This window comes from Meles meles, chromosome 20 (assembly GCF_922984935.1).
Source record: "Meles meles chromosome 20, mMelMel3.1 paternal haplotype, whole genome shotgun sequence".
In the NCBI taxonomy this organism is placed as follows: domain Eukaryota; kingdom Metazoa; phylum Chordata; class Mammalia; order Carnivora; family Mustelidae; genus Meles; species Meles meles.
The window spans coordinates 5,961,507-6,245,945 of NC_060085.1; the positions used below are offsets into that span (position 1 = coordinate 5,961,507).

Below are 284,439 nucleotides of genomic sequence, written 5' to 3' on the forward strand. Positions count from 1 at the left end.
AGCCTGTGGCTTTCAGTTCTGGCCTTGGTTCTGGAGTGGCTCTCCCAGAGGTGAGCCAGAAGTGCCTAGAAGCCTCCCGCCTCCTTACCTGTCATGACAGACGAGTGCAGAAGTTCAGACAGAACAGACTCCGAGACATGATTCACACTCCCGGGCTCCCCATAGGACGCAGGCTCCTCTTTAATAAATCCTTGCTTCCAAGTTCTTGGCTTGGGTTCTGCCTCTGGGAGAGCCCACCCCACGGAATCACTGAATCCCCAGAGCCCAGCGAGTGCTGGTATGCAGTAGGTGCTTCATAAGTGCTGGGCAAAGCCAGTTTTTTGCTCCACGTACTCTCCCAGGGTCTGATCCTCTGCTGTGGTGTAGGGATGACTGTGTCTCCTGTCTCACCCTGGACTCTGATATCTACCTGGGTCCTGGATATTCCTCCTGGGTATTCCCCCCACCCCCCCGACTCAGCACATCTCCAAGCTGAACTCAACATCTTCGTTCACTCGACATGCTACAGATGGATGGGCAGGAACATGGAAAGAATTCGAGTTCTGACTCTGCTGAATTTAGGAGCCCTGGAACCACCCAACATCAAAACTCCTCCTTCCAAGACATAACATATCCCCTTAAGGTTTATCTTTTTAATGAAACATAATTGTGTAAAATTAAGGTGTATGACATGTTGATTTGATACATTTATATAATGCAATATGATTACCACTCATAGCGTCATGTTACATAATTATAATTTCTTTTTTGTGGTGAGAACAATTAAGATCTAATCTCATAGCCGCCTTGAAGTTTATAACACGCATTGTTGACGATCATCACTACGTCGCAGATTAGATCTCCAGACCTTATTATCCGCTAGTTGCAAGTTTTTACCCTTGAAACATCATCTCCCCAGCTCCTCCGCCCACCCCTGGTAATCACCATCCTACTCTGTTTTTCTGATTTCAGCCTTTTTAGATTCTTCATAAGTGAGATCACAGAGTACTTGTTTCTTAAGATTTAAGCCGCTTCTAGTTGGGGTTTCTAACACTTGGAGACGATAGTGTCTGAAATGGTACACGGCTCTGCTCTCAGCTTCTTCTTTTTTTAAATCAGAGTTGGGCTTTATTTATTTTTTAAAAGATATCATTTATTCATTTGAGGGAGAGAGGGAGACAGAGAGCACAAGCAAAGGGAGAGGCAGAGGGAGAGACAGACTCCCGCTAAGCTGGGAGCCTGACATGGGGCTCAATCCCAAGACCTAGAGATCAGGACCCGAGCTGAAGGCAGAGGCTTAACCATCTTAATTAACCATCGGAGCCACTCAGGGGCCCCTGCCCTCAGCTTTCAAGCTCACTGGATATGCTCAAGAAGGATCTGCCGGCAATGGCAACATTCCCTGGGACAGAGGTGAGCACCAGGCATTCTAGAAACAGAGAGAAACGCAGCTCTCCTAACTGACCTGCGAGCCCCGGGGATGGTTGGGGGGAATCTCCGCAGAGGTTAGCATTAACTGGCAAAGAAGAATTAGCTGGGCTGTAGGCAGGAGAGAGAGCACCTGGAAAGTTCTGAGTCTGGAAAACATTTGTTGTGCTTGCCTCTTGCAGAGTTGGGAATGGCCAGAGCAAAGGATGCTTGGCTGAGGGGAGAGGGGAAAAGAAGTTTCTGAGGGGCGCCTGGGTGGCTCTGTTGGTGAAGCGTCTGCCTTCAGCTCTGGTCACGATCCCAGAGTCTTAGGATCGAGCCCCGCCTTGGGCTCCCTTGCTCAGCGGGGAGCCTGCTTCTCCCTTTCCCTCTGCCGGCCTGCTCCTCCTGCTCGTGGGAGCGCTCTCTCTGTCAAATAAATAAATAAATACAATTTTAAAAATAAATAAATAAGATTCTGAGCTTGCCTGGAGCCTTGAAGGTCGTGCTAAGGTAAACTTAGCTTTTAGCCTGAGGGGGATGGTGAGCCATAGGAGGTTTCAGCTGGGGAGTGGTGAGGTCGGAGCCCCTGTGGAGGAGGCCAACACCTTGACCATATTAAGGCCAAAACCCTAATATGATCTGCCACATGCATGTGAAGGGTTTGGTTCAATGCCTGGCATGTAGGGAGCCTCTGATAATTTCAGAATGAGTGTACAGCCTGAGAAGAGACTGGGAAGGAAGACCAGGGCATGTGGTTAAGGATGCCTGCGTTCAGAATCTAGCTTTCACCCTTGCCAGCTGTGTGAACTGCACTGCCGTGCCTCAGTTTCCCTGCCTGTAAGATAGGAACGACAACAGATCATCACGGCGGGCACTGTGAATGGCATCTCAGTGTTACTAACTCTAGGAGCGTGTCCGTGAGGGAGTCTCACCTCCTCGGCTGCCACCATACTTTTATTTACGTAGTAATCTTTTCTTCACCTGGGTTACTTAAATTGATTTCTGCCTTCATATTGTAGTAAAACATATGTAACATAACATTTACCATTTAAACCATGTTAGCTCTATAGTTCTGTGGCATTAAGCCACTCTTTTGTGGGAAAAGTTGTTCTAGGCAGAGGGCACAGTCCTGTGCAAAGGTCCTGGGGCAGCACTGAGTCAGGCGCATTGGAGGACCGGAGAGGAGGTTGGGTGGCTGCAGCAGAGTGAGCGAGGGAGAGACAGGGAGGAGAAGAGGGCAGCCAGGGCACAAGGGCAGGTCCTGCAGGGTCTTGTGGGCCGAGGACTCAAACGCCCTTGCTCCCCGAGGTGGGAGCCTTGGGAGGCTGTGAACAGAGAAAAGGCAGGACCCGACTTGGGTGCTCACAGGTGCCCTCTGGTGGCTTCTTCAGGGAGGACAACCCGCGGGATTCAGGAAACGGGGGTGGGCCTACCAGGTGTGGGGTTGGGTATCCAGGTGAGCCATGATGGGGTGAACTAGGTTGGGGACTGAGGAGTTGGTGAGAAGCGTTCAGTTTCTCGACAGATGTTGACGGTAGAACCAATAGTTAGCCTCCGAAGGACTGGAGGGATCGACAACGTGACTCCAAGGATGGGGGTCCCCCTCCCTCCCCGCAGCCTCATTTCCCATCTCCCGGTTGAGTCTGGCCCATAGAACCCACGCGTTTCCACCTGTTCCTTACTCCGTACGCCCTGCCTCTGCCCAGATCTGAGCGGCTTGTTGCTTGGATCCTCCTTGACCTCCTTCATCATAGAGATGGTGGCGGAATTATTCTCATCAAAGACGACGCGCTCGAGGTTCTCTTTCTCCAAACTAGTGGTGGCGGCATTCACGGAGAAGCGAGCAGCATCCAAGAGGACACCACATTTGCCCTCTGCTCGATGCAAGACGGTCTGGCGCGGTCTGCCCTCCAACGTGTAGTGTTTTTATTCTTATCAGAGCCTGCCGTTTTATTTTGTCCACGGCACTCACTGCTATCTGCATTATCTTCATTATTTCTCCTGCTCCCCACCCCCCTGCATGTTTATTGCTTGTTTTCTGCCGCTAGACGGTCACCTCTACAAACGAGGGCAGAGAGCTTGTTTCACTGAAGGCCACACCTGCGATGCGGTGAGCGGAATAACCGCGCCTCCAAAGATGTTTACTTCCTAATCCCCGGAACCTAGGCATATGTGAGGCTGCCTGGCAAGGGGCATCGAGGTGGTTCATCAGCGAACCCAGAGGTGGGGAGAAGGCCCTGGATTATCTGTGGGGTCCCTGTGTCATCAGGAGCGTCCTTAAATGGGAGGGAGGAAGGCAGGCAGCAGAGACAAAAACCAGAGACATGTGGGGTGAGAAAGACTTGGCCTGACATTGTTGGCTTTGCAGATGGACGAATGATAGGCACGAAGGCAGCCTCCAGAAGCAGGGAAAGGCAAAAAAATGAATTTTTCTCCTAGAACCTCCAGAAGGAAGAAGAACGCTCAGGAACCTTGATTTTAGCTTTAGCCAGGCGGTTATGGACATAGGACCTCCGTAACTGTGAGATAATAAATGTGTTATTTGAAGCTACCAAGTGTATTGCACTTTGTTACAGTACTAATGGGGGTGGATACACTCAGCCTGGGACCTAGTAGATGCTCAATTAATTATTATTATTTTTTTAAAGAGAGAGAGAGAGAGAGAGAGCATGAGTCGGGGGCAGGGAGGGGCAGAGGGAGAGGGAGAGACAATCTTTTTTTTTTTTTTTTAAAGGTTATTTATTTATTTATTTGACAGAGATCACAAGCAGGCAGAGAGGCAGGCAGAGAGAGAGAGGAGGAAGCAGGCTCCCTGCAGAGCAGAGAGCTGGATGCGGGGCTGGATCCCAGGACCCTGAGATCATGACCTGCGCTGAAGGCAGAGGCTTTAACCCACTGAGCCACCCAGGCACCCCGGGAGAGACAATCTTAAGCAGGCTCCACACCCAGTACTGAGCGCGACATGGGTCTGGATCCCATGACCTGAGCCAAAATTCAAAAGTCTGATGCTTAACTGACTGAGCCACCCAGGCACCCTTCAATCAGTATTTGTTAAACGAAGGGTCAGCAGACCTTCTGGAGACCCTCCAGAACTGGAGACAGTTCAGTAAACCTTAAGTTAAGGGGCTGTCAGGCAGCCAGGAGTGGGGTGGGCTGGGGATCTCGGAGTTGATGGGGCCCGCCTCTGAGTCAGCACTGGGCATGAGGGTGTGGAGTTCAAGGTCAGAGCTGGCAAATGCCCTCCCTGGGAACAGTTCAGAAACAGAAAAGGGGTTTCTTGATCACTCCCACCCCCAAACTACTGTCTTCACTGCATCCCAGTGATGCCAGCTGGCTAAGGGGTCCCAAGGGTGTTCTTCTATTTTCTTTTTTAAAAATGACCTTAAAACTTAAAATAATTGTATTGTAAAATTTTTAGAGTCGTTTGAGGTTTACAGAAAAATTGAGCAGAAAATACAGAGAATTCCTGTACCGCCTCTTCTCCCTCTCCCCTCAATTTCCCGTATTATGAACCTCTTGCATTAGGATGATAACATTCGTCACAACAAATGAGCCAACAGTGATTCATTATTATTAACAAAGGTCCATAGTTTGCACAAGGTTCACTCTTGACATTGTATCTTCTTCTTCTTCTTCTTTTGTAATGATTTTATTTATTTGAGAGAGAGCGAGAGAGCACACACACAGGAGCCACAGGAGGAGGGGCAGAGGGAGAGGGACCAGACTGGAGGGGGACGGGCATAGGGAGAGGGAGAAGTAGACTCCCTGCTGAGCAGAGAGCCTGACATGGGGCTCAATCCTAAGACCCTGAGATCATGACCCGAGTCAAATCAAGGCAGTTGCTTAATTGACTGAGCCACCCAGATGCCCCTCTTCTTTGGGTTTTGACAAACGTATAAAGACATGAAGTCACCACTACAGTCTTGTACAGAACAGTTTCGGGGCGCCTGGGTGGCTCAGTGGGTTAAAGCTTCTGCCTTCAGCTCAGGTCATGACCCCAGGGGTCCTGGGATCGAGACCCCATGTCGGGCTCTCTGCTCAGCAGGGAGCCTGCCTCTCTGCCTACTTGTGATATCTGTCTGTCAAATAACTAAATAAAATATATTTTTTTTAAAAAAGAATAGTTTCACTGCCCCCCAAGCCTCTGTGCTTCACCTGGTCATTCTTTCCTTCCTTTCCCTGAGCCCCTCTGCAACCACTGATCTTTTTACTCTCTCTGTAATTTCATTTTATTTTTCAGAATGTCATATAGTTGGGATCGTACAGTCTGTAGCCTTTGCAGAATATTATTTTTTTTCACTAAGCAATATGCATTTAAGGACCCCCTTTTAGGGTTTTGTTGTTGTCGTTGCTTTAAAAAATCATGGTTAAAAAAAGAAAAAGTAAAAAAAATCATAGTAAAATAGAAAACTTGCCATTTTAACCGTTTTTAAACGTACAGTTCAAGGACCTTAAATACATCACCATATTTGTGCAACCATGACCACTATCCATTTCCAGACCTTTCTCCCTCAGCTTTACCGATGTGTAACTGACGAGTAGAACTGTGTACATTTAAAGTATACAATGTGATTTTCTGACATAGGTACCGTTTGTCTTTCACAACCCCAGATAATTAACACAGTCATCATCTCACAACCTCGGATAATTAACACAGCCATCATCTCACAACCCCAGTTAATTAACACAGTCGTCATCTCACAGAGCTACGATTTTTTGTTTTGTTCCGTTTTTTGGTGGTGAGAACACTTAACATTTTACTCTCTTAGCAAACACCCAGAACTTTTTTTTTTATTATCCCAAGCTGACACTCTGCACAGTTAAACAACTACCCGTCATCCCCCTTCCAACGTCAGTCCTGGTAACTGAATTTGACTACTATCATTTTGTACCGGTGCAATCGTACACCATTTATCCTTTTGTGTCCAGCTTATTTCGTTCAGCATATCTTCGCGTTTCATCCCTATGGCAGCAGGTGCCAGGATGCCAGTCCCCCCCCCCTTTTTTTTAAAGATTTTATTTATTCATTCATTCATTAGAGACAGCGAGAGAGAGAGAGAAAGAGGCAGAGGCAGAGGGAGAAGCAGGCTCCCCACGGAGCAGGGAGCCTGATGTGGGGCTCGATCCCAGGACCCTGGGATCACGACCTGAGCCAAAGGCAGACGTTTAACGACTGAGCCACCCAGGCACCCATCATTACTTTTTTTTTTTTAAAGATTTTATTTATTTATTTGACAGACAGATCACAAGTAGGCAGAGAGGCAGGCAGAGAGAGAGGAGGAAGCAGGCTCCCCGCAGAGCAGAGAGCCCGATGCGGGGCTTGATTCCAGGACCCTGGGATCATGACTGGAGCTGAAGGCAGAGACTTTAACCCACTGAGCCACCCAGGCGCCCCCGTCATTTCTTTTTAAGGCTGCATACCACTACACGTACAGATGCACCGCTGTGTCTTATCCATTCATCCATCAACGGACACTGGGTTGTTTCCACCTTTTTGGCTGCTGTGAACATTGGTTAAAACCATCTGTTTGAGTTCCTGCCTTCAATTCTTTTGGGGTATGTATCTTAGAGTGGGATTACTGGCTCATACAGTAATCTTCTTGTCTCTTTGTATCCTGTATTTATTTATTTATTTATTTTTAAAGATTTTATTTATTTATTTGACAGAGATCACAAGTAGGTAGAGAGGCAGGCAGAGAGAGAGGAGGAAGCAGGCTCCTCTCTGAGCAGAGAGCCTGATGTGGGGCTCGATCCTAGCACCCTGGGATCATGACCTGAGCCCAAGGCAGAAGCTTTAACCCACTGAGCCACCCAGGTGCCCCTGTATCCTGTATTTAAACTGGTGAATTTTCCAGGTGGACACTGGCATCTACTTGTTATTTTCACTCATGTTTCTTTGGTTAAAAGTAAAACTGAACATTTGGCCCCTTGGCAGTTTTATTTTCTCTTGGAAAGAGTCCCTTAATACCACTTGCTTGTTATCTGGAAAGTGGAACCCTTATCAACTTGAGAACACCCTCTGTCTATATAGGGTTCATATACAGATATGGACCCCTTTTGTGTCTTTTTGTGGAATATATTCCCCCATTCTGCTGCTTATGTTTTCATTTTGGTCATTTCTTTTTGGATATGTAGATGTTTTTATTTTCACGAAGTGAAATCTGATGTTTTTTTATGTTTTTTTTGGTGATACGCTTAGCAAGTGCTTTCTCTTGGGAGATTGATACACACCCAATTTTATATTCATCCAGATTGTTCTAACAGGATAGAACCATCCAAGTTTAGCAAATTTTTAATGTGGCAAATTAGATTTAAACTCCATTTTTGATCTAGCTTCTATTTATTATTTTTTAAAAAGATTTATTTATTTATTTGAGAGACAGCACACACAAGCAGGGGGAAGGGCAGAGGGAGAGGGAGAGAGAGAATCTTCAAGCCCACTCACCACTGAGCACAGAGCCCCACGGGTGTCTTGATCCCGAGACCCTTAGATCATGACCTGAGCCAAAATCAAGAATGCGATATTCAATTGATGGACCCACCCAGGTGCCCCTAGATCCAGCCTTTGAACACACTCATTAAAGACTTTATAGATTTCCTTCTCAAATTACCAAACAATTATCTCAGCCCCATTTATTGAATGACGGTATTGGAGAAAATTTTCCTTTCCAACTTGGACTGATTGTGAGACCCTTTTAAGATCAATTATTTAAAAATGAGGTCTATTTCTAGGTTAGTCCTTCTGATACATTGATTCAACAGCCTGCCTAGATTTGTGCCTACTTGAATTCTGAATTCATTTTAGCTTTTTAACATTTGAATATCCGAAAGTATTATTGCCGTCCCGATTACCTTTTTTCTCCAGATTCTCTTCTCGGTGCTGATTTCATTATTTTTTTCCATCAGTGGTTCCCAGCCAGGAGTTTGCGGTCAGGGCACACTTGGCAATGTCTGGAGACAATTTGGGTTGTCACACATGGTTCCGTGCTGTTGACATAGAGACCAGGAATGCCACCGAGCATCCTGCAGTGTGTAGGACAGCCCCCATGACAAAGAATGATCTGGCTGTACATGTCCATCCTCCCAAGCTTGAGAAACTATCCCCTCGACGAACTTCGGGATCATTTTCATATATTCTTTTATTTATAAATCTTGATATTAAATTGGATTTATATATATTTTGGGAGGCAGAGGGAATGCCCCACACAGCGTCCCGTTTTTAAGTTCTACTTTACGTCTCCCCATAAAGTATTATAGTTTTCTTTTAATGGGTCAGAGACTGTTACGTTTTTCTTCCTCTGTATTTATTTTATTTCATGTGGTAGATATGGTGATGTTATTCTGAAAAAATGTCTCTGTCTCATGCTGATTTTTGAAAAGGCAATTAACATACACGGTTTAAACAGTCCAAACAGAAAAAGGTTAACCAGTTTCCTGTGTATTCTTTGAGAGAAATTTCGTACATCTAGAACTGTCTGGGGATAGGTGTATGTTAACTGGTGCTGCTGTATCTCACGCTCTCTTTTGTTTTTTTATTTTTTAAAGATTTTATTTATTTATTTTGACAGAGAGAGAGAGAGAGAGAGATCACAAGTAGGCAGAGAGGCAGGTGGGGTGGGGGGGGGAAGCAGGCTCCCCGCTGAGCAGAGAGACCCATGCAGGGCTCCATCCCAGGACCCTGAGATCATGACCCGAGCCGAAGGCAGAGACTTTAACCCACTGAACCACCCAGGCGCCCCTCACGCTCTCTTTTAAAACACAAATGGTCATATTTCCCTTACACTAGTCTTCATTTAACTTTTTTGTATAAAAATAGTATACATCCTACAGATTTTCCTCATCTTAGTACAGGTAGACTGAACTCATCCTTTTGCTAAAAAGGTCACAGTGTCCCACGGGCTACTTTCCTGTTATTTATTTATGTTAGAAAGTTTTCTTTGAATTATTACTTTTTATGTACCATGTTTCTACCCAGACTCAGGTAACTCACTCTCAGCCAGTGGGAAACGGTCCTGTACCTTGCAGCATGAAAAGAAATGCTTTTGAGAAAGAGACATATTTCAGGTGCGTTCTGTCATGTTTTTTCTCTTTCTCGGAAGCTGTGCTGGAAGGAGGCACAGAGGGAGGGGAGGCAAACCCCTCAGTGCCCACACTTGCAAATGAATTGGCAGTGCTCCCTGAATATTCTTTTTTGGTTTTATTCAGGTACAAATAGTTCCCCATAGAGGCTTTCCCATCTTCTAAGCATTTTATTCCTTCAGCCCAGCTGGTATCTAAACTCTCTGAAACTAAAGGAAGCTACATTCTTGACCACAGCTCTGCAGTTAGTAACCTCAGAAGCCAGGAGGAGCCCCTTAGTCAGAAATACCCCAGGGGCTGTGCCTCTGGTACACGGCAGCCTTCAGAAAGTGTGGGTTCGTCGAGGGTAGGTTCAAGGTGGGAGTGTGTGTGGGGGGGTGGGTCTGATGATTCAAACTCCAACGGATAAGGGAATATCATTCAGCCATAAAAACGAAGGAAGGGCTAATCCATGCTACAATATGGATGCGACTTGAAAGCATTATCCTAAGTAGTGAAAGTAACCAGGCACAAAAGGTCACATGTTACATGATTCCATTTATATGGAATGTCCAGAATAGGCAAACCCAGAGAGACAGAGAGCAGATTAGTGGTTGCCAGGGGCTGAGGGGAGGGGAAATGAGAAGGGGTTCCTTAATGGGTATGGGGTTGCTATTCGGGGCACGGAAAAAAAATTTGGAGGTAGTGTGATGGTTGCACAATATTATGAATTTACTAAATATCCCTGAATTGTACATGTTAAAAATGGCTAAAATGGTAATTTCTGCTATATGCCCTGTATCACAATAAAAAAAAAAGAATCAAAACAGTAACTGAGTATATTTGAATACGGGTTAGAAATGGAGGTTTTAAGAATCACAGAGCCCTGGGGAAGTGGAAAACACACCCCCAAGGGGAGCAGGATGGACAGACATCAAGCTGTGTGAACATGTCTGCTCTCTCTCTCTTTTTCCCCCCTTTTTAGACTTTTAAAAATCGAGATATATATTGACATATAACGTGCTGTAAATTTAAGTTGTGCAGGGTGCTGGTTTGATGCCTTCATATATCGTGATATTAACACAGCATTAGCTAACTTCTTTATCATGTCACATATTTATTTTTGTTAAGAACTGTTAAGATTTAGTCTCTTAGCAACTTTGCAGTTTATAACACAGTATTGGCGACTATAATCACTGTTGTGCATTAGAACTCCAGAGCTTTTTATCTGCTAGTTATAATTTGTATCCTTAAACGGCGTCCCCTAATGCTCCCCTCCCCAGCGCTGGTAACTAACCATTCTACTCTGTTTTCATAAGTTCGAAGTGATTCTTTTCTTTCCTTTCCTTTCTTTTTTTCCTTTCTTTTCTTCTTCTTTTTCTCCTCCTTCTTCTTTTGTTTTAAGATTTATTTATCTATTTGATAGATAGATATCTCTCAGAGAGAGTGAGAGCACAGAGGCGAGGGGCAGAGGGAAAGGGAGAAAGTCTTTTAAGCAGACTCTGCAACCAAGCAGGGAGCCTGACGGGGGGCTCCATCCCACCACCCTGAGATCACAACCCAAGCTGAAACTAACAGTCAGATGCTCAACTGACTGTACCACCCAGGTGCCCCCAAGATGATTGTTTTCTTATACCAATGTCACAGTCTGACTTTACAACCTCAAGCTGAAAAAAAAGAAAGAAAGAAAAAAGAAAACCCATGAAAAATATGAGAAGATTGCAAGTTACCATAACTTGTTGATACAAACCCTATGTGAATGGTTTAAGAGATGAAAAAGAAAAAGAAATATTTGAAATATTTGAATCGATTAAGTATTTTGAGAGAATGTATAGGTCTCTGTTTCTTGGGGGAAAAGTTATTTAGGTTGATTCTAGGTTTCGTTGCAATGACTATCCTTGTGAAAAAAAAATATCTTTTTTTTACACTTATGGGAGTACACCTATGCAGCATAAAAATACCTGGAAATGGGGTGAGAGGTGGAAAGGGTCAGTGAAATTTACTTGTTGAAAGTCATTGCCAAATCACCTCCCATTGATTGACCTGATTTGTACCAGTGATTACAAGAGTGTCTGCTTTCTCACAGATGTTCATATTGTGTTTGCCTGTTCTTCTGATTGTTGGCAAATTCAGTGAAGGTGAATATCTATATCTATATCTATATCCATATCTATATCTATAACCATGAAGAAAGCTGAACATCCTCTTTTATGTTTAAATCCCTTTTGTATATTCTTTTTTTCTTTTTCAGCCGTCTGTTTCTGTGAGCTGTCTCTTCACGTCCTTTGCCATTTAAATTGTGGTAAACCAGAATTTGGGGTTTTAACTCACTGAAAAAGAAATGCTATATTTTGTATATTTTGTAATATAGTATAATGCATGTCTTTTATCTGTCATTTAATCTTTTCTCACTTAAAATTTTTTTTCTCACTTTTACAAATCTGATTTTTGACCTTATGGATGATTTTTTTTTGCCATTCATATAATCTGTTTTTACGTAGCCAAATTTTTTATTTTTGGATTTTAGATTTGGGACTTGTGCCTTGCTTAATGAGATATTCCCTACTTTGAAATTATGAAACATATTTCCACATTGTAGCATCTTATGGTTTCATTTGTGAATGACTGCGGAGTTCATCAGATACATTTGTAGTTTGGTCGTGGGGGTCATGAGACTTCCCTCCTTGATCTATTAGAACGGTGATCTCGATGGCTAGACTTCCTAGCATTGAACCATATTTGCACTCCTGGTTCCACTTGATCCTGCTGTTGGTGCTGTGTGTGTGTATGTGTGTGTGCGCGTGCGCTTTAATTTGCTTGGTTCTGTTAGTAAATTCTCCATGCTGAGTTTTTGCAGTTATTCTCAAATGAACTCAGTCTGTACTTTTTTTTTTTTTTTTTTTTGCCTCCTGACTCCTAAGCGTAATGTATTAAAGCAGGTTTCCATGACAACATAGGAGTCTGGATTTACATTTATTTTCCTGCTTCAGTGAAATGGAAAACAGCTAGATTAAAGATGATTGCACCAGAGGGACCTGCTAAGAGAAGGCCCCCAGCAGGTTGACGGTAAGGTCCCCCCAAGCCCCCTTTGATGGGCAACAAAAGTGTTCGTTGCCTATGTTCATGAACAATGAACCAAGCTTTCTTTCTCTTTAGATCATACGTTCTGAGTACAATGTATTTAAATGTCAAACCAAAGCCAGGCTAACAAAAACAAAGTGAAATAAAAAGCCCCAAATGGTTTTTTGTTTTTTTAAAGTAGGTTCCACATCCAATGTGGGGCTTGAACTCACAACCCTGAGATCAAGAGTCACGTGCTCTACCAACTAAGCTGCCAGGTGCCCCAGCCCAAATAGTTTTTCAAAATTTAAAGCTTTTGATTTCTTTTTTAAGATTTTATTTATTTATTTGACAGACATCACAAGTAGGCAGAGAGGCAGGCAGAGAGAGAGAGAAGAGGAAGCAGGCTCTCTGCTTGGCAGGGAGCCTGATGCGGGACTCGATCCCAGGACCCTGAGATCATGACCTGAGCCGAAGGCAGAGGCTCAACCCACTGAGCCACCCAGGCGCCCCAAGTTTTTGATTTTGAGGTGAAGCTAGACTCCATGCAAAGTACAGCAGATCTCCATGTCCACACTCTTCTCCAGATTGACAGATTTTGTCAAACTTTATCACATTTATGTTGTTCTCTCCTACTCTGTCTTTTTTTTCGAAATGGTTTGAAAGTCAGTTGCAGACATTCTGCCCTTTATCCCTATATATTTCATTTGGTGTGTATTTCCTTTTTTTTTTTTTAAGATTTTTTATTAATTTATTAGAGAGAGAGTGAGCACAAGCCAGGGGGGAGCAGGAGAGGGAGAAGCAGACTCCCCGCTGAGCAAGGAGCCTGGTTCAGGGCTCGATCCCAGGACCCTGGGATCATGACCTGAGCTGAAGGCAGCCACTTAACCTATGCACCATCCAGGCACCCCTCCATATGTATTTCCTGAAACTAAAGACATTTTCCCACGTTGCCTCCATATAATGATCAAATCAATATTGATTTAATATTATTGTGTAATTGATGGACCTTTTTCAGTCCTCCCCAGTTGTCCCGGTAATGTCTTACCTGACAACAGAAAATCCAGAAGCAACTTTGATCACTTAATTAAGGTGATGTCTGCTAGCTTTCTTCTCTATGAAGCTACCGTTTTTCCTTTCCTTTGTCATTGGCAGGTATCTTGCAGAGAGATACTTGGAGACCATGGAAATATTCCTTTACTTTACTTCTCAAAACTCCAACCATCAGGGATTTTTTTTTTTTTTTTTTTTTAAAGAGAGAGAACCCAAGCCGGGGGAGCAGCTGTTGGAGGGAGAGGGAGAGACAGGCTTCCTGCCGAGCAGGGAGCCTGATGTGGGGCTCTATCCCAGGACCCTTGGGATCATGACCTGAAGCGAAGGGAGACGTTTAACTGACTGAGCCACCCAGGCACCCCCCAACCATCAGTTTTGACATTCGCAGATGGTTCTTGCCCGAATCAATTATTTGAAAGTGCCAAAGCCTGTTTTTTTGCTCTTCTGTTCCAATGATTTTTAAGAGGCAGAGGTTGACTTTCAATTTTTAGATGACTGTTTTTTTGGGGGGGAGCTGGGGAGTTTTATGAAAGAAAGAGTAAGTGGTTTCAGGAAGTGGTGGGGTGTTCATTTCCAAGTCACAACTGAAATGATTCTTTCGTCTTACATCCAACACACAAGTCCTGTGTCCTGAAGGATTTCCAGAGGCCAGCATGTTTCCTTCCTCGTGTTTTTCAGCACGCGCTTCCCACCCGGAATTGTGGTGGTTTTTGGGTCTCCAGTGGATCTGAGGGAAGCCCACAGCTCTGGACAGGTTTGCACGAGGAGGAAGGAGAACACTGTTGTACCCATAATACCTGATACCCTGGGACGGCAGCTACCTTCTCTTTGTTATCCCTGGGTCCATGCTTGTCTCATGGCACAAGATGAAAGATTCTCAGAAAGAAAATCAGATTATGTGAGTCTTTTTGTGTAAACCCTCTAGAGGCTCCCCATTGCTTTTAGGATAAAGGCGGTTTAGAAGGGGGCTTAACGTGGTATATTCAAGGCTCTTCCCCTCCTAGCCCTGACTGAGTCCACCATCCTTCTCCCTCCATGCCTGGATATGCCTGTCCTCCCCTGGGCCCCTCATGCTGGTCTGCCCACCTTCTGGAACCTTTCCATTCCTTCCTCGGGTGACTCCTCACCTTCAGATTCTAGCCCAAACTCACTTCCTTGGAGGATCCTTCCCTATCCCCCCTACCCACACCCCACTTTATGCCCCCAGGGTTGTTTAATTAATGCGCCCCCCCCCAGACTATGAGGTCTACAAGGAAACCTAGCGTGTTTATTTTGCTCATTGTAAATCCTCATTACTTATTGCATGTTGATTCTTCCATTCAACAAATACTTATTAAGCACCAGCTAGGTCAGGCACTGGGTGTAACATGGGGAAGACGATCCACACAATTTCTGCTTGGTGGGGAAGGGAGAAGATACAAAGAAAACCCAAAGAATTTCAGGCGGTGCCGGTGCGATGTCAGTTACAGGGAAGGGGAAAAGGGATGAGGGGGGAGGCACTTACAAAGGGTGGTTGGGGAAGGCTCCTTGGAGCCCAGAGGTGGGGCGGGATGCTGGAGGGACAGGAGAGGGAAGAGCCAGAGGCGGGAGTAGGTTTGGTGGGTTAGAGGAACAGTGCGCTGAGCTCCTGGCAAACTAGTATTTGTTTAATGGATCCGAGGAAGAAGGAGCGCCCTCTGCCTAGAATTGTGCTGGGTGCTTTCTCATGCTTCATTGTTCTTGCCCCTGCAGGTATGGTTACCATCACAGAGAGGAGGCTAACCCGGGAAGAAAGTCCCACGTCCACGTCCAAGACCGCATAGGAAGTTAGTGGAGAGGGAGCCCGATTCCACTCGGTTCTGACTTTCTAGTCTTAAGGCTCCTTCTCTTTCCCTTCCCGCCCCTCAAGGTGGACTGGCCGCTGTCATGCCCCATTCGTGAATGACATTTGCTAGACATTCAGACACACACGGACTCTGGGTCCGTGTATTGGAAAGCGGGTGTGCCGTACCACCTGTGCGGTAACCGGGCTCTGTGGGGCCTGGTGTGCCCTTCCGCGAGAGCCTGCACCTTCTCCCAGGTGTCTTTTCTCCAACTTGAACCACAGGCCGCGCTTGAGGCACCCTCCCTTAGCCCTGCCACGGAGACGCTGAGCGCACTGGGCGCGTGCACGTGGCTGTCCCCAGGGCCCGGGCGCTAGGCGGGGGCGCCCGCGCGTCTAGTACAAGACGCGCTGGCAGGACTGGGACGAGGGTGACGCGAGCCCAGCATTTAAGGGAGTACCAAAAATCCCAGTGACCAAGATGAACAGTATTTTAATGAACTATTTAAAAAAATAAAAATGAACCTCCCCAAGTCCAAAGCAATGAAACAGCAAAAACGTTAAAGAAGGGATCGTCTCGATGGGTTGGGCATCTGGGGCGCCCCCATACTCTGAGACTCGAGTCGCGGGGTGTCGGAGCGCCCCCTGGGCCAGGGCGCGCCGGGGGCCCTCGAGCGCGGGGCCCGGGGTGGGGAGGCTGGCGGGCGGGGCGGGGCGGTGCCTCCCTCTCGCGGTCCTCCCTCCACCCCTCCCGGGCCTCTCCCGGGCGCCGAGTCCCTTCCCAGTCCCGATCCGCGCCGCCTTTTCCCGCGACCCGCACGGGGCCCAGCTGACGGGCCGCGTTGTTTACGGGCCGAGCAGCCCTCGCTCCCGCCGCCCGCCCGCCCGCCACTCGCCTGCCCAGGTGCCCGCCCGGCCGTACGCGCGTCTGTCTGTCTGCGCGTCCGTCTGTCTCAGCGTGCGCAGATCGTGGCCCAGAGCGCTCCGGGCCGAAAGCAGGGCGGCCGGGGCGCAGCGAGGGGCTCCGGGCCGGGAGATCGCGGGACGGGGCCCGGGCCGCGGCGGTCCGGGGTCGGGGCCGCCTCCGCCGCGGCGCCGCCGGATTTGCAGAGGCCGAGGCCCCGCGTCCCTGCTGGGGTTGTTTCTAGGGCCCTCCCGGGCGGAGGCTGCGGCCCACGGGCCGCCGGCGTGGAAGAGAAGGACGCGCGTCCCCCAGCGCCGCTCGGGCGGCCGCCTCGGAGCATGACCCCCGCGGGCCAGCGCCGCGCGCTCTGATCCGCCGGGACCCCGCGCTCCTGCAGCCATGGGCGCCGGGGCTGGGCTGGGGGCGGCGACCGCGCCGCTGCTGGTGGCGGTGGCCGCGCTGCTGCTGGGTGCCGCGGGCCACCTGTACCCCGGAGAGGGTGAGTCTGGGGGCCCGGGAGTGGGCGGGGAGCCGCGCGGTGGGGAGGGGACCCCTTGCCAAAATGGAGCCCACCGCCGTGGACCCAGAGCCCTCCTCGGTGCGTGGGGGTGGGGGAGCGCTGGTGCGGGTGGCCGGGACCGTAGCTTCTGCCCCGCGCCGGGCGGGAAGCCGCTGACCTTGGCCTTTGCCCGCCTGGGCTCGCGGTTCTGCGCCCCGTGTGCGGGCCTCGGGCCGGAGGAACCTTGCCCCAGTGCCTGCCCCGCCGCGGGTGCCTCTCCCATGCGCGCCTCGGACCCGTGCCTAGTCCTCTCCGAGCCCACCTCGTTCCGGAGACGCGACACGCGCGTCCTCTTCGGGTCCTCTGTGAAGTGGGGTCCCTGGGGCCGGGCGGCCTTGGACAGTAATGCCGGGGGCGCACGCGGTTTGGAGCGAGAGTCGAGGGTGACGAGGGTGACAGGACTAGGGTCCCTTGGGGTCCCTGCTCATAGGTGCTCCCCAGGGACATTGTAGAATCCGACTCCCCCTCTCTGGATCTAGGCCCGGGGCTATGGGGACTTCAGATCCGTGTTTACACTTTGGGGTTCTGTTTCCAGAGGTCCCGAGGCAAACTCTAGCGCCTTGACAACGGGGCCTTTGTTGTAGTAGAAGTAGGGGTGTCGTTATTGTGATTATTATCAGATGCCAGATGCCGTGCGGTTATTTCTCTACACCTTCACCGTGGCCCCCAGAGGTTGATACTGTTTGTCCATTTTATAGAGGAGTAAACTGAGGTTCAGGTAGGAGACAGCTTGACCTGCCCTAAAGTCAATGCCAGAGGGAGAACTCGAACCTTTCTGTATGGTGCTCTGGTGAGGTTCTTGACTGCTGCTGGATGTCCCATGTCTCCCCAAAACCCCCACAACTCTCCACCCCCAGCTCTGTGCTTCATGAAGGGCTCTTACCTGTCAACCCAGGGAGGTCTCTAACCTCACCTGAGCCTCTCAGAGCCCCTAGCCCCACGCACTTCCCTCCTGGGCCTCCCTGGGCTGGTAGCGGATGGAGGCAAACCCCAGCCCCGGCATCCTCCCTGGGCTTGGTAGCAGTCCGTTCTGGGGGCGGGCCAAGAAATGAAGAACAGTTTAGGACAACATGGCTGAAGTTTCCTACTGGTGTCTGAGGCCCTCCTTTAAAAAATATCTGTTGGGTTACTTTTTCAGAATTCTCCATAAAAGGAGATCAGTCCTGGTGAGGAAGGGGTCGGGGAGGGAAGGAACCACAGCTCCTGAGCTCCAGGCCGGCGAATGACGTCCATGGGAAAGCACACACGGGCTCTGGAGTTGACAACCCATGCTTGCTGAGCTCCTCTCTGTTACACAGTGGCTCCAAGGCCCAAGTGCTTGGTATACAGTGGGCACTCAGTAAAGGTGGCAGTTGGCTTGGGTTCTCATTAAGAAAATCCAAGACAGGGTGCCTGGGTGGCTCAGTTGGTTGGGCAACTGCCTTCAGCTCAGGTCATGATCCCGGAGTCCCGAGATCCAGTCCCGCGTTGGGCTCCCTTCTCGGCAAGGAGTCTGCTTCTCCCTCTGACCTTCTCCCCTCTCATGCCCTCGCTCTGTCAAATAAATAAATAAAATCTTAAAAGAAAAAGAAGAAAATCCAAGACAAAGGTCAGATCGTTTCCAGGCTTTGTGTACGTATGTGCGTGCGTGTGTGTGGTTCCCTGCTCTTCTGTTCCTTGTAGCTTTGGTAATTAATTGACCACTTCTTTACATGTATACAGTTCCCCCAAGGGCCCCAGAGGCGTATGCTTCTTTCATTCATGGCGACATTTTCGGAGCCTAGAGCAGTCCCTGGCTATAGAAGGTGTTTGGTTAAAGTATTTGTTTTTGAGTTGGTTCATACTCTTTGCGCTCTCACCGGTGCTCCAAGCCATGGCTCTCCTATTCTTAGATACTTCCCAACCATTGTGTACGAATACGGGCAGACTCGTGGCGGGTGTGCTTCCATATGCTTTGAATATATAACCTGAGTTAATCCTCAGTGCCTGTAAGGCGGCATTTATGCTCCATTCTCACAGGTGAAGCCATTGGTTTCTTCCTTCCTTCCTTTTTTTTTTTTTTTTAGAGCACAGGTTTCTTAATCAAGTTTGCTCTCTTGGGCTCGAGCTTCCCTTCGCCTGGCTGGTGGTAATGGTTAACAAAATCCTATCAACTCAATGAGATGTGATGCCCCTCGGAGGTTTGGAAACTTCGAGAAACTTTACAGATCATTAATCTCTCCTGTCAACCGGCAGGGCATTTTGGCCTGGGGGTTGGGGGGGATGGTGGTGTGATTTTTTTCAGAAGTGAAGGACTTACTTGGAGATGGCCACTGTCCCGTGGAGTCCCTGCTGTGCCCTTTAGCTGGTCAGCGCCCCCCCCCCCCCCCCATAGCTCCTTGGACTGGGTGGCTGTGGCCTGAGATTACCGGGAGTGGAGGGTGGGGGAGGGGCATTGCAAAGTTAAAGAATGAAGGCAATGTGGGATTAATTAAACTAAAAAACCCACAGGGCTTCGGGGGAGTCCAGCAAGGCGGCTGATTGAGGCGTGAGAGGCTTGCTTCCAGAGTCCCCTTGTCTCTCAGGTGTCCCTCATTTCTCAAGAGTGGCCCCAGATGTTTCTCCAGTGGGTTCTCTTGCATGCTTGGGGCCCCGGGAGCAGGGCTTCTGCCTGCTTAGTAGCCTCCCTGAGGTTATTCTTAACCTCACGTGTCTCTCCTGGAGCCCTGCCCATCATCCCTGCCCCGCTCACTCGTGGAGGTCATGGGGGTGAGCTTCCGGGGGCCCCCACTGCACCCCACTCCATTATTGACTTCCGTTCTTAACCTGGTTAGAGGAGGAGTTCTCAGCTTCAGCGCTCTTAACATTGGGGTTAGATTGGTCTTGGTTGGGGGGGGCTGTCTTGTGTATTGTGAGATTTTGAGCCGTATCCCTGGTCTCTTCCCCCCAACAACGTGCTGTAGCCTCTCCTCTCTCCAGTCATGACACTCAAAAGCATCTCTGGCCATTGCCAGCTGTCCCTAGTTGAGAATGACTGCATTCAGGGAGATAACCTTTCCCTCGTCTAGGGCACTTCTCCACCTGGGTCCCTGCTCTCTACTCTGTACTGGGATCTCCGTCTGCCCCAGAGCCTTTCCCTCCCCAGCCTACGAACACGCACTACTCTCTGAACCCCGCTGCCCACCACCCACCTCCAGCCTTCCTGTGCGCAGCCCCTGGTGGGTCCTGGCCAGCCTCCCTCTCGCCTCCCATCCACCACACTGCCCACAGCTGTCTGGCCAGTGTCTCCATTGCTTTGCTTTGCCGATGGCTCTAGTGAAGGTCATCCCTCACCTCCTGAGTGTGTCTCTGGTCCCCTCACCCCAGCTGACCTCTCTGGGTCTGCCACTCCTGCTCCCTACTCCCTGGAAGCCAGGAGGGCGTAGTCCCCTGCGGGGTGTTCACCAGCCCCTGGCTCTCTCTCCACCATCTCTGCTCCCTTCCTGGGCTCTGATGTTAGCTCTGTCTTCATAGAGTCCCTGTTGCCATCTGCTCTTAGCCCAGTTTTGAATTCACATTCAAACTCCTTCGTGTAGAACAGGGGTCAGCAAACTACAAGCCCATAGGCTGACGCCTGCCTGCCCACACAAGTTTTATAAATAAAGTTTTATTGTATAAATAAAGTTTTATTGGCATCATCTAGGGTTGCTTTTGTGCCCTAACGGCAGAGTTGAATAGTTGCAACTATTCATGGCCCACAAAATATTTTTTCTCATGGCCCACAAAAATATTTATATTTTGGCCCATCAGAGAGAGAGTTTGCAGAATCCTAATTTACAACAAACTCCTGAGTATCATCAGGATGACCTGCTTAATGACTTGTGGGGTCGCTGGTACAACATGACCGCATTGTGAACATTTGGGGATGCTGGTTTCCCCCTTACAGAGAAAGCTGTATTTTTTTTTAAAAAGGATTTTATTTATTTATTTGAGAGAGAGAGAGCATGAGAGGAGAGGGGTTAGAGGGAGATGCAGACTCCCTGCCGAGCAGGGAGCTGGATGTGGGACTGGATCCCGGGACTCCAGGATCATGACCTGAGCTGAAGGCAGTCACTCAACCAACTGAGCCACCCAGGTGCCCCAGAGAAAGCTGTATTAAACAAATTTTTGCCCCCTGAATTCATGGGTTCCAGTGGTATCCAGAAAATACCTTGATGTCCCCTCGTTAGCTGTGTGTATGATCTCAAGATTTATTTATTGGGACAGTTGTCTTGCTGTTGAATGAGGCGCCCTCACTGTTGGCTTTGCGTCTAGAACTTGAAAGTGGTGTCTTCTCTGAGATTTCCTTTCCAGACCCCCGTGTTAATTTCTGTTAAAATACACACGTTAGGGGCGCCTGGGTGGCTCAGTCAGTTGAGTGTCAGACTCTAGGTCTCATGGGCTCAGGTCATGATCTCAGGGTGCCAAGAGCGAGCCCTAGTCAGGCTCCCTGCTCCGCAGGAAGTCTGCTGGAGATTCTTTCCTTCTCCCTCTGCCCCTTCCAGCCAACTGTGCACACCTGCTCGCTTTCTCTAAAATAGCGAAATCATCTTCCAAAAAAAAAAAGGATACATACATTGGCTTATGTTTTAAGACAGGGCCCTATTTATGTTTTTTTTTTTAAAGATTTTATTTATTTATTTGACAGAGAGAGATCACAAGTAGGCAGAGAGGCAGGCAGAGAGAGAGGAGGAAGCAGGCTCCCTGCCGAGCGGAGAGCCTGATGCGGGACTCGATCCCAGGACCCTGAGATCATGACCTGAGCCGAAGGCAGCGGCTTAACCCACTGAGCCACCCAGGCACCCCCTATTTATGGTTTTTTAATTAAAATAACAAGTAACGCATGCTCATTGCAACAGCTTTACAAAAATCTGGACAGGAAAAAAAAAAGTCCCCTTGCAACAACACTTTGTTCCTAAAATCATTCCATTTCTGTCCTGGGAGGTGACTGTGCTATGAGTTTGTGTCTTAATTGTACGTGGGTGCGTGTGCACTGGTATATGAATTCTAACTCGTGCATGGAGTTGGGGGACTGTCCCAACAACTGGGATATGGAACAGTACCATCGCCCAGATTCCCTCTAGACACCCCTTTTATGGTTAAGCTCTCTCCATCCCTAACCCTAGCAGCCCTGATCTGTCCTTCATTGTTTTCTCTGTAGACTTTAAAACATTCTTATAATTGAATTAATATTCTTTAAAAAATTTTTATTTTTATTATTATTTTTTTTTAAATGGAGAGAGTGAGCGAGCACACAAGCAGGGGGATCAGCAGAGAGAGAGGGAGAAGCAGACTCCCCGCTGAGCAGGGAACCTGTTGTGGGACTCGATCCCAGGACTCCGGGACCATGACCTGAACCAAAGGCAGATGCCTAACTGACTGAGCCACCCAGGCGCCCCAGTATTCTTTTCTTTCTTTCTTTCTTTCTTTTTTTTAAGATTTACTTATTAGAGAGCATGTGTGGGCGAGCATGAGAGGGGGCAGAGGGACAGGGAGAAGCAGGCCCCCCCTGAGCGTAGGGTCTGAGGCGGGGCTTGATCTCAGGACTCTGAGATCATGGACTCATGCTGAAGTCACTCACTTCGCTCACTGAGCCACCCAGGAGCCCCAACTGAATTAATCTTCTTACCATTTGACATTTTTAATTTAAGCACTCATAAGCTCCTCATGGCCCACGGATTCCCTATTTGTGAATTCACCTCGAGGCTAAAATTAATTTGCAACCCTAAAAGCAGTACTCAGGGCACTTTGGTGGCTCTTCCTCGACCTGGACCTGCGTAGAGCATCCCACCATCTGGGTTGCCAAACCGTTCCCCTCTGAGGTCAGGGTGGGGAGCAGCTTGTTTGATCTCCGGGGGCGGGGCGGGGGTGGTGGTGGTGGTGAATTCAGACCAGCCTCAGAGATGGAAACAAGCGTCTCCTTTGGCGATGGATGTAGTGCCTTGTTGCCCGCATTTTCGTGGGTGATTTTGCTCTTTGAAATGGCCTCGCCCAATCGTATTGATGGGGTGTTTTGTGCAAGTGTAGAGAATAAATGCAGGAAGGCTGTGCTGTGCCTCATGGAGAAAACACATGGGTTGGTGAGCTTTGCTCAGACGCGAGCTTTAGTGCCTGGTGCCCTTGGCCGTGATTCAAAGTTAATGAATCAACACTGTCTATTAAATCAGGTGTATTTAAACAGAAACGCACAGAAAACAAGGTTATGGATTAATCAGTTGACAGAAGAAACATCGTGGCCGGAGGCTTGCTGGAACCTAACCTTGTGTTTCCCTAGGGACGGTGGCCCAGTGTTTGCTACGACCGTGTTCCAGGGGACTCAGGAGACAGAGCTAATGAGAATAGGCTGTAGGTGATGTCTGGTCGCTGTGCTTTAAAGTGTGTGCATTTGAATGTTGCCAGGACCCACGTAGCATCTCATGGAACGCATCTGTCCCTCTGATCCTCTTTTTATCGGTGCTGAAATCCTTGGTTATGTCTTGGAAAGTTCACGAGATGGCTTCAGACCCCAGCCCTTGTTTCCAGGAGGGGTCTCCCACATTCTGTTGATCCTGGTGTCAGGGGAGTGCACCAGGGGCTTTGGGTGTTTTAGAAAGAGATTGTGTTTGTCGCCGACTGGAGACTGGATATGAGTTCCAGTTGGAGTTCAAGGCAGACTCAACGAGGATTAAAATTTGACTTCCGATCTGGGTTTTTCTTCCCATTCCAGAAGGGTATGTTGTCACATCGCGTCTGTATGGTAGCCTCTGTTGTGTGTTTGGGAACAGCAGCCTGATAGTAGGAGATTCTCGCTTCTCTCCTATGCCTTTGTGGGAACGTGGAAAATATAGGTACTTTCCAAAAACCATGTTTGCTAACCGTGCACAAAAAGGTAGTGCTTGGACACAGGGATGAAGAGAGGGGAGCTACCACAGTTTTCCCACCAGCCCTTCTATGATTTCTTGTTGCCTGTCTGTTTCCAAAGATGTATCCTTTTCCCTTGCAGAAGATCAGAAAGGGGATGAGGTCTGAGATGTTCCTTCCTAATTACATGTGGTTGCATTGTAGCAAAGCTACCTGCCACTTTGTTTTTTGTTTGTTTGTTTGTTTGTTTTTTTAAACAAAGTGCCTTTTAGTCTTGTAAAGCTTCTTTTGGTTTTCTTTCCCGTGTCTTCTGTGGCACTGCCCCTCTCCATCTAGAGAAGAGAGGAGTAGATAGGATCTCCAAGGGGCATGAAAGCTTCTTAGGATCCTGTGGTTTGATGTATGATGCCCATAGGACTGCAAAGCTGTGAGTGGGATTAGGAATTAGCCTAGATGTTCTGGCTCCCAGGCTTCTAGAAGGTGATGTCGGGGTGGGCATAGACCCTTGGTCCTCTCCACGTTCATTAGCGAGTGTTCCTTACTTCTCCCTCCCCTCCTCCACCTCCCTGGGTCCTGCGTCCTATTGATGGTGATTCCCCAGGGTCTCTGTGGCCTCGCCTCTCTCCTTGTACCCGCTCCCACGATAGGCCCCCTCTCTTCTCAGCCAGGGTGCCCTGTTCAGTACTTTCTGCCCTCTGCTGCCACGGGGATTTTTCTATTTCCTACTTGGGTCCTTCCGCAGCTGCCCCCTAAACCCCTTGCACGCGAGCTAGCTGAGGTTCATGGCTACTGTTCCTCGGGGTTCCCCGTTCCTCCTGCCTCAGCCTTCTCGCTGGTGCTTCTGGTGCCCAAGCACATTTCTTCCCCCTTTTGCCCACGATCCCTGCCTCTCCCTCATGGGACCAGGTCAGAGGCCTCCTTCCTTCCCTCTCCAGCTTCATCATCCACCCCTTCTTCTCCCCTTTCAGTACAGACCGGGTATACCTTGGTGGCTCCCCAGAGACATTGGTCTGCCCACTGGAGAGGTGTTCTAGTGAAGCATTGACCATACGGGTAAATGAGACCATGCTCCAAGTGTGGGCTGGAGAAGGGCTTGATAACCTGTTTGTCCAGAGTAAGAAGCAACATCCTGTAGCCCCTGTTCCTGCCAGTTCATACCTGGGAGCCCTGTATTTGGAGATGGAGCTTTTGGGGAGGTAAAAATTAGGGGAGAGCCCTAATCTGCAGACTAGGAAGAGAGCCCTCCCCACGAATGGACCGTGCTGGCTACCTTGATCTCAGACTCCCAGCTGTGAGAAATAAATTTCTGTGGCTTGTGCTGCCCAGTCAGTGGTAGTTTCTTCCTTCCTTCCTTCCTTCCTTCCTTTTTTAAAAAAAATTAACATATTATTTGCTTTAGTGCTACAGGTCTGTGATTCATCAGACTTAACACAATTCACAGAACTCACCATAGCATGTACCCTCCCCAGTGTTCATCCCCAACCACCCCATCCCTCCAGCAGCCCTCAGTTCATTTCCTGAGATAAGAGTCTCATGGTTTGTCTCCCTCTCTGGTCCCATTTGGTTCATTTTTTCCCCACCCTCCTCCCATGACCCCCTGCCCTGCCTCTCAGATTCCTCATGTCACTGAGATTGTATGATAATTGTCTTTCTCTGATTGACTTATTTTGCTCAGGATAATACCCTCTCATTCCATTCCCGGTTGCAAATGGCAGATTTTGGGTTTTTTGATGGCTGCATAGTATTCCGTCGTATAGCTATACCACATCTTCTTTATCCATTCATCTGCTGATGGACATCTAGGTTCTTTCCATAGTTTGGCTATTGTGGACATTGCCACTATAAACATTTGGGTGCATGTGCCCCTTCGGATCACTGCGTTTGTATCTTTTGGGGTAAATGCCCAGTAGTGCGATTGCTGGGTCATACGGTAGCTCTATTTTGAACTTTTTGAGGAGCCTCCACACTGTGTTCCAGAGCGGCTGCACCAGCCTGCATTCTCGATGGTATTTTCTTATGGCAGCTCCAGCTAGCTAAGATGAGGACCAGGATGAGAATCGGCTCTGAAACCCAGCCGCGAGCCACACTGGCACGTGAAATGCATGTGGGTCCTGCTTTCTTTGAGATTGCTGGGGGCGGCCCACCACGTTTATGGGGTTCTCTCTAGCAGCAGCCCCCAGAGAAGGCATCTGATGGCATTGACCCTGGGGCCAAGTGCTCAGTGGAGCGGGTGGGACAGAAGAGAGGGGGACAGACTGGTGGGGTGGGGGGGCCTGGTGGGCCAGGATGGGTAGATGGTGTGTCTGTCCGACTTGAGTCCCCACCACATCCCTTGGGGAACCTTATGTAAATGCAGATGCTGGGGTGTGGCTCCCAGATACATTGATTTATTTGGTCTAGCATCTAGAGCCGGGCCCGGGAATCTGCATTCTCCCCGTCCATGATTCTGAGACTGGCCTTGCCCAGAGCACACTGTGGGGAGCCCTGTGTGATCAGTAAGGGTGCAGGTGCTGGTGTCCTAGGCCCTGTGCGTGATGGGCGGGATTATGTCCCTGTCCCCCAAAGTCATGGGTTGCGGCCCCGCCCCCCAGCCGCACGGAGTGTGGCTGTAATTGGAGAGAGAGCCCGAGCAAACTAGTGTATGGGGCTCAGGTCCTGGCTCTGTCTCATCTTTGCTGTGTGGCCTCAAGGAGGACGCAGTCCTCTCCGAGCCTCCTGTCGCACTCCTTTTCGAGAAAAGCTGTCTGGGCAACACGTGTGTGGTGTTTTGTCTGTGTCCCAGGCTTGCGCACCCCCAACCCTTCAGGGCATTTGCCAGCCCTCTCTGTCCAGCAGTTTCCGGGGGAGCCCGAGTCACATGCGGTGACTGATGTGGCTTTCTGCGGTGACCCCGGGAAAGCCTATTTTTGAGAGCTTATCTTCCCGGGTCTGAGGAATTCGCAGGTCTCCCCCAGCCTTTTGATGTTCCTGCCTTGTGGACATCGGAGCTTAGGCCTCTGCCTTCCCCTGGGGAGGGAGAACCTGCAGGGATTTCAGTTCTAGCTTTCCTGGGGCTTTCTTTGACTTCCACATCTCCCACAGAGCCTTCTTGGCTCCTGGTCTGTTCAGGAGATCCCCTTGGTGCATCCTCCAGGACGGTGAGAAGTTTCCAGAAGGATGATGGCCTGGACGGCGAAATGTCCCATCAGGGCCGTCTTTCCCCTCTGGTCCTCTGCTTACTGGTTTTCTTCTCCGTCCTCCGTGTGTGGTGATGGTTCACTGTTGTAACCTGCTTCCTCTGTCCTTGAGTATCCGAGGCCCCAGGCACCCACACTGGGGCTCCTTACCCCTGTGGTGGCAGAGGGATCCTCCTGTCTTGTCCTCCTTTGACTGGGCTCAAGAACTACTTTCCTGGGGCATCTGGGTGGCTCAGTTGGTTAAGCATCTGCCTTCACCTCAGGTTATGATTCCAGGGTCCTGGGATTGAGCCCCACGTTGGGCTCCCTGCTCTGCAGGGAACCTGCTTCACCCTGTCCCTCTCCCTCTGCCTTCCATTCCCCCTGCTTGTGCATGCTCTCTCTCTGTGTCAAGTAAATAAATAAAATCTTAAAAAAAAAAAAAAAAGGAACCACCTTCCTCAGGTCTCCTCTCTGTGGGCTGCTTCCTCTCTCACTGAGATTTTTACCGGGAATTTGCAGGAAAAGACTCCCAGTGCTTTAGCTCCCCGCCTCCCCCCTCAGCCTGACCTCTGGTCCACCCATAAACCTCCCTGAGCTGCATGTGTGAACTTACCTGCAGCAGACTTCCAGAGCAAGAACTCTGGGGCCAGAGGCACCTGTGTTTATAAAATTGCCCCGGAGCCTTGGTGATTTCATCACTCACCCTTCAACCCCGCGCAGTTGGGATAGGTCCTGCAAGCCTCTTGAAGTGCCTCAGATCTTGTCTGAGTTGGCTTCTCTATGATATTTATTTGGCTGCCGGTTACTCCTGCCTCCTTTGCCTTCTGTGCACCTGCCTTCCTACCCAGTGGGGCCAGGGAGATGGAAGCCCAGAGAGGTTAAGTCACTCACCTGAAGCCACACAGCTGCCAGTCAGCAAAGCTGAGATTCGCGCCTGGGGCTGTCAGGCCTCTCTGGTCTGTGCAGAACATTGCCTTAGCGCACTCTGATAGCAGCTGGGCAGTTATCTCGGTCTCTCTACGAGCTGTAAGCCTTCAGCCTCATCTATCTTGATTGCCCCCGTGCCCAGCATGATGCCCACCGCACCAGGATCCCCAGCAGATGTTGGCTGAGTGAATAAAGGAGTGACTTCCATATGGCTGACTTGCTTGTCCTGGAACCTGCTTTAGCATCCTGGGGTCTGGATTCTCCCTGACACCGGCTCCAGTTCCCCCGTTTCTCCTGTGGGGAAGCCAGTTTTGAGAGCCAGTCTTTCGGGCAGGTGGAGAATCTTCAGGAAGTCTTATACTGTGGTGTGCCCCAGTTCTCATTTTTGAAGGTGACATGTCTAGGAACTGGTTTCGCCAGCTCGGGTCAGAGCACTAACACGTGTACACGGCCAGATTCCGGTTCTCATCCCTTCTTCATGGCTTCTTCGTCACGCTGCTGCCGTCATTCACAGCGATGAAACGGAGGCAGACCTCAAAGGGGTGGTACAGGTCCGTGGCTCAGGATGACCACGGCTGACAGGTGCTGGGGTAGAAAGCCAGATCTGCTGGGTTTCTAGCACGGCCCAGAACTGGCATGGGTGGTGGCCAGACACCTAAACCCAAGGCTCTTTGGCACAGGACTCCTGAATTTCGGGGTGTTAAGACTGGTAAGAATGCAGAGAACACGTGGCCCCAGACTAGGTCACCCGGAGCATTTGAAGAAGTGGAGTCCATTTATGATCGAATGCAGAATGTCTAAAACTCTCAGCATTGGAAAGCACTCTCAGAACCTTCTAGATACCCCCTTCCCTGCCCCTCCATGCTTCTCCTTGCCCGCTTTCACGGTGGAGAGACAACCAGGGAGAAGGGACACTTTCCAAGGTGGCTCTCGTGTTAAGTCGTCTTGCTTGGAACATCGTCAGACCCCTCTGGCCGGGCGGGAAGTTCTAGACCAGCACCATCTGAAAGAAAGAGTTGCTCGGAGGGAGAGGTCTGGTGTGTGTGCTGTTCAGCATGGTGGCCATTGTCCACGTGGGGCTCTTGAAGCCGTGGCCAGTCTTTACTTTTCTTTTACTTTAGTTCATTTAAATATTTAAAAAGTCAGTATTTGATTCCGTTGCTGGAAAACCCTTTAGTACGTTTGGAACAAGTTGGAGAAATGCACGTGCATTTTCAGTGCTACGTTGTATGAAAGCTACGCGTACAGATCTTGTATTTCTGCTGCAGATTTGGCATCTGAATTGAGAAGGGCTGCATGGCATTTTAGAAGCTTCCTGTGGGAAAAAAATCCTGCAGAGGAGGATGAAGGAGATAACTCCTTCAAAATTTTTTAAGTATCGCTTACATGTTGAAGTAAAATTTTTGGATACTTTGTGTTAATTTAAATATACTTAATTTCATCTTTTTAAAGATTTTATTTATTTGTCAGAGAAAGAGGGAGAGAGGGAGAGTATAAAGCAGAGGGAGTGGCAGGCAGTCGGAGAAGTCGCAGAAGCAAGGAGCCTGATACAGAACTCCACCCCAGGACCCTGGGATTGTGACCCGAGCTAAAGGCAGATGCCCAACCGACTGAGCCACCCAGGTGTCCCTCTTTTTTTCTTTTTTCTTTTCTTTTCTTTTTTTTTTTTAAAGATTTTATTTATTTATTTGATAGACAGAGATCACAAGTAGGCAGGGCAGCAGGCACAGAGAGAAGGGGAAGCAACCTCTCTGCTGAGCAGAGGGCCTGACATGATCTGAGCCAAAGGCAGAAGCTTAACCCACTGAGCCACCCAGGTGCTCCTTTATTTTATTTATTTATTTTTAAAGATTTTATTTATTTATTTGAGAGAGAGAGAGAGAGAGAGAGCGCGCGCTTGTGCACGAGTAGGGGGAGGGGCAGAGGGAGAAACAGGCTTCTCGCTGAGCAGGGAGGCAGATGCAGGGCTTGATCCCAGGACCCTGCGATCATGACCTGAGCTGAAGGCAGACCCTTAACCGACTGAGCCACCCAGGTGCCCCTAATTTCATCTGTTTCTTTTTATCTTTCTAGAGAAAATTTAAAATGCCATATGTGGCTTATATTATATTTATGTTGGATGCTCTAGATCCTACACAGCCTGGTTACCCACAGCAATGAGCTGTAGTTTGTTGTTGCCCTTGACCTTCCAACAAAAAAGGCAGAACTCAATAATTCTTTTTTTTTTTAAGATTTTATTTATTTATTTGACAGACAGAGATCACAGGTGGGCAGAGAGGCAGGCAGAAAGAGAGGGAGAAGCAGGCTCCCTGCTTAACAGAGAGTCCGATGGGGGACTCGATCCCAGGACCCCAAGGTCATGACCTGAGCTGAAGGCAGAGGCTTAACCCACTGAGCCACCCAGGCGCCCCTCAGAACTCAATAATTCTTCATGCACTATTTGCGTAGATGTTGGTCCTACTACCACCTCCTTCAGGAAGCCGTCCTTCATTGTTCCAGACCAAGTCAAGTAGCTCATTTCTATGATCTCTTTTGGCCCCTGAAGGCATCCTCTTGGTTATATTTTAAGTTGACTTGGGGAGTTGATAGCAACTAACTAGTCGGAGAGATCCAGGAATCTGGGTCTGTCCTGTTCCCTGTGGCACTTCCGTCCCTGGAACAATGATGGGCACGGAGCAGGGCCTCCTCAGATTATTTACTGAAGGAGGGAACAAAAGAAATGATCTTTAATAAGCTTTCTGTGGGTTGTCAGGCACCTGCTTCTTCATTAGGCATGTTTTTGAAGGAAAAAAGATGGTAAAACTACAACGGAGTTACTGTGTTACAGGAACTGTAACAGACTTACATGCGTGGACTTTGCATGTAATTGTAAGGTTGCAAACCTCCCGCCACCACTTAAAACTCAGCCTGGGGGAGTCCCATTTGGCTGGTCACACAAATGAGTGTGAAAACGGACCTCCTCTGGGAATTATTTTAGAATTCAGTGAGCCAGAGAGTGAGCGGGCCAGGTACTTTACGTAGTAAGTGCTCAGAAAACACAGTAGCCCCCCTTAGCCTCAGGGGATATGTACCAAGACCCCCAGCAGCTGCATAAAACCATGATAGTCTTGAGCCCGACAGATGCTATATTTATTTCCTAGATGCACGCACCTATGTGACGTGACTAGCAGGCGTGTAGGAGCGACCACAGCGCAGATGGGCTGGACAGAGGGATGATTCACATACCGGGTGGTATGAGATTTCATCACGCTCCTCAGAATGGCAGGCAATTCAAAACTTATGAATTGTCTGTTTCAGGAATTTTCCATGTAATATTTTCTGACTGCAGTTGACCGCGGGTAACTGAACCTATGGATAGCAGGGGGCTACTGTGTGAGCTGTCGCTGGCTCTCCCAGTGCCCCCGCTCCCCGTTGTCCTTCTATCCCAGTGTAGAGGGGTGCTTAGCGGGATGCTCCTTAGGAAGAACATGAAGCATTCTTCACTTCCCACCCAGAGGCACTAAAAGCCACCAGAAGGCTCTACATTGCTTTCTGGCACTATTTCTAACCTCCTCAGGATATGTTCTGTCCCAACAGTAAATCGCTCTGTTGTTTAGACTTAATAGGGACACACACAGCTTTAATGAGTTGAGTGAGATTCATTGGAGACTTGAAAAAAAGCAGTTTATTGTTCCCTACTATTACAGTCGTTTATTTTTTTTTAGAACAGCTTTATTGAGCTGTGATTCAGTATCGTACAGTTCATGTATTTTTTTTTTAAGATTTTATTTATTTATTTGACAGACAGAGATCACAAGTAGGCAGAGAGGCAGGCAGAGAGAGGAAGGGAAGCAGGCTCCCTGCTGAGTGGAGACCCCCGACGTGGGGCTCAATCCCAGGACCTTGAGACCATGACCTGAGCCGAAGGCAGAGGCTTTAACCCACTGAGCCACCCAGGTGCCCCCAGTTCACCTATTTAAAGTTTACAATTCATTGGCTCTTACTAAATTTACCAAGTTGTGCATCCATCGACTGTAGTGACTTTTAGAACATTTTCATCACTCCAGAGAGAAACCCCATCCTCATTAGCCGTCCCTCCTCCTTCCCTCCTCTCCAGCCCCTTGGAACCACTAACCTACTTTCTGTCTCTATAGATTTGCATCCGTGTAAATGGAATCATAGCACGTGTGATCTTTTGTGACGGGCTTCTTTTCACTGAGCATCAAATTTTCAGGCTACATCCATGTTGCTCATATTATGTTGCTTGATTCCTTCTTATGGCTGAGTCATATTTTATGGTATGGATATGCCATATCTTATTGATCTATCCATAGGCTGATGGATATTGGGGCTGTTTTCACTTTTTGGCTATTAATGATATTTTGGCTATTAGTGGACATTTGTGTACATGCATACGTTGTTTTTTTTTTTTTTTTTTTTTGTACTGCCCTTGGTCGTGCTTTGCAGATAGTGTGCTTTTTACAAGTTGAAGGTTTGTGGCAAGCCTGCATCGAGCAAGTCTGTCTGCACCATTTTTTCCAAAGCATTTGCTCACTTCACGTCTCTGTGTCACTTTCAGTAATTCTCACGGTATTTCAGACTTTTTCATTATATTGGTTTGGTGATTGGTGATCAGTGATTATGACTCCCCAAAAGCTCAGGTGGTCATTAGCATTTTTTAGCAATGAGTTATTTTTTAATTTTAAGGGGTATGCATATATTTTGGTTGCATGCTGTTGCACACTTTGTAGACTATAGTGTAACATGAATGAGCTTTTTTTAAGAGAAGGGGAGGGGCAAAGGAGGAGTGAGAGAAAATCTTTTTTGGTCAAGTTTCAAAATCAGATGAGTTTTGTTTTTTTTTAAGATTTTGTTTATTTGAGAGAGAGAGAACGTGAACAGATAGGAGCGGTGGAGGGGAAGCGTTCCAATTTGCTGTACATCCCTGTCAGCACTTGTTATTGTCCATCTCTGATTTTAGCCATCCTTGTGGGAATGAAGGGGTTTCTCAATGTGGCTTGGATTTGCATTTCCCTGGTGTTCAGCAGTTGAATGAACGTTCATCCCTGGTTTTGGTCCCACCGCAGCCTGGGGGAGGATGGCGGGCAGGTTTTTTTTTTTTTTTTTGCTCCTGCATGGTAAAATTTTAGTGTGTGCATGTGAAATGTAGGATGATGTTCAGGTTTGAAACCTAAGCCATGTGTTGCCAGAGAAAAGACAGGGCACCCAGCTAAACTTGAATTTCCTGTAAACAACAATTTCTAAGGATAAGTGTGCTCCAAACATGGCAGGGGATATAGTTATCCTAAAGAAATACTTGTTGCTTGCCTGAAATTGAAATTTAACTGGGCATCCTGCATTTTTATTTGTCAGATCTGGCATCCCTGCCTGCCACTGGTCAGGTGGGGACAGGGCTTGTGGGAGGCATCAGTGACCCCCGTACTTGGGGCGACCTCAGTATGTTGATGTTTGGACAGGACTGCAGCTGGGAGCCGTAGGTGGGACTTGGGTGGTGTGAGCATGTGGGGCTCGGACCTGTGTCTTTATCCCAACTCCTAGTGAGTAGATGAGTGTGTACGTGTGTTTTCCCTTGATTCAGCCTAGTCTGCGAAGAACGGGACTGAGGAACATGGCAGCTTTATTCCCCCAAGTGTTTGCTTTGCTTTTTTTTTTTTTCTTCCTAATTTGTGCTTCTTTTGTGAGTTGTTCTCAGGGTAGATTTTTAAGAGGATTTTCTTTTTTTCCCCACTTTTCTTAATTAACATATAATGCATTGTCTGTTTCGGGGTTAAGGGGATTTTCTACTTTAGGGTAATCTGTTTGCCTCAGTGATACTGGGGGAAGGTTTAGTGTCTTAGAATATAATAAGTAGAGATTGTGTACTGAGCCTTACATTCCAGGTGCTGAGGGATGTGTGTGTGTGTGTGTGTGTGGGCAAGGAGAAGCTGTCTCAAGCATTTGATTCTGATGAATATTAACTCAAGTTTAAGGAGAAAGAAGAGCTTTCAATAGGCATGGGTAGGGGAAGGAAATCAGAGAAGGGTGCCTGGAGGAGGTTGCATTTGAGCCGGATCTTGAAGGATGATGGGCTGGATTTACAAACAGGCCGCTGAGGTATAAAGGGGCTTTGAGAGCCAACAGAGCTCGGGCTACCCTGTCCAGTCCAGTAGCCACTAGCTACATGGGTCTATTTCCAGTTCAGTGAACTAAAGTAAAATTACATTCAGGATTCAGTTCCTCAGTCTTATTTGCCACATTTGAACTGCTCGAGAGCCACAGATGGCTGGTGGCTTCCCCAGTGGACCCCTGGAGACATAGATATATTGGTTTCAATGCTGCAAGTTCTGTTGGACAGCACTGGGCTAGGGCAAGGGTCACCAAGCTACAGCCCCAGGAACGAAACTCCAGGCTTCCACCTGTTCTCGTAAATAAAGTTTTATTGGAACACATTCACATCCACCTACTCACATATTGTACTCTGGCTGCTTTTGAGCTCCAGTGACAGTCTGGAGTAGTTTCTACCCAGACCGTCTGAGCTAGGGAAGTGAAGGCACAGAGCCCCGAGAGGATCGTGGTATGTTTGGGAGAAATAGCTAACAGCGAGGTAGCTGGTATTAAATGAGCACCTACTATGTGCGGGGCCCTGATCGCGCGCCTGTGTTACTCCACGCCCTGCTTTTCATAAGTCATGTCGCAAAGGGGAAGGCACGGAGCCCTGGAGGTGTGGGAGTGGGGGGCAGCCTCTTCAGCATGGTGCAAGGGAGTGAGTGAGGGGGGAAGCCCTGAGGGCTGGGAGGGAGAAGAGCAGGATCCTGGGGAGCCAAAGAGGGTTCCGGAGCCCAGGAAGGACCACTTTTGGGAGATGGCCATGCAGGGTGTTTGGGCAGGGGAGATCAGTTAACAGGGAATGAGGAAGGCAGGTTGGGAAGGAGAGTCCTCAAGGTAGGAGAATTGACAAAACCCATTCAGCTCTCCTTGCCCCATTTGGATGCGGGCACCTTTATCCCCCTAAAACCATCACCTGAAGCTCTCCCGTGTTGACTCACCGGGGATGGCGCCCCTTTCCCTTCTGTACCTGCCGCCTTACTCAATCCCGTGCAGTCCTAGCGTCTCTACTGCATCATACTTGATGCAGTGGTTCTCAGGCGACTCACAGGGACTGCCAAAGGAGTTCCCAGAAGTGATGACTTAGGCACAGACACTAGAGAGAAAACATCCTCAGGGGTCACTGTAGAATTAGCGGGAACCCAGTGCAGAATGAAGACGTGCGGCCCCTTGCCCAAAAATGATCAAGGATTTCAAGATGGTTGGAGGAGCTTTGAGCCAAGGGGAGGGCCCTCCTGAGTCCGTCCCACGACTCAGGTTGCACACCTGGGAAGCTGGCCCTCCGGTAATTCTTAGAACCTACCCATGGCGTGTTTGCTCACCTGTCTTGCTTTTGGCTTGTTTTCACTTCTAGTGTGTCCCGGCATGGATATCCGGAACAACCTCACGAGGTTGCACGAGCTGGCCAACTGCTCAGTCATTGAAGGACATTTGCAGATACTGTTGATGTTCAAAACGAGGCCCGAGGATTTCCGAGACCTCAGTTTCCCCAAACTCATCATGATCACTGATTACTTGCTGCTCTTCCGGGTCTATGGGCTGGAGAGCCTGAAGGACCTGTTCCCCAACCTCACGGTCATCCGGGGCTCGCGCCTCTTCTTCAACTACGCACTGGTCATCTTCGAGATGGTTCACCTGAAGGAACTCGGCCTCTATAGCTTGATGAACATTACCCGGGGCTCCGTCCGCATCGAGAAAAATAACGAGCTGTGCTACCTGGCCACCATTGACTGGTCGCGCATCCTGGATTCTGTGGAGGATAATTACATTGTGCTGAACAAAGACGACAACGAGGAGTGTGGGGACATTTGTCCAGGCACGGCGAAGGGCAAGACCAGCTGCCCTGCCACTGTCATCAACGGGCAGTTTGTTGAGCGGTGTTGGACACACAACCACTGCCAGAAAGGTATGCTGGGGTACGCGGGGCTCTCAGCCACTTCTCACACCTCATTTGTTGGCGAGAAGTGGGCGGCATTCCCTAGACCTGGGAGTGGCACACTGTTTCCGCAGAGGCTGTGGTAGTAAATACTTCTGACTTTGCAGGCTGTGTGGTCTCGTCACAACCCCTCAGTGGGGCCACTGTAGCAGGAAAGCAGCCATGGGCAACACAGAAACATGTGGGCATGGCTGTGTCTCAATAAAACTTTATTGACAAGCCAAGTTGTGGGCCGGGGTTTGCCAGCTCCTGTGCTAGACAGTTGAATGTTCCTCTTGCTTGAGGGGGCTAGAGGCGGACGAGTGTGACTTTGTTGTGGGGCAAAAAAAAGTTTATCTCTTATCTGATAATAGACGTAAGGTTGCTCAGGGTAGACATTTGGGAAAAGAAATGGGTCAAGGAAGGAAGCACGACAGCAACCCTTAGTCCACAATTAATGGGGGTACTTCCTTCTTGTGATTCTGTTGTGTCTGTTTATTACCTTTCCCTGTCTTTGGGCATTTAGACGATTTCCAGTTATTCTGAAGAGAAGGATAGACATTTTGGGGTCAGAGCTTTATGGAGCATTTGTTTCTTTGGGCCTTGGCTTTTCCAGAACTGAAATTTCTGGGCCAAAGGCTCTTGCTGACAGTTGCCAAATGACTTTCCGGAAATGTTGTACGGATGGGCGCTCCTCCTAGCACTGGCTGAGAGGGAACACCTTGGCCAGCTTTGAGTGTTGTTTGAAACATCTTTCATAATTTATTGCAGGGAGGAGCCGAGGTGGTATTACTGTTTGTATGTGGATGTCTTTGATTGCTATCGGGGTTGAGCCTTTTAAAACATGTTTGTTTATCATTTGGGTTTTTCTCTTCCTGTTCATATCCTTTGTCCATTTATCTCTTAGTCCTTCAGTGGTTTTCGAAATGCTAGTCTGTGTGCGGTTTTCATAGATGGAGGCTGTTGACCGTTTTGCCAAATGTGTTTTCAGACATTTTTGTTCAGTGGTGAAAACGCTCTGGTTCTCCATGGCCAGAGAAGCTTCAGATGTTTATGGAGTCCGGAGTGGGATCTTTTGAGTACCTCTCATGTTACTTTACGTTTAGAAAGTTCTTTTCTTTTTTTAAAATTAATATATAATGTATTATTTGCCCCTAGAAAGTTCTTTTCCATCCATTAAATGTTTTTCCCCCCCAAATTCCCTTTTTAAATTTTAACTAACATTCAAAAAAAATCCATCTGGGACATTTTGGAATCTGTATGCATGATTCAAAGGGATGTTCCCCCCCGCCAATAACTTGTTGGGGTCTCACTGCTGTTGATTGCAGAAATTTACTCCTTTGTCTTTGGTTTGGGGTCTGTTTCTGGATATCCATCAGTATGTTCCTGTACCAGGCCTGCTACTGTTCTAATCACTATAGTTTTACAATGTTTTTATAACCAGGAAGGAATGTTCCAAACACACCCCCATTACTTTTTTATTGTTTTGATTCCTTCAGACATCAGGAATTTCCCTGGGAAGAATTAGTGAGCATGAGATCGAGGTGGGTAAAAGTGAATGTGTGTGTGTGTGGGAGTGGGGGGAGGGCCTAAGGGTTGTATCACAAAAGATACAAGGGAAGGGAGAAAGGAGGGTCTTCTCGCCTGGGCCCAGAAGTATCAGGAAGCCACGCAAGGTGAGTCCTGAGTGGAAGCCACAGAATTGTCCATGAGAAGCCACTGGAACCCTGGGGAGGGGCCCTGAGGGGAAAGAGAGCCTCCTTGTTTGAGGATAGGGGAGGGTATAATGATTATTATATCGTGGAGCAATCTTGGGGACGTTGGTAGGTCAGGGACACATGGGAGCTAAATCACAGAGTTGGGGCAAAGTGTCCGCAGAAGTAGAACACTACTTGTGGGTTAGGAATTTTGGAGAACACAGAAGTGTCTGAGGTGGGGGGTGGATGGCAGGTAAGGGGGAATGAACTGGGAGCAGTGGCTTTGGGGACGGTTGGCATTCATGATGGGGAGGGGAGAAGAGGATGTGTGGGATCTATGTTAGGACGGCACACGGCTACGAGGGGGGCACTGTTAGTCTCATGTTGGAGACCAGAGAACTTACTTAACTTACCTAAGGACATACAGCTAATAAAAGACAACTGGGGTTTGTGCCAAGTCTAAGACACAAAAAAAGCATATGGGTTTGTTGTTTTGTTTTTTTTTTTGGTGGAGGGAGAGGGTTGTCCCCTCTGTTTAGAAACACTCGTCGTTGGAGCACCAGGGCAACCGGGAACACGCTTTTATTATTCCCGTGCCGAGGTCTCCAAATTTAGGTGCTTGTTTGAAATACTCTGGGCTCTTGTGTCTTGAGATATAATTTAAGACATTCCTCTGTGGATTTATTTCTGTACACATTTTAGTCAAAATATCCAGAACAGTATTATCTGCAGAAATGTCCCTGGTGGGAGCATTTTTTTTTTGGAGGGTGGGGAATGTGTGTGTGTGTGTTTGTGTTTGTCCCCCCCCCAACACAATCTTTTGCCTTTGAGAATGGACTGGCTTTTTCATGCGGGGGGTTTTGTCGGGGTGGGGGGCAAGGTGTGGCTCTTGTGACTGACACCTGCTGAGGTACCTGGTTCCTGGCATCGGGCTTGGACGTCACCTGCTCCTGGTGTGTGATCAGTGCTGAGGTCCCCTCGGTGAAGCATTGTCCTGTCCCACTAACAGCTGGTGAAATGACGGTTCTTTGAACCAGTGCCCCTGTCTGCTGAGTACCACCCCACTCTGGCCTTTTCTTTTCCCCTCAGTTTTTGTTTTTTTTTTTAATTGTGGGAAAATACACATAATATAAAACTTAACCAGCTTCAGGGTTTTCTTCTTCTTTTTTCTCTAAGAGTCGCTGTTTTCGTTTATTATTATTATTTTAAAGTAAGCTTGATGCCCAACGCGGGGCTCCTACTCACGATCCTGAGATCAAGAGTGACACCACGTTCTCCCATCGCAGCCAGCCAGGTGCCCCGGCATCTTAAATACTTTTAAATGCACACTTTAGTGGCATGAAACACACTCATGCTGTCCCGCAACCACCCCCACCTTCCGTCTCCAGAACTTTCCATCTCCCCAAAAGGAGACTCTGTCCCCATGAAGCATGGACTCCCCTGGGCCCCCCCCCCCGGTCACGTCCCTGGCTCCCACCGTCTACCTCCTTCCTGTGTGGACGGGACTTCTCTGGGGACCTCATGGACGTAGAGTCCTACAGCGTTTGGATTTCTGTCACCGGCTTGTTTCTCTGAGTGTGATGTCTCCAAGGTTTGTCCGTGTGTGTGTGTGTGTGTGTGTGTGTGTGTGTGAACCCCCTTTTTCATGCTGACTGGTGTTCCATTGTGTGGACAGACCACATTTATTTATTATCGTCCATGGATGGGCACTTGGGTTCCTTCCACGTTTCAGCTCCCGTGAATAAGGTGCTACGGATGTGGGTGGACATCTCTGGCTTTTTATTTTATTTTTTTAGATTTTATTTATTTATTCGACAGAGACACAGTGAGAGAGGGAACACAAGCAGGGGGAGCAGCAGGCAGTCGGAGAGGGAGAAGCAGGCTTCCCGCCGAGCAGGGAGCAGGGACCCTGGGATTGTGACCTGAGCTGAAGGTAGACCCTTAACCAACCGAGCCACCCAGGTGCCCCTCTGGCTTTTTAAATGCTTATGTTACCTTGTTGCCCCGGCTTTTGAGGGCTTATTTAATGTCCTGTGAGACTCGAACGCAAAAACAGACCCAGATGAACCTTTGTAGAGGGAATGCCCCCCCCCCCATCTTAGGTGACAGACACCAGCCTATGAAAAACTATCCATCAACTCGTTTAGTTCTCTAGAACCTTCCCAACTACTTCCTGGAGTGGCCAGAGCCATTGTCTTTTTCTTACATGATTATCAGGCTCTGGAAGCTTTTGGGGCAGTGCTTAGGATGAAAGTGTTGGATCGTTCTCTGGACCCCGGTCATGCTTTCTCTGCAGGGTGCCTTCTTCCACCCGGTCTCAAAACAACGGTACTTGAAGCAGAGAATGCAAAGGAAGGTGAAAGGGAGGTCAGGGTAATTAAAAGGGAAAAAAATGTGGTGTGTGGCTGGAGGTGCGTCCTCTCTGTCACCCTGCCCGCGGATTTGGGGTGCAGATGCTGGGAGAGGCTGAATGCAGAGGGCCTTGGATGGGCAGAGTGGAGAGTCTGCGCAGGCTGGGTCGTAGATCACCTTGATTGAGACCCTACTGTGTGCCAGGCTTTGGGGTGCTTGGGGCCGCAGGGTGGGAGCCAGCCCCTGCCTCCTCGAAGAGGACCTTCTGGTGGCAAACACTGATGACCTTGACTATGTGACGACACCATCCTGCCAGGAGAGTTCTAGGAGAGGGCTCTCTGGGTGGGAATCAAAGCCCCAGACTTGCCTTCAGTGTCCGAGAATATCGCCCCTCCCCCAAGCCACTGTGTCACCAGACCCGGAAGGTCGGCCTCGCTGACCCTTTCCCAGGTGCTTACAAGAACTGCTTGGAGGCCTGTCTTGCCGTTCATTGGTCATGAGCGGATAAACCTCTGTCTCTTATCCAGAGGATGGGGACAGTGATGAGACCTGCTTGTCAGTGTCGCGGTGCAGGAAGGGCTTTTATTCCCGCGCCTGGCACTCTGTGAGTGTTCTGGAAGCTTCCTGGGAGCACCAGGGCTCCAGGACCCTTCTGAGCAGACCTGGTGCTAGGCAAGTGCCTGCCGGGGTTTGGCTCTGGTTCTGATTTTGGGCTTGGGGCAGGCCGAGGAGAGCCCACCCCCTGACCCGCTGCGCGGTGGGTGGGGGGCTCTCAGACCCACAGCACCAGGGGGAGGACCGCTCTGCTCCGCGGGGGCCTCGAGGTGCTCTGGGGACCCTCAGCTCTGGGCTTTGGGGGCATCAGAAGCTACAGAGCTTGCCTGACCAGCTGCTGTAGCCAGACCCACTGGCATTTTTTTTTTTTCCTCTGGGAGGCCACCCCAGCTGCTCGCTGCCAGTCAGAGGGGTGGGTGAGGCTGGGGCACGCAGGGTGCCAGGAAACTGGCCGCCGCGCCACATACGACATTGGCGAGGGAGTAGGAGCAGGAGGAGGAAGGAGGCAGGTCTCTCGTCCCCGGGTTTGGACTTTCTTCCATCTTGGTTTCAGGTTTTCTGAATGTTGGGGATGCTCTCTTTAGATTACATATTAAGTATTTAATTCTGCCTGTGACGTGTTAATGATCAGAATCTTCTTGGTAGCCATTGCACGGTTCTAAGCGGTTGACTGATGATGCTGCGTTGAGTCCCCCCACAATTCCTTCTCACGGACGAGGCCATGGAGGTCCCCCCCGCAGGGGTAAACCTCTTGCCTCAGATCACATGGTTGGTGAACAGCAGAGATGGGATTCTAGCTGGGAACCCAGGTGTTTGAGCTCAGAATCTGAGCTGGTAAGCATTGGGCTTTCCTGCCCTCCAGGTGGAGAGCTGGGGAAGTACAGAAGACAGAGAAGCGGAGGGGAGGGGGAGATCCCCTGGAATGTTCGCCTGCCAGCATTCTGGCTGCCTTTTCTTACAGCTCTTTTCATCCCCGCTTTACAGTAGCTGCCTCATCAGGCTAGGATTTATTGAAGACAGGGACTGTGGCATTTTCTTGTTTTGTCCCCAACACTTGTCATGTGGCTAAGCAATGGCATCTTTGACCACTTGGGCCTAGCTGTGTTTATTGAGCACCTACTAAGTGCTAAGCATTTGATAAGCACTGCCTCACGGAATCCTCACCACAGCCAGCTTAGGAGAGGAAGCAATTCTCATTTTACAGAAGGGGATGCTGAGGCTAGAGGAGTAATTCAGAAACTTGCTCTTGGAGACCTTCCTGGGAAATGGCTTGATGATCAGGCTTGTCTGGTGCCCTTCACCAGAGGTCAGCAAACTGACCCGCGGGCCATCAGTGAATTTTCTGTGGCCCATGAGCCAAGTATGCTTTTTATATTTTAAAAAGTTGGGTGTGTGTGTGTAAATCTAAAGGATAATATTTTATGAGAGGTGAGAATGCTATGAAATTAACATTTCAGTGTCCCAAAATAAAGTTTCATTGGAACACGGCCAGGCATGCTCATATGTTCATTTACATAATGCCTGTGCCTGCGGTTAGTGCCAGGAACGTATAGCTCTTTACAGAAAAAAATGTGCCGACCTTTTTTCTTGGCTCTGCACCTTATAAAGATGAGGGGCTATGTTGGAAGGTCGAGGCTGCTTTCAATGGAAATTGGGAGCATCCTAGCACCCGGCCAATATGGTCCCCCTGCCCCTTGCTGGCACCGAGGGGAGGGGACTGTGAGGTATGCATGCCATCCATACCTTACATCAGGAGCTCTTGTTTGGTTGGGTGGTCAAAAGGCAGGAGTGAATTAACCGTTCAAAGCTGCCCAGCTGGCAGATGTCACAAGGCAGGTAGGTGCCCCCCTCCCCATCCCGTTCCCCTTCAAGTGAGTCATCAGATCTGTGGTTCTAGACATGTCTGGGGCCAGAACACCTGGGAATCACAATGTTCTCTAGATAGTATCACTGCAGAATATTGATAAATTAAATTCCTTTGTGATTGTGTCACTGTGGTCCCTGTAGAAAACAGGGAAGTCTAACACATGCGCACAGGTGTTGAATAATAATCATAAAAGATGGCGGATTGTGTCGTATGATGGGCCATTTGAATTTGTCACCGATATTCCTTTTTGGTTTTGTCAGCAATCTTCTAAAAAAATCTAGGGGAGGACTAAAAGTACCAACATGGGGGGAAAAAATCCAGGGTCATGGTAATTTCCTTATCATGGAGATGATAGGAATTTTTAAAAATGAACTTCTGGTTTTGGAGATGACTGGATTTTGTGTAGCAGCAAAGAGCAGGGGCTCCCGGTCCTTCCCAGGTTGATGACAAATTGCCATTGGCATTTGTGGAAGGAGCGTGGTTGTTCCCGCTGGCAAATGATGCTTAGAAAGAGGGGAAGAAGGAAGGGAGTTCCAGATGGGTGGAATGGCAATGACAAAAAAGGGAGATGTCCTCGCCTTTTGTGGGCAGGATTAAGGAGGCTGTCTCATGATGTGCAGAGCCTTAGACCATCTCACGTGCTTTGGCTGCCAGATGTTTTCCTGTGGCAGGAGGGAGAGGTCACGAAGGTTACCTTGGGGCTGTATTCCGGATGGCCTCTTTCACTAGTAGTGCGTGGACAGCTGTGCCGAGCCAGGCACGTAGCTGGGACCCCAGAGTCCTTGCTGAATTGGGAGAAAAGGTCAAAGACATCACTATAAGGTTATAAGCTCAGTAGGCGGAAAGTGTTGCGGTAGGCTCCCGGATGCTGCGGGAAGAAGGTAGACCAGTTGGCCGCATGGTTCCCTGGCATCTCAGGGACAGTACTGTCCAAATCTTTAGTGGTGAAGATTCAGACTTATGTTTGGAGGAGTGCCTGGCTTCCTGGAGAGGGCTTAAGGGATACCAGTTAACTGCTTTTTCGCCTAGAGAAGTAAATTGGCCCAGTCCTTTGGAGGAAGGTAGTGTAGAGTTAAATACATAATTACGGAAAGGTGGCTGTCTGGTAACTTGGTAACTGGTCTGACAAGTTTTTCTTTTATTCCCTCCTCCTTGACGAAATTCATTGACCAGTTACTTCCCACCTTGTCACCAGACCTTTGTCAGAATTAAAATCTGTTCTTCATGACTGAACACCTGAAATACCCCAGGGGGGTCCCGGGGACCTCAGGTGCTGCTGGGCTTGGAAGCCAGCGACCACTTGGTCACCCTCCTCTCGCCGCACCCCTGTCCCTGATAGACTGTTCCCTTTCCCAGCACAGAGTTTCAGAATTGTATCCCCTCTCCTGCTTCCCATTTTTCATCTCTCTCTCAGGCTTGGAGGGTGCCTGTGCTAGCTGAGGCTTAAGGATAAATAATGTTAAATCGGAATAAAAAAACCCAACAACATTGCTTTCCTCTGGGCCCTACTGTTTGTCATGGGTGGGGCCATATAGGTAGCAGCAGTTGGGCTAATTTCCTCCAATTCTAGGTTTGGGAAGTGACCCAAGATCTCCCAACCCTACCTCAAGCCACAGGACACTGAGGCAGGGGACGGACAAGGATCAGATGGCCTGGGGGGCATCCGGTGGATAAAAGCCCATAATTGACAAGTGCCTGGAAGGTTTTGGGTAGAGGTTCCTTTGACCTTTTCATTACAGAAATTTCTTTGCTTCTTATTTGTCTCATCAAGGAGGGTCTTTTTTTTTTTTTTTTTAATATTTTATTTATTCGACAGAGAGAAATCACAACTAGGCAGAGAGGCAGGCAGAGAGAGAGGAGGAAGAAGGCTCCCCGCGGAGCAGAGAGCCCGATGTGGGGCTCGATCCCAGGACCCTGGGATCGTGACCCGAGCCGAAGGCAGAGGCTTTAACCCACTGAGCCACCCAGGCGCCCCATCAAGGAGGGTCTTGGGTCTTTAACAACCCCAGGCTTGCTGGCTGCTGTCTAGAGAGGGAGGTTCCTTGAGGGGCATTTTCTAGAATGTTTCCAAGTGCTTGCGTGTGAGAAACTGTTCCCTTTAGAAGATCTGATAAGGATAGGGTTTCAAGTGCCGACATCTAGTCACACAGGCACGAGTGTGCCCAGCACCAGTGTTTCTGGTCAACCACCTGCAACCCTTGTCCATGGGCCAATGGGATTCCTGCCACAGGCTATCTTGTTAGTGGTGCGGAGGCTGAAGCTTCTCACCTTTGCAGAGAAACTGCCGGCTATCCCAGCAGGAGATAAGGGAAAGCAAGATGGGCTTTGATCTGAAGCATTCAATACTTCTTTATTGTGGTTAGATACACCTAAGAGTCACTGTCCCTGACATCTGGAACATTCACAGTGCTGGGCAGCCATCACCATTACAGACTTTCCATCATGGCACAAGGGAGCTGTGCACATTAGCAGTCACTTCCTGTCCCCCCACCCCTGGAACACCCCCCCCGCCGGCCCCCACTAGTCTGCTTTCTATCTCTGGGGGTTGACCTATTCTGGATGTTTCGGTGTAAGTGAAATCATGTGATATGTGGCTTTTTACATCTTACTTCTTTCCGTAGACATGGTCTCGTGGTTCTCCCCTGTTGTAGCAGGTATCAGGACACCCCATTCCTCTTTCTTGCTGAGTAATCTTCCCTCGAATGGATCTGTTATACGGTCTTGTGTATCTGTTTACCAGTAGATGAACATTTGAGTCATGTCCGTCGGTTCGCTGCAATAGACATTGGTCCGCAGTCTTTGGTTTGAGCCCTTAACTTTCGGTTCTCTTCGGGGATAAATCTAGGAGTGGGGTTGTTAGGTCATTTAGTAATTCTGTTTAGTAGGTTGAATCGAGATTTCTTCCTTTCCTTCCCTCCCTCCCTTGCCTTCTTTCCTTCCTTCCTTTGGTCTTATTTTTTAAAAATTTATTGATTATCAAAGAGGAAGGCACAGATTTGGAAAACCACACAAAATGAATGTATAGCCTAATGGAGCCTAATGGCTGCTGCTTCCCTTTGGGCAAGGCTGTGGCTCTGATTATTTTTTCTTTTTTAAAATCTGAAAATTCCGTCATGTGGTAAGATGGTACTCATTGGTCTCCCTGTTTTCAGTGTATAAAAAACAGGGCACAGACTGAACTTCGTAACGAAACTTTGTGTTCTTTATGAAGGCAACTTCTGCTGCTAAAAAAATTATTTTTGTAAGTGAGTGAGGTATGAAGGTTACTTGTAAAGCACTTTTACAAGGGCAGGAAAACAACAACAACAACCCAAGGAGTTGATCTTAAGGCTCGTGGTTCTGCAGAAGACAGAGTGGACAAGACCTTGAGACACATTCCAGAGGGAAAAACAACAGATGAACCCAAGAAAGGAGAGATGTTCCAAATGGGGATGAATTTGATGAAGAAGAGGAGTTGGAGAATTGTCTTAAAGATGCCCACGTGGGGGCACCTGGGTGGTTCGGTCGGTTGAGCGTCTGCCTTTGACTCAGGTCATGATCCTAGGGCTCTGGGATCGAGCCCTGTGTTGGGCTCCCTGCTTGGTGGGCAGCCTCTTGGCCCTCTGTCCTCCCCCCACCAACCACTTGCGTGTACTTTTTTTCTCAAGTAAATAAATCTTAAAAAAAATTCTCGGGGTTCTTGGGTCTCTCAGTCAATTAAATCTCTGCCTTCAGCTCAGGTCATGATCCCAAGGTCCTGGGATCGAGCCCTGTGTGGGGCTCCCTGCTCAGTGGGGAGTCTGCTTCTCCCTCCCTCCCTCCGCCTTCCACTCCTCCTGCTTGTTCTCTCTTTATCAAATAAATAAATAAATAAAATCTTTAAAAAAAATCCTCTTTCTCCCTCTGTCCCTCGCCTTCCCCGCAGTGTTGCACACTTTTTTTTCTCTCTCTCTCAAAAAAAGATGCCCATGTGGTTCAGAGGAGGGCACAATTCTTCATAGACTTTCTTCACAGGTTTTTTTTTTTAATTTTAATTTTTTAAAAGATTTTATTTATTTATTTGACAGAGATCACAAGTAGGCAGAGAGGCAGGCAGAAAGAGAGGGGGAAACAGGCTCCCCGTTGAGTAGAGAGCCCGATGTGGGGCTTGATCCCAGGACCCTGGGATCGTGACCTGAGCCAATGGCAGAGGTTTTGAGCACCCAGGCACCCTTCTTCACAGTGTTGAAAGGATGCCTTTGAAAGACAACCACAGGTCTGGTGCACTGCTTGACTTGATTTGGGGCCTTCTGGCCATGGGGAGTTTACAAGTGTCTTGTGCTGGGGACGGCAGATAACAGCAGTGAGCACTGGTAGGATGAAAAAAAGGAGTTGGACACGTGACAGAGTGAAGGGCACAGTGGAACATTGGCCTTGAGGTCTTGGGATGAAGAATGAAGAAAGCTAAGGTGGACCCAGGGCCTAACAGTTACAAATTCTGGACCCAAGAAGTCAGAAAATGACATTGATTTCCCCTTGACGCACAGCGCTACACAGGGGCGAACAAATTTCTGTTTTTTCCCTGACTTGGTGAGGGAGATCTTGAAAAGGTTCCGGCCGGCCAGCAGTGGTCAGTGGGAGTCCGCTCTTAGGGGCTGTTCCTGCTCTGTGAGTAAGTATGAAATGGCATGGGCTGTGTGTCTCATTGTCAAGGACAATAGAGTATTTCTAGAAGGCTTTTCTAGGTTTGGTGATAACCCCATTTTGCTCACACTGTTCTCCCCTGAATGTCTTACGTCTTTCAACTGCTGCTGCTCCCGGATGGGGGGGTGGGGTTCAGCAAGAGTAAGGATGTTGAGGGCCCCACCTCTGATTGCAGTGGAGAACCAGCACGGTGACCTCCAGAGCTGGCCTCTCCCGAAAGTAGCCTTACCTGTCACGTGTGGCAAAGCTTAAATGCATTGAAAGTAAGCGGAGTGAAATATTTGTTCCTCAGTTACACTCACCACATTCAGACAAGGCAGCTGGAGAGCATTTCCAGCATTCCAGAAAGTTCTGTTGGGCAGTGTCCCCCTAGAGCATCTTCATCATTCTAGAACATTTCATTCCATGGTTAAAGTTGGCTCCAGGATTATATAGACCGGAATTTGAGTCCTTCTCTGTCATGTGACCTTGGACAAGGTGTGTGCTTCTGAGCTTCTGTTTCCTCATCTGAAATGAGAAACTGGTAAAGGGCTCCCGTCTCTCATCATTGGCTTTGACCCAGTATCCCCTCTTTGGATAAATATAATAATCTCATTCCTCTGCCTTTTTTTTTTTAAGATTTTATTCAATATTTGACAGACAGAGATCACAAGTAGGCAGAGAGGCAGGCAGAGAGAGAGGAAGGGAAGCAGGCTCCCCGCTGAGCAGAGAGCCCGATGTGGGGCTTGATCCCGGGACCCCGAGACCATGACCTGAGCCGAAGGCAGAGGCTTAACCTACTGAGCCACCCAGGTGCCCCCTCTGCTCTTTTTTGAACTTGATTTTTTTCCCTCTTAACTCTGAAATAAAGCACTGAATTGTTTTTCAACCTTTGTATCTCCTTGAGAGTCCGTGGGATAGAGGAAGGAGAGACTTGGGAAAGTTGCACACACACAACAACGAGGCTATTCTAGGTCCATGTGAGCGAGAAGAGGAACAAGGAAGGGGTAGGTGTGTTGAGTGGGGCATGAGAGTGTCATCAAGAATGAGGAATATGTCACTCCTTCCTGGCTTCTCTTCTCTCTTGGGGGAACAGGGAACAGAGTGCTTTTCAGTGTAAGCAGAATAGAAGGGGGGTAACAGAGAGGAAGTAGCCTCCAGATGGGGAAGGGACTGAGGGAGGGAACCTCAGTCTGATTTTTGTTTTCCCGGCTCAGCACTGAGCCTCTTGGTCAACTCATGATCGCTGGTGATGGGAATCAACTCAGCCCAACCTAAACTACGGGGGGAGGGGGATGTGCAGTCTATTGGGAGGACATAGGGCCTTCTCTTGGAACTTGTATCAGCCAGCTTGTGCTGTGTAACGGGCCATCCTGAACCATAATGGCTTTACACAGCTGTCATTCTGTGGGTTAACAGGGCGGGTTTTCTGGGCTGGACCCACCTGCTGCACACAGACACAGGCTCGGTTCTCTCCTGAGTCTGGGATTAGCTGGTGGGGTGGCTGGTGGCCGGGTGATCTTGCATGGCCTCAGTCACACAGTTGACAGTTGGGCTGGGCTGTCAACTGGGATGCTTTGATTTTCCTCCCTGTGGCCGCTGACCCCGCAGTAGGCTGGCTTGTACTTGGATCATGGTCTGTAGCAAGAGATGAATCCCAAGTCTCTGTTGGCTTCGTGTGTGCTGGGTTCCTGTTGGTCAAAAAGCAGGTCACAGGGCTCAGGAAGCTGGAAGCTGGAGGGAGGGTGGACTCCACGGGGAGGAATTTGGGGTGGTTTTTGCCATCTACCATGGAACTCCGTGGTAATGCCATGGCACTCTTGAGACATTGTCGCCGGAATTTAGAGCTTGATCGAACGCCCAAGACTGTGTGTGGTGTAATTGTGAATCTAACATGATTTTCCTGAGCAGTTATTTAATTTCCTCAATTCCAGTGACTGAATAATCAGTTCCTTTCCCAAAATGACTCTTCATGCTCTCCTTATCACTTATTAAATTCAACCAGAACCCATTTGTCTGTGTCTGTTCTTACACCTGTACCATGCTATCTAATTACCATACGTCTCGAGCGTGTTTTATGAATGGTAGACCCAGCATTTCCTGTTGCACTTTTAAAAGCATTTATTTTTTCCGGTTGAACCTACGAATCTCCAAATCTGTCTCCTCCAGCCAGCAGAAAACCCACTGAAATTTTGTTTAAAAACGTTGTATTTAAATCTGTCAATTAATTTGAGAAGATCCACTTTAATAGTTTAGTACTTTTCCTTTCCATGCAGGTATATAATCAATTTCTCCATTTGTTCAGCTCTTTTTATGTGGTTCTCTTAAAAATATTTATTCTGCGTATTTCTTGCTGTGATGATTCCTGTCTCCTAGAGTTATTTATTTATTTATCAGAGAGCGAGCGAGTGAGAGAAAGCGAGCACAGGCAGGGGGGGCAGCAGGCAGAGGGAGAAGCAGGCTTCCCAGAGTAAGGAGCCCAGTGTGGGATTCCATCTCAGGACTCTGGGATCATGACCTGAGCCGAAGGCAGACGCTTAACGACTGAGCCATCCAGGCGTCCCGAGATTTATTTATTTTTTTTAAGATTTATTTAAGAGAGGGAGAGAGCACGTGCGCTTGGGGCACACACAAGCTGGGGGTGGGGCCGGGCAGAGGGAGAAGGAGAGCATCTTGCCGACTCCTCACTGAGCAGGGAGCCCATGCGAGGGTTGGTCTGACAACCTTGAGATCACGACCTGAGCCAAAATCAAGAGTCAGAGGCTTAAGCGAATGTGCCACCCAGGCGCCCCGTGTGTGAAGTTTTTCTTGTTCATTGTTGCTTCCGTGAATCCAGATCCTTTTGTGGCATTGATGAGTCAGTTTTAAATTTTTTCGTTCATGGTGTGCAGTTTTACTCTCTACAGATCTTGGTCTTTTTTTTTTTTTTTAATCTTGTCTAAGTGTTGTAGCTCTCGCGTAAGTTTTATTTTTATTTTATTTTATTTTTTTTAAAGATTTTATTTATTTATTTGACAGAGATTACAAGTAGGCAGAGAGGCAGGCAGAGAGAGAGAGGAGGAAGCAGGCTCCCTGCTGAGCAGAGAGCCCGATGCCCCAGGACCCTGGGATCATGACCTGAGCCCAAGGCAGAGGCTCTAACTCACTGAGCCACCCAGGCACCCCCACTCGCGTAAGTTTTAAATCATCCTCTATGGACTTGGGCTTCACGACTTAATATTAAATATTTTAACAAGTGGTATTACCTGGCGTGAATGGTTAACAGATGCCCTCAGATAAAATCATCTTCGCTTTCCTGCGGTAAACCCTACTTGGTTGTAAGAGTTATTCTCTTAGCATAATGTTGAATTCGATTTGCTAGGTTTGCTTTGTTCTGGTTAGTTTTTGTTAGTTTGGGGGGGATCTTTGCCATCTGTGTTCATGAGTGAAATTGTGCTATGTTTCTGGTCTGTTTGATTTTGCAATCTCTTCATTAGGTTTTATTATCTGATATCCTAGCCACATAATATGAACTAGGCAAATTTCCATTTCAAATATTTGAAATTATGACATCAGGACTAACGCTGACTTGAAGAACCGGTTATTTCTTGGAGAAATCATACGGTGCTGTATAACCTGCTGGGGAAGTAATTCTTTGATAACCTTTGAAAAACTTCATAACTGGATTGTTAGCGAATTCAATTTAAATTTTTTTTTTTAACCTCTGGTAAGATCTTTTTGAGTCAGCTTTTAGGACCTGTATTTTCTTAGGGATCATTTCATTGAGATTTTTGTATTTAATAACGTGCTGTTGTGCTCGCTGTAATCTTGTTTGTATATTCTTACGTCTACGTGGATTTGCCAGTTTTTTTTCCCCTCGCAGAAATGCAGATGTTGGCTTTATTTTTTCAGTTCTTTCCCCACAATTTATTAGTTAAAGAAATCCTGATTTTTTTTTTCGTTTTTAGATTATTCTGAGCCATGATTTGCCTACCCCGACTCCCCCACCCACTGGTGCTAAATGTTTAGATGACTCACCAGACACCGAAATCCTTTTTGGAATAAACTGGAGAATGAATGAAAGAAGGAAGGAAGGAAGAATTGGATAATGGTCTCTGAATACAGTTAAAGCTTTTAAGGCCATGAAGTCAACCCCAGAACGTGGCTTTGGCTGCCCTCCGAGGTTTTGGCTATCTAACGTTCTTGTTTTCGAAAGAGTTTGTGAATATAGTTTTCATTTGTTATTTTTGATAATCATTATCAGGAAGGCTGCTCGTGAGGGCCGACTTTCAGTCACTTTATATGAATGCTCTGACTTAACCTTCCTAGGCACCCCAGGAATTATCCTTGCTTCTTTCCAGCCTAGTCTAACAGACGATGAAGCTGAGCATCGCAGGATGGAAAGTGACTGGCCCAAGTTTGCACGGGTAGCGGGGCAGGGGACTGGCATCTAGCCCAAGGTCTGTTTTGATTCTAAACCACGTGCCTTTGTGACTCTGCTACGCGGCCTCTCCAGTTGAGTGAGTTTTAACCACTGGTCATTAGGGTTTAAAAAAAAAAAAGTTAACTGTTGATTCGAATGGGTCGTCTCAGTCTCCAGTGGATGGGATTAAAAATTTGACTTGTCGTGACCTGTCGAGTTTCTGTATTTTATAACTGCGTGCGGTCTCTTGGTAGCTGAGCGACTGTTCGATGGACTTCTACGACAGCTGATTGGAAGCTGCCGGAGTAGGCAGACTTAGAGTCGGAGCTCACAGTCTGCCGTTCCACCAGAAAAACGACCCCCGAGGACGGGCGTGCACGTGGGGGTGTGGAAATAAAGGATTCACTCCACTGGCAGAATCTCTCTGCCCTACAGAGCCGGGAAGCCTTCCTCCTCTCTCTGTTATCCCAGCTGCCCTGCCTCCTGAGACAGCTGGAACTAGTTTTTGCAAAGGCACTTTCTCCTTCCCTCATCATGTGCTTATGGTTTTGTGATGCTGGCTTGGAGGAGCGCGGGCTGGGCCAGCGCTGAACTTGACCTGTGGTCTGCCCCGCTGTTTGGCCCTGGTTGCTATTTCTGGGTCTTGCTCTCAGCGTGAGGATGCTACAAGTTGGTGTGACTTGTTGTGACGTCACCTGGTCAAACCTTTTCCTTTAAAATGGCCCGTGATTCATCTTTATTTTTGCGGGGCTATATCATGTTAGAAGTATTACAGTAGGAGTTTTCTTTTGAAATCTAATAAAGGTTTTAATCGGCCATCTGGAGTCTGTGTTCCTTACACTTCTTTATTGTTCATGACTAAGGGTGGTGTTGGGGTTGGTGGTGGGGGGAGGTGGTGGTGGGGGTTTGGTGGTTGCTCACATCCGTCCAGAGGGTCGGGTCCGTCCTCCAAAACCTCATTTTCTCTGTCTTGGCTGCAGGCAGAGGCCAAGAGCTGAGTGCTGATCCCCAAAGAGTCCTTCTTTGGAGGAGTTCTTTTCTTTCTTTTTTTTTTGACCAAAACCTTTTTTTTAATAGCTTATTAGATATGCAATATGCAAATATTTTTAGTGTCACAATTTTATGTCATCAGTTTTATTTACCATAGCACCATAAACAGGTCAAAAAATTTTTAAAAATTAATTATTGAACCCAGTGGATAAGGGCTGATTGTTTTCTAAAGCAATTAACAATGAAAACATTAAAAATTTTTTTTTTCAAGTAGGCTCCATGCCCAGCATAGAGCTCAGCCTTAGGTTTGAGCTCACAGTCTTGAGATTGAGACCTGAGCTGAGATCAGGAGTCAGGCGCCTGGTGGCTCAGTCAGTCCCTTAAGCGTTGGACCCTTGATTTTGGCTCAGGTCATGATCCTGAGATCGAGCCCCGAGTCTGGCTCCCAGCTGGGCAGGGAGCCTGTTTGAGAGTCTCTGTCTCCCTCTGCTCCACCCCCCCTCCCCACCCATAAAGAAATACATCTTAAAAAAAAAAGTTGGATGCTTGTCACCCAGGCACCCCGAAAACATTTTACATTTTTACTCACATCAGTATAGAATAAAAGTCACTGTCCCCCCCGCCCCCGCACATCTTTTCCCCAAGCTAATAATATCAGCCTTTTTTATTTGGGGTCTGGTAGAGGGGATGGGAGGGCATATCCCTGGGGTTTTAACACTCATTTTTCTGGGTCACTTTATAAAGTTGGTCTTCTCCTGATATGTCTCTCGATCACGAATGCTTGATGCTTGTCTCTTCCATTTTTTTTCTCTTTTAAGTGCAAGGAGTTTAGGCGGGCGTTTCTCAATCTGAACACTACTGACATTTTGCGCTGAATAATTTTTGCGTTGTGGGCACCGTGTTGCGTGGTAAGCGGCGTCCTTGGCCCCCACCCACTAGATGCCAGCAGCATTGTCCCCAAGTTGTGACAGCCCAACCCTCCGCAGGCATCGCTGTCACGCGTTCCAGGCTCTAGTGTGAATATGCGCGTTCCCTTCGTTCAGCTCAAGAAACTTGTTCAGCTCAAGAATCGGCACCTTGCAGGTTCCCACTTAAGCCCCTTGATGGGCTGAGGGTCCCAGTTTCTTTCCTCCCTCCGCCTACCCTCCCACCCAATAACCACTGTCCTGAGGCGCCTTCATCACTCCCTTGTGTTGCTGTGTGCAGGAGCCCCCCCTTGTCTACGGTTTGGCTTCCTGTGGCAGCGAGCAGATGATCCCGGTGAATGTCAAAGGGTCACGCCTGTGCCCTCTCACGTAGGCATTTTATCATCTCATCCCATCACGGGGACCAGGAGGATGAGTACTGCGCAGTAAGATATTTTGAAAGGCAGCGAGCGAGCACATTCATGTGACTTTCATTACGGTCTCTTATTGTAATGTTCTCCTTCATTATGGCCGTTGTTCATCTCTGGCTGTGCCTAATTTATACGTGCATATAAGAGAAGCAGAAAATATATAGGGTTTGGTACAATCTGCGCTTTCAGGAATCCTGCGGGGATCTCGGAATGTATCCCCCATGGGTAACGGGGTGGGGGGGTGGTTTGCTGTTGATTGCATTGCAAATCCCCGGATTCTGTGGCTTAATCTTGCCCATGAAAAAAAAAATTAGGTCTATAAAGATATGCAATTAAATGCATATTTTTATTTCTTAAGTTACCCATTCTTGTTCTTGAGGAATACAAGGAAAAGTATCATCTCACCCTGAAATCCCCCCAGACCCCCAACATGGTGTCTTAATTTTGATGAGAAATCTTTCATAATTGTCTCTGCAAACGTATGTCTGTCAGTTGGAATCCTATTACTATATTCAAGAAAATGAGGTTATATGGTATCATCTGATGCCTGTGTTGCAATCTGCTGTTTTTTTTTCCTCGTGGATCTATTAATACTCTCTCTGTGTTAACGTGAATCTGTATCAGACTTTTAATTCCCCTAAGGTTGTTTTAGTTTATCGTTGGCGTGAGAGAATGATTCTGAGGTTTAGGTTGTTTACGTCTCTGATTGTTTTCAATTTTTATTTTTGTGTAGTTTTTTTTTTGCGTAGTTTTATGGAGATATAATTTACGAACAATAAAAGGCACACATTTGAAGCGAGTGGTGCCAAGAGTTTTGGCAAAAGTATATACTTGGTGCTCACTCTGTGTTGGATGCTATTCTTAGAGTTTATTGGTATTGATACCTTTCATCTTCTTGACAACCCAAAGAAGTAGGTGTTACTCTCGATGGAGAAGTTTCTCTTGATGGAGAAGCTGAGCACAGAGACTAAGTAGTTTACCCAGGGTCACACAGCCAGTACCTTCCTTCTTATTCCTATGCTTTCCGACTTGTAACACCTCTGATGTCTTGGGTGAGTAATGCCCGGAAGCCTCAGTTTCCCTATCTGTAAAATGGGTTAGTGGGACTTCCGCGAGCATGTTGTTAAGGTCAGTTGGTAATGTGAGTGCCGCCCAGCAGTTAACTTGTAACCTGTGGGTTCCCAGCTGGAAGCGTCTTTCGGAAGTGACAGGTCTGCTCCCCACCAGCCCTGACTTGGTTCCAACCAAATGCCTCCATCAGACTGTCCTTTGAGCATCAGTTTCCCCCGAGATGTTTTCTTCGGGGGCAGTTCCCGTTGTCACCCCGTGTTTGAGCTGGGGACTGGCTTGATTCTCTCCAGCAGCCCCTCCTCCAGCCCCGTTTGGGGCTGAGCATTCCATGCGAACCCCGTGAATGTTGGAATGAACTGGCAGCTGGGCCTTTTCTCAGTCAGGGCAGCGATCCAGGTAGGTCAGACCTCGGTTCTGTGAGTCGGTATCTGGGAGGTAGCTTAGCAGATGAACTTTGTGTCCTCCTGTTCTGTAGGACTGTTCTCTTGTGATTATGGAGGCTTTGGGGATTCGAAGACTTTGTCTAAGATCCAAAGTCGGAAAGAAAAACAGCACAGCCAGGGGCTTCAAAGCTCTGACATCTGTTTGACCCTCACTGTGGGCTCAGGAGCACACTAATCCGCATGACAACCCTCTGAGGGCCAGGATTTTAGCCTCCCCATTATATAGACGGGGAAACTGAGGCATCGGAGGGTGGCCTGACCAATGTGGTCGCTTCTGGCCCCACTCCCTGCAGTGCGGTATGGAGCAGTCACGAGCTGTGCCTGGTGGCGGCCTTGGCCCACCTTGATTTCCAGGGAGTCCCTCCCCGGGTGCCCCCATGTGGACGGCCCCCCACTGCTGGCCGAGTTCCTATCCGACTTACAGCGCTGCCGCTGGAACCAGGCGGGATGTGGATCAGGGAGCTGTTTCGCCAGCTCGGTGAAATCCTGTACAAAAGTGAGCTAAAGCCCAGCAGGGCTCTCCTCTCACTTTGTATTGTTTTTCTTTTTAACAGAACAAAGTACGGTTTGCGTAATGGGTGATAGGATCTAAGAGGAGGTATCAAGGGCTCTGCATCTCTGCAGGAGACCAAGCGGTGCCCTGTGGCATGTTAGGTGTGTGCGCGCCACAAAGGGGCGGACCGGGTGGGTCTCTGATCTGCAGGTGCCTCCGTCACTCCGGTTTGGGATGTCGCGTGGAGGCGTGGACCTCTTACTGTAGTGACCGACTCCTGGGGCTCTCCCGGATGGGTTCTTCTGAGTCCTCCACTGGGCACGGTTAGCCAACACACGCCTACCTTGCTCTCCCCATGCCCAGGAGTCCTTGTTGAGAAAACTGAAAGCGAACTGTGCTGCAGCACTGTCCTTGGGCGGGCGGCTGGAATTTTGGCATTCCCTGGCATTCGACCCTGGCATTTTGGGTAAAGCAAGTCAGGATTGCCCACGTGCACAGAGCAGATACCTGCTGGCCTTGGGTAGGTGTCTCCATCAGCTCAGGCTGCTGTAACAAAATACTGTAGGTTGAGTGGCTTAAACAGAGGACATTTATTTCTTCCGGTTCTAGAGGCTGTTAAGTCCAAGATCCAGGACCTGGTGGATTCCGTTCCTGGCGAGAGCCTGCTTCTTCTTGGGCTGCACGTGGGCTGCCTTCTTGCTGTGCCTTGCCTGGCCTTTCCTTGGGATGTGCTCCTGGAGAGACAGAGCCCGTGTTTTGGCATTCACGCGTGTGATTGCATTTATCAACAGCGTAACCCCCCCCCTTTTTTAAGGATCGCGGAGGAGTATTCCATTGTGTAAGGATACAGTATTTTCATACTTACCTGTTCAGGAGCATTTGGGTTGTTTTCCATCTTTGGCTCTTACGCATAAGCCTGCCGTGAACATTTGTTCATGAGCCTTTGTGTGAATGTACACTTTCATTTCTCCTGGATACAGACCTGGGCGTGGTAGGCTCGCACTGATACAGGTTTAACTTGGAGAAACTGCCAGACTGTTTTCCCAAGTGCTTGTATTCATGTTACGATTCCGCCAGAGACGTAAGAGAGTTTCAGAGGCTCTGTGTCCTCGCCAGAGCTGGGTACTGTCGGTCTCTTTGATACCAGCCATTGTCGCGGCCGTGAACTGACGTCTCACTGTGTTTGATAACCGATGGTGTTGCACATCTTTTCACAGACGTACTGGGCACCCCTGTCTGCTTTCTGGAATGCCTGTTAAGCCCCCCCCCCCACTTTTTCCCCTTGGAGGGGTGGTTTGTTTCATTATTTCTATATTTTGCAATCAAGAATGATGTCAGAGGTGTTGTGACTGTTTTCTCCCATTTACTGGCTTAACCCTTTCATTTTTTTGTTTTGTTTTGTTTTTAATAGTGTCTTTTGAAGAGCAGCCAGTTTTTAACAGCATGATGTTATTAATTTAATTAGCTCCAAGTTGTCGCTTTGAGAATCTTGCCGAAGCTCTAGCCCCAGATAGAGGACATTCGCAGAATTTTATTCTTGTTTGTTTGTTTGTTTATGAATCACATTTTTAAATTCTTTTATTTTTTAAGATTTTATTTATTTATTTGACAGACGGAGATCACAAATAGGCAGAGAAGCAGGCAGAGAGAGAGGAGGAAGCAGGCTCCCTGCTGAGCAGAGAGCACTATGTGGGGCTCAATCCCAGGACCCTGAGATCATGACCTGAGCTGAAGGCAGAGGCTTAACCCACTGAGCCACCCAGGCACCCCTTTTTTTTTTTAAGATTTTATTTATTTATTTGGCAGACAGAGATCACAAGTAGGCAGAGAGGCAGGCAGAGAGAGAGAGAGGAGGAAGCAGGCTCTCCCATGAGCAGAGAGACTGATGAGGGACTCGATCCCAGGACCCTGGGATCATGACCTGAGCCGAAGGCAGAGGCTTAACCCACTGAGCCACCCAGGCACCCCTATTTTTTTTTTTTAAGATTTTATTTATTTATTTGGCAGACAGAGATCACAAGTAGGCAGAGAGGCAGGCAGAGAGAGAGAGAGGAGGAAGCAGGCTCTCCCATGAGCAGAGAGACTGATGAGGGACTCGATCCCAGGACCCTGGGATCATGACCTGAGCCGAAGGCAGAGGCTTTAACCCACTGAGCCACCCAGGTGCCCGAATCACATTTATTTTTTAAGGCCAGTTTGAGGTCTACAGAAAAATTGGGCAGAAAGTACACCAACAACAAAAATTCTCATAGAGTCGCCTACCCTCCCCAACAGAGCTTTCCCTGTTATTTACATCTTGCATTAAGGTGGTACAGGTGTACCCCCTCTTTATCCATGGGGGATTTGTTCTAAGACCCCAGCAGGTGGATGAAACGGCATAAAGTACTGAACGCTGTCTCTACTATGCCTCTTCCTGTATGCACATACTTACGGTAAAGTGTAATTTTACAAATTCTACACAGTAAGAGATTAACAACAAAATAGAACAGCTGTAACAATATAACAAAATTAAAGTTGAATGAATGTCCTCTCTCTCTGAGAACTCTGGCTGCCCTGTACTCACCCTTCTTCTTGTGATGATTTAAGATGATAAAATGCCCATGTGATAACATGCCTGTGAGGGGAGGGACATGGCACTGTGATGTCACGTTAGGCTGCCACGGACTTTCTAATGGTGCGGGAGAGGGTGGTCCTGTGCTTTGGACCACGTGGTTGACCGTGTGGTCGACCATGGGTAACTGAAACCCTGGGTGGCTGGGGGGAGGGGACCTACTGTACATTTGTTGTAGTTGATGAGCCAGTATTGATACAGGGTTATTAACCAAAGTCCCTAGTTTACATTCAAGTTCACAGGTTGTGTGGGCATCCTCTGGGTTGTGACATAACGTATAATGCAGGTATCCGCCATCACAATGTCAAACACAGTGGTTTTGCTGCCTGTACGTTCCCTGTGCCCCACCTGTTCCGCCTTCCCTCCTTCCCAGAACCGTTACTCCGTAGTGACTAGAACTTCTCTTTCTGGGTGAGTGTGGAGCAAAGGTGTTAGGATGGTTTTCCATCTGTAGGTACGAGGAGTCAGAATTTAATAAGTCAAAGACGATCTTTGGAGAGTAGGAAGTATATTCATGGTCTCATGACCTTCTCAGGATCTTTCAAGGGGGGAAAAGCTGGAGGTCGAACCTTGCCTTGTTTTTAGACTGTGGACCAGGTTTAAAGTTCGGCAAGGGAGGGCTGCCGCCGAAGTTAGGGCTGACTGGTCAGGGGTGATGATCTGACTCTGGCGTGCGCTCTCAGGACCATTTGTGAAAAACCTATTTCCAGAAATATTTTAAAGAAGAGAGGAGAACCCTCCTTCCCCGGCCCTCCTCCACAAACCCTCGTTTCCATGATTTGAACATATGAAAACATATTTTGAAATCTTGTGCTTAGGTCCTGGTACTTTGAATTGCTGATTTTCTCAGTGTCCTTTCCTTCTGACTGTGTCATGCCATGGATCCTTCCCACAGGAGATTGAGCAAGTCACTCTAAAGGGAGTCGGACTCAGGTTGAGTATCGGAACAGGGCTACCTGCTGTTCCCCCCATATGTCCTTTTCCAATCGTAACTGCCTTCCTCTTCCCAGAGGTAACACTTTTTTTTTTTAATTACTGCCAAGACCATATATATATATTTTTTTAAATTTTATTTATTTGACAGAGAGAGATTACAAGTAGATAGAGAGGCAGGCAGAGAGAGAGAGAGGGAAGCAGGCCCCTGCTGAGCAGAGAGCCTGATGCGGGACTCGATCCCAGGACCCCGAGATCATGACCTGAGCCGAAGGCAGCGGCCTAACCCACTGAGCCCACCCAGGCGCCCCAAGACCATATTTTTAACTAAATGTTGAGCCAACACAGCGCTGAATACATTCAAATGGATCAACAGTATTTTCCTTCCTGTACAGAAGTCTGCAGGTGCGTTTTTACTGTGTTTGTTCTTCTTGTGTATCAGGTCCTGGATCTCTACGAGGGCCCCATGTTAACCGTGACTTCAGTCACATTTCAAACACAGAACACATGTATGTCGTAGAAGGGCGCCCTGGTCTGGCGCCCAGGGACATCCCGAGCAAAGGTGTGAATAGTAAGCCCTTACACGAGCTGGTAAGAGTACCAGGCTCTGTTTTGTGAAGGTGGTTCAGGAGTTTCCATCAACAGGGTTGTGTCCACAGACACCACAGTATCAAAATGAAAGGTTCAAAGCCAAACAGCTCGGAAGTCAAGTTTGAGGAAACACCTTGTTGCCACGATTAAGGGCTCAGACCAATTTAAATCTCAACCTGCTGTTAACTGACAACAGCTCTGGGCCGGTTGTTTATTGTTTTGGGATTAAAAAAAAAAAAGTTTGTTTTCCCAGCTGTAAAAGGTAAAATGCCTTCCAAGCTTCCCTGTGGAGTCATCTTGAGGTAATGTGCATAAAACACTGAGCACGGAGTAAGGGAGTCATTTAGAGCTAGGACATCACAGTACAGACCGAGGAGGGTGAGGGGGAGGCAGTCGAACGTCAAGCATGTGGCAAAAACCCCCAGTTGTCTATATTTGTTTGGTTAAGAATAAAAAAAAATCACACGCATACATACACTTTCTAGCTTTGGATTACTAAAGAGCTTTGTTAAGAGCCAGAATAAATAGATCTTTCAGTAGTTAGGAGGGGAAAAAAAAAGATGTTTCACTTTACTAAGCCGCTCAGAGTTGCAGGGACTTGCCATTCCTGGTTTGAAAGTGTTGGATGTCCAGGTGGCAGGTTGGTTCAGCAGACAGCGGGTATGTATGTACGCATGTGTGTGCGCGTGCCCGTGCCCGCGCGCACGCATCTGCCTTTGTGCATGTGCACGTGCCCGTGTCCGCGCACGCGCCTGCCTGTGCGCATGGGCACGTGCCCGCGCCCACCGGGGGCGTCTGTCATTGATGGTGGCAACTGCAGTGCTTGGCTTTGGGGCTTCATTGCAGAAGTTTCTTGAAAAGCTGTGATCAGATAAAACACATGCCAGCAGGTCCCCGGGCACACGGGGAGCTTACTGGGATCTGCGACCTGGCTCTGCCGCTTCCTGACTGTGGGAGGCTGGGCAAGTTACAGGAATTCTGCAAAGTCCCTCAGTTTCCTTGTCTGTAAAATGGGAATAGAAACATATCATAAAGTTGTGAAGATCAAATAAGGTTAAGGCAGGAATGGTGAATGTTGCAGTTAGTTACACTGTTGCTGTTACGGGAGCTGTGTCGAAGTTACAAATGTATTCACATTGCCTTTTGTTTTTTTTTTTAAAGATTTTATTTATTTATTTGACAGAGAAAGAGAGATCACAAGCAGGCAGAGAGACAGGCAGACAGAGGGGGAAGCAGGCTCCCTGCTGAGCAGAGATAGAGGGGGTCTATCCCGGGACCCTGAGATCATGACCTGAGCTGAAGGCAGAGGCTTAACCCACGGAGCCACCCAGGTGCCCCCGGTTCAGTGGATCTCGACAAATCCGCAGCTTGTGTGACTGCCACCAAAACCAAGATGGAACCTGCTGCCATTCCCCCCAGCAGTCTTCTGTGTCCCTTCCCAATGAATTCCTCCCGTCCCTGCGCATTGTTGTTTTATTACGATCATCGTCATCATTATTGTTTGCTGTTGTTGAGTTTAGTCTTTGGAGATGAGGAGAGTGGAGCAAGAAATGCATGAACGGTGGGGAGCGGGGCTGGGCAAAGGGTGGGGGTGGCCTAGTGAGGACATTGTCACTCTGGGCTTGTCATGCCTTTCATGCAGAAATGTGAGACCAAGCCCCAGAGAAGGCCTAAGAAAAGTTTGGTTGGAGAAGTTTAAGAGCCGTTGGCAGGTTGTGGTAGGTGAGATTCACTGCCATGAGCTGTTAGGATTCAAAGACCGAGAATTTGGTGGAGGCGGGAGAGGGATGTGTGGCGGATTGTGCGGTGGCAGAAATACACACCCCAGACACCCAGTGACTTTGAAATTTATCAAGACAACATGGAGCCTTTTAACCAAAAGTGTGTTCGCAGAAGCAAGCTTCAGGATCAGGAACTCCCCCCCCCCCCCCCCACTTCTTTCCTTGCTTTCCAGGCTGTGCAGAGTCTGCGAACAATTCTGAGTGTCTGGGATTCAGCAAGCTGGTGCGGCTCTCTGCTCCTGGCTCTCGCTCCAGAGGCCGCCCAAGGTCTCGGGCCAGCCAAGGGAGTGAGCTTCCCGCATCCCGAGCCAGGCGGGGAAGCTGGAGGCTTTTAAAGGCCAGAGCTCTGGCTGTAGACACGTGTTCCTTTGGCGTTCACTTTGTTGAAAACACATTCCCTAGATAGTTTCTCTTCTGCACAGACCTCTGGGGCTCTTGGGCATGCTGGAGGGCCGCGCTGGTGAGGAACAACCTGATTTAGTCTCTCGGGGAGGCCGTGGGCTGACATTTGCGGAAGGAGGCATGCCTTGCTGTCAGTCGCTCTGCATGATTCTCTCTTCCCGATGCCTCGGTGACTTCATGAGGTGGACGCCATTATCCTTTCCATCTCACGGAGGAAGAAATTGAGGCTTGGACAGAAGTTGGTACCACACCCAAGGGGACCCAGCGCCTGCCAAGTTGGCCTGCAGCTTTTGCCCCCACTCACAGCCCAACTGGGCCTGGAGCTGGGGCCCTTTCTCCCCTCATCCTTCCAAGCAGCCTTTGAGGCCTGTGTCCCTCAAACTCCTTAAATGGCCTCAAATCCGTCTTCCCTGTCCAAGCTGCTCACCACTTGACTTTTTCTTCCTAATTCACCTGCTAAGTGCCAGGTACTGTTCTAGGCTCTGAGGACATGGCCCAGGACAGCAGAGATGAGTTCCTGACCTTGGGAGGCTGACATTCCCTCAGGGAAAACACAAAAAGCAGTCATAAGTTGGAGGCCACTGGGATACCACCTCCCATCGGTCAGGATGGCTACTGTCAAAACACCAGGAGAAAAACCAGTGCTGGTGAGGATGTGGGGAGATCGGAACCCTTGGGCGCTGTTGGTGGGAACGTAAAATGGCGCCGCCGCTGTGGGAAACAGTATGGCGGTTCCTCAAGAGACGAAACGGAATCATGCGATGACTCGGCAGATCCAATTCTGAGTAGTACGTACTCCGAAGAGCTGAAAGCTCCACGGTGGCGTTATCCACAGTGGCTGAGAGGTGGAAGCAACCTGAATGTCTGCCAGCAGCTGGACGGAGAAACGGGATGTGGAACGCATCCCTGAAATGGACTATGATTCAGCCTTGAAAAGGAAGGACATTCCGACACCTGCTACCACACGGACGACCCTTGAGGACAGTGGGCTCAGTCAAAGAAACCAGACACAAAAGGACAAATACTGTATTATCCCACTTGCAGGAGGTCCCTAGAGGAGTCCTGTCCACAAAGACAGAGAGGAGCTGGTGGGAGCCAGGGGCTGGGGGCAGGAGATGGGGGGGCATCCGTGCTTCCTGGGAACAGAGGTTCAGGTTGGGAAGATGAGAGGTTCTGGAAACGAATGGTGGGGACGGCTGCACCCCAGTGAATATGCTTAATGTCCCTGACCTGTCCTTAAAAATGATTAAAATGGCAAATGTTATATATATTTTATCACAGTTAAAAAAAAAAAAAGAAGAAGAAGACGACTGTAATGATGCAGGGGTTTCGTTCCTGTGTGTCGTAAAGTCCTTGGCAGGCTGGGAAGTGTCTTGTCCCACTTGGACAGTTGTGTGGCTTTTTCATCTTTTGTGTCTTACCTGCTTGGTGGCTGCAGCAGGGACATTCAGCGCATTGAAGAGTAAGAAGTTTGGGTCTGTTGGGGGAGAGAAAGCGGCTGCTGGTAAGCGTGCTCAGGGCAAGGGGGCTGCTGTCAGGGAAGTGGAGAAGAGGCGTGGGTTCTTGTGTTCCGGCACCTGTTGGCTTGGGGTGGCTGAGAGGCGGCATCTGCCATGTTCTGGAACCCTCCCTGCCACTGTGGCCCCAGTGAGCTCTGGTCCAGGTTGGGTTGTGTGTCCCCTGAAAAGAGGTGCTGGAGTCATAACCCTCCAGGACGTCCGAGGGTGGCCTTATTTGGAAATAGATTGTTTATGGAGGTAATCAAGTCACATTGAGGTCATAGAATGAGTGGTATCCTTAAAAGAGGAGGAATGTCAGACCAGAGACGAATACCTACGGATGGAAGATGACGAACTTCCCATAGAGCCCTCAAAGGAGCCCGCTCTGCGGACACCTTGATGTGGGGCTTCCGGCCTCTAGAACCGTGAGATACTTCTGATGCCATGGCCAGGAGGCCTGTGGTCCTTTGTTCCAGCAGACTCAGGACCCCTGTAGGAGGCCCGTCTCTAGATAGAAGTGGGTTGAAAGCCTCAAAAGGGTTGATGTGAGGGGGTTTGGAGTTACACTTACAGCCCCTCAAGCTTTCAATTTGGACTTGTGCTGCCATCCGCCCTCCAGCTTGTCATTCCCTTATTGCCTTATTCTGGAAGGTTTTTCTCCTCCCACATGTAGGAAACAGCTCTCCATATGTTAGTTGTTGTTGCTTTTTGACAAACTGTAGAAATGATCCCTGAAAGTACAGTTTTTGTTGGTGTGTTTTGAGTGGTTCTGTGCTTTTCACACATACCTGGGGTTCACCTGTGCCGAGAGGTGAGACTGTGACAAGTAACCCAGTGTGTCAGCCTTGGGTGTCGAATGGCCCCTGTCACGGACTGGACATCATATGTATTTCCTTGGTCTCGGGGGAATCTGGCGTTAGAACCCCTTACTCTAAGCCATCAATCTTTGGATTTCTTCTTGCCTTCATGTCACAACTAAAATGATTGTAAAACGATCATAAAATACCTTCCATGTAATTCTTCCTTCCTAGCTTTTGAAAGCACCCCGGTTTTGTTTGTTCTTCTTGTAATGTAGAAAATGTAACCAAACTTCAGGAAAGAAAAAGGAGGGGAAGAAAAAGAAAAGAAAAAACAAACCAGACTTGGAAGCTCTGTGTGGGTTTTATTGTGGGACGATAAGTCTATAAACTGATCTGGAGAGAAGTGGCATCTTGACAATATTTCCTTGTATTCTTCCACTTTTCCAAGGGTTCCTTTGTATTCTTAGACATGTCTTATGATTTTTCTTCAGACAGAATGTGAGTCTTATGAACACCGTTCCTAGGCTGACTGGCTTTCTCTCTGTCTCTCCATCGCTCTGTTAACCGTCCATCTAACTCTCCATCTGTCCCTCCATCTACCTGTTTACCTGTCCATCCATTCACTCATCCGTCTGTCTATCTCATCTCTTCATCCATTCATCCATCTACCCACCCACTCACCTACCCATTATCTGCCCATTCTCTTTATTTCCCACCCATTCTTTCATCTACCCATCCATCTGCGCACCTCTTCATCCACCTGTTTATCTGTCTGTCTGTCTAACGAGGGAGAGATTTTGAAAAAACATGGAATGAGACAATTTTCCAGAATATGGGACTGGGATTGCGTGTTCTCTGTTCACGGCTCCTTCACTAAATACTAAGTACTAATTCTAAAAGCCATGGAGTTGATTTCCTTCAGTTTTCCAACTCTGTAATCTTAGCGCCTGCAGATAATGACGATTGGCGGCGCTTTGCCAATCATTATGCCAGTCACACGGCAGGCACTTTGAGAACAGCGTTAAATGACAGAGTTGCACGTGATCAGCCGGGCTCACTCCTCATTGGACTGGAACGCTTCAATTGTTTTACTGCAGAGGATAATTATATAATTGTTAAGACTCTTGACCTTCCTGTTTTTAGCCTCCTTTAGTAAATGGGGTGTGATCGTGACCTTTTGACTGTCTCATATATCCGCGAGGCACGACTGGCGTTTGTCCGTTTATCAGGACGGCAAATTCAATGTGTTGAGCTGTTAAGCAGTTAAAATCACCTTGAAGCCCCCAGCCTGGTTTCCAAGCGGGGTGGAGTGTTGGTTTGTCACTGCCTGCTGGTTGGTGTCACCTCCTTCATTCTGGAGCACCTTTTCTGTGGAGGGTCATTGTGTCTTCCGCGGGGGTTAGGGTAGGTCTCAGAAGCTGCCCTGCATAATGGTAACCAGAGAGAGGCTGACTTTGTGAGCAGGACCCACTGGGGACCCACAGGACATGTTTCTGGTGCCCTGAGAGGGGCCCCGGGTTTGGGACAGTCTGGTCCAAGTTTGCTAGGTTTGCTTTTCCAGGTGATGCCGCCCTCATTCCTCTGTTGAAATAGAGCCTTAGAGTGACCGTGTAGGTCTCAGACTACCTCCTTCCAGGTACGATAAAACAGAAAAACGCCTTCCAGAGCACAGTGTTAAATAGTGGCGGCACAGGTCAGTTTTCAGGGATAATAACTCCAAAGCCCAACCGAAACGCTCGTGTGACCGCTGGGGTCTTCACGGAGGCGGGTTGCCGTTCCAGTCCGCGACCCTGCGGGGCTCAGTGCGGACACTGTTGTGTAACTGACCAGAGTGTGCAAAGTACCCGCAGTTCCTCTTGGTGCGGAGGGGAGCTCAGCATCCCAGATTGGGTTCTGAGCCGGCTAGAGTGGGTACCGAGCCCTGACATGCTCTGGAGAACGCACGTCCACTTCAGGCAGACACGCAAGTGCCTGCCCCATGACGACAATTCAGCCCCTTCACGTCGCTGCTCCCTTTGTCCCAGACAGGCTGTGCGCCTTCTTTGATTTTCTGACCTTCCCCATTGCTTCTCGTTCCCTGGCCTTCTGATCTTTTACCCCAAGCCTAGGGAGCATAAAGGCAAGGCGTATATGCTGGAATAGCCAAGCCGTTCCAACAGCGTCCGTGTTTACCCCCTCAAGTGTCAAAGGCACAGGGGACGTGATGGCTGGTGTCGAGGGGAAGTGCTGCGGCCAGCGCTCCTTCTCTCATTGGTTTCCAAGGTAAGATTGGAACTGTTTACTGAAGGAAATTAGTGTAATAAGTCTCCTCTGGCATATATTTCCAGTGTCCAAGTAGACCTGCTGAGATATTGCTCAAGAGTAGCAGAGGGGGGCGGGGGGGGGGAGGCGGGAGGCATGCGTCATGTCCGCCTGAGGCGTATTTATCCGCATTTTTGCAATATGGAAACCTGTTTGGAATGTGGGTGTACGGGGGGGGGGGGGAAATCTGGGCTGGTTTCTAGGATTTATCTCTTCTTTGGACATTGAAAAACATTTTTTTTTAATTTTAAAGATTTTTTTTTTTTTTTTAATTTGAGAGAGACAGTGAGCATGAGAGAGAGAGCACAGGCAGGTAGGGAGGGGCAGAGGGAGAGGGAGAAGCAGACTCCCCACCGAGCAGGGAGCCCGATAATGGGCTTGATCCCAGGAGCCTGCAGTCATGACCTGAGCTGAAGGCAGACGCTTATCTGACTGAGCCACCCAGGCGCCCCAAAATTGTTTTTTTTTTTTTTTTCATTTTTTTTTCTTTTAGTGTCATAGCCAGGCAAGACTTTTCTTCTGAATTTGTGTCAAAGTTAGGGAAGTTAGAGATGTTTCGATCTTGGCTTTGACATAGTTGAGAAGGGGATCTTCTCACGCCAGGCAGAGTTTCTCTGCCTCTGCACTTTGGGCGTTCAAGGCCGGCCCGTTCTCTGTGTGGTGGGGCCTGTCCCGCGCCCTTTGGGGTGCCGAGCCGCATCCCTGGCCTCCACCGTCCCTCTCTAGAGTCATGACAACCACAAATGTCTGCAGACGTGGGCTGAGGGGAGCGGGCACAACCGTCCCGTTTGAGAACCACTGGGCGGGGACCATGGCATCTGGCGGAGGGAGGGCACTCCAGAGTTTTCTCCTTTTCATGGCAAAATGGAAACGCGGAGCCAGCAGCTGTCAGCCACGTGGGAGTAGAATCAGTGGTTTGGCATCGCAGTGCTGCCTGCTGACGGAAACCACATCTCCACCCCAGGGGGACCAGAGAATCCGAGGAAATGTGATTACAGTCCCCGGTGGGTGGGTTTATGGATTTCCCGGGTGCCATGCTTGGGAGAGGACCAGGCCATGGGGAGCAGCACAGACAGGTTGCCACCCTCTTGGATGCCGTCTGTTAAACACCTGGTCCGTCACACTGTAGACTGGAAAAGACAGGGCGCGATGCAGGTTGGTTTGGTTGGACGAAGAGCCACGGAAGGGGACGTTCAGCATTTCCCCCCCGGGGTGCTGCTTCACACACAGGAGGGCAGAAGGAAAAAGGAATCACCTTACGTCCATGATGGTGACTGGCCCACAGAGACGTCTTGCTGTGGCTCAGCCACTCGCTCGCTGTGTGACCACAGGCAGGTTGCTTAACCTCTCTGTGCCTTGGTTTTCTCATCTGTGAAATGGGGATAATAGTAGTGCCTGAGGTTGTTGAGAGGAGTAGGTGACATGGTTAGGAAGGTCATTGGCGTGCAGGAAAGCCCCATCTAGGTGTCAGCCGGCATGTGGGGACAGACTGTCCTTTCCTCTGCTACCTTGGTGGGGTGTCGCCTCTCTCCCCATCAGCTGCGACCCCCACCCCCCCCGACCCTTGCAGCTTCTCCTGCTGTTGGTCAGCCGGCCAACTTAGAGACAAGTGCAGCCTGGCTGTTGAACGGAGTCTGGAGTCTTCTTTCTGTGTGTCTGTGAGAAAGACCCGGGGTTTATTTGTGCAGAAGCCCCCCACGGCCGGTTAGCCAGGACCATCTCCGCTTTCAGACATGAGCCTCATCAAAACACCCTCCGCTATATTTAACCACAGTGTGCCTCCTTGGGACCACACGTCTTTGGGCTCCTTTGCCCCGTGCAGGGTACTGGCTGAGACCTTGGTCCTCCGGTGGTGACAGTGTCTTTCTTTGTGCATTCTTGCTCCTCTGGTCGAGATGTGGCTTGGTCGTCCGGAGTGGGGCCGTCGGCAAGGCTCCTGGGCTTCACGGAGGCTCCTTGTCCCCACAGTGGAAGACTTGGCTGTACACTCTGGCTGCCCGGCACCTTTGAGCTGCCCATGAATGGGTTTTCAGAGCTTCTCTTGTTTACTTCACTGCACGCCTCTCTGTGGGCTCTTGTGAAATCATCGGGAGAGGAAAAGCCAAGTGGAAAACAGCCCTGCTCGGTGTCAGGGCTTGAGGGTGATGGGGAGAGACCGAAATGGAGATTTGCATGAACTGGTTTGCACATGTTACAAGATTTTATCTCTATGTGTGTGTGTGTGTGTGTGTGTGTGTCTTCTCTGGTGGTTCAGAGAAGGGAAATAGGGAACTCTGGGTCTAAAGAAGGATGGGGATAGATAACAGATATAGCAAATTAAGGGCCCTAGAGCACCTGGGAACACCCCAAAGCCATTATTTATTAGGCACCATTCACCAGATATAGGACCCTCCTAACTGTCAGAAGAGGCAGGATTTGAGCCTAAAGTCTGGCTTCAGAAATCCAGCCTTTCCTGCTCTACTCTGCCTTAATGGGGGAAGGGACCTTTTGTACTGGGCTTTGAAGGTTGAGTAGGAGTTCGATGAAGAAGAAACACATTCTATACTGACTTTGGTCTCCTGTTCCTCCTAGAATTAGCCAGAAGGAAAAACCTTGGAGGCCATAATTGGGTGACTGGGGTGACCAACTCGCCCTGGCTTTCCGAGGACTTTCTCAGTTTTAGGAAGCCTTGTTTCCTGGGAAACCCACCAGTCCCAGGCAAACTGGAACTGTTGGTCTCCCTAGGTTTCACCCAGCAGCAGAATTTTACACCAGAGACTGGACACCCACTGAATTCCCTTTAGCACATCCCCAACAATGCTCATCTCTCAGAATGCTCCCTTATTTCTTCCTGATGAGGTTCTTTCTCTCGAGCCTTCTGTTTCTTGGTTTGGGTGAGAATGAAACGAGGTAATTAATGCTTGCAATGAGCTAATAAGCAAAGTGCGGGGCTCCCGGCAACCCGTTTTGGTTTTAGCTGTTGCAGTTTTAGCCCTCTTTGCCCTCTTTGTCTGCATCGGAGTGGGTACCCCGTCCCTGAAGTGGGTGGGCTTCCTTGTACCCTCTTCTGAGGGAGCATAGTCACTCCAGCCTGGCCCTCCCCAAGGGCATGCTTCCCAAGAGCCAAGTGTGGGCACAGTCCCCATCAGTTCGGGAAGCCACATGGCATGCTGGAGTTCTGGGGCAGCGTGGGAGTGTCAGGTCTTAGCAGAGTAAGTAGGAAACAGGTTCAGGGTTAGATTCAGGGCCAAGGCAACTGAAGGTCATCAGAGGCCGGACATCTGTGTTCCGGCTGCAGCCCAGAGGGTCAGGCTGGACCAGATGTGAGTTGAGTCCCTTTTCCTTCCAGCGGCTGCTACCATCTTTCTGTTACCTTGCTACTGTCCGCTGAGCACTGGCTATCCCACTCGTTCATTTTTATTTATTTATCAGGATTTTATTTATTTATTTTAGAGAGAGAGTGGGAGTGCGGGGAGGGGCTGCAGGAGACAGCGAACGTCAAGCAGACTCCTGCTGAGCGTGCAGCCGGCTGCGGCCCCCCTCCTCCCAAATTTCACAGAGACCCTAAGCTCACAACCTGAGCCGAAATTAAGAGTCGCCACGCAGGCGCCCCAGCCCTGTTCATCTATTGAAGATGCCGGCCCAGACACTAGCCCACCCTGGACTCTGATATAGGCTTCTGCAGGAAAATGAGAGCCATGAATATTCATGGGGTGCTGAGGATGCGCCAGGCACAAGGCTGAGCGTCCCCCACCACTTTCCCTTAAAATGCGGCGGTGGGCTGCGGGAACCTGTTCCTGTTTTCATCAGAATCCCCAACCAAGCTGGGTCTTGTGGTTTGAACATGTCCTAGAAGGAAGACAGGGAAGCAGAAATGGGGAGGATTATCGGGATAGGAGGCTCAGTATTTTGGGGGGGCTCGCTGAGGCTCCAGGCAGAGAGGGGCGCTGTGAGTCTTCAGAGTCCCAGTGAAGTGGAGCAGAGAAAGGGGGACTGTGCGAGCAGATGTGGGTCGTGTTGGTGGCGGCTGCCTGCTCTGCCGGCATGGAGAATCTGGGAGATGGTTGTGGTGGTTCGGTTGTGATTCTTTCCCCAGATTTAGACAGTGACACAGAGGACAAATACGAGGACCCATGACCTTCCCCGTGTCCTCGCTGGAAGCATCTGACACTGCCCAAGAGGCCTGGGCATGCCCGAGCTCACTGGGTGTTCACATTAACATGCATGGCCTGGAGCTCCATAGTCCTGGGTTGGAATTCTGCCTCTCCTGCTTCCATGCTGTGTGACCTTGGGATTCACTTAACATCTCTGTTTCCTTCTGTACAACTGGGGGAGATGATCAGATCTGCCTCATATGGGTGCTGAGTGGGTTACACGGGGCGGTGTCCACAGATCCCCAACATGGAGTTGGACCCTGTGATTTCTCCTTCGGCTCTAGTAATGGTGGGTTGAAAATAGCCCGCCCCCCCCCCCCCCCCCCCCCCCCCCCCCCCCGCCAACTTTGGCCCATCTGTAGAGAAGGTCATTTTTTTTTTTTTTTTTTTTTTTTTAATCCTGGGTAGGCTCCGTAGGGAGGAATGAAGACCTCTAGCCAGGTTACCGAGACCTGGCTCTGTGACCTTGGGGAGGCTTTTAACTTTCAACTTGAGTGCTGATAACTAGTTCCCTCTGGTCGAGCAGCCGCGGCCCAGGTGTCTTGAAGTCTCGGTTGCCTCTAACTTCTTGGTTTGTGTTCTCTAAACGTTCATGGAGGGCGGCACAGGCGAAACATGACCCAGACCCTGCTTTCTCAGGCACTGCGGTGGACCTGAATGAAAGGCCCTTGGAAGAAAGGGGTTCAGGACCAGCAGAGGGAAGGAGGTCACTGCCTCCTTCCCTTCTGGGTGGCGGGGTGGGGAGTGTTTCCTCTTCTGCCTGGTTTGCTTCTTATACTGAATTTTTCCCCTTTGGAATTATACGTACTTTGATTGCAAAGAGAAAACACCGTCATTGGGTTGATATCCTTGAAAGGAGCTGATTTATATTACGTTTGACTGGGCTGTTACTAGCCGACTGGCCTGGGTTCTAGAAAGTTCAAGAGCCTATGTCCTATGTATCAGCCATTGTTCCTTAAAAAAACCCACATTCACAGGCACCTCTTCCAGAATGACTTCTCAGGCTTACAGAATTCTCTGTTCTCGGTCCCATTTTAACTCCTAGGTTTCTCCTGTAACTAGGACCATTGGAAGACTTTTAATTTTGTAATAGGATTCATAAGAGTAACATCCTCTGTTTATCGAGGACTTCTGATTTTCTGGGACCTGGGTTAGTCACTTTCTGTGCGTCAGCATGTTTAATATTCTAACCAGCTGTTATGTAGGGGTTGTTATTCATTAACCCCTGTTTACAGATGGGGAAACTGAGGCCCAAGGATGTTGGCTCACTTGCCTGATGTCACAAAAGGGCAGAGTTGGTCATTGACCTTGGGTCTGCCTGACCTCGCAGTCTGAGCTCTGAGCTCTGGTTCTGTCCTGCTCCACGTGGATTGGGAGACGCATGAGACCCCCTGTGTCCCTACAGCCCAGCCATGCCCAACCAGGGAAGCAGTGTTGTGTGGCTTGGCTGGGGGTCCTGTGATCATCACAGTTCCCACCTGTTGTGTTGGTGATCGTGGGCAGAAAGGCAGCACTTGCAGATTCACGCAGGGAAGTGGAAGGAATTTACTGGAATGCAGGAGGTATTGGCAGAAAGTCAGAATTAAGAATCCTGAATTTGAAGACTCTACAGTGTGAGCATTAAAAGTTCTAATTCTGGGGGTGCCTGGGTGGCATAGTCATTAGCGTCTGCCTTCGGCTCAGGTCATGATCCCAGGGTCCTGGGATTGAGCCCTGAATCAGGCTCCCTGCTTCTCCCTCTCCCACTCCCCCTGCTTGTGTTCTCTCTCTCACTGTGTCTCTCTCTGTCAAATAAATAAATAAAATCTTAAAAAAAAAAAAAAGTTCTAACTCCGGAGCCAGACAGCCTGGGTTCAAATCCTGCCTCCATCCACCATGCCCTTGATGAGTGACCCTGAGCAACCTGCTGTTTCCTTTACAAAATAAGGATAAGTTTGTACCTGTACCTGTGGTGGTTAGTCGGAGGATGCAGACCTCTTACTACAGTGCCTGGCATGGGGCTGGCTACCATTAGCGCTCTTGAGTTTGTGTGTGTGTGTGTGTGTGTGTGTGTGTGTGTGTGTGTATGGTAAAACATACATAACATGAAATTCATCATTTCAGCCATTTTTAAGTGTCCAGTTCATTGGCATTAAGTACATTTATATTGTTGTGCAATCATCCCCATGTCTATTTCTAGAACTTTCCATCTCCCCAAACGGAGACTCTGTCCCCATGAAGCATGGGCTCCCCACCCTCTGCCCCAGCCCAGGCTCCCACCATTTCCTTTCTGTCTCTGTGAACAGGACTTCCCTGGGGACCTCCTGGGAGTGGGGTCCTGCAGGATGTGTCCTGCTGGGTCTGGCTCCTCTCACTGAGCTCAGTGTCCTGGGGTCCCTCCATAACATGGTAGGGGTTAGATTTCCTTCCTTTATGTAGCTGAATAAAATCCCAGTGTGTGGATAGGTCCCAGTGTGTTTCCATTTATCCATCAGTGGTGAGTCTTGGGTTTTCTTTCTTTCTTTTCCTTTCTTTTTAAAGATTTATTTATTTATTTTAGAGAGCAAGAGAGAGAGGGAGAGAGAATCTCAAGCAGACTCCATGAGGAGTGCGGAGCTGGGCCTGGGGCTCCGAGCTCGTGACCTCCGAGGTCGTGACCTGAGCTGAAACCAAGAGTCAGATGGTCAGCCAAAAGCCCCCCAGGTGCCCCGATCCTGGGTTTTAAAAGCCACCTTCACACTGACATTTTGTGCATGTGTGCCCTGGTCATGGACAGCGAATAGGTTTCCCATCACATGTATGTACAGTAGGAAGCCTGGTTTTCCATCTCCGGGCTGGGTGTGTCATCCGTCGAGCCTGTCTATGAGAAATGAGAAAATCCAACCCGCTTCGCAAATGGTTGTCTGGATGGAATGAAACAAGGCATGTGTCATTGCTCTGAACAAGTCAGACAAATAGACCTGCGAGGGTGTACTCCTTCCCCTCACATGGCGACTCTATTTAACTTGCTGTTTGACTTCTGTTTCAGTCTTTCGCTGCTGCATTTGACTTGTCGATGGTGTTGCTTTCTTTGTGACTGCCTTCAGCAGCCCATGCATGGGGCTGTGGATTACCCAACTTGAAAGGTGTGCAAATCCTTTGCTTCTGAAATCAGCCTCTCTGAAACTGTCTCTGTCTCGATCCATTAAGACCCCATAAAGGAGGACGGACCCCTGAGCATTGCCCGGTGAGAGAAACAAAAAGGAAAGTGGACTTAAGTTCAACACTAACTAACTCTTTGCAGGATTCTCGGAGGGTGGGTTCTTGCAGGGCCCTGTAGTGGTTTAAAGAATCCTCAGCGTTGTTCCAAGCCTCACTTTTGAAATGGAGCTGGGAAAGGACCCTCACTGCTGGCCTGGGGCTCCCCTGTGCTTCAGGAGTTCTCGGAGGGTCCAGGGCTGGTGGGGGCTGGCAGAGAGGGGCACAGAAGAAGATGGAAGCTTCTCTCTGGCTCTGCCTGCCCACATGCTGATGTGATGAGGGCAGTGGCAATGGAACAAGGTCTGGCACAGGGTAGAGCCTCAGCAAAACAACAGGTGGATGATGCAGTGGACTGCGCATGCGTGGGCAGGTTAATGCTGTGGATTGCGCGTGCGTGTGCGGGTTAATTTGGTGGATTGCGCATGCGTGTATAGATTGATGCTGTGGATTGCGCGTGCGTGTGCGGGTTAACGCAGTGGATTGCGCGTGCGTGTACAGGTTGATGCCATGGATTGCGCGTGCATGTGCGGGTTAACGCGGTGGATTGAGCGTGCATGCGCAGGTTGAGAGCAGAGCTGGTGATACGAGACATGGGTTGTGGGGACTAGAAACTAAGGTGTGACCAGGGGGTGGGGCGTGGGGTGGGGTGCTGGAGCCTCTGCAGCTGTACCTCAGTGCTGGATGGACAAACTTCAGGATTTCAGCTCCATTCACTTTTCTGACTTCCTTCTGTCTTTGCCACAGGTCACGCTCTAAGGCAGTGGTTCTCACTGGAGAGTGACTCTAGGGATATCTGGGGCCATTTGTGGTCGTCATGACTGGAGGAGGGAGGGCGCTACTGGCATCTAGAGGGTGGAGGCCAGGGATGCGTCTCAGCATCCTCCCTCACTCGGGACACCCCCGCCCCCTCACCCCCACGACAGAGAATGCTTGGGCTTCTGATGTCTGCTTGTGCTGAGGTCAAGAAACCCTGGTCTGAGACAACAGTGGTGGTGGAATCGTCAGCCCCAGGCTGGCCCCAGATCTCCCAAATCTGTGACTTGGGAAAGCCCCGCAGAGTTCCCAGGTGTGCGATTGGCAAGGAAGGAGATGCTGGCAGGTGGTCCTGTCCTGCCTCAGACACACCAGTACTCCCTGCAAAGCTCTGTTCGGCAGAAGACGTGTTTGGTGCCTCTTGCCCATGGTATCTCTCCTGATAAGCTTTGTGGGTTGTTCCAGATCGCGTTGATGGGGGGCAGGTTCCTCCTCTGGGGCTGCTGGCCGGGTAGCGCTCTGTCGGTGGGAGAGGCGGCAGCTGCCCAGCTCATTACTCGGCTCCTGTGCAAACGTGCTTGTGTGTGCTTCGGTTCAGAGGGTCACTGGACTGTGTGCTTTCCTTTTGTTGTTCGTCAATTTAATTTGTTACTAATAATAAAATCCGGAACTTACCTGGCCCTGAAGCCCCAGGTCATTGAGAAAGCTTGGTGGCATGCCGTCCTTTTCAGAGGCTGGCTTTGGAAAAAGCAGAGGGTGGAGTAAAATTGTCCCATGTTCCAGGACAGGAACATTTCCTGAAAACTGAATTTGCTTTATTGCTGACTAAACCAACAACTCGATCTCAAGGAGTCCATTTCTCTAGAATTATCTGGTTGTGTCAAGGACAGATTGAGGTCTCCAGAGAGGGGCACAAAATCTAAGGCGGCACCAAAAAATTCAGTAATTTAATGCTGTATTAAAAAAAATCAAATTTAAAGCCAAAATATTTACAAAGAATAATATTTCAGAATTTTAAAAAATTATTTTTTTTGAGAGAGTATGCACACACGTGCATGAGCTGCGGAGGACAGGCAGAAGGAGAGGGTAAGAAAACCCTAAGTGGGCTCCATGCTGATTGTGGGGCCCGGTATGGGGCTCTATCTCACGACCTTGAGATCACAACCTGAGCCGAAATCAAGAGTCTGATGCTTAACCCACTGAGCCACCCAGGCACTCCAGAACTTCAAAATTGTAAATAAAAATGGGATCTGACCCTACTCGCCTCCTGCCGGTCTTGCTCCCGTTGAATCTCGGTTTTAATTTTGGTATTTGGTGCACCAAGTTAATTTTTGGCCTTAATTTTGGTGTTTAAAAGTACTGTTAATTTTGATTTTTTGGCCTTAATTTCAATTTTTTAAAAATACTGTTTGTCCTGATGACTGTGGGCTTTGGTATCCCATTACGTTTGTGCTTGAGGTGAGTGCCTCATTTGCCTTACCCTGGTCCCGGACCGGGGAGGCTGGGTCATTTTCTCAGATTGTTCTATAGATGGGGAAACTGAAGCCCACGGAGGCTGGGTTTCTGTCCTGGGATCGAGCCGGTAAGCTGGGGCAGGGACTTGAGCCTGAGCAGTCGGACTCCAGAATCCAAACTTTTCTGGCCTTTACCTTCTTGTTGACTTCCTAACTTTGTGTTTCGGGAGGCAAGGGTTTCTCCTGCTTATTTACAGGGAGGAGACACCCCTGTTTCTTTTTGGCTTTTACCTTGAATTAAATCATGGCAACATGGATTTTGCAGCACCTTGTCACTTAAGTGCTCAAACCGTCAGATTACTACATGTGTCTTTTTTTTTTCTTTTACCTAAAATTGTTTTATCATGGTGAAATGTATATAACGTAAAATTTACCATCTAAACCATTGTTAAGTGCACAGCTCACTGGTGTTCAGCACACTCATACTGTCATGCAACTACCCCCACCATCCATCTCCAGAACTTTCCATCTCCCCAGACTGAGACTCTGTCTCCATGAAGCATGGACTCCCTATCCCCTTCCCTACTTCATCCCCTCCCCGACCTCCGGCTCCCACCATCTACCTTCTGCCTCTGTGGATGGGGCTTCTTTGGGGACCTCCTGGGAGTGGGGTCCTGCAGTATCTCTCCTTCTGTGTCTGGCTTCTGTCACCAAGCATAATGTCCCTAAGGTTCATCCATATTATAGCAGGTGTCAGAATGTCCTTCCTTGTTAGGATTGAAGAATGTTCCAGTGTGTGTATGTTTTTGTGTGTTTACTTATATACATTTATATTTATATCTGTCTAATCATGTGGTTTATCTATTCAAATTTTTTATTTAATTTTTTTTTTTTTTTTTTTTTTTTTAAGATTTTATTTATTTGACAGAGATCACAAGTAGGCAGAGAGGCAGGCAGAGAGTGAGAGGGAAGCAGGCAGAGGTGTGGGGGGGGGGGGCAGAAGCAGGCTCCCTGCTGAGCAGAGAGCCCGATGCAGGGCTCGATCCTCAGACCCTGGGATCATGACCTGAGCCGAAGGCAGAGGCTTTAATCCACTGAGCCACCCAGGTGCCCCTTCAACCAATTTTTTAAAAAAGTTTGCAATGGTCAACCCCCTTCAAGAGGTGCACTGGTTAAAGTAAGGTTCTTCCGTGCCTCCCCTATCCCCAGAAGCAATCACTCCTCCAAGTTTCATGTTCAGTCCAGAGAGGAATTGTATGCACATGAGTGTGGACGCCGCTCACATCTGCCTGGCCCCGTTTTTGCACCAATACACTCTCCTCACTACTCTGTGCCTTGTCTTTATCCCTTAACAGCATTTCTTGGAAGTCATCTGCATCTTTTTCTTTTGTGGCCCCGTCGTTTGGAAGGGACTTGTCTGGTCGGCAAGCAGTGGACATTTCCAACCCTTTGTCATTAGAAACGGTGAAGCAGTCGGCTGTCCTCATACTTGAAATGGCACAGAATTTTTCTCGAGGAGGTGCCTTCCCGAGTGCCGAGGGCATCCTAGCCCTTGCTCTTGAACCGAAGGAGGGTGCGTGAAGTAGCGTTCAAAGAGGGGGCGATGTGGAATGTTCTGTATTTGAGCTTGTAGGTTATTCACAAGTTATTTTTATCCTCAAACCCACATGGATCTTTTATGGGGTAAAACACAACTTTTACAGACTGGATCCTTGACACTTGCGTACATGGAAAAGCAGAAGCTAGAGGTTTCAGGTAAATGTCTGGTTTCTTCGGGCTGTTGGGGGGGAGGTGTGAGTTATATAGTCATTGCTCCCTGCACAGTGTACTTGGAGCAACCGAGTCCTCGTTATTATCCAGGTGACGCCTCGGCACAGGTGGGCTTGCGGGCACCCCCAGGTGTGGGCCGTTACCCTCAGACTCCGCCTGGTCTCACCTGTCCCCGAGGTTGTACCCTTAGCCTTGCTCGCATGCTCTGTTGGAAGATTCCAGCATAGACACGATGGCGAACAGTAGAAGCCCATAAACCGGGTTTGCTTCGGTGCAGTCCTGTTGCTGAGGAATACTGGGCAAAGCTGCACTCAGAAAACCGCAGCTGAACCCAGTCACGGGGGCTTCCACGCACGCGTGCTTGTGTCTCTGACATCAGCCAGCTCCTCCAGGCCCTCATGGGTCGCAGGTGGCATCAGCCTCACGCCCAGCCAGTCACCTACGAGGCCTCGGTCTTGCCGCCTCCAGGCTTAGGGCTGGCCCCATGCTCACTGTGGAGGGGCAGAGAGCTCCCAGCCTGGGCATGTGAGGACGTTCTTAAAAGCAGGAGCCACTGTTCTGTAGCTCTTACTCTCTGCTGGCTGCTGGTGTGGGACAGTGGATAAAAAACAGAGGGTCCGGCTCTCATGCAGCCCATTCTCAGTGGGTCTGGTGTTCAGGAAACACATCCACAGACCGGTGGACAAGGTAATTTTGGGTTGCTGATAAGTCCTAGGAAGGAGTGATGTTGGGGTGACAAGGCAGGCCAGGGTGAGTGGGGGCTCCATTAGGTAGAGAGGTCGGGGAGCCCCTTTGAGGGGAAGCTGCTGCGGGAGGCACTGGGGAGCAAAGCGGCTTCTAGGTGGTTGGAACTGCATGTGCAAAGGCCCTGGGGTGACCTGGTGATTTTTTTTTAAAGGAATTGATTTGTATTGCCTGGGCTTTCAGTGCCACAACTGAGGCCCAGAATGAACCGTAGAGCAACTCTGCGAATCGGGTAGCCCAGGTGATCTTCCATTTTACAAGAGGGGGAATGGGCTCAGAGAGGTCAAGATGCTTGCCTGGGAGCCCAGAGTCGGGCTGTGGCAGACTCCACCCTGGACCTGATTCTCTGCCCTGAGCTTCTGACCATCGGCATGCATACCCTGAGTTGATGGCCATGTGGGGTTTAAGGACAGCCCTGCCTCCCATGCCTCCATCAGACCATCTCTGTCAGCTCAGGAGCTGCGTCGTCCTCCTCTCCCAGGAGGGGTCTCTAGCTCTGGCTTCTGTGGGCCAGCACTTATCTTGGCCCCTTCCCACCCCTTTTGCCCTAGAGCTGTGGCTATTCCTTTCTCACACATGTGACAATTGTTCTCGGAGGCTAGTCAAGGTTACGATACCATGTGTGAGAGAGAGAGAGAGACCCCATTTTCCTAATGCAGAGTTTCTATTTGGGTACCTGCTGTTTAATTCTTCTTCTTATTTTTTGGTTGCTAAGGAAAATGCATTAATTTTTATCTTTGCATCCTGTGGAACTCTTTGTGAATAATGGGCAGCCCGGAGTAAGGGCTGCCAAGGAACAGATAGGAAGGAAATTTGGTGGGTGGGGGGTGGATGTATGTTTGAGAACCACGGTGCACCTTTGATCTTCAAACACCACGGAGGGAATCTCCAGGTGAGGTGGGAGTGAGGGCGCGGGGTGTGCCCAGGAAGGTCAAAGCCGCATGCAGGTCAGCGGGTGACTCACAGGGCATGGGCTCGGTGACATCTCAGAGGGATGGCTGCCGTTGCCTGAGAGCAGTTCCAAGAAGTGGAGGTCTATGAGCCAAGTATGAAGTGTTTTCCTGGGGTGCGAGGGGCAGGTCTTCACCATAAATCCCCTTGCAAGTTCATCCTCTCCCTGAACCCCTCTCCCTTCTCCCTCCCCCCATTCTCAGCCAGGCCAGGGAGGCCTAGCAGGGGGAGCCATGTTGAGACGGTGGGTTTGTTTCTCTGCATGAGGATTTCCTTCCCCAACCTTTCTCAGTGTCCGTGTCTCTGTGTGTGTGTGTGAGAAGGGACGCAGTTACGCCTCTTGCTTTGGGTCTTACTCATTTTAAGTTTAAGCCCAAAGTCATTCAAGGCCCAAATTCCCAACCTTTCCCAGCATTCCATAATCACAGGCCTCGGGCAGGAATGTGCCCCAGAGCCCTCCAATTATGGTTTCCTTAGGAGGATATTAAATCTTGATTTCTGAGAGGAAAATTGGGCATTCTCTGTTTTCCCTTTCAGTCTCCAGTGTTCTGCTACTGTGGGTGAGCTCTTCTAGAAGCTTCCAAGTGATTTCAAAGGCCATTTAGGTACCATCGGGAAGTGGGGTTATTTTACGACATTCTTGGGCTATAGAAAGAGCTCGTCATGGGCTTCATTGAGGTCCCTGGACAATTGTTGGCTGTTTCCTTTGGGGGAAGAAGTGCGTGTGGGGTTGATGGGAGCGTCGAGAGACTGGATTTGGATCCGAAGGGACCCATAGAAGTCCCTGGCGAGGACCTTACTGTGCTGGGCAGTGGGGGACCTGGGGAGCACGGACAGCCCCAGTGTTTTCTGCCTCGGTCGTCTGCCTGGCCTTGGGCTACCTAGCACAGGGCACGGCAATGTTTGCATCTAGAGAACCGAATGGAGCACAGTGATGAACGGAGCACAGTGACAGGCTGGGTTTCCAGGGTCAGCCATCCGTGCAGGGTCACCGGTGACACCAAATCTCCGGCTGCCTCCCCTCCCCCACCCCTGCCCCATACTTAGCAGGTTGAGAGCGAATGTACAAAAGTGCAGATGAACACACTTTCCCCGACAATACTTTGAGCAGAGGGACATGAAGGTTTCTTGAGGTATATTTTAATTTGGTCATTTAATCCATCCAATGCCTCCCAGGCAGTGCTTTGTAGGAGATCCGCTATTTTGCGGAGGAATCAGGGCTGACAGATGAGATGTCCGGTGTTGTTGCTGGTGCTAAGGACACCTGTGAACCCCTTTCTTGGGCTCTGCAAGGGGCTGGATGCTGTGCAGGGCACGTTTCATGCATCATCCCGTCTGGTCCTCAGGCTCGCCCAACGGGGAAACTGAGGCACGGAACGCTGAATCCCGTGACCAGGAAATAGCACGCCTCCCCTCAGAAAAACCCAGGTCTGCCTGAAGTCATAATTTTTTGTGCTCCACGCTGGGGTGCTTTGAAGCTGCGGATCCCAGGGCTGACGAGGAAGCCTCCAGAGAGCAGATTTGGACAATGCAGAATTTCTCCCCCGCCCGTTCATGATACGGCCCCGGTTCTGTGCCGGTGGCTGAGGGTCTGGGATGCATGGGCAACTCTGGACAGCAGCTTGATTGCGTGGTGAAGACGGGGAGGGAAGCCGTGGGGACTAAGACAAGGCAGAGGGTTCCGCCAGAAGAGGGCATTTGGCTCCCTGGTTGTTCAGGGCAAGAAAGAAACACTTTAGCCTTCAGGGGAATAACCTTCTGAGGAAATTGACAATGCCCTGTGAACGGGGAGTATCAGCCCCGTTGGTAACTGAATGTTCTTGGTAGGTCACTAAATGTTCCCGGGCTCCTGAGCCGTTCTGTCTCCCCGAGAGGTGTGTGGAGCGGTGTCTGCTCTGTTCACCGTCTCGCGTCCAGAGTTTACCATGGTGCATGTGGCTCCGGGGGAGCGCAGATCTGCGGACCGAGGGGACCAAAAGGAAGATGGTGGGAGGACTGGCAACACAATATGTCTTGCTACTTAGTGAACTTTTTAATTAAGAAATGAGTTCACAGGCAGGCAGCCTGCCTGTAAAGGTCAGAGGGGTTTCTAGGGCATCTCCATGGTGCAGAGAACAATCCACCTGTGACTAAATACCGGCCGGAGGGTGAGGGCATGGATGTTGTTGGTCTTGGTGGGGAAGCACAATTCCCCGGTGGTCATAGCATGCGTGCCAAAGAGCCCAGTAAGCTTTCTCTCCATTAGGAGAGAAGATGACTTCTTTGCGGTGTTGAGAAACTACGCATCTTTTTAAGAGGATGCCTGGTCTCCAGGCTGATGGGAAGGCATTTCTGCAGCTCTATTTTCCTTCATGTTCTTTCCCCAAGTGTTTGCCTGGACTTGGCAGCATAAACAGAGGCGGAGCCAGGAAGTGGCAGGTGTGTGGGCTGTTTGCTCAGGTAGATGGAGGGCTACAGACAGGGTCGCGAGAGTTAGTAAGTGAGGATCCAGTGGCAAAGGGGCAAAGTCGTTCTTTTCTCTGGCTGAAATAAACGTGGGCAGGAAATGGGTTTTCCCCTAAATCAGAGAACTCCATTTTTTTTTTCGCCCTAATAGAACAGGAGTGTCTGAGGTAGAGACACACTTTTGTGTCCCAAGAACAGCCATGGGGCTCTCAGCACAGAGATGACACAACGGAGCTTCTGGTCTTTGCTAAACAGAAAATAAAGCAGCCAAGACTGGCTTTAGGAACCAGCTCAATAAGGAAATAAGCCGAAAGTTTCCCTCTTTGGTCACAATGGAATTTGAACTGGTGTCTTCTTTCTTTAAAGTAAACTCGATCCTACTTCGTGGTGTGTCTCTGCAGAAATGTAGTACGCTCTGCGGTTGACTTTTGTCCTTGAGAAGTTGAGATTTTCTCCATTCCTTATCACTGCGTCTACACTCTGCTAGCTCATGTGTGTAGAAGCTTCTAGGAAACCGGCTTCTGTTGACCTGTGTACATTCAAGACCACCGTGTACTTTGTTATTGAAAAGCCATCAGTCAAGTCATGTGAGCGAGCGGACCTTTTTATGGTTGAGATTGTCCCCAGGGAAACCTTCCTTGCAATTCAGACCTTCCCCGGTGACGGATTTCAAACTCTGACATTCCCCATTTCTACTTCCTTGTTCCCATGGAGGCTGCAGTTCTCTGTCTCTGCCTCGCCCCCACTAGAAAATGGTCATACCTTATTCCAAAAATGACACACAGCACTTGACCATGTGTATAGACAGTGATGGAGAAAACTATGCAAAGAGCTCAAGGCAAAAGGCATTAATTATTAGGGAGCGAAAGAGAGGTTTTGCATTGTGTGAAGGGACAATCCTTAGTGAGGGCCCACGAGCACAGTATCACACTTCAGAGAGGAAATTGGAAGAAATACCAGAAGAATTGAGAAACCCTTGGGGAACCTCAAACACAGTCTCGATCATGGAGATAAACCTCAATTAGGCAACAAGGAGTTTGGATACTATGGTTAATAAGATCACGGTAACAGAGTAGACTGAACTTTGTACTCTACAAATGATACACATTTTAAAGTACTCTTGAATATTTAGAAAAATTAATCATCTGTTAAATCTAAAAAAAAAAAAAAAAGGGAGCCCCAACACAGTCCAAAAAACACTAGCCCTAATCTTTTGCTGCAAAATGTTAAATGGAAATTAATTCTTAAAGGCTTAACTGAACAGACATGCGAGACAAACTGTTACCATGTGATGAGGAGAAACAAAACACAGCTCTTCACTTTGGTTAGGGAAGAACTCAGTACTGTAAGGATAGACTCTTCAGAAGGTAGTAGAGTGGATGCAGAGACAACTTCAGGGCCATAAGCGATCACCCACAGAAATCACAAAAAGAACACAACAAATAATAGAACAATTCTTTCCAGGAAGAAGGAAATGATGAATTAACAGGGACTAACTGATTTAGAAAACAAATAGAACTGACAAACTCAAGAGCTGGGTCTTTTAAAGCTGTAATGCCCAATAAGGTAGCCACCGACCACACGAAAATTAATTGATTGGCACGTTGCCCAGATTTCCAGCCCTCAGTGGCTATAGGTGGCTAGTGAATTTGGATGGCACAGATACAGAACTTTTCCATCAATGCAAAAGGGTATAAGACAGTGCTGTTTTCCAAAGGGCTTATGAAGTAATGTAACTAAGGGGGAAAAAAGGAGGTGGGAGGACAAATATTGTAGAATTAAGAATGAAAAGAGAAATGTAATTTAAAACCCAGTAAAAATTATAGACCGCTCTGGTGATACTTTCGGGAATCTTTTTGAAATAATGTCACTTAGTGTTTTAAGTGCTTATTTTATTAGACTGATTAGGACCTTGTGGAAGAAATTAAGGCTGTGATTTGGCCCCCAAGAGCAGCTATGCCTGAATCTCATGAATTGCCATTGTGAATTTCCAAATAGCCTTTAAAATTTACCTTGGCTCAAGAAGCCAAAAATCTGAGTAGGTGGAAACAGCTTTTAAAAAGTGACCCTTGGAGTCCCTGCCTAACACGTGTATGTGTTACGTACACAAATCAAGAAAACTTGAAAAATGTCCATGACAAAAAAAAAAAAAAAAAGTAAAGAAAAGAAAAGAAAAATGTCCACGACAAACAGGGGTCCTTACACCTTGCAAGAGTGGGTTTTAGGACCAGGCTGGGGTGGATTGAGGAGTGACTTAGCAGATGTTGTGGACTCCACATGTCAAACCCAGGTCAGGGAAGTCTGAGCACCCAGCTTCCTTGTCCGTCATTTGTCTTAGGAGTCTGCAGCCACTGGAGTTGGAAACTGGGGAACCATCTGGGAGATAAGTCCCAAAGGCTCCACCTCCCTAGTGGTTTCCGAAGGCAGCCTCTTCCTTCCTGTCCCTTCTGCCCTTGGCTTCCTCAGCCATCCACCAGAGAGCTAGAAAATTGTCCCAGACATGGATCTGATGGTGTCTTTTCTGGTCGAAGCCCTTCTTTGGTTCCTCCTGAGGTGCAGAGTCCAAGCCCCGAAGCTCCCTAACTTTCCCGTCTGCCCTGACCTCTCCTGCCTCCTTCCCCTGTACTCTGCCCTTCATCAACTCTGAACTGTTTATAGTTGCCTAAAGGCAGCTCCTGATGATTCATGCATTTACACGCACTGTCCCTCCCCCATGGGATAAAGCCAGTCACCTGATCCCCCACCTTTTTTTCCCCCCTTATGAGCTTTATTGTATACCTACTGTGTGCATGGCCCTAGGACTCAGCATAAGACAGGCGAGGTCCTCCTCCCTTTCACAGGGCGTATCGGGAGAGGAGAGACAGTGTCTCCATTCATTTCTGCATGCCAGTGCCAAGAAGGGGCGAGATCCAGGTGGGCCATGGTGGGGAGCAGATAAATAAAACCCAGAGAACTCCATGATGCCACACTCAGCCCCATTCTCCTTGGGAGACCTGGGTTTGAGTTTTGGCCCAGCGGCTTGGTAGCCGAGTTAGCCTCAGCAAAGCTGTCTTTCTGTGCCTCAGAAGGAGACCGTTGTTTGAGTAGTAGGATTAATACCTTCCTAACCGATGTGGGTTGACTGTCGTATTCTGCAGGAGGAATGTACATTTTTAAACTGTATTCGTGGTGGGAGGTGGTTAGAGATAATGCCTGTTCATTGCCTCGGTTTACTGGAATTGCAAATACACACGGAGCACACACGTCTGACGTTTTCAGATCTACAGGGAACAGTGGCTGGAGGGCACCTCAAAAGTAGCTGGTAGATTTTCTTCAAAGTGTAATTTATGAGTATGGTCCTTGGTTTTCTGGGAGAGTGATGGGTGCAAGTCCTGGGGGGAGGGTCTTAGAGCTGTGCCACTCCCCCCTGGCCTCCAATTTGGGGGATTTTGCTGTGTGACCCTGCAGAGCCGCTGCCCCTCTCTGGGCCCCCAGCGAGTGAAGCCTGGGGCCAGGGTGCCCCTCGGCCATCCCAGGCCCTGCCACGCGGTGACCCGATCTCCTCCCGGGCACACGCCCAGCTCGCGAGCGGCCCAAGTGGTGCAGTGGCTGTTTGGGGCAGCCCTTACACTCGGCTTCATCGTTTCTTTAACTTTCCCCAAAGTTCCATTCTTTGCAGGCCCGTCCTGCAGGGTCTGCATCCTCGGGAGGCCCCCCACCCCCCAGCGCGGACTGCCTGGCGGCGGTCACGGCTGGAGCACCAGTCGGGCTGACGGAGCACCAGTCGGGCGGACGGAGCCCCGCGCGCCTGGGGGCGGGGCCAGAGCTCCGGCAACACGCCCGTCTATTGGCTGAGCGCGAGGGCGGCGCTGCGGCCACCGCCATCACCTGGCCCAGATTCCACGGAGCGGACTGCGCCTCGGGCTTTGTGCAGCGCGCGGATGCCACTGGCTGGAGGGGGCGGGGCCTCCCCCGCCTTCGGCCCGCCCGTTAGGAACTATACACACGCAGATGCCTGTCACCGACCAATCCTGAGGCTGCTTTAACGGGGAGCACCCCCTTTCCTCCCCCTCCCGCCCCGCTTTTCTGGCCTGTGCGCGCCGTATGTCTCTTAAGAGCGTCGCGACTCGATTCCAAACGCATCTGGAAAGCCAATCGGTTCGCGCGCGTGGGGGCGGCATTGTCAGGGAACAGAAGGGGGAGCTTCCCTGCTTCAAGGACACGCGTCCTTGCGGTTGTCGCTTCTCGCGGATCGCGGACTGGAAAGGGCGTCTGTTGACCACCGAGCCGTCAGAAGTTCGCCTCACCATAAAATCACCGAGGGGAGGAATTCCCCGAGTCAGTGCTGCCCAAAGCTCGGGGGCTCGGGGGCTGGGCAGGCTGCTGGGGGCTCGAACCTCAGCCGCCGGGGACCCAGGGCGGGCGTGGGGGAGAAGGTCTGTGAATGGAAACCGAGTAAATGACTCTACAGAGTTTATAAAATTCACACTTTCAGGGAGAGCCACGGGGCCCTGTGGGGAATGTGTCTGCAAGCCCATGACGCAACTGTTCCGTTTGGAAATTTCTGGAAAGCAGTAATTTGGGGAATAATAAATCTTGAGTTTTTTTTTTTTCCTCTTCCAACTACAGGCTTTGGAAAGAAATGTAACAAAATGTTATTAACATATGTCGTACTATGGAAACATAGTGGCTTCTTTCCTTTGGCTTTGTTTTGCTTTTTACCATGTAGCTTCTTAGTTAAGGAACACCAAACCGATTTGAATTTAAAAAAAGGCAAAGGGGGCGGGGAGAAGGTGGCTGTTTTTTTCTAAGCATGTCGTTTACAGTGCAGCCCTGTGCTAGTCTTTCCCACTATTCCAGCCTTTAAACCTTACTTTGGATTTATTTTCACCTTTTTGCTTTGGTGCAGTTTTCAGGTTTACAGAGTAGTTGCAAGAATTGTATCCAGATTCATTGTTGTTTACACCTTACTGGACTTATTTCTAAAGCATTTATGTACACGTGTTATATACATATATTTGGTTTTTTCCGGAGTCTTTTGAGAGTCAGTTGTAGGTGTACTGGGCCTCAACTGGTAACTCTTCAGTGGCTTTCTAAGGACAAGAAACTTACCTTGTGCGACGGCAGTACAGTGAGCAGAATCAGAAGTTAACACTGAGGCAATATTTTAGTCCACGAGCGCATGTATAAATCTTATCCCAGGAGTGTTGTCCTCATCAGGACTATTTTTTCCTGGCCTTCTTTTCGATCTAAGACCACATTTCTTACTTAGTTGCTTTGACTGTTGGTTTTGTAATAAGGCAAAAATGATCGAAGAGAACCGTTGTATAAGCTCGCAGTGATGTCAGGCAGCTCTTACATAGTTGTTCTGGGTTAGTTGTGGGTAGAATTGTATGGCTAATCAGTAGTATTTATTAATTGTCTACCAGAGGCTTTTAAAATACATATTTTCAAATAGATGTCAGTTTTTAAAAGGGTATTACACATATATAGCAAAAACCGGAAAACAAAAACAAAAAAACCCCACCAAATTTGCTGATATGTAAGGGTGTCCTACATACTGTCTACTCCAAGCTCATTCCCCTCCCCACAGTTTTGGTTGGGGCACATTTCTTGTGTCCCTTTCAGAGGGCCGTATGTCTCGTTTGTCCTTTACTCTTCCCTCCCACCATTCCCATTTAAAGCCAGTAACTTCTGTACAGCAGAATCTGCCCTCTTTTGGTAAAGTTCTGCGAGTTTTGACTGATACATACATTCACAAAACCACCACCTTAGTCAAGATGCGGAAGGGTTCCATCACACCCACCCCACCCCTGCCCCGATCCTCTGGACCCTTTTCCAGCCCCTCCTCAGTTCGAGCCCACTGATGTGTTCACTGCCCAGTTTTAGCTTTCCCAAGATATCATGTAAATGGAATCAGAAATCGTGTAAGACTGCCTTCTTGCACTCAGGACAAAGCATTTGAAATTCATCCCCGTTTTGTGGTTGTTAACACTTAGGTGACTGCTCCGTGGGGTTCCTTGTGTGCAGGTATGTTTATCCATTCTCCACTCCAGGGACAATTGGATTGTTTCCTGTGTTGGGTGATTACCAATGTATCCACTGTAAACATTTAAATACAGGTCTTTGTGTGAACACCCGGGACATCTTTGTTTTCCATTTCACCTGAGTAAACCCCTAGGCTGTGTGGTAAGGAGAAGAAGGGCATGTTTAACTTTATAAGAAACTACCAAACTTTTCTAAACCAGCTGCCGTGTTCTGCCTTTCCCACTGTTTGGTTCTTTCCTTTCTCTACAAAGGACTTCTGTTCTGTAGACACTGCCCTGCCTCTTGCTTGTTTCACTTATTGCTACCCTGGAAGTGACTCCATCAGTGTGCATGGAGCTACCTCCTTTTTTGCGGCTGCAGAATATTCCGCGCCTTGATCCCCCGTAATTTATTCAGTGAACCTCTAGGTTGTTTTCATATCTGTTGTTCTAACCCCAGCGGTTAATGTCCTGTAGGGTGAAGATGACCCTTGTCCGGATATCCGTGTACACAGAGTCTCTCTTGTCCGCAGGGTGATTCCTAGTAGGAGAGATAGTGGGTCAAATTGCACTTGCTTCCTTTGCTTTGAGTCACCTCTTCTTAAATAATTTCTGGAGATCTCCCTCTAGGGGAGGCATCATTGGGGGCGGGGAGCATCACACTTACTCCAGAGGGTCCAACCAGAGGATTCAGACACAGCTGCCCCCCGCCCCCCACTGTACTCCATGGAGTTATTTAGAGTTCAGTTATCAATCCTCTCAACAGGGCAGAGTGGAAAAGCCTTTTGAGGTCAAGTTTCAGGAAGGTTGTGGCTGCTTCTGCTGGTGTAACTGGAGGCCAGGGGCTTGGGAACATTTAGGGAGAAGTAGGAGGGAATTGGGGCCAGCAGTCCAAGGTACCTTGTGAGGGAGAGAGAGAGGGTTGGACGAGGGACTTGTGTGTTGGGAGGAGGAAGGACTGGTGTGTGTTGTCTCTGGAAGGTCTGGGTGGATGGATGTTCCTTACATAGCTTGCACGTGTCCGGGGAAAGTGAGCAGCCCCTGGACTGCTCGGCAGTTTCTCAGAGAGGCTGCCATTGTCTTTGGCAGAAACAGCCTGGGCGGTGGCCCTTTGAGCGTGAGCTGCTGGGACTGCGTCTGGGTCTGGGACTCGGTCAGTGTCTGTGAGAGGGGGCCAGTGGAGGAGCACGGGGAGAGAAAAGTCCTCCATCCGGTCATTTTCATCTTGCAGAACCTGTGGTTTTCATTATTCCTCCCGGGGAGGGGTGGGGGCCTGTGGCTGGCGCAGTGGCATTTCTAGTAAATAAGATCCAGTACTTGGAACCAGAATGGGAGACACCCGGAGGTGGCTTATCACTGTCAGAGCGTAGTCTGCAAAAGTTGAAAACACAACTTTTACGTAAAAGGAAAAAAAAAGAGAACACCCATCAACACATTTCTTTTAACTCTTTAGTGAGGGGACCCGCAGGATGGCAAAGCCAAAGGGTTTATTGTCCCTGAATCAGGATTGCAAAAGTTCGATACAGGGCAGTTTAATGTCCTCTGGGGCCACAACACTGCCGTCTCTGGGAGGTTGTGTCTTCTGGTGGATAAAAATCATTTACAGCGTGTCCATCTATGAGATGACATTGGACTCCCTGGGAGTCTAGGCGCTGGTAGGAATAGTAACTCGATCCCAGGTTTGTTTCCCTGAGCAGGGACTGGCCAACCCTCCAGCCCCTCGCCTGCTTCTCTTTAAGTTTTATCGGGCACAGCCGCGCCCGTGTGTACCTGCACGTGCACATATCTTCTCTGGGGCTGCTTTGTGACCTTCGCAGAAAAAGCTGGCCAGGGGCTCTGCTGGGGAATGAGACCACTCTCAGGTGGGCCCCAGCATAAAATTGGAAACTCCGGTTGTCAGCTTCCGGCCCTGTGTGCAAGTGTTGAGTATTTTTTCTTGGCATTGTCTAGGCCGGAAGGCTTATGTGTTTGGGAAGTTTTTGTTGGGTCTTTGCTATTGCTACTTTTGAACTCAAGCGCTGACCCTCGGACACAGCTCCAGCCCAGGAAATAGAGCCCTTCCTGTTCACATGTGCCTTCCCAGAGGGTAGGGTCTTTGTGGGTCCTAGATAACTGTCTGCCTTAAATATTGCTTCCTGCCATTGAGCCTCCGCCCTTGGTCCCTGCAGACCGATCATTCATAACAATGATGATCATCATAATAGGACCCGTAGTAGCCTGCTTATAGCAAACCTACACGTTGGTCAAAGGATCCTGCATTGGGGCGCCTGCATGGCTTGGTGGTTGAGCATTGGACTCTTGATCTTGGCTCAGGTCTTGATCTCAGAGTCGTGAGTTCAAACCCCACGTTGGGCTCCATGCTAGGCGCGAGTCTACTCAATAAAAAAACAGAACAAACAACCTCCCCCCCTTCCCCCCAAGAATCCAGCGCTTTATCCGCATCATCTTGTTGAGTTGTGAGACGTTAAGGGACCGTTATCTCCATTTTACAAACCAGAAAACTGAGGCTGTTGCTTCTTTAAGGAAATCTTTATGGTTTGCCTGTCGGGTGGTGGGTGCCGCGCCAAGCTGAGGGCAGATCGCTTCTTCCTTGATGCGTGGACCCTGTGGATGGCCACGGTGATTCTTTATATCGGAAATATCAGATTCAGAGCCCAGAGATCAAGGGTTTCCCTTTGGCCCTGCTGCTTCGCAAAAGGCCTGTGGTCTTGCTTCTGTGAAATGGAGATGCGTCCTTGTTCCTCTGCCCCTCTACTCCTTACTCCTAACCCTGCTGGAGTCTTCCTTAGAATTGAGAGAGAATCTAATGGCCGATATGTAATCCCTAAAAAACCTACATGGACCTTCTCCCATCACCTGCCTTGCTCCTGTTACAGCTGCTTTGTTCTATCTGGGTCCGTGGCGTAAAAAAATCAGAATATGCACCGTGCACGATGCTCCAAGTTTTGCATTTGTGTGTAGATTTTCATGGTATTTGTGGAGCCCCTGTAACTGGGGGTTGGATCGTGGGTGCATCCTTGAGCCAGTGGCTAAAAATGGGATACTTGGACGTACTCCAAAGTCATTCCTTTTCCTCCTCTCTAATTGGAGGTGTCCCTACGAAACTCTGGCTGGTGCACGCCCCGTCTTAGGAGTGGGTGTCCTAGGAGCCGGTGCTGGGAATGGTGCAGACACAGCCTGTGCTCCAGCCTTCCCTCTAGACAGACGGTCAACAAACACCCAGAGTAATTTTTGAGAGTGATAAATACTATAAGAAAAATGTAATCAGATAATGTGTTAGAACATGGTTGAGCTGGGGTGGGGGGAAGTGACTTCCAGTGGGGAGGTCAGGGAAGGTCTTTCTAAGGTGCTGGGACCTGAAGGACAAGAAGGAGCCAGTCATGGGAGGACAGCGGGGAGGGCACTCCTGCCAGCTGGAACAGCAGATGCGAAGGTCCTGAGGTAGAAGTGTGTGTGTGTCATGTGAGCAGCAGCAGGGGTGGGATTGGGGAGCAGAAAGAAGACCCAAATGGCTGCTGCCTGGGGCTGGGAGAAGGACTCCAAGAGGCCAGCAGGCTAGACCACAGGAGACCTCTGGGCCTTGGCAAGGAGTTTACTCTCCTTCTCCAGTCCTCTGGTGTCCAATGCAAGAGCCAGTGGCTACCTGTGACCAGTGAAATTCAAAGTGGAGTACAGAGAAAGGTTTAGTTCCTCAGGAGAAATGGAACCGTTGTGTCCTCTTGGTGGGAAAGTAAAATGGTGCAGCCGCTGTGGAAAACAGAATGGCGGTTCCTCAAAAAATTAAAAACAGAATCACTGGGGCGCCTGGGTGGCTCGGTGGGTTAAGGCCTCTGTCTTCAGCTCAGGTCGTGACCTCAGGGTCCTGGGATTGAGTCCCGCATCGGGCTCTCTGCTCAGCAGGGAGCCTGCTTCCCTTCCTCTTTCTCTGCCTGCCTCTCTGCCTACTTGTGATCTCTGTCTGTCAAGTAAATGAATAAAATCTTTAAAAACAAAACAAAAACAAAAAACAGAATTACCGTCTGATTCGGTAGTTCTGCCTGGGTATACGCGCAGAAGAATTGAAAGCTGGGTCTTGAAGGTCTTCGTGTATCCGTGGTCTTAACAGCATTATTCGCCATGCCGCAGAGGTGAAAACAATGCACGTGCCGGTTGATGGATAAATGAATAAATAAAATGTGGTATATACACACCATGGAATGCTATTCAGCCTTAAAAAGGAAAGAAATTCGGACACCTGCTATAGCACGGATGGATCTTGAAGACCTACGCTCTGTGAAACAAACCAGTAACAAAAAGACCAATAGTACATCATTTCACTCCCAGGAGGTCCCCAGAGTGGATGGTGGGAGCCAGACACTGGGTGGGTCTTGGGGAGTCAGTGTTTTTTTTTTTTTTTTTCTTTTTTTGGCAATTTATTTATTTGGCAGACAGAGATCACAAGTAGGCAGAGAGAGAGGCAGGGGAAGCAGGCTTCCTGCTGAGCAGAGAACCCGATGCAGGACTCCATCCCAGGACCCTGAGACCATGACCTGAGCCGAAGGCAGAGGCTTAACCCACTGAGCCATCCAGGCGCCTGGGGAGTCAGTGTTTTTTTTTTTTTTTAATATTTTATTTATTTATTTGACAGAGAGAGAGGTCACAAGCAGGCAGAGAGGCAGGCAGAGAGAGAGGAAGAAACAGGCTCCCCACTGAGCAGAGAGCCCGATGCGGGGCTCGATCCCAGGACCCTGAGATCATGACCTGAGCCGAAGGCAGAGGCTTAAACCACTGAGTCACCCAGGCACCCCGGGGGAGTCAGTGTTTTAAGAGAGACAGAGTTTCGGTCTGGGAATATGAGAAAGTTCTGGAGATGGGTGATGGGGATGGGTATGTGACAGTGTGAGGATACTTTGTACCGCGGAGCTGTGCCCTTCAAAATGGTTAAGATGGTCAATTTTATGCTTTGTATATTTTGCCACGATTAAAAAAAAATTAGTTCCTCATTGCATTAACCACACACAAGAGCCACAGGGGAGAAGTAGCTGCTGTGTTGGACAGCGCAGCTGGAGAACGGTCCTGTCCTCGTAGCAAGTTCCATCAGGCAGCGCTGCTCCTGTGTGAATGCGGCTTCAGGCGCCCCTTCTGTTTCCTGGAGCCGGTTTTGGGGACCCAACGTTGCTGCAGCAAAGGGCCTGAGGGCTTGGGGGTCAGTAACACGCCCCCACTTCCATACTGCGTTTCAAGCCATGCAGAGTGCATGAGTGAAGAAAGCAACTCCCAGAACGGGCAGTGCCACGGCCGAGGTCTGTCCGGCCTCAGGGAAGCCATTTGTCCATGGACAGATTTGCTGACAGCCTGGACAGGGAGGCCTGATGCTGGGGACCAAAATCAAGGAGTGATCAGAAGGGATGAGTAGTGAGACATGGGGAGAAAAGGGATGGGTCACAAGCTGTTGCCGGAACTCGGGGCAGAGTCCAGCATTTGGTGGACAAGTTCATTGCAGGGGACCAGAAACCCCCCTGGCCATGAGATCAGAGGGAAGCCTCTGGTGTCCCCATCGGCGGGAACTTTTCTTTTCTTCCTGTTCATTATCTCCTTCAGGTTGCAGCAGACACGTCCCCTCCCCTTACCTCCAGCTCCGTGCTGTGGCTTGCTTATACTTGCGCCAGTTTAAGTAATGAACCTGCCTCCTCCGTTGGACCCTGTGCTCCGGAAGGAGGGACTGTGGCCACCTTGTTCCTTGTTCCTCAGCTGGAGCATCTAGATCAGGGCAATCAGATGTCTGTTGAAGTGACAAATGACCTTAGGGTAACTTGCTCCACCTTCTCGTACCTTGGTTTCCGATCTGTCACACGGAGGCAGCGGCCCTAACACTGTGTCTGTGTACACGGGTACCGCAGAAGCCCGCTAGAGCAAGCTTGCAAGACCTGACTGTCGGGTTTTCAGGACATTTGTCAACCAGCTATTAAAGAAGCTGTGATGAAATGTACATGATACAGACTTAACTGTGAACAAATCACCTTACAAAGAAAAGCAATAAATACTCAGAACTCACCCTCTGGGATCTCCTGCCTTGGATCTCCTCGCCACATTTTTCAATTAGGCTCTTGGGTTATTTGCTACTATTGTAGCCATTCGGCAGAGAGGCTGCTGAAGGCTGGCCTGCTCGTGTCTCTCATCAGCTCCCTGCTGAGCAGCATTTTGTTGGTAGCTTTGGATGGCCTGAGGAGGGAGTGTTTACACCAGGGTGATGTGCAGGAGCCGTGAGTCAGAGCCTGTCTGTCTGCCTCCCGGGAGTGGTCTAACACACTTGCGAGCACACCGCTGGCCGGGGGGTGGGGGTGGGGGGGGTGTAGGTGGGGGGGTGGCGCTGACTTGGGTTAACAGTTACACCTGGCATGGAGCGACTATGGTAGAAGGGAGACCGTTGCTGGTTTTCTTTTGCTTGGCTTGCTGTCCCTCATCCAGACTTGCCGTCTCTGCGCACGGCCATCGCTGACCGGCTGTTTCCTCTCTCCCTGCAGTTTGTCCCACCATCTGCAAGTCGCACGGCTGCACCTCGGAGGGCCTCTGCTGCCACAGCGAGTGCTTAGGCAATTGCTCCGAGCCCGACGACCCCACCAAGTGCGTGGCCTGTCGCAACTTCTACCTGGACGGCAGGTGTGTGGAGACCTGCCCGCCCCCGTACTACCACTTCCAGGACTGGCGCTGCGTGAACTTCAGCTTTTGCCAGGACCTGCACAACAAGTGCAAGAACTCCCGGCGGCAGGGCTGCCCCCAGTACGTCATTCACAACAGCAAGTGCATCCCCGAGTGCCCCTCTGGCTACACGATGAATTCCAGCAAGTGAGTCCCCGGTGCAGCTTCTGGGGGGTTGGGGGGGAGGCACGGAGGGGGCGGGCGGCATCTGCTAAAACTGTGTGAAAAACTAGAGTTAACTGGCATCGAGCAAGGAGGCGGCTGCCATGTAGGGATCTGCTTGGGTCTGTCCGAGGCCGTCTCTGCCTCCTGGTTTGGTCCTGGCCTTTGGAGCAGGGAGTCGACGAGAGAGTATTTTCCCGTCTTCTGCACCATTTTTTTTTTCCTGCACCATTTTTTAAAGTTTTTCTGTGCTTAGCTTGGGGGAACAGAAGACAGAAAGACAGGAGTCCTTGGTTCCTCCCGTTTGCATGGACAAGAGTTTCCCTAGCGTTACAACTGAGGGCAGAGCTGAGTTTTTTAGGTTTTCTGCCTGCTGGAGCCAGTTAGTATGGGGAGATTAGCCTGGAGCGCAGGGAGGAAGAGACTTTGGAGTGTTCGAGACTCTTCCCAGGACTTTGGTGCACTCTGAAGGACAGCCCCGTCCAGCCGTTCCCTAGTGTTCGGGTGAGGAATACGGTTTTCTTTCTTCCGTGTGAGTCAGATTTCCTACACACATCACAGGCTTTTTGTTCACGTTGTTAAGCTTTTTAGATGAGCTATTTCGGTGTCTCAGGGCTGTAACCAAGTTCGAAAAATCTGTTTCCTGGTTTTTGTGTTGAGGGTTTGGGAAAAAAAATAAAAAAACCCACCCCACGAAACAACAAAAAAACAAATCAGAAACAGACGCACGTCAGGGGGCCTTGAGCTGATCTGCTTACGTAAAAAATCTTCCTTTGCGGACTTGAGAATTAGCCAAGCGAACGTGTTCTGGTGGGAAATTTTATTTCCCCGGGTGGAGTGGGTGGGAAGGAAAACAATCTTTATTTCGGTTCCTATGAGCCACTCTCTGAGTGTTTGTGAAACCCACGAGTACAACATGTTTTGTTTTACTTGTTTTTGATAAAACCTGTCAAGTGGCTTTGTTGACCAAAAATAGGCTTCTATAAATCACCTTTGCATGCCAGACAGAGCCTTTATTTTATGATTTATTTTTTTTTTTCCTGGCTAGTTTATCAGTCAGGTTGGGAAAATGACCATATTCCTTTTGATTCATTTCTGTTTTTTGTTTTTTTCTCCATGTTTGAAATAAAACATGGATATTAACGTCTTCCGGCGAGATGTTTGTTTAAAAGACACTGGCTTTAAATAAAAGGTTTTTTTTTTTTCCCCCTTGACCGTAACTGAGACCTGAGATAGAGAGGAGATTTCTTTGATGTGCTTCCTCATCAAACAGCAGCCCCTCGAACCCAAACCCCAGGAAGCTGGCAGCCTGTCTTGTGAAGTCTGGGACCTTTACCGAGGGAAGAAAAGCAAAGTGAGGGATGCCAGTTAGAACTGGCCATAGTAATATTTTACTTTGTTGGTTAAAAAACAAAACAAAACAAAAAAAACAAACACTAACTTTCCTTCCAAAGCTTTTCTTCCAGAGCTTTTATTTCCTGAAAGACTTTAGTGCTCTCATTTTCTAATGTGGTTTGATACCAAATAGAACCAGATAGATTTATCTGGGAAATGGTTTCTGATGGTTTTGGAACAGAGGTCTGGGAACCCATGTGATTCATTAGAAAGCCTCACTATCTGGGGTGGCTCTGAGGTTCCTGGTGGGAGCACCGGGGTGCTCTTTCCTGGGATGAGGAGGGCTTGATCTGTGGGATGAATGTTAGAATGGGGTGGGTATGGGGCATCCTTGTCTCCCCTGCCCCCCCCCCCCATGATCTTTGCGTGCCATCCAGGTCCCAGCTGAAAAGCCCCTTCCCTGTCTGACCGCCCTGTCTGAATGAGCGAGCGGCCACTCCTTGGCACATCGCTCAGTTTTCACTCTTCCCAGCATTTACCGCTAATTGCTATCTTAAGTGTCTGTTGGTCACTTTCACGCCGCCTGACTGTAGGTTTCACAGTGTATCGGTGAGCTCTTTCTGTGTAACAAACCTCCCAACACTTAGTGACTTGAGACAACACTCATTTCTGATTTGTAATGATTTCCGGGGTTGACCGGTGGTTTGTCCAGCCTGGGCTGCACCTGGCGTCTCCTATCTCGGATGGGCGGCCGAGGCCTCTCCCGGTGTGGTTTCTTAGCCCAGCAGCCAGCGAGGGCCTGCCCCAGTGTGCAGGTACTTTTCCACCCTCTGTTTGCGTTAAATTTGTTAACGTTCCATTGGCCAAAGCAAGTCACGTGGGCAAGCCCAGATTCTCTGAATGGGGAGCACACGCACTTCTTGTTGGGATGGGCTGCAGACAACTTTTGGCCTTGTAATCTCCCATGGGAAAGTAGATCGCCTGTTTCATTCACTCATGTATGCCTGTGGCTTAGGATGGGCACTGGCAAAGGGCCAGATAGTAAATATTTTCAACTCTGAGGGCCATATGGCCTCCGTTGCAGCTATGCAGCTCAGCCCCTACAGGGCAAGAGAACCATAGATGATAGTCAACCAGGGGGTGCGGCCGGGCTCCTGCATAATGGTATTTATAAAGACAGGTGGCTGGCCAGGTCTGGCCCGTGGGCCGTCATTGGCCTAGAGTATCACCTGTCACCTTATAGGTGCTCAGGAAGTTATTTGCAGAATCAACAAAAGAACCCAAACATGGGGTCCCGGTTGCACTTCCGCCCCAGCTGTTCTGAGGTCAGCCGGGTGTCCGGGGGGGCAGTTCTGACCCCAGCCACCCGGAATGAGCACCGGGCTGTGCCCTCCACATCCCAGCGCTCACTCCAGACGCCAGCCACGCTTCGGGGTACCCAGGCCACCCACGCTTCTCCTCGGCTGGCTCTACGTGTAGGGGGTCTCACATATCCTTTTCAGGTTCAGTAATTTGCTAGAACAGGTCCCAGTACTTAAAAAAAAATCCATACCATTCTGTCAGTCCCGAGCCCGTTGATGGTAGCACCCTTGGTTAGGGACGCTGGTAGGGGTCGGCCAGGAGGTACACGTCACTCGTGGAGCGCTCCAGACGTTTCCCCGTCAGGGCCCCTGTTTATCGCTGGGCTGGCCCTTGTGGTTCTTCCTATGATGGCTCGATGCACTTCAGCAAAGACTATCTGGGAACTTCGAGAAACGAGGGTGATGACTCACGAGTCCTCACAAGAGGGCACACGGCAGCCTCGGGGGCCACACAGCGAGATCACGGGGAACGAGAGAGAGAGAGGACCTGGGGCTCTGCCTTTGTTAGGACCCGAGGGTGGGTGTCCACGGTTTTGTGGGTTCACCCTTTCCTGGTGAATTTAAAGCATAAGAAGAGGAATTGGGGTGGAAGGGAGATGTGGGGTCCCTCGGGCAGTCAACCATCCAGGCTGCCAGAGCTTTCTCAAAGAGGGGGCTTCGGGGGCGGGGCAGCCGAGTTCCCTATCTGGTGTGTGGCTCGGGGCTGGGTCTTACTGCTGAGGGACGTTGATTCCAGCGGGACGTTGAGAATCAGAGCTCACCGTCAGGCACTGACCCTGCACACATTCCCAAGTACAGCTTCGTCCTTAATTACCGCAGAGATGCCCAGCTCCGCCCCGTGGAAACTTCACGGAGCCGGTGTCCAGAGGTTCCCCGGGCTCTCATTACGGAGCTGTGATCTGGGGACTCCTTGACCTTGTGACTGAACGCCCATCTTCAGTGGCTGAAAAGCCCACAAATCGGATTCCCACCTTTGGTCTTCTGGGTGACTGGCCCCCATCCCGAAGCTACACGGGGATACCCCCCCCCCCCCCGCCCCGTGCTGTCCCCTCAGTAGCATAACAAAGGGGCTCCCACCTCTCAGGGAATGCCAAGGGCCTTTGAAGCTCTGTGCCTGGACCTGGGACTGCTGTCACCAAGGTCATTCTGAAGAATCGGATATGCCAGGGGTGTGTGACCGACAACAGTAGCAGCAATGATACCGCTAATGACAAGTGGTCATCAGAGCAAGGACTGGTGATTCTTGTTCTCTACATGCCACGTGGTTTAGATGGTTTCTCCCCCTGGGAAGTTCCGTAAAACCCTCGCTGGACTAACTTGGGTACATGCCCACCACCTTCAAATCCCCGGGGGGAGGGGTAGTGGAAGGTGGTGTCCAGACTGGCCTGGATCCTGTGTCTTGCCTGGACCTTGGACTGCTGTGCTAGCCAAAAACCCACCCCTTCAAGGACCACTGGCCATGGTCAGCAGAGCCAGAGGCTGCCCCCGTCACACACTGTCCTGTGCCAGGCTGTGTTACAGGTGTGGGCACATCGTACCCCACGCAACAGTAAGGACCTGGTCTCCTTGGGGGCGGTGGCCGCAGTTCTGCCCTGTGGGGGCAGCCCCACCGTGGTATGGGGCAGTGGAAATCCTCCGAAAGGCCCATCAGCTTGGAATAATTCCCATCGCGTGTAACACCCAAGTCCCATCCCTCCAGTGTGATGGCATGAGTCCTGCCTCTTCGGGGTAGAAAGGGATCCTCCTGGGGTGCAGTGTGAATCCCATTACTTTGGGGTATGCGGGAGCCCTGTTGTTGTAGGGGAGAAGCGTGAGTCCCCTGCCTTCGGGGTAAAGCTGTAGGACGTGCAGGCGTGGAGGACGGCACGCACCTGCCGCTTTATGCGGTGGTTCTTAACGGGGGTGATTTGTCCCCCTGTCCGCAGAGGGGACGATGTTTGGAGACATTTTTGGCTGGCATGGAGTGGGTGAGACCCTGAGGGGCTCCTCACCACCTTCCAGTGCCAGGACACGCTCACCATGAAGAATTCTCCTGCCCCGCATGTCAGCAATGCTGTGGTTGAAATGCCCAGCCTTAGGGTAACAGCATTAAGTCTCGTCCCTTGGGGCCCGGTGCGGTCCTGGCATGTGGGGTCCCGGGTGCTCTGACCCCCTCTCTCTCCGCTCTGTCCTCAGCCTGATGTGCACTCCGTGCCTGGGCCCCTGTCCCAAGGTCTGCCATATCCTGGAAGGCGAGAAGACCATTGACTCGGTGACGTCTGCCCAGGAGCTTCGAGGCTGCACTGTGGTCAACGGAAGCCTTATCATCAACATCCGAGGGGGCAGTGAGTGCTCTGGGGGCGGGGGCTGCCCCGGGGGCGGGGACCTACCTTCCCAGCTGCACACCGGGGGAGGAGTTTGAGGAGTTGGCTTCCAGACCCTGGGTCCTGGCCCCGCCCACCCAGAGATTCTAGTTTTCCAAGTTGGGAATTGGCTTTCTGACTCGGGAATTTGCATTTTTAACAAGTAGGCCATGTGCCCTGTGGCAGGTCTGTGGGCCGTGTTTCCAGAAATGTGGTTGCAGGCAAAAAAGGCATCCTTCTGTTTATTTTTTCAGCAAGCATTTATCAAATGTATATTCACAGCGAACAAAGCAAAGCCCCCCACGATGGGTCCTACAAATAAACACATCAGTGTATGACGTAGACTTGGGGTGGTCCCCACCATGGAGGGAAGTGAAGCAGGGGACTGGGGGGAGCCGAGATCAGCGACTTTTTCTTATAAAGGGCCATAGAGTAAATACATTCAGCTTTGCAGGCCAGACGGTCTCTGCCACTGTAGAGAGCTTGTGAATGAAGGGGCGTGGCTCTTTTCCTTTTAAACGTTATTTACAAAACGGACTGGAATTTCGGCCAGTGAGCTTCCTGTCATTTGCCAGCATCTGAGATAGAGAATAAAAGGGTCTGCTGTTTTTGAGGGGGTTTCTGCTCCGAAGCGGGATGCCTTGAGCTGGAGATGAAGCAAACCAAGCAGATCTATGAGAGAATGATATTCCGGGCAAAGGAGGAAGCCAGTGCAAAGGTCCTGAGGCAGAAGGATGCCTGGCTTGTTTAAGGGGTGGTGGGGAGGCCCATGTGTCTGGAGGAGGGCAAACAAGGTAAAGGATGAGAAAAAAAATGCACTGGTCACTTACATGGGGACTTGCAGACCCTGCGGTAAAAGCTTTGATTAGTATTCTAAGTTTGATACATTTTGAGCAGGGCTTGTTGAAGTCACTTGCAACCTCTAGGCTGACTCCTCCCTATGGGAGATTATGGGAAAATTAAAATATTTCTGTAGAAGCTCACAGGGTATTCTCTCCTTTCCTTAGACAACCTGGCAGCTGAGCTGGAGGCCAACCTCGGACTCATTGAGGAAATTTCTGGGTACCTGAAAATCCGGAGATCCTACGCTCTTGTATCACTTTCCTTTTTCCGGAAGTTACGGCTGATTCGAGGAGAGACCTTGGAAATCGGGTATGTAGGCGTGGTTCTGTGTGCAACCCGGGTGCTTGCTAGGAGGTTTGCGAGTTAAAGCAACTGAGGGGTTTCTGCCAAAACACGGAAACACCTGTGTCATGGATGGACAAATGGATAAAGAGGGGACCCATACGTGCAGTGGAATATCACTCAGCCGTGAAAAGGAAGGAAATCCTGCCATTTGCAGCAACGTGTACGGACCTGGAGGGTGTTATACTGAGTGAAATAAGTCAGAGAAGGACAAATGCTGTAGGATCTCAGTTACATGAGGAATCTAAAAAAAAAAAAACCAACACAAAACCAAGCTTCGAGACACAGAGAGTAGATTGGTGTTGCCAGAAGCAGGGGTAGGGAGCAGGGGGAGACAGGTGCAGGGGTCAGAGGGGACGGATGGGGACGGACTGACGGGGTCAGTCATAAAAATAAACAACTCCTGGGGTGTAATGTACTCATCGTGACCATTGTTAACAATACTGTATTGTATATTTGCAAGTTGCTAAGAGCATAAATCTTACTTTTTAAAAAAGATTTTATTCCTTTATTGGACAGAGAGCACAAGCAAGGGGAGTGGCAGGCAGAGAGAGAGGGAGAAGCAGGTTCCCCACTGAGCAGGGAGCCCAATGCGGGACTCGATCCCAGGACCCTGAGATCATGACTGAGCCGAAGGCCGACGCCCAGCCGACTTCTAACATTTACTTTCTTAGCAGCTTTTAAATATGTGATACAATACCATTACATGTACTTACAATGACAGAACTTAGGGGTTTTAAAGCCCCCAGAAAATCTGTTAGGGGACAGTGCCTGGAGAAGCCTTGAGAGGAAGGAATTGCTGGGACGTGTCGAGAGACCCAGCCAAGGAAATCGATACACTCTTGGGAAATCTCAGGGGCACATCTCAAGCTCTGTGCCCTCCAGGTGTGCTCTGGGCTTGGCGTGCTGCCTTGACCGGGACCCTGCAAGCTCGGTGCCTTCCACCTTCTCACCTCTTGGTCCCCTTTGTCATGACTCTTCCTTGCTGAAATTCTCATCTCTGGCCCGTAGGATTCTCCTTTTTGGAGATACTCTCCCTGCCTCCTCCTCTCCCTCCCAGGCCCCTTCACTCCACCTGCCTTTGAGACTTGCCGTGGGGGACTCCCAGCCTTGGCTGTCTCTCTAGCGATCTCCTCCTACGTGTGCTGAGAGTCTGGCTCTGGCTTACCCTTGAGCCTGTCTCTAGCCCGGTGATCCCCAGAAGCCTCAGATGCTATAGGTACAAAATGGAACCCCTCTCCTGGCCCTAGTTGTCCATCTTCATTTCCCAGATCCCCTCCCCTCGAGGTCTACTGACTCTGTTTAGGTCAGTAAGACGACGGAAAGCCAGACTAGCTGTGTTTCCTGCAGATGGGGATAGACTCACGAGCGACAAGTCTGAGGAGGGCTGTCCAGCAGGGACCCAGGTTCTGTCCATTTCTGTGCTCCTCTGGGTGGCAACTCCAACCGCGGCCCCACTGTCTTGGCGTTGGAGGTGATAAGCCCGTGAATGACTAGGCTTGTGAATGTTTCCGTAGGAACTACTCTTTCTACGCCTTGGACAACCAGAACCTAAGGCAGCTTTGGGATTGGAGCAAACACAACCTCACCATCACTCAGGGGAAACTCTTTTTCCACTATAATCCCAAACTCTGCTTGTCAGAAATTCACAAGATGGAGGAAGTTTCGGGAACCAAGGGGCGCCAGGAGAGGAACGACATTGCCCTGAAGACCAACGGGGACCAGGCGTCTTGTAAGTGGTGACGTCCTGGTCCTTCCAGCCGGTGGACCAGATGAGGTGTCTGCCCTCCTCCTTGAGGACTGCACTGGTCCCAGGGTGGGGGTGTCATTGCCTCTCAATGAGCTGAAACAACTCTATGTCTTAGAGTTCTGTTTCTGACATACCGAGGACAGGTGTGTCTTATCTTAGTGATTAGAGAGATAACAGTGCCTGATTCTGGAAGAGGCCTCATCCGCACTGAATGAATGAATGAATGAATGATTCAGTTCCTCTGTATAGATGGCCTTGGCTCTAGTGCTCTAGGCAGGTCCGGTAGCTGCCAATAGAGCCAGAGGCTGCTGGCTGACAACACTCCCCTGACAGGTTCTCTCTGGAAGGGACATCCGAGCCTTGAGGCGCCAAGGGACTCGGGTCATTGCAGCGGAGTGTGGGAACTCAGGAGGGAGGGAGAACAGGCTGGGGTGGAGTTTAAGGGAGGCCTTGCTTGCCTGCCGCTCTTCGTAAGGCGTGGTCTCTCCGGGATCGGCTCGGAACTCCCTCTGCACGTGTTCATTTGCACCGGGGTTGAACGTCTTCCGACAGGACGCGTAAGGCTCGGGAGACCCCATGCATATGCCAACATTGTGCCAGGACAGACGTTACTCTTGAAAATCACTTGTCCCAATAGTTACTGGCCAGGCGTCCTTCTCAGTGGGTGCTGAGTGCTGTTGCGTACTGTTGAGCCTCTGGCCCAGGTCACTGGCTCATAGCAGGGACCAGCTTGGGAGACCGGCTCTGGCCTCCGAGCCCCGGGAGGAGGCGTGTGGGAATGAGACCCACCCAGGGGGCAGCAGACTGACATCCCCCTTCCCGTGGGCGCTCTTGGAGATGCAGGATCGCCTGTTCCGGGCTGGGCTGAAGGAAGTTTTTAGTACTGATAACGTTACTGTTTTTAAACTTTCCTAGGTGAAAATGAACTCCTTAAATTTTCTTACATTCGGACATCGTACGACAAGATCTTGCTGAAATGGGAGCCATACTGGCCCCCTGACTTCCGAGACCTCCTGGGGTTCATGCTTTTCTACAAAGAGGCGTAAGTAGGAGATACAAGAGGTGTGAGGGTTCGGAGGGTCCCCTTGGAGACTCCGCTGTCTCTCTCTTCCTGTCATCAGTCTCTTTTTACCGTCTCACAAGCCGATGGCCTGGGAAGTTAGTAACATCCCCGTTTGTCAAAACCAGAAACTAAAACAAAGAGGTTTCTTTTGCCAAGTTTCCTACAGCAACATCCCATTGTGCCTCATAATCCGTACATCTTGCCAGGACATCCTTAACAAAATTCGCTCGGTCTGCTTAGTGGGTTTTAAAGATTTATTTGCTTATCGATTTTGTCTTTTTTCCCAACATTTAAAGAATTGTGGCAACACCTACATGACATAAAATTGGCCCCTTGGACTGGGTTTCTCTGTACAGCTCGTTAAGCACATTCACAGTGTCGTGCACTTGTCTCCAGTGTTCGTCTCTAGAATTTTCTCCTCTTCCCAAATGAAAACTGTCCCCGTTAAACAACACCCAGTCATTCTGAGTCCAGTTGGCCCTTGAACAATGCCAGAGTGAGGGGCGCTGACTCCCCTCCCCAGCCAAAAATCCACATACAAGTTTTATCCCTCCCTCAAACTTAGCTGCTAATAGCCTACTATTTCCCGGAAGCCTTATTGATAACACAAACCATTGACTAATGTGGATTTTGGATGTTATATGTATTCCACACTGTGTTCTTACAAGAAAGTCCACTAGAGAAAAGAAAATGTTATTAAGAAAGTCACAAGGAGGGAAAATGCAGTTATGGTCCCGGACTGTAAAAAATCCATCCACACACGAGTGGGCCCATGTCGTTCTGCCTACGTTGTTCAAGGGTCTGCTGTATATGACTGTGCTGGAAAAAGTTTATTTTAAAAAATTTTGGTTTTGGGTAATCTGTATACCCAGCATGGGGCTTGAATTTACAACCCTGAGATCAGGACTTGGATACTCCACTGACCAAACCATCCAGGGTCCCCTGATTGTGCTGAAATTTTAGAGGGAGATCATGGAAATTGTGATCGTATTCTTATGAGTAATTGCTTCATCTTCGAAGGTTTGTTTTGTTGAGACTATGTGCTGGAAAGTAGCACGCAGTCTCTCATGGAGTTTTTTTTTTTCCCCCCAAATTTTATTTCTTCATTTGAAAGAGAGAGAGTACATTTGTGCACAGAGTTGGGGGAGTGGCAGAGGGAGAGGGAGAGAAAATCTCCCGCAGGCTCCGTACTGAGTGTGGAGCCTGATGCAGGGCTCAGTCTCACAACCCTGAGATCATGGCTTGAGCCAAAAGCAAGAGTCGGACACTTAACCGACGGAGCCACCCAGGCGCCCCTCTCCTGTAGTCTTACGATAAGTAGTAAGGTAGTTGGTATCAACATCATCACTCTTGATATAATTGGAAAACTAAGCTAGGGGTCCCTTTTCTTTGGGATCCGTGTTGTTTTTCTTTGTGGCATAAGATTGTTGGTGAACCGGAGGCAGCCCTGTAGGATGTTATCTTCTCTGTTGCGTCTCTCTATCCTCAGAACGGGAGTCAGGGAATGGTAACCGCCTTCTGCTTTGTCTTGAAAGCCCTTACCAGAATGTGACCGAGTTCGACGGGCAGGACGCGTGTGGCTCCAACAGCTGGACGGTGGTGGACATTGACCCCCCTCTACGGTCCAATGACCCCAAGTCGCAGAACCACCCAGGATGGCTGATGCGGGGTCTCAAGCCCTGGACCCAGTACGCCATCTTTGTCAAGACCTTGGTCACCTTTTCTGATGAACGCCGCACGTATGGGGCCAAGAGTGACATCATCTACGTGCAGACAGATGCCACTAGTAAGTGTTTCTTTCTTTCTTTTTTTAAAGATTTTTATTTATTTATTTGACAGATCACAAGCAGGCAGAGAGGCAGGCAGAGAGGGAGCAGGGGAAGCAGGCTCCCTGCTGAGCAGAGAGCCCGATGGGGGGCTTGATCCCAGGACCCTGAGACCACAACCTGAGCCGAAGGCAAAAGCTCAACCCACTGAGCCACCCAGGCGCCCCTATTCTGGAAATTTTTTTTTAAAAAGATTTTATTTATTTATCTGAGAGAGAACAAGAGAGGGGAGAAGGTCAGAGGGGGAAGCAGGCTCTCCATGGAGCTGGGAGCCCGATGTGAGACTCGATCCCCGGACTCCAGGATCGTGACCTGAGCCGAAGACAGTTGCTTAACCCACTGAGCCACCCAGGCACCCAAGGAAAATTTTTAAATATCTACAAAAATAGGAGGAAAATGAACCCCACGGACCGTCTCCCAGCTTCGACAATTGTGTTTTGCTATTTTTACGTCATCTCTGTGCTCCTCCCCCCTTCATTTTTTTTTGGGGGGGGGCAGGAATATTTCATAGCAGTTTAGTGGTATTTGTATTTTCATGAAGCCTAAGTCCCTCTCCTGTTGCGGAGGTCCTCAACCCTGGGGTGATTCTGCCCCCCGCGCCGCGGACACTTGGTGATGTCTGGAGGCAGTTTTGGTTGTCGTGATGTGCATATGCGGTTACCAGTGCGGTACGCGGCTTGGCACCCGGCTGTGCACGGGGCAGACCCCACCACAAGGAATTACCTGGCTCCAGATGCCTTTGGTACTGACGGAGAAACCCTGTCCCATGGGATACAGTCCAGGTGTTATGAGCCAGCCCCAGCTCTTTTGGTGGGCGCCTCCCCCCCACTTCTTGTATCCTCCAGCAATGCCAAAGGACTCCACAGTTTCTAGAAGCTTCTAACTTCCGGATCTTTGAACCCACAATGCCCTCTGCCCTGAGAGCCTCACCCCGCCCCCTCAGACACCTGCGTTCTCAAGGGCTGGGTTTTGTGGAGCCCGAAGGTGGTGCGTTCTGGGCGGTGTTAGGTGAGGTACCGTCTCAGCAATATGGGTGTCCCAGTGCTGAAAGTCGTCCCATGACTGGGTTCCATTTGGGGCGGATGTTACCTGGGGAACGTGACTTTGTTTCTCGCTTCCCACTATCCTCCCTTTCCCCAGCGTCTTTCCAGTGCCTGGAACAGAGACAGCTTGGCACGCGCTTGGAGCCTTCCTAGATGGCGTGTCGCATCAATGAATGAGTGAATGGGTGTGCAGTCAGTGGCATGAATGGACTGTCATCTGGTGCCCTGTGTACTTGTCCCGGGAGCTTTCCATGTGTCTCCAGTGTTCTCTGCTGTTAAATAACACCGCAGCGAACATCCCCATGATTTCTCTGACCGGTGCGTGCCTTCTTACGCCCGCCCGACAGCCAGTAACCCTCCTGCTCAATGGAGCGCCTGTTTCCCCTTTCTCCTTTGCAGATCCGTCCGTCCCCCTGGATCCAATCTCCGTTTCTAATTCCTCGTCCCAGATTATCCTGAAATGGAAACCTCCGTCGGACCCCAATGGCAACATCACACACTACCTGGTTTTCTGGGAGAGGCAGGCGGAAGACAGTGAGCTGTACGAGCTGGACTACTGCCTCAAAGGTAAGTGCCCGGGGTGGGGGCGGGGTTTGTGGGAGCAGACGATCCGCTTTGTCCTTCTGGGCAAGCATCCCCGTCCCCACCCCCCCTCGCCCCAGGACCCGCACATGCCATTGCTTCTTGTACCAAAACATGCAGACGCATTTCTAAACATCACCGCCTCGTCCCACTGAAGACTCGCGTCAAAACCAGATAGTTCCCATGTCTTGGTACCACTTCCTTCTGAAATTTTCTTCCCCTCCCCCTTCCCCGCCGTGGGGATGCAGCTCATTCGACCCCCTGGATTTGGGGGCTAAGCCTTGGAGTCTGAGGGGTTAATGGCAAAGTCAGGGAAGAGTTTTAGGCCCTGCATTTAGACCCTTAACGTTTTAGGGTTTGAGGTAGCAAGGACTGGTCATGCGTTCCCTTCTGTGCTTTCCATGGAAAAATTTATACCAGTGATGACCCCCCCCCACACAACCCGGTCTTGTTTACTTCATAGGCTTCATAGGCTTCATCCATTTGCAGGAAAAGAGAAAATTTTCTGAGCCTCAGACTAGTTTGTATAAATTAGTTTAAAATTTTAAAGCAGGGTTAAAAAAAACCCATCAAACCGAAGAAACAGATGTCATTTTTTTTCTTTAGGTTTTTTTTGGGGTGTGTGTGTGTGTGTGTGTGTGTGTTTGTCCATATTTATTTTTCTTTAGATTGTTTTGAGTTAGTGATTTCCTCAGCCCTTGACCTTGGAGGCAACGGCTCGGGGAGTGCTGGCAAGCGGCGGCAGAGGCCTCGAGCCTGCAGGCCACGCTTGGCGAGACCTCTGACCCGATGTAGGGCTTTGGGCGAGTCACCGAGCCGGTCGCTGGCCGCCTCCTTTTCGGGAGACGGGCGGGAGGCCAGACCTCTGGGAGCTGTCCCAGCTCTAAGATCATGTGCTATATGTATGCCTGTGACCTCATCCCCCCCACCGCTCCCGCCCCCGAGCTGAGGCTTGCAAACGTGATTTATCTCCTCAGACGCTTTATATAACTCAGGAGCAAACACAGGCCTCAGCTTAGCTGTGAGCCGTTGGCCCCGCATTCGAGTAACCGAAACCACCAGCTTGAACCACCACCAGCAGCGGCTCTCGGTGCTTTCCTTTTTTTTTTTTTTTTTAAAAAGTAACAACTTTAATTCTGTCATTACAATGTGGCTGTTTAAACATGGCTTAATTTGTAATGATCAGGGGGTTTATGGAATTAAAAAATAAACCGAGGATGATATGGTACGATTCCACCCGTAGGAGGCCCCCAGAAGAGTCCCGTCCACAGAGGCAGAAGGTAGATGGTGGGAGCCAGGGCCCCGGGAAGGGGAGGGGAGCCCATACTTCATGGGGACAGAATCTCCGTGTGGAGAGATGGAAAGTTCTGGAGACGGAAGGTGGGGATGGCTGCAGGATGGTGTGAGTGTGCTTCGTGCCGCTGAGCTGTGCACTTAGAAATGATGAAGACGTTAAATTTTGTGTTATGTGTATTTTACCACAAGTTGGAAAAAAATACGTAAAATAAATAAGCTTACTAATTATGACCAGTCGTGGTTTCCCATGAGCAACACCAGGGGCGTCCCTCCCCCCGCCCCCGGCTTTATTGAAGTGCGGTTGAATTATAGGATCTTGAAAGGTAAAACTGTAAGATATTGAAAGTGCCCATCGGGATGATTTTGATACACCTGTATGCCGTAAAGGGATTTCTCCCAGGTAGGGAGTTAGCTCATACATCCATCCCTTGGTTTTTTTTCTGTGTGTGTGTGTGTGTGTGTGTGAACTTTGAAGTTCGACTACCTTACGTATTTCAGTCCTAGAATCCAGCTGCATTTTTAAAATCACCAACTGCATTTTAAAAAAATGTGGTGAAATGTATAACATAAAATTGATCTCTTGACCGTTCCTAAGTGCACGGCTCAGTGACAGTGAGCACGTGTATTAGTGTCCCCGCCGTCCTTCTCCAGAACTTTCCATCTCCCCAAATGGAGACTCTGTCCCCGTGAAGCACAGACTCCCCACGCCCTGCCCCAGCCCCGGTTCCCACCGTCTCCCTGTCTCTGTGGACGGGACTGTCCGAGGTGCCCCATTTCCCATACTTTTCCTGTGTAGTCGCAGAAGAACCAGGGGCCACTACGTGCCCTGAGGTGGGAGCCAGAGAGCGTAACAGGAGTGAGGAAGTGTGTCTGACCTGATCAGAAAGCCCTTTCCTCTCCAGAAAATTCTCAGGGTCCTCCCTCACGAAGGACACCTGAACTTTTTCTTCCGCCCATAATGCCATGACCAGTCCCTGTAATGGTTAACCCGGCCAGGTTAGTCTGTGTCCGTTCATCCGTGTCACAAGCATCTTTAAGAGCCCCTTGCGGCCGTTCGCCACTGCATAAATACTGGGGCTTCTGAGTGGATACTCCCCGTTCACGGGAAAGGGCTTTGGGCCCATCGTCTCCAGGACCCATTCAAGGGGAGAGGAAAAAAGTGCTCAGTCGCCCCTAGGCGGCTCCGGATGCCAGGGCTGGTGGCGGGGAAGGTGAATCCCAGGGCTCTTCGTGGGATTTTGCCCAAAGAGAGTAGCGTTCACACTTCCCAGTCGCACCCGAAGCGCGTCTATGGCTCACACGGTGGATGGCAGGTGTCCCTGGGATGGGACTCAGGGGTCAAGACACGGCCAGTCCGCGGTACTTGAAAAACAACTTTTTTTTGTTTTTGAGAAAATGTTCCCCCCGCCCCCGTCTCCCCTCATGTCGTTAGCCCAGAGTTTCTCTCCCTCAGCACTGTTGACATTTGGGGTCAGATCATTCTGTGGGGCGGGGCTGTCTGGTGCTTTGTGGGATGGTCAGCAGCAGCCGCCACCCCCCCCCCCCCCCGCCCTCACTGGCACCTCCCCCCGACCTTGGGTGCTGGAGTCTCCTCACCCTCAGTATTCCCCACAGCTAGAACATTTCTAGACCCTGCCCAGTGTCCTGGGGGTGCAGGACAGTGCAGAATCCCCTCCCCCACCCCCGACCCTGTGGAAGGACCGCAGCTCTACTGATTTCTGGATTCCTGCATGAACTGTGGATTCTTTGATTTGCAACCATTGGGTCTGTAGTTCGGACCCTTTGCATGGCCTCCTGTCACTTTATATGGTCAACTGCCTGATTCATTCGTTCATGCAACTGTCCCTTGCCCCCCGCCCCCAGCCTTTTTCTAATCCCGCCTCCCACCATCCTGTCCCTCATTCTGTCCTCCTAGCTCCTTGGGGTTCTTGGTGTCTGTCAGCATGCCAGGGAACTCCCTACCCCAGGGACTTTGCACTTGCTCTTTGCTTGGTCCCAACTGCTTTACACCAAGATGTGTGCGTAGCTCCTCCCTTTCCTTAATTTGGGACTGCGCAGTGGTCACTTCCTCTGAGACCACTGCATGAAGAGCAGGAGCCCCAAATTCACCTTGCCAGCTGACCCACGGCATACGTGTTCATGTTAATTATGTACCCCCTTCCCAGCCACGAGACTGTAGGTTGCACAGGGCCGGGACATACCTGGTGACCTTGCAGTCTCCAGCCCGATGGGGTGACCTCGCAGTTTCTGGAACACCCTGACACGCACAGATGTCCCATGCGCCCAGCCCCTCTGAGAAGGACCTGGTTGGGGGCGTGTGTGTTGCGGGGTGAGGAGAAGGATCCCAGGCCACCTGCTGTGCCTGTCTCTAGGGTTGAAGCTGCCGTCCCGGACCTGGTCTCCGCCGTTCGAGGCCGAGGGCTCCCCGAAGCATAACCAGAGTGAGCACGAGGAGTCTGCTGGCGAGTGCTGCTCCTGCCCCAAGACAGACTCCCAGATCCTCAAGGAGCTGGAGGAGTCCTCCTTCAGGAAGACCTTTGAGGATTACCTGCACAACGTGGTGTTCGTCCCCAGGTCAGGACTCTTCCTTGGCTCCATGTGGGGGGCGGCCATGACCTGGGGAACAAGGTGAAGGGGAGACCCGGGGTGGGGCGGGTAAAGGAAGAGATTCAATAAGAAATCGAGCAATATAAGCACACTCCAGATGGGGGCAAGTTAAAAAAAAAATAACAAAAACCCGAAAACCCTCAACATGTGCTTCTCCACGCGGCCCAAACCCTGTCCCAGGCTTGGGCCTCCATCTGCGTTCTTCAGTGAGTCCCGTTAGATTTTGTGGCAGGAGGAATGCCCCCCTGGCCCCATGCTTGAATTAGCGTGAAGTCTCAAGCTCAGAGCATTTTCTTTGCTCATCTCTCCACCCTTCTGGTCCTTCTGGAAATGTCTGCGGCACCTTCAATACCCGGAGGCTTCTCCTAGTTAAACCTGTTGAGTTTCCTTTAGCGAGTGAAAAAGGCTCTGCTGATGTCCATCGGCGGGGAGAGGGTTGGCAGTGACGACGACCCCAGGTTACTCATCCCTGTCTTTGCCTTTCCCAGAGGCAGAGATGCTTACGTAAATGGTTCGTGTCTCTGGCTGCCTCGGTTTCCTTATCTGCCAAGGGCCGATAATAGTAGCTCTTACTTCTTAGGACCGTGAGAGTGCATGAGTCCCCCAGGCTTCACAGCCTCGACCCCGGGGGCGTTGGGAGCCAGCTGGTCCTCTGCTGGGGGGCCCGCCCGATGTCAGCAGCTGCGTGTGCCCCTTTAGTCTCTGAGCTTCAGGGTAACGCGCTGATGTAGTTGTCATCTCCCTTCCATGGGTCCAGAGCCGGTGTTCCTGAGCTGGTGAGGGACCCGACCCCGGTTCTGGCAACTGTGAGGAGTGGAGGCTGGGATCTGCCCCCTGTCCTGCGTCCCTCACCGCCCTCAGTGAACGGGGTCCCCCGGCAATGTCTTGAGACAACGGGCTGTTTCCGGAGGTGGATCGAAACCCCGAAAGGGTGACCTTGGGATAAAAGAAGATTCTAAAATGGGTCCATTGGAATGCCGGCCATCGCTTCTCACATGAGTAGATGTTTTCCCAGAACCACCATTGTGTGACATTTAAAAAAAAAAATTTCTTGGGTTTTTTTTTTTTCCTTCCATGACCCCGAGTCCAAAGAGCACTAAATGTCACAGCCCAGACATGGGGGGCAGTTAGCGTCTTACCCGTTTAAAAACAAAACGCTGCTGGACTTAAGGAAATGGCGGAGTCAGTTGTGCCGTTTAAATGTAGTCAAGTTTGGCGTGTGGGGGAGGACCCCAGCTGGCCAGGTCTCAGGGCTGGGCTGGGTATTTTCTTGGATTGTTCCCTCTCCCTCCTGCTGTGTTCTCTGCATCCAATGGGGAGACACTGTGCTTTGGGAGGTGGGAGACGTGGTCCACAGTCAAGGGCAGGGCACCCTCGGGCTGCTCAGAGGCAACGTGGCTTCCCTAGGTCAGAAGCCAGAGGTCTGTCTGAACCAGTTCTGTCTGTCCTCAAAGTGGTTGGTTTTGTTTTCACAGAAAATCCTCGTCAGGCCCTGGTGCTGAGGACACTAGGTACGACTCCCCTGCGGGAGGTCAGCGTGGCCGCTGGGGGCCAGGCAGGGCAGGAAGCATGTCGTGTGCCTTTGAGACTCCAGAGGCTTCCGTGGCTTTAATGCATGTGATGGGCTGCCGTGCCGATCCGGGAGGCTTCGTGAATTCATACGGGAACTGCCTTCCACCTCAGATGGGGTCTGGGCGTGAATGCCGGGAACGAATCTGCACGCACACACCCTTAACTAAAACGTACACTCAAGGGGCGCCTGGCCGGCTCAGTCGGTGGAGCAGATGACTCTTGATCTCTGGGTCATGAGTTCGAGCCCCACGCTGGGGGCAGAGTTTACTTTAAAAAAAAAAAAAAGAGATAAACTTGGGGCTGGGTGTACTTTCTGGGCGCCTTGTAGATACCACACGTTGCTCTCCGTGCAGTCACTCGCTAAACACTTACCAGCACCGACGGTGCGGGCTGGTCTGTGCCTGGAACGCAGAGTCTCAGCCACGTGCAGCAAGTAGTGGGGGGGGGGGAGAATGTTTTTATTTGGGGGACAAGTGCAAGGCTGCAGGCGTGCCGTGTCCCTGAACTCCCCTGTGGATGGGACGGCTTCCCTGCGATTGGTGTCTTGAAGCGCCAAGGGGGAGTTGCCCTGGAGGAGAGGACCGGCAGAGAAGCTGCGGAAAGAAAGGCCTTGGGATGAATCACGGGCCCCTGGAAGGAGCCAGCGGTGGGGAGTGGGGGCGGGGGCGGGGGAAGGGGGAGACTGGAAAGGCAAGTCAGGGTCCTGTGGAGGGATGTTACTCTCTGGGCTGTGAATTTGCAGCTTGATCTTTTCAGGCTTATTTGTATGGCTCTGATCTGACCTCTAGTGGCCGTTTGGAATATAACCTGCGGAAAAGAGAAGCCTGGACCTTTGAGGCTTGGGGTCCTCATCAGGGTTTCTCAAATCTGAGGCATACTGACCTTTAGGGCCAGATCATTTTCTCTTGTGGGGCCCGCCCCACGTGTGGTAGGATGCTGGGGCATCCCGGGTCTCTGGACTCACAATGCTGGTAGCTCACGTATTCCCCAAGTAGTGACAGCCACTGATGTCCCCAGACAGACATGGCAAATGTTCCTGTGTAGCGGAGCGAGGGGCAGACCCACCCCTGGTTGAGGGCCACTGGTTTGCTAGGAGATTGTGGGGTGTGTAGGTCACGGGGACTTTGGGAACCCCGAACCACAGATAGCGGCGGGGCGGGGGGTGGGGTGTGATTGCATATACATCCGGCTTGTTTGATGAGACCTTTTCATGTTTCCAGTTGTGCGGATGCCCGTTTCCCCATAGTTTTTCCCGAGGTACCGGTGTCATGGTCATTTGGGAAAAGGCCCACTTGTGCCTGGATGGAAATGTTCTGAATCTTACTAACATGGGTGTATTTTTGGTTTCCGTCCAAGAACGTCACTGGTCTTTGCATGTGAAGAGACCACACAAAAAATCTTAGTGCATATTCTCCATCCCACCTCTCTGCCCCAGAAGAGTTTGTCTTCTGACTGCGGTGCAGTAGAAACTAAAAATTGGCTTCAAACGTTTGAACAGAAAAGTCCTCCCTGGTGATTTAATGTCGAGCACTTCAGTACCTTTTGGAAGAAGCAGACCTAGAGACCTTTGTTAAAATCCATTTGGAAAATAGTGGGAATGCAAATATCACATATCTTAAATTTGTAGAGTATCACCAAAGCTTGGGCTTTGATGCGAATTAGTAGCCTTAAATGATCTTGTAAGTTAAGAAAAAAAAAAAAACCGAAAAAGGTTAAAAAAAAATAGAAATGTATTGTGAGGGAGGGGAATCCAGATGGCTGAACTTGCAAATATGAGAATGGGAACCACAAGTAACTAGAAATAAAGCAGGTGATCTGAAACTAGGGCCAAAGGAAGATTTTAATGTTGAATTCTCTGGACAGTCTTGTGTTATTCAAGTTGAAGCCTTTGGTGAGGAGGGAAGTTTTAGTTTGATCTGATTCAAGATGAAGCAGAAAAAATGGAATAGTCTGCTAACTTTGGTACATGCATAAAAATTATGTCTCAAAAAGGCCCTGGGCCCAGAGAATTTTACAGATGAGTTACGTGAAACTCTGTGATACAGAAACTTTTCTGAGCATAGAGATTGATGGAAGTCTTTCCAGGTCATTTTGTGAAACCAACCTAACGTCCTTTTAGCTGAACCTGATGTAGCTGGGATGTTGGCAGAAACCCCAGGACTAGCCAGTGTGACACTTTAGATCCATACGTCCTAAATGAAACAGCGTGCTGACAATATCGTTTCACTCAGAAGTACAAGGGTGGTTTACAGTCAGCAGATAGGATAATTCATCGAGGGGCCCAGTAAGGAAAATCATAGGATAATCTCATGAGACAGCATTCATTAAAAACTCTAATTTAGGGAAATGAGTGAAAAATGGGAGTAGAATACTTCTGCTACAAGGTAAATAAATATTACCTAGATGAAACCAACAGCCAAGCTAATGTTGTACCTAAACTGTCCCTGTTACATTCAGGAGGAAGCCCAGTGTCGTCATTACTAATTAACGTCTTCCTGGGTAGCTAGCCAATGCAATAAGACAAGAACAGCAAAGAGTGGATTGTGGGAAGTAACGTCATTAAATTAACAGTCCAGTACAAGGATAGACTCACTGTGGTGTCACAGACTGGCTGCCCGTCTTTTTGTCATTGAAGTTTCATCGGAAAGCAGCCACACCCATTTGTTTATACTTTGTGTACTCCCACTTTCAAGCTGTAATAGCTGGAAAGCTGTTGAAAGTTGCATAGAGACAAAAAGTACTTGGGGACACAGGTCCTGCAAAATCCAAAATCTTTACTTCCTACCATCGACAGGAAAAGTGTGCCGACTTTTTCTAGTGTGCCGACTTTTTCTAGTGTCCTCCTTGGAAACCCAAGGATAGCAACTATGAAACTCTTGGAGGAGAGTTTGGGAAAGAAGGTACAATGTAAATTAAAAAGCCTGGTGATACACTAGCAATAGAATAGAAAACAGAGGAGACGATCCCTTGATCCCTTTCCTAATTACCATACCACTTTAGTAACCCCACGGAGAATTAACTACAGGAAAAAAGGTAAACATCTGTGGAGCTCTCAGATCTTCCGGATACGCGTGAAAGACTGTTTCGAATCATTTACAGAAATCTCACTGGCTTTGTTAATATCCTTAGTGAATAAACAGGGTAGCATTAGGAACAGTGAGGAAAGTGCTAGAACATCATAGAAACAGAGAAGATGGACGAGTTCCCTAGAGAAACACAAAGGACCGAGGAAGGAAAGACAGGTTCACGTGGAGTGGTATTAGGAGTTAACAAACAAAGCAACAGGGCCTTGTTTTTCAGTCAGTCTCTTGGGTTGAAAATCTGCAAACCAACAAACAGACAAAACCCAAAGAACCCTTTAACCCTGAGTACTGTTGAGGTTATCCCGAGGTGCATTTCAGGGGCTGCTGGTGAGACCCCCGATCAGTTCAAATGTCCGGGAGAGCAGTTTTGCCGTACGGATGAACAGGCACAACCTAGCGATTTCCCTTCTAAGAGTCTAGTTTTAGGATCTAATAAGACAGTCCGACAGTGACCAAAGCAGTGTTTATAAGAGCAGAAAACCCTGGGATCCTCCCAATACAGACATCCTCTGAGGTCCTGTGGGCTCGGTTCCAGACCCACCGTCGTAAGATGGGTATCGCAGTAAAGCAGGTCTCCTGAATATTTGGGTTTCCCCAGTGCATATAAGTGTTCTGTTGATACCAGACTGTAGTCTGTTAGGAGTTCCTTAGCATCACGTCTAACAAAACAGTACACACACCTTAATTTAAAAATATTGCTACAAAATGCAGACCATCCTTGGGGCTTTCAGTGAGTCGTACTCACCGATCACGGATCGCCGTGACAAATAGGATGATAATGAGAAAGTTCTAAACAGTGTGAGAGTCCCCAAAAGGTGACCCGGAGACACACAGGAAATGTTGCTGGAGAATGGCGCTGGTAGACTTGGCTCATGCAGGGGGCCACACACCTTCAGTTTGTAAAAACGCAGGATTTGCGAAGCACCATAGTGCCAAGGATGATAAAATGGAGGCATGTCTGTATTAAATAAAATAGGAGGATGGTTAGCAATTTATGGCTTGTGCATTAAATTGAGCATTTTCCAGTTTTCCGCATTGAGCGTGTGCTCCTTTCCTAACGGGGAGGGAAGACCTTCCCACTGAAAAAGACAAAACGTAAATTCTGTGCTAAGTACTTAAGGCGTTATGTTTTAAGGAAGCTCTCTGATGCATGTTTCCAGCAGAATAAGTGAACAAAGGTTTATAAAACTCGCTTGGTCCTCATTATACCTACACATAACATTTCTAGGAAAAAAATTGCCCCTAGGAGACAGAGGGCAGCAGAATGATGAGTCATTTAAATTTTCTCTGTGCTTTTTGTGTATGTGTGTTTATAAATTTTGAGGCTATTACATTTATGTCTTAATTTCTTAATTGGGGGGAAATGTGCGTTGACTGCATGGTTTTTTCTTTTTCTTTCTTTTTTTTTTTTTTTGAGTACCTTTACCAACTTGAATGATAAGACTTTTTTTTTTTTTAACCTAAGAATTGAAATGTTGTCACATCTATGATGTAAATGCCCTCTAGGGTCATAAGAATTAGAAGATGCATCTTTCCTGTTTAGATAGGTGATGCTGGCCAGTAGTTTGGGCTGCTGGGCCCATGCCGTTTGATAGGATTCCTGAAAAGTTAGACTCTGACATGCTCTGGGCATCTGGTCTTTAACACTGACCCGGGGTGGCCAGTTAATCTGCAACGTGACAACCTAAAATCAAGCATGTTGAGGGGAATATCGGTGTGTGTCCCCCACTGATGGTCCTGGAGCCCCCTCCCCTTGCCGGTGTCCTGGAAAGCTGCTCTGGGTTGTAATTCTGGGAAACCTGCATTTCATTGCATCTCTACCCGCCCGTCCTTGGTTTTGAGACTTTTATCCCCCAGTGTCATTTTTTTGTCTTAAAGACGGCGATCGCATGACCGTGTGTCTATGTGTGTGTGTGTCCTGCTGTCATGACAGGCCATCGCGGAAACGCAGGGCCCTCAGGGACGTTGCCAACGTGACAGCGGCCGTGCCCACAGCTCCAGGTTTCCCCAACACCTCGACTAGCACACCCACGAGCCCGGAGGAGCACAAGCCTTTCGAGAAAGTAATGAACAAGGAGTCCCTGGTCATCTCTGGGCTGCGTCATTTCACCGGCTACCGTATTGAGCTGCAGGCTTGCAACCAGGATGCCCCCGAGGAGAGGTGCAGCGTGGCGGCCTACGTCAGCGCCAGGACCATGCCCGAAGGTGGGTGGGCTCATCGCCAGCGCCAGGAGACCCGGGCTTGCCAAGGGGCAGCCCTCTGGGTATCTAATCTGCTTTTATCGTTTCTTATTTTTATGGGTGCCTGGCTTCCCCTAGCCAATATACAACTTCAGCAGATACACACACACAGATAGACACATAAGAAATATAATGTCAAATTAAGAAATACGTATTATGCATGGTATTAATTAGGGTTCTGCAGAGAAACAGAACCAGTGGGATATGAGCGAGATGGACAGATGGATAGATAGGTGCGCAGACAGTCCCGGGAAGGCGTTGAGTTTTACATGTCCACTTCCCTCGTGGGAAAGTTTCGCAAGCAGCTGGAGGTGGGATTTGATCCGGGGGTCAGGAGCCTGCCTCTAAGCCCTGCTCCTTACAGCCAAGGCAGACGACATCGTTGGCCCCGTGACCCACGAAATCTTCGAGAACAATGTCGTCCACTTGATGTGGCAGGAGCCGAAGGAACCCAACGGTCTGATTGTGCTGTATGAAGTGAGTTACCGACGCTATGGTGATGAGGTAAGGCCTCCGGATGCTCGGGCACGTCCCTCAGAGCTGTTGCTGCTACTGCCCCCCCCCTTCTTAAGTTCTGGCCCAAACACTTCTTCTGTTGAATGCATTGTCACTGGGACTCCACGCCGCGATTTAGAACTTTCCAGGGATGTGTGTGAGAAATGCTGATCTCCAGATTTATTTCCTCAGTTTCTCACATTTTAGCTCTGTCCTACGGGATGAACGATGGCTGTCTGCATTTGTATCCCTCCTGACATCCCAGGAGACCCATTTCACTTCAGTCAGAGTTCTCTGGGGGCAGAGGGAGAAGCAAACTTCCCGCTGAGCAGGGAGCCCAACGCAGGGCTCGATCCCAGGACCCTGCATCATGACCTGAGCCGAAGGCAGACACCTAACCGACTGAGCCACCCAGGTTCTTTTTTTTTTTTTTTTTTTTTTTTAAAAGATTTTTTATTTATTTGACAGAGAGAAATCACAAGAGAGGCAGGCAGAGAGAGAGGAAGGGAAGCAGGCTCTCCGTTGAGCAGAGAGCCCGATGCGGGACTCGATCCCAGGATCCTGAGATCATGACCTGAGCCGCAGGCAGCGGCTTAACCCACTGAGCCACCCAGGCGCCCGCCACCCAGGTTCTTAATAAGGAACTTTCCATTCACTGGCAGACGCTGTGCGGGGTGGTGGGTGAACGCAGAGATGCCCGAGATAATGGCATCTAAGAAGGACAAAAAAGGAGCCACTCTGTCCTGAGGGCTCACTGTGTGTCTCGCACATACGAAGCCGTGTACATATGGTCTTACGTCCTTTATCATTTTTTATCACGTCTAAGGCATGATGAGCGGCCACTGCTAAAAAAAAAAAAAAAAAAAGAAGACGCTGCCAATTCTAATTGTAAGTTGGTGTTGTTTCTAAAGCTGCCTTGCAATTTCAGAAATGCCAAAATGTGAAAATAATACGCCTCTCAGGACCGATGAAATGCAATAAATCCTCAGAATAACCCAGCGAGCTTAGTCCGGAGGCAGCCAGGACTTTTTTGTCCAGGGTCCATAAGAATAAAGTCAGGACTCAAACCCAAGACTGATGTTCTCATCCAAGGATTGGCAGCTTTTTTTCCTGTTGAGGGCCAGATACGGACCATGTTTGGCTTCGCGGCTAAACGGCCTCTGTTGCAAATACTTAGCTCTGCTGTTGTAGCTTGAAAGCCGCCCGATAGAGGAGACGGACGCTCATGGGGATGGTTGTGTGCCGGTGAAACGTTTTATTGCAAAAGCAGGCAGCAGGCCGGCGTGGGCTCCAAGCCGCGCCCGTAACTACTGTGGGTGGATCACGATCCGCAGAAGGGCAGGGGTCTGCACCTGCCAGGAGAGGTGCAGGCCAGGGCTCGAAACCCCCTGCGGACGATTATCCCCTTGGCCGTGTGACTTCAAGCAGGTGAGCCTCATCGCCTCCCTGGGTTGGTCTGAGCCCTTCCCCCATCCCAGACACAGCACCCAGTCCTTTGCAAGCATCTGCTGGAGCCTCGAGGTGACCCGACCAGGTGGCATCTGTTAGTGTCCTTTTTTTGGCCAGGAGTGTGGCCACCGGAGGAGCTGAGTGCCCTTGCTCAGGGTCATACGCCCAGCATCTTAAATCCAGACTGTGGGGCTCCGGAACCTACCATCTGCGGTTGAGGCCGGTCACTTGGGTCAGAGGTCATTTTCTATAAATGGCCAGAGAGTTTAAGTTTTTAGTTTTGGGAGCCATAAAGTCAGGCTTAGGCACCAGTGTTTTCATGTGTTTTTTGGTCTGTTTGTTTTACAATAACAGTTTTACTGTGACACATTCACATACCACAAAAGATGCCCATTTAAAATACACAGTTCGGGGGGCACCTGGGTGGCTCAGTGGGTTAGGCCACTGCCTTTGGCTCAGGTCATGGTCTCAGGGTCCTGGGATCAAGTCCCGCATTGGACTGTCTGCTCAGCAGGGAGCCTGCTTCCCCTTCTCTCTCTGCCTACTTCTGATCTCTGTCTGTCAAATAAATAAATAAAATCTTTAAAAAAAAAATACACAGTTCGGGGCGACTGGCTGGCTTGGTCAGAGGACTGCGTGACTTTTGGTCTCGGGGTTGTGAATTCAAGCCCCACGTTGTGTGTAGATATGACTTAAAAATAAAATCTTTACAATACAATAAAATAAAATATTCAATATAATGTTTTTTTTTCTTTAAGATTTTTACAATTTTTAAGTCATCGCTGCACCCATAGTGGGGATTGAACTCACAACCCCCCAAGACCAGAATCTCACACTCCACTGACTGAGCCAATCGTCACATCAGTTTCACAGTATTTTCCTAAAAAGTCCCCCCCAACGCCCAATCTCCCCTTCCTCGTGTCGCACCAGCCTCTGTCAGCTGCTAACCTACTTTCTGTCTCTGGATATGCCTGTTCTCGGCACTGAATCGTACAGCACGCGGCCCTCTGTTGCCAGCTTCTATCATTACCGTAATGTCTCCGAGGTCCATCCCTGGGGTGGCATGTGTCCGTACTTCCTTCCTTTTCCTGACCGAGAAATACTCCATCACATGGATGGACCATATTTTGTTACCCGTCACCCGTAGACAGACATTCGGGTTGTTTTCACTGTCTGGCGGTTGTGAGTAAAGCCGCTCAGAGCGTCCGCGTGCAAGTGTTTGTGTGGACACGTGGTTTCCGGTCTCCTGGGCACGTTCCAAGGGATGGAACTCCTGGGTCCCGGGCCAGCTCTTTTTTTTTTTTTTAAGATTTTATTTATTTATATGACAGACAGAGATCACAAGTAGGCAGAGAGAGAGGAGGAAGCAGGCTCCCCGCTGAGCGGAGAGCCGGATGCGGGGCTCGATCCCACGACCCTGGGATCATGACCTGAGCTGAAGGCAGAGGCTTTAACCCACTGAGCCACCCAGGCGCCCCACCAGGCCAGCTCTTTCAAGGAAACGCCCACTCTTGCCCCAAGTGGCTGCACCATTTTATATCCCCAGCAGTAGGGTCTGAGGGTCCCGCTTCCCCCCGTGGTCGCCTGTCCATGTTCTGGGCCATGTTTTGGGTTAGGGCCGTGCTGGTGGCTGTGAATGGTGTCTTACTGCGGTCTTGATGTGCATTTCCCAGATGGCTCATTTGGGTCAGTTTTGGGCAGTGAGGGTCGGCCCTGGAGCCGGGGTGCGGTTGAGGACGGGAGGCCAGGGCCTCTCAAGGGGGAGGGGCAGCTTCCAAAGGAAGTTCCAGGGGAACATAACCTTCGGGATGTTGTGGGCAGCAGGGAAAGGAATACGGATTCCGGGCCGTGGGCCGCTTGTTTCCACGGCAGACCCTCTGTGATTTTCTTCCTGCTGCTGGGACCGGCTCTTTCCCTGGAGTTTGCCAGTGTCGAGCACGGAAGTCCTCCAACCTAGGAACCCCTTGGTCCTGGGTCAACTGGGACGGTTGGTTACCCTGTTGGCATAAATTCTCCCAGCTGCCTTCGGCGGGTCCGCCTCCCCCTCTTCCTGGAGTCCAGGGGTCACCGGTACGAATCCCTACTAGATCCTCAGCCCCACGTGGGGCAGCACCAAGCCGGCACAGACTGGCCCTATTTGCCCTTTAGGGGAATAGAGATTTGGGTGGGTAGGGGGGAAATACGAGAGAGTGAGATTACAATCACTTTAAAAAAAAAAAACAACTTTTCATGGACAAGATGGTGGATCATCTTTCCCTTATTGCCGAGCATCGCTCTGATAAAGTAAGAAAATAATGCAAAAAAAATTTTTACACCCCATTAATAATACTGTTGAGGTATGATTTTGCCAGTTCTACAAAATTCTCTCTAGCATTTGGTGGGAGGTTTTTTGTTTGTTGGTTTTTTGGTTTTGGGGGGTTTTTTGTTGTTGTTTTTCTGGTATTTGCTGGGTGAATAGCCAAAATCCCGTCTAGCTGCCTCACTTTGGCAGCTCTTTCTCCTTGGACCTTGCATTCGAATCATTTGCCATCTTAACCTCGTCCCCTCTCTGTCCAGGAGGCCCTGCCCTGGGGACCGCCCCCTCCCCCCGGGGAGGAGCATCGCTTTTCACTGTTGGTGTTCGTGTCTCCTTCGCTTCAGTGTCTGCCATGGTTTCGGGCTTCTGTCTCTTTGGCACAGACTTTCATGGAATTGGCTTCTTTACTCTTTGTCAGGTTTCGCTTCTCGTTTCCCTTAGCGTTTCTGTTTCTCGGCGTCTGTGGAGACAGCTGCCTCATTGTCTAGTTCCTTCCATTCAGGCTCCCAGTCCCCTGGCCCCTCTAGGTGTGTGGGGTCCGCAGCCGGCCTGGGAGGTGCCCTTCCCCTCTGTCCCCGATAGCAGCTACCTTCGGTTTCTGTATTTGTGTATTTGCCCATTTCTACTTGGTGACTCATCGGACTTGGACGGACCTTTGGACCGGTGCCCCCACCCCTGCGGTCAGCCCGATCAGCCCGATCTGTTTTCTTGCTGTTGTTGTCACATGACGAGCACGGGAGTTTTTTACATTTCTCTCTCTGCCCACTGAAATTTTCCAGTCCAGCTCTCTGCATGCGCTATTAACTTGGAGCTGTTTTGGAAAGTTTTTAAAAATTGGCCAGACACGGGCAGGGTTCACGGTTTCTCTTCCCAGTGAGCCTCTTGCCTCTCCTCCTAAGCTCTGGATTGATCTCTGTTTGCACGCTTATCACTGGGGCGTGTATCCTTTTCTTATCTCCCGTCTGTTTTCAGAGATTGAGGTAGGGCCCTGCTTGTTTTCAGAGTAGTCACAGAAAGCAAAGCAAAGCAAAGGGCTGCACCAGAGGAAGGAAGGAGATTTACCATGTGTCCTTATGACATGAAGCGCATGCAAGCCTTTGGTTCTGAGGCCAGGAGACGTGGGGGCAAAGCCTGAAATTTGATTTTGGTCCTGTGGGTCTCTTCTTTTCCGGCCTTCTGGGTCTTTCTAGAGGCCTGGTGACAGTGCCTCATAGTGGTTCCAAAAAGGGTAGGAGCCGCTTGGTTCTGGATTCAACAAGGGTGGTTGGCCCAGCCACTTACCAGCTCACCAACCATTCCGTCTCTCAAGCAGCGGTCGGCAGACTATTTTTGTACGCCTGTGTTCGTACAGCTTGAGAGCTGAGAATCGCTTTCCTATCTTAAAGTGGCTGGAAAAAAAAAATGCCAAGCATTGAGAGAAGGATAGTGTGACGACACGTATCCACTTAACGTAAAGCTCAGCGTTGGGCGTCTACAACGTTCCATGGCGCACAACCACGTCTGTTTGTGGACAGATGTTATGGGTTTGGGGTGGGTCTCTGGGTGCTTTCGCGCCGTAATAGCAGAGCTGAGTGGGTCAGGTGAGTGGGTCATTCACATGGGTGAGTGGGTGACCATCTGGTCCCTTTGACAGCAAAAGTTTGTGGACCCCTAGCCCGGGCCCCCGTGTCCTCGTCTCCAGCATGAGGCTGAGCCCCGGTGGGGTTGTCACAAGAAGGAAATGACCTGGTCCAGGTCAGACGCGTGGCTTGTGGTTTAGGAAGGGTCAGATTTTACCCACGATGACGGCCTCCGCAGCTGCCCCCTTCCCTGGAGAGTGAGCATGCAGAAATTGTGCCAGTCCTGCGCGGCCCGCGCGCTCGGTGCTCTGATGGCTCCTTCCTCCCTCTGTGGCCTTCCTGCCAGGGATGAATGCTCCCGAATGGCCGAGAACAATCCCCACTCCTCCCCCCTGTCTTCCAGGAGCTGCACCTCTGTGTCTCCCGCAGACACTTTGCTCTGGAGCGGGGCTGCAGGCTGCGCGGGCTGCCGCCCGGGAATTACAGCGTGCGAGTCCGGGCCACCTCCCTGGCGGGCAACGGCTCCTGGACAGAAGCCACCTATTTCTACGTGACAGACTATTGTAAGTCTGGGCTTGGGGCTGGGCGTGGCAGGGCAGTTCAGAGGATGGCCAGGGAAGCTCAGAGGCTATGCCCGCTGGCCCCGGACTTGACCAGGTCTCGGTCTGCCGGTGCTGCCGTGTGACCTGAGCAATGTGCTTCTCCTCTCTGAGCCTGTATGTTCTCACATAGGGAGAGTAAGAGGAACCCCCAACCCCCCACTGCCTTGGAGGTGAAAGGAGGTTTCAGTGACATTATGAAGGTCAAGTGGCTAGCCCAGGGCATGTCAGATGAACACATTAGCTCTTGTTACTGGTGTCCTAAAGTTGATTTTTGATGGGCTGTGCCCTCCAAGGGAGGACCTGGGAGCTTGCCTACGGAGCGTCAGATGTGCCCTTGATAGGCAGGGAGTGAGGGCTGCCATCGGGTGCGCAGAGCACTCTGTGGACAGTAGCGTGGGAGGCTGGGGAAGCTGAACTGGTCAGGGACTGCTTCCTGGAGGAGGTGAGATCTTGACTGAGACGCGGAAGAATGTACAAGTGGGGACAAAAGAAGGCGGTCCTCCTGGCATGTGGTTGGAGGCTAGACACTTGAAAGAGTGGACAGAGGACTTGGAAGGAGGGGAGATTCTAGACCAGGAGGAGTGGGAGCTTGCGGGGGACTGGGGTGACAAGGCTCCTGCTTGGCCGGCTGGATCTTCACGTACCAGGCCCGGTGGGACTTCGGAAAGTGGGAAGCGATTCCTGCTGGGCAGGCTCCAGCCAGCGTCAGGGCTGGGATGAGCGTCCCGACACCAGCTGGGCGTACAGCACCACCGTTCTGATGGCGCCTAACGGGGTGAACACAGACCCTGCCAGGTTAGGAGCACGGTTCCCAGCCAGACGGGCCTCGCTTCAGATGCTGGCTCTAAGTTGGGGGTTCTTCAAAGCCCCTGCACTTCCAGCTGGCACCCCCAGCTGGCACCCCCAATTGGCAACAAACTCAGGGGTTCCCGTGGCACCCCCGCCCCCCCCAGATTCAGCCACTTGCTCGATCGGCTCATAGAGCTCAGGAGAGTGCTAGATTACAAGGAAGGTGTTATTATAAAGGCTGTCATTCGGGGCCACCCCAGTGAGGAGACATACAAGGGAGGGTCGGGAGGGTCCAGGAGGCTGAGCTCTCGTGTGTTCTCCTGGCAGAATCAGGACATGTGGCATCATCCTCCCGGCATACCTGTGTGTTCACCAGCCGGGAAGCTCCTCTGGGCTTTGGTGTGGAGGGTGTCCCCCGCTAGGCACTGCTGAGCACATCGCTGGCTGTGTGATGGAACTCCATCTCCGGCCCCTCTGCTCCCTGGAGCAGCCCCTCTGCTCCCTGGAGCAGCCCCTCTGGTCCAGCTTCCAATCATGTGCTTGGTCTGCTGGTGACCAGCCCGCACCCTGGGTCATCTCATCTCTTAGCATAAGCTCAGGTCTGTTCCAAGGGGCTGGTCAATAGCAAAGACACTTTTATTACCCAGGATATTTCAGGGATTTGGAGTCTCTCAAGAACCCGGGCTGCCATGAATAAAATTCCAAGGAAAATATCAAAGTGCGAAAAAAAAGTTTATAACATCATTGACAAAGAGTTAATGTCCTTGTTATAAAATGAATATGTATATATATGTAGTACATGAGTAGAAGATATAAATAAGTCCTAACACAAGCATAGACAATGTAAATAGCCAATTTGAAAAGAAATGTAAAAGATAGAAAGCATTAAAAAAGTCCAACCTCAAAACCACACCAAAAAGGGAAGCAAATTAAAACAAGAGCTAATTTTTAACTTATCGAATTGGCAAGGCGATTGTTTCTGTTCAATTATAGTACTCAGTGCTGTCCAAGAGTATAGACCCATGGACACTGTTTTCGTGATTGGTGAATGCTACAATAGAGCACTTTATTTTAAAGAATTTTATTGATTTTTTTTGAGACAGTTAGCAAGAGAGAAAGCATGAGCTTGAGGGGAGGGACAGAGGGAGAGGGAGAAGCAGATTCCCCGATGAGCAGGGAGCATGATGCAGGCTGGATCCCAGGACCCTGAGATCATGACCTGAGCTGAAGGCAGTTGCTTAAATGACTGAGCTACCCAGGCGCCCCTAAAAATTATTAAGACTTCCAAGACGGTGGCAGTGGGGCGTTAAGGAGCAGGGCCTTTCAAGTGTGGGGACTTGGGCCATGGTCTGGGCTGCGTGCCTGTGAAGCTGGCCCTACCTGGCAGAGGGAGAAGGCTGGCAGTGGGCAGAGGAGTCAGAGCCTCTGAGCCTGCCTTCCCGCCCCATGGAACCAGCCAGTGTTTCGGGACTGCTGGAAAAGAAGGGCTCAGGTGACCAGCAGAGAGGCTCGGGAACAAGAGAAGGGGCAGGCGCATGTGGCTTGCCGTTACAGGCGTAGGTGTGATTTGTGATAGGAGCCCATTTTGATGTGAACCGTTTGTCTTCTTATTCTATTTCAGTAGATGTCCCGTCGAATATTGCAAAAATCATCATCGGCCCCCTCATCTTTGTCTTTCTCTTCAGTGTTGTGATTGGAAGTATTTACCTGTTCCTGCGGAAGAGGTGGGTCTGGCCGCGTGCGGGTGAATGGTTAGACCGGCTCTCCAGGAAAGCAAGCGTGCCTAGATACAGAGCCAGCGCTAGCTCAGTTTCTTGTCAGTCTGACTGACATGAGGGATGGGCGTGGCCTGCAACTTACAGCTAATGATCGTAATACGGTTCGTAACGCTCGATCCTAAATGCCCTCCCGCTGGTTGATGGTCACCAAATGCTCTGGTTGATTCCCGCCCTCTACTCCGCTCCACCCCTCCACCCCGGCCCCCGAAACTTTGTCTCCGTAGCCAGCCTGTGGTTGCGAGTCATGCAGGAACATGACTCCAACCCGTTGACTGATACTTTGTTTTCATTAAAGAGGAAGGTAAAAATGAACTAAGATGTGGAGGTTCATCATCAAAGAAGTGACTTTGCTTTGTCAGGTAGTGACTCTTAGATACCGAAGGATTATTTTCTCAAAAAAACTTTTTTTTTTTTTTTTTTGCCATTTGCATGTCATGGCCACAGAGATGACATCTTTTTCGTTCTTTTTGTTTTGTTTTTTTTTGATATTATTTTAGAGAGCATGAGCAAGAGAGAGAGAAAGAGCAGGGGGAAGGTCAGGGGAGACAGAATCTCAAGCAGACTCCCTACTGAGTGTGGAGCCCAGTGCAGGGGTGGATCCCACGACCCTGAGATCATGACCTGAGCTGAAATCAAGGGTCAGCTGCTTCAGGACCGAGTGCCCCCAGGCGCCCCCAGAAGACACACTTTGAAGCTTATTCTGCATTGTTAACATTTTTTGCCATTTCTTTCTCAAGCCTGCACAGACAACGGAACAGTAGATGGGGTCGTGGTTTGTAGTGCTTCTGTTTCTTTCTGCGGTTTAAATATTCCTGCTGTGGCCAATTTCAAGTTACAGACCTACCACAGATGATAGTAAGAAGCAGTATGATAATTAGGAAGTGGGGAGTTTCACTTTCAATATCGTTTTATGTAATCATCAGCCTGTATCATTTAATTTTGGACGATGACTGTATTAATAGCCTGCTCTCCAGTTTCCCGAAAACTTAGCCGTTGTTTCTGGTGAGCTGGGGTGAGAACAGAAAAAGGACAAGTGTCTTTCAGGTGTTAGTAAGGACAACTGTAAATTGCGGTTCATGGTCCCATGTTGAATGCATATTTAAGTAGCCATCTGATGGGCTTGTATGACACCCCAGACCATATCCAGGGTCACAGGGATGCTGCTGCTAAGGGCTGTCATTGGCATTGGGGAGCTTGTAACCCCCCCTGCAAGTGACCCAGAGCCCCATGACGATATCAAGCTGGAATATTTTCCTTCTTCTCTTCCAGGCAGCCGGATGGGCCGCTGGGACCACTGTATGCGTCTTCAAACCCCGAGTACCTCAGTGCCAGTGATGGTGAGTACCATCCCCGTACCTCTGGGTGGCCAGAATCCTGCCTTTTGGGGTCCCTGGCCATCAGTGTCAAGTGCAAGTCAGGGGTCGGCAGCCAGGGAGGCTGAGCTGAGCCCTCTCGCTCAGGTGAGCTCGCAGACCTGCCCCTTGCTGCGAGACCATATTACCGGGAGCAGCCAGGCACCCACTGTCTGGCACCTGTTTGGCTAGGCTGGTCTAGCTGGGCTCGCCCCAGGGGCTCAGTTGGGAGGCTGACAGAGAGTCAGGTGTCCCAGCTGTTGGGGAATGAGGAGTGGAACCTGGGACCTGTGCCAGAGACTGCACCGAGGGTCAGAGCCAGAGGGCTGTGCACGGACTTGCCATCCAGTTCGGCAGGTGGAGGTCAGGATCCAAAATGAGACGTGGAGTAAGAGGCAGGGAAGACAAGAACGAAGGGTGAGATGGGGTCCGCAGGTGGCTGTATGGGCGCGGGGGACGCATCCACTGCCGGCGGGGGCTGAACGCGGGTGGGACGCTGATGCCGGTGGCGGGCGCGTCGGACTGACACCTGGATTTCCCTGGATCGCACCAAAGCGCGTTGGGTGGCCCCTGCAGATGACGCTCTCCTTCCGAGGAGGAAGCGTCTGCCGCGTTGCAAGTTTCTAAAGGACTTAATGCAGCAGGAGTCAGAAAGTGACTTTGGAGGCGTGAATGCTGTGGCCGGGGGATCCTGGGGGGGATGTTTGTAAGGACGCCCAGGATGTGTTCTCATCAGGTCTGCTGAGGGAGTGTGGGAGAAGGAAGGCAAGAACGTTTATTGTGGTATGCTTGGCAAGGCAAGGCGGGGCAGGGCAAGACCAAGGACTCGCTATTTTGAATGATTTGAGTGGGTTCTGGGGTGTGGGGGCTGGCCCTGGGGTGATCGGACCCTCTAGAGAAGAGGGTGAGGGTTTGGGCTCTGGATGGTGGTTTTGCAGGTAGAAGGTACTGTCACAGGCCAGTCATTCAGGGTCTATAGGGATTGGCCGCCCTTGGGAGGGGCAGTCCCTCCAGGGTCATGGAGGCCCCAGATGCTAAAACGTCAGAGTAGGAAACTGGAAGAGGGGGTCGTGCTGGGTGGGGATGTGTGCAGGGGCCAGGAGCAGGAGGGAGTGAACGCGGATGGAGGAGCTTCCTCTCCCAGCTTGGGGGATGACATTGTTACCGCACATCGGAGGTGGGGAAGCTCAACCACAGGGCTGCCGTTGGACCCCACGGGAAGGGGTGAGGCCGGGACGGCTGCACAGGGCTGCCTCTCCACGCTACCGCCCCACTTCCTTCTGGGAACACAGCTGTGAACGAGGCCACGAGGGTGCCCCATGAAGGCTGGAAGCTGGAACTCAAGGGTCTCTAAGGCTGGGAAGGCCTGGGCCAAGGGGAATGCCCAGGGAAAGACCCAGGCTCAGAGCTCTGGGTGACAGGGTACCCCCACGGAGCACGTGTGTGTGCTCATCTCCTCCAGTGTCCTTGCCTGCGGCCCTGGTGACCATATCGGTTGCTGGGGCTCCCGGAACAAACACTAGGGACCGGATGGATGGCTTCAGAAACAGAATTTTAGCTCCTTGTGGTTCTGGAAGCTAGGAGTCTGAGATCAAGGTGTCAGTGGGGTTGGTTTCTGCTGAAGCCTCCCTCCTTGGGTTGTGGGCGACTGTCTTCTCCCGGGTCCTCATATGGTCGGCCCTGTGTGTGTGTCTGTGTCCGAACGTCCTCTTCTTCCGAGGACACCAGCCGCATGGGATTAGAGCCTCCCCACTGACTTCATTTGAACTTGAATTGCCTCCGGAATGGCCCTGTCTTTAAATACAATTACATTCTGAGGTACCAGGGCTAGGACGGCAACATAAATTCTGGGGAGGGACACAATTTATCCCCCCTTTGGAGGAAGGCTGGAACCTTTTTGGCTTTTCTTATGAGTCCTTTGTGCATTTGTCTGCAAATCGTTTGCTGCGTAACAAACTACCCCAGAGTTAGTGGCTTGAAACAGTCAGCGTTTGTTAGCTCGCGATTCGGTGGGTCCGCCAGCTGGGATCTGCTAGGCTGGACAGATCTTTTGATCTCGCCGGGCCTCCTTTGCATGGCTGCAGCCTGCCTGCCAATCCACTGGCCCTGGATGGGCTCATTGGTATGGCCAGCGGTTGGCAGGCTGGGTGGTCTTCCCTCCCCTTGGCACTTGTCAGAAAAAACAGTCTCAGATGGGAAGTAGAGTTGTGGGGTGGCAGGGCTCTTAGATCAAACCGAAAGGACGAGGAGGCAGGCCCAGCTCAGCCCAGCTCAGGTCTTACTGGCCGGGAGCCTGGACCGATGGTGGCTCCATCCCAAGCCCCAACAGGGACCCACGCCTGTCCTGTTCTTGGCTCTGCGCCCGGTGCCTGGTACAAGGCCTGGACCACAGAAGTCCCTTAATGAACATTCCCCTGGCAGGGTGGAGGGCAGTTCCAGCGGGAGGCAGCTGGGGGCTCCCTGGGGGTCCGCCAAGGACACCGTGTAGATCAATGAGGAGTAGTGTTTCCATGTTCTGTGTATGTGCCGGACGAGTGGGAGGTGCCTCGGGAGAAGATCACTCTCCTGCGGGAGCTGGGGCAGGGCTCCTTCGGCATGGTGTACGAGGGCAACGCCAGGGACATCGTCAAGGGCGAGGCGGAGACTCGTGTGGCGGTGAAGACGGTCAACGAGTCGGCCAGTCTGCGGGAGAGGATCGAGTTTCTCAATGAGGCCTCAGTCATGAAGGGATTCACCTGTCATCACGTGGTGAGTCCCACGTTTGCCCAGAAGCAGACAGAGACGTCCTTTCGCGCCTGCTCCCCATTCGCCTTCCTCTGTCATTCCTCCTCCTCCCGCCCAGAGCAGGAGGACTCTAGGTGTGGACCCCTGCCTGTCCCCCGCCCTGCTAAGCACCGTAAAGGTGTGGAGGAGTCTCCCTCCCTCTTCCCTTCTCAAATCCCATCCTCTCCCACCTTGCATGGAGCTGGACTCATTCCCTTGCTTTCCAGAAACTTCTGTCTCTTCCCTCTTCCTGGTGCCTTTGTGACTCTGAAACACGAGGGATGGTTCACCCTATCCCTGCCCCCACTCGAGTCAGCACAGACTCTCCCTGCTCTGCTGTTCCCATGTGGCCCCACAGCTTCTTGTGTCCTTTCTTCCTTGCCCCTGCAGAGCTGAGGGGATCTGCTCTGTGCTGAGCCCGTCTCGTCTCCTGGATGTGGCAGATTCCTGTCCTTGGGGAGAGTCCAGGACAGCCATGGAGACAGACCCTAAGCCAAATAAGTTCCTCCTGGAGGTCATTAGGAGCCAGTGCTGTGGCGGGATGGAGCAAGAGAGCAGAATCAGGGGTCTGGGCATTTGGGAGTGGGGAAGGTGTGCTAAGGATGGAGGGACTGGGCCATGTGGACCTGGCAGAGAACAGAGGGTCAGGCAGAGGGAACAGCAAGTGCAAAGCCTGGGAGGTGGGAACATGCCTTATTTGCTACCCCAAGGAGATCTCCAAGGGTCTGCCTTGGAGTGTTGCTGTGTTGGGCATGTCTCTGTGCTCCCCACCCCCAAGACTAAGAGTCTTGAATTCTCCCTCCCTCCCCTGGTGCCTCTGTCCCCGCAAGACACTGACCCTGGCCTTGGAGCCAGACAGAGCCGGGCTCCCCCTGCAGGGTGCTGTGCGTGATGCTGATGTCAGATGGGGAGACCTTGGTGATGGCAACCTTCTCTGGGACCCTGACCCAAGATCTTCGCTCTGCAGGTCCGCCTCCTGGGGGTGGTGTCCAAAGGCCAGCCCACGCTGGTGGTGATGGAACTCATGGCCCATGGAGACCTCAAGAGCTACCTCCGCTCCCTGCGGCCGGAGGCTGAGGTAAGTGGGCTCTGGGGACCCAGCAGGGCGCCCGCTCCTGGCCGCAGGCGGCCAGGTCCCTGAACCCGACCCCTTCTTTCGATTTTAGAATAACCCTGGCCGCCCTCCCCCTACCCTGCAAGAGATGATTCAGATGGCGGCGGAGATCGCCGACGGGATGGCCTACCTGAATGCCAAGAAGTTCGTGCACCGGGATCTCGCAGCCCGGAACTGCATGGTGGCCCACGATTTCACCGTCAAAATTGGAGGTGCGTCTGGCCTTCTGTTTGGAAGTGTGGGGCCCAGGCCCAGTCTCATTGCCAATGTCTGTCCTGAGCAGGTCAGTCTTTTCCAATAGTACGAAGAGGGCCTGGGCCTCGGTCTATAATTTAATTGCATTTGCTCGTGAACTTGCTCATTTCCTGCTCTGGATAATAGTGGTGTTCCCCGTTGGCGGAAGCCACCACACTGGGAGCCGATAGATGGGAATGATGATCGGTGAGTCACCATGGTTTTTCTGCCCTCATGCAACACCTGGCCCAGCAGCCACTGACCGCGTGTGGCCATTTACAGCCAAGTCAGCTTAAATTAACTGGAATTAAAAATGTATTCCTTGGGCTGTGCTGGCCACATTGCAAGTGAGCGGTCGCCACCTTGAGCCTGGTGGCTGCCATATTGGGCAGAGTGAGCATAGACGGCGTTCGTCATCATGGAACGTTCTACTGGACGGGGCTGTTTAAAAGATGAACAGTAAAATAACGCTTGTATAAACGAGAGAAGGAAGACTGGGCGTAGAGGTCTGAAGGAAATAAAGAGTCCTTGGGAGAGAGGAGAGAGGCCGCTCTCTGTAGGGAGGCAGCCTTTTGGCCAAATCTTGCGGGATTAGTTGACCTAAACGAATGACAGCCTCCCACGGGGCTTTCCAGCAGATACAAAGGCCTGACGCTGGAAGCATGGCTGGTGTGGTGTATTAGGAGGAACAGGGAGGCGAGCAGAGCAACATGAGATGGGAGGTTAGGGAGAGAGGCAGGAGCCAGACCTGGAAGGGCCTTATTAATCGGTAAGTCTTCTAGCCATTATCCTAAGGAGCCAGTGGGAAGCTAGAAGTAATGTGATTCTATTTATGATCCCAAATGATATTATCAACAAGGGAAGCCAGAATGTCATCCTGTTTATAATCCCAGGAGACCTTATCCTCCATTAGCCATAGGAAGCAAGAAATAATATGACCCTATTTATGGAGCTTCTCTTGGGCAGTGGGCTGTCAGGGTCAGGGTGGAGGGAAGGTCCTGCAGGTAAGAGGTGGTGGTGGGGCTGGAGTGATGGGGAGGAAGAGTTGGGTTAGAGAAGATGTGGAAGAAGAATGGGCAGAACATGCCGATGTCTTAGATGTGGGTATGAGGAAAGGGGTGTGGTCAAAAGGGGGCCCGACGCTGGGTTTTGAGCTGGGCAGCGGGGTCGTGGTGGGGCCGTTCCTAGTGGAGAAGATCAGGTTGGCTGCAGAGACTCCATGCTTTGGTTTGGATGCCTGTAAGATCATGGGTGGGAAGGAAGTGTTGCTGGGAATGGGGTTTCTAAGCTGTGGGCTGAAACATTGCCTCTTGGCCACTTGGTGCTTCCTTTTCCTTCCCTTTACATGGTGGCCTGTCCTTTTCCTCCACATCCCCATGAGTACTCTCAGACTCTATCCTCATGGGATTTGGCCACCACCCAGGTGAGCACACACCTGGGGCAGGTAAGCCCATCTGAAGGCTCTACCAGGTGTGGGGCAAGAAGGCGACACCTGGACTGTAGGCTGAAGGTTAAGACCACGTGACCCCTCTGTTGTCAGACTTTGGGATGACCAGAGACATCTATGAAACGGATTACTACCGGAAAGGAGGCAAGGGTCTGCTCCCCGTGCGGTGGATGGCACCAGAATCCCTGAAGGACGGGGTCTTCACCACTTCCTCTGACATGTGGTGAGTGGTGGGTGGGTTGGTGGACACGCGCTGGGCTTGGATCCCGGGTTGTTGGATTGGTGTGACTGGCAAGAGGGGGCCAGTTAACACCTGCCTTCCTCACAGCCCCTTGATCAAGGAAGCAGAGGGAATGTCATGTTGGAGGACCCTTGTATGGCCACTTATGTTCAGCTGAGACTAATCTAGGCATTTCTGAATGCAGCATGAATTGTTTGATTAACTGGCCAATGATGTTCTCGTAAACCAAGGAGGGGTGCGTGTGTGTGTGTGCGCGCGTCTGTTTTAATGGCTTCTTTGTTACTACTTGGAACTGTCGTTGGCAGGTCCTTTGGCGTGGTCCTTTGGGAAATCACCAGCTTGGCAGAACAGCCTTACCAAGGCCTGTCAAATGAACAGGTGTTGAAATTTGTCATGGATGGAGGGTATTTGGACCAACCCGACAATTGTCCAGAGAGAGTGTAAGTGTAGAAAGACTGGGTGCCGTGGGGGCTCTTCATCAAAAAGGCATTGCTTTTTGGTGTGTGTGTCATATGTCTACATGTGTGTTCCTGTTTGCATGTTGTGTCTTCGCATGGACACTTTTTTGTACATCATACCTATACACACGCTTGTGTTTGCATGCCATATCTTTGCACAAATGCTTTCTTGCATATTGTGTCTGTGGAAGGTTGTAGAGAAACCACACTGCATTGGTTACCATGGTTACCATGGGAGAAGGAAATTGGGTAGCTCGGGTGGGATGTTTATGTTTAACTGTCAGTCCTTTTATATACTTAACATTTTGTCAGGGAGTGAATACAATCAGACGTGTCTGTTATATCGCAGCAGAATTGGGGAAAAAAATCAGAAGCAGAAACATTAAAATTATTTTTGGTCAGGGATATGTGTTGCTTATTTCCCCCCCCCCCAATTTTTGTTGTAAATTTTGGTCATAGAAAAAAAAGGGGGGCATCTGGGTGGCTCAGTCAGTTAAGTGTCTGCCTTCGACTCCGGTTGTGATCCTGGGGTCCTGGGATCGAGCCCCACATCGGGCTCCCTGCTCAGCATGGAACCTGCTTCTCCCTGTCCCTCTGGCACTCCCCCTCTGCTCATGCTCTCTCTCTTTTGCTCACTCATGTTCTCTCTCAAATAAATAAATAAAATCTTTAAAAGAAATTATTAAAGATAAATTAAAAAATGAAATGACAGTAGCAATTGAAATTTGAGATGATGCCTATGAAAATATTTTATAACTCAGTAGATAAGCCTATGTTAAAATATTAAGTATAAAAATGCGTGTGTGTGTATATATACATATATATACATACATATATATATATATTACATTTCCAGATGTCTTCAGATAGAAAAGGCAAGAGGTTAGATCTAAAGGAGAGTTGTGTGCAGACTGTATTTTCCCTGTGTTTTGGGGTGTTTCCTCTCTACTATGAGATGGTTTACATATGAAGTCCTTTATCAGTGTTTCTTTCTTTTTTTTTTTATTTATTTGACAGAGAGAAATCACAAGTAGGCAGAGAGGCAGGCAGAGAGAGGGGGGGGGAAGCAGGCTCCCCGTGGAGCAGAGAGCCGATGTGGGGCTCGATCCCAGGACCCTGGGATCATGACCTGAGGCGAAGGCAGAGGCTTTAACCCCCTGAGCCACCCAGGTGCCCCTATCAGTGTTTCTTAAGAAAAAAGTTTGCCCTCCTGGAAAATCTAGGGGGAAAGGCCATTTTGAGGTTTCATCCCCCAAAGAATAAGTCTGTTGATTTAGAACCCCTTTTGGAAGGGACCTCGTGTGAAAAAGAGTACAAAGCAGAGTTATTTCGAAACTCTGAGCAAGGAATTTCTGAATGTAGCTTCATGAGAGTCCTTTCCTGGTCCTTAGTAGCTGGCTGCATAGTTCCAGGACCAGGGAAATTAGGCCCTAGGGCAGAGGTCCACACGCTTTCTAGAAAGTACTGTAAATATTTGGAGCTTTGTGGGCTCTCTGGCTCCTCTGTTGCGTAGACAGAAGGCAGCCGTGAATGGTGCGTAAATGAGGTGTGTCTGTGTGCCAGTAGAACTTGATTTTATTTTTTAGTTTAACTTTATTTTTTCACTGTTCCAAGATTCATTGTTTATGCACCACACCCAGTGCTCCATGCAATAAGTGCCCTCCTTAATACCCAACACCAGGTTCACCCAACCTCCCACCTCCCTCCCCTCCAAAACCCTGTTTGTTTCTCAGAGTCCACAGTCTCTCATGGTTCATTTCCCACTTCGATTTCCCCCAACTCACTTCTCCTCTCCATCTCCCCGTGTCCTCTGTGTTACCTCTTATGGTCCACGAATAAGTGAAACCATCTGATAATTGACTCTCTCTGCTTGACTTATTTCACTCAGCATAATCTCTTCCAGTCCCATCCATGTTGCTACAAGAGTTGCATATTCATCCTTTCTGATGGAGGCATAATACTCCATTGTATATACAGACCACACCTTCCTTATCCATTCGTCCGTTGAAGGGCATCTTGGTTCTTTCCACAGTTTGGTGACTGTGGCCATTGCTGCTATGAACACTGGGGTACAGATGGCCCTTCTTTTCACTATAAGATAACTGGGAATAAACCTAACCATAGAGGTAAAGGATCTGTACTGGAGGAACTGCAGAACACTCAGTAGAACTTTGTTTACAGAGACACTGCAGAGGACCAGATCAGGTCATTTGGGGAGGGGAAGAGGTAAAATAGAAACCCCCGGTCCTCAGCACTGTGTGCGCTTGGCTGAGTCGGGTTGTATGCCCCTGCTAGCACCCTGGACAGCGCCGACACCAAGCCTGCAGGATGGCTGCTCAGAGCTGGGCCTTCTAGGTTCAGTCCCCTCGGCTGCCCCATCCGACAAGCATCTCAACCCTGATAGATCTTTGACCCTAGAACGATTGCTCCTTGGCACAGGGAAGCCTTTCAGGAAGCCCCGGTAGGAATCCAACTTTATGAAATGCACCAAATGGGAGAAAGAAAAAAAAATCAGGAGTGTAGGAAGTGATCAGCCTTGGCCAGCAGGTGGGTGCATTGAGAGGCACGCTTCTTGATCTGGCCTGGGAGTGAGGCGGCCCCTTCGGCCCTCTTTCCCAAACCGTTCTCTTCTAAGCACCGGTAGAAATCTCGTTTCTGTCTTGGCCATGGCCTGCGTTGATGTTGGCACTTGTCGTCCTGGGTGTATGCTGCAGGGTTGGGGGCTGGGGTGGGGACTGCTGCCGGATGCTGCCGGACGCGCTCCTGACTGTCCCTCTGTCCCACAGCACCGACCTGATGCGTATGTGCTGGCAATTCAATCCCAAGATGCGGCCCACCTTCCTGGAGATCGTCGACCTGCTCAAGGACGACCTGCACCCCAGCTTTCCGGAAGTTTCCTTCTTCCACAGCGAGGAGAACAAGGCGCCTGAGAGCGAGGAGCTGGAGATGGAGTTTGAGGACATGGAGAGTGTCCCCCTGGATCGGGCCTCCCACTCTCAGAGGGAGGAGGCCGGGGGCCGGGATGGAGGGTCCTCCCCGGGCCTTAAACGGAACTACGAGGAGCACATCCCCTATACCCACATGAATGGGGGCAAGAAAAACGGACGGATTCTGACTCTGCCGAGGTCGAATCCTTCCTAACAGCGCCTGTTTTGGGGGAGGGGTTCCCATCTTCACTTTCCTCTGGTTTGAAGGTCTCCAGAAAACTCAGGATTCTCCTGTGAATCTGCCAGTGTCCGACGGAGCTCAGAGATCATAACTCTCCATTGCTGTTCATCTGTGACTTAAAAACGTGTTTGATTGCCAATTTGACGAGCTGTCAGAGAATTGAACTGTGACCCTAGAGAAGGGGTTTCCTCGGCTGCTGTCCTTTGTAGGCAACTGTGGTTTTAAGCCAGGATGTTACTATTTTTTCTAGTACATTGAGAGCAAGCACCTGTTTTTACAAATCTTTTTTTTTTTTTTTCCGGCATCTGAGCTACAGTATAAAACATAAAACTTGTTTGTGGAACAAAAGTTTGAAAGAAAGGAAAAAAAAAAAAGCCAACCCTGTTCCAGTAGAATTTCAGGCTTTCCAGAGTGGGCTTCAGGAAGGTGTTTTTTCCTCATCCAGGCTGAAGGATTTTTTTTTTTTTCTTCTTCACAAAATCAGTTCCTCAAATTGACCAATAGCTGCTGCTTTTGTACTTCTGATAAGGATCTGCAGTCCCGGCGTGTGTCCGCCCGTGTGTGTGTGTGTATGTCCAGGCTAGACATGGCTGGCGTGTGTGTGTGCCCGTGCGTGCGTGCAAAGCGTTCATGCCCCGTTGACACTTCGGGGGTCAGCTCATGAAGGTTCTGTCTTCTTGAGCTCCTGATCCTCCCATCTCCTTCCTTCCTTATTTACTGGGAGACTGTGCCCTCCACAGATTCTTCTGCCCCAAGCCTAGTCTCAGGAGTCTTTTCTCCCTTAACTTTGGTGAAAAATGTTTTCCAGGAGCCAAGGGAGTCATTTGGAGTGATAGTGGATCTTTTCAAGACCAAACAAAGCTAGGACAGAAAAAAGAAAAAAAGAAGAAAAAAGAACTGAGTTGATTAAGGATTTTGAGAATATATTTGTAACATATTTAATTTTTTTAAAACTCTCCAACGTCAGCCTCATAAGTTATTAACTGTTTCCCGGGGTGGGGGGAGGGCTTGTGGGTTGGTCTGCCTGTGTGCAGAGAGGGAGCGAGGCACCAGTGGCTGATTTGTTTGGTCTTAAAGGCATCCGCTTTTCTGGGAATAAAGCCACATTAGCTGCTGACCCTTTTGGACATGATGAGGCCACACTGAGGGTGTGGGCGATTAGGTTTGGTTTCCGCTTGGGAAAGCTGATAGCCACCTGGAGCTGAGTCCTGCCTTCAGACACAATTGTGGCTCTTGGATCTGTTGGTTCCTTGTGTGTACCTCGCATGCTTCCTCAGCTGGGTGTGCACATACCACAGCAAAACTAAACCCCGAAGTGGGACAGCCCAGATGGACTTTGAGAACACGAAGCAGTATGAAGCGAGATGCACCTGTCGGTCCCCTCCACCCTCAGGGCATCCACCTGTCCTCAGAGTTGACCTCCCAGAAGCTGCTCTGTGCCCAGTGACCTCAGCTGGGCCAGGTGTGGGGCCTGAGCAGAACTCTCAGGTGCTTATGACGTTGCAGTCCCCAAGAGAGTAGAGTCTGGAAGAGAAACTGCTAAGGACCTTCACGCCACCAAGAATTTCCGGATGGGCGTGAATCCAGTTTCTTCCCTTTGGGGAAAGAATCACAGCTGCTCAAATAAAGAACACGGTGAACCCATTACTTTGGTTCATCAAAATCATCACCCACGGGTTATCCCTGAGAACATTTTCTCATGAGTTTTTGTCTGCTTCCTTCTCCTCTTCTCTTAAAAGTTGCGGGCTTCAGAATAGGTTAGAGACAATGGCGACCTCTGAACCTTCTCAGTTCTTGATTAAGAACACAGGTAGACAAATCCCAATTGCCTATTACTATCTTATTTATATGATTTGAGAAATTATAGCACATGAAATACTTCTGGGGAGCCTCAATGATTGGGTACAAGGAACAAGAGTACAGAAATTATTTTCGCCAAATTTATTTTGTACATATAAGAGGGTCTACGTAAATTAAGAACACATAGATCTAGGTATTTTGTTCTTTTCATAGTAAATTTGTAGTGGCCGTATACCACACTAGCAACAATTTTCACATTTTTCTAATTCAGAAAGGTTTTCTTATATTAGGGGAAAATTATTTATTTTAATATATAAAAATCACTGTAAAAATCACTTTCATAAAAAATGGAGTGCATGTAAATTTTTATCAAAAATAAACCGGTGAATGTGGGGTAATGATTTTTTTTTTTCCAGCACAGTCTACCTCAGTGTATCATTAGGATGTGGTTCAATAATGGACATCTTTGAGACTTCAGAATTCTGCCTGGATCCAATCTGAATCAGGGAAAATCTGTATCAGCTGATTCCAAATGCCAGGGACCAGTAAGAATTTTGAGGGAGGGAGTTGGGATAAAGTGTGGCTTTCGTGTGAGCATAGATCTTTTTTCTGGCTGATAATCTTCTCTGAATTCAATCCCTCCTCCACTTTGTTTTGGTCCTCCATCCATTGACACCATGCTCCCAAACATGAACTAAATTTCAGGCCATTGTGATATATCTGATTTGTGGGGTACTGAGGCCTGAGCTACCTGCCTTTGGCTAGGAGAGGATACTCCATTTCCTGCTGGGGCAAAGAGAGGCTTTAGAGCAAAGCCAGCATACCCACTGTCCCACTGCATCCCTGTGAACTGAGCACCGAGGTGCCCTGGCTCTCCATGGCTTGTTCCTACTCCTTTAGTGGGGACTTGTGGGGACCTCACATGCAAACACCTGATGTAGCATTTCTATTTTCTAAGTGGAGAGGGGGAATGTTGAGAAATTCCAATCCAGAACCCACCAGCATGCTGAGTGTATTTTTTTTTTTTTTTTAAGCAACAAAACCCTGGCCCCCTGTGTTTGGTTGACCTCTGGCTGATACTGTTTGAACTTACGGGGCTTTGAAAAAACCCATTTATAAGTCTGGGAAGGGCCAGCAGGGCTGTACTTGCCAAACCTCACTGCCCTTATACTTTCAGACGCTGCTCCCGCCCCCTCATGGTCTCACCCTTCTGTGCTTACCCTGGAGAGAAACAGTAGAGTGATGGGCCCACCTGCACAAATGGGATTTCACCTATTTCCTTTAGTTGCCTCTGCTACTGCAGTGAGAAGAGCAAGCAGCCATTGGGTCACAAGCCTTTTTCATCACATAATGTTGGCTCCAACAACTTTGGTCCTAGGAAGTCATGGTTGCCCTGGGAGGGGCTTTATAGTGATGGTCTATACTGGGGGGCTTGCAGTGATTGGCTATAAAAAAAAAGGCAACAAAGCCAGCTTAGGTTGACACTTTTTGCTGTTTGCTTTTAAAGATGTCTCATTATTATTAAAACCTTTTTCATTAATGTGGCCTAATCCACATAGTAGTTTCTTCTTCCGAGAGGAGAATGGCAAGCACATTACTTTCTCCCAGGACCAGTGATGTCAAACACACTTCTGGAAATGTTTGTATTCTGGGAGCTATCCTTGGTGCTTTCCTGTTATTTCAAGCTAGTTGGGAGAAATGCTGCTGGTTCTCTTGGAGAGATATTGAGCACAATGGAGAAAGTGTGGGAACTGATGCAAGGGTCTGCACATACAATCCTGTGATCATTGGAGACTGCTGCCAGTCAATGGACAATTCTTCCACTATCTCCCACCAGAGCGGACAATCTGCCATAACGTGCTTGTTGGGTTGGGAGGTGTTCATTTGTAGCTGTGAAAATAGTGGTCAATGGGCAGCATTGCCATCAGAGCATGGCCCATGCTAGCCATCTGGGTAGGTGATGGATGTGTTGTAGTCCCAGGGACAATCATTCTTCTACTTCGTGGTGGGTGAAAGTTTGGTGTTAGATGTCTTTTGGATACCACTTGGTGAGTCCTTGACACCTCAGCCTCTTCAGAAATTATGGTTTTGTTGGGGGGTAGGGAACAGGGAAATGCTGATTGTATATAAATGGTGCACGTAGAATGGTGTCCATTTAGAAAGCCTTCCAGAATGTTCTTTAGAATTTTGATTTACACCGGAGGTGAAGCTGAGATGGAAAGAACAAATGGTAATTTGTGCATTTGTTTGAAAGAATGTGATGGACTTTCAGGGGCTACAACTAAAGGTGAATGTTTCCTTAGGGGTCCCCCCAGAAGCAGAGGGAAACATTGACTTTTTGAGCTCATGGTCACCTCATACCAGTCAGGGTCCAGAAACAACCTTCAGCCAAATTCTTATTTGGATGTGGGCCCTAAAAGTCCTTACTAGAAACCAGATTGTGAATCTGAGGCTCTTGGTCTCCTTTGGAAAGAAGGAACAACTTCCAAGATGAGTGTGCGTCTATACACACATCCGGGAATGGCTTGTTTAGTCTTTCTACTTTGTGTGCCTGGGGGCGGTCTTGGCCCCGCATGTCAGCAGCAGACACTTCCATCTGCTGTCAGCTGTACAGGATCAAATGTGTCTCGGCATATGTGAAAAACAACTCAGAAACACAAAACCCACCAAGAGCTCAATTATTTTTTCAATGTTTTCCTACAAGAGCCAAGTAGCGCCGTGTACAGAATATGCCTTTTTTTGGAATATTGAAATTGCTCTGCATGTAAAATATGGGATAATTACCTGTTTATATGAAAATTCTGAATAAATTATCCAAGAATAGTCTTTGTGTGTGTGTGTGTGTGTGTGTGTGTGTGTGTGTGTGTGTGTGTGTGTGTGGTGTTTAAGCAAGGACCTGTGACCTGTGTGGGATTGTGGCTATAGGGTGGGCTGTGTTAAGGGAAATCTGGGAGTTGTGCAGATCTGTTTTAAGAAGGAACAAACCTATGGATTCTTCAATGAAGCAGGAGGTTAAATGTTGTTATAAACAGGGCTAATGATCTGCTGGTACATACCTGTGCAGTTGAGCTGGTGGTTTATATATTAGACTATCCCATACCAGGTGGTAAGTAACTGCTACCCCAAAGACCCCCAGACCTTCCCATGATGCAAGCACTAAGGGCTTCGCTCCGGGAATATGAGGGGATCTCCAGGATCTTGTTCCATTTCACCATGCTGAAGACTTATATATTGAATACTTCAGTGTCATCTTGGCAGCATGGACCTGACCCCAGGGTGGATGGTCAGCGGGGGACCACAGATTGGAAGAGGATTTTGAGCAGTTTTGCATGAGCTATACACAGAGTGTGGTGGGTAAGGAGATATCTCTTTATATCTCTTTATATCTCTGGTTCATGTGTTGGCTTGGTGGATCTTCTGGTCAGTCTCTGTCTATCCATCCGTCCATTTTTCTGTCCATTGGTCTGCCCATGTTTGCCCACACAACCATCCATCAAGCCATCCTTTGGCCTCTCCTCCCTCCTTCCCTCCGTCCCTCCCTTTCTTCCCTTCCCTTCCTTCCCTAACTTACTTCCTTTTTCCCAACCATCTTTTCATTCAACCATCCCGTTTGTATACCCATCTGCATATCCATCCATTTATCCACCCATCTCTTTGTCCATTCATCCATCTATCTGTTCATCTATTCACCCATCTGTCCATCTATCCAAGACTCCTGGTCTTTGCTGAGAAGTGGCAAGGCTGAGAAAGCAGGGTCATCGTCTGGGCTTTATAGGCCACAATCTTGCAACCAGAGGAGGAGCTCTAGCTGGGCCCTGGGTTGGAATGGGCATGTGAGTGGTTGAAGTGCTCAGGGTTGGGATCGAGGAAGTACAAGCTCTGGCCCTGACTCTGCCCCAAGTGTGTGCTGCATGACCATAGATGAGACAGTTGTTACCAGCCGAGTGCACAAGTGAGAGGAAGCCCATGAAATCTTTGGTATCTCCAAAGTACTCCACAGAAGAGGGAAGTGGTGCTCTTAACAGGGCTGACATGATAAGCAGGTGGTCTAGACTATGTATGAGGAGGTTCACGTTTTCTAGCTCTTGGTCTCTAACCTCCTTGGATGCTGCTGACCCATCTCCTAGGGCATGGTTTCTACCCCGTGAGGCTGACTGTGCTGCCTGAGATTGTGCCCTCTAGGCGACTCACCCAGTCTTACACCTCAAGCACCTCTAGAAGCCCGTGTTGTAATCAGAACCATGAGTTGCCGCTGCAGCAGATGCTGTAGTAGATCTAGTGGGTAGACCTGTCAGTGTGGTAGGTGTAGTGAGCACTGTGGGGTTATGCTCCCTTGCTTAGGGCAGCCACATCTGATGACTGTTTTTTGTAGGAGAATGAAGCTCTGACCCCTGTGCCTGTTAAGGGTTTGAGTGTGTCTCCCCAAATCTCCAAAAAATATATGTTCAAATCCTAACCTCCAGTACCTCAGAATGTGGCTTTTCTTGGAAATAGGGTGACTGTAGATGGAATTAGTGAGGATGACATCATGCTGGAGTAGGGTGGGCCCCTGATCTGAAATGACCGGTGTCCTTATAAAAAGGGAAAGTTGGACACGGGCACACAGGGAGAATGCCATGTGAAGACACAGGCACAAACTGGGACAACACACCTAAAAGCCAAGGAATGCTAAAGATCTCCAGGGAACACCAGAACGTAGAAGAGAAGCAAGGAACAGATTCTCCCTCACAACTTCAAGAGGACCCAACGCTGCTGACACCTTCCTATTGGACTTCCAGCCCCCAGAATGGTGGGAGAATACATTTCTGTTCTTTAAGCCCACCCCCGGGCTGTGGACCTTCAGTACAGCAGCCCTAATACACTAGTGCGGTGTGGGACGACTCTGAAGAACAGCTCTGAGGTTGGAGTGCTCCCTGTGGGATCAGGTAAGGTTCTGGCTGCCACTGCACTGCAGTGTGATTTTTCCCTCTGCTCAGACCCACTTCCGTCCCTTACAGATGCTGATCCCAAGTTACCCCTGATAAGACTCCCCCATGCAAATCAACTATACCCTTCTCTCTAGTTGTTGCTGTAAACAAACACTCCATTAGTTAGTGGCTTCAAACAACAAACAGCTGTAATTTCTCACCATTCCATAAGCCAGGCCAGCACTTAACTTAAATCCAGGTTTCTGTGTCTAATCTCTTGGGGCAGGCAATGGCTTGGCTGGACTGAGTGATTCTGGATGGTTTCACTCATCCGTCTGATGACAGCAGGATAAAAGAGCTCTGAGTTTTTTCCTTACGGAACCCAGTCTACCACACCAGAGATGTTAGGACCTCAGGGAGGCTCTCAATGGAAGCTTTAGCAAACGCATCAGAGAGGACAGTGAACTCTCAAAGGTCACACAGCAAGTTGCTTTGTTTCACTGTGTTCTGGTTGATGGACCTACAGGTCCATCTGGCATTCCAGCATCAAGGAGAAACAAAGATCTGAGGTTTCTTTTCTTTTCTAAAGATTTTTATTTATTTGAGAGAGAGAGAGAGAGAGAGAGAGAGCAGGAGAGAGAGTGAGTGGGAGGGAGAGGGAAGGAGAATCTGAGGTAGACTCTGAGCTAAGTGCACAGCTGGATGCGAGGTTTCAATCTCAAGGTTGTGAGACTGTGATCTGAGCTGAAACCAAAAGTCGGACACAACCAAATGAGCCACCCAGGTGGCCCCCCTTGTGAAGTTTCTGAACAGTCTCTCCATGGTTGCCTGAGAAATACAGAATACCGAACTGTAACCCATACAGGAAGGAGAAGGCAAAGCTCCCATGGTAAAGGGTATTATAGAGGTACCGACTGGTTCACAACAAGACTTCCAAAGTTAGAGATTTGTGAATTGGCTGATTGCTCACCAGGCAGTCTGAGACAGCTCATTAAACCTCCCCAAGCCTCAGTTTCCTCAACTGTAGAAAAAGATAATCACAGAACCTCTACTTGAGGGTTATTCTGAGATGAAATTGGGTAAGACTGGAAAGGCATTAAGCACCGAGCCTGGCACATGGTATAAGCTCAGCACAGCTAAGTAGTTTTATTAGTATTTTATTATTATAAATACACATTCTCAAGCCTCAGAGAATGAGTCCCATGGTGTGTGGAGTCATTTCATGAACTTCACATGGTCTGGACGACCCTATGTTTCACAGATGTGGCTTCTCAAACTCAACACCTGAACAACAAATAATCCAATCAAGAAATGCACAGATACTTCTGCAAAGACATCCAAACGGCCAACAGACGCATGAAAAAGTGCTCAACATCACTCAACATCAGGGAAATACAAATCAAACCCACAGGGAGATACCACCTCACACTAGTCAGAATGGCTAAAATTAACCAGTCAGGAAACAACAGATTTTGGTGAGGATGCGGAGAAAGGGGAACCCTCCTACACTGTTGGTGGGAATGCAAGCCGGTGTAGCCACTCTGGAAAACAGTATGGAGGTTCCTCAAAAAGTTGAAAATAGAGCTACCCTATGACCCAGCATCACACAACTGGGTATTTAAAGATACAAACGTAGGGATCCGAAGGGGCATGTGCACCCGAATGTTTATAGCAGCAATGTCCACAATAGCCAACCTATGGAAAGAGCCCAGATGTCCATCAACAAATGAATGGATAAAGAAGATATGCCACATATTTTCAATGGAATACTATGCAGCCATCAAAACACATGAGATCTTGCCTTTTGCATCTATGTGGATGGAACTAGAGGGTATTTTGTTAAGCAAAGGAAGTCAATCAGAGAAAGACAGTTATGATCTTTCTGATGTGAGGAATTTGAGAGGCAGGGCAGGGGTGGGTGGGGGGAAGGGAGGGAAAAATGAAACAAGATGGGACTGGGGAGGGAGAAACCATAAGAGACTCTTAATCTCAGGAAACAAACTGAGGGTTGCTGGGTTGGGGGGAGAGGGATAGGGTGGCTGGGTGATAGACATTGGGGAGGGTATATTCTATGGTGAATGCTGTGAATTGTGTAAGACTGATGATTCACAGACCTGTAACCCTGAAACAAATAATACATTATATATTAATTTAAAAAAAAGAAAACTCTAAAGGCTTCAACCATCATACTACTAGAACAATAAATGAATTCAGTAAGGTTTCAGGTTACAAAAATCAATATATATAAATAAAAGCATATCTATACACTAATAAAACAACAGAAAGAGAAATTAATAGTCCCATTTACAAATGCACCAAACCCAATAAAATACCTAGGAATAAACTTAACCAAGTGTGTGAAAGTCTCCAAAAACTCTAAGACACTGAAGAAAGTAATTGAAGATGACACAAACAAATGGAAAGATATTTCATGCTCCTGGATTGGGCATTTAACAAATACTGTTAAAATGTCCACACTATCCACAACAATCTATAGATTTAATGCCATCCCTATCAAAAAACAATATTTTTCAAAGAACTTGAACAAATAATGCTAAAATTGATACAGACACACACACACACACACACACACACACACACACACACACAGAGCAATCTTGAGAAAGAACAAGACTGGAGGTATCACAATCCCAAATTTCAAGATATACTACAAAGCTGTAACAATCAAAACACTATGGTACTGGTGCAAAAACAGACACATAGATCAATGTAACAACAGAAACTCTAGAAAACACCCCACAACTCTATGGTCAGTTAATCTTCAACAAAGCAGGAAAGAATGTCCAATGGGAAAAGGACAGGCTCTTCAACAAATGGTTTTGGACAGCAGCATGCAAAGACAGATTGGATCACTTTCTTACACCATACAGAGAAATAATTCAAAACGGATGAAAGAGCTAAATGTGAGACCTGAAATCATCAAAATCCCAGAAGAGAACATAGGCAGTAACCTCTTTGAAATCAGCTGCAGCATTTTTTTTTTCTCAGTATATCTTCTGAGACAAATGAAACAAAAGCAAAAATAAACTATTAGGACTACATCAAAATAAAAGCTTCTGCACAGCAAAGGAAATAATCAACAAAACTAAAAGTCATCCTATGAAATCAGAGAAGATGTTTGCAATGACATATCCATTTAAGGGTCATGTACAAAATATGTAAAGAACTTATAAAACTCAACACCCTGAAAGCAAATCATCCAATTAAAAAATTGGGCAGAAGACATATTTCTCCAAGTATACTCAAGTATACTCAAGCTCTACTACATACAGATGGCCAACAGACACATGAAAAGATGTTCATCAACACTTATTATCAAGGAAATGTGAATCAAAATTACAATGAGAGATCACCTCACTTGTCAGAATGGCTAAAATCAACAACACAAGAAACAACAAGTGTTGGTGAGGTTATTGAGAAAAAGGAACACTTGTGTACTATTGGTGGAAAGCAAACTGATACGGCCATTGTGGAAAAAAGTCTGGAGGTTCCTCATAAAACTGAAATAGAATTTCCATATGATCCAGTATTCTGCTGCTACTTTCTGGGTATTTCTTTTGGGTATTTACCCAAAGAAAATGAAAATTCTAATTAAAGATATTTGTATGCCTATGTTTATTGTAGCCCTACTTACAATAGCCAAGATATGAAAGAGTTGAAAGGCCTCTATTATTAAAACTGGGTGATGAAAGAAACTATTGGTGAAGGAAATAAGATGACACAAACAAATGGAAGAATTAATATCATTATAATATCCATACTACCCAAAGCAATCTATAGATCTAACACAATCCCTATCAAAATACCAATAGCACTTTTTACTGAACTAGAACAAATAGCCTTAAAAATGTGTATAGAAACACAAAAGCTGTTGAATAGTTAAAGCAACCTTAAGGGGAACAAAACTGGAGGTATCTCAATCCCAGATTTCAAGACGTACCACAAAGCTATAATAATCAAAACATGATGGTACTATCACAAAAACGGACACAGATCAATGGAACAGGAGAGAGACCAGAAACAAACCCACACCTATATGGTCAATTAATCGACAACAAAGGAGCAAGAATATACAATGGGGAAGAGTTTCTTCAGTAAGTGGTATTGGGAAAACTGGATAGCAATGTCCAAAAGAATGATACCTCTTTCTTACATCATACACAAAAATAAACTCAAAATGGATTAAAAACTAAAGGACTAAAAAAATAAAATAACATAATATAAGTAAATAAATAAATAAAAACTAAAGGAGTTCATGACCAGTGCTGCAAGAAATAGTAAAGGAGACACTTTCTGTGGGAATGAAAGACAAAACCAACAAAGACTAGAAAGGAATAAAGGAAATCTCCAGAAACAATGACTTAACAACTAAACAATGGCACAAAAATTCATATCAATAATCACTCTGAATGAAAATGGATTAATGTTCCAATCAAAAGACAATGGTTGTCAAAATGGTTAAAACACCCTCTCAAGACCCATCTATATGCTGCCTACAAGAGACTTATTTTATACCTAAAGACACCTGCAGATTGAAAGTGAAGGGCTAGAAAACCATTTATGATGTTAATGAACGTCAAAAGAAAGCCAGAATAGCCATACTTACATAAACTAGATTTTAAACCAAAGACTGTAACAAGAGATGAAGAAGGGTAATTTATCATAATAAAGGCATCTATCCAAAGCAGATCTAACAATTGTAAATATTTATACTCCCGACTTGGGAGCAGCCAAATATATAAATCAATTAATAAAAAACATAAACTCATTGCTTCTCGGTCTTTTGGCTAAGATCAAGTCTAAAAAACATAAACTCATCAATAATAATGCAATAGTAGTAGGGGACTTTAACACCCCACTTACAGCAATGAACAGATCATTTAAAGAGAAAAATCCAAGAAACAATGGCTTTGAATGACACATTGGACCAGATGGACTTAACAGGTATATTCAGAACATTTCATACTAAAGGAGCAGACTAGACATTCTTTTCAAGTACACATGGGATATTCTCCAGAGTAGATTGCATACTTGGTCAAATCAGACCTCAAAAAATACAAAAAGATTGAGAACATACCATGCATTTTTTCAGACCATAATGCTATGAAACTTGAAGTTAATAATAAGAAAAAAATTTGGAAAGACCACAAATAGATGGAGGTTAAAGAATATCCTACTAAAGAATAAATGGGTTAAGCAGGAAATTAAAGAATAAAAAAGAAAATACATGGAAACAAATGAAAATGAAAACATGACAGCTCAAAATGTTTGGGATGCAGCAGAAATGGCCAGATGAGGGAAATATACAGTGATACAGGCTTACCTTAAGAAGCAAGAAAAATCTCAAATACACAGTCTAACTTTACACCTAAAGGAGCTAGAAAAAGAACATTAAAATGAAGACTAAAGCCAGGAGAAGGGAAATAATAAATATTAGAGTAGAAATAATTGGTATAGAAACAAACAAGAAAGCAAACAAAAGACCAGTAGAACAGATCAATGAAACCAGGAGCTGGTTCTTTGAAGGAGTAAAATGGATACACCCCTAACCAGGCTTAGCAAAAAGAAAAGAGAAAGGACCCAAATAAATAAAATCATGAATGAGAGAGGAGAGATCATAACCAACACCACAGAAATACAAACATTTGTAAGAGAGTATTATGAAAAATTGTATGCCAACAAATTGGGTAATCTGGAAGAAACAGATAAACTACCAAACTGAAATGGGAAGAAATAGAAAATTTGAACAGACAAATAACCAGGAGAGAAATTGAGTCAGTAATCAAAAATCCAGGGCCAGAGGTCTTCCCAGGGGAATTCTACCAAACATTTAAAGAATTACTACCTATTTTTCTCAAACTGTTCCCAAAAGTAGAAATGGAAGAAAATCTTCCAAACTTTATGAAGCTAGCATTACCTTGATTCCAAAGCCAGACAAAGACCCCTCTAAAAAGGAGAATTACAGACCAGTATCCCTGATAAACATGGATGCGAGAACTCTCAACAAAATATAAGCAAATAGAATCCAACAGTACATTAAAAGAATTATTCACCCTGATCAAGTCAGATTTATTCCAGGGCTACAAGGGTGGCTCAATATTTGCAAACCAATCAATGTGATACACCACATTAATAAAAGAAAGGATAAGAACCATATGATTCTCTCCATAAATGCAGAGAAAGCATTGACAAGGTGCAGCATCCATTCTTGATAAATAGCCTCAGCAAAGTAGGGATAGAGAGAACATACTTGAACATCATAAAGGGGTGGTGGGGATTAAGGATTACACTTGTGATGAGCACTGGGATTGCATGTAGGTGATGAACATATGTATGTAAGCTATGAATCACTAAATTCTACACTTGTACAGCAGACGGAACATAGAGGTACTGTAACAACTCTGCATGCTGACTGATGATAACTAGAGCTACGGTGGTGATTATTTTGTAACATATTAAAATATTAAATCACTATCTTGTACACCTGAAACTAATACTGTATGTCAATTAATAAGAAGGAACAGAACAAGTATACAATGATATAATCTTTTGACTTGTATTCTGCAATAGATTAATCGTTAAGCTTTAAATTCAGTTTCCCTATTATACAAGTATAATAGTCACAATAATTTGTTTAAAATGCAAACCTAACAAGCACATCTTTCTTTTAAAATCCTTCATTGCTACCCTCAGCCGATATTTCTAGAAAGACAGACCGTAATTCTCAGTTCATTCCAGTTGTGCTGGTATGATTATTGATACTGTCTACTTTAGTACCCAAGATGTTCTAGTTTGAAGTGAAACACAACTGATATCCTTATTTATAGAGAAACTATTATGTGCCAAGCAGAGTACTAAAACCCAGGATCCAGAAACAAACTTATCAGGTCACTGCCCCTGTTTAATCTTGGTGAGTGGAAAGTGATCATAAACAGACTAGTGAATTTCTACTATGAGGTAGATTTAAGCATCATGATAAACAGTAATGCAGAGCGGAGATGGAGGGAGGGAGCACAATTAAAGATGGAAAGATTAGGGAAGGGCTGACTGAACATGATATCTGAGCAGAGAGATGAGTAAAAGATGAAACACCTGCTGGATAAAGCATTTTCCAAAGAGGGAGACAATTTGAACAGTTCAGGAAATAATATAGTTTCCTCTACCTAGTGGTGGAGGTTAAGAAATAAAATTGGTCCATTATCCCAAGAAAGCTTCATAGACAAAAGAACACAATATCTTGAATATCACTCAGCGAATATTTACACCTTGGAGTTAACTTTCCAAAAGATATTTTAAAAGAATAATCCACTTAACTCATGGAGGTTTAGCAGGAGGAGAAAAGTTACAAATGGGCACTCTGTCAATATGGATACTGCACTCACCAGAATAGGCTGGTTTGGCATCTGGATCCATGGAGGTTCTCCCACTCCTAAGAGGCAAGCAGCCTGTCTCTTGCTGGAAAATGCAGCAGCTTCTGATCCCCCTCTTATGGAATAAGTGGGTGGATAACCCAGAGCAGACAATCCAGAAGAGACATCTGGTCTCACATCCATAGTATTTAAGGAACTCCTGAATCTTTATACAAAAACACAAAAATATGGGGTTATCACACTGTCAGATACAGTTTGTAGAAGTGAAAACTGAACATATTCGTGTGTGAGGGGTGGGATCTACAGTTTCTAACCACAGTTTCAATGTTTCTTTCTCTCCCACTATTTTAACATCTTTGAATACATTCTGTAGGAATAGCAGTTTCTATGCACAAAAGTTTTCAAACATTTGGGGAGGGGGTGGGAAGGGCAGAGGGAAAGGGAGAGAGAGAATCTTAAGCAGGTTCCATGCCCAGCATGGAGCCAGACACAGGCCTTGATCTTATGACCCTGAGATCATGACCTGAGTTGAATCAAGAATTGGATGCTTAATGGGGCACCTGGGTGGCTCAGTCAGTTAAATGTCTGCCTCAGGCTTAGGTCATGATCTCAGAGTGTCCTGAAATCGAGCCCCACATTGGGTTACCTGCTGGGTAGGAATCCTGCTTCTCCCTCTCCCACTCCCCCTGCTTCTGTTCCCTCTCTTGCTGTGTCTCTGTCAAATAAATAAATAAAATCTAAAAAAAAAAAAAAAAGAATTGGATGCTTAACTAACTGGGCCACCCAAGTATTCCTCAAACAACACTGATAGGAGAAAAATTAGAGATTATTTATTGCTCATCAACAAAAGAAATCTAAAACAACCTATTTACAGTTCTATAGCATATGTCACATGACCATAAAGTTAATATTTTATACATTTACATTTTGAGTCATTGTCAGTCCATTTCAGATTATTTCAACCATATTATTTCCCGATGCTCTTGCCTTTTTAAAATTTCATTTCTTTCAGTGTTCCAAGATTCATTGTTTATGCACCACACCACAACTAACTTTTTAATGTTCGTTTCATCTCCTCATTTGACTTCCTTTGAATATTTCATTACTTCATTGCTCCTTCTATTATCTCTTTAGATTCACACATTTCGGTGAAGTTGTACTAATAATTGTGAATCCTTTATTAATATAGCTTGATATAATTATTTTCATGACCTCCCCCGGAAAGCTACTATATTAAAACACTTTTAATCCTGTTTTTACCTTTTTACCATTACTGTTGTCATGTATTTTAATCTTACATTGTTTTAATCTCTAGGAGACTTTTCTAGGCCAACTTTATAAAATGATATTCCATAATATTTTTCTATATATTATTCTTTCTGGTGCCCTTCATTCCTTCCTGCATTTCCAGTTTTCAATATGGAATTATTTTCCTTTGGACTGAAGAACTCACTTTAGTATTTTTTTTTAAAGATTTTATTTATTTATTTGACAGACAGAGCAGGCAGAGAGAGAGAGGAAGGGAAGCAGGCTCCCCGCTGAGTGCAGAGCCCGATGCGGGGCTTGATCCCAGGACCCTGAGATCATGACCCAAGCCGAAGGCAGAGGCTTTAACCCACTGAGCCACCCAGGCGCCCCAAGTTTTTTTTTTTTAATTTGAGGCTACAAACAATTAAATTTTCAGCTTACATATCTCTTCAGGCATTTTTATTTTTCTGTTGGGTATGGAAATCTGCTTCACAGGAGATTTAACACTTAAATGTGGTTCTTGTTAATGTCTTATTTATGTTGAGACGTCATCTGTCAACCGTTTTCTTGCTTATTTGGCCACTGTAGCCTCTAAAATCTTTCTTTTCTTTTTTTTTTAGACAATGGTGTGTAGCTGGTTATGGTTTCACTTTGCTTAAGGTGTATTGGGCTAGTTGAATCTGTGGGTTGATGTCCTTCAGCAATTTGGAAAGTGCTTGTGTATCTTCACTTTTGATAACATTTCCTCCATTAGTTTTCTCTGCTCACTTTTTAATCACATCCCACCTGTCTCCTAATTCGGTCTTGAGTCCATTGGGAAATGCTATTCACCTCGTGTTTCTGTTGGGATGTCTGCTCTTGAGCCATATTCCAGTTAAGTAACCCAGCCTTTTGGTCTAATCTTATCTTCGTTTATGTTCTAAATTTCAGATCTGAACATGGAATGCAATAGCTTTCAGAAAATTACAGAAGAGCAGCCTCACAATTGAGGAGGAAAAAAATTTCTTATGGTAACAATAAAACACAAAATGGAAGGGAGAAAATTATAACTTGGCTTATATCAAGATATATTAGGAGCTACTTTGCATCAAAATTTACCAGGGAGAAGGGTTGGGATACCAGTGCAGGAAAGAAGATTGGCATTACATATCTGATAAAGTACATTAAACCAGAGAGTGTAAAGAGTGTGTAAAGAGTTTTATCAGATAAAAAATATATTCTGAAAACCCATTAGAAAGAAGATGTGGTCTATATATATAATGGTATATTACATAGCCATCAGAAAGGATGAATACCCAACTTTTGCATCAACATGGATGGAACTGGAGGGGATTATGCTGAGTGAAATAAGTCAATTAAAGACAATTATCATATGGTTTCACTTATTTGTGGACCATGAGGAATAGCACGGAGGACATTAGGTAAAGGAAGGGAAAATGGAAGGGAGGGAAATCGAGGGAAAAACGAACCATGAGAGACTATGGACTCCAGGAAATGAACGGAGGGTTTTTTTTGGGGGGGAGGGATTAGGTTAGCCCAGTGGTGGGTATTAAGGAGGGCATGTAGTGCATGGAGCACTGGGTGTTATATGCAAAGAATGAATCATGGAACACTACAGCAAAAACTAATGATGTCCTGTGTGGTGACTAGTATAACATAATAATAATTAAAAAAAAAAAAAAAGAAAAACGGTAAACCCCCCCCCACACACACAACCTTGAATAGGCACTACCTAAAAGAGGAGAAACAAATAGTCAAAAAGGGGAAAATGTTAACCTCTTCAGCTTCAGGGAAATGCTAATAAAAACCACAGTGACTGTTGTAAACATGGCACTTTAGCTAAAATGAAAAAGAATAATCCCAAGGGCTGCCAAGGCAAGGAAGCAACCGATCATTCATGAACAGACAGTGAGACCTGAAGTCAGTAGGACCAATTCGGTCATTGCCTATTTGTCGGTTTACTTTGCAAAACTCCTTGACAGCACCCGCTACGGTGGCGATATGCACTTTCCGCTGTTCCCTGCACACAGACATTCCCAGCTTCAGTGCGTGCGTGTCCACACTCTCCCCCCCACCGCCCCCCAGTACCTGGAGGCAGAGTACCTCCAAGCTGGAAACCAGCCACACACTCATCCTCAGGAGAGCAGACACTGCCCACAGCAGCACGAATTCACGGATAACAGAGGACACAGTAGCCAGGAGCCATCTCGAAAACCTGAACTAAGCCTCTCCCAAGACGGTGAATACCGTGTGGTTCCCTTTCCTGCCCGTAAGACACCAAAGCTGGCGAAGACTTCTCCATGGTGCTGTTACAGGTCAGGAGGAGCCTGCCCGGTGAGAGATACCGCAGTCTGACCTGAGACTCAAGGGGGTAAAGCAAGGGGGTGGAATCCTTAGACAATGTAGGTGCTGGTTTGGAGACCCAGAGAACTCGGCATTGGTGCAGTGAGTACCCAGGGATGCTGAGTGTGGCCAGCGACAACATAACTAGAGTTGAGAGTCCCCGGTGGGGGGGGGGTGTCTTGGTGCTCCCTTTGCCTCCCACTTCATGAGGGACCCTTGCAGCACTTACTTCCTGATCGCTGAGCCTGTTATCCAAAATTCCTCTTCCTTCCAAAAGCTGCCCCAAAGCCTGGATATATGGCCTCTCACACTTAGGTCAAACAGGCTGTGGCTGTTGCAGACCAGTTCGTCCGGAGAAAGAGAATCCAGATTTATCATCTGGCATCACCTGATTTTAACATCCGATGATCTATTTAACTGCTCTCAGCCTGGATCTACATTGGAATCACCTGGCCAGTTTACAATCACTGCAAACTGTATCCAGTCCTAGCCCTTCTCATTTTCTGATGCAGGATGCAGCCTGGTCTGCAGGAATTTTACAAATCCCCAGGGATCTACAGGACAGCCAAGGATGAGAAACTTAAAACCTCTATTGGAAAACACCTTCAATTTGTGTGTATTTTCAAAGAATACTTTTCTTAGGTCATTGAATTTTACAGTTGACATCCCCTCCCCCCATTCAAACCTCTGGATGTCAGACATCATTATCTTGTTTCCATAGTTTCTTTTGGAAAATTTTCAGTCTGTTGCTTCTTTGTTCCAATTTTATTATATGTGCTGCCGAAGCGAGCACTCTGTTGCTTCCTTGAAAGCAACATGTCTTTTCTTTGGTTGGTTTGAAGATTTGCAGCTTGTCTTTCATTTTCTATAATTTTTCCACATCTTCTCCCATTTTTCTTAGCCTGTTATTCATAGTTATTCTGTAGTCCTTGTCTGCTAACTCCCGTATCTGGTGTCTGGGTCTGCTTCTATTGATTCACATCTTCCTAACTGAAAGAATCTTCCTGCTGCTTTGCACGTCTAGTACTCTCGTTTGCTGGATCTTGTGAACAATATACTTGATAAAGGCTCTTAATTACTGTACCTTCCTCTGAAGATTAGGTTTTGTTATGGCGGGAAGTTATAGTATTAATAGATGACTTGAGTCTATAAAGGCTGCTTTAGCCTCTAAAAGCATAGATATATTCCATTTTTACCCTGACTTCTAAGATGCAGTCCTTACTAGTAGTGCGTGGTACTGAGTCTCAAGGTGTGGCATTTCTAGGGACATAATTGAAACCCACTATGTATGCATGTATGTATTTTACCAGGGTCATTCCACTCCAGAGGAGTCCAAAAACCTATCTCCAACTCCTGGCATGTGTGATCTCTGAAATTTCTGCACAACCTTCAGCTTTCAATAGCAACTCTTCGAAGCCTCCTAGTCTCCTGCACATGCCTAGCTTAGGCATCACTTAAGGACCTAAGGGAAATTTTTAGACAGATTTTTGGGGCTTCTTCTTGGTCAACCTTTATTTTCCATTAGGAAAAACTCAAGATATTTCAGGATGAGTTTCTATGTCCCCTATAACGGCCCCCATTTCTCCAAAGAGCCCTGGTTCTTCTTGTTCTTCCTTTTCTTCAAGAATATCATTTTAGAAACCTGGATCTGGGTAGGCAGTTAAGTGTTCTAATTCCTACTGGACTGTCATTGCTACTGGGCCTTCCGAACTGAGAGGTCTTGGAATATACGAATGCGTCCTATCCCACGCATGTGCGTGCGCACACGCGTGCGCACACACACACACACACACACACTCATCCATCCATCAAAGAGCATGAATTCATACTACCTACCTCCAACTCCAATCCAATCCAACACCACAGTGTTTTGGTCTTCTCTCTCTTCTTGTTTGTAACATCTCTCTTGGACAGTGAGAAGCCTTCATGATCTACACGTTCACTTGTTCAACCCCAGTATACACATAAAAGTTTCGCAATCATTAATTCACAACATTGTAAGAAATAAATTTTTGAACCTAAGTGCAGGATTTCTGGACTATTCTTTTTTTTTTTTTTTTTAAATATTTTATTTATTTATTTGACAGACAGAGATCACAAGCAAGCAGAGAGGCAGGCAGAGAGAGAGAGAGAGGAAGCAGGCTTCCTGCTGAACAGAGAGCCCGATGCGGGGCTCGATCCCAGGACCCTGGGATCATGACCCGAGCCGAAGGCAGAGGCCTCAACCCACTGAGCCACCCAGGCGCCCCTGGACTATTCTTTTTGTAGTCTGTCTTACGTATCTGGTCAAAATACAGGTTTCCAAAGTAAATTTGGTTTCCTTCCTTGTGGTTATGTTATTCATTCGTAATACAGTAATGTTTGTTTGATAGTTTAGTCTATTTTGCATTCCCTCTGCTACCTGGCAGATTTTTTTTTTAAACTTACAGTAATATCCATTCTTCATGGTATACATTTCTATAGGTTTTGCCAAGTGCATAGAGTTGTGTATCAGTCAACAGTCACAGAGAACAATTCCATCACTCCCAAATTCCTTTGTGCTGCCCCTTTGCAACCATCCCCTTCTCTTACTCCTTGCCCCTGAACATCATTGATTTGTTGTCCTTCCCTAGAGTTTTGTCTTTTCTCAAATGCCATACAATGGAATCAAAGAATAAATGGTTTTTCATATTTGGCTGCTTTCCCTTAGCAAAACAAATCGAACTGAGGTATAAGTTACATGCAATGCAATATACATATCTTGAGTGTATAGTTTAATGTGCTGTGACAATGCATACTTAGGTAACCTATACTTCTTTTGAGAGGCAGAACATTCTCTTCACCCCATAAAGTTCCCTCATGTCAATCTCCGTCAATCCCTGCTCCTTATCCCTCACCTCCACAACCTGAGTTTAGATGCAACCAATACTCTGATTTTTTTCCTATCAGTTTTTTTTTGCTGTTCTTAAAATTAATACAAATAGATTCATATAATATTTATTGTGTGGCTTATCTTGCTCAGTATATTCCTACCGTAAATTTTAATTAACTTATAATAGAAAATAAAATGTTTCCTATACACCAGAAGTCTCATAAATGCCTTATATATGTTAACTAGCTGAATCCTTAATACAAATCTACAAAGTAGGCATTCCATTGTTTCTATTTCACAGATGAAGAAATAAAACTTTAGGACAAAAAGTCTGTCATTTTTTTGAGGTAACCATGTCTAAAGGAGAGAAACAAGATTGGGCAGAATAAGAGACTGAACTCTAGTAAGTTAAAAACAGAGGTAACATTTGATCCCATGGGAAGTTCTAGAGCTGGGGTGGCCCTTCAGGGGTGTTACAAATTGAGGCAAAGGAATTGGGCATTTATATGCCTCATATGAACTAGTCATTAGAATTGGGTTGCCCCTCGCCTGGGTGGCTCAGTGGGTTAAAGCCTCTGCCTTCGGCTCAGGTCATCATCTCAGGGTCCTGGGATCGAGCCCCGCATCGGGCTCTCAGCTCAGCGGGGAGCCTGCTTCCCTTCCTCTCTCTCTGCCTGCCTCTCTGCCTACTTGTGATCTCTGTCAAATAAATAAAATCTTAAAAAAAAAAAAAAAGAATTGGGTTGCCCCTTGAGGGTGGACATAAATGTAGGTGTGGCGCTCTCCTTTGGCCCAAGAGAATTCCAGAGGGAATGGCAGGACAAGTCGTTAGAACACTTCTAGCAGTGGGAGGAATGAGTGACTTAGTCCTGAGAGAATCTGAGAAATATATCACTGTCACCATTATGGCCCAACTTATGCCACTTGGATACACTAGCCTCTTAAAAGTAAATGCACACAGGATTCTGGTTGGTCCTTTTAGTTTCTACATCTTGGTTGCAGAAACTTTCAAGAGGAAGAACAGTAGAACAAACTATAGACAGCTCTCAAAAGCAGCTTTTCATTGTTGCAACTGATACTTTGTTTTTTAAATGATTTTATTTGAGAGAGAGAAAGAGGGAGAGAGGGTGAGTACAAGATGGAGGAGATGCAGGGGGGAAGGAGAGAGACAAACCGGCTCCACGCTGAGTGCAGAGCCCGATGTGGGGCTTGATCGCACCAACCTGAGATCATGACATGAGCTGAAATCAAGAGTTGGGCAGGTCCTCAACCAACTGAGCCACCCAGGCACCTCGCAACTGATACTTAGTCACCACACTTCTACTATCCCATCCTAGATTCCCTACACCCTTGACTATAACCTCTGCTGTATGAGGAGGCTTACTTGGAGGGATGATCCAGATCCTCACCCCTGAGGAGTTTGAACACCTGGTCAACATGCCCTTCTCAGGATACAGCTGCTAGTTGTTTTTTTTTTTTTTTAAGGATTTTATTTATTTGACAGAGAGAGATCACAAGTGGGCAGAGGCAGGCAGAGAGAGAGAGAGGAGGAAGCAGGCTCCCCGCCAAGCAAAGAGCCCGATGAGGGGCTCGATCCAAGGACCCTGAGATCATGCATGACCTGAGCCGAAGGCAGAGGCTTAACCCACTGAGCCACCCAGGCACTCCACAGCTGCTACATTTATTTATCAACAAAATTGGGGAGAGGTCTCTCTCCCCTGAGTGCCAAATGTCTTCTCTGCCCTCACTGTAGAACAGAAACCCCACATCCTCTGGCATAGGACCACCTGTGCAGAAGCTAGGGTGACTTTTTTCTTCAGGTGCTGGTCTCATAGCAATCATAAAGCTCAATGGGACCCTTACTTTGCTGGCAAAAGTGTTCCCTCTCTGCAAACTAGGGCTTTTAGGTTGTTTTTGTGCTTTCCTTCCAACAGCCCATCTTATATGAACACTTGTGAAGGCGACTGTTCTAGACTATAGGTGGGAGCATCAGTGCTTTGACAATACCCAAGACAGTGTAGTAGCTGACAAAATTCAGAGAGATGAACTTTCTGCCCAGATGACTGACAAAAGTAGACTGAGAAGCAGAAGGGGTGAACAGTTCTGGCCCCAATGGACCCACTTTCTCTACCTTGTTCAACCTAGTAATGTTAACCAATATGAGCTACATCAATGGGCTTCCTTGCCTTAGGCCTCTGGCTGGGTTTGGTCAATGGGGAGCCTGGGCATGAAATCAGAAGGATGAAAGAAGGTGAAGTCACACAAGTTCATGACTCACTGTCTCAACTCATTAGGGTCTCTGCTCGAGTATCCTTTAACTAAGAGGCTTTCTCTTTCTATACCTATACAATGGAAAGATCCTAATTCCCTTTAACTATTTTATAATACTTTGCTTTTCTGCTCAACACTCAAAATAGCACGTTTTGATTTTTTAGTAATCTGTCTTTCCCCCATTAGAATGCAAGTGCTTCAATAGCAAAACTTGAGTTTCACATATTGCTATGAACACCAGTGTCTGAAACAGCACCTGACATATACATTATACTCAATAGATAGACTAGTGGTTAAGAACATGGACTGTCTGGGTTCAAATCTAGGCTCTACCATTTACTAGTCAGGGAGCTCAGGCAAGTAATAGGCAAACTACCATGTTAGTTTTCTCTACTGTAAAATGAGGACAATAACAGTACATATTTCCTTAAGCTTACATTGAGTACTCAGTAATGTCCATAAGGCATTCAGAAGAGTGCCTCATCTATAGGAAGGGCTATGTAAATGTTTAGTCATTTATTAATGTACTGAAATAATCCAGTATAAAAAAATGACCCCAACATAAGGAACAATTCACAAGGAAAAAAACCTAATCCTGAATGTACTTGTACATCAAAATACATTAAGAAAGATGACAGAAATGACAAAAAAGTGTTAATCCATACCCACAGCAGAAGGCTTTAATACATACCTATCACTAAATAAATTTGAGGACAGAAATCCCAAAGTACATACTATATCTGACAACACAATTAACTTGAGTTTATGGGTACATACTCTACATCTAAAACTGAGAGAATATACATTATTTTCAAAGAAACTTGAAACACATAAAATGTGACCAACTAATAGGCTTACCAGTTAGATATTGCATTTAGCTGGACGGGAACAGACCACCACCTCAAAAACAAACTAAAAAAAAGGACTTTGGCTTCAACCAGTTAGAGGTTACTTTTAATCATTTAAGGACGAGTCTGGGAACAAGCAGTCCAGAGCAGATACTGCCAACCTGAAGTTTTGGAGCTGCCCATATCACTGTGATTTTTTGCTGCACTGTAGTTTTTGTCATCGTGATCAAAGCATAGCTCTTCCAACTCTTGGCCTTGGGTCCATTTCCAAGAGAAAGAACGGGTAAGATGAATAGGATATAGGTGAGGCAAACAAGCCAAATGATGTTCTCCCCAGTGACTTCTACCTAATTCTCATGGTCAGGAGAGTAAGGCAATACCCCTCTGGGCTTCAAAGAAGCCTCACAGATTGAGAATTTTCAATCCTGCTCATTGACAACTTGAACAACAATAAAAACATTTTTTAAAGTAAATAAGCAGGGGACAATGGACATTGGGGAAGAAGCTAAACAAAATGCCATCCTAGGGTAGAAAGGTAAAGAAAGAATCAGCATCATCAACTCCACTCACCTGACAATAATGCCTTTAAACTACGAAAAGTACACAGTAAATATAGTTTAATTTCCACTACGATTAAAGAATTTACTCAGGAGATATTCAGAAATGCCTTTCTGGATATGCTATGTACTAATATTTTTAAAGAGTAAATTATAGCAAACATATTACATATAAAACTACAGGACATAACTTAAGGTTTATTTTAGGGTACAGCTATAGATATATGTTTATACTAAAACAAAAGACTCAAAACTAATGAATTAGTGGCCCAATCTTAGGATGAGACACTGATAAAGGCAATCCCACACTCACTATTCTTTCCATTCCCAGTTTATTTTGTGGCCACTCAATAAAGAGATGAGGCATCCTCATACTTATTACTTTTCTAGGGTTTGCCTCCAATGTAAGTTCTCACAAATCAACAAAGGATCATTAAAAGATTTTTTCAAAATTAATACACTCACAACTTTTGCATCCAGAGAAAACTTGGTATTTTTCCTAATGTAGGAGGTATTAGTCAAGGCATTCCCTTGGTCTTTATATTCATAAGTGTCTGCAGTGATTCTCAGCTTACTAAGGAATGTGGAAAAATGACTGCAGGACTGATGACATTCAACAGGACTCCCTCTCTGGGATACATCCTCATGCTTCTTAGAAACTGAGAGGACAGTCAAGGCTTTCCCACAGTAACTGTGTTCAGAATCTCTCCCCATCTTTTGCTCGGTAATGTAAACACTTGTGCTGAAGGGTTTTCCATATTCCTTCTACGAATATTCCTCGGTAGTGATTTCTCACATGTGCTCTCAGTGATGGGAGTCCCTGAAGGCTTCTGCATTCTGATGATATTCATAAGGTTTTCTCCTTAATCTGAGCTGTTGCACAACTCCCTAAAAATATCACGAAGGCTTTCCTACAGCTACTGTCTTCCTCAGGTTTCTCCCCATAAGTAATCTTTTGTGGACGTTGGGGTGAGTCTGAGTTGCAAGCTTACCACAAAGATTGTACGCATGACGTCTCTCCAGAGTGAGTTAACATGACTTATTGAAGGTTACTTCACATAGACTAGGTTGAAAGAACGAGAGTCCGCTAAAGGCTTTTCTTCACTGGTTTCATGGCAAGCTTCTTAGATGGTTCCTTATGATCTGTCTGCTACTATACATACCCTGTGTAGTTTCTTCCCACACTGTGTGAGCAATACAGTCTGGAAGAAGTGATAACAGGTTCTTCGGAGGCTAGGTCGAAAAAGACAATGTGGCTCCTACGTTAGCACTTCCATAGATCAAATGCTTTGGGAGGAACCTGCTGCTACATCATGAAGATACTTAGCCCTGTGGAGAGTGAGGCCATGAAGGTTCCCTGCCAACAACTGGCATTAACATGCCAGACATGTGAGCTAGCCATTTTGGAAGAAGATTCTTCAGCAGTAAAGACTCAGATGAGCGTTGCTCCAGCTCACATCTTGGCCTCACCTCATGACAGATCCTGAGCCAGAACCACACAGCTAAGCCATTTCCAAATTCCTGACCTACAGAAACTGTGAGATAATGAACGTATGTTGCCTGAAGCCACTGTGCTTTGGAGGGAAATTTGTTACGCAGCAACAGCTAACTCATACATCTAGTGAGTTCCCATCAGCTGTCTGAGAATTAAGAAATCAATGAATGCTTTCCTAGTTTTTGTATTCATATCCACCTATTATGTATTCTCTTGTGCACAGAAAGGTAAGAGTTAGTGGTGAAAGATTTTCCACAATGATTACATTCGTAGGGTTTTTCTCCAGTGTGAGTTCTCACGTGTTTCTTAACAGCTGAGAGATTATTAAACGCTTTCCCACAGTTACTGCATTCATAGGGTTTCTCCCCAGTATGGATTCTTTTGTGCACAGTAAGAGAAAAGCTACTGCTGAAGGATTTCCCACACTGATCACACTCATAGGGTTTTTCTCCAGTATGAGTTCTCATATGCTGCGTCAGATATGAGCTCTTCCTAAAGGTCTTCCCACAATCATGGCACTCATAAGGTTTCTCCCCTGTATGAATACTATTGTGCCCAGTAAGGGAGGACCTTGTGCTGAAGGCCTTGCCACATTGATTACATTCATGGTGATTCTCTCTCGTATGAATTCTCTTGTGGCTTTTGAGGTTGCAACTAGTGCGAAAAACATGAAAACACTGATTACATTCATAGGGTTTTTCTCCAGTGTGAATTCTCACGTGCAGTCTAAGGGAGGAGGGATCATTGAAGGCTTTCCCACAGTCATTGCATTCATAGGGTTTCTCCCCATTATGTATTCGCTTATGAATAGTAAGGTAGGATCTACTGCTGAAGGATTTGCCACACTGATTACAGTCATAGGGTTTTTCTCCAGTATGAATTCTCTTGTGCTGAGTGAGGTTAGATTTTGTGCTGAAGACTTTAAAGCACTGGTTACATTCGTTGAGTTTCACTCCAAGATGGTTTCTTTCCTGTTAATTGAGAGATGGATCATAACTGTAATTTATAGTATTTTTAATATTCAATGAATTTTTATGCATATGAACTCTCTTCCCCAGGAATTCTGTTATATTATTACAATTGATGTTCTGGCTATTTTCAGTGCTTATATATGGCTTCTGCCCGGTCTGAGCTCTTAGAAGTTATAAAAGATGGATGCTTTGCCACAGTTCCTTATCATTATTCACAGAGCATCTTCTGATAAACTCTGATAAACCACTTTGTATTTCAACAGCCAATATTCTGGTCACATTTAAGAAAATATTTACTTGTGGAAACTCCTAGTGAAGAAACAAGTTTGGGGCTAACTTAGAGTTTTCCCAAATTCACAGCTTGTCACAGTATCTCTCCAGAGACACAATTTCCCATGGTGTAAATGACTTTCCTTTAATGACTCTGTTTAATTTGCGACTTTTCTAATTTAGTCTCCTACTGTGGGAAAAACCCCAGAAATCAGCCATATCAGTCTTACCGCTTTTATACCACTAGAATGTTCTTTTCTAAAATCATGCTTCTTGGGAGTTAACCACTGGGCTTTAAGTACTGTCTCCAAATCTGGAAAAAAAAAAAATGAAAAGAAATTTAAGTTGATGGAGAAAAGAAAGAGTAAAGTGCACACACGAGTAAATGCAGACTCTGAGGGATCAGCATTTTGCCATGAAAGGGACAGGAGTATGAAAATTGTAGGTATTCAAAAAATGATTCTAGAAGGATTAAGACTGATCAGAGATTTAAGAAGAAGGGATTATCAGGAATGCAAAGTAGGAAGGAATTGAACAAAGTGCTCACATGAGATTTATTTAAAAAGGAAAAGGACTATTATAGCATTGTATGGTGACAGATGGAACTATACCTGTGGTAAGCATAGTATAACTTAAGAAACTTGTCAAATCATGACACTGTACACCTGAAATTAATGTAACATTGTATGTAATTACACTTTAATTAAAGGAAAAAAAAAGGAAAAGATTGTTTTTTTCCCCCTCCCTCTGACTCCAAGGTAATGTATGAGATACTGAACAAAAGGTAAAAAGGAAAGAAAGAATGTATACAAGGAAGCTCATACCAAACATTCTTGAGCATCTTTGTCAGAGAAAAAGACATTGTATAAACTTCCCTGTCTGACATTTCCTAAATGTAATACTCCCGTGCCCCAAATCACTGACCAGAGCTATTCCTCAAAAAGACTCATATCCACCTGTCCACCTGATGCTCACCTGGACAGGTGCCTGGGAGAATTCCCTGCTCCTCTGTCAGCACCTTGTCTTCTTGTTCCAACTGGGAGATCAGACTGGGTTTATCAACGTGATACCCTATTCACAGAGAAAAGACAGAAGATATTGGGTGACCGTACAGGTGACAAGCAACCCCATGAAACTGGAGCCAACAATTCTGAAGATGATCAAGTATGACTTTTGCAGCAGTGGAATAACTACACATAAATTGTAATGAATATAGTAACTCCCAAGAAACAAAAATTCGAGCACACCCAATACCCAAGTGACGGGACATAAACTGTCCTAAAGTCCATGTCCAAGTTTACACACATACTTTAGAAGCTCTAAAGCTTTTATCCATGGAGAATATAAAGTCAGGGCAAGGAACAGCTGTTTAGTTCACAGGGAAGGCACCGGACAGAAAGTTCCATGAGGGCGGGGACCACATCTGTCTCAGTCATCACTGTATTCCTAAACCCAGCATAGACCCAGGGACACAGAAGTGCTTCAGAAAGACTGGTGAGAAGAGACAATAGTGAAAACTGAGGGATACTGAACTGAAAGTCTGTAACTCAAACAGTGAATAGACTGGGGAAAACCATCAGAATCAAATTTATCAGAACTTTGGGAACTTATCAAAAGTTTATAGCAACTTGGAAAATTGTTTATTCCAGGACAACAACCAGCTGACATTTTCACTGACCCTCGTCTCATCCTCTATTCCCTGCTTTGGTTGTGACCTTGAAGATGAGAGCCCCCATTCCTAGTACCAGAGGGAGAAGGATGGGCCTTATTCTCAAAGTTCTGTGGTTGTTTTGATCTTTCTGATGGTCTGGCTCCAAGGGCTTGCCTTTATTTATCTAATCTCAAATTCTCCAAGGGCTGAGCTGGGAACTCAGTGGGGATATACTGAATACATTTCAAGGAAAATATATTAGCCACCATTGCCTGAGGCCCATGAAATATTACAGGAAAACAAAAGACCACCCAAGAAATTTGTGAGAAAAAGTGTGGAATAAGATGATTTTGGGGGGGGGGCACCTGGGTGGCTCAGTGGGTTAAAGCCTCTGCCTTCGGCTCAGGTCATGATCCCAGGGTCCTGGGATGGAGCCCCACATCGGGCTCTCTGCTCCACAGGGAGCCTGCTTCCCCCTCTCTCTCTTCCTGCCTCTCTGTCTAGTTGAGATTTCTCTCTGTCAAATAAATAAAATATTTTTTTTTTTAAAAAAAAGATGTTTTGGGGAATTTTTAAAAGTTGCCCTCCCCCCAAAAAAAGTTGCCCTCCCATTTCTTTGAATCTAGAAGGCTAGGATTGGGCACATGCCCAGAAAAGACCTGAAACAGCACAAAGTCCTCAGCTTTGGCTGACCTTTAAGTTCTGCACAAGCAGAAAGTGAAGATTAGGGCAGAGTTGTAAACTGCCTGCTGATTTGAAGGTATGTTCCTATACTCACACATGGAACACATCTGCAGAGACAACAGGTTTTTTACTTTTTGTTCCAAGCCTTTAAAAAAATCTCTAACCATGAAATTGACATAATAGTCTTCTGGGACCACACATGACAAGTGCAGACATTACAAAATTAGTTCAGGAGTATCATTAAACATACATATAACAAGCAACAACAACAAATTTTAGTGATGGGGAAAAATCTGATTCCAGAATTGCCACACAATAATGTTCCAAATGTCCCTTTTGCAACAACAATATTTTGAGGCAGGGAAAGAAATAAATGTGTGCCCATTACAGGAAAAAGAAAAAAAAAATTCCTCCCTGAGGAAGCCCAACCATTAGACTTACTAGTCAAGGAATTTAAATCAACTATTTTAAAGTATGCTCAAAGACGAAAAGAAAACTGTGTATAAAAAATAAAGGAAACCATAAGAATGAATTCTCATGAAATAGAACACATGTTAAAGAAACAAATTACAAAAAGAAACCACATAGAAATTTTGGAGTTGAAAAGTACAAAAACCGAAATGAAAAAGTCAGAAGAGCTGTCGAACGGCAGATGTTGGCAGGAAGAATCAATAAGCATGAAGATAGGACAATTTCCATTACCTCACTAGAAGAAGAGAAAGAAAAAAAAATGAAAACAAACAAACAAACAAACACGAACAGAGCCCTAAAGGCCTGTGGGATACCATAAAACATACCAACATGCACATCATGGGGGTTCCTTAAATGGAGAAGAGAATGAGGTAGAAAGAATATTTGAAGAAATAATGGCCAAAAACTTCAAAAAAAAACTGATGAAAAACACAAACGGACACAACCAAGAAGTTTAAGAACCCTCAAGTAAGCTAAACTGAGAGACACAGAGATCACTAACACATCTATCCTACAAAAAATGCTAATGGGAGGCTTTCAAGCTGAAATGAAAGGATAATGGATATTAACTCAAATCCACACAAAGAAACAGAGAATCAGATAAATGAAAATACATAGACCAAGCATAATTATAGTTTTGCTTTGAAATTCTCTTCTCACAACTATCATATGATCTCCCTGATATGAGGACATGGAGAAGCAACATGGGGGGTTAGGGGGATAGGAGAAGAATAAATGAAACAAGATGGGATTGGGAGGGAATTAACCATAAATGACTCTTAATCTCACAAAACAAACTGGGGGTTGCTGGGGGGAGGTGGGGTTGGGAGAGGGGGAGGGGGTTATGGACATTGGGGAGGGTATGTGCTATCGTGAGTGCTGTGAAATGTGTAAACCTGGCGATTCACAGACCTGTACCCCTGGGGATAAAAATACATTATATGTTTATAAAAAAAAAAAAATTGGAGGGGGAGGCGAACCATGGGAGACTGTGGACTCTGAAAAACAACCTGAGGGTTTTGAAGGGTCAGGGGTGGGAGGTTGGGGGAACAGGTGGTGGGTAATAGGGAGGGCACGTTTTGCATGGAGCACTGGGTGTTGTGCAAAAACAATGAATACTGTTACGCTGAAAAAATAAATAAATTGAATTAAAAAAAAAAAAAGAAATTCTCTTCTCTTTCTTACATGACTTATAAGAGAAATGCCTAAACTCATAATTATGAATCTGTGTTAATGGGCACAGAAGGCAGAAACATGTAATTTGTGACAAAGCAATATAAAGCGAGTGTGTGTGCGCACAACTACATAAGAGCAAAAATTTTGTATGCTGTTGACACAAAGTTGGTACCAAACCAAAACAGACTGCTGTAAGTTAAAATGTTAATTGTAGTTCCCCAGGACAACCATGAAAAAAAATAACTAAAACACAAAAAGAAATGACAGGGAATCCAAATGGTCCCCTAGAAAACTTCTGCTACAAAAATAACAATGAAAGAACTAAGGAACAAAAATGGAATGAGACATGTAGAAAGTAACAAAATGGCATAGTGGGTCTTTATCAGTAATTACCTTATACGTAAATGGATTAACCTGTCCAAATAAAAGGCAGATTTTGGCAGAATAGATAAGAAATATCCAATTATATGCTATCCATAAGAGACTCAATTTACATCCAAACACACTAAGGGGTTGAAAGTCAACAGATGGAAAGATATATTCCATGCAGAGAGCAACCAAAAGATAATGTAGCTACATTAATTTCAGGCAAAACAGACTTTAAGATAAAAACTGTTACGAGACACAAAGACATTCTTTAATGATAAAAAGGTAATTCACCTAAAGAATGAATGCTGTTACGCTGAAAAAATTAATAAAAAGGGAAAAAAAAAGGTAATTCATCCAGAAGATGTAACAATTACAGACCAATAAAAACAGAATTCTACAATATTACATTTCAAACTGACAGAATTGAAGGGAGAAAGAAATGGAGAGTTCTGTAATAGTTGCAGACTTGAACATCCCACTTCGAACAATGGGTAGAACAACTAGTTAGAAGGTTAACAAGAAAAAGGAGGACTTAAACAATCCTACAAACTAATGAGACCTAACAGACACATAAAATACTCTGCTCCACAACAGAACGCACATTCGTCCATACACATATGGAACGTTCTCCGGATCAGACAGACCATATGTTGGGCCGTAAAATGAGTCTGAATAAATTTAAAAGCAGTGAAATCATAGAAAGTATTTTCTCTGAATATAACAGAATAAAAAAAAAACAGTGACAGAAAGATGTGTCTTGGAAAACTTCATATTGTTAAGGTGACGATACTAACCAAAGCAATCTACCGATTCAGCGCAATCAGCACCGAAATTCCAATAGCTGTCTCTTGCAGAAATGGACAAACCTGACCCTAAAATTCATATGGATTTGCCAAGGATCCCAATAGACAGAGGAGTCTTGAAAAGAACAAAATAGGAATTCTCACAATTCCTGACATCAAAACTTAGGTCAAAGCCGGAGTACTGGATACACCGCAGCACCAGTACAAGGAGAGACACAGTGATCAATGGAACAGGACCGAGTGTGCGTAAACCCATACGTCTATGGTCAATTTCTGACAATGGAGTAAAAAACAATTCAATGGGGAAAGAACAGTCTCCTACAGAAGTGGACACTGCTGCTCTCAGCATCTGGGTGCAGGTGTCCCTTTGAAGCAGAAATTTTGTATCCTCTGGGTAACTGCTGAGTCGTAGGGGAGCTCTGTTTTTAATTTTTTGAGGAATCTCCATCCTGTTTTCCAGAGTGGGTATACCAGTTTGCCTTTCCACCAAAAGAGCAAGACGGTTCCCCTTTCTCCACATCCTCACAAACACCTGTTTCTTGTGTTGTTGATTTTCGCCATTCTGACAGGTATGCGGTGGTACCTCATTGTGGTTTTGATGTATGTTTCCCTGATGATGAGTGATGCTGAGCACTTTTTCATGTGTCTGTTGGCCATTTGGATGTCTTCTTTGGAAAAATATGATTTCACTCACGTGGAATTTTTTTTTTTTTTTTTTTTTTTTTTTAAAGATTTTATTTATTTATTTGACAGAGAGAGATCACAAGTAGGCAGAGAGGCAGGCAGAGAGAGTGAGAGGGAAGCAGGCTCCCTGCCGAGCAGAGAGCCCGATGTGGGACTCGATCCCAGGACCCTGAGATCATGACCTGAGCCGAAGGCAGCGGCTTAAACCACTGAGCCACCCAGGCGCCCCTTTTTTTTTTTTTTTTTAAAGATTTTATTATTCACGTGGAATTTAAGAAACAAAACAAACAAGCAAAGGCAGGGGGGAAGAGACACATAAACCCAGAAACAGACTTTTAACTATAAAGAACTCTTGTGTGTCAAAGAACACTATCAAGAAAATCAAAATATACCACCACATGGGAGAAATCATTTCCAAGTCATATTTTGGATAAGGAATCAGTGTTCACGACATATGACCAATATTTATAATCCAAGAACAAAAGACAAACAACCGAATTTCAAACTGGGCTTGGACAGACGCTTCTCCACAGAAGACCTACAAACCGCCGACTACTACGTAAAAAAGTGCTCAACGTCACTAGTCATGAGGGAAAGGCAAATCAACACAACCACAAAATCCCCCTTCACAACCATGAGGTTGGCTACACCCGGAAAAACAAATGCTGGGGGAGATGCAGAGAAACGAGAGCCCTCGCAGCTCCGCGCAGCTGCCGTGGAAAACAGTGTTTAGCTCCCCAAAAGGCTAAACGTGGTAACACGTGACTCAGTCTCCCACTCCCAGACCCGTACTCGGCGAAAGCAGAAACACGTGGAAAGGACAGCCTGACACAAATATCCACAGACCCGTACCCGGCGAAAGCAGAAACACGTGGAAAGGACAGCCTGACACAAATACCCACAGCAGCACTGTCTGCGACAGCTGGTCAGTGCGAAACCGCCAAGTGTTTATCAACCAGTGAATGAATTTTAAAAATGTGCATGTGACTCAGCTGCGACGAGGAATAACCAGCTGGTACAGGCCATGCCATAGCTGGACCTTTAACCACTATGCGGCCCGAAAGCAAGAAGCCAGGCTAAAGAGATCAGATCTTCTGGAACGCCGATGATATGACTTGTTCTCAACAGGCTCGGCCACAGAAACAGGAGGCAAACTAGTGGCTGCCGGCGGGGGGGGGTGGTGCAGGGGGAAGGTACCGGGAACTGAGCACTTCCGGGGGCGGGGCTGAGGGGATGACACTGTCCCCCACTGGGACAGTGTTCCCGCTGCAGGGCAACGCCAGTGTAGCAAAAGCTGCTGCGCTGTACGCTTTAGAATAGTTACGACGGTGAATTTTATGGTATGGGAATGCTCTGTCAATTAAAAAAAAAAAAGGACAAAGAAGTCTTGTCACCTGAGTCACTCAACAGACGCAGGGCTGAGGCGCGGCTTACCCAGGGAGGCCAGGTTCCTGCAGTTCTCCCGCATCACGTCTCTGTACAGGGTTCTCTGAGCGGGGTCCAGCAGCGCCCACTCCTCCTGCGTGAACTCCACGGCCACATCCTCGAAGGTCACCAAGTCCTGAGCCGTCACAAGCATTGAGGCTTAGCCAAGGACCACCCCCACCAAGTTGATAAGGGGACAGGAACAGAAACAGGGAACCCCAAGCATAAGATGTATGGGCAGGGTTCTGAGCTGTGCTCTCCACTGGTTCTGGGCTCAGCCTGCAGTGCTCCTCTCCTGTCTCCTTGACGCCCACTGCCAAGGTGAAATGTACCTCTAACACAGAGGTGAGTCCCTTATTCCAGGGAGACTGTGAAATTCCTCAGTCTTATCTCCCTCAGTCTCGGGGTGGAGCATAGGCCCGGGACATGGCAGATGTCAGAGAAATACTTGGTAAATGAATGAGTGATTTCCTCACAGTCACCATCAATCACTTGAGTCTAGGACACTTGAGTTCACCTTCCCCTTAAAATTCTCAGTGGAACATGATGTAGCCAGTGACCCTGGAGGAAGCTTTGCTGCGTAGAAAATGTTGACAAACACGGCCGCTGGCTGGGCAGGCCCTCACCCCCATCAGATGCCCGGAGACCCTGCGCTGTCCGAGGCCTGGTTTGGTGTGGGGCTCTAGGTCACTGAGAGATAATCTGACTGCTTGTCAAGGGAATAAGGATTTGGAAAAAGGAGTATCTGACTCACCGGTAACCAGCTTGTCAGGAAGCCACACACCGACCCTTCCTCCTCGGTGCATCCTTTTTGAGGAGAGGCTGAGAACAGGGAAGGCTGAGCTGGAGAAGAAGAAATGAGTCCGAGGAGGTCGGGATGGCTCTGTATTCTAGCACTCAGCAGGGTGGGGGCCTCCCCACCTATTGTAACTGACCATACCCCAACACACACACACACACACACACACACACACGCACATGCACACGCATGCACACACAGTTTTCACAGGACGCCAGAGCAGAGCCCTGTCTCACCAAGGCCAAGACTCTTACTGTACTGGAGGAAAAGGCGATAGTTCCCATTTCACAGTGGAGGACACTGAAGTTCAAGGGCCAGCACTGTTATTTTATCAAATTTACAGAAAGAGTTTGAGGCGTAATTCAAAAACTCTCCCATATTCACCACACAGGTGACACCCCCACAGTCGCCCAAACCAACAACACCCCAAATCCCAAGAACCACATGGGGTCCCTGTGCCCCCGGGGCTCACTCCTGCCTCACTGCTCAGCCCCTCCTCTCCCGCTCTGTAGTGCAGGGGCCTTTAATGCTTGGACTCTGGGGACCCCCCAACTTACCACAAGTGGGGGACAGAACCACGGCCGCCATCCTGTGACTCAGACAGAGAACCCAGACGCTCCTCCTCTCGTCCCCACTGTGCACGCAGGCCAGGCTCTGGAAGAAACGGGCAAACAGGAGGCCTTCACAGCCTCTCCCCTTCCCCAGGCTACTGAGGACAGACCTGTCGCAACCTGCCCACCATGTCCTCCTTCGAAGCGCACGTGGGGTCTCCGGTCCCGGGTCTTTACTTTGCTTAGAAGGCGATGAACGCAGGGCATGTGAAGGCAGAACTTGTCCTCTTCTGTCCTAACCGGTACGACCAGCACGGGCCTGCGCCGCCCTCACGGAATCCTCAGGCTCACCGAGTCTCAGGGCACGTTCTTCCCATCCACGTGCTTGTCACACACACAGTCCCAGCTACGACCCTTTCCTGGACACGCTAGCACCTGCCTCCCATCAGTCCTTCCCCCAGCAGTCCCACTGCCGTCGATGACGTCAGAGGGCGTGCGGGTGACCCTCACTGTGTTGTGAATTTGTCCCCATCCACGCTGGCCGCACCTTCCGTCGGCACCACCTCAGACCCTGTCTTCACCGACCCCGTTCTACCATCTAGAACAGCAGCTCAGAAATGTCTCTCTGAACCCAGCCTCCCAGACCTCGTCCTTGTTCACTGTGTCTCTATGTCACACAAAGGACTCAGTCCAGCCACTCTCCTGCTTCCTCAGGCAAGCCCTGTCCTCACTTCCCGCTTCCCCAGCTTGGATTTCACGAGCCCTTGCTTACACACGTCCTCATCTCTCCACCCACCCTCATGCCTGGCCAGCAGCGCTCCCACCAGGCGTGGTTCCAACCCTCTGCCTGCTCTGTGATGCTGCCAGCTCTAGGGAAACAGGGTCACGAACACGCAGAGCCCTTGACCCTGTGCGGCGCCCTGTAAATCAGTGCAGCTCCCCACCCATCCACCTGCTCCCATCTCTGTACACCCCACACGCCCTCCCCTCTTCCCTCCAGGGGAACCAGCTTCCTAGATGCTCCTGGGTGACCCAAGCCTCCTGGTGTCCACACCCACCTGCGTGAGAGTACCTTGGAGGTGACTTGGAGAGGAACTGAGGCCTCCTTCCCACAGCAGCACTGGCGTGCTGGCCCGGAAACCAATGGCCTTGGCAGTGAACCCTCAGCGCCCGGCAAGACTTTGGATCTCTGCAGCCCCAGCGGACATCCCGCCGGGAACTCGTCAAAGTCCCTGAGCTAGAACCTTCTAGCTAAGCTGCTCTGAGTTCCTGAACCACAAAAACCATGAGAGATGACACATGATCATTATTGCTTCAGTCACTGCGGTTTGGGACAATCTGTCGGGGACAACAGGTAACAAACACACCTTCGCTTGCAGCAGCTGGTCCTGCCTCCTACTTCTCAGAGTAACCTTCACGGGAGGAACTCTACCTGCCCGCCTAGCGCAACCCCCGCCCCCGGCGGCTGCATGCACCACGGTTCCTGCCCCCCCCCTTCTGTTAGAGACCTGGAGCTGCCCCCGTTCTGTATCAGGCCAGGGTCTGTGGCTCTGTTCTGGGCTCTGTCCCGCCTGCTGTCTGAGGAGCTGTGCACAATGGACTGTCTCATGCCTGCCCTTCCCTTCCAGCTTGGCCACTCTATGGATCCTTTCTTACACCATGGAAACCCGATGCAGTGTTTTTCAGTAGTGAAATAAATCTATCTTCCATTTTCTCTCTTTCACTACCCAGCCCCTCGCTCTCTGATCACGGGCACAGGGTCTCGCTCTGACTCATTTCCTTGTGTCCCACCTCCTCCTCAGCCCAGGACACTCTGGTTTTCACCACTACCATTTCAAGGACACGACGCTTGGTGGAACCACCCGTGATCTTATTCATAATAACAGAGATGCACACAGCAACTACACAGATAACCTTTTTTTAAAAAAACTGTCAGATCAACAAAGGCCTAGTGGACCACATCTCCTCTTGACAAGCCTGTCTGGAAAGGCATGCTCGTACGCTGCTGGGACGTAATTCCTAAGGAAGGAAAACTGCCAGCTGCAGGCAAAATGCAGCAACATTTACGCCTTCCCTGCCAACCACAATCTAGGAACCTATCTCGAGGATACACAAATACCAAAGGACAAGGGTGTGATGATTCACCCGGCCTTATTTAGAGTATCAAAGGACTGGAAACAAAACGATGGATCATCAATAGGGAATTAGCTCTATGAAATAGGGACTACCCACAGAATGAAGAAACTAGCAGCCAAAAAAGAAAGAGATGATCTCTAGGTATTGATAGACATTCTTATCTCCAATAAATTTAAGTGAAAAAAATTAATTTAAAATTAAGTGAATTTAAAAATTTTAAACTAAATTAAAATTAAATTAAAATTAAGTGGAAAAAAAGCTTCAAAGCAGTGTCATCCCTATAAAAAGGGATGTTTCCTTTTTATAAAAAGGGAACGGGGCGCCTGGGTGGCTCAGTGGGTTAAGCCGCTGCCTTCGGCTCAGGTCATGATCTCGGGGTCCTGGGATCGAGTCCCGCATCGGGCTCTCTGCTCAGCAGGGGCCTGCTTCCCTCTCTCTCTCTCTGCCTGCCTCTCTACTTGTGATCTCTCTCTGTCAAATAAATAAAATCTTTAAAAAAAAAAAAAAAAAGGGAACGAACGCCTCATTTCCCTGGAGTTCGGGAATCAAATGCAACTCCATAGAACCAGCTTCTTGAGGTCTCTCTGTGTGCCCTCCCTGCACCCAACAGATCAATGCAGTAAGGGCTGTTGAGTATGAGCAAGGAGGGGAACCTGGGACACTAAGAGTTTAGGCCAGGTAGAGAGAGAGTTCAGGGCATCTTTGCCTCCTGGGCCTGTGCGGACAGATTAACGCCCCTGCCCCAAAAGTGTCCAGACTCCACTCCTCAGAATCTGTGAATGTGTGAGCTTCCATACACAAGGGATTGTGGAGCTGTGATTAAGGTCAGGCTCCCGAGATGCGGACAGTATCTAGGATTATCGGGGTGAGCCCAAGGTCATCACAAGAGGCCTTACAAGAGGGAGGTAAGATGGTCAGGTCAGAGAAGGAGGTGGGGAAGCAGGAGTCAGAGAAAGAGATTGGAAGCTGCTCTCCCCCCACCCCCCAGCTCTGAAGACAGAGGCAGCAGCCACAAGCCAAGGAAGGCAGGGGGCCTCTAGGAGATTGTAAGGGTCTACTTAGCCAGAGCGATTCCATCGCTTAAACAGCGATTTTGTTGTTCCTACAGTAAAACTTAAACTGACCCTGTCCCCCAGCCCCCAGGGAACTTACTTAAAAGCAAGCCGGGGAAACCAGTCCCAGGTAACAAAGCCCAAATACAAGGGCGGGTCAGGCCAGGTGGAGACATCCAATCAGTGGGGCGCACATACTGTCTCCCTAGTTGCCAAGGAGTGTGGGCCCCGGCCTTTTGGGCTCCAATTCTGACCAAGGTGATTGGCTAGTTCAAATATCTACTATAGGATAAATTGTTCAATTGGTCACTTGTGTGTGACCTAGACTGTGCAGCTGTCTCTGTGTGTTGCAATCTCAATGGCCACCTGTGTGTGGCCAGGCTCAACCACATGGCCCTTGCCCTTTAAAAGTTGGTCGGTAAGGCTGGGAGGGGTCGCCCTCTCTTTAAGAGGCGGCTCTGACCAGTGGGTTTGATTCTCCATGCTTGGCGTGATATAAAGCTTTGCTTGACTTTTGCTTTGTATCAGTCTCGTTCCTTTGATTAGGGACCCATCAAGATGGAAAAGACACAGAAAAGGAGTCTCCCCTAGAGCCTCTGGAAGGAATGCAGCCCTGCTGACCACTGAGGATCTCTGCCGTTCTGGGAGGAGAAGAAATCTGTGTTGCTGTCCAAGTCTCCGGTCATTTGTTACAGCAGCCACAGACAATTGCTGTGGAGCCTCCTTCCCTTCTGCAGGGGGAGGATGTCTCCTTTCTCCCCACCAGGGACCCGATCTGCACTTTGGGAGAGCCCAGTCACTGAGCTGAGCCATGAGAGGGCCGGGATCCAGCCGCTCCCGGAGCCCCGGAGGAAAGGCAGGCTAAGCAGGTACCTGGGGCACTTTCAGGCTCCGAGGACCCCATCAGGGTCTTCTGGCAGGTGACATGTCATAGGAGGGCAGAGGGGTCTGTGCTTAGTTTAGCGATTCAGTGACACCTGCAGCTGGATGCATGTCTGTGCTGGAAGAAGGCCGGCGAGGATGGGCCACCCGGAGCCAGTGCTGCCCAGCGGAACTTTCTGGGATGCCAGAGATGTCCTCTAACTCTGCTCTGTCCAGCTGGTAGCCACAGCCACATGTGGATACTGAGCCCCTGAAATGTGGCCAGGATGAATGAAAAAAAAAAAAAAAGAAATTTTGATCGTGTTTCTCATTGGTTTCACTGAAACAGCTACAGGTGACTCGTGGTTCCCGCAGTAGACAGGGCAGCTGTGGACTAATCAGGCCTGACTTCTTCCAGGATGCGGAGGAGGGGGCCTATGAGTGGCAAAGCAGGATGAAAGCATGGGTCTGGGTGAGGGAGGAGGCTTGCAGGTTCGCATGGACAGGAGCTGGGGGCAGAGGGAGGGCCTGGTACCATCTGACAAACACAATCACGAGTGAAAGCATCGTTGCATTTTCTCAGTTCTGAACTCCCGGGTCTCCTCTTCCCGCTTCTTTCCTACTCCACAACCACCATCTGGGCTTAGGGAACCATCACCTTATCCTTTAACTTCCTCTTACCATGCCCGGTCTTGCCTCTGAAGTCTTCCTTCTGAATCCTGAAGTCCATTTCAACCCACATGCACAGACCAAAGGTGAATCACATCCTCCCAGTGCTCACATCGCTACCATGTCTCTCTACTGGTCCCAGAACAGAGTCCAATCTAAGACCCGACCTAGTCCAGCCTGCCCTGCTCTGCGCTCCCCACTTTGCTGTCTCAGCTCAGCCATTCTGGTCTCCCCACCTCATGGAGGACACAAGGTTCTCTCCTGCTTCAAGGGTTGTCTTTATGCCACTCCCTTTTCCAAGGTCTCTGTCATCTGGCCCAGGGCCTGGCTCATGGAGACGATGAGCCATGCTGGTTTGTCTCGAACTGTCCTGGTTGAACACTAAATGTCCCATGTCCTGGTAACATGAATCACCAGACTGTTATTTCAGAAAAGTTTTTTTTTTCTTTTAAAGATTTCATTTATTTATTTGAGAGAGAGCTCAAGTGAGAGAGATCACAGAGGGAAAGGGAGAAACAGACTCCTGCCTGAGTGGAAAGCCGATGTGGGGCTCAATCCCAGGGCCCTGTGATCATGACCCGAGCTGAAGGCAGATGCTTAACCCACTGAGCCAACCAGGCGCCCCTATTTCAGAAAAGTTTTAAGAAATAAAGTTAATTCCTGCCAGAAGACAAGGTAGAGAGGACAGTCTCTGTGGAAACAAGTGCCCTACCTTCAACACACAAGTTGTTGGGTATTCCTCTAAATAATGTTAAATCTCATTATGAAAAAAAAAAATCTACTGCTGGCCAATTCAATTTTAAATTTCTGTTACTAACGAAAGAAGTTCAAAGAATTTTCCCCCCAGATGTCCCAATATTTTTAATCCTTGTGGAGCATTTATAGGGCTTAAGATTTCAAACTGAATGGGTCTGGGGGACGCTGCTGAAAAGTCCTGCTTATCTTCAGTGGGATGACGTGCAATATTACATATTCACGTAAAAGTTTTATGTATTTATCCTTACATATAAAATCCTGAAAGTTTTAGTAGGACAGAATACAAGAAAACCTGTATTTCTCTACCATCACACACATTTAGTGATTTACATATTTGTTTTCAGTGTCCATGTTTGCATATAAATGTATTTAGTGCCTTATTTCCACACACATAACCACACTCACCTTAGTATCTTTCCTTTGAACATAATACATCAAACATACAAATAATTTTTCTTAAGATACCCTCACTCTGGCACCTGGGTGGCTCAGTGGGTTAAAGCCTCTGCCTTCAGCTCAGGTCGTGATGACAGGGTCCTGGAATCGAGCCCCCCCAATCCAGCTCTCTGCTCAGCAGGGAGCCTGCTTCCTCCTCTCTCTCTGCCTGCCTCTTTGCCTATTTGTGATCTGTCTGTCAAATAAATAAATAAATAAAATCTTTAAAAAAAAAAGATATCCTCACTCTTAGTGGCTCTTTGTGTTTACAGCCTGTGCACAGGGAAGCCCATTGACGGCCGATCTGCACAGTGGAGGCTTCTGGAACCTGTTACAAGTTCCTCATGGTCCTCACCTGGTCACAGAAATCCACAGATCAGTGAGGCTGGTGAACCCTGAAGCTGGTTTTAACACAAACTTGAGTTCAAGAGATGCTTTTCTTGTCTGGGAAAAAAAAAAAGACACAAAGATCATTATTGAGGCCTTTTTATAGGGAGTAATTGTTCATGGATAAATAGACCACCCATCTGTCTTTTTTTTTTTTTTTCATTTATTTAAGGTGTAAAATTTTGGCAGTGACTGGATTTACCAGATTCCCGACCAGCCTTCTGCACCCAAGTGGAAGAAAGCAGCATCATGCTGTGTGTGCATTTGACTTGCTCAATTCATCTGGCTGGATAAAGATTTTATGGTGACTATATATACTCTATGTTTTTTTAAAATTTTTTAAAAAATATTTTGTTTATTTATTTGAGAGAGAGTGGAGGGGAGGAGGAGCAGAAGGGGAGGGTGAGGGAGGGAAAGAATCTCAGGCAGATTCCATGCTGAGCAAGGAGCCCGGGGGGGTTGCTGGATCCCAGGACCCTGAGATCCCGTGACCGGAGTGAAAACCTGGTGTCTGATGCTTAATCGACTGAGCCACCCAGGCGCTCAATGATTCCGGACACTTTAAACAGGGCTTGTCACTTAGGGGGCGGTAAGTGACTCAGCTGACTTTGAAACAATTTCCACGGTTGACTCAGGGCTTCAGAGATTTTGGGGCCCTACAGCAGGATGTCCCGAGCCCGGCCCTACAGATTATGCATCGTTTTTTGGGGGAGGGGTGCTGTTCCGTGCACTGTAAGATGCTGAGCTGCATCCCCGGCCTCCACCCGCTAGAAGCTAGTTGCGCTCTCCACATCCCCATTAGTACAACCAAAACAATGCCTCCAGACATTGCTCAAAGTCCCCTGCGGGAGCAAAACCACCCCTCGGGGGGGGGGGGGGCGGTGCCCGTTGTTGGGAGAAACACCAGCTTGGGACCGACCTGAGGAAACAGCCCAGGGGAGGAAACGGGACTCCGGCTGGGGACAGAGGGACGCGGGGACGCCAGAGTCCGTGCCTAGGAATGCTCGTGGCCCGTCCCCGTCCCTGGGCGCCTACGGGAAGCCCCGGACTGCCCGCCGCGCTCCGAGTCCGGCCCCTCGCCCCGAGGCCAAACATACCACATGAAGCCGGTCCCGCGGAGAAGAGCGCACACCCCACGCAGCAACCACCCGAGACTCCTTCCACGGCGCCGCCCCACGCTTCCGCTTCCGGTCTCGGGCGGGCCGCCTCGCGCCCCAGTTCCGGTCTCCGTCGAGACGCCGCGGAGAGGGACGTTTAAGGGACTTTGAGTTGGGTCGGGCGGGGTCGACCGCCGCGTATCGCAGCCTCGGGCCAGGATTTCTGGCTCAATGAGGGAGCGACCCACCGCCTCTCGCAGGGTCACCGCCAGGGACCGAGACCAGCCCTAGGGGCAGGGATGTAGGCGGTGCCAGGCATCGGGGCGGAGACCAAGTCTGTGGGTGGGTATGTGGGCGGGAACAACGGGACGGCGGGCGGGCAGGTGGGCGGAGACAAGCTCTGGGGCGTGGCAGTGGGCGGGGTCATTGTCATGGGGCGGTGTGGTGGGCGGAGACCAATTCAGGGGCAAGAATGTGGCTCGAATACGCTTGGCGGGCTGGACGGGGGAGGGAATCAGTTTCGGGGGCGGGGCTGCAGGCGGGGCTTCACGTGTACCCCTGGACTTGCCGAGCAACAGGACGCGCAGGAAACTTTTTTTTTTTTTTTTTCTTTTTTTTTTTTTTCTCATTTTATTTTTTTCAGCGTAACAGTATTCATTCTTTTTGCACAACACCCAGTGCTCCATGCAAAACGTGCCCTCTCCATTACCCACCACCTGTTCCCCCAACCTCCCACCCCTGACCCTTCAAAACCCTCAGGTTGCCCCAACCTCCCACCCCTGACCCTTCAAAACCCTCAGGTTGTTTTTCAGAGTCCATAGTCTCTTATGGTTCGCTTCCCCTCCCCAATGTCCATAGCCCGCTCCCCCTCCCCCAATCCCACCTCCCCGCAGCAACCCCCAGTTTGTTTTGAGAGATTAAGAGTCATTTATGGTTTGTCTCGCAGGAAACTTTTTTGCAACCTTTCCTCCACGTTTGCACAGCCTCACATAACCCTAAAGAAGGACGTGTACATAGTTAGGGCTTTTAATTGTTTGTGCATGTTTGCTGTCTTAATTTCTTTAAAAATGGATTATATATGCACATAGCTCTTGCCTTAGAGATCTAATGCTATTTAAAAAATTTTGGTGGGACAGAGAGGGTAATAGGTCATAGATACATATACAGGAAAACGATAGAGAGGGGCGCCTGGGTGGTTCAGTCAGTTGTGTCTGCCTTCGGCTCAGGTCATGATCTAGGGTCCTGGAATGGAGCCCCAGGTCGAGTTCCCCGCTCAGCAGGGGGTCTGCTTCTCCCTCTCGCTCTGCCTGCCACTCCCCCTGCTTGTGCTCTCTCTGTCAAATAAATAAATCTTCTTAAAAAGAAGCAAAGTCAGTAAAATATCCTCACTCCCAGCTTTGTTTCCTGGTCCTTTGCCCAGAGATAAACATCCTTTCCTCCTCTATCCTTTTAGATATAGGTGTATATGTATATATATGTTTATGCTCAATCCCAAAAGGGATGTTGGCAAGCAAAAACTGGAACTGATAAACTGTCCCATGCACCTGAATCTACAGAAAAGAGATTTAAATTTCTGGTGGAGAGGGATAAACCAGTGATGAATTGATAGAAAAAAAAAGAAAGAGAATTTCACCATTTAAAAGGTCAATAGAAAAAATGAGAAAGAGAATGTATTCATAATACCCTACCTGCCGTATCAACAGATAAGATTCATATGTCATAAGGTGCTAAACATTTATGTAATAAAACAATAGACATCGAATTTTGGTTTCTCCTAATTCATTAATTATATTGGGTAAGGGAAATTATGTTTTAAGATATGTAAGAGAACTACATGCAATTTTTTTCAGAGAAGTTATTAGAAAAAGTCAAAAGCTGGAAAATGAAAATGCTGTGTAAGGGGCTAATTTAGAGATACAGAGTTACAATTCACAATAAAGAAGTTGTTTCTGAGAGTCAGAAAAGAGTGAGGAGGATAGCTTTTCATTATAAGGCTCTAAGTATTATTTAAGATATAATATATAGACAGACACACGCACACACATACATGCACAGAAGCCTGAATTTGTATTCCAAAGGGATCATCAAACTGTAAGAAGAATTTATAAAAGTGATTCACTTTGCAACAACAGAATATATTTTGAAAATTTCAGTCTTCAAGCATAAAAAAAGCTATAATCATCCTTGTGGAAAAATGAATACAGCATTGCTTTCTAATGCAATGATGATAAGCATTTTATGCATATCACTCCTGAGTATTTTCACAGGAAATCTATAAGGAAGATGCTATTATCTACCTACATTTTACAGATGAGGGAACTGATAGCAGCATATTGCTAAAATTTCCATATTTCATAGAAATCTAATAGATATTGTCTAAATTTTTTTTCCATTTTATTTATTTTTTTCAGCGTAACAGTCTAATTTTAAAATTGTTTATTGAATCCTTTTTTCATTAATAAAACAATATGTGCTATTCTAACAAGCAAAGGGTATGTAAAAATGATTTAATAAAACTACAGTTTTCTTTGGGTATAGTTAAGTATAGCAATCACTTTATTATTTTTCTGCTTTCTGCCTCACATCTAGGAAGATACTTCCTACCCTAAAGATTTACTAGAAAACTACTAAATAAGAATTAGGAAGCCCTCATATCATATGCAAACTTCCTGAACCCCACGAAGAGCCATTATGGAAAAATATTTGATGAAAAAATCTTAAATTATTGGGCGCCTGGGTGGCTCAGTGGGTTAAGCTGCTGCCTTCAGCTCAGGTCATGATCTCAGGATCCTGGGATCGAGTCCCACATCGGCCTCTCTGCTCAGTGGAGAGCCTGCTTCCCTTCCTCTCTCTCTGCCTACCTCTCTTGTGATTTCTCTCTGTCAAATAAATAAATAAAATCTTAAAAAAAAATCTTAAGTTATTAATGAACTGATATCAACACAAATCACAATGAGGCAAGATTTATTTAGAGAGTGGCAAATATTTAAACGTTAGAACTTTAGAAAGGTAATTTGTTACAGTAGCTGATGTATATAAGAAAACTTTTTTCAATCTCCCCGAGTGTCAGGAAAACATTTGAGAAAATGCACTGCAGCAGTATTTACAATAGCCAAGAGACGGAAATGACCTAAATGTACATTGCTGGATGAAAGAATAAAGAAAATGTGCTGTGTTCATACAATGGAATATTATTCGTCTTAAAAGAGAAGGAAATCCCATCATATGCTACAACATGGGTGAACCTTGAGAGCACCATGCTAAATGAAGTGAACCCGTTACAAAATGACAAATCCTACTTGTCCCTTATGTGAGAACCCTAAAGTAGTCAAACTCATAGGAACGAAGTTAAATGGTGGGGGCCAAGGATGGGGGTAGGGATTGATGGGGAATTGTTTGGTGTGTGTAGAAGCTTCAGTCATGTGGGCTGATGGGGTGATTCTAAGGCTCTGCTGCAGGACAACGTGTATATGGTTAATAATATTGTAATAGACACTTGGCAATTGTCAGGATGAGTTTTATGTGATGGGTCTTTTTTCCATGATAAACATATTTTGAGAAACACAATATCCATTTCTAATACAGAACTCACAGAATGGAAAGACCTTCCTTAACTTGGAAAACATTAAAAGGTCAGTAAGACCTGTAGGAGTTTCCTGGGGCTGCCAAAGCAAAGTCTTGCAGACTGGGTGGCTTGAACAACAGAAACTTATTTTCTCACAGTTTGGAGGCTTGAATTCTGAGGTCAGTGTGTCACCAGAGTTGGTCCCTTTTTAGGATCATGAGGGAAGACTCTATCAGGCCTCTCTTCTCAGCTTGTAGGTAGTTGTGTCTTCTCCCTCTGTCTTCACATGGCCTTCTTGCTTTCCACAACTTTGTCCAAATTTCCTCTTCTTGTAAAGATACCAGTCACTTGGATTGGGTCTGTTCTGTTGACCCCATTTTAACTTAATTAACTGTAAAGACTTTATCTTCAAATGCATTCTGAGATAAGGGAGTTCGGGCTTCAATGTAGGAATTGTGGGGGGAGGGGATGGTGCAAACTTCAGCCCAAAGCCATCACTAATGGTTAAGGAATGGAACAACTCCCAATCTGTATGAGACCAGGACAAGGATATCTGCAGCATCATTAATGTTCCTAATGACAAAATAATCTTCTCAGGAAAACCTGGAGGTTCTACTTACAATTTGGTTTCTATTTTATTTATTTTTTTAGAGAGAGTTCACAAGCCGGGGAAGGGTAGAGAGGGGGGAGAGAATCTCAAGCTGACTCCCTGCTGAGCACTGAGCACCACAAAGGGCTCAATGTCATGACCCTGAGATCATGACCTAAGCCAAAATCAAGAGTCAGACACTTAATCTACTAAGCTACCCAGGCATCCCATCACAATTTGATTTATAATCTGTAAGCTCATCATGGTGACTGCATACAAGACCAATACATAGGGGCACCTGGGTGGCTCAGTGGGTTAAAGCCTCTGCCTTCGGCTCAGGTCAAGATCTCAGTGTCCTGGGATCGAGCCCTGCATTAGGCTCTCTGCTCATCAAGGAGCCTACTTCCCCCCTCTCTCTACCTACGTCTCTGCCTACTTGTGATCTGTCAAATAAATAAATACAATCTTTAAAAAAAAGATATTAAAAAAAAGACCAATACATAAATAGCTTTTTATACTTGAGGATAACACATTGTGTTCTAAAAGATAAAAACAACTCCTTTATTAGATCAACAAAAACATGAAAACTATGAAGCAAAACTTAGGAAAAAAAAAAGAAATACTCAAATAGTAAAGAAAAAATGTGGCTTCAGTTTTGGGACAAGATGATATAGACTCACTTTTCCCTGTTTCTCCCTGCTAAACATAACCAAAGCCTTGGAAAAAATTCAGTGAATAACTGTATGAAGACTGAAAAATGGAAAGAGGAAGGTGGACTGGCTAAGGACCTCAACACTTGAGGAATGACACAGTGACAAGTTCCTTACATTTTTTTAGAATTTTCCATTTACCCAATTCTGATCACCAGCGATGCCTGAAACTTGGAATCACCAACAGACCCAGGCAAAATAAAAGCCCTTAGACAAGCACGTTCTCTTTGGCTAGAGGGTCAGGTCATGGAAAACTCAGCAGGGCAGAAACATTTTTTTTTTTTTTTACCATACTCACCCTACCGCACCCAGAGTCTGTGCTGTCAGTGGGAACTAAGTGGGGAGTATAGACACCTATCTCCTACCATCAGCCCAGGCAGCCCAGGCAGGCGCTTTCTTAACCGGTGACTTAGTCTCTAGTGACTCCCTGATTTAGCAGCAATAAATGTCATAGGAAGACCCTTTTCTGTGCCACCAGCAGCATCAACAAAGAGCGAGTCAGACACTTGGACTCTTGCCACCCACTGGGCAACAGTAGTCATCCCAGGTAGGTGCTTTCCTATTCCACTGGCAACGTCAGTGGATACAGAGTTGGGAGTCTTTTTTATTGTCTCTCACTGGTGCAGTGGAAGATAGCCTGCTGGATCAGTGTCAGGGGAAAATGAGTAGGAAGTCTGTCACTCACTACCCATCCCCCCCCCCCCAAGTGGCATCAGCCAGCAAGCCAAGGTTTCACTCCCTTTCCCAGCTAGCATATTGTCAGTGGAGATGGAGTCTGAACTTCCATCCCCTTCCAGGGGTGGCACGTGGCATCCCTTATTCACTGAATTAAAGACAGAGAGAGGATCTTGGAGAGGAAGAAACTGGAAAAAGAACATGCCAACAGTCGATTTCAGATCAAAGAAAATTACTAGGGACAAGGGAATTACTTGATGGTAAAAGAATCAGTCCACCAAGAAGGCAGTGACTACAACAGAGAATCAAAATACATGAATCAAAAACTGATATATCAACAGTTGTACACCATAAAAAAAGATACCACACTATACAACCTAAATATATACAAATTTTGTTTGTCTATCATATCTTAATAAAGCTGGAAAGAAGAGAAAATGTACGGTTTTATTGATGATAGATGATGGCTATATGCTAAAACAAACAAGTATAGCAAAACATTATAATGGTAAAATCTATGTGGTAAGTATACAGGCATTCACTGCAGAGTTCTTTCAATTGCTAATTCTTGAAAATGTTCATAATAAAATCAAAATCTAAAATAAAGTATTAATATAACTGGAAGGAAAAAAATAGAAGGATCCAAAATTATAACCTGGGACTTCAACAGCCCCCTCAGAAATTTATGGCACTGTTAGACAAAAAGGTCAGCAAAGATACAGAAGAACTGAACAATGTCATTAAGTATCAGTATCCAATTAACATGGGCAGAGCACTCAGTTGAGATTTTATAAGACACTACTTTCAACAACAGTCAATACACATCCTTATCAAGTTCCCATGGAACACTCACCAAGATAGAACACATACTGGGTCATAAAACAAATGTCAACAAATTGAAATAAGCTGAAACCATACAGAGTATATTCTCTGACCATAATAGAACCATCCTTAAATCAACAACATAAAGATAGCAAGAGAGTCTCCAAAGTAACTGGAAATGAATCAGCTCATTTATAAATAATTTATAGTTCAATAAGCACCCTCAAATGAAATTCTAAAAAAAAGATGAAATTACATCAACATGGATGGAATAAACACAGAAACACAATTATATGGTTTCACTCATACGTGGAACATAAGGAATTGTGCAGAGGACAATAGGGAAAGGGAGGGAAAACAGAATGGGAAGAATCATTGAGGAAGACAAACCATATGAGACTCTTGATTCTGGGAAACAAACTGAGGGTTGTGGAAAGGGAGGTGGGTGGGGGGCTGGGATAACTGGGTGGTGGGAATTAAAGAGGACATGTGATATAATGAGCACCGTGTGTTATATTTAACTAATGAATCGTTGAACATTATGTCAAAAAACTAATGATGTACTATACCTTGGCTAATTGAATTTAAATAAAAAAAAGATGAAAATAATACAACATATCAAAATTTGTGGCGTGCAGATAATGCAGTGCCTAGAGAGAAATTTATAAATGCTAAACGCTTACATTAGAAAAGAGGAAATGTCTGAAATCATTAATCTAACCTCCTACCTCAAAAAATTTTAAAAAAGAGGAAAACACACTCAAAGCAATCAGAAGTAAGGTAATAATGACAATAATAACATCAATAAATTCTAAAACAAATGCAATAGATAATATGAAAATGATAAAACTTTAAAAAGGAAATAAAATCCATGATTAAATAAAATAAGCTGTATTTGTCAATGGTTTATAATATCGTAAAGAATTTATTTTTACCCCAAATATTTGATTCGATGTAATAAAGTTAGAATAGAACCATAATTTTTTAAAAGATTTTATTTATTTATTTGACAGAGAGAGATCACAAGTAGGCAGAGAGGCAGGCAGAGAGAGAGGGGGAAGCAGGCTCCCTGCTGAGCAGAGAGCCTGATGCAGGGCTCGATCCCAGGACCCTGAGATCATGACCTGAGCTGAAGGCAGAAGCTTTAACCCACTGAGCCCCCCAGGCACCCTGAACCATAATTTTAGATGAAGATGTTGATTCTCAAATTCACAAGGAAGTGAAGTTTTCTTTCTTTTCTTAAAGATTTATTTATTCATTTTAGGGACAGAGAGAGAGAAGGAGCATGCACATGGGATGGGGAGGGGCAGAGGGAAAGAAGCTTCAAGAAGACTTCCCACCGAACTCGGAGCCCCACACAGGGTTTGGGGCAGAGCTCTATCCCAGGACCCCAAGATCATGACCTGACCCAAAATCAAGAGTCGGATGCTTAACTGACTGAGCCAAACAGGTGCCCTGGAAGTGAAATTTTTCAAAGAGAAATAAGAACTCTTTTTTTTTTTTTGGGCAGGGAGAAATGAACAAGGGAAGATATGGAAAAAGTAATACACCACAACATTCTCTAAAGTTTGTTAAAGGAGTAAAAATCCAAACAAATTGAAGAGGGATATGGAGGCTCCAGAAGCAATCCCTTGTATATATGGAAGTTTAGTATTTGATAAATTTAGCATTTCAAGTAAGTTGAAAAGTGATTATTTAAAATTGAGAAGAAAATTTGACTAACGTCTGCATTCAGAAAAAGCTTTATTTTATTTTTAAAAAGATTTTATTTATTTATTTATTTGATAGAGAGACAGCGAGAGAGGGAATGCAACAGGGGGAGTGGGAGAGGGAGAAGCAGGCTTCCCACCGAGCAGGGAGCCTGATGCGGGGCTGGATCCTAGGACCCTGGAATCATGACCCGAGCCGAAGGCAGACGTTTAATGACTGAGCCACCCAGGCGCCCCGAGAAAAAGTTTTAAAATTAAAATTTAAATTTAACAACTTTACTAAAATAGTTCAAATACAACATGGAAAAATCATGTATAAGTTAGATTTTTTCACCCAAATGTGAATCTTTATACTGTCGGTTGATCAAACAAAACATAGAAGGTACATAAAGGGTGGTCTGAAAAGTTCTTAGTTAGGAAATGAGTTTTCCAGGGTAGAGGAGTGGCTGAAGCAATAGAAGACATACTTACTATGTATTCAGTGGTGAAAGACATGGCTAGATACAGCAGCAAATCCTCAAGGAGAGCATTAATAGGGGATGGAACACCAACTGTGAGTCCTGATCTTTGAGGGTAGGTGTAGACAGGGACTCTTAAAAAGGGAGGGGATAATCTGTTGAAAGAGGCAAGATAGTTTCGATTGTTTCCTAACATCTGAATGAAAAAACATATAATGTTATATATCAGAGTGGTTTATTGTTCGAAAGCCTAAAAATGTGTTGGAGACTTAAGAGAGAAAATCTGAATGTCTATTTCCCCTGGGGCCCATTTTAATCCATAAAGCTCTTAAAGAGTAACTGGGAAGGAGGCTTCAGGGGCCTCCTTGGAAACCACCACCAGGGGGAATGAGGACCCCCAGTTCTGCTCTCAAGATCCGGCACAGGGGAGCAGCTGCATAGACCTCCAGCCAGGGAGGGAACAAGATGACACCTTGAGGGGTGGGATGTGGGTAGAGGTGCTTGGTGCCAGGAACTCACCTTTCCATCCTGCCAGCCATGACCTGGGGTATGGATGTGACAGCCTGCCATGTTTCCTCCACCTAACAACCTGTTCCCTCCCAGGAAGACACCCCTCCTCATTTCCTGCCTTCCCCCACCTTCCCCCCACCCCACATAGGAAGGAGTAAGGGGTGTGGGACTGCCCTGGTGGGATCACAGCTGTGGTTTGGCCTGGACTGACCTGTGTTACCTTAGGGTACCCTGTGGTGAATGGCCAGAGGTGTTAGAAATAAGGGTTAAGCCAATGTTGACAGCGACTGATAAGGCTCTCACTCTTGGGTCTCCTGAGGCCAGAGCCTCGGAAAATAGGGATACAACAGGATCACATGTTGCTTTGTTGAGCATCTCTGGTCAAGTGAGTTGGATGAGGGGCTGTCTCTAGAATGTGGGTGTCTGGTGATCAGAATTCTGTTGGATTCTGTCACCAATGAAGTTAGGTCATTTTTTCAAAGCTCCATTTCCTGAACCCCTTCTGTCATCGACACCACCCAAATTCTCCACTATACTGTTGACTGTTCCCCCTCCTTGGCCATGTCATCCCCATAACTACACAAATGCCCACCCCACCACTGGCTGGGAATGTAACCAGGATCCCAGCTTGGAGGAGTCAGGGCTGAGTTCAGTCCTCTTTTTTCTCTGTCAGTTCCCTGTTCTGGAAAAGCCTTTGTGCCACTGGGGTCTCTCCAGCCTCCCGAACTGCACAATGGGGTATGAACTAGCAGGAACATATTTTGAACTCGTATGAACTAGTAAGTACTTCCTTCTGACATCACCAGGTGTACATGAGATTGTATCCGCCACACCGGTGGGTTGGTGACACATGTATCTGATGAAGAAAGTCAGAGATGAGAATTACAGGAAGGGGATATAGCACAGGATACCACTCAAAAGAAGCTTGGGTTCCAGCTCTATCATTTACTAGGTGTTAGCCTTTGGACAAGTTACTTACCTTGTCTGTGCCTCCGTTTCTCTGTCTGTCATTGGCACAATAACAAGTGTACCTACTTTGTAAGGTCATGGAGAGTTACCAAAGGAGTTAGTGTTTGAAAATGCTTGGAACACCTAACATATCTCAAGTGTTGTATCTGTATTTTTTTTTTTTAAATTTTATTTATTTATTTGACAGAGAGAGATCACAAGTAGATAGAGAGGCAGGCAGAGAGAGAGAGGGAAGCAGGCTCCCTGCTGAGCAGAGAGCCCAATGCGGGACTCGATCCCAGGACCCTGAGATCATGACCTGAGCCGAAGGCAGCGGCTTAACCCACTGAGCCACCCAGGTGCCCCGTATCTGTATATTATAAATAAAATTTACAAATTCTTCTGGCCCTGACTGTAAGCTCCAGAGGGCAAGAACTAGCGCTTTGATGTATGCAGAAATTATTCCACAACAAAGGGGAGATACATGAATGAACAATGTTTATGAATGCATAACCTGTGTCACACATCCTCTTACTGATATTCCCAAGCAAAATCATACCCAAACATACCTGCTCTGTCTGGCATCCTTTTCTTTGATTCTATCCAGGAATCACTGGGGTTTCTTGGACCCTGTTACCCTTGCACACTATAGATTTTCTTCTCTGTATCAGCAAGTCCTAGTCCATGTCCAATCCCTGCAGCTCCCAGGGCTTGCACCCTGATCCTTCTCTTCACCTGGGAGAGAAGGGTCACCCCCAGAGCTTGGCACGCGGAGCATGAACCTTGGAGAAAATGTTTCCTTGCCCTGCAGCAGGTAGGAGAATGCAGTGGCAGAGTGGGATGTTGGGAAAATGCTCCAGCTGTTGTCAGAGGGGTGGAGCCAGGGCATTTGCCAGCAACAGCTGGTCTGGTTGACGGGCCTTGGTGGTTAGCTAGTTGGGAGGGCTGGCATGTTTCAGAAGTTCTAAGGTAATAGGATCAATATCATGGACGTACAATCAGAATCAGCCCAATGAGGCCATGTTCATCCAATCTCTTCTGTTCCCTGATTGACTCACAAATCCAGTCATGATTTGATGATGATGATGTTTGTGTTCTAGTCTCTTATTTTCATTTATTGGGTAGAGTGATTATTATTTACATTTCCTGTGTATTTTTAAAATGACTTCCCCTGAAAAAGTTTCCCAAACAAATTGAATGTTTAATAGAACCCAATGATGGGCAACTCACAAAAACATTTTGAGGCATCATCTCTGGTTTGGGTCTTTCTAGCTAGTAGATTTTATGGACTTCCGACTTCTCTCTTGAGATCAAGTCTAGTTTGGATTCTGTGGGAGTGTGACCTCATGGCATTTGAGAAGTGATGGTGGTACTCTGGGATGATGTGTACTTGAGTGTGTGAGTGTGTGTGCTGAATCTTGCTGTGGCGTCGAAGCAGACTCTTCTCCTTGGGAAAATTTCCCCAGACATTTTGCTCTGGGCTTTATTTTTACACACGGCTTTATCAGAGCTGTCAATGGGACCACTAAGCACTCTATAACATGGATTTTTAAAAAAATTTAGTAGCCACCTTAAAAAAGATTTTAAAAAGGTGTGAAATGAATTTTAATAGTATATTTTAAAAAATTACAACCAAGATAGTTTTACCTGTGCTTGCCATCAACGTAAAAATTAATAGAGATAGTTTATGTTTTTTGTGTGTGCTGAATATCAGAAATTCAACATTTTCCATTTATAACACAGTCTCATTTTTTTTAAAAAGATTTTATTTATTTATTTTACAGACAGAGATCACAAGTAGGCAGAGGCAGGCAGAGAGAGAGGAGGAAGCAGGCTCAGAGAGCCCGATGCGGGGCTCGATCCCAGGACCCTGGGATCATGACCTGAGCCGAAGGCAGAGGCTTTAACCCACTGAGCCACCCAGGCGCCCCCACAGTCTCATTTTTTAAGTTGAATTTTGTGGGATGTATCTGCTTTGTATTTAGATTGTATAGAAGTTTTCCACTTAAAGATCTTGTCATGTGAATACTGAAAAGTTCCTCCTGGGTCTAGTAACAAAGGAGTCATTGTGACCTTAACGGGGAAGAACCCACAGAATGGTGAGGGCAGATGGAAGAGTCGGGTGGTCTGAGGAGGTGCTTGGAGATGAGGCCCCAGAGGCACAGGATGGAGAGGATCTTTTCTCCATGACTCACAATGAAAGGGAAGGAGTAGAAAGAGCCATTTCTCTGTGAAGTATCAGGCAAGTTAAAGGAACTTGGATAGGTATGAGGTAAAAAGAAAAGTAGGGAATGTTTGAAACGAGTTTTGTGAAAAGTCAAGGAATAAATATGCCAACACATAAAAATGGAGTAAAATTTCCAGGCATTATGGATGCTTTGTAGTGGAAGCAGATGATTCTGGATTTATAGTGATTATCAAAGTATGTGTGCTCACCTCAGCAGTTATCCTAAGACTAGCAATAGGTATGGCATGGCAGATAGCCAGGGTCTTCCAAATTTGAAATTTTACAAAGCAGATACGTTACGTGTTAAGGAATTCTGGATTATTCCAAGGGAATTATTGAGATCATAGACCATGGAATCCAGGATTGAAAGGAGTAGGAGAGAAAGTAAGGTGAGAATATGGTGATCTGGCATCACTTCCAATCTTGAGGGACAGGGAACATTGTATAAGGTAATTATTGTAGAAGTATACAATATTGTATATTGTATTTTTGAGTGAAAACTGAAAATCAGGAATTTGTAGTAGGTGAATATGTTTTCTGAATTGTTTATTTTATTTATTTTTTTTTAAAGATTTTTATTTATTTATTTGACAGACAGAGATCACAAGCAGGCAGAGAAGCAGGCAGAGAGAGAGAGAGGAGAAAGCAGGCTCCCTGCTGAGCAGAGAGCCCTATGCGGGGCTCGATCCCAGGACCCTGAGATCATGACCTGAGCTGAAGGCAGAGGCTTTAACCCACTGAGACATTGTTGGTTGACATGAACATCTGGGATATGGGGGTGAGTTGCTAAGAGTGGGGCAGATGATAATTACACTATTGGTTTAAGCTCTGAGCACCAAGTGGCCAACAGGTCAACCAAATGAATAGTCACCTAACACAGAAGGGTGGTGGGGCTGGACATTTAGAAAAAGACTGGGCACCGTGGATCTAGGGGTGGGGGGAAAGAACAGGAATTGTATGGTTAAGAGTGACAAGGACAAGTGAGAATGAATCATAAAAGAGAGGATCTTGTGGCTTAGTGGGTTAAAGCCTCTGCCTTCAGCTCAGGTCATGATCTCAGGGTCCTGGGATCGAGCCCCGCATTAGGCTCTCTGCTCAGCAGGGAGCCCGCTTCCTCCCTCTCTCTCTGCTTGCCTCTCTGTCTACTTATGATCTCTATCTGTCAAATAAATAAATAAAATCTTTAACAACAACACCAAAACAACAAAAAGATGGTGAAGGGGAAATGATCTGGGGTAGGTCCTGAATTTTGACCTTGAACTTTCTGGTTTTCACCCAAATCTATTTGATGACATTCCCAGGACCCAGGTCAGATCTATCCTCAGAAGTAGAGAAGGAAGGTAGAGGTATGAGATAACCAATACAGTGTTCCTAAGAAGGCAGCCTTTTAAAACATTTTAAACCAATCTCAGGCCAATCTCATGATTTTAAACCAATCTCGTGATTTATTTTTATAGGGTAAAAGGAAAAGAAGTATGATGGTCAAGACTCAACAGAGGAAGCAGCAGGATTGCGGAAACCAATCCAAACCAAAGTCTTGCTTAAGTGTCTCAATCCCTTTGAGGATGTCCAGTTACATATTCAAGAGGCCAGTAACCAGAATCACATCCTATCCTGGCAATGAGGTCCGATGCCATCACTGGGAGGAAACCCTGGACAAGCCCCAGCAGATGCGCTGGCAGAAGAGGCTGCAAGGTCTCCAGGCCTGTAGCAGTGCAGGGGAACTCTTAAGCACTTTGGATCTTGCCAAAGCCTTGCAAAAGCTTGCACCTAGGTGCTCAGGTGAATATCTGCCAGGTGTTCTTGTAGGTGGTCTGAACCCCAGCCCCATGCCCACCCCTGCTGGGTCTTCAGATTTGGTAAAGGTGATTCCAGGAGCTGGTCTGGGTATCCCACAGCTCCTGTGCAAACAATTTCTGGTGACCGAGGAAGATATCAGGAAACAGGAAAGGAAAGTGAAGACAGCAAGAGAAAGGTTGGCCATGGCATTGGCTGTAGACAGAGTTGCTAGAGAGGCAGAGAAAATGAGGGGCCAAGAAGCACATCCCGAAAAACACCACGAGAAAAAAGAGAAGCTAGTGCAGGTGAAATGGAGCGTGGGACTTTATTAAGGTTTCTCTGCAATGTCCATTGTGCCTTCATGCTCCCGAGCCTGAAACTTTAATATGTACTGGTACTTTTCTCATATTAAATTATTTTGTGTGACAGAGACAATAGACACAGTGATCTTTTTGAGCTGCGAGATTGGGTTTCAGGTGAGGAGAGAAAGGAGGTCTTTCCTTTCCACGAGGTACTGTTATCTTCTCTTACTCTGTGTGTTATTTGCATTTTAAAGTCAACAGAGAGTGATCAAAGTCATGGCATTACTTAGTGTTCTGCCTTCACAGTCAGGGTAAAACATGCCTAGTTGAAATGGACTATTCTTTTTGTGTTAATATTTCAACAGATTCCAACATAATTTTTTTTTTTATGTTCTCAAAGAAGATGTACGTTTGTAGGTCTCTATTTTTCTGTTCTTTGTTGCGTGTTAATTCAGAATTCAGTACAAGGAAATACCAGACTTCTCACTTTTTAAAATATCTCTATGCATTGGAATTCTGATTCCCGAAAATGGATGTGCCATTTTGGGGATCCTGATGTCAAAAGAGGCTGTTTTCAGCATCATTAATCTATCACTGAACCACACTGCTCATTGGGATTTAATTGTCAATTTGCTTGAGCAAACTCTGGTAATATTTAAAGCCTTTTCATCATTACTTAACTTTTGTCTCATGGGTTCATCAGTTTCTGAGAATGAGTTATTAAAAAATAATATTTGTAGTATTTCTATCTTACCTAAAAATGAGCTATTTTATTGTTTTTTACTATGTTATGTTAGTCACCATACAGTATGTCATTAGTTTTTGATGTATTATTCCAATATTCATTGTTTACGTATAACACCCAGTGCTCCATGGAATACATGCTCTCCTTAACACCCATCACCGGGCAACCCATCCCCCCACCCCCCTACTCTCTAAAACCCTCAGCTTGTTTCTCAGAGTCCACAGTCTCTCATGATTCATTTCCCCCTCTGATTTACCCCCCTTCATTTTCCCCTTCCTTCTCCTATTGTTCTCCACGCTATTCCTTATCTTCCAAAAGTAAGTGAAACCATATGATAATTGATTTCCTCTGCTTGACTTATTTCACTCAGCATAATCTCCTCCAGTCCCGTCCATGTTGATGCAAAAGTTGGTTATTCATTCTTTCTGATGGCTGAGTAATATTCCATCCTCTTTTCTTCCATGAGGCACTCATCTGGAATTTTAGAATGTGCTTTAACACCTTGTTTGAAGACTGATTCTGATTTAGATACACTGAATTTTTTCTTCCCCTCATGACTCCTGTTACATTTTTCTGGGTTCACATTTCTGCTTCCTGATATACATCCTTGACTGGTTCTTTCACTGAAGGCCTCTGGCAGGGCGATGTTGAGTCTGTCCGTATTTCAGAAAGTGTTTTTTATCTTTTTCTTCAACAGATAGTGTGGTGAGGTGTTTAATTTAGGTTCTTAGCAAATTTTTTCCTTCCTGGTTATTTAGTATCTCTGAGCCTCTGTATCATTAGCTACAAAATGGGAATGCAGCTCTCAAGGATGGTGAGTGTTAGCTGAGACAATGCATGCAGAGGCTAGAGACTGAGAGGGTGGCTGGGAAAGTTTGCCACTCATGTTGCTTAGGAGATATTAAGGCATCAGTAATGATCTAGCTCTTGTTATCATTATTATAATTTCCAGAGAAGGCATTCTCAGAGAATGACCGTTTAAGACTGAGGATATGACTCTCACACCAAGTAAGTTTGAACGGGTGGCATTGCCGCGACTTCTCTGCCCTTGGGTGTCTTCAGCTGTGGTTGTCTGCAAAAGGTGTAGAGATCATGCCAACTAGTCCCGCAAATCCAAAGCAGTACAGCACAGCTTGCCTCATGCTTTGCTCATCTGGGGCTGCTTGCTGGGGCAACCCTGCTCTATCTAGTTGGAGTCAGCACAGAGAAAGATGAAGAAAGACTGTCTAGCTTTTTCCTCAGATTTTTTTCTTTCCCACTGAGTGTTACTTAACTTTTTTTTTTTTTTTTTTTTTTTTTTTTTTTTATTTAATTATGCAACAGAGAGAGATCACAATCAGGCAGAGAGAGAGAGAGAGAGAAGCAGGCTCCCCGCTCAGCAGAGAGCCCGATGCGGGACTCGATCCCAGGACCCCGAGACCATGACCCGAGCGAAGGCAGTGGCCCAACGCACTGAGCCACCCAGGCTCCAAAGCAGAAACCATGTCTCTCAAGCCTTGAGATTTCTCTGGGACTGAGGCTTCCCAGATACCTGGTCATTTTGGCTCCAAGTCCCAAAGTTGATTGCACAGTCATTCCTGACTCACTCATTCCTTCTTGGACCATTTCCCATCTTGGAGGACTCATGAAGGGAGAGGAGCCCCTGAAGCAGACTGGTCTGGAAGTCCTGGTGAACCCGAGCTTCCGAGAATGAGACACTGTCAGGAGAACATTGTGGGTGGGGAAATATGGAGGAACGGAGATGGGTGTGGTGGTTGGCACAGAGCCAAGGGGAAGCGTGCTCCAAGGTTTCTAGAAAGAGAAACCTTGCATTGAGGTGGGATGTTGATTTTACATGATGACAATGTCTGGGTCTCTTGCCAGTTCTGATGCTTCTGGTGGAGGAAATGGTGTGAAGCCAAAAGACAGAACTGAGCTGCCCTTCAGGGCTCAGTGAAAGGGAAAACCTTTCATCTCGGTCCCCTGTGAACCAGTCAGGGGCCAAATCAAGAAGGGCCCAGAGATCGTGTCCGACCAATGTGGTTTATTCCTATTCCAATGTGGTTATTCCTGTTGGAGCCCCAGGCAGAGCTCTCACTGCAGCTTCCTCAGGTCCAGGTGTGGCAGGTAATAGCCCAGGCTGCGCTGCTGAACCTCGTAGCCTCCCTCCTTCTTCCGCCGGCAGACAGTGACCTGTGAGCGCAAGAAGAGGGTGTAAAAATGGCCTGGGACCTCAGGGATGAGGGTGGCTAAAGCCACGATGCCTGGTGCCTTCTGTGTGTGTCTCAACCTTTTTCTACTTCATTTTCTCTCATGCATGCCCTGTCCTTTTATCTCTTTCTCTTCTCTCTTCCCTTTAACTCTGTTTTTCTACCCTTTTCTCTGATATCCCATTCATATCCTGTTCTTCCCTCCCTCCACACAGGCACCTCTACTTAATTGAGGTTTAACTGGTGTTCAATGAGCTGTATGCATATAAAGCAAATGATTTAATAAGTTTTGATTATAACGTCGTGAACCATCATCACAATCAAGACAAGGAAAGCTCATCATCCCCCAAAGTGTCCTCTTGCTGCTTTGTAATTCCTCCTTCCCTGCCATTTGCAAAAACATTCTCGTTCCCAGGGAGCCACTGATCTGATTGGTATCCCTGTAGACTAGCCCGCCTTCTGTAATTTATTTATAAACAGGATCATACACTATGTACTCATTGGTATCTAGCTTCTTTCACTCCACATTATTATTTTGAGATTTATGCATGTCAGTGCATGTATTTGCCATTCATTCCTTTTTATTCCAGAATTAATATTCCGTTGTGGGGCTAGACCAGGGTTTGTCAATCCATTCATCTGTTGATGGACCTCTGGGTTGTTTTCAGTTTTTGGCTGGTAAAATAAAGTTATTATGAACATTTGTGTACAAGTCTTTGTATAGATTCTAGTCTATTCTAATTTTAATTTAATTTAACTGTTCAATTTAATTTAATTTTATGTTATTTTTCTTGCATGAATTCCTAGGAGTGGAATGGCTGCGTAGGTATGTGAAACCTTTAAAGATGCATCCAAGCTATTTCTCACCAGCATTCTCTGACAGTTCCAGTAGTTCCTCATCTTCACCACCACTTGTCAATCTTTTCAATTTTAGCCATCCTCATGTGTCATAGAATCTCTTTATGACTTTCACTTACGTTTCCCTAAGACTAATGTTGTTTAAAAGAAGGAAGAACCAAGGGGCACTGGGTGACTCAGTCAGTTAAGAGGCCGACTTTTGATTCCACTCAGGTCATGATCTCAGCATCCTGGGATGAAGCCCCAATGTCAGGCTCCGTGCTCTGTGGGGAGTCTGCTTGAGGATTCTCTCTCTCCGTCTCCCTCTGCCCCTCTGCCTACTCACTCCCTCTCTCCCAAATAAATAAATCTTTTAAAAATTCTGAAAAAAAGGAAAAAGCAAGACTCACAAACTATGAGAGAAATTCACAAAACATTCCCAGCAAAGGACATAGATTTATAAAGCATAAAGAAGTTCTATAAAGTTCTATAAATGAGTGAGAACTTGTAAGAGCTCTTACAACCTAATAGCAAAAAGACAAGCATCCCTCTTACTTACCAGGAAACAGCAGATCAGGCATGTGATGAGTACCAGGAGTCCTGCCAAGCAGATAAGGATGATGGCCCAGTAGGGGAGGTCTGGGGAGACAAGTGCTGGTGTGAATCACCTCCTGTCATTACCTTAGAAGCTCCTGCTTTCCCTGCACTGTGCCTAACAGTCCCTGACATGGGTTGTCCAGCTTTCACCATTATCAAGACTCTGGACACATGGTTTTCGTTAAGTACTGCATCAAGACATTCCTTCCCCATCCTGGGCTGGGACTTCTTTGAGACTTACCAGAATTCTCAGTCAAGACATCATTTCTGTTGGGAGAATACCCTGGAAATGAATGAAATGGAGAATGCATGTGAGCGTGTTTTGTGCTTTTTAAATTTTGTTTTTATGCTTTTTAAATAAAACTTTTCAAATACACAGAAAAACAGAATATCCATCTGGTGCCGATCCAGAGCAGAACTTGGCAAACTATAGCCTATGGGCCAAGTCAGGTCCATTTGTACACAGGTCCTCTTTTTATACAGCCTGTCTTGGAGAAAGAGATCCATTTCCAATGCCTGTCAAGGCTGGTTCATACACAGCTCAGAGCTAGAATCTGCCACTGACCACTGGCCAAGTGACTTTTAGTACAAGGATGAGAAAAAGAATTCCATAGAGTGGAAGTGGCCCGCCTGAGGTCACAAAGCTATCTCTGAGAAGGCAAGTGTCTCCAATATCCTACTGGGTATCCCTTCCTCTCCCTCAATGGTGGATAAAGCCTGGGCAGAATATGCTACCTCCCATAAGCCTAAAAAAGTTTAAATGCTGACTCAACCCCAGGTCTCTAGATTCCAAGGAAAGACCCCACATGTGGAGGTTGGACCCCTAAACTCCTGCCCCAATGGCCAAGAAGCCTTACCATCCACAAGGACACTGTTTCTGTCCAGGGTAAAGTTCTGCAGCTGGGTGCCATTTTTGGTCAACCTCAGGAACTCCAAATAAATGGCAACTCTGTCCAGTTTCCGAGCCAATGGTGAAAAGTTACACAGGGAATCCACCCCAGTGTGGTTGCTGTCGGGGACAGACCTGGAAGGGCAAAAGGGATGAACAAGACTACCTTGAATTCTACCTTGCTTTGGTTCCCTGCTTCTAGGTCCTGTCCAAAGAACTTTCTGGAATGATACAAACATTGATGTCTCCAATGTCGAAATACAGTCATTAATAGCCCCATTTTGTTGTTGAGCACTTAAAATATGCTAGTGTGGGTGAGGAAATGAATGTCTCATTTTATTTAATTTAATTAGTTTATAAATAAAAAGCCATGGGGAGAACATTTTTGAAATGTTTGCCGTAAGGACTTCCAAAAATCCATAAAATCATTGAGAACACTGACAAGAATGGTCAAAATCAACTTTTTCAGAAATTAACCAAAGGCTTGTAACAATCTGAGGATTGGTTAGTTAAGAAAAAAATAGGATGTCAGAAAAAATGGCCAAGAACTCTGAAAGTGTGTCCTTCCAAAAAAATAAAAAATAAGGGGAAGTTGGTGGGGGGTATCGGGTAAATGGATGATGGGCATTAAGGAGGACACTTGAAGTAATGAGCACTGGGTTTTATAAGCAACTGATGAATCATTAAATACTACCCTTGAAAATTAAACAAACCCATGCAATCATGGACAACTGATTTTCAACAAGGGTGCTGAGATATCAGGGAAAGAATAGTCTAGTTAACAAATCGGTACTGAAACAATGAGATATCCACAAACTAAAGAATGAAGTTGGTCTCGCACCTCACAACACGGACAAAAATTAGCAAAATAAATCAAATTACTTAAAGGGCATCAGGAGTCTCCAGAGTGATTAGATCCTGAGCTGGAACTCACCTGAATGCTAAAACTTGACAGCCAGAGAAAAAACTCTTGATGTTGCTGTTTTGGAAGACCTGGTTGAGCTGAAAGATAGGGCAATGTTCCCTTGATCACCATCCCAGGCCAAGTGGCAGCAGAATTTTTAGCCACTGAGCCTACTTCCCTTCTATTTTTTCCCATCTATTTTTTCTTATCTCAACAAACACTAGCCCAGATAAGTGTACCAAAGGACATCCCATTCCATAGTATGACTTAGCTACAGGACCCTGGACTAGCTACTGAAACTCTCTGGGCCTGTTTCTTAATTTGTAAATGGGCATAAGAACCTATCTTCATGAATTGTTATGAAATTGTTATGAAAAATCACCCTCTGACTACCCAGTGTCCATAGGTCTGTCTCTACATGGGAATGGAGTGGATTCTCACCGCATTCTCAATACTTCTTTTGTTCTGCCGGTGTTTGGTGGTGTCTGGCTGGGCTAGGTCCGGGGAATAGAGTAGGTTGGTGACAGTGAAATTCAGCTGGAAGTGCTCAGGGCTGGGACTGCTTGTTGGTATGTCTGTTGGTAGATAAGCTGATGGCTCCACTTCTATAATAAAAAGAAGGTATAAAAGTCCCAATCAGGTGAAGATTTTAGCAAAAAAAGTCATTCCAGCTAGTCTACTTATTCCTGGCAATGTGACCTGAGCTGGATTTTTAAAGATATGTTACATAAGGCCCTCTATCCACCCAGTCACTTTGTATCCATTGATCTCTCTATCCACCAACTCTCCCCCAAGCATTATGAGAGTTTACTAGTATGTGGGGACGAGGAGATTGGGCCCTTCTGGGGCACAGAAAGCAAGTGCAGGTGCTAATCACCCTAGGGGACATCTGTCATACACTTTTGTTGACCTAAGTTCCTAATGTGTCTCGCTGCCTCTGGTCTTCTCCCCTTCCCAATCCACTCTCTATACAACACCCAGAGGATGAGCTTTCTAAAGCAGAATTCTGTTACGTTCCTCTGCAAACCATTCCAGTGCCCAAGAAGGTCCCTGCCTGCTTCTATATCTTTACCTGCCCCTTCTCCCATGTCAAAGTGTTTGCTCCAGCCACACCAAACTCCTTAGAGCCTCCCCAAATATTCTGTCTTATAGGTTATAAACACATGTAACTTGACTCCCTAACTCTTCCCATTGGCTAGGTCATGTTCACCATCACATCTCAGTTTGTTCATTACGTCCTCCAGAAAACTTTCCAAGATGGGCTGTGTGTCTGTCCTCGGGGTTCCCTCAGGTTCTTGAAATTCTCTGATTGTCGCAGTTTCCACAGTGCATCATCAGTACTTATTTACTATCATGACATACTTGTTGAATGAATGAATGTGTCCTTCAATCAACCAATGTATGAGTCATAGCCAGAGGGCCTAAGAAAGCAACTCAGGATACTCCACATTTTGGGTTGGAAAGATTTATGAGTAAAAATAATAATTTCCTTGGGTGCAATTGCTGTATGTTTTCTTCCTACTTCCTGTTGGATGATCCAATGTCATGGGTCATCAACATGGGCCTCCAGAAAGTCCCCCTTTCCCATCCAGAGCCTCCATCTATTCTACTGCTCCTGAGAAGCTCCATCCTTCCTTCCTCATAACCCCATCTGTTCAAGCCATGAAATCAACCCCCAATCTTGCACCTGTCACATGCAGGTCTGTCAGCTGATAGGTGGCCCCTAGCCAGTGGGATGAGACATTCAGGGTCTTGTCCAGAAAGACTTTCTTCACCACGCTGGGGTCCACATTGGAAGAGAACAGTACCTGGATGGTGACCAACATGGAGCTCAACCTAGAGACAGAGACCATGGAACTCAGCCATCACTCAATACCAGCAGTGTCTCCCGAGTTCCTATTTTATAGGCCCAAAGACCTAGAGGCAAGAAGTGACAGATTATCTCTCAGGCTAGAGAAGACACCTTGGCCCAAAACACAAGGTTTCCAGGGGTTGGGAACAGAATAATAACTATAAAAATAATGAACATCTATGGATCACCTCTATGAAGTGACTTACACATTCCCTCATTATCACTCTGGTGGAAGGTGTCATTATAATTATCCCCATCTTAAAGACAAAGGAACTGAAGTCTGGAAACACTCAAAGTTGGCACTGTGTCCCATGATCCTCCTGTTCTCCAGTGTCTCAGTTCTTCCACCCATTCTTCACAGACCTGGGTTCCAACCAAATTTGGGCAATTCTTGAGCTGTTCACTTTACTTCTCTGAGCCTCAGCTTCCCCATCTGAACAATGGGGATGATCACAATAGTATCCATCTCACGGGGGCTGCATGAGAATCCCATGAGATGACCATGCATGAAAGTGCTCAGCAGGGGTAGGGCCACGGGAAATGTTATTATTGGGCTGATCTTTGTTGAAAGTATCTCAAAGAGGAGAAGGTGGTGGATGCTAGTGTTGGTGGTCCCATGAGGTTAGTCCTTCCCTTACCCCCCCTCCCCAAAGTCCTATGGAAGGAGATGGTAGGAATGGCTGACAGGGACGTGGGGGAGTATGGATAGCTTGTCAGTGACTTTCACCTCAAAGACTGTGCCAGGATGGAAGCTCAGAGCCGCAAGCTGCCAGCTCATCCAGTGCTTCCAACCTCCTCAACTTACGTCAAATTGGTGACCAGGCAGGAGCGGAATATGTCTTGTAGCTGGCTATCACTGTAGAGTTTGGTAACCTAGAATAAAAGGTGGGGACAGTGGGTGAGATGGAGGCCTCCTGGGGCTGGAGGGGCTATTGGAGCCAGTGAAAGAACACAGGCCTTGGAGCAAAGGAGCTCTGAGTTTGTATCCTTTCTGTGTGACGTTAGGCACACCACTCCCTGTTCTGAGCCTCAGTTTGCCCATCTAAAAAACAGGGAAGGCAGCCAGGGCACCACCTTTGAAAACTGAGAGAACTCAAAACACATAGGCAAAGTGCAAAGTTGAAATAATCACTTAATATATGTGAATCAGAGGAATGAGGGGGACACCCAGGGCAAGGAGAGACAGGACGGATGAGAGAGACACTACCTTATCCTGGATGTCCCTCCACAGGGCTGTATACTCCAAGGATGTGGGGTCTGGGTTGCTGAGGTTCCAGTTGATGATGCGGAAATTTAGCTGATACTCCCACTGGGTAGATAAACTCTGGGGTGCATAGCCTGGAGCCAATGAGAGGAGGAAAAGACCATTGGAGACTCTTAGCCATTAGCACAGAGGGAGGCATAGTGCCTACTGTCAGAATCAGCCAAACTTAGGCCCACATGCTGGGGACTTCCAAATGGAAAGTCACCCCACAATGGGGAAAACTGAAATTTTACAGGGATTCTCCCACGGTGAGTTTTTCTATTGTACTTCTGCAATTCCCACTTCCTGGAATTTCTTCAATCCTCTGCTTTTCCTGGAAAACTCCTACTCATGTTTCAGAACCCCAATGAGATGGAACTCCAGGAGAGCAGGGATCCCTCTGTCTTGTTCTTGCCATCTTCCAGGGCCTAGTACAGTACTGGGTACATAATATCTTCTTCTAGGAAGCCTTCTCTGAATTGTCCCCCCTCTGTGTTTCCATGGCACCCTGTTAATAACAGTGTCTCTGCCTTTTTGGTGTGTCCTTAAGTAATATTCAGTCCTCTTGGTTATGAGATTTTTCAGGGAGAGAACTTGTGTGTTCTATCCTACCCAGCACATGGCTTGGGACAGAATGGTAATGTTAATGTGTTTGTTGAAGGGGTGAACGTAAACTTCAGTGGATCCTCAAATATGGGGCTGAGATACTCTTCTCCCAATGGTTCACTCATTTACTCATTCACTGGGTATGAGGAAATACTAACTAAAGAACTGAGGCTGTAGTGGCACATTACAAGACCTTAATTTCATAGAGTTGGATAATTAAACAATTGTGGTGAAGTATGATTAGTTGGTCTGGTGCCCATCTAGGAACCATGGGACCATGGAGAGCAGGGTTTCTCATCCTCAGAACTACTGATATTTGGGGCTATGTAAGTCTTGGTGGCGAGGATCTCCTGTTCGTTGGAGGACATTAGCAACACCCTTGGTCTCTAGCCACTAGATGCCGGTAGCACTCTTCCCCAGTTGTGGCAACCAAAATGTCTCCAGTCATTGCCAAGTGTCTCCTGAGGGGCAGGTTGGAACCACTGACATAGAGGGGCCTCACACTGTAGAACTCCTGTCCCAAGAGATCCCATGAGTCAGACACTCGGGGTTCAAAATAGAATCCATTATATTAATTTGTCAAAGAATTTCATGCTATTTACCTAAAATAACAGGAGAGACTTTCTCCATGGAGAGTTTGGGGAGGGTATTGCTTCGTCAGAACTTGGGCTGACTTGTTAATGAGGAAATAAAGTAGAATGGGGACCAATAATGATTGCTAGAAAATCACTCACCATTGACGAAGAGGCTGTCATGGACCAGGGTATAGAAGCCCATCTGGGTGACACCATGGGTCAGCTGGTACAGTTCCCAGTAAAGCTGCTCTCTGTCAAGTCCATGGCCCATGGAGTCATGGCGGTAGGTGCAGATGGCATCAACATGGGTGGCTGGCCCATCCTTCTCAGGTCTGGGGAGAGAGGGATGTGGGGACTCTAAAGGGAGGTCCTTAAATCTCACTATGGGGATCACAAGGAGGGGGGAAACAAATGGGAAATCAGAAGGGTTGGTCACCAAAACGGTCACTACTGGCAAATGCTCAGAAAAAAAGTCCTACCTGAGGGAGATTAGTCTGCAGTCTGAGTAGAAGGGGCCCAAACTGCTCTTCTGGAACAAGGATCCAAGCTGGGGAGGAAGGGGGAGGAGGATGAACAGGAGAGACAAAAGTGGGGCAAGGGCTGGGTGGAATTGATCCCACTAGGAACTTCTGGGACCAGGTCTCACCAGACGCTGCAGGGTCCTCTTGGTGGAGTTGAACATAGCTGAGCCATTGCTCATGTCCACTGAATACTGGAGGTTCGAGATGGTGAAGTTGAGTGTAAGGGTCTTCAAGCTGTATCCCATAGCTATAAGAAGAGAGGGGAGAGATGGCTACTACTGAGAGTTGGCCTGAGACCAAATCAGAGTCCTACATTCATTGTACTCTGTCATCTTCTCTTCCAGTGGCACCACCACCCACTATCTGGTCGCCCAATTCAAAACCATCATGTCGTTCAGCTCCTCCTCCTTCCCCTCCAAGTAACCCCAATACCACTTGCAGAATGGTCCTCATATACATCCTCTCTCTCCTCTTCCAGCTCAAGCCTTTTCTTCTCTCACTTGGACCAACACCCCAGCAGACTTACTGGATGCCCTCTCTAAAGAATGTTCTCTACACTGAAAACTAGAAGAAATTTTCTTAAGTAAAAAATCTCAGTATAGTCACCACTACCCATGGCTTCCTTTGGCCTTCAGTGTCAAGTTCAAAGTTCTTGACCTGGCACTCAAGGTTCTTCCCAATATGGTTCTTGTGATCCTTTCAGCTTCACATACCCTCCAGGTTCAGCTTTATGCTTTATGCAAACCAAATCCCTCTCAATTCTCTCCATACACTATGCTGTTTTCTGGCCACTGAGACTTAGGTCATCAAATCTCCTATATCAGGAAAACTCTTCATCCCCTATTTTCCTGGATGACACCTCCTCATTCTTAAACTCTCATTTTGGGTGAAACTTTCTCCAGAAAGACTTCCCCCCAAAATTATACTAAGTGCCTCTCCCCAAAATATCTCACATTGTGTTATAATGGTCTGCTGATCTCACAAAACTAGTGGCTCCATAAGGGTATGCATTAGACTGAATTGTCAGTATAATCTTTGCAATTGACATGACTGTCCTACACCAGAATTTTACAACTGACTGGTAGAGCAGAGCTGTTCTTGGGAAAGAAAAGGGATCTCCCAGATACCTGTGGTGGCTTCTGGTTGTGTAGGTGATGATGAACGAGGCAGGAATGTGGTGGCTGCCTCAGGAGCTGTGGAAAGAGCAGTCTCAGGAAGGAACAAAGTCCTCACACAGTGGGAGAAACTCCCCAAAGCTCGTCTGGGCTCTAGCAGTGGTTGCCCCAGGACAAGCATTCACAGGTGTGTCATCAATGAGAGTAAGGGAAGGAGGAATTGTGTGAGCAGAGGGATGAATGAGCCCACGAGTGAAATAAACTCAAGAAAGTAAGGGTGGGTGAACAAGAGAGAGATTAAGCAAGAGGACAGGGAGATGAATGGGCAGAAAAGTGGACAGACAGGGGGGATACCTGGATGGACAGAGGAATAATGAGAAAATGAGGGGTCAAAAAGAAAGAAAGAATAAACACAGGAAGAAAAGTTGGAGAGATGGATGGAAGGGAAAAAGGAGGAAAAGAAAGCAAGTGAATAGGCAGAGGATGGATGGATGGATGGATGGATGGATGGAAGGATAGAAGAATGCATGAAGGGCAGAATGAATGAAGGATAGATGGATGGAGGGAAAAGGAAGAAAGGATGGATGGAGGGATGAATGGATGGAAAGAAGTAAAGAATGAAAGATGGATGGATGGAAGGATGGACAAAGGAGAGAAGGAATAAAGCATGGATGGATGCAAGAAGGAGAGATAGAAGGGCGGATGGATGAGTTGATGGATGGGTGGATGAAAGAAGAGAGGGAAGGAGGGAAGGAAGGATGAATGGATCAATGGAAGAAAGGAAGAATGGATGAATGTATGGATGGACAAAGGGAAAGAAGGAAGAAAAAGTGGATAGAGGGAAGGAAGAATGGAGAAGTCTGAGAGAAGAGAAAACTTGGAGAATGGAAGAATGGATGGATTAAAAGATAGATGAAGGGACCATTGGACAACTGAACAGGCAAATTTGGCCAAACCACTGAGTGGCCACTACAGCTGCATCTTGACATTGAGGCCCATTCTGTGACCCTTGTAGGAGATCTTGTTTTCAGGAGGCATGGACTCATCATCTGACCTCAACCCCACATCCCTGTAGGAAATGTTTGTTCAAATTTCTTCCCCCAACCCAAAAGGGTGTGGAAAGTTTAGAAAGCCAATGCCATGGCTGCAGGCCCAGAAGAGACCAAGGACTCAGCATGCTTCTTCCCACTGACCCCTGGCCACACTCAGGAGAGCAGCCTGAGATTGGGACAAGCTCCCTTTATTAGTGAGGAGAAAAGTTTGGCTCAAGACCCATAGAGGCTGATATGGGTACTGGTTGCAAAGATACATACTTGTAGGAGGCTCATCTGGACCACGTTCATTATAACCTGGAAACAAAAATGTCACACGTAAGGGGAAATGGCAGCACAATCCCAGATATTCCATGCCTTTGTCCATGTGGGGCTCCTGCTGGCCTTTCACTCTGTGTACCAGGTAAGCATCTATGCATTTTCCAAGATCAGACTCAAATGTCATCTCCATCATTAAGGTTTTCCTGATCTTCCAGGTAGAGATAACCCTTCCCTATCCACCTCTCCAGTATGCCCCTAAGAGACCCTCATCACATTTATGTTCACACATTTATTCCCCCACATATATATCCATCCCAATATCTACCCTTCCACCCTCCCTCCAATCTATCCCTCCAACCAACAACTATTTATTGAGAACCTACTATGTGCCAAGTTCTATTACATTTGGAGAATATATCATGAACAAAATATCTCTGTCCCTTTGGAGCTAACATTAGGACAGGTTGCCCATGTAGCCTGTGTCCCTGGTGCCAAGCACAAGGCCTGGCTTATAGCAGATTCTGGGGACTGTTGGTTGAGTGAACAAAAAGAAGCATATTTTACAGGGGGGGAATATCCTAAACTTGCCCCTGAAAGGGCCAAGGTGAAGTGAACAGATGTGATCTCTCCACATCAAGACCCAGACTGACTAGTGTCATGGGTAGGTCGCTTTCCTTCTCTGCACATCTCCCTCTTTGCTCAAATGGGAGTCATAAAGGGCCAGGATGTCTCCCTGTCCACCCGATGTGGCAATGGTATATGAAAGTGTGATTTGCCAAATACCATTTCTAAGCTGGGGACAGAGAGGAGAGAAGCTGAATTAATCCAATACACCTCACCACGTTCCATGCTCTGCCTCTCAAAACCCCAGAGGAGGGTCACCTTCTTAAACATTGCCCCTTCCTGGCTTCTAGAATGATGTCCAGCATGTCCAAAACTTGGATCCCACAGATGTCCAGAGTGTCTACTTCATTTCCTGGCACTAGGGCCCCACCCAGGAGAGAAGCCCATCCCTGGTCTAGGGTAAGAAGCTGGGAGGGAAGACAGATGTGGGATTTTATTTTCCCATGCCTCCCCTGGAATGATCTTTCAGGAGTTAAAAGCATAGGGTAAAGCGCAGTGTTGGATGCTAACTGCTGCGGCTCAGGCCTGGCTCCATCCTTCTCTAGCTGCACCCACTTGGGCAAATTACTTAACTTTTCAGAGCCTCCATGTCTTCATCTGTAGAACAGGTGTGATCAGGGACAGCCTTACAGAGTGACTGTTGGAGGGTAGGGGTCAGTATAGAGTTGAGATTCACACCTGAATCTGTCTCAAGGTTTCCCCTTGGTTTCCTGAACTGTGGGATGGGGGTATGGAAGCAGTGAGGGGGGCTGAGAACCGCTCACCATTGAGGTAGAGGCTGTCCTTGTCCAGAGAATAGGGACCCAGCCGGGTAATGCCGCGGGTCTGCCGGCTCAGCTCATGGAACACCTGCTTGGCAGGCAGACCCGGGCTGCTGGGGGGCTGCCGGTAGGTGCAGAGGATGTCCACCCTTGTTTTGGCGCCATTCTTCACAGACCTGAGGAAGGAGAGACTGATGTGTAGGGAGTGCAGCCCATGTCGTACCTCTCCACCTGTGGGCGCTGCACACCTCACGTCCCATGTTCTAGCCTTACTGAACCATTCACAGTTTCTCCACCTGGCCACACTCTCTCACCCCAGGATCTTTGCACATGCAGCGACTTCTGTCTGGAGGTCTCTCTCCTTCTCTCCTTACTCTCTGATAATTTCCCAGTCATCCTTCAGCTCTCAACTTAGACACCTCCTCGTTCTCCAAGAGCCCTCCCAGGCAGAGTCAGGAGAGGATCCTGGTTGCCACAGGACCCCATGCTTCCCCCATCACAGCCCTGATGCCCTCAGTGTGAACCTATATTATTTGTTCCTGTTCCCTCTAGACAGCGGCCTCCATTGAAGTCAAGTAATGGGACAGTTTAGCTCACTGTTGTGCTGAACTCCCAGCACCCTGCCCATTGCCTGTTCCATGCAAAAACCAAAGTCCTGATGAATGGATGAACTAAATAGGATATATCCATATAATGGAATATGATTCAGCTTTAAAAGCAGGGGAAATGCTGACAGTGGCCACAAGGTGGATGGACCTTGAGGACTTTATGTTTAGTGAAGTTAAGACAGACACAAAAAGGCAAATACCATATGATTTCACTTGTGTGAGATACCCAGAGTGGTCAGATTCATGGAGACAGAAAGTAGAACGGTGATGGTTAACATCTGGGAGTAGATGGAAACAGGGAGCCGTTGTTTAATGGGTATAGAATTTCAGTTTTTGCAAGTTCTGGAGACCGGTTGCACAATAATGTGAACACACTTAACACTACTGAACCGGACACTTAAAAATGATTCAGATGGTACATTTTCTGTTGTGTATCTTTTATCACAATTAAAAAAGAATCCATTCCTGCCAAGATTCTACATGATGTGGATCTTGCTGCTGTCTGGAAACACACCTCCTTTCTCTCTGTCTGTTCCAGCCACTCCGGCCTCCTTGCTGTTCACTGAATATGCCAAGCTCATTCCTACCTCAGGACCTTTGCCCATGCTGTTTCTTCCACATGGAACAGTTTTCACGGCCAAATCCTTTTCCACCTCAGGCACCGCTCAGAAATCACCTCCATGAACTATCCTGTGCCCTAGGTAAAGCTGCTTTCCCGTCTTTCTGCATTTCTGCTTCGCATCACCTTACTATATTTGAAACCATTTTAGATATTTTATTCTCCTGCTCAGATTCTTCTTCCTCCACTAGATAAATGCAGGGACAGTGCCTGTGCTGTCCTGCCCACTGCCTGCCTCAGGGGAGCTGCACCACCGATAATAGCAGACTGAGAACACAGCTGGAGAAGTACTTTGTAAACCCCCACAGAACCCATACCAGCCCAGGAAAGTGCAAGTAACGGCCCGAAGAAGAGTTTCAGAACGAGTAGGATGATGGGTGCATAGCATCGTGCCCGTAACAGGTGTCACTGAAATGTATGCTTGAAAAGAGTGAAATGGCTAATTTTATGTCTGTACGTATTTTGTCACAATTTTAACAATAATGTAACATGAAGACATGGATGCCAACAAGGACCCTCCAAGACAGTCTGCTACAACTGGCAGTGGCTCCCCACCCCCAGTCAGAAATCCTGTCCTTCTGCAGGGGGTCATGGTGGGTGGGTGGGGATTCTCACCTTAGTGAGGTGACTTTGCAGCCTGCGTATCGGGCTCCTAGGCTGCTCCTCTGGAACAACGGGCCAAGCTGGAGAGGAAGGAGAGGGCCAGTGTGGTCAGACCTGGTGACAGCCCCGAGGAGGCGTCACGGGAAAGCTGGTCTCTTACCAGGTGCTGCATGAGGCTGTCTGTGATGTTGAACTTGAGGGAGCCGGGACGGCCCATATCTGCCGAGTAGCGCAGGTTGTCAATGGTGAAGTTCAGCGTGAATGGCTCCTCACTGACCTCCCCAGCTGCGACAGGGGCAGAGAGAGCCAAGGCTTATGGGGACGTTGGGGTGCCCAACATCCACCCATGGTGGGGCTTCCAAGGGCCTCTTGTCCTCCACCCACAAACCTGAGGGTCACGTGTTAATGGGGACAACTCCAGCAGCAAGTAAGGACAGGTATAATGATTTGGGGGCTGGAGATGGTATTCCCACCCAGGTGCAGGAGTGGAGGGGGTCTGTGGAAACACTAGCAGCTTTGTTCTTCCCGGAAAGGAAAGTCTCCAACTTACCATACTGATGTGGAACCGGGGAAAACCCCACACATTGTCCTCCATGTGCTCTCTGCTCCCCCATCTCTAACTCTTTATCTCTCTGTGTCTCTGTCCCTCTATTCTTCTCTGTCTCTCTCTTACACCCAGCTATGCCAAACTTCTATGCATTGTATAAAAAAAATCCAACTAGGAACTGTAACCAATCTGTACCTTGATTTACTCCTCTGTAAGATAATGATTCCTAATTCAAAAGCTGTAATGAGGGTTGAACAAGTCAAATTCTGTAAAGTGCCTAAGCACAGTGCTGGGCACAGGGTAAACACTATGTAAATATTCACTATATAAAACAAATAAGCAAATACCTTCTGATCACTCACTTCATATGGAGCTTTTTACCTGGGTAAGTAGCTGGGGGCTAGAATCACCCACACTAAACAGAGGAGGAACCACAGTACAGAAATGGTCCTCTGCCCGGGGTTACGTGACTGGAGAGGGAGAGTCTGGGTCTAGACCCAGGTTCTCCAATCCCAGAGTCCTTGCTCATGACCTCCCCTGTGAAGACGCATGCTCCTGCTGAAGCACATGCAGCTGGCTCAATGTTCAATAGTTGGGGTGACCTGTGTAGACCCCAGGGGACGTGTAATAAATGAACATATGATACAAGTGAGACCAGAGGCCCAGTGGCTTGGATCTAGAATGGATAAGCAGTGAGCAGCTCAGGGTTAACTGTTCAGGATAAACCTTTGGAAGAAAAACTTACCTCTTCCCTCCCTCTCTTCTGTTCACTACTCCTTCCAAGCTCCCTTCTGTATATTCTTCCTTCTTTCCTTCCATCTTTCTTTCTATTCATCCATGCATTCATTCTTTCTTCCTTCCATCTATTCAACTTTTCTTCTCCCTCCCTCCATCCCTTCTTTCCTTTATTCTATCATCTGTCTACCACCTTCCCATCCAACCACTCATCCTTCTATCCATCCATCTTCCATGTCTCCATCCATCCACCCACCTTCCCATCCATCCATCCACGTACCCATGACATACATACATATATCCACCCACCATCCTTGCACACAACATTCTTTCCTGCCTCATTCCTTCTTTTCCTTCCTTTTTCTCCATTCATACCTCTTTCTCTGCATTCTTCTGTCTGTCCTTCTATCCTCAGCTTCTTCCATCTACCTACTTTTCCTTGCTTCCTTCCTCCACCTTTTCTTTTCTTCCATCTATCCATCCATATTTCCTTTCTTTCATACCTATTTCTTCTATCTATTTAGACATTTTCCCTTCTTCCTTTTTTCCCTCCATTCACCTTTTCTTCCTTCCATCTGCCCATCCATCTTCTGTCCTCCCTCCCATTCATCACTTCTTCTTCCTTCCCTCCCATCCATCCATCCATCCATCCATCCATCCATCCACCCTTATCTTCCCTCCATGTACATTGAATTGATCCTATAATGCTTCAGGAACTATTCCAAGGAGTGGATACTGAGCAACAAAACACAGTCAATGGAACTGACTTTAACTTATTTTTTCCTCTTATCATTTGGGAAAAATGGTTGTCATTGCACCTGAGGAGCCTGGACCCCCCGTGATGTTGGAAGGAGCAAGGGAGGATGCTGTGGTGTAACAGACCAGAGATGGACCCAAGAAGAGAGTTTGAGAGAGCTCCAAAAACACACATCTAATGCAGGGGCAGTTAATTCTTGAAAAAGCTACAAGGTCCTCACTCCAGGGTTTGCTAGGGATGAACTTGAACATAACAGGTGTACACCAAAAACCAGCATATCTTTTTAAAGAAGTTAACTGATGGAGGAGTGGGACTGTGAGTTTTTGGAGTCACAGGAACTCTTGGTTCTGTTATGTATTTGCTGTATGGCTTGGTAGCCTCTCCCAGCCTGAGTTTACTCATCTGTAAAATGGAGCTGAGCCACATGGTTGTAGCGAGGAGAACTAAAGGATAAAGAGCATGTGTTTTTGGATGAATTGTGTCTCCTGCCCTTCCTGTATACACACACACCCAAATTCAAGAAGCTCTACTCCCTAGTACCTCGGTAGGTGATTGTATTTGGAGACAGGGACTTTAGAGAGGTAACTGGGTTAAAATGAGGCTTTTGGGGTGGGCCCTAGTCCAGTCTGGCTGCTCTCGGTATAAGAAAAGGAGATTAGGACACAGAGGGACACCGGGAATGTGCGTGCAAAGGAATGACATGCCAAGAGGCAGCAAGCGGATGCCACCTGCTCGCCAAGGAGAGAGGTTTCAGAGCAACCAACCCTGTTGGCACCTTGATCTGGACTTCCAGCCTCCAGCACTGTGAGAATATACGTGTCAGTCATCTGAGCCACCTGGCCTGTGGTATTTTGCTTTGGCAGCCAGAGCTGATCAAGACAGTATGTAACGTACAGCATGGTGACCGGAAGGCACCAATTCAATACATGTTCACTGAAAACCCAACAGATGGTGCAACACTGATGTTGGGACACTCTCAGAACAATGGGCAGAGAGGTGAGTGGATGGATTAGAGAAGAGTTCCAGGGCAGGGTTTTAGGAGAATCCGAGGGATAACCACATGAAGGTCAGAATGGCGGGGGGACGGGCCTGTGAGATGCTCTTGCCCTGGGCTGGGACTCTCCACCAGAACCCAGAGAGAGAAGGGAGGAGTGAGGGGCCCTCCCAGGTCTTTCCCTCACTGAAAACAGGAGGTAAAAGGAGAACAGAGCGGGGATGGGACCCAGGAAACCAGGGCCAGGAATACTCACTAGTGGTAGTTGGTACTATGGTTCCATAGGTGTAACCTGCAGAGAGAAAGCCAGAGGAGCTAAGCCAGAGTCAGGGTGAACATAAAGGATTAGGGGAAAGGCAGGATTTAGGGGGACTTTGTAGGGAAAGCAGAGGGGACGAGGCAGTGGAGGGATGTTTGGGGAGGAGGCACTGTAGATGGCTAGTGCCCATGGTTATGTCATTGGAATGAAGACTGAACCAAGACCAGAGAAGAAGGAGATATACCACAGCTCCTTTTAGAGAAACACAAAACTCTGGCCAGGAGAGACTCTGCCTGGAGCACAGTCCCTCACCGTTGACATAGAGGCTGTCCCTGTCCAGGGTGAAGGACCCCAGCTGGGTGATGCCATAGGTCTCACGGCTCAGCTCCCAGTACAGATGTTCCCTGTCCAGCCTGGGGTCTGCGGAATCAGAGCGGATGATGCAGAGGATGTCCACTCCAGTGGCTGCTCCGCCCTTCTCAAGCCTGGGGAAGGAAGGACATGGGAATGTGGAAGGAGGGGTCCTTCTAGGTGTGGAAAGCAAGAGAGCTGAAGGCAGGAAGCTGAGAGGGGATGGAAAGGGCTGGCTCAAGCCCAGAGGGGCTCTCCAAAAGGTCTCTCATCTGAGACAACCCCCTTGCAACTAAGAACAAAAAACACTTTAAGACAAGACACTTTAAGACTTTAACACTTGAAGACAAGAGATAGTGCTTCTTCCAAGAGGAAAGCATTCACCTAAAACAAATGATCATCTCTGGATTCCATAAGGACAAACATGACACCTCATTTCTAAGACCTGAACATTCCCACCATGAGGGCGTGAAGAACACAGGAAGGTGTTACAGCGGGTGCTGGAGGCCAGCGATGCCAAAGGCATGCCCAGGAACTGAGCCCCCCCTGGCCAGTACATGAGGGTCCATTGGACCCAATGCATGCTTCCATCTGGGGGTCTCACCTGAGCGAGGTCAGTCTGCAGCCAGCGTAGAGGGGCCCGATAATGGTCTTACTGAACAAAAGCCTGAGCTGGTGGGGAAAGAAAGGGGCGTGAGCAGAAGGGCTGAAGGACTACAGGAGCACGCATGTGGCGGGGCTGATGGTGGTCGTCGGGGGACTCTCACCCGGTGCTGGAGGATCCTCTCCGTGGAGTTGAACTTGGAAGAAGCTGGGTGCCCCATGTCTTGAGTATAGTGCAGGTTGGCGATGGTGAAGTTCAGGGTGAAGGACACCAGAGTGGGGCCAGTGGCTGCAGTGGGGGAGGAAGAGAAAAATGTCCAGTTAGGACCACAGTAAGGACCAAGGGTGCCTGGAATTCCAACAGTGGAGCACCAGCAAGGGACCTAAGTATAGCCACGGACTGCAGAAGCTGAAGGAGAGAATGTTGCAGGATTTTTAAGGCATTGGGGACTTTCACTCATTCATTCAGCCAGCGTGTATTGGGTTCTGACATGTGTGAAGCCCTGTGCTGGGCTCTGGGGGTCCAAGGGTGAATAGGGCACAGTCTCCTAATATTGTGGTCAGGAGAGTAGCCAGACCACTATGCTTCAGGGGAGCCGGGAGGGTTTTCAGTCCCAGGGAGGCATCCAACCAACGACCGAGGACAGCTTCCAGGAGGAAGCATCTTTTCAGGTGTGACTGAAAGCACGAGTAAGAGGTAGGTGAACAGGGGCTGAGCAAGGGGCAGAGTGCTCAAGCAGAAGAATCACTCTGGGTATGAGCCTGACAGGAGACTGAGCAGTTGCTCTCAAGGGACTCGAATGTTTTCATTATGGCCTTGTGGAAGTATAGATATGAGCCCCAAAAGGGGGGCAGTGACTATACAGCTCAGGGATTTGGACATGACTTGTAGATAAGGTGGAGTCATCCAAAGAATGTCAACAAGACAGGAATTATGTGGACAGAAGTACATTGGGAGGGCCCTTGGCAGCTGCTGTGCAGAGGACTGTAGGAGGGCGGAATAGAGGCTACTGCACCAGTCCTACTGAAAAATGCCAGTGGCCTGAATAAAGGCTGAATGACACAGATGCAGTGAAAGGACTTGTGAGATACTATGAAGGGAGAAGAGATGATTTGGTGATGGATAGATGGGAGGTGAGTGAGAAGGAGGGTGAAGGTTGGCACCTGTGTCCCTGCCTTTGGTGATAAGGAAAAAGAGCAAGTTTGGGAGAAGGTGGTGACTTCAGGGTCAGAGACCGAGGGGTCAGGTGATGTCTAGGAGGTGTGTGGACCAAGGGTGAGAAGCCACTGTGTGGAGAGGGCTGGACTCAGGATTAGGCTTCTGAACAGCTAGACCTTGAGTTGTTAGGTGGTCCCTGAAACCCACAGAAATGGATGAGTTTCCTCGGGGAAACTAAGTAAGCAATAATGAGGGAAGAAGTGATCTTGAATGAATGATTTTGTAGAAATGATTTTGGTCCCAGTAGGACCTTCCTACTTGTGAACTTGAGGGATAGGGCAGAGAGGACAGGGGGAAGGTTGCAGAGGTCACAGCAACAGAGGGAAAAGAACACAAGGGATGAATCAAAGGTAGGTAACACCTATAAGGGAATGATGGCCGTGGTGGCAGCTCACGTCACAAACTGTGTGCCTGGCCCTATGCTGCATTCAGCCTGGAGTCAGGGCATCATCCTGGGGTGTGTTGTGCGGGCAGGGAGGGGTGGGCCCTGTGACCTCCAGCTCAGCCCGCACTTCCATTAACATCCTCTGGACTCCTTCCCACCCGGAAGGGTGGGGAGATCAGGAGGGAAGGCCTTCCTGGTTGAGCAGCTCCTATCTTTAGGGAAAGGGTGGTGGTCCCAGGCACACAGAGGTCTGAAATACTCACTGCTGGGGGTGGTGGCTGAAGCTGGATGGGTGGAACCTGCGAAGAGAGGGAGTGACAGTGAGGAGGGGAAGGGAGAGGTCCTCGATGAAGAGGCAACTTGGGCTGCTGGAAAGATGGCTGCTGCATCATCACAGCTAAAATTCTTTAAAAGGAAGATGATTATGCACTGGAAGGGGATCCAGGTCTGCTCCACTCCCATCTCCAGACAGACAAAGGACCTGCTTACAGAACTTGAAAATGTGAACCCCCGTGGAGATCTGAACTCATGCAGAATCCTGCAGCAGCAAAAGCCCTCTCTGCACAGGGGAGGCCCACAGCCCAACACGGCCCCCACCAATGACGCACACTCTGTCATTGTAGAAGCTGGCAGGGGCAGGGCCTGGGACCCGCAGCTATCTCACCCCAAACCAGTGCTCGGGGTGGGGACCTCGTCATCCTGCAGATGCCAGGGGCCAGCGCCTATGTCTGGGGCTTTAATGGTTCACCCGAGGCTGGGGGTGGAGCCGGGGTGCGGAGGGCAGGCAGCTGGCTCCTGGCTGCTTCTGTTCTAGGGTTGCAGAGGGACCCACAGGGTTGCAGAGACTTTGAAGCCTCTGGACACTCACCGCTGGGGGTGGTGGCCCGGGTCTGGCCGGTGTAACCTGCACAGGTAGAAAGGGTGAGGAGGGCGAGTAACGAGTGAGACGGAGGAATGGAGGGGAGGATGTGGGGCCTGTTGAGATGTGGACACAGATGGCAATGCCTCACCGTTGATGTAGAGACTGTCCGGGTCCAGGGTGTAGGGACCCAGCCTGGTGACACCCCGGGTCAGCTGGCTCAGCTCCTGGTACAGCTGCTCTCTGTCCAGCCCAGGACCCACGGGGTCAGGGCGGTGGGTGCAGATGGCATCCACTCCAGTGGCCGCCCCATCCTTCTCGGGCCTGGGGGGTGGGTGGGTAGGGGTAACAATAGATGGAGTCCCCAGGCAGGGCGCCTGGGACCCCTGGGGCAGGACAGGAAGGGGCCAAGGCCAAGTGAGAAGGCTGGCACCCACCTCTGGCCAGCCTGGGGCTGTGCACACAGTCAGTGGGTGGGAGGATTTTTATTAAATTGCAGCTCTGAAACCTGCAAGCTGGGGGACAAGAGAGCTCCTACTTGAGACAGGTGAAGAGCTGGAATTTGGGATTAAAGCAGGTGGAAAAGGCATGCTTGTCTTGAGAGGAATCCTGGGGACAGAACTGAAAACCTAAAGGAAATGCCCTCTTTGGTCAAAGGGAGGCAGGAGGGTATTTGGAAGGATGACTAGCCTAGGGTCATATCCTGCTGAGGGGCTCCCTAGAACCTGGGGACATGGGTGGGGTGGGGGGTGGTTGCAATCAGAAGAGGCCTTGGTCCTGGAGCCAGTGGTTCCTGAACTCCACCTCTTCTGAGGACAGGGACAGAGAAGGTAGGAAGGAAGCAGAGGGAACTCCTGGGGTCTGGGGGTCCTTGGGGTGGCCCTAGCCTGGGATTGCAAGGACTCACCTGAGCAAGGTCAGCCTGCAGCTTGAGTAGAGGGGCCCCACACTGCTGTTCTTGAACAAGAGTCCGAGCTGTGGGTGAAAGCAAGGGAAGTAAATAAGTGAATTGAGACGCAGGGGCTGGAAGGGCATCCGTGGGTAGGGCAAGAGTGAGGTGGGAGGGGCTAGCTCCCAAGGTCTGGGCTGGAATGGGGGGGCCTCCCATCTGTAGGCAGGATGAGGCTAGGGGGCGGGGCTTGCAGGGGGGAGGTGGGCAGCGCTCTCGCCTGGAGCTGCAGGGACTTCTCTGTGCTGTTAAATTTCTGGGAGCCTGGAGGCTGCATGTCCTCCGTATAGTGGATGTTGGTGACAGTGAAGTTGAGAGTGAATGGCACCAGCGGTCGTCCAGTGGCTGCAGCAGAGGAGGAAGAGATGAGTCAGGCCTGGGATGGGTACGGGGGCAGGGCCCGGGACCCGCAGCTATCTCACTGGAGACCATAGCAAGTGACGAGGGTCCTTGGGGACCTAGTGCCAGAACCACCCGGGAGGACAACCTGAGAGCGTCACACGCAGCAGGTGAAGATGGGCAGGATCCACAGGAGACAATCTACCAACTAACATTCTTATTTATTCAAGCCCGCCTTCTGGTACTTTCTTCCATCCCTCGACCCCCACGTGATGGTCATTTCTCTGTGTTCAGCCACCAGCACAGAGGTCATGCACAGCTGAATCCTACTGCAGGGAACTCCCAGTCTGCATCCCCTCCCGGACAGCTGGAGGTGTGGGGGGGGGGTCTGCTGCTTCCTTCCCTGATGGGGGGGGGGCCCGAAGACCCCCACGTACTCACCACTGGGGGCAGTTACTGGTGTCTGGTGGGTGTAGCCTGCGTAGAGAGGACAGGAGAGAGGGGAGGTGCTGAGATGCAGAAGGGAAAAAAGAAGACGGGGTGGGGGTGAAAGGAGGGGTGGACCTTGAGCTTGACAGCTCAGTAGAGTGCAGGGGCCGCTGCTCACCACTGACACAGAGACTGTCCTCCTCCAGGGTGTAGTGGCCCAGCCTGGTGACGCCATGGGTCAGCCGGCTCAGCTCCCAGTACAGCCGCTCTCTGTCCAGCACGAGGCCCGCGGGGTCGGGGCGGCGGAAGCAGACGGCGTTCACGCGGGTGGCCGCTCCAGCCTTCTGGGGCCTGGGGAGGGCAGGACCCAGCCGGGCGGGGCGGATGATTAAGATCCATCTGCAGAGCGTTCTTGAGGGGCACCGTTCCTGGGGTACCCTGGGGAAAGCTAGGACACAGTGGGGCCCTGTGGACGGGTCCCGGAGACGCGCCACCCACCGCTGAGGGAATTTGCTCCACATTCTGCAAACGGGGCTGAGCCTGGGCCTCCCTGCGCTTCACGATGTACTGTCATCACAGCACCAAGTCTCACTTAAAAGGGAATGTTCCCTTGTGAGGAACTTGCTGAAATCCTCTGGCCCCCTTCTGCCTGTGGGGGAACCCGGGCTGTGCACCTCACAACTCCCACTTCCCCGCACCCACCGCCCGCCCTGCGCATCCCTCTGCCTCCTTCCTTGCAGGTGAGCGTTTCTGCTCTGCATGCTCCTACCCCGAGGCTCTCCGTCTGGGCTTCCCGCTCCCCGAATCAGTCCTCCTGGCCCAGAGCTGTGTCTCCAGGCCACAGCGTCCTCCTCTCCAGGTATGAGCTGCCACTTCAGTTCCTCCTAGACCCACTACACTACCCATATCCCAACCCTTTAACAGTCTCTCTGGACCTCAGTTTCTCACCTCAAAAATGGGTATAATCGTGGCACCCAAGTGTGACGTTTAAGGTTTTCTGGATTTCCACAAATTTCCTTTCCATCCACAAACATTGCTTGAGCGCCTACTGTATTCAAGCTTTGTGCTGAGCTCCAAAATCTCCATGGAGGTCAAGAGCATAGACTCTGCCATCAAGAAGAGTGTCTGAAGACACTCTGACACCAGTCAGAAGACTGTTGATATTAGTGTAATTCTTACAGTAGTATTTGGTGCATCCCTAAGGGCTAGGGGAGTGTCTGTCACCATTTTATAAATAAAATAGTATACTATTAATTATATGCTTACATATAATTATATAATTCACATACCATTAATGTGTACAAATGTGTTTGCACATGTTTACCTATAATTAATAAAAGACACTCTTCTTGATGGCAGAGTCTATGCTCTTGACCTCCATGGAGATTTTGGAGCTCAGCACAAAGCTTGAATACAGTAGGTGCTCAAGCAATGTTTGTGGATGGAAAGGAAATTTGTGGAAATCCAGGCAAGGGGAGTGTAGAGACCACTTCTACCATGGGTGCATCAGCAACCTGGGCTAGGTCCTAAGAAAGAGGGCTTCATTCCATCCCTCTCTATTCTATTTTTGGAGGCATGAAAATGTCCTAGGGAGATGCTCAATGAGGCTAAACCCTCCAGGGGACCTCGGAATGGAGAAGCCCATGCATGCTGATAAGCCCTATCACTCGGTAAAGAGAGGCTGGGTAGCACGTCTCTGCACTGAAGGGAGCAGGAAATTGAAGGCTGGGGTGGTGGGGGGAAGGGAGAGTTCCTATGGGTCTTCCCAGAGAAAAGAAGCAAAGCAAGCTTAGTGGGAAAAGGCATGGACTTTAAGGAGACCGGGCTTGAGTCCTGGCTCCACCATTTGGCAGCCATCCCCTCTGGGAAAGTTCCTTAACCTGTGTGTGCCTTGACTTTTCTGCAAAGTAGGGATAATAGTAGTGATGGTAAGTGAGTCTAGGGAGATGATGGACAGGACGCATTTCATCCAGTGACTCTAACCTGGGGTGCTCTGCATCTCAGGAGACATTTGGCAATGCCTGGTAATAGATTTGGTTGTCAGAACTTTGGAGGCTGGGACGCTACAGGAATCAATCTAGTGGCCAAGATGTGGCTAAATATCATATTGTGCAGGGGACGACTGCCCATGACAGTAACTATCTGGCCCAGAATGTCAATAGTGACCATACATCCAGAACCCTGATGTCTGACACATGCTAAGTGCTTGCTGAGTGTTCGCCTTCAGAAATATTTACATGCAGTGTGGGGTTGGAGGTACACTACACTGGGGATTGCATCCTCTGTGGAGGATCAGGGATGCAACCTTTATGAAGGGTTTCGATGCATACTTTCCAGTTGCTATGTTCTGTCATTTTGTTCCTACGAAATATTGCATGGGAGATCTGAGGCTCAGGACGATGGGAAGGTCCAGAGCAGGGCCTGGGGACCCACAACCCAAAGAACAGTGGCTACGCCAGGCTGGGAGCTGGAAAGGGCTGAGGCCAAAGCGAGGACCCAGCCCTAAAGGACCATGGTAAGAATATCCACTGTGCCTCACAGGGCCATCTCCTGGGGGTCCCACCTGAGCGAGGTCAGTCTGCAGCCAGAGTAGAGGGGGCCGACACTGGTTTTCTTGAATAAGGGTCTGAGCTGTTGAAGGAGAGGGAGGTGAGTAGAAGGACTGACCTGGACAAGGGCAGGGTGGGGGTGAGCTGGGTGGGGCTGGCATCAGTTGGGAGGTAGGGAGAGGTGGGCGGGGCATGCAGGAGGTGGGTGGGGCATGCAGGAGGTGGGCGGGGCATGGGAGAGGCAGGTGGGGCTGGCATCAGTGGCTAGGTGGACATAAGTGGGTGCTGGAGGGATGAGTGGGTGGGGCTCTCACCAGGCTCTGCAAGATCATCTCTGTTTCATTGAACTTGGCAGAGCCCGTAAGCTGCATGTCCTCCGTGTAGCGCAGGTTGGTGATGGTGAAGTTAAGGGTGAATGGAACCAGGTCAGGGCCAGAGACTGCAGTGAGGTTGGGAGAGAAGCCATGCCCTGAGTCACTGCCTCAGCTGGATTTAGGGATGGTGGGACAGAGTCTGGATCCACATCCCTGGTGCCCAGTGTATTCACATCTGGTGCGAGAGCTCAGAATATCTCCGCCCCAAAGAGAAACTTTATTTTGTTATTCTGCTAACAGTAATGATATTAATAATGACACTAAAAATAGCAATAATAGTAAGACCTGATTTTTGGTAAGAGCTTATTCTGTGCTGAGAACTTTCCATCTAGGAACACCTGGGTGGCTCAGTTGGTTAAGCTGCTGCCTTTGGCTCAGGTCATGATTCTGGGCTCCTGGGATCGAGTCCCGCATCGGGCTCCTTGCTCAGTGGGGAACCTGCTTCTCTCTCTGCCTCTGCCTGCTGCTCTGCCTACTTGTGCTCCCGCATGCTCTCTCTCCCTCTCTGACAGAAAAATAAATAAAATCTTAAAAAAAAAAGAATTTTCCATGTAGTATCTCATATCCTCAAACAAACCCTAGAAGTGAATCATTTTACTCCAAATGACAGAGGCTGAAAATAAGTTTCAGAGAAGCCAAGTCACTTCCCCAAAGCCATACAGCTATTTTGTGGCAATAAGTTCAGATTCTAGAGTTTGAATGACTTAAACTTAAGTCCTGCCCATCCACTGGCTGTGTGACCTTAGAAAAACCCCCAGCCCCACATAGACCGGTCTTATGTCCCTCCTAAACAGAGAAAGAGCAGTGTCCACCTAAACAGAGAAAGAGTCGTGTCCATCTGCTGGGGTCAAGACCATACGTGTGAAGCAGGGTGTCCGTGAGTTGACACACAGTCAGTCAATACTGCTCTCACTGCTCCTTACACCTGCTTCCTCTGCTTTAGTCTCTGCCCTTGGGGAATTAGCCCTGGATTTGCCTTTGACTATATCCATTCCATTCGAGCAGAAGTTAAAGCTTTGAAAATTGTTCCAGAATGTACCACTGCATCTAATCTCACCAACTGACCCCATAGGTCCCTAAAGCCAACAGGGTCACAATTTGGTCCCTGGCAGGCCACCCATGTGACCACGAATTCTTTACCTCTGTGGACCTGCACCCTTGGTGTGGTCTCGTAGCCCCTTCCATGAACAGGTGGGAGTCTGTTTCTCCACCTTCTGACTCTGGCTTGGCCCTGACTTGCTTTGGCCAATGCGACAAGGGAAACGTGATGCAAGCAGAAACTTGGGAAGTGCCTGTGCACCGAGGCTTGCCCTCTCCTGCATCTAGGAAGCCCACAACCAGCAAATGAAGGTGCCAGAGCTAGTCTGCAGGATGGGGAGAGGCCACCTGAAGGAGACGGAGGCACCCCAGCCATCAGTCAGGCCTCCTCCAGCACAGAGTCACCTAGCTAAGCTTCAGGTGACTGCAGACACATAAGGGAGGCTGGTTCAGATGAGACGAACTGCTCTGCTGACCTATATACTTGTGAGTAGCAGTAGACGATTGTCTTAATTCAGTAGATGTGAGGGTCGTTCTGTTATGCAGTAAGCCCAGCTGATACGAAACCTTCACAGAAAGCAAAGGGGTCATTAAAAGGAGTCACTGCTTCAGCCTGGGTTGGAAAAGCTAGTCACAGAGCTCCCCAAACCTAGGGATGGAGCTGGACTGGTCAGTGACAAGGGCATGGTCCGAGGACCATCTCCCCCACGCTGTCTCCTTGCATACTCTCTTTCCCTTCTCATTGCAAAGCACGGAGGTGTGTGTGTGGGAAGGAGGGAACCACGGAGAGAAGGCTCTTACCTGTGGAGCTGGAGAAGAAGATTGGAGCTGCCGAGGTTCCTGAAGGCATGGAAGTCACAGGAACTGAGGAGGAAGCAGTAGAAGAGATGAGGAAGAGAAGGAAGGAAGAGAAGAAGAGGGAGAGATGGGGCCCCATCTTCTTGGAGATGCCAGAGGCAGGGGTGCTTGATGCCCAGCCAGAGTCATGGAAGGCAGAGGTGGGGGAAGGCAGTGACCAGGCAGCTAAGGCTCCCTTCCTCCCAGAAGCCCTGGGCTTAAGGCAGAGGGAGCAGCTGTTCCCACAAGGTATGGGGGGGCATGGAGCCATCCAGGATTTGAGCACTTACCACGGGGGATGGAGGTCGGTGGTGGTCTGGTGTAACCTGCAGGGGGTGGATAAAAGGGAGGTGGGATGTTTGAGAGGCTTAAGCGGGGGATGAAGGGGTGGTGCCATTGGTGGAAAACAGTTGCCACCAGGAGGTCCTCTCCCTGCCCTACAGTGGATGGTGCCTCCTATAACATTTTTCTGACCTCCCACCTCCCTGTGGGTGATGTAGCTCTTGGTAGGGAAGGGGGATCTCACAAGGAAAGGAAGAATGAGGAGAGAAAAGTCTAGAGGCAGGCATGGATGTATCCCTCTGGCCAGAGCCCAGAGCACCAAGAGAACAGTCCATCTGGGGTGCAGGACAAGACCCCTGTCACCACCAGATGCTCACCGTTGACATAGAGACTGTCCCTGTCCAGGATGTAGGAACCAAGCTGAGTGACACCATGGGTCTGGTGGCTCAGCTCCCAGTAGAGCTGCTCCCTGTCCAGCTGGAGACCCGAGGGGTCAGGCTGGTAGGTGCAGACAGCGTCCACTCCAGTGGCTGTCCCACTCTTTTCAGGCCTGGGGGGAGGAGGACATGGGTACGGGAACAGGACTGAGGGATATCCCTGCCGGGACATCCTTTCATCAGCCCACTTGTATGTGAATGCCTGCTTATCTGCTCTCCTGGTCCAGACATGCGCCGATCCTAAGAGAAGGGGCATCCTTGTGCAACAAAGGACCAGAGTGGGCATTCCAAAGTCAGATGACCACCAGTTCAAACCTTCGCTCTGTTACTTACTGAATAATCCACGTAAGTGTGTCTAACTCGGCTCTCCCACCTTTGCAGCATGGATAGTGGTCTAACCCTATTGCTGGAATGTCTTGAGGTTCAGAAATGACTGACATACCACACCTAGCTCTGTTGCCAAATACCCATTAATTAACTGTTTAATAAAACAAATATTCACGGAGCCAAACACTGACAGCCCCAGCACTGGGGAACAGCTCGGCACAGATTCATCAGCTCTTGAAAAGCTGATCCAACCCAATTTTTGGACCTGAGCACCTGAGCATGAGAAGCTGCACAGCAAAGACCCCCACCCACGGCCCACCTGCTTCCTGTATTCCCAGCTATCTGAGGGGAAGGAGGCAGGAAAAATTAACCCTGAAGGGAAAACCTGGGGGATCCAGCAGGTCACACTGCCAAGGATATTACTGGGGAGAAACAGAGTATCCCTTGCACGATCAGCAGTGGCCTCGAGCCAAGCTGCTTCCAGCTCTGGTCTCCTAGAAACTTGATAAAGGTGCAATGTCAGTTGTGTTTCCTGGTGATGTTGCTTATGGTGAAAATGACCGCGTCTTATCTGGGAGGGCGGAAAATGGACAAGAATACCTTGCAGGAGACTCTAGCCTTGGGCTTCCTTAGGTATGGTAAACCTCTTAACTGGTCAGGATGCTTACAAGAGATATTGGTTAACTTTTGGGACCTAAGACATGTTAGGCATCTATCCACTGAGGTCACTTTCCCCCTTTTTAAAATTTTAATTTAATTGTTCAGATTTAAGTTAAAGTTAACATATGGCATATTATTAGGTTCAGGGTAGAATTCGGTGATTCATCAGTTGCATGTAACACCCAGTGCTCATCCCATCCTGGGTCCTCCTTAATGCCCATCCCCCAATGACCCCATTCGCCCACCCCATCTCCCCTCCAGCAACCTCCACTGAGGTTGTATTTCTTTGCACATTAACTGTCACCCGGATGCCAAAAGAACAGTCCTTGGACTGCCAAGAAGGCTCTTACAAAAAAAAAAAGAATGTCCTGTGCTACCCGCTGACATGTCCTTTCCTGTCTGTGTATGGCCCTACTCAGGTCACATAAGCCTGATTCTCTGATTGGGCTTAAGGTAACCTAGAGAGGGGAGCGCAGGGGACTGCCACCAGAGCTGGGAACTGTGTGAGACCAGCAAGGTGCCTGGATATGGTATCTAAGGGAGTGCTTACTCTCGGGGCCGTGCAGAGGCAGGGCTAACCCTGAGGGTGAGAGGTTCCTTCAATTCTCTGCCCTAGGCTCTCGCTTGCTTCCCTAGTCCGGGCCCCTGGCCAGTCCAACCCAACAAGCCCACACCTGCCTGCACCTCCTAAGTCCAGACAAAGAGGAGGTCTCACCTTAGCATGGTCACTCTGCAGTGAGTGTAGAGTGACCCAATGCTGCTGTTGGCAAACAAGGGCTCGAGCTGAGGAGGAAGAAGCGGGTGAATGAAAAAAAAAGTGGAAAAGCAACGAACCATTTTAAAACATGAGATTTTCAGATAAAACAGCAGCTCCCCAATCATCTCAGTACGACACTGAATTCTCAGAAGAACCCTTTGGGATCAAGGTTTCTCTTGTCTCTGTGTACAGAGGAGGAAATGGTACCGAAAAGGCAAGATCGTGACTCCAAAGGGACGTCACTGGCCTGTGGCAGTTCCAAGTTTTGAACCCAGAAACAGTCTGCCCTTCAAGCTCTCTGTACCCTCCAAAAGGGTAGTAAGGAAACTCAGAGAGGGTGGGGAGGGAGTCGGAGAAGAGGGATGGGTAGAGGAGGGCTCTCACCAGGCCTTGTAGGATTGACTCCGTGAAGTTGAACTTCGCAGAGCCCGGCCGCATGGCCTTCGTGTAATGCAGGTTGGTGATGGTGAAGTTGAGGGTGAAGGGCACCGGGGCAGGGCCAGCAGCTGCAGTGGGGCAGGAGGAAAGAGAGGCCATGCCCTGAGTCAGGCCTGGACCAGAAGTGGGGCAAAGGCCCCCGGGACACAAGCCCAAGCCTCCAGAGGACCCCATCATCTCGGGGATACCAAGGAGAGGCTGCCCTCTCCTGGGACTCCCTTGAGTCCCCTCTGAGCCTGGAGATGGGGGGTGGGGGGTGGGGAGTGGAGGTAGTGGTTTGTTCTGTCACCCATGGTCTCTTGCTTTGGCCACACAGGGAAACGGAAGATGCTGGTGTCTGGGTGTTACACAAAGAGCCAGACATGGTGTCTGCCTTTGGGCCCTGGGGTATATTTAATTCTTCACAGTGGGCTGGGACCCGTGAGCTCAAAATTCTGCCAGGACAAAACTCAATTTTTTTCCCCCAGCTGCATATATCTCTTTATTTTTTTAAAAAATTTTATTTTCTGTTTTCAGTGTTCCAAGATTCATTGTTCATGCACCACACCCAGTGCTCCCTGCAATCCATGTTCTCCGTAATACCCGCCACCAGGCTCCCCCATCCCCCCACGCCCTCCCCTCCAAAACCCTCAGTTTGTTTCTCAGAGTCCACAAACTCAAATTTTTATATCCAGGTGTGTGTGTGTGTGTGTGTGTGTGTGTGTGTGTGTGTGTTTTAAAGATTTTATTTATTTGAGAGAGAGTGAGCAAGCAAGAGAGCGTACAAGAGGGCAGAGGGTCTGTGGGAGAAGCAGGCTCCCCACTGAGCATGGAGCCCCGATTGCTCCTAGACAGGAGGATGTCTTTTCTGACCACTCCCTTCCCCTGGAGTCCCCTTGCCCTTCTCCCCTTTTGAATAGGGATCCCCCCCGCCCCGTCCCTGCAGAAATCCCTCAAAACCCCTACTTGGGGTTGGACTGGAAGAATAGGTGAGAAACCCATAGCTCAGGACCATAAGACTATCTTGGCCTGACTACCAGGACCCCTTTGAAGACCACCCCCTCCCATCCAGACAGGTTCAGCCTTCAATGCTGAGTTTGAAAATTTGCCTCAGGAATAATTTGCCCACTAACAATTTTTTCCCCAATGTATTCATTTAATAAGACTTACTTTGTGAATAATTCCTTTCAAGAATATTCTTATACAAGACAAAATCAGAGAGGGAGACAAACCATAAGAGACTCTTAACTCTAGGAAACAAACTGAGGGCTGCTGGAGGGGACGTGGGGAGGAGAGTGGGGGGACAGGGTCACTGGGCGATGGGCATTAAGGAGGGTACAGGACTTAGTGAGCACTGGGTGTTGTATGTAACTGAGGAGTCACTGAATTCTACCTCTGAAACTAATAATACACTATAGGTTAATCAGCTGAATTAAAATAAAATAAAAGTAGAAATAAAAAAAGAATATTCTTACTCAAAAGTATAGTTACAGCAAGCAGGCAAAACCACCTTCTGTTCTGTTGTCTTTAAAAATCAATGTCCTAATAAAAACAGGGTGGTACGTGGCATTATTCTAAATTTAGACACTAAAAGGACAATCAATATGGAAAGCTTGACTAAATCCTGGTTTGAAAAAAGCCACAAGTGGTTGGTAAATCAGTTAACTGGGGACACTGAAGAAGAATCGATCCTTTACTGAGTTGGCTTTGGCAAACTGGCCACGGGACAAATCTATTATCAGTGAACCAATCTGTACTCTACTTTCCATGGGTTGCAGGATGATTGGGAAGTCAAGGGTCACCTATAGGTTTCAGACAGGTTACAGAGAATGGCTCAGAACTCCCAGTGCTGGGAGTGGGATTTTGGTGTTCAAGAAATCCCCAGGACCTGGGTAGCACCCAGCAGATTCTCAAGAGTTGGCCTTGGGCTCCCCCAAGAGATGCCACCCATTCTACTTCTCCTCCCATGTCCTGGGATTAGGGCCCAGCAGTAGTTGGGAGCCTCTTCAGAGGAGAGAATGCCTACCTGTGGGACTGGAGAAGGAGGTTGGCACCCCTGCAGAAACTGTGGCCACCATAGAAGCTGGAGAGAAAAAACCCAGGAGCTTGAGGGTGGGGATCCCTCATCCTGGGGATATCAGCAAGGGGGTGGTCATGCCAGGGAATTTCTTGGGCATAGGTCCCTGTTCACCCGAGGCTGGGGGTGGAGCAGGGTTGTGGAGGGCAGGCAGCTGGCTCCTGGCTGCTTCCATTCTAGGGTTGCAGAGACTTTGAAGCCTCTGGACACTCACCGCTGGGGGTGGTGGCCCGGGTCTGGCCGGTGTAACCTGCACAGGTAGAGGGAGAAAGGGTGAGGAGGGCGAGTAACGAGTGAGACGGAGGAATGGAGGGGAGGATGTGGGGCCTGTTGAGATGTGGACACAGATGGCAATGCCTCACCATTGATGTAGAGACTGTCCGGGTCCAGGGTGTAGGGACCCAGCCTGGTGACACCCCGGGTCAGCTGGCTCAGCTCCTGGTACAGCTGCTCTCTGTCCAGCCCAGGGCCCACGGGGTCAGGGCGGTGGGTGCAGATGGCATCCACTCCAGTGGCCGCCCCATCCTTCTCGGGCCTGGGGGGTGGGTGGGTAGGGGTAACAATAGATGGAGTCCCCAGGCAGGGCGCCTGGGACCCCTGGGGCAGGAAAGGAAGGGGCCAGGGCAAGTGAAAAGGCTGGCACCCACCTCTGGCCAGCCTGGGGCTGTGCACACAGTCAGTGGGTGGGAGGATTTTTATTAAATTGCAGGTCTGAAACCTGCAAGCTGGGGGACAGGAGAGCTCCTACTTGAGGCAGGTGAAGAGCTGGAATTTGGGATTAAAGCAGGTGGAAAAGGCATGCTTGTCTTGAGAGGAATCCTGGGGACAGAACTGAAAACCTAAAGGAAATGCCCTCTTTGGTCAAAGGGAGGCAGGAGGGTATTTGGAAGGATGACTAGCCTAGGGACTGAGGGGCTCCCTAGAACCTGGGGACATGGGTGGGGTGGGGGGTGGTTGCAATCAGAAGAGGCCTTGGTCCTGGAGCCAGTGGTTCCTGAACTCCACCTCTTCTGAGGACAGGGACAGAGAAGGTAGGAAGGAAGCAGAGGGAACTCCTGGGGTCTGGGGGTCCTTGGGGTGGTCCTGGCCTGGGATTGCAAGGACTCACCTGAGCAAGGTCAGCCTGCAGCCTGAGTAGAGGGGGCCCACACTGGTGTTCTTGAACAAGAGTCCGAACTGTGAAGGAGAGGGAAGTGGGTAGAAAGTCTGAGAGGTGGAGAGCAGGGTGAACATGAGATGGGTGGGGCTGGTGCCAGTGGGTGGGGCTTGAATAGGGCGGCACAGGCGAGGTAGGTGGGGTCTCTGTGGGCGTGGCAGAGAGCCCGGAGGTGCTGCTTCTGCGGACAGGGAGGAGTGCTGCGACCGGGGCACTCACCAGCCGCTGCAGGTTTCTCTGGGTGTTGTTGAACCTCCAGGAACCAGGGCGACTCATACCTTCCTGGTGGTGCAGGTTAGTGATGGTGAAGTTGAGAGTAAACGGCACCAGGGCAGGACCAGTGGCTGCAGTGCAAGCGGGAGGAAGACGCCAGAGAGCCTAAGTGTGGGTCATCCCACATCTGTCTCTTCAAGCACTGGCGAGGGGTTTCCTTCCAGATGGGCAGTTTCCATAGGAAGGAGATCCCAGACATTAGCATTACGTGAGGGGCTCTGGGAATGAGTGTGGAAAATTGACGTGGAATTGATGTGGAAAACAATGGAGGTAAATGCAGCCTTACACAGAAAGCAGCTGGCTAAAATTCTTGACAGATATCCCCTTTTTCTGAGGGTTTTTTTAATACAATTTTTTTCTGTGAGATCCAATTATTTACTGATTTTTAAAGATTTATTTGAAGAAATACATGGCAGTGTGTTTGGGTCAGGCCCTGTTTTAAATGCTTCACTTAAATTTTAACCCATTTAAGCCTTGAGGTAAACCCTTCAGAGGGAGATAGTATTCTTATCCCCATTTCACAGATACAAATACTGAGCCGAAGGATCGTTAAAGAATCTGCCTGCAGTCACACAATCTATAAAGGGCAGAGCACAGTTCAAACCTGGGTGTTGTGGTCACAGAGTCTATGCTCCTAACCCATCCACCCAGGCACTAAGGGCGGGTCCACACAGTCACCTGCTCACTCTGGCCTGAGTGAGTGGTCAGAACACCTTCAAGAGGCCTTAGCTGCTGAGTAACTAGAAACTCAAGTAAGACAGCATTAGTAATGATGGGTCATCCAGGACCCACAGTAGGGTCAGTGGGTGATCTCAAAATCTACCTTGGGCCACTGAGATGCCAAGAATGGGAAGTTAGCCCTTGGCCCAATCAGAGTCTGCCCAATCGGAGTCTTAACAGGGACTTGTAAGAGGGCATTTTCAGGTACACATGTAGCTCATTCTGCTCCCTTCTTTCTTGGAAATGAAAAACAAGTACTCGGGAGAGAGGACCCCACCCCCCCGCCACACCTGCAGAACTCACCCCACAATCATGCTGATTGTAATTCAATTCTTATTTGTATACTCAAGTCCTTATTCTCTTTCTTGCTGGAAACCCATCAAAGACTAGGGTCCTTTCTGTTCTGTTCACTGCTGCCTTACCAGGACCCTTCACCTAGTAAGGGCTAAATGAATGCTTGAGTGAAAGAATGAATGAATGAATGGGCATGGTACTCCATGTGATACCTCCCACTGGCCAAGTGCAGGAGACCTTTGCAAGAGAGGAATGACACAGAGGAAGCTCCTACCTGTGGGGGCAGGGATGGGGGTCGCTGAGGTTGCTGGGGATATGGTAGAGGCTGGTGAAAAAAAACCACAGTGAGGCAAATATGGCAGGAGGGAGTGCCTCCCGGATGACATAGGGCCCATTGTGGGTCCATGAGACACTCCTCAGGCCTGGGCCAGGCTTGTCTTTTCTGATCCTGGGAGTGAAGATGGGGGAAACCCTGGAGCTTTCCAGGCTCCTTGTGTCCCTGGGGACATGGGGTAGGTATAGCAAGCAGGAGAGAGGGGCCCCAAGGCAGAGCAATGCTAGGGCCTAAATTACTACTCACTGCTGGGGTTGGAGGTCAGGACCTGATGGGTGTAACCTGCAGAATGACAGGGAGAGAAAGTATGAAGAGTTTTAAGGATGGGGGAAGGAAGGGACAGGCAAAAATCTGGGGTTCTTTGGGTGTCTATGAATCTATTTATGGAAGGTGCATTTAGAGAGCACCCTCAAATTGCAGACCCAGTAGACAAAGTCCAGAAAATTCCACCGAGACCTAGGGAGGAATTCTCTACCAGGTCATCTGCAGACTCTCTCTCTGCCACCTGCGACCCTCCTCTTCTTTGAGTGTTTGATCCCTCAGTGAATCCCCAGAAGAGCTGTGAATGTACACTTCCTCTGCAGGAAAAACCAAAGGTGCAGGCCAAACTCGCTACTGACTTTTCCTGGACACTGGTCAGGAGGAGGTATGAACAGGCTTCACCAAGCTGAGCTTGAGTCATGACCCAGCTGAGCTTGAGCAGAGTCTCCCAACGCATGAATGCTTTCCAGGAAAACCAGAGAGCCTTCCACCCATCAAGGAACCTAATTTCCTTGAAATCTGTCCCACAATCCCATGGCAACTTCAACTGAATTGGTAGCAACTACCTAGGGTATTTCGTTGGTAAGGATTCTCAAGCTGCTTTGAACTCGGAAAGAATGGAGGCTATTACCATTTAGTGATGTCTGTCATGGATGAGGGGTTGGGGAGTGATGGCACAGATGTCATATATTTGTCCTGGACATAATCTGAGAGTCATTAAAGATTTGAACAAGGACAAGGAGGGAATATTTTCACATATTACAAGAAAGTGTATTTCATTTCATCTAATCCTGAGAAAATCCACATACTTCCTGTGGACTTACCAATAACAAATAACCTAATAGCACAAATAACCTAATGACACCTTCATTATCATCACCATCCCTGTCACTATTATCATCATCCCCATCACCATCATCACCACCACCATCATCAACACCACCACCATCATCACTATCACTATCACCATCATCATCCCCACCATCACCATCATCCCCACCATCATCTTCACTACCACCATCACCACCACCATCATCACCACAACCACCATCATCACCACCATCATAATCATCACCATCACCATCACCATCATCACCATCATCCCCACCATCATCATCATCACCACCACTACCATCATTACCACCATCACCATCATCACCATCACCATCATCATCACCACCACCACCATCATCACTACCACCATCATCATCATCACCATCACCATCATCACCATCACCATCATCATCACCACCATCATCAACACCATCACCATTGTCATCTTCACCACCACTACCACCATCACCACCATGATCATTATCACCATCACCACCATTACCACCATCATCAACATCACCATAGTCATCACTATATATAGCTTTATGAAGGCAATGACTTTTTTCTGTTTTGTGTTCCCTGCTATATTCCCCAGGGCCTGGCACAGAGTAGATGCGCAGTGAAGGTTGTTGACTGACTTATTATCACTAGATTTGCTACGACTTTCCAACTTTATTTGAATGAATAATGTCGAATGTGTTTACACTCCTCAGGTCTCCTCTAACAGATGTGCCATTGACTGGTTGGTACTTACCCATGGGGCTGGTGCTGGGAAAGGAGGATGGAGTCCCAGAGGTTCCCAGGTGCACTGTGGAGGTCCCTGGAGCTGAGGAAAAGCTCAAATCAGTGAAAGGGGAAAGGCAATCACATGGCAGAAATGCCAACAAGAGAGACTACTTATTAGGCTTTCATGTGGGGCTTGAACTGAGATTCCCTTTGGAACTGGGCAGAGAGGATAGTAAATAACTTGTGGCCTCCCAGGAGCTCTGTCCCTCCTGGAGGTGACATAAGCAGGCATAAGGAGGCCTCAATGCTTTGCCTGCCCTGTGTGTTGAGCTGCCCTGGGTCATAGTTGAATACTCACTGTTGGTGATGGGTGCAGAGCTCTGATGGGTGAAACCTGTAGGGAGAGGGAGAGGGAGTTGTGGGTAAGGGCTAAGGAAGAGGTGGAGGACCAAACAAGAGGCAGGGCTACCCTGGAGCCATGGAGGGGGTTCTAGCAGGGGGTGCTATCATCTTTCTCCATCAGCACCTGTTGGGAAGGAAGGCTCTGAGGGTGAAGTCAGGCCAAGACGAAGAGGAAACCATGAATTATCACATAGGGTGCACGGGGCCAAGCCCTGAAGGGCCCCACAGGGAATGCCTTCTCAAGCCAAAGGACAGAGGCTGCCCAAGGAGGGAGAAGAGACCCTGACCACATCACGGTTGCTCACCATTGACATAGAGACTGTTCCTATCCAGGGTGTAGTGGCCCAGCAGGGTAATGCCATGGGTCAGCTGGCTCAGCTCCCAGTACAGCTGCTCTCTGTCGAGTCCCAGGCCTTCAGGGTCGGGGCGATGCATACACATGGCATCCACTCTGGTGGCTGCCCCATCCTTCTCAGGCCTGGATAAGAATCATCACATAGTTGGTCTAACTATCTCTATTGGTCCTTCCCTCTCTCTCCTTGCCAGCCCCTAAGGCAGAAACTTGGGAGACGCTAGTTAACAGAAGCTGCCACCATGAGGGAGACACCTTCCATAAACAGCTGGCCTCCTGCATGCCTGGGAGAGGAGCCTCTGAAAGCCCTGGTGTGTGGCAGAACACAGAGAGTATGTTGATGGGGTGAGCAATCCTGGAAGGTGCCACCTGCAGCCACAACAGCCACATCCCATCACAGGTCTTGACGGGCACAACAAGGTGCCTGGGGGTCATGCTGCAATGGATGGTGGTGGCCCCAGGACAGGGACTACAGCATGGTTTGGTGACATTTTCCTGTAAAGAGTTGGGGTTTTCAAATAGTGAGATCAAAAAGCTAAAGTCACTGAGTCTGGATGCAGGGCTGGGGCATTTCTAAAGACTCAACAGACTAAATGGCTGGAGAGACACACAGGCCCTTTGGGTGGGTCTGTCTGAAAGCGTCCTGTCCATGTCTCAGCACCAGCTCTGGCCACAGGACACTGACCCACCTACATGCCCACCCAGCCATACACTCCTGAGAGATATGGAGAGAAAGGTGCTCCCACACTCCAGGGCCATGGATAGAATGTCGCTTGTAATAACAACCACCCATTGATAAATTCTGAGTACGCAGGTGGCCCAGCACTTTGTACTCATGATCGCAGAACCTAACCCTCAGAGCGTCCCTGTGGGCTGTATTGCTCAACTCCCACAGTTGTCACTATACCCATCACACTATATATCATACACAATGCAATTAGACATAACATAATATAATGGTTTAGTTAACATGTAATTACATGACATAGATTTGTTACATATTTATTTTGTTTTATTTATTATTGTATTATACGTTATAACTTTTGTACCTATTCCTAATATACAGAATAGATAATATGTATTAGGGTTAATATCTCTATATATCATATATAAAAGATATTATACCTATAAATAATATACCTATTATACCTATATATAACATATATAACATAAGCCTGTATATAAAGTATAGGTATAATTATATATTATGCCTGTATATCATATTATCTATACTTAGATAATATGTATATTATATAATATATAATATATTAGGAATTACACCTATATATGTCATATATATTAGATATTATAACTACATATAACATATCACACCTATTATGTCTCTATATAACATATGTGTAATATTTACCTATGTATTAAGTATAGGTATAATTATATATTATACTTATTATACCTATATACATAATATATATTACATATAGGCATATATATTATAGTTATATATATTATAAATAGGTTAAAGTATATATATTATAGTCATATATATTTTTTATATATAGGTATTATATATATAAGGTATAGATATAAGATATACTATAGAATTATACCTATTCTTTCTCTATCTCTCTCTGTATGTGTGTGTGTGTGTGTGTGTATGTATACAGTTAACTTTTGAACAACATGGAGGTGAGGAGTACCAACACGCAACACAGTTGAAAATCTGCATATAATTTTTGACTTCCCCAAAACTTAACTAATAGAGTGCTGTTGACCAGAAGCCTTACTGATACCACAATTAACATATTTTTATGGTATAAGTATTATACACTGCTTTCCTACAATAAAGTAAGCTAGACAAACACTGTTAAGAGAATCATGAGAGAATACATTTATAGCACTGCACTGTATTTATCAAAACAAAATCCATGTATACGTGGACCCACGCCATTCAAACCCATGCAATCCAAGGGTCAATCTTTCTCTCCATATACACACCTATGTTCATGTACTTATGTTATGTATGGGCCTAATATATCATATACATAACACACAGAGTCATGGGGCACAGCAAGGTTCACACCTGCCCAGGATCTCAGCAAATGGCAGAGCTGGAATTTGAGCTCTGCTCTGGCTTCCCCAAGGCTCTTGGCCACTAGGCTCTTCAGCCCGCTCTTCCCCCAGGAAGGAAGGAGAGCTGGAGGTAGATGCCTGTGATCAAATGGGAGTGTGAGGAGAGCCAGACCTAGAGGTTCTAGAAAGATGTGGGAGGTGAGAATGCCAGGTATGGAGTGGTGTCAACCACCTGCCTCCCCCACCCCCAGCTGCACCCAAGGGATGGTGTCCTCCACAAGCCTGAGCCATTCCAGGGCAGGTCAGACCTCCCATGAGTCTAAGCCATCTAGGAGCTATCCACGTTCGCTCCACAACAGCGTGCTTGCTTTCCTTCCCTCTTTGATTCTTCACTCTTAGAGGTTGCCAGATAAGTGATTTCCACACGCTGCCAGGTCATAATGAGGCAGAGGAGGCAGCGCTGCTTAGGAGCTAGGACTTGGGCTCTAGAACCCGCAGTGCAGGTTCAATCCCTCTGAGCCTGTCACCCCTTTGGTTCCTGCTTCACAAGGCTGTCCTGAGGGCTGGCAGGGTGAAATGGAAGGTACTAGCCCAGTGCCTTGGATCTTAGGAATTGCTGGCTGCTGGGGTTGTTAATTGTTGATGATGTTGTGTGGTACCATTGGCGGTAGTTGTCCCAAGTATGGATGAAGTCTGGGAGCCCATAGATGAAGGTCCCATACAGCTGCTGGGCAGTGTTCTTGGGGAGAGAGACTCACCTGAGGGAAGCCAGGCTGCAGCCCGAATAGAGGAATCCCAAACTGCTATTCCTGAACAGGAGTTTGAGCTATGAGAAACGAGAGGAGGTGAGAAGGAACCCTTGAGGGAGGCCACGGGGAGCTGGGGTATTGGTGAAGTGAGTGGGAGAGAAGTGATATGGGCATGGGTGGGGGCAGAAGTGAGGTGAGGGGCTGGCACCGGTGGGCGGGGTGGGGTGATGTGGGGCGGGGCTGGCACAGGTGGGCAGGGGCGGGGTGATGCGGGGCAGGGCTGGCCCAGGTGGGCGGGGCTCTTACTAGACCCTGCAGGATCTTCTCCGTGGAGTTGAATTTCCAAGAGCCTGGATGCTGCATGCTCTCTTCGTAGTGCAGGTTGGTTATGGTGAAGTTGAGGGTGAACGGCACCAGGAAAGGAACCGCTGCTGTAGCAGGGGAAGGGAAAAGGAGGCCATGCCTGAGTCAGGCTGGGGCTGGCCTCTAAGACTACTTCTGGCGACAGGGATGGAGGACCCAGATATTGAGAAGCAGGGGTTCAGAGTAGGCACATAGGCCAGCTGCCTTAGGACCAAAGACAGATGCCAGATAAAGAGCAAAGCCAGATGCTATTAAATGCAGTAGCACGCACACCAATTGGGATAGCTATTAGGCTATTACAGAAAGAGAAAGAATGAAAGCAGGCAGGCAGGCAAAAATAAATATTGGCAAAGATATGCAGAAATTGGAATCCTCGTGCATTGTTGGTGGGAATGCTGGCAGAGCTGATACGGAAGACAGTTTGGTTGTTCCTCAAAAAGTTAAATATGGGATTATCATATGACCTAGCAATTTTGCTCCTAGGTATAGACTCAAAAGAACTGAAAACAGGGACTCAGATCCTTGAATACAAAATGTTCACAACAGCATCCTTCACAATAGTCAAAAGGTGGAAAACACCCTGAGCCCATCGGCAGAGGAATGGATAAACAAAAGGCGGCATATACATGCAGTAGAATAACAGTCAGCCATAAACAAGAGGGAAACTCTGACACCTGCTACATCACGGATGAACCGTGAAAATATTATACTAAGTGAAATAAAACAGACACGGAAGGACAAATGTCGAATGGTTCCACTTCCAGGGGGCACTTAAAATAGGAAAATTTGTGGAAAAAGAAAGTAGACCAGAGGTAACCAGGGCCTGGGGGTAGGGGTTATAGGGAGTTAGTGTTCAATGGGAACCGAGTTTCTGTTTGGGGTAGTGGAGAATTCCTGAGAATGGATAGTGGTGAGTGGCATGACATTGGGAATGTCACTAAATTGTACACTTAACAGTGGTTAAAATGGTAAATTCTATGTTAAGCATAAAAAATATTTAATGCAGGGGCGCCTGGGTGGCTCAGTGGGTTAAGCCGCTGCCTTCGGCTCGGGTCATGATCTTGGGGTCCTGGGATCGAGTCCCGCATCGGGCTCTCTGCTCAGCGGGGAGCCTGCTTCCCTCTCTCTCTCTCTGCCTGCCTATCTACTTGTGATCTCTCTCTGTCAAATAAATAAATAAAAAATCTTTAAAAAAATATTTAATGCAGCAATTGGGTTAAAATGCGGGTTGGGTCATGGGGCTCTTGAATCTGGATGTGGGACAGGGTAGGTGGCAGGGGTTGAGGTCTTGGGCCCTGGTGAGGCTCTAGACTGGCCCTTGATAGCCTCTACTTGAGAGGTTAAAAGTAACAGATTGGAGCCATCTCATGGATTAGGGGGAAAATAAAAGAAAAAAAATCAATTCAGTCCCATCCAACACAGAAGAAACATTTTTAATATGAGTCAAACGGCAATTCTTAACGGAGGTCTCCTGTCTTCTGCTCAACCTACCCTACCCCACCCACCCCATAACTCTCAGGACTTGACCTTTCATAGAGACCATGCATAGAGCTGTGGTTACTATGATTACCAACCACCACACTATAGTGAGTCGGACTTGGTTTCAAATTCGCTCTGTCCTCTCCCCAGGAGACGTGACCATGGACACTAAACCTGTCTGTATGGTAGTCCCCTTTAACTGCAGCTTCATTTTTCACGGTTTCAATTATCTGGGGTCAACCACAGCCTTGAAGCAGATGGTCCTCCTTCTGAGGCAACATCAGGAGATCAGTAGCAGCCTAACACTACGTCATTCATCTCACCGCATCTCATCACCTAGGCATTTCATCATCTCACGTCATCACAAGAAGAAGGGTGAGTACGGCACAATTACGTATGTTGAGAGAGACCACATTCACCTAACCTTTATGACAGTATATTGTTATAATTGTTCTATTTTTTTAAGATTTTATTTATTTATTTGACAGACAGAGATCACAAGTAGGCAGAGAGGCAGGCAGAGAGAGAAAAAGAAGCAGACTTCCCACTGAGCAGGGAGCCCAATGCGGGACTTGATCCCAGGACCCTGAGATCATGACCTGAGCCGAAGGTAGAGGCTTAACCCCTGAGCCACCCAAGCACCCAACTGTTCTATTTTATTATTAGTTATTGTTGTTAACCCCTTCCTGTGCCTAGTTTATGAATTAAACTTTATCATAGGCATGTATGTGTAGGAAAACACACGTACATATAGGGGCCTGTACTTTCCATGGTTTCGGGCATCCACTGGGGGTCTGGGAACAAATCCCCCATGGATAAGAGGGGACCACTCTTCATTTCTTCATACCTACATTTCCTCAACTATAAAACGGGGGAATAGTTTACTTTGTAGAGAAATTCTAAAGGTTAACTGGCTGCTTGTTAAAAGAGTTAGTTAGTATGTTTTCAGGGCACTATGCTGAGTGAAAAAAGTCAGTCCCCAAAGGTCACAGGCTATATGATGCCATTGACACAACATTCCCAAAATAACAGACTAGTGGTTGTCAGGGAGAGGCTGGGTGGGTGTGACGGTAAAAGATCTTTGCAGTGAGAGAACTGCTCTGTACCTTGACTGCATTGATGCTTACAAAAATCTGCCTATGTAATAAAATGCCGCAGACCCACACACGCGAATGCGGACACGTGCGCATGCGCAGGGCACGCCCGCTCGTGTCCACGTAAAACCAGTAACTTCTGAAATCTGAGGTCTGTGGGTTTTCACACTTAATTTCCGGGTTTTGATATGATACTATAGTTATGTAAGATGTTAACCATTGAGGAGAAATTGGGTGAAGCCTACAGGGAACTCAGTACTATATTTTGCAACTTCCAATGAATCTATATTTATCACAAAAATGAAATGAAAAATTAAATAAAAAAATTAAAAAGAATACTACACAGTGTGGCATGTCTAGCTGACTAACATGGTTATCTTTTATCATTAATTGTAACTGCATATTCAGTTCCAGTCTCTCAATACACTGGAACTCGGTGAGGGGAGGGACCTCACTTGACAGAGCACCTTCCCCCCTCTGCCTGGCCCAGGTCACATGCCCTGTCATGTGCCCAGTATGACAGTGTCTGTCATACATTCCCTGCGAGCTCCAGGGATGTGTGCTTCCATACGTTTTCATTCAACCTTCACAACAACCTTGTGAAGTATGATTATGCCCACTTGGCAAGTAAAGACACTGAGACACTGAAAGGGTCAGGCAATTGTCCAAGGTCAACACAGCTAGACAGATGAGGAGGACACAGTCTCTGCTTTTGAGGAGTTCAGACCCGAGGAGCCCATGGAAGCTCCAGATTCCCTCACTGCAGCTTTTCTCCACAACTTCCAGATCTAGCTTTGAGCTTCCCTACAAGGAGCTGGAGAGACAAGTCACCTACCTGTGTAGCTGGAGAAGTGGGTTGGCACCACCGAGGTCCTTGGAAAGAGCATGGGGGTCACGGCAGCTAAGGATAAACAGTCTGGAGTAAGAATGGTGATTCTGAGTGGGGTGTCCTTCTTAGCCATCTACAGCCACTGAATGTAGGAGGAACTGGGTAGGACTGCCGGGTTTCCTGTTTTTTTCTCTCCCCCAGGCCCTGGAGTAGGGGGTCAGTGGTTGTTCACCGAGCTCAGATCATATGGTCATTAGGGCTGTGGGTACTCACCACTGGGTGTGGGGGCCGAGGTCCAGTGGTTGTAACCTGAAATGAGAAAAGGAGACAGAACTGGAATGCAGGCATGGGAGGGAGATCCAAGATGTAGCCCAAATCCCTCCAGCCCCTACCCCCAACAAGGATTTCAAGTCTACACAGATCAACAATTGTGATTCAGGGATAACTCTATCTTCTTCCTAAAATGCTGATAAATCAAAGACCCAGTCCCCCGTCTTCATAAGCTTATAATTTATTTGGGAGGATAAATATAGCTAGTGCTTCTAGAAATGGGTTTGCCAACTATGCTTTTCAGGGTCCCAAAGGGATTTTGAGATATTGACAGGGAGAAAGATGGCCAGATGCTGGAATCGTCATTGACTTCAGTCAGAGGGATATCTTCTTTCATCAGTCTGGATGAAGACTTTATGTCCCAGACAAGTATATAAATCACAGCCCTGAAATGCAGGGATACAAAGGGAAGGAAGAAGTTTGCAAACTGGAGGGCCTATGGGGGTTCTTGACTCATCAGGAGATATTGCTCAGGTGGGAAATGATACATACGACAGGCCCTGTGGCCAAGTGGAGAGTCTACATCCCTTCCACATCCCTTCCTGGGGTCAGATTCTCTGCTTCAACTCGTGGTTACAAAAAGGTTGCTCACCATTGACATAGAGGCTGTTCTTGTCCAGGGTGAAGAAGCCCAGCTGGGTGACCCCATGGGTCTGCTGGCTCAGCTCCCAGTACAGCTTCTCTCTGTCTAGCTTAGGGCCCGCAGGGTCAGGGTGGTAAGTACAGACAGCATCAACTCCGGTGGCTGTTCCCTTTTTCTCAGGCCTGGGTGGGGAACGACATGGGAAGGAGAAGGTGGGGATTCCAGACAAGGGCCCTGAAAAGCCTCCCTGAGGGAGGGGACCGTGAAAGCTGGAGGACCGGTGGGCAACCTGGAATGGCCTTGGTGCTGGAGGGGGATTGGAAATGAATAGAACAACCAAGGTCCCAGAGCACAGAGGACGCAGCATCTCCAAATGCTGATGTTTGTGCTGAGATCTGAGATGAAAATCATAACAAGGCAACATATTCACTAAGAACAGACGCATGATGGAGGGACTTGGACAAGGTGGAAAAAAAAAAAAGGCAGTGTCAAGTTGCTTAAATCCCAGCTCTGCTGTTCAGTTGCTGGGTGACTCTGAGTAAGTCTCTCATCCTCTCTGGGTCTCATTTTTTTCATCTATCAAACGACCAGGACAGACCTCATAGCAGTAGTAAGTGCTCAAGAAAAGACAGGTATTTTAATTAGACATTAATAGATCCAAAGCTCTTGGTGTGAATGGACCTTGCAGTGAGAGAGACAGAGCCTTTTGAAAGAAACAGTGAGGCCAAGCAGCCAGCCTAGGATGGAGATGGGCATGAGCCTAAGTGGCGTCCCAGAGCCAGAGAGATCTCAAGGCCAGTGGAAAGGGAAGGCACAGCCTCACAGTGGAGGACAGTGGCGTCTTTGGAGCTAAGGGTATTCCATCCTCAGACAAAAGGCCAGTGACTGGGAGATCTCACACAAGAGCTAAGGTGACCCGAGTGTACACATGGGGGTTACTCTCAGCACTTTGGTCTAGGAAAGGTCATGAGTAATTCACTCCATGTTCTCCATATGTTCGTTCCTTTGCTAAGCACCTTCCATTTTAATCCTCATTACGCTCACACAACCGGCCACAAATTCTTCAATCAGAAGTGGAGTCTGTTTCTCCACCTCTTGAATCTGGGTTTGGCCACAGGACAGGCACTGGCCAATGGACGTTCACAAAACTGATGCAAGCAGAGGCTTGGAAAGCATGTATGCAAAAGGGCTTGTTATTTCTGGCTGCTCTGGGAACTCTGAGCATGTGAATGAGCCCAAGCTAGCCTTCTGGAGGATGAGACAACATGGGGGAGAACCAAGGTATCCCAGCCAGCAGCTGACAGCAGGTGCAGGAATGAGCCTTGTCTGAGATCAGGTGAACCAGCTTAGGCAGGAGAATCTCCCAGCAGAATCCAGAACAAATCACCATCCAGTAGAATCACTGGCTAAATTTGTTGTGCAAGGAAGCAAACTGAGACACTCCAATTGATAGGTGAGGAGGCTAGGCACAGAGATGTTAAGTAACTTGGAGGGGTCACACAGCCTTGAAGTAGGGGAGCTAGGCTTGTCAGACTCTAGCTAAAACTATATAACCCCTGTACATACTACTCAGTGATCCCAAGTCTACCTCTGAGAGATCAGAAAGCAGGACTTGGTCATTGCCAGGGGACAGTACAAGGGAGGGCTGGCTAGGTATTCAGGGCAAGTCAATCATTAGCTAAAATGTGGCACAAGCAGGAGAGAGAATCATGCATCCCCTAGAGCAAGGTTTCTCAACCTTGGCATTGTGCACATTTTGGGTCAGATCAATCTTGGCCCTGGGAGACTGTCCTCTGCCTTGTAGAAACTTAAGCAGCATCCCTGACCCCACTCAGTAGATGTCAGTAGCAACTCCCACCCTTGAGGTGTGACAACAGATAACGTCTCCAGACATCGCCGCCCTGGGAGGGAAATCACTCCTGGCTGAAAACTAGGGTTCTCTTGTGGTAAAGTCGGCATGATTGACTAGTTGTTTTCTTACTGGGTCCCAGAAGGATGATCTTTCTGAAAAGTTCAGCCTTGTCACCTGGGAAGGAGAGTCTGAGAGGATCCTGCATTTTCTGGTTAGAAACACAATGTGACACAGACAGGTCAAGCTGTCCCTGGGATGGTGGCCCAGCTTGTGGTGCCCTCCAACCCCCTGCACATTGCCTGCATGTGTACCCTGGAGTTCTCACCTGAGCAAGGTCAACCTGCAGCCGTAATAGAGAGGCCCAATACTGCTGTTCTGGAACAAGGGTTTGAGCTGGGGATGAAAGACGTGCAGGTCAGTAGACGGGCCGAGGGGCTGGGCAGGACAAAAGTGAGGGTACACTGGAGGGTAGGCATTGGAGGGACTTTCACCAGACGATTCAAGGTCCTCTCTGTGGAACTGAATAGCTGAGATCCTGGGGAGCCCATGTCCTCTGTGTAGCGCAGGCTGGTGATGGTGAAGTTGAGGGTGAAGGGCACCAGAGACAGGCTCACACCTGCAGCCAGAAAGGGAGAGAGCGGGTTCACTACCAACTCTGGCTGGGATGGCTGTAAGCGGCAGATCTGAGGGTTATCACCCTGTCTGGGTCAGCCTTGCATCCAGCCAGACTTACAGATGGGGAGGGGCCTCTCTATGGGATGGATGCTTTCCGCCTGATGTTTCTAAAGGCAAACCTTTGGTAGACATTTTGGGTGGGGGGTGGGGAGGAAAGGAGCAAAGTCACTCTGCTGCCCCCTGGGGGTGGCGATCTTGCACAATCGTTGTCTTCTTTTTTTTTTTTAATTTTTATTTATTTTTTAAATTTTTCAGTGTTCCAGAATTCATTGTTTATGCACCACACCCAGTGCTCCATGCAATATGCGCCCTCCCTATTACCCACCTCCAGGCTCACCCAACCTCCCACCCCCCGCCCCTTAAAACCCTCAGATTGTTTTTCAGAGTCCACAGTCTCTCATGGTTTGTCTCCCCTTCCAATTTCCCCCAACTCCCTCCTCCTCTCCATCTCCCCATGTCTTCTGATTTCGCCATGAGAGAATGTGCAGCCGTCTGAGTGGTCAAGCATGTTCCCTGTGTGAGTGACTCCTGCCTCAGTTCCATTAAGCCGTCTTTGGAGACTGGAGTCTAGGTGGACTGATCACATCTCCTGGTGTCCCCTGGACAGTCATACGGCTCTCATGTAAATATTAAGCTCAACCTTCCCTTTCTTTGTCAAAAGTGCTCCCCAAACCAATGAAACAAACAAAAAAACCCAACTGTATGGTCATCCTGGGGTTAGGGTATGAAGAATCAAAAGGCCACAGGTCTGAACTGAGTGACCATACTCTTTACACATTTCATCTGAGGAACACCAATTGTGTGGTAGCCTTTGTACCGGGCACTTTATCTCAGTTTACCCTCACCACAATCCTGAGAATGATCCCAAAGAAGGGCTAGTGGAAAGGCCAGATGGAGGTTAGGACACTAGAGGAACAGGCAAGTGTCTGATGTGGCCAAAGTTTAGAGAGTGAGGGAGAGAGTGAGTAGAACAGGCTGAGGCCTGGTGGCTGAGGGCAACCAGACCATGCGGAGTTGAACTTTCACAGGTCCCAGAGAGCAGACTCCTACCTGTAGAGTTGAAGATGGGGAACAGAGTTGTGGAAGATTCAGGAGAGAATGTGGAAGTCACTGGAGCTGAGAAAAAAGAACATGGGAAAAATTATTAAGTCTCATCCTGAAGGAATGTGGACAGAAGCTGTTCATTAGAATTTGGGCTTCTGTTTGGACTCAGAGCAAAACCCTGGGTGGCTTGGGGGCTCCTCTGAGTCTGTGGCTGGACACTTAGGGAGGGAGCACTAGAATCTTCTTTCCAGGAGAATGTGCTCTGGGGAATAAAGGTCCAGTGGGCGCTGAAATTTCAGTCTTGAATACTCACTGCTGGTGGTAGGGGTCCAGTACCGATGGTTATAACCTGTAGAAAGGAGTAAAGGGCTGTTTTAATGCATAAGAGTTAAGAAGGGGGTAGAAGGTAGACCTGGAGACAAAATTCAGTAACAAACTTGCTGAGATTTATAAATGAAAATAATGGCTACACTTTATTCAGTGCCCTTATGTGCTTTGTGCTTTGTAAATAACGATGAACATCATCACTGTTATTATTGCCGAAAGAAAAATACAATAGTAAGAACTGTCCCTATTTACTGGGAATGTACTATGCACTGGAAATAACACTAAACAACACACAACAAGGAAATGGGGCAAATTCACAAACAACTGTGTTCCAAGTCTTATCCATGTCCTCTCAATCCACAAAAATAACTTAATCCTTGCTCTCAGCTTCCTGCCCTTCACAAAATCTTATGATCGTATGACTTTGTCTTTCCAGCTTAGTTTTTGGGTTTTCTTGTGTGTGTGTGATGTAGAAGTGACAAAGTTGTGGCAGGTTGAGAGGGTGGTCTGTGGAGGGGAACAAGATGGAGCAGGGAGAATGTATATGTGATTTGCAATATTAGAGAAACTTTGGAAATGGACTAGGAGAATGAACATGAGAAAAGAATTGGAGGTCAGATGGATGGTATAAAAATTGGAGTCTGAAAAGAACTAGGGAAAAGAGAATTTTTCATGAGTGTTTCTCTGAGTCATGGTCATCTCCTTGAATGCTCTGTGAGTGGTGGGAGTAAGGACCGGACCCAGAGGGGCCCTGTGATTTACTTGGGTTATTCTTGAACTCTCTCATTTGGCCACCAGGACAATCCTGCATGGTATGTGTATTTGTTCCACTCTGAAAATACGATATTAAAGCCTTGAGAGGTTGCAAAGCATGTCCATCGTCATGGAAAACAGAGATCTGTCACTCACTAATCCTCACACTGTTAACCATTGCTTTAAGGAAATCTCCAGGTTGATACAGAGGAGAAATAACTCATCAAGCATTAGGTTAGATTGTTAGGCTAGAGGTCGTTCATGTCCTCTACTGTCCTGAGATTGGAGGCTTTCTCTATCTGCATGGTCTGCAGTGTTGCCTTGTGGCTAGGAACTTGGGGTATAGAATCAATCCTGGTGCTGTTTAAATCTTGATTCGTCATGTATGAATCTGTCATACGTGATGGCAAAATTATCTCAGGCAAATGACTTCCTGGCTGAATGCAAGATGGCTCTCTCAGCAAAAATGGCTATAAAAACTCACAGGGTTTTGGGTAAGATTAATAGGAGATAATACAAATGAAGATTTTATCACAATTCCTGGCACATAAGAATGTTCTGATAAGAATTAGCCACAATTGGGGTACCTGGGTGGCTCAATGGGTTAAGCTTCTGCCTTCGGCTCAGGTCATGATCTCAGGGTCCTGGAATCGAGCCCCACTTCTGGATCCCTGCTTTTCCTTCTCCCTCTGCCTGCTGCTCCCCTGCTTGCTCTCTCTCTCTCTCTCTCTCTCTCTCTCGGTGCCAAATAAATAAATAAATAAATAAAATATTTTTTATAAAAAGAATCGCCCACAGTTATAGTTACTATTCTCACTGTTAGCATTGCTCTTAGGAGCATTGTGGCCAGTGATGTTGCATACGTGGTTATTACTCATGGAGTACGTGCTCAGTATGACGTTATCTCATGAAGTGTGTGTAGTCTGACTGGCCTATGGGAACTCAGAACACTGGTTGTCAAGATGGAGAGAATGACATGGGGTGAGGGCCAGCATGGTCCCCTGCTGCCTATTCAGCAACCTTAGCCACAGAGTTCTGCATCACCCACTTTTTTTTTAAATTTTAAATTTTTAAAATTTCTTTTCAGTGTACCAGAATTCATTGTTTATGCACCACGCCCAGTGCTCCATGCAATACATGCCCTCCTTAATACCCACCACCAAGCTCACCCAACTTCCCACCCCCCCACCCTTTCAAAACCCTCAGATTGTTTTTCAGAGTCCATAGTCTTTTATGGCTCATCTCCCCCTCCAATTTCCCTCAACTCCCTTCTCCTCTCCATATCCCCATGCATCACCCACTTCTTTCCTTAGAGTCTGCACGCTCCAGTTAGGCTCCTATGGGAAGCAGTGGAAATAAGGAGGAAGAAAGATGCCATCCAGGAGGTGAAAAGAGAAAGGAAATCAGCCTCTCATGGTGTGTTAAGCATTCAAAAATGAGTCACCAAGGAAAGGCTAGGTTTGTTGGGGCACCTGGGTGGCTCAGTGAGTTAAGCCTCTGCCTTCGGCTCAGGTCATAATCCCAGGGTCTTGGGATCGAGCCCCGCATCAGGCTCTCTGCTCAGCAGGGAGCCTGCTTCCTTTCCTCTCTCTCTGCCTGCTGGTGATCTCTGTCTGTCAAATAAATAAATAAAATCTTAAAAAAAAAAGGCTAGGTTTGCAGCAGAACTATATATACATTTGTACACAGCAATTTCTCAAACTCAGCGTTATGGACAATTTGGCTTCGTTAATTCTTCATGGTGGAGGGCTGTGTTATGTATTGTGGGATATTTAGCAGCACCCCTGGTCTCTACCCACTAGATGTCCCTAGTACCACTCTAATTACGATATACCAATATCAGTATCCCCAGACATCGCCAATATCCCCCGGGGAGCAGAATCAGCCCAGTATATGGTGTAGCGGTATAAGGAAGCATGGAACTGGAGACCCCACCTGCAGCACAGACACTCACCATTGACATAGAGACTGTCTCTGTCCAGGGTGTAGGTGCCCAGCTGCGTGACACCGTGGGTCAACTGACTCAGCTCCTGGTACAATTCTTCTCTGTTCAGCCTGGGGCCCGTGGGGTCAGGACGGTAGGTGCAGATGGCATCCACTCCAGTGGCTGCTCCGTCCTTCTCAGTCCTAGGGTGGTGGGACATGGGAATAGAGGCCTCCTGAGATGTGGGAGACTTATGTACTTCGTTCATCTCTCACCTTCAGCTTGCTGCCCCTGGCCCCAGACTTGGTATGATGATGTTTTTCTTACTGAGCTTTGTCTGGTTCCTCATATGCATTCTTTTCTGGGACCTTTTCGTCTAGGAGGAGCCAAACACGTGGAGCCAAACACGTGGAAGCATCCTGGACCCTCCCCTGTCCTTGGTCCCCGCCCATCCAAGCAACATCCAGGTCCAGCTCAACATCTCACTGGTTTCCCCACCTCCTGTCCCATCCTCACATCAAATTTTCTCATCCCTTATCTACCCATGCACTACTTAAAATAAATGACAACACGTCAAGGCTCTGCTTGCAACTCCATGGTTGCCCACAGATCTGAGAGATATACCACCCCTTGAAATACCTTTGCCAAAGTTTCTTCTGGCGAATGCTCATTCAGCTCAGGCTTTACCTTCTCTATACTGTCTCCACTCAACTCCCTCACAATGAGCTAGAAGTCCATCCTGCAGGTTCCTATGGCCTCCACATAGTGCTTTGTCATTGTACTAATCCTGTTCCTATTATGGTTTTAAGTCCATATGGTTGTTGTCCTCCCTGTACTGTGGGTACCTTGAAGGAAGGGCCTGTGATGTTGGTGTCCTTAGCACCTGTCATAGGGCATGGCCTGAGGTACCTCATTTCATGTCTGCCCAATGAGTCAGGGCTGCCCTTTCTGGCCAGTGAGAATGAATGTTCCAGGGCTCTGCTTCTCCAAGTAATTTAAGACCTTTATTTGATAGCCACCTCTTTCAGGAAGCCCTCTCTGATACACTCAGGCAGAGGGCATGCTGCCCATCTGAATTCCTGGAAGGCCCCAGTCATTTATGATTCTTCTAGTTGCTATGTTCAGGTCATTTCCTTCAGGTGAGCTTGCCTGTGACAGTGCAAGCCTTCGTGTTGTAAGGGAGGGAAGTCTCACCTGAGCAAAGTCAGTCTGCAACCAGAGTACAGTGGGCCGATACTGGTGTTCTTGAACAAGGGACCAAGCTGGGGAGGAAGAAGAGAGAGGTGATTAGGAGGGCCTGGGGTGACTGGGGTGGGGGTAGGGTAAGGACAAGGCAGGCTGGGGAAGGCACTGTCGGGCTCTTACCAGGTGATTCAGGGCCGTCTCAGTGGAGTTGAACTTAATGGAGCCTGGGTGCGTCATGTCTGGGGTGCAGAGCAGGTTGGTGATGGTGAAGTTGAGGGTGAATGGCACCAGGTCGGGACCCACACCTGTGGCTGGAGGGAGAGAGAGGGGAGACCCATCACAGTCTTAGGCCTGACCCGTACATTCGAAAGAAGAGATTAGTGCTGTCTCTCTGTCCATAGTATCCAGTAGGTGAAGCCTGAGATAACCTATCTGGGATACCTTCCCTCCTCAGCCAGCCAAAGGAGGAGAGCTCCATGTTAGCTGTGTCATGTCAGTTCAAAAGGAAACCTCAATCGCTCATCTCAGAGTGTCCAAAGGCTGACCTGTCATCGACATTTTGGTGGGAAGAAGAGGGGCCAAGACTTTTGCGCTCAGACCTTGGGCCACAAACCCTTGAGCAGTCAAGAAATCCAAACAGCAGTTATTTCCACGAAGGAAGTGATCATAGAGATTAGATCCCATCTATGTGTGGAATTTCCCCAGCTATGTGGGGAAATGCTACTCTATAAGAAGAGGTCTGAGCAAAAGGCCGGCCGACCTGAATCTGAAGGACAAAGAGAAATCAGGAACAGAGCTGAGTTGCCATTACAATGAGAGCAAAGGCCCTGAGGATGGAAGGATGCTTGGTCCCTAGAAGAACAGAAATGAGGCTGGTGCGGCCAGAGATGAGGGAACAAGGGAGACAGTAGGACAGGCTGGGGCTGCATGGGCGGAAGGGTCCAGATGACACAGGCATTCCCCAACCAGAACAGGAGTCGAAGCTTTCTGGGACTCAGAGGTTAGACTCCTACCTGTAGAGCTGGGGGTGGGAGGTAGAGATGCAGGAAGTCCTGGAGAGAATGTAGAAGTCATCGGAGCTGAGGGAATGAAAGAATACAGCATGAATATACATTATTGGGCCCCAACATGAAGGAGTGAGATGATGAGAGGACAGGGCTGTGGACAGGAGCTGGCATCTCTAGTGGGTGGTCTGGAGATGCTCTGGGTCTGAGAACCTGGGGGGTGGTGGGTACTTCTGCCCCAGTCCCCAAGATCTGGTGTAGGGAGGAGTGTCCTAGGGGTTCAGGGACATCTGGGCCTTCATGACTTACAGTTGGTGGTTGGGATCCAGTACTGAGGGTTATAACCTGCAGAGACAGCCAGAGAGGAAGAGTAAGCTGATGGGAGGAGGCTAAGAAAAGTGTGAGGGGTATGACTTGAAACACACCACACAAATCTTCTCGAGTGCTTTCTCTGGGACTCATCAACTCATTATGAGTTAACTATCTCATACTTTGGTGCTCACATCCGTGTTGTCCTCGAGATCATCAACCACAAAGACAATGATGATCAAAATACCCCTCATCTTATGGGGGTTCACTAGGGGCCTTGGACAATATCAACCTCGCCAAATGAGTACTAGCAACAAAAACTTTATGAGAGTGTTTCCAGCCTTATTTGTGTTTTCTCCGCCAATTAAATATAACTCTTTCCTTGGTCTCTGAGTTTTTCCTACTATCCCACTCTTCGGAGACAGCGTGATCTTTGACATAGTTCCTGGACTTCTGTAATGTTGAACTGAGATCATGAGCGTGAGAGAGTGAGGCAGACAGGCAGAGGTGGGAGTCAACCAGAGAGTATAAAGTTGGAGAGGGAGAGGGAATTGGGGAAAAGAGGGTTTGAATAAGTATGGCTCTGGATCATGGACTGGCTCCTCTCTGATGCTCTGTTAGGAATGCAAGTAAAACTTAGACCTATGTTATATTTGGTGGTATGACTGTGTTTCTTCAAATGAAACTGCTCTTTGAGACTGGACCTAGTAGAAAGAGCCCTGTGGTTTACTTAGATTATTCTGGTTTTTATCTCACTTGACCTTTACAATAATCTTACATGATGTTTTTTTAAAATTCCATTCTCTAAAAATAGACAGTTGAAGCTTAGAGAGGTTGCGTGGCTTGCCCAGGGCCACAGGATGAGCAAAAAACCAGGACCAAGGCTTAAAGAAAGACTCATAAATCACCCAAACCCACACTGCCAGCTACAGCTTTAAGTAATTCTTGAGGACTATTGGAATATAATACAGGTTTTAATCCAGATAGAAAGACAATGTCAAAGGCAATGCAGTGGAGACATATTAATTGAGCATTAGTTTAAATTGTTGTATGAGGGGCTCCTTGATATGCCTTTCCATCCTGAGATTTGAGGCTTGTTCTAGCTGGGTTGATCTGCAGTGTAGCCTAGTAGTGAAAGGGCCTCTTGGGGGCCTTAGAGCCAAATTAGGGTTTGAGTTCTGTTGCTCACTCTCATATTAACCATCTGATCTTGGGAAAGTAGATTTCCCTGCTTGAGCCTTGCTTGCTCCTCTGTAAAATATACAAAATATACATAATACATCATAGAGTGTTGGAAGGATTTGCAAAACATAATATAAACATATAAAACATAATATATTCTGGATCACAGGCATCCCTCAACAAATATTAGCCTTTATTATAGGTGTTACCGTGGGCTTGTTGCTAAGAGCATTGTTGAGGGATTTATTGCTAAAAACATTGCTAACAGATCTGTTGTTTGATTCCTAGGTGGGGTACAGTCTGGCTGGCCTCTGGAGGATGAGTGAAGGGCCACAGGCCATCAAAACAAAGAGAGAGAAGCAAATCAGTCACCACCCTGGGAACTCATTGCCTGTTGGGGAGGAGTGAAAACTCCAACAGCCACTGTAGGCTTGCTTTACTCTCTTCCTTCCCTGATGGCTTCATGCTCCAGGTGGGTTTCTGTGAAAGATCACTGCAATGAAGAAGACTATGCAGGGAGCCTTTATTTTCAGACCTTGGAAGTTGTCCTGTGAGCACTGGCTATTGTATGAAAGTGTTGTATCACTATCCTGTACACCTGAAACTAATAGAACACTGTCTGTTAACTAACTGGAATTAAAAAAAGAACTTAAATAAGATAAAAATAAATACTAGTAGGGAGTTGGGGGAAATTGGAGGGGAAGATGAACCATGAGAAACTATGGACTCTGAAAAACAATCTGAGGGTTTTGAAGGGGCGGGAGGTGGGAAGTTGGGTGAGCCTGGTGGTGGGTATTATGGAGGACACGTATTGCAGGGAGTACTGGGTGTGGTGCATAAACAATGAATTCTGGTACACTGGAAAGAAATTAAAAAAATAAAAAATTAAAAAAATACTAGTAGGACTTAGAGACAAATTAACTGACCATAGAATGTAGTGAAGACAAACTTATCAGCATTCATGAGAAGGATTGTAACGAAAAAGGTGAGGATATCTAAAGGAAGTGACATCAGCAAATAAAATTTCACATTGATGAAATTTTCAGAGATAGTTTACCATACTGAAAGCACACAGGGTAAAATTCTAGAATTGGATCGAAACTTAGAAAGTAGTATGACAATTCACCCTGGCATAGAAAAAGCTATGCTCTGTATTGTAAATAATGTGAAAGAAGAAGTTTCCTAAGAATTTCCACCCCCCAAACCTTGTCATTCTCTAAGTTTCTAATATTTAAAATGACAGGGTACAGAATAAATATTAGTTTTATAAGAAAGAAAGAAAGGAAGAAAGAAAGAAAGGAAAAGGAAAGGAAGAGGAAGGAGGAGGAGGAGAAGGGAAGGGGAAGGAGAGGAAAAGGAAGAGGAAGAGGAAGAAGAAGGAGGAAGAAGAAGGGGAAGGGGAAGAGGATGAGGAGGGAGAAGGAGAATGAGGGAAGGCAGGCAGGCAGGCAGGCAGGCTGGCTGCTTTGTGGGTGTTCTGATAGAAGAGAATTTCCCTATGAAAATTCTAGGTTGGCCCAAAACTATGAACACAGGTCCTGAGAAATTGCACTGCAAGGAGTTCCCATCCGGGGGGCTCAGGAGGAGACTCCAATAGCAATGGAGGTACTCACCATTGACAAAGAGACTGTCCCTGTCCAGGGTGTAAGGGCCCAGCCGAGCGACCCCATGGGTCTGCTGACTTAGCTCCCAGTACAGCCGCTCTCTGTCCAGCCTGAAGCCTGTGGGATCTGGGTGGTAGGTGCAGACCGCATCCATTCTGGTGCTTATTCCATCCTTTTCAGCCCTGGGGAAGGAAGGACATGGGAATAGGGATGTTCCGAGACACTCGAGGGACAGTCACTCTTGAGAACTCCTTCCTTCAATTGTACCCCTTGGAGTTTATGTTAGTGGTCTCCTTGGGGTTTCATCTGCTGTCTCAAACACATTTTTTCTCTTTTATATGGGGATCCAGACCTCCCCACCTTAAGTGTTCTCCAGGGCTACTCTGCACATAAGTTTCTCCTTTCATTTCCCAAAATTTTTATTAATTGGCTCATACTCATTGTTTCAAGAACCAGCACCTAGTACTGTCCCTGTCCATGCAAGAATGTAAGTATAGATGGCATCCTCTCCAGGAACTGAGTCCTGCTTGGGCCATAAGAATGGGGGTGTGGAGCTCCCAGGGAGGAAACGAGAATCCTGAGCCCAGGCCGCATGTGGAAGGGAACAGCAAAGGACAGAAGACCTTCGAGGACTGAGTGAGACACTTGTGACATTGTGCAAGAACCATCATGGAGCCTGAAGGGAAGACTTTGTTTCAAGTTGGTGGATCCCAAGGTTGAGGTCAACCCCTCGGGAGCACCTTTGGAGCAGGCAACCAAGTTTGGAGAAAAACAGAGAAAATGAATTAAGAGGTGAGAAGGGACAATGTGCTTCGAAAAATACAGAGAAAATGAATTAAGAGGTGAGAAGGGACAATGTGGTTCGAAAAATACTTAAATTTTTTTTTTATTTTTAAAAAGATTTTATTTATTTGACACAGAAAGAGAGAGAGAGAGAGATCACAAGTAGGCAAAGAGGCAGGCAGAGAGAGGGGGAGAGCAGAGAGCCCGATACAGGGCTTGATTCCAGGACCCAGAGATCACGACCTGAGCCAAAGGCAGAGGCTCAACCCACTGAGCCACCCAGGCGCCCCTCAAAAATACTGTTCTCCTGAATTTAAGCTGAACCTACAGTGATTCACCCAGAGCAGGGACTTAACAGGAAGAAAGACCCTCTTCCTCCTTTGCCTGGGAATTCTTGCTACTGTTCATGCTATTCAAAGCATGGTTCTCAAAGTGTGGCCCAGGGACATTACTGTAACTTTTATTCTATCAGGAGTATACTGTGAAATGTTCTCCAGAGGCCACAAAGTGAAAGACTGTAAATATTAAATGCAGAAGCAGATATCCTACTGTCTTTTCCTAAACCAGACGTTAAAAAGGTCTGCAAAAAATGTGGACAGTGGCTCTCTTATTGTTATGCTTTTTGTGGGGGCGTGGAGGGGGAGGAAATACTGCTGTTGTTCATACAAATTATGTTATTTGTGTTAACATGTGATAGATTCCTTACTTTGATTAAATTGATGAGTACATATTTATAACATTTGTTTTAGTTTCTTTTTTTTTTTAAATTTCTTTTCAGCATAATAGTATTTACTGTTTTTGCACCACACCCAGTGCTCCATGTAATACGTGCCCTCCCTATTACCCACCACCTGGTTCCCCCAACCTCCCACCCACCGCCCCTTCAAGACCCTCAGGTTGTTTTTCAGAGTCCATCGTCTCTCATGGTTCACCTCCCCTTCCAATTTCCCTCTAATTCAGTAAATGAGAGCAGATATAACCCTCAAGTCCAAAGGCTCCCTGGAGTTCTGAGTCCTTTTAAGGATGTAAGTAACATGTTGAGCCCAGTGACTTCGAGCACTGCTGTATTGTGGTTAAAAGGAGAGACTCAAAAACCAGAACCTCTGGTTGGGAGAGGGGGAGTGGGGTTATGGACATTGGGGAGGGTATGTGCTATGGTGAGTGCTGTGAAGTGTGTAAACCTGGTGATTCACAGACCTGTACCCCTGGGGATAAAAATACATTATATGTTTATAAAAAAAAATTGGAAGGGGAGGCGAACCATAAGAGACTATGGACTCTGAAAAACAACCTGAGGGTTTTGAAGGGGTGGGGGTGGGAGGTTGGGGGAACCAGGTGGTGGGTAATAGGGAGGGCACGTATTGCATGGAGCACTGGGTGTTGTGCAAAAACAATGAATACTGTTATGCTGAAAAAAAAATAAATTTATAAAAATAAATAAATAAATAAAAAATTAAAAATTAAAAAAACCCAAAACACAACAACAACAACAACAACAAAAAACTAGAACCTCTGGGTTCAAATCCCAGGTCTCTCAAGCAAACTACTCTGAACCCCAGTGTTCTCTTTTTACAATGCGGGGTAATACTCATGTTTTGTAAAGATGAAATGGATGAAAACACGTATAGCACTTAGGTTTGGGGGGGCATATCATACGGGTAATATTATCTTATTGATTCCCCCATCTCATGGGGATATGGGGGCAGGTGTGGTGGGTGGAGCTAGTTTAGGATGCCTTTGGTCTACAGCATTCCAGGAAACTCTTCTCGTGAAGCCACGTGAGTAGAGGACCCACCTCTCTGGCAGGATGACCGGCACTGGCTGGATGCAGTATCCCAAGGAGAGGTCATAGGGTTGTGAAATGTAAGGAAAGAATTCTGAGCCAACTGACCTCAGAGGACACCAAATGGGCATAGGCAGAGAGGAGAAAACAGGCCATTTCTGTAGGGTTCAGGTCCACTTGGGGCTTTTTGAACTGCAATATACCCTAAAAACAACACTTGGTTTGTTTTCCCCTTTGGTTCTATAGAACATCCTCTGGGAAGGTCCCTATCTCTTTTTAAGGAATATACTGCAGATTGCAGTGTCCAGAGTTTGTCCCCAATAGGGTAGATAGGAGCTGGGGCAGGGAGAGTGTCAGGGATTCTGGGGACATCGTTGGCAAAGATACTACACTGGCTGATACTATGAGATCCCCCTGAGTGTTCACAATTGGCCAGGCATTGTGATGAATGATTAATAACCCCAACAGTAAGGTACTAGTATTACCACTACTTTGTAGATTCAGTGATTGAGGAACAGAGAGGTTATGCAACTTGCCCAAGATCACAGACCTAGCAAATGGGGGAGCAAGGGTTCAAACCCAGACACTTTGGATTCACCTTGATATGCTGCGTTTTGGCAAAGGCCCAAGGCTGTGGTTGACTGGGATGTGAGGGAGCAAGGAGAGAGAGAATTGGGTTTCTGTAGGTGCTTTGGAGCACACCTCACCTGAGCAAGGTCAGCCGGCAGCCAGCATAGAGGGAACCAATGCTGCTGTTTTTGAACAAAGTCCTGAGCTGGGAACAAAGGAGAGGGCGATGAGCTGGAGGGGCCAAGACTTTGGAGTGTGACAGGCTTGGGACAAGGTGAACATTGGCAGGGGGTTCTCACCAGGTCCTGCAGGTTTCTCTCAGTGGCATTGAATATCTCAGAGCCCGAGTTTTCCATGTCCTCTGTGTAGTACAGGTTGGTGATGGTGACGTTGACAGTAAAAGGCATCAAGAAAGGAACTGCAGCTGTGGTGGTGGGAAGAGAACCTGAGCCCAATCCTAAGTCAGGCCTGGGCTGGGGGTGGAAGGAAAGGCTCCAAGGGCGCACATTAACTCAGCACGGAGCTGGGGTTTGGCCTAGACCGGCCTGCTGTTCAAGACCCTCCCACATAGGGTGAGCAACCATCCCATTTTCCCAGTAGGACATGAGTTCCTGGGATGCTGACGTCTAGGTGGAAAAGTGACACAGTTTTGGGAAAACCAGAATGAGTTGGTCACCCTACTCCCACTTCCCCTTCGCTCTTACCATTTCAGTACACAGTAGCACCTGCCTCTCCTCAACCTGGGGGAATGAACAGGCCCAGGGAGTATCCCCACTAGCAATGATTGATGGGAGTTGGTGGGTAAATACCCCAGCTGCCTTGTCTGCCCCCCTTCCCCCGCAGAGAGGATGACTCCAAAGTTCCTGTTCTACACATTCTCCCAGGGTCCCATCCAGCCTCCAGAACTGATAAATTTCTATTGTTCAAGGTACCCAGTGTTTGGAAGTTCATTAGTGTTGCCCTAATGAGCGAGTACATCACATGACTGAGCAGCCCTTTCTCTAGGTATGCACCCCAAAGAACCGGAAACAGGGGCTCAGATTCGTGCACACCCACATTCATAGCAGCATATCTGCAGTAGCCAAAAGGTGGAAACAGCCTGAGATCCATCAACAAATGAACAGACATAAAATGTGGTCCATCATACAATGGAATATCATTCATCTGTAAACATGTAAAATGACGTTCTGATTTCTGATACACGCTATGACATGATGACATTATACTCAATGAAATAAGCCACACACACACACACACACACACAAATACACTGTGCGATTCCACATATACGAGATATCTAAAATAGGCAAATTGATGACAGAAGTGAATTAGAGTTACCATGGGCTGAGAGGAGTGGGGAAGGAAAGCTGAAGTCTAATGGGTACACAGATCCTGTCTGGGATGAAAAAAGTTTTGGAGAAAGATTGGATAATATTGATACAACACTGTGAATGTAATTAATCCCACCTAACTATACATTTAGAATAGCTAATTTTATAGGAGATATAAATATATGTATATATAAGTAAAAAATAAATTTATTATTATATATAATATATAATAATATATATAATTATTATATAATTATATATCTTTTATATTTATATCATATAATTATATAATTATTATATAATATATTATATATTTATATATAATATATATTTTATAATAATTTATATAATATATATTATATATAATATATAAAATATATACAAAATATAAAAATATATTTATATTTATTAAAAACATATAAAATATATTATATAATATATATAATATATAATATATTATATTTATATATTATATAAATATAATATAGATATATTTATATATAAGTATATATAAATAAGTATATATAAAATGTATATATTATAGATAATAAAATATATATTTATATATAAACATATATATTTATATATAAACATATATAATTATATATTATATATAATTAATTAATATATATAATTAATATATAATATATATTATATATAATTAATATATATTAATTAAATATATATAATTATACATATATGATCTGGAGGACAAACAGATAGAGAGAAAGGATCAGGAGGAAGCCTGGAACAAACAGCTCAGAAGCCACGAAAACAGAATCAGGGAAATAAACGATGCCATGAAATGTTCCAACGTCAGAATTATTGGAATCCCTGAAGGGGAAGAAAAAGAAAGAAGTCTAGAAGATATAGTGGAAGAAGTTGTCTATGAAAATTTTCCCAATCTCATGAATGGAAACAACGTTCATGTACTAGAGGCAGAAAGATTTCCTCCCAAGATTTTAGATTCTCGAAAGTCCTCACGGCACCTTATAGTTAGAATGGGGAATTATGTTTCAAGAGAGACCCTCTTAAAAGCAGCTAGGACAAAGAAGCTTCTTACATACAGAGGAAAGCCCATTAGAATAACGTCAGACCTTTCCACAGAGACCTGGCAAGCCAGGAAGGGCTGGCAAAATATATTCAGAGTACTAAATGAGAAGAACATGCAACCAAGAATACTCTATCCAGCAAGACTGACATTTAAAATGGATGGAGAGATAAAGAGTTTCCAAGACCGGCAAGGCTTAAAAGACTATGCAACCACCAAGCCGACACTGCAGGAAATATTAAGGGGGGGTCCTATAAAAGAGAAAAAATCCTAAGAATATCATTGAACAGAAATACAGAAACAATCTACAGACAGAAAGACTTCAAAGGCAACACGATGTCAATAAAAACCTATCTCTCAATAATCACTCTCAATGTGAATGGCCTAAATGCGCCCATAAAATGACACAGGGTTGCAGATTGGATAAAACGACAGGACCCATCCATATGTTGTCTACAAGAGACCCATTTTGAACCTAAGGATACACCCGGACTGAAAGTGAAGGGATGGAGAAGCATCTTTCATGCCAATGGGCCTCAAAAGAAGGCCGGGGGTAGCGATTCTCATATCAGATAAATTAGATTTTAAACTAAAGACTGTAGTCAGAGATACAGAAGGACACTACATAATTCTTAAAGGGACTATCCGCCAAGACGATCTAACAATTGTGAATATCTATGCCCCCAATATGGGAGCACCCAATTACATAAGAAAACTATTAATCAAGATAAAGAGTCATATTGATATGAATACAATAATAGTAGGAGATCTTAATATGCCTCTCTCAGAAATAGACAGATCATCGAAGCAGAAAATTAATAAAGAAATAAGAGCATTGAATGAAACATTGGACCAGATGGACCTCATAGACATATACAGAACATTCCACCCTAAAACAACAGAATACTCATTCTTCTCAAGTGCACATGGAACCTTCTCCAGAATAGACCACATACTGGGTCACAAAGCAGGACTCAACAGATACCAAAAGACTGACATCATTCCCTGCATATTCTCCGATCACAATGCTTTGAAACTGGAGCTCAATCACAAGGAAAAGTTCAGAAGGAACTCAAACACCTGGAAGCTAAAGACCACCTTGCTTAAGAATGCTTGGATCAACCAGGAGATCAAAGATGAACTTAAACAATTCATGGAAACCAATGAGAATGAAGACACCTCGGTCCAAAACCTATGGGACACAGCAAAGGCGGTTCTAAGGGGGAAATACATAGCCATCCAAGCCTCCCTCAAAAACATTGAAAAATCCCAGAATACACCAGCTGTCTCTACACCTTAAAGAACTGGAGAATCAACAACAAATCAAACCAACTCCACATGCAAGAAGGGAAATAATCAAGATTAGAGCAGAGATCAATGAGGTAGAAACGAGAGATACAGTAGAACGTATCAATGAAACTAGAAGCTGGTTTTTTGAAAGAATCAATAAGATCGATAAACCATTGGCCACACTAATCCAAAAGAAAAGAGAGAAAGCCCAAATTAATATAAATAAGTATATATAAATAAATGTATATATTATATATAATAAAATATATATTTATATATAAACATATATTTATAAACATGTATATTTATATATAATTATATATATTATATATAATTAATATATAATATATATTATATATAATTAATATATATATTAATTAAATATATATAATTATACACATATATAAATATATATGTTTATATATAAATTTTATTTATATATACTTGTTTATATATACTTATATATAAAATATATATATTTATTTATATAATATACAAATATATATATATTTATATAATTATATAATATATAATTATATAATACATGCATTATATAATACATAAATATATATTTATATATTATTTATATATATTTAAAAATATATATTTATTATATTATATATAATAAATTTATTTACTATTATAATATATAATATATAAATAAAAATAAATATGTATATATATATACATTTTGAATAGTTAATTTTATAGGAGATATATATATTTATAATTTAACCACAGTAAAAAAGAAAGTCATTCTTACTTGTTTCTGAAGTCACACTCACAGAGGTCATGGTGGACACCCCAGGTGAGGTCTCAGGGACAAAGGGACTTCCTGCTGATGTACTGAAGGTGGTTGTGTTCTCTGTCATGATGGGGCCTGAACCTGTAGCGGCTACACTGGTGGTCTCAAGAGTTGTGGTTTTCAGGACAGTGGTTGAACTCAGTCCTTCTCCATGACCGGTTTTCGGTGGTGTTGGGGTCTCTGATGCTATCAGAGTCACAGTTTTGGAGAATTCAGGGAGTCCAACTGAAGTCACAGGTGGTGAGGGTTCGCCAGTGATTGCAGGGGTACTGACAGGCCCAAGGACACCAGGAGTCAAAGTTGGGACATCTGATGCAGGGCTGGGGGCCAGTAAGCCTGTGGTCGCCAGCAAAATGGGGGCTAGAGTTGAGGTTGAAATAGTGCTGATGTCTGTGCCAGGATGGGTGGAGAGTGAGGCTGTTTCCACAGGAACACCAAGTGAGATAGTTGGACCTAGATCACCTCCGCTGGGCTTGGTCACAGGTGTGGTGAAGGATGTTATTTCTGCTGGACTGGGGGAAATAGTCTGAGTTGGAAGAGCTGCACTAATTTCCAGCTGAGGCTGGATGGTCTCTGGGAAGTGAGGAAAAGCAGTTGAACTAGGAAAATTCGTGATTGTCTTTGTACTGGACTGGGTGACCAGTAAGGCTGTGCTTGCTGGTTCACTAGGAGAAAGAGTCAGACTTGGAATAGTCATATCAGCATCTGTCTCAGAACTAGGGGCCTGGGAGGTCACCATATCTGGTACACCAGGGGAGATGGTTGGACTTGAAACAACTGAACTGACTTCTGCTCCAAGACTGGTGGCTATTGAGTGTGTGGTATCTGGTTCACTTTCAGAAAAAACCAGAGGTGTTGTGGGGACAGAGGTGTTTGGGCTGGTCTCTGCAGAATGGGTGACCAATGAGACTGTTATATCTGACTTATGTGTAAAATCAGTCTGAGTTGGAACAGCTGAACTGGCTTCTGTCCCAGAATGGGTGACCCATGAAGCCGTGATCTCCAGTTGACCTGGAGAAACAGTCAGAGTTGTAAAACTTGTACTGGCTTCTTCCCCAGTACTGGTGACCATTGAGGTCACCAGCTCTGGCACAGTAGAGGAGACAGTTGGAGCTGGAATGGCTGAACTGGTCTGTGCCCCAGAATGAGTAACCATCATGGCTGTGGTCACTGACTCCACAGGAGAAAGATTCAGAGTCGAAATAGCCATACTGGCCTCTTTCTCAGCACTAGTGACCTGTGAGGTCATCATATCTGGTACACCAGGGGAAAGAGTTGGAGTTGAAACAACAGAACTGATTTCTGCCCCATGGCTGGTGGCCACTAAGGGTGTGGTATATGATTCACTATGGGAAAAACTGGGTATTGTCCTTGGAACTGTAGGACTGGTCTCTGCAGGATGGGTGATCAATGAGACTGCTGTTTCTGGCTCCTCAGAGGATATATTAAGAGTAGGAGCAGCTGAACTGGCTTCATTCTCAGAATGGGTGACCCATGAGGCTGTGGTCTCCAGTTGACCTGGAGAAACAGTGAAAGTTGTAAGAGTTGTACTGGTCTCTGCCTCAGAACTTGTGACTAGTGAGATTTCCACCCCTGATACACCAGGGGAGCCTGCTGGAGTTAGAATGGCTGAAATTGTCTGTGCCCCAGAACTGGTAGCTATTGAGTGTGTGGTATCTGATTCACTATGAGGAAAACTGGGGGTTGCCTTGGGAATAGTTGGACTGGTCTCTGCAGGATGGGTGACCAATGAGATTGCTGTTTCTGGCTCCCCAGGGGAAAAATAAAGAAGTGGAGAAGCTGAACTGGCTTTTTTCTCAGAATGGGTGACCCATGAGGCCCATGAGGCTGTGGTCTCCAGTTCATGGAGTGAATCAGTCAGAGTTGAGAGAGTTGTATTGGCTTCCGTCTCGGAACTGGTAGCCAATAAAGTCACCAATCCTGGCACAGTGGGTGAGACAGTTGTAGCTGAAGGTGAACTGACCTCTGCCCCTGGAGTGGTAGCTGTTGAGAATGAGATGTCTGATTCACCATGCGGAGTTATTCTGGAAACAGATGTGCCGGTCTTTGCAGAATGGGTGACCCATAAGGCTGTTGTCTCTGAATCATGCGAGGAATCAGTACGAGTTAGAAAAGTTGCACTAGTCTCTGCCCCAGAACTAGTGACCAGTGAGATCCCCACCTCTGATATACCAGGGGAGACCATTGGAGTTGAGATGGAAAAACTGGTCTGTGCTCCATCATGATTAGCCCATGAGACTGTGCTTGCTGGTTCGCCAGCAGAAAGAGTCAGAGCTGAAAGAACCGTACTGGCACCTGTCCCAGAACTAGTGGCCTGTGAAGTCACCATGTCTGGTACACCAAGGGAAATAGGTGTAGTTGGAGCAGCTGAACTGGCTTCTGTCTCAAGGCTGGTGGCTGTTGAGGGCATGCTGTCCGATTCCCTGGGGGAAACATGGGGGGTTGTCCAGGGAACTGTTGGGCTGGATGTTGCAGGGTAAGTGACTAAGGAGACTGTTGTATCTGATTCATGCAGGGATTCAGTCAGAGTCAAAGATGTTATACTGGCGTCTGTCCCAGAACTAGTGGCCTGTGAGGTCACCATATCTGGTACACCAGGTGAGACAGTGATTGTTGGGGTGGCTGAATGAGCTTCTGCCCCAGGAGTGGTGGCTATTGAGAGTGTGGTGTCTAGTTCACTTTGAGAAAAATCCGGAGTTATTCTGGAAACAGGTGTGTTGTTCTCTGTGGAATGAGCCCATGAGGCTCTTGTATTTGGCTCACCAGGGGAAACAGCCAAAGCTCCAACAGTGGAAATGGCTTCTGTTCCAGCATGGGTGACCTGTGAGGCTGTTGTCTCTAATTCATCAGTCAGAGTTATAAATGCTGTACTGGCTTCTGACCCAGAATTGGTGACTGGCGAGATTTCTACCCCTAGTATACTAGGGGAGACAGTTGGAGTTGGAATGGCTGAACCAGTCTGTGACTCAGGATGGGTAATCAATGAGACTGTTGTATCTGGCTTACCAGGAGAAATAGTCGGAGTTTGACCAGCTGGGCTGGTCTCTGCTGCAACACTAGCATCCAGCGAGGTCATCAGCCCTGGCTCACCAGGGAAGACATTTGGAGTCGGAGTGGATGAACTGCTCTGTGCCACAGGATGGGTGACCCATGAGGCAGAGGTCTCTGGTTCATCTTGGGAATCAAGAGTTGAAATGACCATACTTGTCTCTGCCCCAGGACTTGTTACCAGCGAGGTCACCATTTCTGGTACACCAGGGAAGGAAGTCAGAGTTGGAACAGCGGGACTGTTCTTTGCCCCAGAACTAGGGACCAGTGAGGGTGTGGTTTCTGACCCTCTATTGAGAACAGATGAGGTTGTCCTGGGAAGCTCTGTGCTGGTAGCTGCTCCAGGTCTGGTGGCCAGTGAGGCTGTCATCTCTAGAACATCAGGGGAAACATCTGGGGTTGTAAAGATCGTCCCTCTTGTGCTCGTGCTGGCCATTTTACCTGATGTCCCGAGGAGAGTCAGCATTCCGGAAGTGGGGGTAGAGACTGTAGTGGTCAAAGTTGCTGTAGAGGTGGTCTTCAGGGCTGCGATTTCTGCGCTTTCTGTCCACTCTGTTGGTGGTCCTGTGAATTGGGGGATGGACACAGAGTTTGGACAAAATGATTGCCGCTTATCGGACTGGCAAGGGCTTATTTTTTTCTCCAAATGAGGAAAGAGAGGGAAATGTCTCTGCCTGAGATATGCATGTAATGCTTCTGAGATGGGAAGAGGAACTGTCATTGACCTTCTCGCACCTTTTCCTTCTCCTCTTGTGCAGTAACTCTGAATTCTTAGCCACTCCCTATTCCCAAACATTGTCTGTACTCTACAGCCCCTAAGCCTTTGTTCAGGCTGTTTTCTCTGTCTGCCTTGTCCATCTTTCATCAGATTCCTTACATTCCGCCCTTCTTGAAACCCTAACTCAAATCAACTTTCACAAATCCATGTCAGAATTCATCTCTCCCTCTTCAATATTTCCTTACCCTGCTGTCTGACCCTGTGCCATAGCATGTCTCACAGTCTGCTTGGTAACAGCTAATACTAGCCCAAAGACTGCTTGGCATATAGTAGGTGGCCACAAATATTTGTTGAGTACGTGAATGAATGGTTACATGGATGGATGTATAGAGAGACAGGTCTCTGCGGGCTTAAGAGAGATCATGTGTCATTGTGCTTAAGAGCTTGGGCTCTTAAGAAGAAGGTAGACCTTCACTTAGCTTCTGGCTCCTACACTAACTGGCTGTGTTACCAAACCTTGCTAGATTTCCATATTCTCATCTGTGAAGTAGGTATAAGCACAGTGGCTATCTCAGAATGCTGGCAATAATGCACCAAACCCAGTGCCTCCTGGCTTGCAATATACTACCACCGCTACTTCTACTACTACCTGCTGTTACTACCATTACTACTCTCACTGCTAATACCTACCATTACTGCTGTTACTGCTCTTCCCACCCAGGACCATTGTTACTGCTACTGTTACTACTGCTACTTTTACCTACTGTTACTGGAGTTATTACTACAGTTTCTACTATTGCTATTCCCTTTTTGTATTTCCACTACAAAATAAGTGTTTGCTGAGTCAGATTTGCCAGGAACCATACTAGACCAGTATTAAAGCTGGCCAAGGTGCCTGGAATTCAGACTCTAAAGATGAGTAAACTTGCTGAGTAAAGTTGCTGAGAAGCAACTACTGACTGGAGGTTCAAGTAATGGTAAATAAAACACATTACCCTTTAAAATATATTTTAAAAAATGGTCCCCAGAAAGGAGGGAGAACCACCAGAAGGCTTCTCTATAAAGACCCCAAAGTCCACTGGCACTTGATCCAGGGGTAAAATAAAAGGGATTTAGACTCTGATGGGAGAGTGATGTCCCTCTTTTGCTAAGACTATCCCAAATGCTCACATTTCCAAGAGTGGACATACTGAAATGCTTTATATGTATTTGACAATGAGGAGGGGAAGAGAGAGGAGGGGGAGGAGGGACACCTACAAGCACCTAGCATGACTTATCTCTTTGATCCTCACCAGAACATTGAATATACATCATATTATTCTTGTGGTTTCATAGAAGAGAAAGACAGAAGCTCAGAGATCTTTATCTGCCAAGGACACACACTACTGACTGCCCATGTGGAGATCTGAACATCATTCTGTCTTGCTAAACCAATGCTCTCCAGCACTATAGTATATCACTCCCTAACTGAATCTCAGGATTTTGTGGGGGCCAGGATGAAAAGAGAATGATGGAAGGAGAAAATATCCAACTGGAGAGAAGTTCAAACAAAAGTTTCCTAGTTCAGGTTCTCAACCCAGGGTGATTTTGCTCCCAGCAGATACCTGGAAATGTTGGGAGACATTTTTGTTCATCGCAACTCTGTGTGTGTGTGTGTGTGTGTGTGTGTGTGTGTGTGTGTGTGTGTGCATGCGCGGTGCTACTGGCATCTGGTGGGTAGAGGCCAAGATGCTGCTAAGCATCCTACAGTACACAGGACAGTCCACAAGAAATTATTTGCCTGATAGGGCTGAGGCTGAGAAACCCTGCTCTGTGTAGAAAGGTGTCAATGAGGACTGTTAGCCATCTAGATATTGGTCACCACCTGAAACCCAGTGATTCATTTCCTGGTGAACTGATATAGCCAACCCTATCCATGCCCTACTCATACCCCATATCGTGACCCCATGGGGTCCTGATGCAGCCCCTTTGACCCCGTACCTAAGGGTTATTACCCTAGGATCAAGCGTCCTACAGCCAACAACAGAAGAGAGTTGGATAAAAAATGTCCCATCTACTTTACTCCTCAGATAGAACAACACTGAAAGATTTTATTTATTTATTTGAGAGAGAGCACAGAGGAAGAGGGAGAAGTGGACTCCCCACTGAGCAGAGAGCTCAATGCAAGCCTCCATCCCAGGACCCTGAGATCATGACCTGAGCTGAAGGCAGATACTTAATTAACTGAGCCACCCAGGTGCCGAACACTGACATGTTCTATGCTGTTTCCCAGAGCTTCCCAGTGGGACTGACACTGTTGCCCATAGCTGTGGCCTGCTCATGGATACAATTTGCATTGACTTCCTTTCCTTGTCTTCTCCAGTGCTTCCTGGGACCATCCACCACCTGAGACAAATGATTTGCCTACACCCTTAACTCAAGTCTGCTTCTGGGGGATTGAACCAAAGATGGCTGGGTCACAGGATAAGACTAATCACCTGACTGTGGGGTAGGGGTTAACTCTGTCTAAAACCTGCATGTTGCAGAAAACTTCCAAAATGTATAATAGCCTGGGCTCCAAAAATCTTGGGAATAAATTAATGGGTATCAGGAGCTTTACCTGTTAACCCCACAGTGAGGAGAACCCCTTGCTATCTATACCTGTACCTCTTAAACTCTCAGGCAGAACAATCACACTGAGAAATGTTAGCAGATGCCTTTTAGAGAGAAAGATTATGGCAGCCAAACAATTGTATAAAACTCTAGGTTGGAATAAAGTTAAACAAATTGCTTTACAGTAGGACTGATTTCTCAGAGTCTTTACTATGCTTATGCATGTTATGGTTCTTTAGGAAGGAGCAACATATTTGTCAAATCTATTTATTTATTGATTGATTTATGTATGTTTTGCCTCAAAATGCTTTGTCCTTTTGCTAAAGGATATCCATGCATTACCAAGCCTTAGGAGGTTTCCTGAATGTTGTTTTCTGCCTGTGTCTCCAGTATCATTTCCTACCACCCCATCCTTCTCCCTCATACGTTAGCAAAGGCGGGTTATTTGTATCTCCCATATATTTCCAGTTTTACCCCCCTCTGTGCCTTTGTATGTGGCTGCTCTCTCTCTCCAGAATGTCTTCATCAACTCCCTTTGTCTTTCTGATAAATCCCTAGTCCTTTTCAAACCCGATTCAGATATCATCTTCCCCATTAAGCCTTTCTTCTATAGTTCAAATACATCTTCACTGCATATGTTTAAAGTTACATCATAGTTATTCTGTTCCTTTGTTGCTTCCCTGCTGGTCTGAGAGCTTCATGGATACAGTGCCCAAGTATTTTCATCTGTGCATCCTCTTCTTATAACAGTCAGTAACACAGAGAAAGCGATTAATAAGCATTTTCAGAGTAAAGTTAAACTGGGTCATACTTGCGGAACTGACAGAGTGAACTAAATTCACTCTGCATGTTATGAGGAAAAGAAAAGTAGTCATGTCCACTTGGTAACCATTAGACAAAGATCCATCTAAGACAGGAAGCCCATGGCCACCCCACATGGTTCTTCCTCTAAAGAAACAAACAGTTCCTCTCCCTAGAAGAGGAAGTAAGGCCTCAAGTGAGACTACTGGGAAGTAAGCAGAGTTGAACCTACCTTTTGGACTAGCAGATGATGTGAGTGCCACAGAGACATGGGCTGGTCCTGTGGCTTCTCCATGGGCTGCCTCATTGGGTTTCTTTGTGATCTGCTCCACAATGCCATCAGTCCCTACAGGTGAGGGTGGAAAAGAAACCTGGGTTAATTCATCTCACCCAGAAGAGTACTGTCCAAATGGATCCACTTAATTGACTATATAACTCAATTCTTTTCAAGTCCAGCTGTATGGAATGGAGCCAGGGCTCTGCGCCACAAATGGCCGCCTGTGTCCATTGACCCACTCGTCCATCTGCAGATCTGTTCATCTTTCCTTCCATCCATCCCTATATCTACCCATCCATCCTTCTTTCCTCCTTTCTCTACATCCATCCTCCCTTCTATACATTTGCTCTCTCTTCTTTCATTTATCTGTTTTTCCACTCTTTCTTTATCCCATCCAACCACTCTTCTATCTTCTTACCCTCTTGCTCATCATGTGTTTACGGAACACCCATGACTCAACTACTGAGCCACAGGTTAAGACATGGATCAATACCTATTAATGTGTCTAATTTTTCTGTGAATCGAGAGGTAACCAAGTCATCTTCCTATAGATACTGGCTAGCAAAGCAGGTGCTAAACGAGTTAGAGGACTTCTCGGCACTTGTCTCCCAAACAAAAGTGGGGGGCAAATTCAACCTTCAGAGGAATGGAATCCCCAAGAGGTTCCCTTCCTCATCTATGGATCTCACGGAGGTGATGTGCCTCCCTCTTGGCCCCCAGCCCTTCCCACATCCCACAGGTACTTTGTGCCATCATTTTTCTTTGCTCATCTTTTTCTTTCACTTTTCCCTTGCTTTTACTCTGTCCTCAATATAAAAACACACTCAGTTCAAAGGGGGTATCTCCCCTGTATCTCTGTGTAATTAGGCTGTAGTTTTAGTTATTTTCAACGTACACTCCCTCCCTTCCTGGGGGCCCACATGTTGTCAAAGGACTCACCCTACTTCAATTTGACTATTAGTATCATTTGATGGAACTGACTATTTTCCTTCCTAAAGCTCTCCCCTCCTATAGCTTCTGCAATGCCAGAACCTCTTGCTTTTTCTCCTTCCTCTCTGACCACTCCTACATAGATTTCTAGAGCATAGATTTCTAGTGCCACATAGTCTCAATTCTTACCACATATTAGCTCTATTATCTTGTGTAAATTACTTAACTCTCTGTGTCTCAGCTTACTAATCTGTAAATGGGCTTATAATCATCCCTTCTTCAAGTTGTGTTTCAATGAGGATTAAATAACTTAATAGAACACCACTTAACAGAGAACAAGTGCCCTAGAAAACGTCTGCTGTCGTTAGCATTATCACTGGCATAATCATAGTAACGTTAGAACATCTATCATGGTACTGGAATCATCTACTTGCTTATTTATCTTTGTTTCCCCAATGCCCAGTTCAATGCCTAGAACTGAGGCTAGATAAACAAACATTTGCTAAAAGAATTTCCATGCAATTATAAACTCCTAATTAATTCCTTTATGTCTCTCAGGAAAAGAGTCATTTCCTATGAGCCACTAATAATAAGGAGCTGTGGGACCTTACTTGTCAACTGTGTTGATTGTGAAGGAAGTTGAGAGGCACTTGTCACTGTTCCGAAGTGAATATGCTCTGTCATTCTGGTATCCATAATGGATGGTAAAGATGTCCTGACTGGCTCAGTCCACGTTTCCAGAGTACTGACCACAACCAAGGGTCCTTCAGCAGTGCTCCTCTCTGCCTCAGTGTTGGTGCCCACCATACGCTGGGTAACAAGTGAGGAAGTAATTCCATAGAGGGCTGGGTTGGTTGAAGAGTAAGCAGTAGTGAAAGGTGAAGAGGGGAATGGAATTGAAGCTGATGAAGGCAGGTTCTCTGCAATGGTGGGCATAGCATCTCCAGGGCCTGGTTCCGTCCTCCGATATGGACTGGTTGAGAAGGTGGCTGAGCTGGCTCCTGGAACTCCAGATGAAGCTGTAGACAAAGAAGGCACCCATGTGTCAGTTGAAATGGTCTCAGCTGAGGACAGCATTACTGTACTCAGGTGAGAAGTCTTTTCTGATATAGACATGGAAAGTCTGGGTTCTGGGAAGGAGGTTCTGCCAGCACACCCTGCAAAAGAGAGAAACCCAACAGGGAGAGAGAGATTTCCATTGAAATTTCAGCACACTGCTAAGACAAATGCTAGTCTGAAACTCATATTTTCAGAGAAGAGATGACATCAGTCTTGGAATATTTGAAAACATGAATGAGCAGAGGAGATAAAAGTGTGCTTCTGGGAGTGGCTGGATGAGAGTCCAGGGATGTGAATGACTCTAGTCCTCTAGAAGAGAGGTGGGAAAGTGGCCCTGTCACAAAGTTTTAGGGTCAAAGAAGACAGGAACTGAAGTGAAAATAGGTCACCTCCATGGAATAGATAGTATCCATTGGATAAGATAGATTGACCTATGTAGAGTCAATGGATACTATCTATTCCATATGGATAAGTATCCATTATATCCATATGTATATGGATATATACATATAAGTATCCAATAGATAAGTATCCATATGGAATAGATAGTATCCATTGACTCTACATGGGTCACAGTGAATGGGGATAGAGGAAGGTGCCTCAGACGTACAAAGAGCTATTCTGTGCTTTACTTACAAATACATACATGAAAAATTTCACACTTTTAATTTGCACTAACATCAAAGGATACCACTGTTAGAATGCAGGTGCTCTTGAAAAGTAGAGGGAAAATGATTGTGGTTTCAAAGACTATAACAAAGAAAAAACTGAGCTTTATAGGGACAGAGATGAGAAGTGAGGTCAGGAATGGGAGAGGTGTTTAATAACTTATGCTGAGAAGGAATCTAAAGAGAGTAAGTTTGTGGAAGGCATCACTGCCAGAAAAATGAAGGGCAGAGAGACCCTGAATTGCTAAGAAAACGTTGAAAAGGGAAAACAAAACTGGAGGCATCATGTTGCCTGATTTCAAGCTTTACTACAAAGCTGTGATCACCAAGACAGCATGGTACAGGCACAAAAACAGACACATAAGACCAGTAGACCAGAGTAGAGAGCCCAGATATGGACTCACAACTCTATGGTCAAATAATCTTTGACAAAGCAGGAAAAAAATATGCAGTGGAAAAGAAATATCATCAATAAATGGTGCTAGGAAAATTGGACAGCTATGTATAGAAGAATGAAACTTGACCATTCTCTTACACCATACACAAAGATAAAAACTCGAAACAGATAAAAGACCTCAAGGTGAGGGAGGAATCTATCAAAATCTTAGAGGAGAACATAGGCAGTAACATCTTCGACATCGGCCACAGCAACTTCTTTCAAGACATGTCTCCAGGGGCGCCTGGGTGGCTCAGTGGGTTAAAGCCTCTGCCTCCAGCTCAGGTCCTGATTCCAGAATCCTGGGATTGAGCCCCGCATCAGGCTCTCTGCTCGGCAGGGAGCCTGCTTCCTCCTCTCTCTCTCTGCCTGCCTCTCTGCCTACTTGTGATCTCTATCTGTCAAATAAAATAAATAAAATCTAAAAAAAAAAAAAAAAGACATGTCTCCAAAGGCAAAGGAAACAAAAGCAAAAATGAGCTTTTGGGACCTCATCAAGATCAAAAGCTTCTGCACAGCAAAGGAAGCAGTCAACAAAACAAAGAGGCAACCCACGGAATAGGAGATGACATTCACAAATGGCAGTATAGACAAAGGGCTGATATCCAAGACCTATAAAGAACTCCTCAAACTCAACACTCAAAAAACAGACAATCACATCAAAAAAATGGGCAGAAGACATGAACAGACACTTCTCCAAAGAAGACATACAAATGGCTAACAGACACACGAAAAAATGTTCATCGGCATTACCCATCAGGGAGATTCAAATCAAAACCACATTGAGATACCACCTTACACCAGTTACAATAGCCAAAATCAAAAAGACAGGAAACTAGTGTCGGAGAGGATGTGGAGAAAGGGGAACCCTCTTACACTGTTGGTGGGAATGCAAGTTGGTGCAGCCACTTTGGAAAACAGTGTGGAGAGTTCTCAAAAAATTAAAAATAGAGCAACCCTATGACCTGGCAATTGCACTACTGGGTATTTAACCCCAAAGATATGTATGAGTGAAAAGGAGGCCCTATGGATCTCAATGTTCATAGCAGCAATGGCCATGATCGCCAAACTGTGGAAAGAGCTGAGATGCCCTTCAACGGATAATTGGATAAAGAAGAAATGGTCCATGTATACAATGGAATATTATGCCTCCATTAGAAAGGATGAATATCCAACTTTTCTATCACCATACACAGGACTGGAGGAGATTATGCTGAGTGAAATAAGTCAAGCAGAGAGAGAGTCAATTATCAGATGGTTTCACTTACTTGTGGACCATAAGAAGTAACACGGAGGACATTAGGAAAAGGAAAGGAAAGCTGAATTGGGGGAAACTTGATGGGGCGATGAATGATGAGAGATTGCGGACTCTGAGAAACAAACTGAAGTTTTGGAGGGGAAGGGGATGGGGGGTTAGGTGAGCCTGGTGGTGGGTACTAAGGAAGGCATGTACTGCATGGAGCACTGAGTATTGTGTATAAACAATGAATCTTAGAATACTGAAAAAAATAAAATAAATAATAAAAAATCCAAAAAATAAATAAGGAAATTAAAAAATAAAAACAAAGAGAAAAGTTTGAAGAAAGAAAAAAAAACTAGCACATGTTAACTCTTCGCAAACATTTATGATGCTAGTGGTCATGAACCCTGTTGATAAACCTAATGGCTCTACTCAGAACACTGGTTAATGCACCCAAGATAAGAATATTCGATGACATAGAACAAAGGGTACCTTTCGGGGTAATGAAGCTGATTGTCCCAGGATCAACACCTAGGGCAGAGGTAGAAAGCCTGGTGTTGATTCCTGTGGGGATGTCTGGTGATATCGTGGACTGAGAAGGGCCAGGGATGGATGTCCTGATGGAGGAGATGACATTGGTCTTGGAGGCCTCCACAGTCATGTCAGTGACCACTGTAGAAGGGACAGTCATTTTCCCTGAGGTCACGATGGTGTGCCAGGAGGTGCTTGTGTCCCATGGTTCTGGGCCAAAGGAAGACGTTGACTGTGTCCTAAGCTCTGTGGTTTCAGAAAGGTCAGACATTGATGTGGAAAACGAGGTGTCCCCACTGAGAGAAGAGGAGACAACTTCAGTGGTGCTTTTTGGTGTTGCAGAGCCCACTGGGGTAGAAGACTGTGACTCCTGTGTGGAAATGATTGTCCCCATGTTTGTTACTATTGTGTTCCCAGAAAGGTAGAGTCCCTCTGTAGTGGCAGACACTTCTGAGATTACCTGGGTGTCACCTGGGGTCCTGCTCAAACTGGAAGATGGACTCGTCACAGGTCCCAAACCTGTGCTCAATGTGCCAGTGATCTCCAGAGACCCAGGTGTGCCTGGTGAGGTGGCAGGGATGAGTGGAGTAGAGTCCCTGGCTTGTGATGTGGGGGAAAGAAGAGAAGATGATGTCATGGCACTCAAGGGCTCCAGGGGGGATGTCAATGTGGTATCTTGGTCAGAGGAAGGGGTTCTCTGTGACATAACCTCAGAACCTGTGTCTTCACTAATGGTCAAAACGGGGCGGGTAAAACCCTGAGTCACAGTGGAGTGACTCTCAGTCCGGGAGGCCGTGGCTGATGCATCCGTGTTACTTGTGTCCTGTGATGTAGTCCCAGGGAGATCTGTCTTGGTGACCATGGCTATAGCTGTGGACTCTGTCATGTCAGGGTACGTAGAGAACCTAGTGTGGATCCCCATGTATGGTGACATCGGGGACGGAGCAGGGCCAGGGATGGATGTCCTGCTGGAGGAGATGATGTTGGTCCTGGAGGCATCCATGGTAGCATCAGTGGAGGCTAGAGAAGGGACAGTGATTTTCTCTGAGTTCACGACAGTGTGCTGGGAGGTGCCAGTATCCCATGGTTCTGGGCCAAGGGATGACATTGAGTGTGTCTCAAACTCTGTGGTTTCAGAAAGGCCGGTCACTGGTGTGGAAAACGAGGTGTCCCCCCTGCGTGAAGAGGTGACAATTGAAGTGGTGCCTTTGGGTGTTTCTGAGCCTGCTGGGGCAGAGGACTGAGATTCCTGTGTCGACGCAAGGGTCCCAATGATGGTCACTGCTGTGTTCCCAGAAAGGTGGAATCCCTCTGCAGGGGTAGACACTTCTGAGATTACCTGGGTGTCACCCGGTGTGCTGCTCAAACCTGAAGGTGGACTTGTCATAGTTCCCAAGGTCGTGTTCAATGTGCCAGTGGTCTCCATTGTGCTAGGCGTCCCTGGTGAGGTGGCAGGGACAGGTGTAGTAGGGTCCCTGGCTTGCGATGTGGGGGAATGTAGAGAAGGTGATGTCGTGGCATGGGAGGGCACCAGGGGTGATGGAGATGTGGTGTCTTGGTCAGAGGCAGGGCTTGTCTGGGACACAACCTCAGAACCCGAGAGCACGCTAACGGTCACTACTGAGCTTGTAGAAACCTGAGTCCCCGCTGAGTGACTCTCGGCCCAGGAGGCCGTGGCTGATGCATCCGTGGTACTTGTGTCCTGTGATGTAGTCCCAGGGAGTTCTGTCTCAGTGACCATGGCTATAGCTGTGGACTCGGTCAAGATGGAGGAGGTAGAGAGCCTGTTGTGGATTCCTGTGGAGATGTCTGGTGACATCGTGGACTGAGCAGGGCCAGGGATGGATGTCCTGCTGGAGGAGATGATGTTGGTCCTGGAGGCTTCCATGGTAGCATCAGTGGAAGCTAGAGAAGGGACAGTGATTTTCTCCGAGTTCACGACACTGTGCTGGGAGGTGCCAGTATCCCATGGTTCTGGGCCAAAGGAAGACGTTGACTGTGTCCTAAGCTCTGTGGTTTCAGAAAGGTCAGACATTGATGTGGAAAACGAGGTGTCCCCACTGAGAGAAGAGGAGACAACTTCAGTGGTGCTTTTTGGTGTTGCAGAGCCCACTGGGGTAGAAGACTGTGACTCCTGTGTGGAAATGATTGTCCCCATGTTTGTTACTATTGTGTTCCCAGAAAGGTAGAGTCCCTCTGTAGTGGCAGACACTTCTGAGATTACCTGGGTGTCACCTGGGGTCCTGCTCAAACTGGAAGATGGACTCGTCACAGGTCCCAAACCTGTGCTCAATGTGCCAGTGATCTCCAGAGACCCAGGTGTGCCTGGTGAGGTGGCAGGGATGAGTGGAGTAGAGTCCCTGGCTTGTGATGTGGGGGAAAGAAGAGAAGATGATGTCATGGCACTCAAGGGCTCCAGGGGGGATGTCAATGTGGTATCTTGGTCAGAGGAAGGGGTTCTCTGTGACATAACCTCAGAACCTGTGTCTTCACTAATGGTCAAAACGGGGCGGGTAAAACCCTGAGTCACAGTGGAGTGACTCTCAGTCCGGGAGGCCGTGGCTGATGCATCCGTGTTACTTGTGTCCTGTGATGTAGTCCCAGGGAGATCTGTCTTGGTGACCATGGCTATAGCTGTGGACTCTGTCATGTCAGGGTACGTAGAGAACCTAGTGTGGATCCCCATGTATGGTGACATCGGGGACGGAGCAGGGCCAGGGATGGATGTCCTGCTGGAGGAGATGATGTTGGTCCTGGAGGCATCCATGGTAGCATCAGTGGAGGCTAGAGAAGGGACAGTGATTTTCTCTGAGTTCACGACAGTGTGCTGGGAGGTGCCAGTATCCCATGGTTCTGGGCCAAGGGATGACATTGAGTGTGTCTCAAACTCTGTGGTTTCAGAAAGGCCGGTCACTGGTGTGGAAAACGAGGTGTCCCCCCTGCGTGAAGAGGTGACAATTGAAGTGGTGCCTTTGGGTGTTTCTGAGCCTGCTGGGGCAGAGGATTGAGATTCCTGTGTAGATGCGAGGGTCCCAATGATGGTCACTGCTGTGTTCCCAGAAAGGTGGAATCCCTCTGCAGCGGTAGACACTTCTGAGATTACCTGGGTGTCACCCGGTGTGCTGCTCAAACCTGAAGGTGGACTTGTCATAGTTCCCAAGGTCGTGTTCAATGTGCCAGTGGTCTCCATTGTGCTAGGCGTCCCTGGTGAGGTGGCAGGGACAGTTGAAGTAGGGTCCCTGGATTGTGATGTGGGGGAATGTAGAGAAGGTGATGTCGTGGCATGGGAGGGCACCAGGGGCGATGGAGATGTGGTGTCTTGGTCAGAGGCAGGGCTTGTCTGGGACACAACCTCAGAACCTGTGTCCACACTAATGGTCACTACTGAGCTTGTAGAAACCTGAGTCCGTGCTGAGTGACTCTCGGCCCAGGAGGCCATGGTTGATGCATCCGTGGTACTTGTGTCCTGTGATGAAGTCCCAGGGAGTTCTGTCTTGGTGACCATGGCTATAGCTGTGGACTCGGTCATGTCAGGGTAGGTAGAGAACCTAGTGTGGATCGCCATGTCTGGTGACATCGTGGACTGAGCAGGGCCAGGGATGGATGTCCTGCTGGAGGAGATGATGTTGGTCCTGGAGGCTTCCATGGTAGCATCAGTGGACGCTAGAGAAGGGACAGTGATTTTCTCCGAGTTCACGACACTGTGCTGGGAGGTGCCAGTATCCCATGGTTCTGGGCCAAGGGATGACATTGAGTGTGTCTCAAACTCTGTGGTTTCAGAAAGGCCGGTCACTGGTGTGGAAATCGAGGTGTCCCCCCTGCGTGAAGAGGTGACAATTGAAGTGGTGCCTTTGGGTGTTTCTGAGCCTGCTGGGGCAGAGGACTGAGATTCCTGTGTCGACGCAAGGGTCCCAATATTGGTCACTGCTGTGTTCCCAGAAAGGTGGAGTCTCTCTGCAGGGGTAGACACTTCTGAGATTACCTGAGTGTCACCCGGTGTGCTGCTCAAACCTGAAGGTAGACTTGTCACAGTTCTCAAGGTCGTGTTCAATGTGCCAGTGGTCTCCATTGTGCTAGGTGTCCCTGGTGAGGTGGCAGGGACAGGTGTAGTAGGGTCCCTGGCTTGCGATGTGGGGGAATGTAGAGAAGGTGATGTCGTGGCATGGGAGGGCACCAGGGGTGATGGAGATGTGGTGTCTTGGTCAGAGGCAGGGCTTGTCTGGGACACAACCTCAGAACCCGAGAGCACGCTAACGGTCACTACTGAGCTTGTAGAAACCTGAGTCCCCGCTGAGTGACTCTCGGCCCAGGAGGCCGTGGCTGATGCATCCGTGGTACTTGTGTCCTGTGATGTAGTCCCAGGGAGTTCTGTCTCAGTGACCATGGCTATAGCTGTGGACTCGGTCAAGATGGAGGAGGTAGAGAGCCTGTTGTGGATTCCTGTGGAGATGTCTGGTGACATCGTGGACTGAGCAGGGCCAGGGATGGATGTCCTGCTGGAGGAGATGATGTTGGTCCTGGAGGCTTCCATGGTAGCATCAGTGGAAGCTAGAGAAGGGACAGTGATTTTCTCCGAGTTCACGACACTGTGCTGGGAGGTGCCAGTATCCCATGGTTCTGGGCCAAAGGAAGACGTTGACTGTGTCCTAAGCTCTGTGGTTTCAGAAAGGTCAGACATTGATGTGGAAAACGAGGTGTCCCCACTGAGAGAAGAGGAGACAACTTCAGTGGTGCTTTTTGGTGTTGCAGAGCCCACTGGGGTAGAAGACTGTGACTCCTGTGTGGAAATGATTGTCCCCATGTTTGTTACTATTGTGTTCCCAGAAAGGTAGAGTCCCTCTGTAGTGGCAGACACTTCTGAGATTACCTGGGTGTCACCTGGGGTCCTGCTCAAACTGGAAGATGGACTCGTCACAGGTCCCAAACCTGTGCTCAATGTGCCAGTGATCTCCAGAGACCCAGGTGTGCCTGGTGAGGTGGCAGGGATGAGTGGAGTAGAGTCCCTGGCTTGTGATGTGGGGGAAAGAACAGAAGATGATGTCATGGCACTCAAGGGCTCCAGGGGGGATGTCAATGTGGTATCTTGGTCAGAGGAAGGGGTTCTCTGTGACATAACCTCAGAACCTGTGTCTTCACTAATGGTCAAAACGGGGCGGGTAAAACCCTGAGTCACAGTGGAGTGACTCTCAGTCCGGGAGGCCGTGGCTGATGCATCCGTGTTACTTGTGTCCTGTGATGTAGTCCCAGGGAGATCTGTCTTGGTGACCATGGCTATAGCTGTGGACTCTGTCATGTCAGGGTACGTAGAGAACCTAGTGTGGATCCCCATGTATGGTGACATCGGGGACGGAGCAGGGCCAGGGATGGATGTCCTGCTGGAGGAGATGATGTTGGTCCTGGAGGCATCCATGGTAGCATCAGTGGAGGCTAGAGAAGGGACAGTGATTTTCTCTGAGTTCACGACAGTGTGCTGGGAGGTGCCAGTATCCCATGGTTCTGGGCCAAGGGATGACATTGAGTGTGTCTCAAACTCTGTGGTTTCAGAAAGGCCGGTCACTGGTGTGGAAAACGAGGTGTCCCCCCTGCGTGAAGAGGTGACAATTGAAGTGGTGCCTTTGGGTGTTTCTGAGCCTGCTGGGGCAGAGGATTGAGATTCCTGTGTAGATGCGAGGGTCCCAATGATGGTCACTGCTGTGTTCCCAGAAAGGTGGAATCCCTCTGCAGCGGTAGACACTTCTGAGATTACCTGGGTGTCACCCGGTGTGCTGCTCAAACCTGAAGGTGGACTTGTCATAGTTCCCAAGGTCGTGTTCAATGTGCCAGTGGTCTCCATTGTGCTAGGCGTCCCTGGTGAGGTGGCAGGGACAGTTGAAGTAGGGTCCCTGGATTGTGATGTGGGGGAATGTAGAGAAGGTGATGTCGTGGCATGGGAGGGCACCAGGGGCGATGGAGATGTGGTGTCTTGGTCAGAGGCAGGGCTTGTCTGGGACACAACCTCAGAACCTGTGTCCACACTAATGGTCACTACTGAGCTTGTAGAAACCTGAGTCCGTGCTGAGTGACTCTCGGCCCAGGAGGCCATGGTTGATGCATCCGTGGTACTTGTGTCCTGTGATGAAGTCCCAGGGAGTTCTGTCTTGGTGACCATGGCTATAGCTGTGGACTCGGTCATGTCAGGGTAGGTAGAGAACCTAGTGTGGATCGCCATGTCTGGTGACATCGTGGACTGAGCAGGGCCAGGGATGGATGTCCTGCTGGAGGAGATGATGTTGGTCCTGGAGGCTTCCATGGTAGCATCAGTGGACGCTAGAGAAGGGACAGTGATTTTCTCCGAGTTCACGACACTGTGCTGGGAGGTGCCAGTATCCCATGGTTCTGGGCCAAGGGATGACATTGAGTGTGTCTCAAACTCTGTGGTTTCAGAAAGGCCGGTCACTGGTGTGGAAATCGAGGTGTCCCCCCTGCGTGAAGAGGTGACAATTGAAGTGGTGCCTTTGGGTGTTTCTGAGCCTGCTGGGGCAGAGGACTGAGATTCCTGTGTCGACGCAAGGGTCCCAATATTGGTCACTGCTGTGTTCCCAGAAAGGTGGAGTCTCTCTGCAGGGGTAGACACTTCTGAGATTACCTGAGTGTCACCCGGTGTGCTGCTCAAACCTGAAGGTAGACTTGTCACAGTTCTCAAGGTCGTGTTCAATGTGCCAGTGGTCTCCATTGTGCTAGGTGTCCCTGGTGAGGTGGCAGGGACAGGTGTAGTAGGGTCCCTGGCTTGCGATGTGGGGGAATGTAGAGAAGGTGATGTAGTGGCATGGGAGGGCACCAGGGGTGATGGAGATGTGGTGTCTTGGTCAGAGGCAGGGCTTGTCTGGGACACAACCTCAGAACCCGAGAGCACGCTAACGGTCACTACTGAGCTTGTAGAAACCTGAGTCCCCGCTGAGTGACTCTCGGCCCAGGAGGCCGTGGCTGATGCATCCGTGGTACTTGTGTCCTGTGATGTAGTCCCAGGGAGTTCTGTCTCAGTGACCATGGCTATAGCTGTGGACTCGGTCAAGATGGAGGAGGTAGAGAGCCTGTTGTGGATTCCTGTGGAGATGTCTGGTGACATCGTGGACTGAGCAGGGCCAGGGATGGATGTCCTGCTGGAGGAGATGATGTTGGTCCTGGAGGCTTCCATGGTAGCATCAGTGGAAGCTAGAGAAGGGACAGTGATTTTCTCCGAGTTCACGACACTGTGCTGGGAGGTGCCAGTATCCCATGGTTCTGGGCCAAGGGATAACATTGAGTGTGTCTCAAACTCTGTGGTTTCAGAAAGGCCGGTCACTGGTGTGGAAATCGAGGTGTCCCCCCTGCGTGAAGAGGTGACAATTGAAGTGGTGCCTTTGGGTGTTTCTGAGCCTGCTGGGGCAGAGGACTGAGATTCCTGTGTTGACACAAGGGTCCCAATATTGGTCACTGCTGTGTTCCCAGAAAGGTGGAGTCTCTCTGCAGGGGTAGACACTTCTGAGATTACCTGAGTGTCACCCGGTGTGCTGCTCAAACCTGAAGGTAGACTTGTCATAGTTCTCAAGGTCGTGTTCAATGTGCCAGTGGTCTCCATTGTGCTAGGTGTCCCTGGTGAGGTGGCAGGGACAGGTGTAGTAGGGTCCCTGGCTTGCGATGTGGGGGAATGTAGAGAAGGTGATGTCGTGGCATGGGAGGGCACCAGGGGCGATGGAGATGTGGTGTCTTGGTCAGAGGCAGGGCTTGTCTGGGACACAACCTCAGAACCCGAGAGCACGCTAACGGTCACTACTGAGCTTGTAGAAACCTGAGTCCCCGCTGAGTGACTCTCGGCCCAGGAGGCCGTGGCTGATCCATCCGTGGTACTTGTGTCCTGTGATGTAGCCCCCGAGAGAGCTGTTTCAGGGACCATGGCTATAGCTGTGGACTCTGTCAAGATGGAGGAGGTAGAGAGCCTGTTGTGGATTCCTGTGGAGATGTCTGGTGACATTGTGGACTGAGCAGGGCCAGGGATAGATGTCCTGCTGGAGGAGATGATGTTGGTCCTGGAGTCCTCTGCAGTAGTATCAGTGGACGCTGGAGAAGGGACACTCATTTTCTCCGAGTCCACGATGCTATGTTGGGACGTGCTGATTCCCCATGGTTCCAGGCGAGGGGACGATGTTGACAGTGTCTCAGACTCCATGGTTTCAGAAAGGCCGGTCACTGGTGTGGAAAACGAGGTGTCCCCACTGAGTGAAGTGGTGACAGTTGTATTGGTGCCTTTGGGTGTTTCTGAGTCTGCTGGGGCAGAGGACTGAGATTCCTGTGTCGACGCGAGGGTCCCAATGTTGGTCACTGCTGTGTTCCCAGAAAGGTGGAATCCCTCTGCAGCGGTAGACACTTCTGAGATTACCTGGGTGTCACCCGGTGTGCTGCTCAAACCTGAAGGTGGACTTGTCACAGTTCTCAAGGTCGTGTTCAATATGCCAGTGGTCTCCATTGTGCTAGGTGTCCCTGGTGAGGTGGCAGGGACAGGTGTAGTAGGGTCCCTGGCTTGCGATGTGGGGGAATGTAGAGAAGGTGATGTCGTGGCATGGGAGGGCACCAGGGGCGATGGAGATGTGGTGTCTTGGTCAGAGGCAGGGCTTGTCTGGGACACAACCTCAGAACCCGTATCCACGCTAATGGTCACTACTGAGCTTGTAGAAGCCTGAGTCCCTGCTGAGTGACTCTCGGCCCAGGAGGCCATGGTTGATGCATCCGTGGTACTTGTGTCCTGTGATGTAGTCCCAGGGAGTTCTGTCTCGGGGACCATGGCTATAGCTGTGGACTCGGTCAAGATGGAGGAGGTAGAGAGCCTGTTGTGGATTCCTGTGGAGATGTCTGGTGACATCGTGGACTGAGCAGGGCCAGGGATGGATGTCCTGCTGGAGGAGATGATGTTGGTCCTGGAGGCTTCCATGGTAGCATCAGTGGATGCTAGAGAAGGGACAGTGATTTTCTCCGAGTTCACGACACTGTGCTGGGAGGTGCCAGTATCCCATGGTTCTGGGCCAAGGGATAACATTGAGTGTGTCTCAAACTCTGTGGTTTCAGAAAGGCCGGTCACTGGTGTGGAAATCGAGGTGTCCCCCCTGCGTGAAGAGGTGACAATTGAAGTGGTGCCTTTGGGTGTTTCTGAGCCTGCTGGGGCAGAGGACTGAGATTCCTGTGTTGACACAAGGGTCCCAATATTGGTCACTGCTGTGTTCCCAGAAAGGTGGAGTCTCTCTGCAGGGGTAGACACTTCTGAGATTACCTGAGTGTCACCCGGTGTGCTGCTCAAACCTGAAGGTAGACTTGTCATAGTTCTCAAGGTCGTGTTCAATGTGCCAGTGGTCTCCATTGTGCTAGGTGTCCCTGGTGAGGTGGCAGGGACAGGTGTAGTAGGGTCCCTGGCTTGCGATGTGGGGGAATGTAGAGAAGGTGATGTCGTGGCATGGGAGGGCACCAGGGGCAATGGAGATGTGGTGTCTTGGTCAGAGGCAGGGCTTGTCTGGGACACAACCTCAGAACCCGAGAGCACGCTAACGGTCACTACTGAGCTTGTAGAAGCCTGAGTCCCCGCTGAGTGACTCTCGGCCCAGGAGGCCATGGTTGATGCATCCGTGGTACTTGTGTCCTGTGATGTAGTCCCAGGGAGTTCTGTCTCGGGGACCATGGCTATAGCTGTGGACTCGGTCAAGATGGAGGAGGTAGAGAGCCTGTTGTGGATTCCTGTGGAGATGTCTGGTGACATCGTGGACTGAGCAGGGCCAGGGATGGATGTCCTGCTGGAGGAGATGATGTTGGTCCTGGAGGCTTCCATGGTAGCATCAGTGGACGCTAGAGAAGGGACAGTGATTTTCTCCGAGTTCACGACACTGTGCTGGGAGGTGCCAGTATCCCATGGTTCTGGGCCAAGGGATGACATTGAGTGTGTCTCAAACTCTGTGGTTTCAGAAAGG

The 284,439-nt window shown here is 47.8% G+C and overlaps 4 protein-coding genes across 6 annotated transcripts in view; 2 read left to right on the top strand and 2 right to left on the bottom strand.

Annotated features, from left to right (window-relative positions):
• The first annotated feature begins 16,220 nt into the window (after positions 1-16,220).
• INSR (insulin receptor) lies at positions 16,221-138,194 on the top strand. 2 transcript variants are annotated; one of them, XM_045989626.1, is made up of 21 exons: positions 16,221-16,764; positions 35,164-35,715; positions 94,467-94,788; positions 99,675-99,823; positions 100,849-100,993; positions 102,544-102,758; positions 103,692-103,818; positions 105,375-105,625; positions 107,108-107,275; positions 110,959-111,160; positions 117,782-118,053; positions 118,454-118,593; positions 124,292-124,451; positions 126,901-127,003; positions 128,327-128,394; positions 130,913-131,157; positions 132,140-132,250; positions 132,339-132,498; positions 134,061-134,190; positions 134,514-134,648; positions 137,453-138,194. In XM_045989626.1, exons 1-21 carry the CDS (start codon positions 16,665-16,667, stop codon positions 137,805-137,807), a joined length of 4,110 nt encoding a protein of 1,369 aa, XP_045845582.1. In that variant the 5' UTR covers positions 16,221-16,664; the 3' UTR covers positions 137,808-138,194. The 2 variants fall into 2 exon arrangements, with proteins under 2 accessions (XP_045845582.1, XP_045845583.1); XM_045989627.1 differs by having other exon boundaries at positions 126,904-127,003.
• A 23,383-nt stretch (positions 138,195-161,577) lies between these two features.
• Positions 161,578-181,066, bottom strand: LOC123932019 (zinc finger protein 558). 2 transcript variants are annotated; one of them, XM_045989631.1, is made up of 8 exons: positions 180,793-181,066; positions 179,664-179,752; positions 173,406-173,502; positions 172,804-172,892; positions 172,059-172,185; positions 165,762-165,857; positions 165,017-165,099; positions 161,578-164,516 (listed from the first exon to the last, which is right to left on the bottom strand). In XM_045989631.1, exons 3-8 carry the CDS (start codon positions 173,434-173,436, stop codon positions 163,734-163,736), a joined length of 1,209 nt encoding a protein of 402 aa, XP_045845587.1. In that variant the 5' UTR covers positions 173,437-173,502; positions 179,664-179,752; positions 180,793-181,066; the 3' UTR covers positions 161,578-163,733. The 2 variants fall into 2 exon arrangements, with proteins under 2 accessions (XP_045845587.1, XP_045845588.1); XM_045989632.1 differs by lacking the exon at positions 179,664-179,752.
• A 13,414-nt stretch (positions 181,067-194,480) lies between these two features.
• On the top strand, positions 194,481-195,116 carry MBD3L1 (methyl-CpG binding domain protein 3 like 1). The gene has a single exon (XM_045990057.1). The coding sequence runs from the start codon at positions 194,481-194,483 to the stop codon at positions 195,114-195,116; it is 636 nt and encodes a 211-aa protein (XP_045846013.1).
• Positions 195,117-197,904: 2,788 nt separating this feature from the next.
• Positions 197,905-284,439, bottom strand: part of MUC16 (mucin 16, cell surface associated) — a 112,945-nt gene continuing 26,410 nt past the window's right edge. The window contains exons 10-85 of the mRNA XM_045991473.1: positions 282,338-283,501; positions 281,289-281,866; positions 280,574-280,820; positions 279,695-280,102; positions 278,810-279,088; positions 277,052-278,203; positions 276,167-276,445; positions 275,288-275,560; positions 274,433-274,681; positions 271,149-271,694; positions 269,563-269,676; positions 265,054-265,783; positions 264,461-264,594; positions 263,986-264,172; positions 262,110-263,892; positions 260,531-260,549; positions 257,973-258,118; positions 257,811-257,878; positions 254,547-254,719; positions 251,752-251,787; positions 250,619-250,749; positions 250,448-250,515; positions 249,284-249,456; positions 246,563-246,598; positions 245,022-245,146; positions 244,856-244,923; positions 242,688-242,860; positions 242,039-242,074; positions 241,772-241,837; positions 240,591-240,636; positions 238,307-238,463; positions 238,010-238,077; positions 235,174-235,346; positions 234,825-234,860; positions 234,495-234,566; positions 232,892-232,927; positions 231,244-231,368; positions 230,977-231,044; positions 230,231-230,403; positions 230,083-230,118; positions 229,818-229,874; positions 227,759-227,880; positions 227,333-227,400; positions 225,571-225,743; positions 225,202-225,237; positions 224,876-224,938; positions 222,977-223,101; positions 222,677-222,744; positions 220,292-220,464; positions 220,126-220,161; positions 219,566-219,690; positions 219,304-219,371; positions 218,548-218,720; positions 218,406-218,441; positions 217,801-217,836; positions 216,098-216,222; positions 215,935-216,002; positions 215,292-215,464; positions 214,977-215,012; positions 211,848-211,972; positions 211,700-211,767; positions 209,861-210,033; positions 208,473-208,508; positions 207,172-207,237; positions 206,170-206,291; positions 206,003-206,070; positions 205,683-205,855; positions 204,307-204,437; positions 203,905-203,972; positions 202,935-203,083; positions 201,689-201,852; positions 201,278-201,345; positions 200,312-200,478; positions 199,696-199,737; positions 199,417-199,496; positions 197,905-198,003 (exon numbers count right to left, since the gene is read on the bottom strand). Of these exons, the coding sequence (XP_045847429.1) occupies positions 197,905-198,003; positions 199,417-199,496; positions 199,696-199,737; positions 200,312-200,478; positions 201,278-201,345; positions 201,689-201,852; positions 202,935-203,083; positions 203,905-203,972; positions 204,307-204,437; positions 205,683-205,855; positions 206,003-206,070; positions 206,170-206,291; positions 207,172-207,237; positions 208,473-208,508; positions 209,861-210,033; positions 211,700-211,767; positions 211,848-211,972; positions 214,977-215,012; positions 215,292-215,464; positions 215,935-216,002; positions 216,098-216,222; positions 217,801-217,836; positions 218,406-218,441; positions 218,548-218,720; positions 219,304-219,371; positions 219,566-219,690; positions 220,126-220,161; positions 220,292-220,464; positions 222,677-222,744; positions 222,977-223,101; positions 224,876-224,938; positions 225,202-225,237; positions 225,571-225,743; positions 227,333-227,400; positions 227,759-227,880; positions 229,818-229,874; positions 230,083-230,118; positions 230,231-230,403; positions 230,977-231,044; positions 231,244-231,368; positions 232,892-232,927; positions 234,495-234,566; positions 234,825-234,860; positions 235,174-235,346; positions 238,010-238,077; positions 238,307-238,463; positions 240,591-240,636; positions 241,772-241,837; positions 242,039-242,074; positions 242,688-242,860; positions 244,856-244,923; positions 245,022-245,146; positions 246,563-246,598; positions 249,284-249,456; positions 250,448-250,515; positions 250,619-250,749; positions 251,752-251,787; positions 254,547-254,719; positions 257,811-257,878; positions 257,973-258,118; positions 260,531-260,549; positions 262,110-263,892; positions 263,986-264,172; positions 264,461-264,594; positions 265,054-265,783; positions 269,563-269,676; positions 271,149-271,694; positions 274,433-274,681; positions 275,288-275,560; positions 276,167-276,445; positions 277,052-278,203; positions 278,810-279,088; positions 279,695-280,102; positions 280,574-280,820; positions 281,289-281,866; positions 282,338-283,501 (13,991 nt within the window). The remainder of the gene's footprint in view (positions 198,004-199,416; positions 199,497-199,695; positions 199,738-200,311; positions 200,479-201,277; positions 201,346-201,688; positions 201,853-202,934; positions 203,084-203,904; positions 203,973-204,306; positions 204,438-205,682; positions 205,856-206,002; positions 206,071-206,169; positions 206,292-207,171; positions 207,238-208,472; positions 208,509-209,860; positions 210,034-211,699; positions 211,768-211,847; positions 211,973-214,976; positions 215,013-215,291; positions 215,465-215,934; positions 216,003-216,097; positions 216,223-217,800; positions 217,837-218,405; positions 218,442-218,547; positions 218,721-219,303; positions 219,372-219,565; positions 219,691-220,125; positions 220,162-220,291; positions 220,465-222,676; positions 222,745-222,976; positions 223,102-224,875; positions 224,939-225,201; positions 225,238-225,570; positions 225,744-227,332; positions 227,401-227,758; positions 227,881-229,817; positions 229,875-230,082; positions 230,119-230,230; positions 230,404-230,976; positions 231,045-231,243; positions 231,369-232,891; positions 232,928-234,494; positions 234,567-234,824; positions 234,861-235,173; positions 235,347-238,009; positions 238,078-238,306; positions 238,464-240,590; positions 240,637-241,771; positions 241,838-242,038; positions 242,075-242,687; positions 242,861-244,855; positions 244,924-245,021; positions 245,147-246,562; positions 246,599-249,283; positions 249,457-250,447; positions 250,516-250,618; positions 250,750-251,751; positions 251,788-254,546; positions 254,720-257,810; positions 257,879-257,972; positions 258,119-260,530; positions 260,550-262,109; positions 263,893-263,985; positions 264,173-264,460; positions 264,595-265,053; positions 265,784-269,562; positions 269,677-271,148; positions 271,695-274,432; positions 274,682-275,287; positions 275,561-276,166; positions 276,446-277,051; positions 278,204-278,809; positions 279,089-279,694; positions 280,103-280,573; positions 280,821-281,288; positions 281,867-282,337; positions 283,502-284,439) is intronic.

Coding starts and splice junctions, on each gene's coding strand:
- INSR (XM_045989626.1), top strand. CDS start 16,665: ATGGGCGCCGGGGCTGGGCTGGGGGCGGCGACCGCGCCGCTGCTGGTG. Junction 111,161..117,781: donor AACGTGGTGTTCGTCCCCAG/GTCAGGACTCTT, acceptor CTGTCATGACAG/GCCATCGCGGAAACGCAGGG. Junction 118,054..118,453: donor CGCCAGGACCATGCCCGAAG/GTGGGTGGGCTC, acceptor TGCTCCTTACAG/CCAAGGCAGACGACATCGTT.
- LOC123932019 (XM_045989632.1), bottom strand. CDS start 173,436: ATGGCGGCCGTGGTTCTGTCCCCCACTTGTG. Junction 172,893..173,405: donor GGTTCTGTCCCCCACTTGTG/GTAAGTTGGGGG, acceptor CTTCTTCTCCAG/CTCAGCCTTCCCTGTTCTCA. Junction 164,517..165,016: donor ATTCTAGTGGTATAAAAGCG/GTAAGACTGATA, acceptor CTCAATTAACAG/GAAAGAAACCATCTTGGAGT.
- MBD3L1 (XM_045990057.1), top strand. CDS start 194,481: ATGATGGTCAAGACTCAACAGAGGAAGCAGCAGGATTGCGGAAACCAA.